Genomic DNA, 288358 nt, shown 5'->3' on the forward strand with positions numbered 1-288358 from the left:
TATTTAAACTCAAGGAAACAGAATTGTTAAGTAAAGAATCTTTCAATTCTTTAACAATACTTTTCCCTATTCCTCAGTGCATGTCAGTTTTTATATTCCAACGTTTTAATTTACGTCTAAATATGTACGTTTTGATTGTGAGATCACACTGTATATTCTCATTTATCCTATTGGCTATGCATTTTTTTATCCTATTCAAAATGGAGTATTGTTTATCCAGATAATCTTAATTCTTTTCAAAAGAACAATGAATTAATAAAGTCTTTTAGTCTTTCTGCATCACAGTGGGATTTTCCTTAAGACACCAGAAAGGAACAATGGGTCAACTGAAGCGTCATAATGATCTATTGTGTCACTTAGATGGACTTATTTTCACCTCTGTCCGTGCTTATGTCAGAGTCTCATGCATACTTGGAAGGGCACAGCATGTGTAAGACATCAGTCCAGGAGATTCAGTGAGCTGGGACTCCTCTAGCATGACCTTGGTCAGGAGTGACATCTATTTTCTGACTGATTGCACACACATTTGCAAACTGTGTGCAGACGAAGCTAATTTGTTTTAATGCAAGTTTTTTTTTTCTATGGGACCATATAAAAATGGGTGTAAGGCTAGACTCTGGGCAGGACACCCTCCCCCTGTTTGACAGCTACAGAAATAGCCAATGAAGGATGTGTCTCTGCTTGAGTTCACAAATGGAAGGAACCTCTGGGTTTAGACCAGTGTATGGAGCCCAGGTTGAAAATAGCTTCACGTTTATTACATCAATTTTAAAGTCAATTTTAAAATATTAAATTTTTTTTCATGAAATGAAATTAGTAATCATAATTTCTCAAAACTGATGTGTTATGATGAGGTAATGGTGTTTAAAGAATTGTTACTTGATCCAGTATGCAACAAAACATAACATAAACACACATTTGTAAAAACAATTATGATAAATATTATAAATTACTAGATTTTATAAATAATAATAAATAAATAAAAATAAACAACCAAATACATTTAATAATAAATAATACTGTTTTCTCCAAATATATATGTCCATGGGAAGGTTACAGTAAACACAAAAAATGACATTAAGATTAAAAAAAAATAAAAAATAATAATAATTAATCTTAATACTGTAATCATACATTTCATGAGTTATTACAAAATTGACACACAATAGCTCCTTTTTTTAATTCAGTCATATACTAACTTATACTCATTGTCACTGATTTATACTCATACATATGTAGAGAGAGAGAGAGAGAGAGAGAGAGAGAGAGAGAGAGAGAGAGAGAGCAATCACATTGGAAATGTACTGAATTTAAAATATTTTAAACTGTTTGTTGACATAAAACATATAAAAACATATTTGGATGGTGGAATCAACTAAACAAAACCAATATCATAGAAACATAGACTACTGATACATGGTTGGGGACACACACACACACACACACACAAAACGACACACACATATCCTCAGATAACACAGGCCTGTCACTCACCCGTGATGCAGATATGGAGATATGATCAGTCAGAGCTGGAGACCAGAAAGGCCAGAGGCGTGACCAGCAGCTAGATTGTTTGATGAAATGATGAAAGCAATTCAAAGAGAGCTAGATTTCTTAGTAACCCTCTTCATTTTGACCCATATCCCATTATACCTGTAGTTGCCAGGCAGCAACCATCAAGCTGTTTAAAGTACATTCAAGTACAAGCAGCTGCTAAAAAAATATATATATTTTTTTCAGCATTACTTGACAATAAGGTTATTGGACAGTGAATATTGTTAAACTAAGATATAGTTGTAAAATATATTAGTTGTATAATATAAATGTTTTGAAAATTATATTTGAGAAGGACAAATATTATGATCTCAAATTACCTCATTTGTTTTTTTTAAGATACCCAAAACACACAAAATTACAGCATAAAATTTGCAATAGGGGGGCATATACATAAAGTTAAGACATACAGTGACAATTTTGTCCCCTCCCACAGCGACCATTTCACGCATGTGATCATCTCCAGGCCCTCTTGCTCTACCCATCCCATCATGCATCTGGAGCAGCTGAGGGTCCAGACGGTACTCGACTGAGAGCCATGCGTGTGTGTCTCATTCAAGTGGACTGAGACTGGACGTCTAGACGACATTTGTGTCCTGCATTGCCAGGGGTGATGGCTTTATGCAAATGCAGCAGTGTCAAGAAAACACTAGATCTAGGGCTCTGGTCATGTGACTCAGAGGGCTGTCACAGTTGGACAATGAATGATTATTTTCTGTTTTTCATGCTTGTTTGTGTAGGATGTTTGATTTATTAGAAGTAGGTAGTCACTTATTTAAAACAATGTATATTTAAACAAATATATGGTATGTTTAAAATTATATATATATCACAGTTTTTTCAATAAATGATAAATATTCAGTGTATGTGCATAAATGTGTATATATATAATCATATATATTTATGTTATTTAATTTATGTTAATTAAATACAGTATTATAAATTACATATATCACTCTTTTTAAGATAGATAAATAATCATATCATATATGTAAATAAATATTACACATTACAGTCTATTATGGTTTATACCCTATATATATACACATATATACATATATATATACCCCCTCTGTCAAACTGTGTCCTAAAATCAGTTTTGCACTGAATACTTTTGCTCTCTCCTCTCCATTTTTTAGACTTTCCCAGTTTCTCTCGTTTTCTGTCTCTCTTTTTCTTTAGAGGCAAGACGAATGACCGTTTGTCCCCTGAGGTGCCCTAGAATGGTATTAAAGAGGTCATTATGAGGTAAGAAAGAATTAGTGGGAGAGAAAGAAAACCATAGCTGGATAAATGGAGTTCAAAGTAGCTGACCTATTGGCTAGTCTTATGATTTTGGGCGTTTCATTTTAAAAATGCTTCTTTGCACTCACTGCTCCAGTTCTGCTACATGTGAGTCACATGATAGACTTGTCATGTGGCAGGATGTCCATAACTCCACATATGACCTTTGACCTCTGGCATCTGTGACAGCTGCCCTGGCTGGTGCCTGAAGATAGAGTGGAAAGATTAACAGAACAGAATAAAACAAATAAGACAGCTATGCTGTACATATAACATCACTAAAGACCTTATTACCCTACTGTATGGTTTAAAAAAAATCATTAGTAGTACTATTCAAAGTAGTTTTACTACTTTGCAGTGTTCTCTTTAATTATTAATTTTATCAATATTTGCAGTAACAAGGCTTAATTATGGAAAAGTGGAGGTACATTTTCATGTCCTTATCATATTTGTCTTATAGCCCAACGCATACAATATTAAACTTGTTATGTTTTGAACATTCCTCCAGGAAGTGACTATTTTGGAGGGAAGTGTAAACATCAGTAAGTACTGAACTTTATAGATTTTGTGATGTTTATGGAATTTGTTGGTTTATGTCAGTCTAAGACAGACCTATTTGATAAAAACGACTTAATTCTGTATGATAATATCAAGTTTAAAAGTTTTTCTGTAATCTTTTTAAAATAAAATGACAACAAAAGTTTGTTAGGTTTTTATAAACCTATATATAAGCTCCCGTCTTACATACAGACACTTGAGCCTCTGAAACATTGTTATTAATTATTTATTAGAAATTATTCAGATTTTTTAAATGCATTTTAAGAATACTTTTTTCAAACTAGTTAAAATGCACAACGCTACTGTATGCTGAGGCAAAGATGCATGCGCACATATAAACAAGCCCAACAAGAATGAGAAGTGCATGGCAGTAACAAGAAAAGGAGATGCGCTAAATGAAAGCACACATTCACTTTCTAACAGCAGATGGTGCAGATGCAACAGCAGAATTTTAGCCGTTACCCCGGTGTAACCCTAAGCTGTGTTACTTTGTGTTTCTGAACAGGACTCAAATGTTTTCATTCAAACAGCCATTCAAATTTTTTATTCATAATGTTGCTCATCACAGCACCTAAATACTTAAAATAAAAAGTTAATACTTTTGTCTTTTTTATTATTATTTTTTTAATAATAGATAAAACTGTATACCCTAATAAATGTTTAAGCAATTATTGTAACGTGAAAATTTGATATAATCGCATACCTAATTGACGATGTAAGACATCCTTGATTCATCTATGAATCAATTAGTGGTTTTGTACCAATTGCTTGAATGAATGAATGAATGACTCACTGATAAAGATGCTCCCTACTTTATTCATGAATCAATCAGTGGTCTTGAACAAATCAGTTGAGTGAATGATTCAATGACAGAAGCAACTGCCATCTACTGAAGCATCTATGTACAGATTGTCATGTTGTCTGACAGATTATGTCGTATTTATAGACTAAAATTTTATAAATTAGCTTCCTATCTAACTTGTTTTTGTGGAGTTGTTGCTGAATTTTGAATTCAGTAAAATGTCATGTTACACATAATCATGACCTTTCATTGTTTACATTATCAGTCATCGCACTCACTTCAGAAAACTTACCATGTATTATATGCAGCTAGTGTGGTTGTAATGCTTAAATATAAGAATTAATTTGAAATAACCCAATAAATGAATTAAATAATTCTTACTATTTGGGATATTAGAGCAGTCTGGGGCTATCCTTAGTTTAAGAAGTTATTTACGATGATTTTTAAAGGGATAGTTCCAGCTTACCTCAAGGACATCCAAGATGCAGGTTTCTTTGTTTCCGCAGTATTTCCCATTTTGATATTTTTAGGTCAAACTGTTCTTGTCTGTGACTCATATAATGGAGGTCTATGGTTACCACCTCAAAGAGCATGCACAGAGAAGTCCAAATTAAACAATTTCCCATCGTAAGTACACATTGATGACCTAAGACACGAAACGAGCGGTTTGTGTAAGAAAACGAATAGTATTTATATCGATTTTACCTCTTGTACACAACCACATCCAACTGATCTGAGTGCGCGAGTGCTTCCTGACGTGCGCGCGCGCTCTGGCTTAATCTGCGCAAGTGTGGAAAGTGCCGGAAGTGATCTCTCGCGCATGAACATCACTCATTGTTTCCTGTTTACTACACGATACACCACCAATCTGCACTGTCTGAAATATAATGCAGTACTTGTTATTAATTAATTTGTTTATGATGCACCCTATAATCGTTGCGATTATAATAAAAATACAACACATTACTCACTCTATTGACAGCGTGCCATTGGGTCCCTCTGGCATTGGACGTCGCCTCCAGTTTATACGTGGCAAACTAAACACAACGTGCAAAACGCTGCGTCTCAACAGTGGAGAAAACTCTGATGTTCAGTCAGCCAGGTGTGTGATGCGATACTGTTAATGTCCTTGTCGTCGTCTTGTTGTTGTTCTATTCATGACAACATATGCTCTCCACTTCTGTTGGCATCTCACAACACTGGCTACTAAAACACCACCAATTTTGAAGAGATCTCTGTCTCTCTGAGGCTTGAAGACGTGCTGCTGCAGCGGATCGCTCCTGAGTACTTGATCTTTGTATTCTGGTTCAAATAAATATGGTTGTGAGAAAAATTAAACGTTGTCTATGGATATATTGAAATCGTCTTCCATTGCAATTTCCTCTATGTCTAAATATGTTTAGATCTTCACAGTGAAAGGTAACACTTCCGAAATCTCTGTGTAAACTATAGACAGTAAGTGTAAACAATGAGTGATGTTCATGCACGAGACATCACTTCCGGCACTTTCCGCGCTTGCGCAGACTAAGCCAGAGCGGGCACGCACGTCACATCAGGAAGCACTCGCGCACTCAGATTAGCTGGATGTGGTTGTGTACAAGAGGTAAAAACGATATAAATACTGTTAGTTTTTTTACACAAACAGCTCGTTTCGTGTCTTAGGTCATCAATGTGTACTTACTGTGGGGAATTGTTTAATTTGGACTCCTCTGTGCATGCTCTTTGAGGTGGTGACCATAGACCTCCATTATATGAGTCACAGACAAGAACGGTTTGACATAAAAATATCAAAATGGGAAATACTGCGGAAACAAAGAAACCTACATCTTGGATGCCCTTGAGGTAAGCTAAAACTTATCAAAATTTAATTTCAAAGTGAACCATCCCTTTAAGAAGATTCTTTTTTTTTAAAGTTTGCCTTAAGAAAAAAATATAAGAACATATGTTAAAAAATATGAAGGAAATTGCATTTAGGAAGACTTTTTTTATTAAGAAATGTTGTGAATTCGATCCCAGGTGTAGAAAGCTGCTGAACCAGATTCAAGGACCAGAAAGACTGTTATATAAATGTATACAGAGGAAGGCAAACCCTTAACCTGTGTCTGACTCACAAGCAGCCACACAGTATGAGTGCATCCCGAAAGTGATATTTATAGGCCACATAATTCTGTCTAAGCACCTTTAAAATCTGTTCATTTGTTGCTTTTTCAGATTCAGTGCCATATTATATCCTTAGTGTGTGTGTGTGTGTGTGTATGTGTGTGTGTGTGTGTCCTTTTAGCTCTGACCTGTCTGAAGGGTGAGGAAACTCATGTCTATGGCTCTGAAATGGCCTCCTGGATGACATGGAGGAAAAATAGAAGCGGCTGGCCTGTATCTGACCTCTCTGTGGCCACTGTGTGTGTTTATGTGTGAGTGTCTGTTGTGTATGTATGAGTGTGGTGACAGACCACAGGAGAAAAGGAACCGTGTTCTCCTGTCAGAGAGCGGGCCAGAGGTACTGTCATGTTTTGGACATGTGCATGTAGAGTAGAAAAATAAGGGTAAATCGGTGGGTTTTATCTGCTTTACAGCTTAAACCTCCATCTAGCAAGCTGTGGGTTTGTGCTACATGTTTGTGTTTGTATGTGTCTTTGCTTTTGCATGTGTTTAGGTCGGCTTGAAATATAAATTCAGATTGTCTTTTCTTCCCTATTTTGATATATATTCAAGTTAAAACAGGTTCTTGAACAAGAAAAATAAAATTAAAAATAAAATTAAATCCAGTACGGGAATTGATTAGATCATTGTCAATTGCTAACGGTTGCAGAAGAAGAGGATTCATTGCAAGGGGGAGAGGAGCTTAATGGTTCATGTGTTCATGTGTTTTAAGGTTAAAAAACACATTATTTTCTACATAATGTACATTATTGTTACTCCTCTATTCCCTTTCTGAAACACGCTGATTTTTACAAAGCTCATCGTTCTGAAAAGCAACGTGTATGCTGATTGGCCAGCTATCCAGTGCATTGTGATTGACTGAATGCCTAAATCATGTGACGGAAATGTTACGCCCCTTACCATACTGTGATGCCGTCTCCCAACATGGTGAGACAAAAACAATAAAACCCATTACAAACTAGGCATTTGTTGCATCCAGTGGGGAAAAAATGACTGATTATAATGACTTATACTGTGTTTTTACGTGTTGCGTTGCATAGCACGCCACGTAAACATAAAACCATGTCTGCATTTGTGATCGGAGAAACGAAAAACAACAAGTGCTACTCTACACTGCGCAAAACTCATGTTGAAGTCAGAAGCGCCAGACTGTCCTTGCAAAGTCTGAAGAGCCTTTGAGCACAGACCCATTGTAGACCACTGCAGGTCCAGGAAACAGTCCTCCACAAAATGCATCACACAGCATCACATACTGCGGCATTGAGTGAGGAATGGCTGGCAGACATGAGAACGGCAGGGTCAGCGGATTCGATGAAGGAGCTTTTGACAACCACATGTGTCGACCCTGGGCTGAACTCCGCTTCATCCATGGTGAAAGCTGCTTGTGACGAGTGGGGCGGGGCCGAGGGACGTGGGAAAGAGCGAGGCCGGTGGAGTGATTGGGAAATGAACGACACCTGTTCGACCCACTGGTCTTGAGTCCCACGGAGGAGATGGAAGGATATAAATGTTAAATAATATTGGACCCAATACTGAACCCTGAGGAACTCCTTGTCGAACAGGCACGGTATCTGATTTGTAGTTACCCAAGCCAACAAACTGGGCACCACTGTAATTATCAAAACTCCATAATCTTCGGGAAGAAGGAGGCGGGAACCGGCGGACAATCAACTGATACTTAATAATGACAAAATAAATACAAAACAGCGCGTCAGCCCCTCACGGACGACTGACGTGCACAAATAAAAATCAAAACATAAAATAAAGCCCAGGCCTGGTCCTCTCTCGTCCTTCACTGTCGTCGCTCCGGTTTTATATCCTTCCATCTCCTCCGTGGGACTCAAGACTGGTGGGTCAAACAGGTGTCGTTCATTTCCCAATCACTCCACCGACCTCGCTCGTTCCCACGTCCCTCGACCCCGCCCCACTCGTCACACTGCTCCAGCAATCCACAGCGTGAAGTTGATGTATTTCTTCAGTAACCAGCAAGGATCAGCTCTAGTCATGACGAAGCGAATTTAGTCCTCTTTTGGAATGCCAAACAAAGTAGTATCACTTTCACAATGAAACACACAGCATCTCCACAACATGGTGGCGGCAACAACAATATTACAGCGAGAATAAAAGTTAAGCCTTTTTTTTTGCGTGAACATTTGGGCAGTGTTATGCAAATCTTCCCACACAGTGATGTAAACATGTGGGGGCATGTTTAAATTAGGCGTTTTAGGAGGGTCTTAACTTTTTATAAAGAATATCTCTTTGGATTTGAGACTTTAGTCTTTGCCACTGTACAGATCTTCTTTATGCACCAAGAGCTTGTAACACTCCAAAGAGAAAGAAAAAAATTAAATCTTTAAAGAATTTGAAAGGAAAGTAGAAGCTTAGTTTTGAAATTACTTGGTTTAATGTAAGTAAGTCATTTAAAATTAGATTTTATGTCACCTGAGAAGGCAACACCGGCTCAACCAATGGTATGAGTTTGGGGGTGGGACAACCGGTCTGACCGGCCAATAGCAAATACTGTAAGTGAAATCTGTTCTAAAACACTTAATTTGCATTCCAGTTCTGTATGAAACTGGTGACATCGTAAAGATTATTTAACTGGCCTCACATGTATGAGAAGAAAAAAATTATTCTGTACAACATTGCCTTGCTTGAAATACAGCGCATAAGTCATATGGCTACTTTTATATTGCATGGGGAAGAGCAAACGCTCTGCCAAACACCTCTAGTGTTTGGAATGACATGAGGGTAATTAAATATGAGCAGAATATTTATTTCAGTGGGACAGCAGGACTGTAAAGGCCCATGTTGAATATGTAAAAGTGTTTTAAGTGCTGATTTTCACACCCGATGTGTAAAGCAGTCTTTTCTGTTAACCTCAAACGGCTCCCTGTGTCCGGTGACGATCGGTGTCATTCTTGCCGCACCCTACTTCCTGCTTCTTTTGTGCCGACAGCATCCCATTCAGATTTGCAAGGTCAAAGATTGTGAATCAGAACTCGAATTTTCACCATCCAGCCTTGAATATGAAACATCTGCGCGCGACACCTTTCAACTCCATCAAGTGGTGCATTCTTTAATTGTGTTCATCCCTAGAGCTTTAAACAAAGGCAAAAGCTTGCCCAAAACACTCTCCCCTCTCTTCCAAGTATGAGACCTTCCTGCCCACCAGTTCTCCGTCTGCATTTGAGTCTCCGCTCGCATTCAACGTCATTGTAAACACTGCAGAGTGACTGGGGGGGTGAGTGGCATTAGGATTGTTAGCCCTTTTCTATAGCCCCTGTTTATATACAACATGTTTTATAGACGGCAACAGAATTGGTCGTGACCCCCCAGGTGTCCTATCTTGAAATGCATTTCTCCCAGATCCTTCTGCCCCACTTCAGGCTCTCTGGCGGTGACCGTTCGTGACCCCTCGCCCGCCTGCTGTATGGGTGAAGGTGGTCGTGGCAATAAAGACCTCGGGCACTAATAGACTAACCTCTGATTTCTTTGTGGCACACCTACAAAACAGACCGTGGCCCGGCATACAAACCCCCACCTATTCAAATCTAATAGAGGCTTTTCAGAGCATTCTTCTCTCCCCTCTTTCTCTTCGCTCTTCCCTCCTGCACTCTCCTTCGCCTTGTAACCTAAAGAGCTGCTCTAATACTGTCCAGCTGCTATAATGTGTCTGAATTCAGATATCTTGCCAGGATTATTGGCAGGATCCATTTACCTTGTTGTGAGTGCCACTCGAAAGCTGCGCGCGCTCGCGCACACGGGACCCACACATCCATTTCACCATTGTCCTTCCGTATGAATGCTCTTCGGTGGCCGATAATTATTCCCATGCCTTTGACACAGCGATCCACAGGCAGTCCTTATTCACTGGGTAATTTGCCTGTCCTCCTCATTCATAGGGAAGGTACAAATTATCCCTTTTCCACAGGCGGCAGTCCATTCTCACCCTCTGGCACTCTGCCACCGGGTAGGCAGAGGAGGAGAAAGAGATGAGGAAGAGCAAAATGGATTGCGATGGCCTTTTACACTTATCTTTCTACCTCCATTTTCTCGCCCTGCTTTCTGGACTGTTCCTCTTTCCGGCATGTGCTCCTGTAATGCCACATACTTTTCCGCATTTTTTCCTTTTAAATAATTTAGCTTGATATGCCGTTAAATGATAATTTATTGCATTATTTAATGTATTGTTTGTACTTGTGTATATGAAAATATCATTATATTTGTATTTACCCTAGCCTGTGGAAAAGCTATGGTTTACTGTTAATTTAAAAGATTTCTTTACAGTGAATATATGAATTGACAGTTATCATATGTAAAAAATTAAAATAAAATTGCATCTCAGACATCGTTAAATTTCTTTTATCCCATACAAACAATGCTATATGATGGTCTCATGATGGCTTTTGATGTTCTCTCTGTATGCATATGTAATGTTTTCATGCACATATATGCACATATTTACATTTTGTTATATGGCTTCAGTTCCTGTCATTCACCGTGTCCATTGGAGGAGGGTGAGGCTGGAGCAGAATGTATGTATGCATATATGCGGCCTCTAATATATTGAGATATATTCTCCATGCGTGGCATTAGCAAGGTAAGGGCACTCCTCCACCTGCAGACAGGCCCATCCATCAGAGCTTCCTGCTCCGCTGCTTTGCATTTGGCACTAGGATTTATGGGATACCCTTCCTAGATTATGACTAAATTGCAGGAATGTGGGGAGACGTGACATTATTCAAAACTACTGATTATAACAGTATAGCCATTACACATGGACACCTGATCACACCATCACCTTCTGACTTCCCTTTCCTGGCCCGCTGCCTCACTTTTGATTTGCATTCAGAAGTGAGATTAAAGTAAACTGCAATCATTTTTATACTGTAGCTGTTTGTTGTAAACTGCCATTTTTGATGTGCAAGACCCTGGCTCTGTTTCAAACCCTAGTAAGTTGTCTAGGCCTCATTCTACAATGACTGCAACATTAAAGATGGTAGGCAGCATGAGGGTCGATTCACAAAAAATAACAAGTTTTTGCATTCTGCACTGCTTTTCCATTGTTTTTCCATGCAAACATGAACTAGATGTCCATGTTTGACTGTTCCGCACACGGTTTTTTCGTTCCACTTTTTACATTTTTAAATGCAACAATGCAATGTTCAAAACACTGAAAAAAACTGGTATACTTTGACATAACTTTTACTCAGAAATAGAACTTCACAAATAATAACAAAAAAATGTTATGTAACACACTGAATTAAACATGAACTTTGAAAGTATAAAGACAAATTAAATAGTATTTTTTTTTTGTAAAACATACTCCAATAATTAAGTGATTTTTTTTTATTCTTCAAGTTGTAAAAATTTTGTCATTGGTGGAGAAGACATAATTCATTGAATAACAAAAAGTATTTATAAAATAGTCAGTCCAGTTAAAATTTGATAATTTTAGCCAGAGATGTCGCCTAAATGGTTACTTAAGAGGTTTGATATTACAGAGTAATGTAACCTTATTGGTTTTACCTGGTTTAACTGATTTCCCAAACCTCTCTAAAACCATTAAACTAGAACAGCCTGACCAGCATAGAGACCAACAAACAATGTCAGGTTATTCTATTTTTGCAACAGAGCCACTATGTCAAGGCTGTGACCACCACAGAACTTGAGATAGTCAAGACATGTCGAAACTCTGATCAGTAGTTGATCTTAACAGGCTTTTCAGTGGCAGGTTCTTAAACTCCCTACAGTCTTGAACATTGGACTACATCCTTGCAATATATGCAAAATGAGAAAGCTAAGACCTTCTTCATGCAAAATGTCAAGATGAATGGAGTCTTTGAGATCACCCAGTCCCATACGGAATTAATCTTAGGTCAGGCAAACCTCAAAGAGCCATGAACAACGACGAAGTTCATTACTACTAGCCCCCAGGAACGACCTGATTTCAATCCACCCCAGCAAGTTCAATTGCCCTACATGGGCGCACCACACAATGGTGGCACTTGATTATACTACTATGCTTAGTTTATTTAATGCCCAAAACAGGAGATAATTTAAAAATCTAGGTCATCTAATCAAGCCACATCCACCCTCACCCCACTTCTCTCTGGTTATATATTCATTTCTTTCATACATATCTCATATTTTACCAAGCTATTGCTGGAAAGTGGTGCGTTTGACACACTTAGCACCGGTGAGTCAAAGAGCCATTTGCAGCCTGTGATTAGCATAGCCGTGAGCGCCAAGTCCCTTTAGAAACAGCCATCACGAGGGAGGCCACAGCTGCACCATCATACAGAATGAGGAATAGCCCTAGGGCACTTACTGTAAATGCCCCCAAATTATAGTGCTTTCAATATTAAGGGACTGGGTTTGTGTGTTAGACTGGGTTAATGAACATTGATCTGATTCATGATCTTAAAGTCAGAATGAAACACAAATTGTGATGGTCTTCCCTAATGTGACATGTAGCAAGGTTAAACGGCTTCAAGAAATTTTTTTGTCCAATGGGAATTGATTTGAACATTGGATCATTGTAGTTTGTTAAATGCTGCAATCTCAAATGATTGACAGCTTGCTGAAGGAAGGCATTATTGTCCCGCCCTCATGTTGGTCCACATGTCATCAAAGAGAAGGTGTTGATGCTGTTAGTTAAAGTTAATGTTTGAGATTACGAGGATGCATGGATGATGTGCACAGAAAAATCAATTATAATTGTCCATAAAAATAAGAATAGTTGATTTTAATGTCTGCTTACAAGATACCGTAAGTATAGTTTGGTAAAAAAAATAAATAAAAAAATAAAAAAAAATGTCTTAGTAAGACAGTAAGTCTTTGAGAAGGGGTTTATCAAGCTAGGTGGTACATTAGAAAAGGGGCTCATCTCCTCTTTCCAAAATGCATGACAAAGTGCTTGAAAAAGATGTAAACTAATTCCACATTGCACAAGGTGCAAACAACCTTACAAACGAACCTCTCGATCTCTCTCATGCGCACCGAACACAGCGCGCGAGTAACCAGCTACTCTGTTCAGCTTTTCCGCATCTTGTGTTTGGATGCTTTAATGTTTAAATCGACAAGCGGTAAGGCTTAAAAACACGTGAAAAAGATAAGCTTTCGTGACGATGCGCAGCAGTGCCCCGTCAACAGTCCTGAGCATCTTTTTAGGCTGGCCTCAGCCAGTCGGTTATATAAAATATCAAGGTGAAAGTCATCATAGCTTGCTTAGTATAGACCCAGCTCCCAACCCAACTTTGAGAATAGATTAACGGCGATATTTTTTTTATCGCCCGGTAAGAGTCTCACGTTAACGCAGCACGTTAATGCCGATAACGGCCCACCACTAATATATATAATAAATTAATGTATATATACATAGATTAATTTTTTTTTACATAACTCTTAATATATATCAAAACACACTTGAATACAAATATTAAATTATGAGCATAAAATTATGTTCAGAAAAAAATACCATGAATAAGACAAGGTTCAAAGAAATCTCTTCCCGTCCCGTCTGCATCTCTCGTCGCGTCGGCATCTCCGGTGACCCCGTGTGGGGTCACAACCCGAAGGTTGAGAACCTCTGAACTAGTTGTTAGTGACATAATTAGAAGTGTATGTCTGGTGTGATACAACAGCTTAACGAGCATAAACTAAACACTGCCCTGCTGTAGACACCTGTACTAAAAATCGATGATGATCATGCTTGACCGAATGCTAATATTTGGTCAAATATATATATATATATATATATATATCATATATATATATCATGTCTGATAGTAGTTTTGTAGTTGCATTTGGTTTATACACAGATCAATCATTTGGGGGACTTGCTCTCTCATTTTACATTTTACATTGCAAAACCAGTGTTGGAGGTAATGCTTTACAAGAAACACAAGTTACATGAGACATTTGTGTTTCATTTTTGTTATTGCTGAAAAGTCTTGAAATTTGTTCTCCTGCGTCATATTTTTTCATGCAATTTGTTCGAGCTGCGCCCTCTAATGTACAGACAAGAATTTACATTTCCTTTATCCGACGTGTTCATTTCACTTTTGTTGTTAAAGGTCTTTTACATTTGTAAAATTAGAACTTTTTATATTAAAAACAAACAACCAAGCGCTGCCCAGATTGAAAAAGTAACTCAAAAGTAGTGTAACACATTTCTTTCCATAAAAAGTAATGTAGTCATAATGCATTGCTAACTTTGTAATGTTTACATTTCATGATTAGCATTAAGGCTGGACAATACACAGCTGATATAATACTATTTAATGATTTTCATATATATATATATACATATACATATTTTTTTTTTTTTCACTAAACCATTTTAATCAATGAAATGTGTGGGGGCACAAAAGCTAAACAAAATACTCAATTAATAATACAAATAAATTAAAAAGAAAAAAGGTATTATTAATGTTTAAAAGAAACTTGTATTTTTTAATTCAAACAGTATTCCAAGGTCAGAGTTCACAGGAAGGAGTTGTTTGTGCACATGGTGAGTTTCCCTTTGTTGAAAACATTACATTTCTGGTTGCTTTCACATCACATGCTCTCAGTCTATCAGAGGTTGGAAGAAAATAATGATTTAATTCCCAAAAATCCCATTACATAAAAAAGTCACTCTTTATTGTTATTCTTTTTGTCAATCACTTTTTTAAGCTTATTCTTGATGAAGTCAGACAGTGTGTGTCTGGAGATGGGAACCGTGCAGCTCACCTCCATTAAATGTTATTTAATGGTGAAGTTCAAATTTGCCTTGGGTCAAGTAGTCAGGACCACTACGTGTCCTCTCACGAGGCTGAACAAAACCAAAGAGAGCATTTTAAAGTTTAATGGCAGTAGTGCCGCCTTCAGCATCCCCCCTCATAGGACTTAGCCCTTTGTTCTCCCAAACATTATCCAATCAACAACATGAAACGGACCCAGACATCTTTATTCCACGGAAGCTTAGAGCGAGCAGAGGCCCCCTTTCTTCCTCTCAGCGTGTTGCAGAGCGGAGCAATGTTTTCGCTTTCTTCTGCTAATCTCGTCTCATTCACACGGAGGCTTTATGTGAAGAGTCTGTCAAGCTGCAAAACCTCTGATTCCCATAACACACCTTTCTCTTTGGACTTCAGATTAGGACACCAAATGTGCAACATAAAATTGTCTTTATGGTTTCTTAGTAACCAATGTGTTGTTTTAGATTTTTTGAATTGCATAAGCATTTTAATCCATTTGGATTGCACTGTTGTAATATATACAAACTAATAAACTCAATGTGATGCATATTTGTTAATACTACATAAATGAAACCAGAACGGAATGGGTACACTGAAATAAATTTGGTGTAGGATTTACTTTAAACCAATTTTCATTCAGAAATTGCTAGTAAATTTCAAAAACAATGTTGAAGAAACCAATTTAGATTTAATTCTGAGTTAAGTTTATTCCAGTGTTATGCTTTATGTATGTCTTTTAACAATGGAAGATTTCTGCACTCAAAAAAAGAAAATGTTATTATTAAGTTGTTTTTATTTAAATAATCATATTTTAAGATGTAACCATTCCAACTGCATTAATCTTTTACTGAAAACAATTACATTTATTCAGTTAAAATGTATGAACATTGTTAAAATATAGTTAACCGTGAAACTAGTGTAATTTTTTATTATTTTAATTATATAAGTATACTATTACGCAAATATTACCAGTTTAATACCAGCTTCATCTATGACTGACATATATTCATCTTATTAAGTTGATTAGTTTGATCATGTTAAAACTGTGAAATCAAAATTTTATGTGCAAGTCAATCACCTTAAATTTAAGCCTTAATATTTTTGAGTGTAGCAGGTAACATTCACCCCTACAAAAAATGACTGTGGCTGCACCATCAGCATCAGTGATATGAACAGAGAAGAATACTATAGATTCAGGCCATGATTTATGCCTCGATTACCATATTCATATGCCATGACATATAAATGTCACTTTAGAGCTATGGTATTACCATGCATGATCATATCCAAAACACCACTTCTCTTTGACAATGTACTACAAAGAGAGGAATCCACTAACAAAGTTATTGGACAAACACTTTTTCAGCTGAAAAGTGCATCTGTATAGATGTAACATTTTATAAAAATTTGAACCCTTGTTTATGATACACTGTTTATTTGAAAAGCCAGAGAATAAAAGTGCAGGATTTGCAACAGAGATGCTCTCATTGTGAATTCCTCCGGACTGGCTCCCACAGACGGGTCCTCCGTGTCTTTGTGTCTGGGTTGGTGCATGAATAGGGGCTTAGACATGGCCTGAAGCCCTGCACCTTTTCTCCACATTGATGGGGAATACATTATTCATCTGCTTTAAGACTCATCAGACGGGTGTAAGCTCTGACCATGCCGTGCTCTCTGGGCCACGGACACAATAGGCCCTCAATCTACCCCGCGCTCATTCACTCACTCCCTCACTCATTCACACATGGCCTTTCTCTCTCCATCCCATCACCCAGCCGAGATAAAAGTGGACGTCCCCATTATTGATTATTTGACCAAGCTTTCCTGGCATGGAATTATTGGCCGGTGAGCTTGGTTAATGAGATTTTAGTGAAGCTTTGGCAAGGGCTAATTGTTTTGAATATGGTAACACTTTCGAGAGCTTTGCTTAATTTATGATTACATGAGAATAATAAGTAATTCATGCTTTTGTCAAATTGCAGATGCAAAGATTTCATTGCATAAATGCATAAATCCCTAAAAGAGAACATGAAGTAATATTTACCCTTTTTTCTTTCTTAATTAATGTCCCTGGTCTTATTGTGCATGATTCATCAGTCAAGTCACCTTTATTTCAATAGCACTTTAGCTTCACAACAATAAACAGGACTATAATGCACTCTAAAAAAATGGTGGGTAAAATATGGACAAACCCAGATTGGATTGTTTTCAATCAACAGGGAATGCAGACTTCTGCTTGCATTTCCTGAAGTTTAGTCCCCAACAATCTTACGTCTCTAGAGTTTTGGAAGAGACCTCTCTTGTGCCTCATTTAGATATATCGAAGTCTGTGATGTGTCTATATTTATTTAAGAAACTCTAGGAGACCATCCAAGTCTTCTAGAGATCGCTAACACGTGTGACCAACTGGGCGGCAACGTCATCAGAACGCAAAGAATTATGGGTATGTTTGGCCAGTTAACATGGTCTGGCATAGCAGGCTAGTGTTCTGGCATGAAACATTAGCGTGAAAAACAGAATATAATCCTACAAAATGCAGCGGGCTAAAGAAAAGATTGTCGGACCATACCGCCTAAAACTAAATCCTAATGCAAAGATGAGATATGACGAGAAAATAAAGATAACCAAAGGACTCGATACTTACGAGCAGAGCGACTGGTCAAGGTAACACCCTCCAGCCCAAAAGAAGGGCATGTGGAAAGGCTGTGTTGTGGTGCTTTTACAGACAGCCTGAAGAGCTTGATGACATGTTTGCTTGTGATAATCAGAACTGTCCTATACAGTGGTTCCATTTAGACTGCATGGGACTGTGACTTATCACCCACAACCTACCTCATACGTTTTCAGCTTCTCATCATTTCTATGGACTCTTTATTATGTAAATGTATTCATCTAAATGTAATTATGTAATTATGTAAATATGTTAAATATGTAAAGAAACTGAAATTAAGTTGGTTGTTACTACTATTCAAGTTATGTAATTGTGTTTGCAACCAAAGAACACTGATTTTGCAGAATTCTTCCTTAATACACATAAAGGAGGCAGAATTTCATTCAATCTTTGTGTATTTTATTTACAGACATGGCTAAAAAAAACATTACATGTGAGAAGAACCTTTTGGAAAACAAAAAAAAACATATACATATTAGATGTGAGCATGGTGTTTAATTCTAACATGACGCCTTAGCTTTACACAGGGGGCAACATACACTACCGTTCAAATGTTTGGGGTCAGTAAGATTATTTTAATGTTTTTAAAAGTAGCATCTTCTGCTCACCAAGGCTGCATTAATTTGATAAAAAATAATAATAATAAAAACAGTAATATTGTGAAATATTAGGACAATTTAAAATCACTTTTCTATTTTAATATATTTTAAACTAATTTATTCCTGTAATCACAGCAGGATCACACTCCAACATTTCATAGGCAGGTTTGCCTGCAAACACAGTCACCAAATAAATTGCAATGTAGCCTAGATGTACAACATTAAAAACTGATTAACTTTACGCTTTAGTACATTGGTAACTTAAGCTCATTTTCTAGCCATTTCATGCTAGTTAACAGTTAACATTTACAGAGAGTAATAACTTACCTTTGTGAAAATGCTTTGAACACACCATCATGTGTGGTGGAGTGTTATCGAAGGTAATCTTGGCCTCCTTACCGCTGCTATCCATGCCATTCATCGCCTTTTTGTCACCTCTGAAACATGGCTTGTACTATTATTTTTCCACGCTGGAAAACGATAAAAGGATATTCCGTTCTTAAGCTTTATGCCACTTCTATCGTGAGAACGACTATTGCAGTTTATAACACAGCAGGTAGACGGCATCTTGAACACTGCGTTCTTCCCTCCATGCAAAGAAGTCTGGCGCCTAATGTTTGTGCTGCGGATTCCCAAAATGCTTTGCATTCACCACTGGCAATACGTCATGATGACGACACATTAGTGATCTCTATAATGTAAGATAGTAGTCCTATCATATCCTTAGTCTCCAATCTGATGATTTATGACCCTGATTTATGGCCTGATTTATGTACGTACAGTCAGCGTTGACTGACAGGTAGTCATATGTCAAAAGTGTACATGGTCAAATTTGGACTGATTTATAGCTATATGGCCTGTCTGTCACAGTGGTTGCCATGTCACTGGGTCCTGTCACCCTTGATTGACATGACAGAGGTGTGTGTAAATCAAAAGATCAAACAGATCTCAGATTTGACTTGTGTTGCATTTATTACTGGATATATGATGGTTGTATCTGTAACCAGAGCTGTGGGGGTTTCTGTGGAGTTCCTTCCTGACCTGTTACTCTCTTCCAGTCAGGAGGTGTTTGGGTTCTTCCTGGAAAAAAAAATGGCTGAGTAAAAGTGACTGTATTGACGCCTTGACAGGATCAATGTTTGTTTGATCCATACGGTATATGTTAATACCTAGACACCTACAGGCCACATGCTCCCCGTCTACATCTGGATGTCTGGAGTCTTTCCAGGTGAGAATTTTTATTTTTATTTTAGGAAATACAACAGGAAAAAAGGAAGTACCGACTTAACATCTTAGAAACATCAATGTTGTCTTTTATGTAGGACACTAGGTTTTATGACTTCTATGACAAGTCAAAGAGAGAGAGAGAGAGAGTGAGAGAGAGACAATTATTTAAATCAGCAACTAACCAAGCCACTGAAGAGATAAATAATTTAATGTTATCTGAAATTAATAAAATCAAGCAGGCATTCATTAATGTTAAGAAAATTCTATCCATAATATGTGATGTGTAAAAGGAGTTGAAATCTCACGCTAATTTTAAAACCAACTTTAAACACACACGCACATTGGGTTTCCATGTTCTATGGGACATCCCGTAGACGTAATGGTTTTTATACTGTACAAATTGTATTTTGCATCACCATACACCAACCTTACACATAAACCTACCCCTTACAGAAAATTACGTTCATTTTAAGATTTTCAAAAACACTTCATTCTGTATGATTTATAAACTTGTTTCCTCACGGGGACAAAAACAATCCCCAAGGATTTTGGATATTGCCATCATTGTCCCCCATAACATGGGGTATACCTGAACCACACACACACAGTAAAACTGACTAAACTAAATTTTAATTATGAGCAAAATCGTATTTGTTGTTTTTATTTTGTGTTATGTAAGAAATTGTTTCATTTAATAGACTAACCTGTAGATAGTATGTGTACTGTAAATAAACAAATATACATTTTACTTAAACTCAGTAAAATAATTACACCTACCATTTTAAACATGTTTAAAAGATTACACATTGTGTGTCACTAAAGCAAGGCACACTGTCTATTGTCTTAAAAAATGTTTAAATAACCTGATGACCAGCATTGTTTCTTTAGATCATTTATGCACACAAGAGCTTTTTTCACACGAGTAGAAAACTCTTTGGATGTGTTTGACAAACACATCATTTCTACATCTTAAATGCATGACTGAACTTTTCTCATTCGACAGAACTACTATTTTCTAATTATTTACCCAGGCCTATAACACCTTGTGTAAATGATCTTACCTAGAACAGAAAACATACACTTTGACTATTAATTTTCTATGCAAGTGACACGATATACAGTTCTCATACTATTTGAAGAGAAGGCATGTAAAAAGAAGAATGCATTATACAGGAAATTTATTGCAACAATGACAAAACAAGCTGAAAATAATTATAAAATTTATAAAAATAAATTAGTAAGTATTATAAGATTTAGTAAAAAGGACTATTATCATACATTATTGACCAAGTATAAGAGTAATACTAAAAAAACATGGGAAGTACTTAATAGTATAACTAAAACGAATAGAGGAAAAGTAGATTACCCAAATTATTTTGTAAATGATGACTCAGGAATTATAATTAAAGTGAATGACATTGTCAATACATTTAATGAGTATTTTGTAAATGTTGGTTATAAGTTAGCACAAGAGATTGTGGAGCAGAGAAATGAGGAAAGGCCAGATGAAGTAGATATCCCTAGTAATATCCATTCAATATTTATTAGGGGAACTCATGAAATGGAAATACTTGATATTGTTACTAATTGTAAGAATAAAAAATCTACTGATTGTAATGATATTGACATGCCATTATTAAAAAATATCATAGAATATATAGTAAAACCATTTACATATATTTGTAATCAATCATTTTTAACAGGTATATTTCCAAATAATATGAAAATAGCTAAAATTATTCCTATCTTTAAAAGCGGTGATAGACATCTTTTTTCCAATTACAGACCAATTTCTCTGCTTTCCCAGTTCTCTAAAATTTTGGAGAAACTATTTGTGCGTAGGCTAGACAACTTCATAGACAAACATAAACTATTGAGTGAACATCAGTATGGCTTTAGAGCAAATAGGTCAACTTCAATGGCAGTGATGGAAATGGTAGAAGAGATTTCCACTTCAATGGATAATAATATACTGTGGGGGTGTTCCTGGATTTAAAAAAAGCTTTTGACACTATTGATCATGGTCTATTAATGAGGAAACTGGAAAGATATGGTATAAGAGGCAAAGCCTATTTTTGGTTAAAAAGTTACCTTGATGACAGATATCAATTTGTCCAAATAAATGATGTTAGATCAGATTTAATGAAAGTTACTTGTGGTGTTCCACAGGGCTCGGTGTTAGGCCCCATAATGTTTGTACTGTACATAAATGATATTTGTGAAGTGTCAAAAATATTAAAAATGGTTTTGTTTGCTGATGACACTAATTTATATTATTCAGGGAAAATTTTGGAACAGCTTCTGAATACAGTGGAAATTGAATTGATGATCTTAAAAAAATGGTTTGATGATAATAGATTGTCATTGAATTTAAGTAAAACAAAGTTCATAATATTTGGTAATCGAAAGAGTTTTAATAAAGTTAAAATTAGGATTAACAATGAGGAAATAGATAGAGTATATGAAAATAAATTTCTAGGTGTTATAATAAACATAAATTATGTTGGAAACCACATATTAATCATGTAAAAAGAAAAATGTCACAATCCATTGCAATATTACATAAAACTAAACATATTCTGAATGAAAATTCATTATATATTTTGTATTGTGCGCTCATAGTTCCATACATGATCTATTGTGTGGAGGTTTGGGGACGTGCATATAAAACCAATATAAATCCAATATATATGTTACAAAAAAGAGCAATAAGGATTATAAAACATGTTGACTATCACGAGCCAACTAATCAATTGTTTAGTAATTTAAATGCTTTAAAAAATTTTGATTTAGTAAATTTCTATACTGTACAGACAATGTATAAAGTCTATAATAATTTGCTTCCAAACTGTATCCAGAGGCTGTTTGAAATAAGAGAAAGTCAGTATGGAATAAGAGGAATGGATATGTTTAAAAAAATAAGGGTAAGAACTAATACAAAAAATAGATGCATATCTGTCAAAGGGGTTAATCTATGGAATAATTTGCATACGGAATTAAAATTGTGTAATTCACTTTGTAAATTCAAGAAAATGTTTAAAAACAAGGTGGTTAATAATTATTTAATTTAACGGGTATTAAACAGTTATTTTTCCTTCCTTCCTTCTTTCTTTTTTTTTTTTTTTTCTTTATATACTTTGTATATGTATGTGTGTCTTGTATTAATCACTACCAGTAAAAAGTGCCGCTCATTTGATTGATAATTATGTACAAAGGGTAGGCGTAATAAGCAGAGGCTTCAGCCTACACCTTTTCGGTTATTATGTATAACTTCATTTATTTTTGTATGATTGATTGTCTGTGAGGACCGAATTAAATAAATTTACAATTTTACAATTTGTGTAAACAACTGTGCTAAAACATTTCTGACTATTTTTGCATGCCAACAGATTATGTCAAGGATGTGTCACATCTAAGAATCACAATATTTTGTAAATGACATTTTTCTTACACAACTAGATTTACCCATATCAATTATTTTGGATGGCCATTCACAATTTGCTTGTTGGACTGTAAGTGTTTAGGTGAAGACATCTCTTTGTGAGCTGTCATCGTAATAGGAATAAATGAAAATTAAGAAATTAAGTTACAGTTTTTCTCTTTGAGATATTTCTTTTAGTGCAACTTTGTGTCCGTCCAAAAAGTGTGATCACATGAAGCATCAACAGAAAAATGAAGTCTAGCTGTTTTACACTTAAAACTATTACAACCAAAACAAATCAAATGGTTTCACTGAAAGCTGCACACTCGTTTAAGTTTGAGCATGTTAAAGTTTCCACACTCTTGTGTAGATACATTTTATCCATAACCTTTTGCGTATTCGAGTGACCAAATCACTAAGAAAGAGAGTATAGCAAGAAAACAAATGTTTACAATGCATATACTGTAAAATTCAGAATACAATTGTTACATTTTTTAATGTTGATTTGTAAATGGTATTTTTATTAATCCACTACATTAAGTCATCTTGTTCAGATAGCAGATGAAACCATTCACATTTTGTTTGTTTGGCCGTTTTTGTTTTAAGACTCCTGTAAGTTCATGCTAACCCTTGCATGGGAAAGAGAGCAGGTTGAGCACATCCTATTCATTAAAGAAAAATTAATAAACATTTGACCGAACTTTTTTATTAACTTGACACAACACAACAACATTAAAGAATGTTATCAGTTCCTATCGCCATCTTCTTTGATTCAAATAAAGCAACATCTCTGGTGTACGTAAGCATCTACAATGTGTGTATGTGCTAAAAATCTTTGTTTTTACACTTCTGCCAGATTTGTTAGATGGGCTACTGTTGTAATACAGACACATTTGAGAACTACGATGCTCTCACTTTTGTAATGGTTATAGAAAAATTCAAACATAACTTTTGCATACGGATTATCTGTGAGCAAAACTGACTAAAAAAATCACTGAATTATGAAATGCTAAAGTGTGTACGGCATTTGGCAAAACAGGATTTTAGCTGTAATGAGCACATAAGACAAAAATCTTCAATGTGTGACTTGTAAATATATATAATTTTATTTTATTTATTTATTTTTACCAGAGATAGTTAACTGAACTGTTTACATGTTGTTTTGCAGTTTTCTGATGAAGAGTTTTCTCTGACTGTGGTCAACACATACAGTGCCTGTTCATAGGAATTTGCGAACAACTACAGCATAAAAATATTGCCCCTACATCTAGAGCTCTTGTTCACATAGCTGATGACGATGGTCACATTTTTATTTGTCGTACTCGTTTGTTTCGACATTTCCGCTTGACATTAAAGAGTAGGCCTATGTGTACAACCCTTCGGTCAGAAGCATTAGCATCTACTGTGTGCTAAGATTTTTCTGCTTTGTCCACTTTTGGTGAATTTGCTAGAGGGACTATGTCACCTTGTTGTAATGTGATTACGTTTAAGATCCATAAGATTGCACTAAACGCCCTTGAATAGGTTATAGACATACTCTTTTATACAGGAAATATGTTTCCACAACAGAAATATGTATCAGAATAACAAATATCTAATAGTGAAATCCTCTCTTCTAAACTATTGTGAAACCTTTTAATGGCCCACCAGCTGTGTAACTTTTTCATTGTTTTTTAGATAAAGACTATTCTCAGAGTTTGGTCAAACAGGCAAAAACATGAACAAAATAGAGTACAAGATGATTAAATGATTGTCAAGAGAGTGTTTAAACTGAGATTGTGATGCACTTTAGAGCTTTTTCTGGTCTACCTGTGTCACAAAGACACAAAATAGCCACTACCTCTACTTGAAAATGAGTCCTGCCATTTTCTGTTCTGACTGTTACACTTAATACAAACCCGTCTATTACACTTAAAGTTAGACATTAAAAGTCAAGGATGCCACAGGAACTATTTCCTTTGTCTGTTTCTCTAAACATCACACTGGTAAATAAACCAGATATGACATGTAGAAAGAATTCATTGAAAGGGGCATGTTTTAGTCCATTTTAGATGATCTGCACCAACACACACGTTTTAGATGTTTTAGTTATTCATCAGATTAAAAGGTTTGATTCGGGAAACACGTACGACTGGAACTGTGTGTTGTCATGACTGTCTTTATAATTGATCTACTTTTACTTTTAAAACAACACGGTGTGAAATTACGGCCTTCGACAGCACGGGCCCCTGAAATGTTGTAGTATATCTTTATTGTCTTCACAAAATATCTAAACATTTATCTATCTTAAAATATTAGTTATTACTTGTTTACAAAGTTGTCATGTCCGACGTTTACATTTTTAAGAATATCTGATGTAGTTTATCGTTTTTTTTAATTTATAACATATATTTCACCAAACTTTGAGGCCTGAAGAACGGGTTAAGCATCAGTCCACATTTCAGCTGTTAGTCAGAAAATGTGCCATTTTTTTATTGTGAAGACATGTATACTGTATAAAAAGTTTTTCACTGTAGTAGTCCAACTCTGAAACCAGACCAAACAAAAATTAGCTTGAGCCTTAGTTGTAGCAGAATTAAAATGTTTTCTTTTTATCTTTCCATGATTTGTGCGTGTTTTTCTGAACCACGGTTTCATTTTTAACATCACAATTCGTATTGTGTTGTCCTGTATGATTGTAAAGAGTTTTGTGTGTGTTTGTGTGAGTGTCTGCTTATTAGTTTTTTTTGTTTTTTGCAAACAGTACTGCTGTAAAGTAGGCGAGCTCTTTGTGTTCTCTGCTTTACTGTGTTTATATACGTCAGTATTCTTTAAATTTGCTTGATTAAATTAAGTATTTAACACAGTTTTGGGTAATATGTGTGTGTGAATATAGAATGCGGCACAAGGATCTTTAAAAATATTTTTTCTTGAAATATCCATGTAACACTCTGAAAATAGTAGTTCTGTCGAATGAGAAAAGTTCAGTCATGCATTTAAGATGTAGAAATGATGTTTCTGTCAAACACATCCAAAGAGTTTTCTACTCGTGTGAAAAAAGCTCTTGTGTGCATAAATGATCTAAAGAAACAATGCTGGTCATCAGGTTATTTAAACATTTTTTAAGACAATAGACAGTGTGCCTTGCTTTAGTGACACACAATGTGTAATCTTTTAAACATGTTTAAAATGGTAGGTGTAATTATTTTACTGAGTTTAAGTAAAATGTATATTTGTTCATTTACAGTACACATACTATCTACAGGTTAGATTATTAAATGAAAATTTCTTACATAACACAAAGTAAAAACAACAAATACGATTTTGCTCATAATTAAAATTTAGTTTAGTCAGTTTTACTGTGTGTGTGTGGTTCAGGTATACCCCATGTTATGGGGGACAATGATGGCAATATCCAAAATCCTTGGGGATTGTTTTTGTCCCCGTGAGGAAACAAGTTTATAAATCATACAGAATGAAGTGTTTTTGAAAATCTTAAAATGAACGTAATTTTCTGTAAGGGGTAGGTTTATGTGTAAGGTTGGTGTATGGTGATGCAAAATACAATTTGTACAGTATAAAAAACCATTACGTCTACGGGATGTCCCATAGAACATGGAAACCCAATGTGCGTGTGTGTGTGTGTGTTTAAAGTTGGTTTTAAAATTAGCGTGAGATTTCAACTCCTTTTACACATCACATATTATGGATAGAATTTTCTTAACATTAATGAATGCCTGCTTGATTTTATTAATTTCAGATAACATTAAATTATTTATCTCTTCAGTGGCTTGGTTAGTTGCTGATTTAAATAATTGTCTTTCTCTCACTCTCTCTCTCTCTCTCTCTCTCTCTCTTTGACTTGTCATAGAAGTCATAAAACCTAGTGTCCTACATAAAAGACAACATTGATGTTTCTAAGATGTTAAGTCGGTACGTCCATTTTTCCTGTTGCATTTCCTAAAATAAAAATAAAATTCTCACCTGGAAAGACTCCAGACATCCTCCTCCTTTTCAGAGGTGGATGTAGACGGGAAGCATGTGGCCTGTAGGTGTCTAGGTATTAACATATACCGTATGGATCAAACAAACATTGATCCTGTCAAGGCGTCAATACAGTCACTTTTACTCAGCCATTTTTTTTCCAGGAAGAACCCAAACACCTCCTGACTGGAAGAGAGTAACAGGTCAGGAAGGAACTCCACAGAAACCCCCACAGCTCTGGTTACAGATACAACCATCATATATCCAGTAATAAATGCAACACAAGTCAAATCTGAGATCTGTTTGATCTTTTGATTTACACACACCTCTGTCATGTCAATCAAGGGTGACAGGACCCAGTGACATGGCAACCACTGTGACAGACAGGCCATATAGCTATAAATCAATCCAAATTTGACCATGTACACTTTTGACATATGACTACCTGTCAGTCAACGCTGACTGTACGTACATAAATCAGGCCATAAATCAGGGTCATAAATCATCAGATTGGAGACTAAGGATATGATAGGACTACTTAAGATCACCAACAAGTGTCCTCCAACAAGCCTTTAAGCAATATATTTTTCATAAACAAATGGGTCAAAAAAATATGCAACAAATATCACATCTATGCATTGTGCATTGCAGTGCATATATGTTTTCCTTTTTTTCTGTACTTTTTTTTTTTTTTGACCAACAGGCAACGGCATCCAGTAATGGCTGGAAATGAAGAATCTGCTACTTGAGGCTGTAAGTGGTTGGTGGCAAAATGAAGAATGAACTGGGTCTCTTTAGCTCAGGTGAGAGCAGTCTCTGGATTACTTAATGGCATCATGATTACTTATTGTGCAGGGTTGTCAGGATATGGAATCATTACCTTCGTAAAAGCTTTTGATGTGTCATTATAAGGCTCCAGTTGAATACAAAGGATGGATGCTTGGGAGCTTGGAATAATGCATTTCATGTTGTACACTGGAGGTTGTCAACTGCACCTACCCAAGGAAATTCAAAATACTTAACCCTGCTGAAATATGTCCCAGTCTCCAATAATTTGCTGGTTTCACTGGTCACCCTGGCAGCATGTCCAAAAGCCCTCTAAAACTAGTTTAACCACCAAACCAACCACTTTCAGCTGGTTTACAGTTTTTTTCAGCAAGGGTTAAATAACACTAAATATGCATATAAGATATTGTGGGCATACTTCAGCATCTTGTGACAAAGTACGCATAACATTTACCCTACATCAAACAAACAGGCAACATAGGCAGAGAAGCTTTGTGTTCAGATGTGATTTGAATTTCAATTGTACAATTGATTCGTGCCCTCACACTATTTTCTCCCTTTATTAGAGCTCAGGATCAAAGGCTCTCATTAGCGTTAGCCCCTCGCAGCATTGTTAGCCTCCCAGGATAGCAACAAAGGTCTTTTTTCAGGCCCAGGTTGTGCAGAAGAAAGAGGTAGTTATTCCTGAACTAAGTTCACATCAAACACTCGAGGGCTCGGGTGGAGAAAGATGAAAGAAATTGGTGCAACCAGGAAGATCAGCACAATGTGCCAAGCTGCCAGTTACTCCACACCCAAGGCAGTCTGAACTATCTCTGCAGAAGAATGAACAACTCTGTACAGTACCTGCTGAAATTAGAGACTCTCATTTATGTATAATATAAAGTTAGTGCTGAGCTTTTTGGTAAAAAATGTGATCAAAAAGATGTAAATTAGATTAATTTCGAGATTTAAAGCAAAAACACAATGGTCTGACCATATAGCTTTGAGAAATTATGCTACAAAAACATACTTATATGAATCAAAAACAGCAGACAGGCTGAATCAGAATGCAAATTCAATCTCTGACACCAGGTGGAGCTTATGGAACAGCAGTGATACTTTATATGGAGGTAAGATGAAAAGAAAATAGCATCTAAACTTTTTTAAAGACAGTCTGATATACATTTATACCCCCAACCCAATTCGTTGTTTAGGACTTTTGTTTTATTTACACAGTTACAGAAATAGTTGTGTGTTATTAATAGTTCTTTAACCATTAGTATATGCAGAAGTGTATGCAGTATAATCAGAAGTTAACAGTGATCTCCTCTCAACATGACGCTGTCTGCATTTCTAAGCCTCTTGTACTGGTATGCTGTTTTTTTTGTTTTTTTTACCATGTGCATAATTCAAATCGGTTTACTGTTTGAACAGGTATATTGCCCAGCACTATATAAAGTGTAGGATATGTTGATGATTTACTTCTATAAGCAGATGAAATGTGATCTCGCCCTGGATTTTTGTCCATCTGCAAAAGGAGATATCCAAAGAAATAAACGCACCAGCGATTAAACACTTACCTCTCATCTGCAATTCAGCCACTTTGTTCTCCTTATGAATTATTGAGAGACAGGAGCTTTTGATGAGCTTCAATAGATTTTCAAACCGCCAACATCAGTGTTAGTAACGTTTTTGTCAGTGGTGCCTGGGAGCGTGCTTAGATTAATGCCACCTCAACCTGCTATTGAATCCATTTGGAGGTGGAGCAACTAATTTGATTTGATATCATTTTAATAAAGTTTTTTAGTGATTTGAGAGATTGTTTCAGGCTATCTATGTAATTTTACAGTTATTACAGCCACTTATAGGGGAGCTTTGATAGCAGCGGTTGGCCCTGCAGTGTTCTGAATACATTAGCTGACTAAGAGAATGAGAGGCAATCACAGCAAAAGACACTCGGCAGATGCTACATTTTGCAAATTACGCATGCTAATGGAAGTGCTTGTTTTTGTTTAGTTCTTCCGTTATGTAGCGCATTTCAGAGAGAAATATATGACTTTACATATAATTCACTGCAGTTTCCAACTAGAGTAGGCACCACCAATAATGTTTTCATTCAAGTTTTACTGTATGAAAAGCTGAAGACTTTGAAAAGCGACTTTTATTCAACTTTTTGTACTTTTCATCACTTTTAATATACAAATAATGTTTTCAGGGGCAGATTACTGATTACTAAATACTTATTTTCATGCAGTTTCTTGCATAATACTATGTTATGTGATGGATAATATACATCCAGCCGTTTGTTATTGCAGAATAAATCCCTACGGGGTGATCAGGACCCCAACGTGAAGCGGAGGTGTATTATTTGGCATTGCTAATGATGGTAATTGTTATCAGGGAATAACACACCTCAGAATGTTGCGACCAACCAATCAGAAACAAGTATTCTATTGAACTGTGTAATAAGACCTAAAAACGCTTTTTTTTCGCTAATATTAATATATAACCAGCTCTATAAGTATGGCTTTTCAAGACATAGTAAACTTGCTAGGTAGCTCACCTGGTACAGCATTGCACTTACGATACAGATGCACTTACCCATGGGTATGAGTCCCATAAAACAGGAGACATGATAAAAGAGCAATAAAATGGCATTGTAGCTTTTTCTCACGTGTTTGCTTTTGTTATCGGTTGGGTATAGTGTAGGTGGTACGTTTTTTAACAATTCATTTTGAACTGCTCTGATATGTGCAGTAACCAATGCAATAAATGTTGGCAGATTCACATTCATTGGTTCATTTGGGAAGACTAAACATACTTTAGTACCAATCACTGGACATTTCACTTTAAAAGTGTTGCGAAAAGTGCAAGCAGCAATGTAATCTTGTGTACCATAGGCATGCATTTCCAATGAGTCTGGTTTGAGATATATCCAGGACTTGATTTATAGGGAGAGAAATTGCTATTTGCAACCCATTTTGATAGTGTGATGTATTTCTAAATAAAAAATAGTTGGCTTGGATTTTATTAATTGAATTGATTATGAAAAAGTAGATATTAAATACCCAAATGAAGCCAGACCAAATGTGTGTTTGCTAAAATAATGCTGAAATAGCTATTTGGTCTTGGGAAACATTATTATTAGGTGAAGACGATTCATTTTTCCCCAGTAATATCAACGTGTTCTCATGAGAATACGTGTGTATTTTTACGTTAAATGTGGTTCTACCACACGTACATTTACTTACGTTTTCATGCACATAAAAACGTACAATTTAGACGTATTTATAGCAGTAAAACGTACAAATACTTACGTTTTAGCAGGTAAAAAAACGTAAATAATCGAACGTAAAGTGTGAATTTATATGAATTCCCATGTATTAATATTAAAATCGTGGCTTTAATGATTTAAATCTGTTGTATTTAATTGTCATATCAATAAATTTTTTTATTGAATTTATTGAAAGCAGTTTACTCATCTACTTAATAGGAAATAACATTTCTGTGCATGCTGCAAACCATAGATAAACAAAAGCACAGCATAAAATTACAAATCACATCCATTTTATTTGTTTGCTGTACTCCATATCTTTAGAATCCAGATGTTTGCAAGGAACATATCCATATCAATCGATCTTCATCTTTATTCTCAGCAACAGCGTCCGTCACAGTCAAAGCCCGGGCTCGTTATGATTCGAATTTGAAAATAGCGCCAGTGCGCCACAGGAACGTTACGACATGGTTTACGGCACTAATATCGAACTCTCATTGGTTCTCACATAATTCGTCACAGATTGCGACATGTCGTGTTTCAGTTGATAGACATTTGAAATCAGTAGTGATGGGAAGTTCAATTCTTTTCCGCGAACCGGTTCTTTCGGACGGTTCGATTCAATAAACCGGTTGAAAAAACCGATTCACCGGATTTAAGTCTTGAAGATATAAAGTAAATAAATTAGGTGTCGTCAGTGCAGAAACCACTATACATAAACCATTGCGATGTATTTGTTATTAAATGAACTTACGTTTCGCCAGAATGCCCCTTCATTCAAGCCCTCGGTTTACCCGCGCTCATAACATTAGCACAGAATCAGTTCAGAATCAAATACCAAAAGAATCAGTTCGGTTCAGACGCGCTGTGAGTCAGTCGGCTTCACTCTGAATCACGCATGCGCAGTATCATCAGCTCCTCTGTTCTCAAAACGGACACGTCCGAAAGAAACGGTTTTGGTTCAGTATACTGATGATCCGAAAACCGATGCAACCGGTTCTTGACTCGAGAACGAGAATCACTCTAACCGGCACGTGCTGCAGTTCAGTATAATCAGCGTTCCCTTTCATAGGTCACTTCGATGCTGCGGTGACGTCACCACGTACGGGAACACCTTCGGTGTGACGAATGTCTGAAGCCCTATACCATCCCGCCAATCCTATTGGCCAAATAGCGCGTGGCACCGCCCAGCATGCGTAGGCATATATATACCTGGTGCCGCGCGCCATTTACCTCAGATTTCATTCCTTCAGTACGAAGCGAATCTTCTGTGCCCTATTATCTCGCGTTCTCAGCGATCATCTACGAGCAGTATACTCCTCTCCGCGGACGCGATGAGTCAACGAAAGGTAGGAGCCGTATGATGGGTTATCACGAGGAGGCACTTATGAGAGGTTCGTTGCAGCCTCTCTACAGGTTCTCTCCTTGATAGCCTATGGCTACAGTAAAATATGCATACACTTCCCCTGTGCACTAACGCCATTAGGAAGTATCCGCGCTCTGGAGTGTATTTCTTAAGTCGCCTCGCGTCTAACCCCCACCGTTTCGCTTCTGCGGTCGCCGAGGCCCCGCACGAGGTGTTGGTTAGGGGCGATATGTGCGGCTTGAATATGAATACAGTGATGCACTGGAGTTCCATGTGCTCGCTCTCCCCCACTCGAGCGCGTTAATCAACAGTTTTTGCTCTTCAAATGGTGGATTACGGCTCACACAGCCGCCGCGTTTTCGCTAGCGGCTTGGCCCGATGTTATCTTGTTGGATTGAATCCTGCCGTGGATACGCTTCAGGATTATATACAACGAAACGCAGCGAGTTTGACGCACACGCTTTTCTTCATGTTAATATGCCAGGGACTATGCCCTTCACTGAGAGTGCTGTTAGACTGCTAATGCACATCTACCCTCTCACTGCAGTCCCCATACTCTAACTTTGACTGTCTCGCAGCAAGGGCACCTCGAGCGTCATTGAACTGAGCTATCATTCGCGCGCCCCCTCAGACACTCTGCACAATCCAGTCTTCAGAGTTTGAGGGACGGCGCGGAGGCTGGCAAAGATGGCCAGCGTATGACGGTTCACACAGCCACCGCGTTCTCGCTAGCGGCGTGGCCCGATGTTTATCTTGTTGGATTAAATCCTGCCGTGGAAACGCTTCAGGATTATACACAACGAAACGCAGCGAATGTGACGCATGCGTTTTTCCTTCATGTTTGCTTAGGACTGTGCCCGCCTCCAGAGAGCGCTGTTGGACTGCTAATGCACATCTAAGCCTCTCACTGCAGTTTCCACACACTAACATTTGACTGTCTCGCAGCAAAGGCTTCTCGAGCGTCATTTAACTGAGCTATCATTCGCGCGCCCCCTCAGACACTCTGCACAATCCAGTCTTTAGAGTTTGAGGGACGGCGCGGAGGCTGGCAAAGATGGCCAGTGTATACGGTTCACACAGCCGCCGCGTTCTCGCTAGCGGCGTGGCCCGATGTTCATCTTGTTGGATTAAATCCTGCCGTGGATACGCTTCAGGATTATACACAACGAAACGCAGCGAGTTTGATGCATGCGTTTCCTTCATGTTCTCTAACATTGACTGTCTCGCAGCAAAGGCACCTCGAGCGTCATTGAACGGAGCTATCATTCGCGCGCCCCCTCAGACACTCTGCACAATCCAGTCTTTAGAGTTTGAGGGACGGCGCGGAGGCTGGCAAAGATGGCCAGTGTATACGGTTCACACAGCCGCCGCGTTCTCGCTAGCGGCGTGGCCCGATGTTCATCTTGTTGGATTAAATCCTGCCGTGGATACGCTTCAGGATTATACACAACGAAACGCAGCGAGTTTGATGCATGCGTTTCCTTCATGTTCTCTAACATTGACTGTCTCGCAGCAAAGGCACCTCGAGCGTCATTGAACTGAGCTCTCATTCGCGCGCCCCCTCAGACACTCTGCACAATCCAGCCTTCAGAGTTTGAGGGACGGCGCGGAGGCTGGCAAAGATGGCCAGTGTATGACGGCTCACACAGCTGCCGCGTTCTCGCTAGCAGCGTGGCCCAATGTTTATCTTGTTGGATTAAATCCTGCCGTGGATACGCTTCAGGATTATACACAAAAAAAAAAAAAAAAACCGCTAATATTGTTTCGGGCCGCGTGGGAACGCTTGCCCGGCATTTCTCAATGGGTGTTACGCACAATTTGTCACGGATACACCATTCAGTTTCGGAAAGGCCCGCCCCCTTTCCGTGGAATTCTCTCCACGGTGATGAAACCGATGGACATGGCGGTGCTGAGACAGGAAATGTTAGCTCTACTGAGCAAAGGGGCTATAGAAGAAGTACACCCCTCTCAGATGGAGTCAGGGTTTTACAGCCGTTATTTTGTGGTACCAAAAAAGGACGGCGGATTACGACCCATTCTGGATTTACGCCGTCTAAATCTTGCACTCAGGTCGAGCAAATTCAAGATGTTGACGGTAAAATCTATTTTGTCTCAGATTCAACCAAACGACTGGTTTGTCACGATCGATCTGAAGGATGCTTATTTTCATATTCAGATCATCGAGAGACACCGGAAGTTCCTCAGATTCGCTTTGGAGGGCAAAGCGTATCAGTACCGCGTTCTTCCCTTTGGCTTAGCGCTAGCTCCCCGTACATTCTCAAAATGCATGGACGCAGCTCTGGCCCCGTTGCGGCTCCGGGGCGTCCGTGTGTTAAACTATCTGGACGACTGGCTGGTGTTAGCGCAATCTCAGACTCAAGCACACTCTCATCGAGATATTGTGCTAAATCATTTACACAGCCTGGGTTTACGCACAAACTTCCAGAAAAGTGTATTAATCCCCTCTCAACGGATTACCTTTCTGGGAGTAGATTTGGACTCTCGCGCGATGACAGCAAAGCTTTCTGTCCCGCGCGCTCAGTCGATTACGTCATGCGTTCAGCACTTCAGGGCGGGTCACACAGTGACAGTGAGACTGTGCCTCAGACTACTAGGTCTAATGGCGGCGGCGCTTCCCGTGATTCATCTGGGTTTGCTTTACATGCGCCTGTTTCAGTAGTGGACGAAACGACAGAATATTTCACCCCGTTGTTCTCCGCATCGAACGATCTCGGTGACGCGGAGGTGTGTGATGTCGTTAAAACAATGGACATCAGCCGAATTTCTCCTCACCGGGGTTCGGCTGGGAATTTGCGCTTCCCGAGAGACTGTCACGACAGACGCGTCTTTGACCGGGTGGGGAGCTGTTTGTCAGGGGCGCCCAGCCCACGGAGTGTGGACAGCGGCACAACGCAGCTGGCACATAAACAAATTGGAATTACTGGCGGTTTTTCTGGCTCTCCAGTATTTTTCGAGTCTACTGACCGGCCGTCATGTGCTTCTCAGAACGGACAACACTGCGGTCGTGGCTTATCTGAACCATCAGGGAGGATTACGTTCTCGCCCTCTGTGCAGACTGGCGAGGCGGATTCTTCTTTGGTCTCACGACAAATTTCTGTCGATCCGGGCTGTTCACATCCCCGGACGACTGAACTTCGGAGCGGATTTATTATCCAGGCAGACTCTGGAACAAGGGGAATGGAGATTACACCCCCAAACGGTGAATCACCTATGGCATATTTTCGGGGAAGCGGAAGTGGATTTATTCGCGTCGAGCACGACTACGCATTGCCCGCTATGGTTCTCCCTAAGCCCTCCATCACCCCTGGGTCTGGATGCGCTAGCTCACAGCTGGCCCAGGACCAGCTTGTATGCGTTTCCTCCGATTCGGCTGGTCCCAGCGGTATTATGCAGAATACGGCGGGACAGAGTGGGACAGCTGTTGCTGGTGGCTCCGCGATGGCACACACAGCCGTGGTTTGCGGATCTCATCAATCTGTTAGCGGGCTCTCCGGTGGAGATTCCCCTCAGATGGGATTTATTATCGCAAGCACAGGGACGGATCTGGCATCCCAGGCCAGATCTGTGGAACCTGTGGGCGTGGCCTCTGAGCGGAGTGAGTTGATATGTCCCGGTCTTTCTGCTGAAACTACCGAGACTATACTGAACTCTAGAGCAGTTTCTACGAGACGCTTATATGCTTTCAAGTGGAAACTGTTTATGACATGGTGTGAAACTCATGATGTGGATCCAGTTTACTGCCCTGTGGCTTCAGTACTGGAGTTTCTTCAAGACCGTTTTTCGGAGGGATTGACACCAGCCACCCTGAAGGTTTATGTGGCAGCTATCTCAGCTCACCATGAGCATATAGGTGGTGTTTCAGTGGGTCGTCATCCACTGGTTTCTCGCTTTATACAGGGTGCGCGACTGTTGAGGCCTTTCCGCCCTGTGCGAGTTCCTTCATGGGATTTATCCATTGTGTTACTGGGTTTGTCAGGGCATCCGTTTGAGCCCCTGGAAACTGTATCGGATAAGCTCCTGTCTCTGAAGACACTTCTTCTCATGGCTTTATCCTCCCTTAAAAGAGTTGGGGATTTACAGGCTCTCTCTGTCTCACCCTCGTGCATGGAGTTTGCACCAGGCTCTGTGAAAGTGTTGTTGCGACCTAGGCCTAATTATGTTCCTAGGGTCGCGTCTAATCCTTTTCATTTCAGCAGGTGGTCCTGGAGGCCTTTTCTCCTGCTGCGACAGAGTCTGGAGATCTAAGTCTTTGCCCTGTGAGGGCGTTGAAGACTTATGTGGATCGCACTGCCCCATGGCGTGAGTCTGACCAGCTGTTTGTCTGTTTTGGACATAAGAATAAGGGCCATGCAGTTACGAAACAGCGCATGTCCCATTGGCTGGTGGAGGCTATTTCCTTGGCCTATGAGGCGCGCGGGCTCGCTTCGCCCTTAGGAGTAAAAGGTCATTCCACGAGAACAGTGGCTTCTTCTTAAGCCTTTCTCAGTGGATCTTCTATGGATGATATCTGTGCTGCGGCAGGCTGGTCCTCACCGAGCACTTTTATCAGGTCTTACAGTCTGGAGGTGAGGATGGCTCCTGGCTCCCGGGTTCTCTCCGCTTGAGCAGATGCTTCCTTGGATCCAAGCTATCAGGTACGTCAGGCGTGATGGTATAGCGTTCCCATACGTGGTGACGTCACCGCAGCATCGAAGTGACCTATGAAAGGGAACATCTCGGTTACGTATGTAACCTTGGTTCCCTGAATAGGGAACGAGATGCTGCGGTTCTGGCCGTGCCGTACCTTGATAGCTTTCTTCTCTTCTCGTCATGAAATCTGAGGTAAATGGCGCGCGGCACCAGGTATATATATGCCTACGCATGCTGGGCGGTGCCACGCGCTATTTGGCCAATAGGATTGGCGGGATGGTATAGGGCTTCAGACATTCGTCACACCGAAGGTGTTCCCGTACGTGGTGACGTCACCGCAGCATCTCGTTCCCTATTCAGGGAACCAAGGTTACATACGTAACCGAGATGGCTCTACTCGTGTTCATGTTCTGTTTACTACAAACTCAATTTGTGAATGTGTCATCATTAACTATAAATACAGTACACATATTTCATAAATCATCCCTTATTCCTATTAAACATAGAGTCTTTAGAGTTCTTAATTATTGTCCAACTTCCCTGAAACCCCCTCTGGCCTATACATAATCTACAATATACAGATTAGAAACATTCATCTTAAAAAAAAAAAAAATAATAATAATAATAAAAATGTATATAGATCTTTTATCACACTTTCCGAAATACTTTACACGCATGCGCAGTAGAATCAGTTCATCGGTTCTCAAATCGGACGTGTCCGAAAGAAACGATTTTCGTTCAGTGTACTGGTGATCCGAAAACCGATGCAACCGGTTCTTGACTCGAGAACGAGAATCAGCTCATCGGTTCTCAAATCGGACGCGTCCGACAGAAACGATTCTCAGTTCAGTGTACTGGTGATCCGAACACCGATGCAACCGGCTCTTGACTCGAGAACGAGAACTGCTCCAGAAGAGGGCGTGTTCGATCGTCATCTGGCTCGGCTCGGTGTTCATCTTGATCTTCAGTTCGGTCTACACAGCAGTTCAGTCAGTGTACTGTTTGAGTAAATGAATTACTCCGGGATATTGGTTTATTCTGACTCAGAGGGAGTGTCAGTCACGTTAAAAAAGTTAACATCTTAAGTAATTTGTGGATTAATGCTTATTGGAGACGTGAACCGTTTCAAACTATTCAGTTCGATTTGGTGAACTGGTTCAACCGGTTCACTAAGAAAAGCCGGTTAAATTGAACGATTCGTTCACGAATCGGACATCACTAGAAATCAGCAGTACTACTGCTACTGCGGCAGTGCGCCTTCACGGAGAGAAGACAGATTCATAATTTCACGGATTAATAAATTAAATTCTGCTCTGTACCCTATAAAAACTATTACCTCCAGAGAGCACTGCGACTGGATCTCATTATCATTTGAACTACTTTTGGTACCACTTTTGATATTTTTTCGCAAAAAATAAATGATTAACATTATGTTTGTTTGCCTGTTATTTGTTTATTTATAACAGTAACGTTATGTAGTTTTAAGAAATGGTTATGGGTAGGTTTAGGGGTAGGTGTAAGATTAACGTTAGTGGCTCAAAATAACGTTTTAATGTTATATTTTTACTAAAATTGTGTTTTATTATGTTTTATTCTTTTAACATTCTGTATAAAATGGGTAGGTTTAGGTTCGGGTGAGGTATAGGGATCTTACATTTATCAAAAAAAAATTATAAAAAGGGAAAATATACATAAATATTTACAAAATTAATCCGATACGCATTGAAAAGCAGCTTCATGAGCAAATTTCTATGGATAACTGACTGGTCAGAGAACACGTTCTATCTGTACGTATTTGAGGTTGTTTTTACGTAAATTTCGATACGTATCAAACCTGTAATTACGTCCAGATAATACGTAAATGACACTGTAAATACGTAAAGGCACATACATATTGGACAGTTTTAATTTACGTCTAAATATGTACGTTTTGATTGTGATATCAGGCTGGTAATATCAATCACAATAAGATTAAGAACTTACATTAAGAAAATATCAGTTTTGATAGTGTTGACTGTAATGCGTTTGGAAGCTTTTTACACAATGTGAACCAAAATCTCCAGCTTAATTTTTTATATAAAAAATGTGTGACTGTATTTTTTAGTGAGTTAGTAATTAGGCACAGCAGTAATTAGCAAGACATTAACATTTGTGAACCTGTGAAGTCGAGCTGAGCTCGTGCTGTCAGTCTCGGGCCCTATGCATAGGCAGTCCTAATGCCCCGTCCCCCCCCCCCCCCCTCTCCCTGGAAAGTATATATTCCAGACTTTTCAAGGGCCCTTCTCTTCTTTTGGGGCCCTGGTAATCAGTACTGGTTTTATCCCCAGTCCGACGCCCCTGGGCACATTAATAGCATAAAAAATTCCTCTCAATAATAAAGTCTGCTGCATGTTAAAGCAAAAGCAGGGTAACGCATTGTATGTTTTAAAATGCATTATAAAGGAATTAATAATAACAGTAAATTAATACAGATATGATCATATAAAATAAAATTTAAAATAATCATTATTAACCCATTAAAACCACCATATTCCAAGTTTTCTGAAACACACCCACAACTGGTAATCTTTGTCAAGCTCTGAAATCTCAGTCAAAATCTTAAATTCATAAATAACATGATGCATCATTTGACGTCATTGGTCAAAAAAAGCATTAGTTCTTGTCTTAACCGAACTTAGTGCAGGATGGAGAATGAGATTTGAGAACTGCAAGGCAAGATTTTCTATATGTGAATAGCATCCTAAATTTTATACAAACTATGGTGCTCTAGCCATAAGAACTACTGTTTTTTCAGTTACAGGCATAAGTGAATAATAACAGAATGCCTATTTTTGGTTGAGTTTGAGTTTATCTCTTTAAAAAAAGAAATGGACAAAGAATCCACCTAAAAAAAACTACCATTCTGAGAATCCGGTGTCTAAAAATCACATTTACAATTGATTATAGTTACAGTTCCATCCATATTCAGTATGTTCAAAACATACATTTCCACATATTAGTCTTGTTTACATTTCTGAGCAATTGTGTGCATAAAATGAAGCTATTTTCTAACCCATACACTCTCTTTGTTTCCTTATTGCAAGTTTGAGGTCAAGAGTCACAATGTAGAACAATTATTGAGGTCGCAGTTCATCAGTTTACAAGAGCTGAGTGAAAACTCATACATCGCAGGGAATAATTAGTCAAGCTGCTGTTTTAGCTCATGGTCGACAAATAAAGCACGTTCTCTCAATTTCGAATTTCGAAGATGAACTCAAATGAGGGAGTGCATATATTTCACAGCAGCGCTATTGATTAATTATGGAAATAGGTAAGCATCGCTCATTTCTACTAGATGTTAAACAGAAACCTGGTGTGTCAAGGAGTCAAAGGTTTGCTAGGTTGCAGGTCCACTGAGATGTCCCTCCAAGTTCAGCTATCCTGAAGGCATGAATCAATGACCAGATGAGCTTTCACTTTGATTATTAGACGTTCCATGGGAGCAGTTAAATGTGCTGGAATTATTCAAATGAAGAGATTGTAGAGTTGGAGAAGCATCACGTTTTGCTAGTTGAATGGCCTTTAAGGGCTTTGGGTGACCTGTAACACAGTTTGCACCATACATACAAGTATTATGTCACACAGTATCTCCACCAAACATAAGTAGTTCAATCCCTTTACACATGTCCCAAATGGCAATTTGTGACTACATGCTAATGCTAATTAAATTAATTGCAGTAGATGAAGCAATTTAGGAAGCCCTAAGGAATGACAAAATGAGCCATATTACTCTATTTCATTTCATGCATCTCTGTCCTTAAAGGCTTCCCTCCTCATAGTTTTTAAAGTCTTCACAGCAGGGAATTCTGCACTGGTCTGGGCAAAAGCCTTTAAAAAATATGCCATTTGTGTTTATTACATCATAAATTGTAAAAATTATTCAAAATTCTACTTCGGTATTTGCACTGTAACAATAGCAAACTTGTGTTAAAATGTTTCTGAACAAAGCGTGATACCATGATTTTGTATAATAAGCAACTGATAACTAAAAACAACAATGACAACAACAAAAAAAACATTTATTTGTAGAAATATAAAAAAAAATGTTTAAATCTCTTTCTAAGAAGCACCTTGTAATTTTATAACCTGGCGAATAAGGCTTTGTAATGTCAAAATAACCGTAAAACTGTCAATTCTGTTATCTTTCTCCATGCATAATTTTAACATTTAATCCAACATGAGATGCACAAGGCACAATTTCTTAAAGTTTAGATACATCCTTTATCTGGTAGAACATTTACAAAAACAAACCGAAAGCAAGTTACCGTATTTATGCTTGCCTATAGCACCACCAAACATAATTGAACACATATTATAATTGACAAACAAGTTTGAAGAATATTTAAAATATGTCTCATACATTTGTTATCCAAAATGGATTACGATTCAGTGGAGATCTTTGGCTGCAGTCCACAGTCTTTTCTTGAGCAGCTACTGGATACAAACTATGCCGAGAGAGAGCACACGGTTGATGGGGTATTAGGGTCATGTCAGCCCTGGATTACAGAGGGGTTTTGCCTTTATAAACATTCTCTAGCTCTAATTTAACTGCACCTTCTGGGATCTTAGAGACACAGAGAGATGTAAGAAACAGATGTGTGTTAGTGAAAGAATGAAAATGAAGGATTATGCCACCTGAATCTCATCAAGTTTATTATTTCAATTCAGATCTCATCAATTTTATTATTTCAATTCAGGTCAGGTTTGGTTGTTTGATATTTTAAAATGATAAGACTTTCAACTCAAATGGAATGAATGAACACATTTCTTATATATATTTAAAGCAAACATGATCTCAAAATTGAGCTGTTTGCTTTTCTAATGCGTGCCTGGCTTTATTGTGCAAAACTTATTGGTGCCCATTATTGCTGATAACAAAAAAAAAACTTTTTCTTTGTAATCTACCATCAAAATGTAATAACTTGCCTCTGCCAATGATGGTCTTCTCTGCTGATTCCTTAACTGCCTCAATAATCTGGATTTATTCTATGTGACACACACTTTCACAGTCTAACCTATTCCTAATGGATCAGTTTGGATCAGTTGGATCTAATAGATCAGTGCAGAATTGTATTATTTCTGATTAAATGGCCTGTTTCAATCAGAAATACACAAGTCTGTGGAAGTAAAAGGGGATTTTAAAATATACATTTAATGTATAATATATAATGTACATTTAATACAAAACACTTAACCCAACCCAAATTAAAAAATAAAATAAAAATCAGCTGAGAATCTTAAAATAAAAATAATTAACCCAAAATGTTTTGTCAATATTTTGTTATTTTTATTTTAGTGTGAATAAATAATTTAGAATATTTTTATTATTCTTTCCACAAGTGTTCAATTAAAAAATAAATAAATACAAAAATCCTGGCCACACCAAAAAAAAGTACCATATAAAAATACACTAAAAATATTTACTCTGAAACTACTTTAACTCAGAGTAAATTTAACAAATAAACAGCAAGTAACATGTTTAATTAAATGTGAAATGTTAAAGTAAAAACACTGAAATGGTATTTTCTAATAAAACATACTCAAACAGTCCTGTTTTATATACAAATTCCAAAAATATTTTTACATTTTACTACATGAAAACCTCATTTTTCATGCCATATCAGAGTTTTGTGTGAGAAAAAAAAAGTGTATGTCATTATTCACTGTAGCGCACTTGTTCCTTTAGCTTCAGTCCTCACTGATTGTAGCTGCATGGAAAAGTGTGACATTGCTTCTGCATTCTGCAAGAAAGAAAGTCATTTGGAATGACACGGGAGTGAGTAAATGGTGATAGAATTTCCATTTCTGGATGAACTAATTCTGAACTAGTTTCAGTCAGTTTTGAGAGCTGTGCTGGTTAGTGTTTGACAATGAGGCGAGACTTCAGACTGTCTAAATGAGAGTGATGCTGGCCTAGAGGCTTTCCGTCCAATAAAAGAGCAGGAGAACACAGAACATAGCAATTGACAGCTTTGGAAAGGAACTTAGGGGCAGCTCCTCTGAGCTCTCAGCCAGAACTGGGTCAGAGTTCAAAAGGACCTGGATCATTAGCACCAACATCGAGAAAACGGCCAAGGCTTCTTCTAGTCCTTTCGCTCACCCTGCGCTGTGAAGCATGAGTGAAATTGAGGGAAAGGTGCAGGAATTAATAAGGTCTGATGTAGTAAGAGTCAGACAGTGTCAGCTTTTGCCTGACTGTACTTGCTATGTTTATTTGAACTCCCTACCAAGACGGTCCATGTTTCTTTCATTCCACGCAAAGCTATTTCAGATGATTGCTTTGATATTGCAGATTTAATATTGTAGAATGCCACGGAAATGTTCAGAGAGCAACATGTTCCAGTAAAATCGGCAAAAGAATAAAGCAAGCTTTTTAGCGGTTGGTGGGGATCCATCATCGACTGTGTGAGGAAGAGAGGTTAAGGCATCACATAGAATTAGTAAATCATCAGAAGCTCTCCTAATGGAAAAGAACAAAGGTTTCATCTAGCCCTGCATGTTCCAGCCTCGTTGAATGTGAGGAGAGTGCTAAATGATGTAAAATGATGCTAAATGATGAGTATTAGACACATGTGGCAGCTCTGTGCCCTTGAGGAATCAATTTTCTTTGATCTTTTGGGATAAAAGAGTTTATTGTACTTTAAAACTTACTGTAACTTTCAGAACTAAAAACTTCCTCCCCAGTGAAAAAGGTCTTTCTGATGATAATGTTTTCAACTTTATGATGTAAGAAACAAGTATCAGAAATGGATTTATAACAAGGTCTCTGATTTTATCAGTCAACTTTTTTGCACAGATGCTATTACTGAAGGATGAGCAGTTGGAGTCGACGGCAAACCCACAAGCAAGAGAAGATTTTCATAGGAGTCTTAAAGACACACCAGCAATAATCAGCCTGTCTGATATTCTTCAACAGAATAAGCTGCGGTGTGGACTAGATACTTTGCCGCTTAGTCAAAGTTCTTGGTAAAACTAGAAAGATCGTAGAAAATTATTCTGTCTTTTTTATATTATGAAAAACACGAAGATAAAAAAAAAAGAATTCATTATCACATCTTATTGCAATACTAAGGAAATAAAAAAATACTGAAAAAAATACTGGAGATTTTTTGAAATTTTCTTTGCATTTAAATCTTTAATGAATATAAATGAATATTCATTTGATCATGTGACACTGAAGATTTGAAAAATTCCTGCTGTAATTTCAACTTTGCCATCACAGGAATAAATTATATTTGAAAATATATTCACACACACACACATGAATATATTTTAAATTGTATTAATATTTCATAATATTACTGTATTTTTTATCGAATAAATGCAGCCTTGGTGAGCATAAAATATTTCCAAAACATTAAAAATCTAACCAACATAAAAAGGGGACAAGTTTGGTCATTGCAAAAATTTACGCCAATGATATGGTTATGGTTCAGTTTCACAGTGTTCTTTCTGTCTGCAATGGAGAAAGTGAACGAGTATTCATTTTTTCCTCATATTTCTCATCTGCATCTGGAAGAAATTGTGTTTAAAAAAAAACAAACAGACAAAGACAAACCAGATCCGTATTTGGACCGGACAAAACTGCCTCAGGACCAGAGATTCAGTTAAGATCAGATCAGATCAGATCTAGTCATGCCATTATACATTTGAGCCACCAATACTGAGACTCAGCCAAACATGATGCTGGTATTGCTATGTCATTATGGGATAAATAATGTCTTTCATATGTCTTAAAACTCAAAGCTGTCATTAGAAAGGAGCCTCAGTTTGGTTGAGTTTGATTGAAGATGCTATTTACCCGGCCTGAGAGCATGTGTTTCCTCTCCCAAAGTTCAGATGCAGCCCTCTGTGAAATCTGCCTATTATTAAAAATCCCACAGAATTTTTCCACTTTTTCACATTAACAGAATACAATAAATAAGTCTCTGTGATAAATGAGAATTCAAAAGTGATTTGTACTGATGATCTAAATCACATTCATATTGATAAGTTGGAACAACAGAAATATAGATCATTTTCTCCATATGCATTCATAAGAAACAAAAAGTGTTTCCAGAAAATTTTAACTCCTTATAACTTATAATGGTCACTAATAACAATAATCAAGATTTTTTTTTCAGTTTTACATGACCATGTTTTGCTCTCTTACTTACATGCTGCAGGTTTGCATTTAGATCAAATAAAAGTTTCCAAAAGTCACAGATAAGGAATGAACACGTTCGTAACTTTTGTTCATTAATAGTGTTAATAAACTGACTGGAAGAGTTTTTAATACTAAAGTTCAACTATGTATACATACTGAAGTGTTTTATTTCTGAAGTTCATTGAAGAGGTCTTGTTTCTTCTCCTTTGTAAACAACAGACAACTTTTGGCTTGGAATAGGACTACTTTTCACTTTCATTCCTAACTGTAAAATCCCATCTTAAAGCAAGCAGAATGTGTCTATAGTGTGGATGTGAATGTGAATGTCCTGTCTCCCTGATGTTTTTGTTTAGCCTGATGGGCTCATCCTCTGGAGAGAGTTGGATCACTTCACAGTCTACACCACCGTCAATGATCCATTTAATCTCATCTCACAGCTAAACCAACAGCCTTCAGCTTTTCACTTCAGCAATCGACTCTGAACAGAGGAGCTTCAAATCACCTAATCTTGTATAGCCAGACTTTTCACATAAAACAGCCATTAAGTCAAGGACAGCTGTAAACTATTAAATGTTTACAGAATTGGGGTCAGGGAATATCTGGAGAGATCTAGGCCTTGCTGGAGAATAGCCTTTCATAGTTTAACTTTCAAAATGAATTTAGAAATGGCAGGTGGCTAGTCTTCATCTTTGATGCAGAAGGCAGTGTTGGACATCTTGTGGCATTTTCCACAAATGCTACAAGATAGGACCAGAAACTTTTCAAATATTTCTGCTTCAAACTAATGTTACGTGAAAAGGTGTTAAAACTAAATATAATACTGTATCAGCTTTATTGCTTTACATTTATTTTACCATCAAAATTTGGGACGTAGTTTAATATCCTGATTTGTGTCATTTCTTTCTTTTCCAAAAAAAAAGATTAAATAAATGCAAAACTTTTATTAAAAGTATAAATACATTAGCCATTCAATCTGAACTCACTGTCAAAAATTTAAAACACTAATTTGTGCAATTTCTTTTACCAGTTTTAAAACATTTAATAAAACACATATACATGATTAATAACTTATAGATGTACAATAAATATATTTTTTTACAATAACAAGATTTTGCGCAAAATGTGATACAAAGTTAAATAAGGGAATAAAATGTTAAATGTCTATAGTAACAATAAAGTGGCCATCTTTTAATGATTTATTGATGTCATGCATCTCTGATTTAACTTGTGATGCTATGTTAATTTTGTTATGATAGTTTATTTTAACCTGTGTAATACTTTTCACTCCAAAGAAGATAATATTTGTGAAACAAATGCTTAAGAAAATTACAAAGTTTGAAAACTTTGTAAAGTGCCTACATCACCTAAATATGATACACATGCACAGGAAGAGATAAAAAGAGAGAGAGAGAGAAAATGACATATAATTACAAGAACATACAAAGCCACACACATAAAATAAGAAGCCACACTATTTACTTAAGCCGATCCAAACCACTTCAGAAGTTCAGCCAAAAAGTGGCTTTTGAGTCTGAATGCTTTCCAGAAGTGCTTGTCTGGTCCTGTTGGCTGGGATCCAGCATGCTTTGCTCTGGGGGGGGGGGGCAGTCTGGATTACAGAGGACCATAGTAGCATGATCCAAGAGACATCATAGCTGTTTATGTGTGTCTGTGCATCATGTGTGTATAAATCAGTCTTCATAAGCAATAATTACAAAGTGTTAAAGGAACTGTTCACTCAAAAATGATCCAGGATGTAGGAACAGATTTGGAGAAATTTAACATTACATCACTTGCCAGTGGATCCTCTGAAGCAAATGGGTGCTGTCAAAATGAGAGTCCAAATCGCTGATAAAAACATCTCAATAATACACAAGTAATAAACCATCCATAAACATCTGTTTTTGTAAGAAACAAATACATGACTAAGACATTATAGCTTTAAATTGGCCAAAATATGAGTTCATAATTCATAATAATGCTTCCTCCAGTAAAAAATACTGACATTACTGTTTTGGACTGTTTTCACTTGTAAAGAGGATCCGTGCATATCTCTCTCCTGATTCAAACTACTTTTTCACTGAGAAAACAAAATTATGAATAGAGGTCTCATATTTTAGCCAGAAGGTTTGAAGTTAAAAACTTCTTAATAACGGATTTGTTTCTTACAAGCACACAGCTTTTCATTTAATCATTTTCATTAATTGATGGAATGGAGTTGTGTGGTTTACTTGTAGATTATTATAATTCTTTGATCAGCTGTTTGGATTGATGCCATTACTAAACAAATCTTCTGTAAAATCCACAGGTGGTTAATTGAACTACACTGAGTGGTTAAAACAGTCTCTTTCGCAGTCTATCAAGTTCATTTTAAGATTGTTTCAAATTGAATGTGACAAAAAGAGTCCTGCAACTAGTCCATCCATTTTGATTAGTCTGAACCATTCAGCTTCAAACTAAAATGACATATGTATTGTGTGATGTGAATGTGAATGTGATGCAGTACAGCATGTTTTGTGTTTCTGCATACCTTGTGAGGATATGACAAAGCCATGGGCTAATAAAGACAGGTGTGTGTGTGTGTGTGTGTGTGTGTGTGTGTGTGTGCGTGCACGCTTTAGGAACAGATCTGCAAAGAAGATGTATTTTTTTTCTTCTTCTAGAAATGTGGACACATCTGACCCCTGTGTCTCCCCAGAGCAACTTTACATGCAGGCAAATGCTATACTGAATTCCCAAAGGACTGCGTGTGTGTGTGTGTGTGTGTGTGTTGGTCAAAGGACAGTTTCTTCAGAAAGACCTATCATCTTCTCAACATATACTGTACAAAACATCTAATAATTCTCATTTCCCAGAAGAGTCTTATGTTGTAAAATAGTCATAAAAGGTAGACTGAATGCTTCACTGCGCACACACACACTTGCACGTACACACAGAGGTGCTGATTGCGGCTGTCAGTTGACAAAGGTGTCAACAGCACTATCAATCATTTCCAGGAGTTCTCAGTTGGTTTCTGTGTCTGTGCGGCCTTTCTGCTTTCTGGTTATCTTTTATTACTTGCCAATTATATTTTATCAGTGGCGGTAAACCCTGTCTCTCTTATTCTTATCTTTTGATTTGAGCTGACCACAAAGTCTTCTGAGGACAAGAGCAGGAAGCAGGGAGAATCAACCTTAACAACAAGTGTAGAATGATAATAACCAACTTTAAAATTAGTTTCTATTATTTTTCTTACATGTTGTTTACACAAAGGTATAAACTGATCTGATGTTAAGATTGTACAATGGTTTAAAGGAACAAGTACATTTTAAGTAAAACAAAAAATATTTCAACAACCCAGTTATTGTTGAACAATTATATTTTAAGCAAATGTTCTCTTTGATTTATTTATGGGAAATTATTAGAAAATAATCGTAATAAGAATTTTAAGGAGTTGTGTTTTTTTTAACACCATATACAAAAAAATAGTAAAAATGTAAACTATTACCCATGTGTAACTGAAGGTAGTGTTATTTTAATATGATTGTTATAGCCTAGTTTTTGTTAATATTTTAAATCAGATTTTATTTACATATTTTCTAATATTAATAATCCTGTCCAAATACTATCTGTTGACATCAGATCTGGTGCAACATGTCTTGAAGTTCCAATGCATGCGTTTTATAAATATATTTGCACATGGTGTTTATATGCTTCTAATTGATTCATAGCAGTGAAAGGACTGTTGATGCACACAAACTTAACACATACTACACACACAAAATCAATGACAACCACAATTATTGAATTTGGCCACAAACCCCCCTTCTTTCAGAGACGGTCCTTGTGGGTCAAAGAAGCTGGGATAGAGAAAGCGACGGTGAAATGGAGCGAGGGGGCGGGGACAAAGACCTTGGCCTTGTGGCGTGACCCGGCATGGGGCCCCCCGTCTGGATCCTTGGCTCTGTCTGACACCTCCCCCCCTAGATTGTCTGTGAAAGCTGGATCCCTCATTATAATCCGGGTGTCTATGGAAGCTGGGGGTGTGGGGCACGGAAGACCTACCAAGACATGGCCTGGGTACGACAGCTATTGATCAATGGCCTTGCACACATGCAGAAATCTAAAATGGCTAGGTTAATGTGTGTGTTGAGGGATGGGGGTCCTTGATGCGCTCAGACAGTCCGAGCGAAAAGGAATTCCAGATCGATTGGGGTTTGTTTCTTTCCTGCTGGGCACTGCACCTCTCAATATTGTGCTGTTTTCAAAAAAGCATGGGTTGTGGGGGTGATACGCTGCACAGGGTCAATAGGGAATTGCTTTTTTTCATGATAAGATCATCATCAGTGTTCTGTAATAAATGAACAAGATATGTGTTAGTAATGATATGAGTATTATATATATATATATATATATATATATATATATATATATATATATATATATATATATATATATATATATATATATATATATATATATACAGTGTTGGGGAGTAACTAGTTACATGTAACGGCGTTACGTAATTTAATTACAAAATAAATGTAACAGTAATCAGTTACAGTTACTAAGAAAAAATGAGTAATTAAATTACAGTTACTTATTAAAATTGTAACGATTACAAAGAGGATTACATTTGAATATTTACACACATCCACATACAGCTTATTTCTTTCCCAAATTGCACTAAGACATATGGCCCAATATCCGAGACGCGGAAAACACATTCGTAGAATCCAGTCATAAAAATGGAATTCAGCCTATAACGCGGACGCAATATGCCACATTTTGGACGAATAAATCAAAAGTAGGTCAATTGCAGGCCGAATATACTAAAGCGATTATTTCCGATAATCCGCCATTCGATAATTAAATCTCTAATAAATCATGAATCGGTTAGTCGTGACTGGCAATGGTTGGGCTCGCGCGCTCTCCGCGCCTCCGCCGAACGGTTTGGATCAGACTCCGAGTAATCAGTGCGAGAGAGAGGGACCGGAGTGAACTGTGTAAGCGCACAGCTGGAGCAGAGAAGCGACACTTCTGTTCAGGGTTTCAGGTGCAGGTCAGTTTCATCTGTAAAGATGCTATTGTAGTTTTGTCTTTGTTTACTTAGTCAAGCAGCAGCAGCACATTGCTCGCAATCACTCAAAATACTGTATAAACGATGTCATTATTATCTATTGTAATGTTACAGTAGTAATTTAGTAGACAAATCATCATATTTTATCATAGGTTTAGGGGGAGCTAGTGCATACAAAAACACAACCCTTAGGAAAATTAATATAGCCTATGGTATGGCACTAACCGTTGTTTAACTATGGAATTTGTAGTAAAAATAAATACAAGTGGTAATTCATTTGCCAAAAAAACAAAATTGCACTTACAAAACATGGTAAAAGTCAAATAAAAATCTTCAGTATTAAAGTCATGAGAGAGATGGGTGGATAATGGAAGTGAAGGTGCAGTTCAGGAGAGAACTCTTAATTACGTTGCAAGTCCCCCAACCTAAGGATTCAAATCTTTTTCATGTCAGGTCCAAAAAAAAGAAAATAGGGTTGTCCATGTTTCAGAATGGGTTGTGGGTGTATGAGTGTGAGATTTCCCAGCCTATTTTTTTTCCCAGTCCGCCCCTCATGGAAATTAATCTCTAGAACAGTCACTTCATGAGCATTTTTTACTTATTTTGAGAAACTATCATCATATCATATACAAAGAGACAGCAGTGTTTCAGAAAGACACCAATGTTTCAGGAGTTTAGTACACAAAATAGGACAAATGCTTATTAGATAACCGTATTTGAGTTGATGTATATGCTTTTATTTTTTTATTAACTATTTTTCCCCAAACCATTGTTAGATGCAGTTAGATGCCGGTAGTTATGCAAAGATTTGGATTCAAAAACAGTATCTATAAACTATTTCTTTTGATTTTAAATCTGCTTTGAACTTCAGATCAATCTAAAGGCAGTACTAAAGTCTGATTGTGTGGTGGATGTGTTCAAATGTGATCATCTTAATTCAGGTGATGAAGGATGGTGAAAGTCTGACAGTATTGAGCACTACTTTAAGGTTAAACCTGCATGGTGTAAAATGGTTGAAGATGATTAACAGTTGCAAATTAACATTCATTAGAAATTTATAAAAGTAATCAAAATGTACTCAAAAGTAATTAGTTACATTACTTTATTAAAGTAATTAAAAAAGTTACACTACTATTACATTTTAAATAGGGTAACTTGTAATCTGTAACCTATTACATTTCCAAAGTAACCTTCCCAACACTGTATATATATATATATATATATATACATAAACAGAAAATGAGTTTAGGACTTGTTACACAAACAAAGTAATCACTGATACTTCTTTCGTTAGAGGTTTATAGTTATTCTTTTCTTTTTACACTGGTTTCACTACATTAAACTTTATTAGTGTCTATTTAATTTGATACATTTTCTTAAAAAAAAAAAATATATATATATTTATATATATATGGGCAAAACCCGGGCCACAGCAGGGGAACGGGAAAAGGGCTGGTTCATAGTTCACGATCCCCGCGCTTTCACAAACACGCATGCACACACACACACACACACTCTCACCCTTCCCCTCTGGCCTCGTCTGGTCGAAAAGGTCAGTGGATGTCTGGGAAAAGCGGAATTTTAATAAATTCTTCTTTAAAGGTCACTCTTATGCTCTTCCCAAACATACAAGTTCATCAGATGACCACAACTCCACATGCTAACACGACAGCATAAAATGCATTCATTATGTGTAGATTAACTAACTTCATTATAAAATTGTAAATAATATAAGCATGTAAACTTTCATGTGTGTGACAACAAGTAGGAAGTTTTTACATAACTTCATGTAACTGTAGTTGTGTTGCATGCTATCTTAATAAAGTCCCGTTTTATGTATTCAGAGATGTTTTCTTTTGATGTGAGACTGCTGCTAGATACAGGGCAGCTCTACATTCTTTAAACCTATTGACCCGCTGATTTAACCATAGACAGAAGGGAAGGGGGTGTCTTGGTGTGGGGACGGCAGGGTCGCCCAGCTGGCTGTCTTGAAGAGTAACCACCATCATATACAACTAAACTACTGAAAAATCGTCCTTCTGTTTGTACAATTATTCCTTTTTTTAGATTAAATGAAAGTCATCTTACAATGCTTTTTATTCAGTGTAATGATTGTAAAAGGAAAACAAAGAACAAAACATTCAGTCTAGACTACACCACACTATATTTTATAAGAAAATGTGATGAGAGCTGCTTCTTTGTACAAAAGTCAATGCTGGGGTCATTGTTAGGGTGCTTTGGGTGTTGCTTATAGGTCCAAGTCTAGTCTCTATGATATTCTGTCATTTTTAACTTTCTATTCATTTCTGCTCCACAAAAATATTAAGCTGCATATCTGTTTTCAATATTAATAATAAGAGAGGTTTCTTGAGCAGCAAATTAGCACATCAGAATGATTTCTGCAGGATCGCGTGACGCTGAATTCTGGAATAATGATGCTGAAAATTCAGCTTTGCATCACAGCAATGCTAAAATATCTTCAAATGGAAAAGTTATTTTAAATTGTAATAATATTCACATTGTCTTACTGTATTTTCAATCAGATAAATACAGCCTTGGTGCGAATGAGAGACCTTATAGTGACCTTGAACTTTTAAACAGTAGTGCACCTCTCTGCTCCTTCGGCCTTCCTTCTGCCTCTATTTTTCTGCCTGTTTTATCATCCCATAATTTGGATTACTTAGAAAAGTAATGCCTCACTTTTTCTGAACAAGCCATAGGATTTGAAGCACCAACCAAAGTTTAAGTTAGCATTAGGGATATATTCATATCTCTAACCGAGCAATGAAAATAGTTATCGTTTCCATAGCATGTACCACATAAAGAGTGTACAGACAAAACTGGTGTCTGTCCACTTCCTTTTGCAGTTAGCGCTGTGTAGTTTAGTTTTTTCTTTCTCATTGTATATGTCCATTGTCATGTGTCCACTGCACGGTAATAAAAGTGTCTCCGTCCCAAACACCAGCTGCCACAAAGATGGAACTGTACAAACACCACAGACGGAGCTGAAAGCCGCAGACCAATTAATCACCTGAAGTGTTTGTGTGCTTTTGTTGATGTGTGTGTGTTTGGGGATATGCATGTTTGCATAAAAGTGTGTCTTGGTCACAGTATGATTTTTGGTGTCTTGGGCCCTGTTTCCCGAATCGTGCTCGATAATCGCCCGTCTGTGGTTTTTGAAGCAGCGATCACTTGGTTCACCCCTCTCCCCAAACGCCTCTGTTGTCTCTTTAGAGAAGCTAAGACAGTTTCATGCTCTCTGCCAGCGCTTTCTCCTCCCTGACCGGGATTGTTCCAGATTAGATTAGACACAATATGAATAACCGTAAACCAAAGACCTCTCAGACTGTGAAAGCTATCAAAGGCATATTTTCACTGTCTAATCCTTCTTCTGCCCCCCTAGCTTTCACCCCACACACCCCTTTTTTGTCTATCCAATCAAACTGCTCCCATCCCTCCTGGTGCAGTCTGGGATTATTGGTGCTGTGATGAATTATGCATGAATGCCAGCATCGACTCTTACCCGTTTGTGACAAAGCTTGTGGTTTTAGGGTGATGGGGTCACGCTGTAAGAGGGTCAACCTAACATCACCCAGTCTGGTCTCAGGTGGAGTTCAAAAATGAAACAGATAAGAAAAAGAGGAGTGAACTTTTGCTCTGTTATTGATAGGGCTGTAAAGCTGGCGCCCTACTGTCTCACCAGAACTGTACACAGACGCCCGGGCCAGAGGTCAGTGATAAATGACCCTCTTGTTTTCCCACAGACAGATATCAGGACCTGCTGCTACTGGATTTGCAGGACAGCCGTCGTTATCTGGCAGAGCATGCAATGCTTCACATCACCAGTGGCGAGCTCTCAGTGTGCCGTGCTGATTGAATGGTGGAGTTTGCATGGACCATTTAGAACTACAATTGGTGAAAAACAATAGCATGTGCATGGGTTTGATTCTCTGGGAATGCATAAAGTTTATCTTAAATCAATGTCAGTTGATTAGGATAAAAATGTCTGGGAAAATAATCATTAATTAATAATCACTGTCTGCCACTGGTCAGACATCATTGGCTGAGCCTATTTCGCTATGTTGGTCTGACTGGGATGTTTACACAGAGTAATAAAGTTACATAAAAATTAAAATTCTCTAATAATTTTCCCCATCCTTACATCATCTCAAACATGTATGGCTATTAAGCTAAAGGAGGACGAATATATGCATTTAAAGATATAATGTGCTTATTCTCCATTCTAAATTTTAGTTTCAGTATATAATTTTTTTCAAAATAAATTATTCACATTCATATTGATCAAAGGTGACAGTTAAAACATTCTATTTCAATTTTGTATTTCGAATAAATGCAGTTCTTTGATTTCCCCATTGTTAATGTTAACTAAAACGCAAAGTGCAATATATTAAAAATAAATAAAATAAAAATGTTAAAATAGCAGCTAACCAAAACTCAAGCTGACATACTGAAATAAAAATAAATTAAATCTATATAGAAATATTAAAACAAAGCAAAACAAAATGACTAAATCTAAATAAAAATGAAAGTTAATTCAACATACACTATAATAGTACATAAATAATACTCAAATAACAATGCAAATAATCCACAATATGCAACTATAGTGATGTGTAAATTAGATTTATTATCTTTTGTAAGGGGAAGATGATTTTAATGAACACCAACAAAAAGGTTGGTTTCCTCATACAAAGTATTGAAAACTTGGAATATAGAGTTGGAACTTAAAGTTTGCTTTGTAGTTATGCAAGAGAAGAGAAGAGAAGAGAAGAGAAGAGAAGAGAAGAGAAGAGAAGAGAAGAGAAGAGGCCAAAGGGGGAAGGGTGCTTTTGGGGCCCTTCTCAGACAGACATGAAGGCCTCCTGGACATTTCCTTTCTGCTGGACGGCCTCAACAAAGGTGCTCAGTCATGTGAAACTTAATCTTGAGCCCCCCCAAAAAATCACCTTTGACCTTTCTCTGCCTTCACCCAAGGAGAAGGGGCCAGGATCGGAGGCATTGGAGAGAGGTCACGTCCCCCAAGACTCTGCATGAGCACACGTGTGCAGACATGTGTGTGTGTGTGCATGTTCCTGTTTGTGAAAAAGAGGGAGTGCCCCTTTTACTGCATTTTTTTCCCATCCTAGACAAAACACAGACCCCAGTCTAATCCAGTGGTCCTCATCTTCTGTCTGGGCAAACGCAGAAGCACCTCGGCCAAGTGATAATTCTCTGTGTTCGTGTGATCTTATAAGGGGACGAGACTCTTGGAATCAAAAGGGTAAGCAGCTGCAACCAGTCCACAAGTCCAGCCTTACTGCTAGAGAAAAACACATACTGTACACACACACACACACACACACACACACACACAGGATTAACCTCATAGATCCCTGAGACGGGGGCTCCCCTGTCATCGATGCAAAGCCCTGTAGAGTATAAACACCGAGGCAAGACAGAACAGAGACTAGGGCATTCAAGAGAGTAACAAACTGGCTTTGTTCCAAAACCTAGTGAACTCTACTGCCTATAAATTCACTGCCTTCTAAAGCGGCATCCTAACTGATAAGGAATTGTTTTGGAAATTTGAAATAAGCAATAATGTCATACAAATACTGTAGCACTAATGTATACTCACACAAAGCTGCGGTTTGAGTTTTGTGCTAGCATTTTCCTAAGATAACAGTACAAAACGTTGAAATACAGGTGGCAACTTAATGTGAATGAAGTCCAAAAAACAACAACCCAGGCTCAATGGAAAAATATGGCTTTGGTGACATTTCCGCAAAATGACAATATGTTGTTTCTTGTAAGTTTTATGTGCTTTCAGATTTAAATGTTTAGTGAGTGGCATTTAAAATCATGTTAAATTATATTCTAAACAGATAAATGTGAATGTGGCAACATTTTATTATGGTTTTATGTATCCTGTTTGGAAATGTCCAGGGATTGATGCTAAGATTAATGCTCTCTTGTCTTATTGTACTACATACACTAAACCCTCAAACCAAACTGGTAGTGTTGTAAACACAAGATAAAACAAATTTGCAGAAGCAACCGTGTCATTTTTACTTGATTCTACAATTTTTTCAGTACTTTTATCGTTACTCGTGTTTCACGGTACTCATATACGAGTGCAATGCTATACCAGGTGGGCTTCCCAGCAAGTTTACTATGTCAAGAAAGCCATCTACATATGGAGCTGATTATTTACAAACATCAACTTGTATTACGAATCATTTTACACACTCAAATAAGTCATTATTAATGTATAATCTGCCCAGTAATCATAATTTGTGTTAAAAGGAATACAATTATTGGTGTTTTACTGCTACTAGTGTTAATTTCAGCTGGAAACAACTGAACGTTATGTAAAGGTATGTTTTCCAATGAGCCTAGGTTGGCAAAATATGTATCAATTACTTGTTCAAATAAAGAAAAATACAAAATGCAGCCCATAATACACTAGAAAACTCTGTTCCCTTTCATAGGTCACTTCGATGCTGCGGTGACGTCACCACGTATGGGAACACCTTCGGTGTGACGAATGTCTGAAGCCCTATACCATCCCGCCAATCCTATTGGCCAAATAGCGCGTGGCACCGCCCAGCATGCGTAAGCATATATATACCTGGTGCCGCGCGCCATTTACCTCAGATTTCATTCCTTCAGTACGAAGCGAATCTTCTGTGCCCTATTGTCTCGCGTTCTCAGCGATCATCTACGAGCAGTATACTCCTCTCCGCGGACGCGATGAGCTTCAGAAAGTGCAAAGACCCGTGTACCAGGTACATCGTTAAGGGGGACACTCATGACAGGTGCGTAGTTTGCCTAGGCTTACACCACGCACAGGAGGCGCTTAGCGGCCTTTCTTCATGCCCCCATTGCGATGGCCTGCGGCTCAGGGTGCTTCGCTCTAGGGTAGATGTGTTCTCCGATGTCGCCGTGTCTAACCCCCGCCACACCACTTCTGCGACTGCCGAGGCACCGCACGAGGTGATAGCTTGGGGTGACACGTGTGACATGGAGTTTGAGGACAGTTCAGCGATGGAAAATTATTCTCCACATCGCTCGCTCTCCCCTACCCTAATACACAGAAAAACTTTTGAACCTGTCGTCTTTTCCTGTGAGGATTTACGGCCCACACCGGGGGCATGTAGTGCCATCTCCTTCTGTTGTGACCGCCATGATGACGACGTTCTTTCCACTGCGGCCTCGGGGTCCGAGGACTTCGCGGCCGACATGAGCCCTCTCCCTCCTAGTGGACAGGAGAGGCGTGTTTCCCCCTCCTACAGTGAGCTGTTGGAGGTGGTTTCCCATGCAGTGGGTACATTGGGGCTGGAATGGGAGGTTGAGAAGGCCGAGGCCCAACCTTCTTCGAAGTTGGACGACCGTTTCCTAACTAGTCGGACACCTGCGCAGCCCCGGAGGCCTTTACCCTTTTTCCCGGATCTCCACCAGGAGGTTTCGAGGTCCTGGAAACAGCCGTTTGCGGCGCGCATCACGAACGCTGCGGCTGCGGATTTCGCCACCATTTCGGACATGGCGGGCCATGGCTATACAGCGATACCGCCGGTGGAAGAGACTCTGGCTGAACACCTTGCGCCTAATTCGGCCGCAGCGTGGAAGTCCCGCCCCCTCCTCCCCTCGAAGGTGTGTCGAGTCATGTCTAGTTTAGTGGGAAAATCCTATATGGCCGCTGGCCAAGCGGCTGCTTCACTTCATTCTATGGCGGTCCTTCAGGCCTACCAAGCGGAGCTGTTAAAAGGATTGGACGAAGGGGACGGCATTACACCTGAGGCGGTTAAGGAACTACGGCGAGCAACTGATTTGGCGCTTCGTGCTACCAAACATACTGCTCGAGCAGTGGGCCGTTCCATGGCTGGATTAATTACGGTTGAGCGCCACCTCTGGCTTAATCTCACCGATATAAAGGAAAAGGATAAATCTTTCCTCATGGATGCCCCTGTGTCTAAGGACGGTTTGTTTGGAGAGGCTGTCACTTCAGTGGTGGAGAAATTCAGAGCAGCGAAACAGCAATCAGCCGCTTTCCGCCAGCTGATTCCCCGCAGACCCAGGGAGGTTGAACGCCGTCAGGCACCCGCGCGTTCTCGCTCAACCTCCTCTCACCGCCAGCGAGTGCCCTCTCGGGAAGAGCCTTCACCTATGGTGCCCCCTCGCAAGGATTGGGGCCCTAGGGCTGTTCCACCGGCTCAACAACGCCATCGAAAAAGGTTGAACCTGAGTTCGACGGCCAATGCCTCTCGTTCTCGGGCACCGAACAGCAGTTCCTGATTTTTTCGCTGCCTGCCAGGGACTGTGCCCTCCGCTAGAGAGCGCTGTTGGACCGCTTTCGCGCATCCAACACTCTCATTGCAGTCCCCACGCTCAAACCCTGACTGTTTCGCCGCAAACAGCGCCTCGAACAGCATTGGAACGAACTGTAACACCAATCGCGTGCTCAGACACTCTGCACGATCCAGTTTTCAGAGCTCGAGGAGCGCTTCACAGGGTCGTCACCGAACGGCCCGTCATGACGGCTCGCACAGCCGCCGCTTTTTCGCTAGCGGCAGAGCCCGATGCTCAATCTGTTGGCCTAATTCCTGCCGTGGACACGTTTCAGGATTACGTACAACGAGATGCAACGGCTGCTATGCATATACTTCCCCTGTGCACGAACACCGTGAGTCTTGAGTTCGACGGCCAATGCCTCTCGTTCTCGGGCACCGAACAGCAGTTCCTGATTTTTTCGCTGCCTGCCAGGGACTGTGCCCTCCGCTAGAGAGCGCTGTTGGACCGCTTTCGCGCATCCAACACTCTCATTGCAGTCCCCACGCTCAAACCCTGACTGTTTCGCCGCAAACAGCGCCTCGAACAGCATTGGAACGAACTGTAACACCAATCGCGTCCTCAGACACTCTGCACGATCCAGTTTTCAGAGCTCGAGGAGCGCTTCACAGGGTCGTCACCGAACGGCCCGTCATGACGGCTCGCACAGCCGCCGCTATTTCGCTAGCGGCAGAGCCCGATGCTCAATCTGTTGGCCTAATTCCTGCCGTGGACACGTTTCAGGATTACGTACAACGAGATGCAACGGCTGCTATGCATATACTTCCCCTGTGCACGAACACCGTGAGTCTTTCGTGCCCGGACATCTCTATGTGTGCAACAGCGTTGCAGGAAACGAACATTTTGAAACCGCTAATATTGTTTCGGGCCGCGTGGGAACGCTTGCCCGGCATTTCTCAATGGGTGTTACGCACAATTTGTCACGGATACACCATTCAGTTTCGGAAAGGCCCGCCCCCTTTCCACGGAATTCTCTCCACGGTGATGAAACCGATGGACATGGCGGTGCTGAGACAGGAAATGTTAGCTCTACTGAGCAAAGGGGCTATAGAAGAAGTACACCCCTCTCAGATGGAGTCAGGGTTTTACAGCCGTTATTTTGTGGTACCAAAAAAGGACGGCGGATTACGACCCATTCTGGATTTACGCCGTCTGAATCTTGCACTCAGGTCGAGCAAATTCAAGATGTTGATGGTAAAGTCTATTTTGTCTCAGATTCAACCAAACGACTGGTTTGTCACGATCGATCTGAAGGATGCTTATTTTCATATTCAGATCATCGAGAGAAACCGGAAGTTTCTCAGATTCGCTTTAGAGGGCAAAGCGTTTGACGCAGCATGGACGCAGCTCTGGCCCCGTTGCGGCTCCGGGGCGTCCGTGTGTTGAACTATTTGGACGATTGGCTGGTGTTAGCGCAATCTCAGACTCAAGCACACTCTCATCGAGATATTGTGCTGAATCATTTACACAGCCTGGGCTTACGCACGAACTTCCAGAAAAGTGTGTTAGTCCCCTCTCAACGGATTACTTTTCTGGGAATAGAATTGGACTCTCTCGCGATGACAGCAAAGCTTTCTGTCCCGCACACTCAGTCGATTACGTCATGCGTTCAGCACTTCAGGGCGGGTCACACAGTGACGGTGAGACTGTGCCTCAGACTGTTAGGTCTAATGGCGGCGGCGCTTCCCGTGATTCATCTGGGTTTGCTTTACATGCGCCCGTTTCAGTGGTGGACGAAACGACAGAATATTTCACCCCGTTGTCCTCCGCATCGAACGATCTCGGTGACGTGGAGGTGTGTGATGTCGTTAAGACAATGGACGTCAGCCGAATTTCTCCTCACTGGGGTTCGGCTGGGAATTAGTGCTTCCCGAGAGACTGTCACGACAGATGCGTCTTTGACCGGGTGGGGAGCTGTTTGTCATGGGCGCCCAGCCCACGGAGTGTGGACAGCGGCACAACGCAGCTGGCACATAAACAAATTGGAATTACTGGCGGTTTTTCTGGCTCTCCAGTATTTTTCGAGTCTACTGATCGGCCGTCATGTGCTTCTCAGAACGGACAACACTGCGGTCGTGGCTTATCTGAACCATCAGGGAGGATTGCGTTCTCGCCCCCTGTGCAGGCTGGCGAGGCGTATTCTTCTTTGGTCTCATGACAGATTTCTGTCGATCCGGGCTGTTCACATCCCCGGACGACTGAACTTCGGAGCGGATTTACTATCCAGACAGGCTCTGGAACAAGGGGAATGGAGATTACACCCCCAAACGGTGAATCACCTATGGCAAATTTTCGGGGAAGTGAAAGTGGATTTATTCGCGTCGAGTACGACTACGCATTGCCCGCTATGGTTCTCCCTATGCCCTCCATCACCCCTGGGTCTGGATGCGCTAGCTCACAGCTGGCCCAGGACCAGTTTGTATGCGTTTCCTCCGATTCGTCTTGTCCCAGCGGTATTATGCAGAATACGGCGGGACAGAGTGGGACAGCTGCTGCTGGTGGCTCCGCGATGGCACACACAGCCGTGGTTTGCGGATCTCATCAATCTGTTAGCGGGCTCTCCGTGGGAGATTCCCCTCAGACGGGATTTATTATCGCAAGCACAGGGACGGATCTGGCATCCGAGGCCAGATCTGTGGAACCTGTGGGCGTGGCCTCTGAGTGGAGTGAGTTGATATGTCCCGGTCTTTCTGCTGAAACTACCGAGACCATACTGAACTCTAGAGCAGTTTCTACGAGATGCTTATATGCTTTCAAGTGGAAACTGTTTATGACATGGTGTGAAACTCATGATGTGGATCCAGTTTACTGCCCTGTGGCTTCAGTACTGGAGTTTCTTCAGGACCGTTTTTCGGATAGATTGACACCAGCCACCCTGAAGGTTTATGTGGCAGCTATCTCAGCTCACCATGAGCATATAGGTGGTCGTCATCCACTGGTTTCTCGCTTTATACAGGGTGCGCGACGGTTGAGACCTTTCCGCCCTGTGCGAGCTCCTTCATGGGATTTATCCATTGTGTTACTGGGTTTGTCAGGGCATCCGTTTGAGCCCCTGGAAACTGTATCGGATAAGCTCCTGACTCTGAAAACACTTCTCCTCATGGCTTTATCCTCCCTTAAGAGAGTTGGGGATTTACAGGCTCTCTCTGTCTCACCCTCGTGCATGGAGTTTGCACCAGGCTCTGTGAAAGTGTTGTTGCGACCTAGGCCTAATTATGTTCCTAAGGTCGCATCTAATCCTTTTCATTTTCAGAAGGTGGTCCTGGAGGCTTTTTCTCCTGCTGTGGCAGAGTCTGGAGATCTAAGTCTTTGCCCTGTGAGAGCGTTAAAGACTTATGTGGAGCGTACTGCCCCATGGCGTGAGTCTGACCAGCTGTTTGTCTGTTTTGGACATAAGAATAAAGGCCATGCAGTTACGAAACAGCGCATGTCCCATTGGCTGGTGGAGGCTATTTCCTTGGCCTATGAGGCGCGCGGGCTCGCTTCGCCCTTAGGAGTAAAAGGTCATTCCACGAGAGCAGTGGCTTCTTCTCAAGCCTTTCTCAGTGGATCTTCTTTGGATGATATCTGTGCTGCGGCAGGCTGGTCCTCACCGAGCACTTTTATCAGGTCTTACAGTCTGGATGTGAGGATGGCTCCTGGCTCCCGGGTTCTCTCCGCTTGAGCAGATGCTTCCTTGGATCCAAGCTATCAGGTACGTCAGGCGTGATGGTATAGCGTTCCCATACGTGGTGACGTCACCGAAGCATCGAAGTGACCTATGAAAGGGAACATCTCGGTTACGTATGTAACCTTGGTTCCCTGAATAGGGAACGAGATGCTGCGGTTCTGGCCGTGCCATACCTTGATAGCTTTCTTCTCTTCTTCGTCATGAAATCTGAGGTAAATGGCGCGCGGCACCAGGTATATATATGCTTACGCATGCTGGGCGGTGCCACGCGCTATTTGGCCAATAGGATTGGCGGGATGGTATAGGGCTTCAGACATTCATCACACCGAAGGTGTTCCCATACGTGGTGACGTCACCGCAGCATCTCGTTCCCTATTCAGGGAACCAAGGTTACATACGTAACCGAGAGGTTTTCCAGGTTTCTTTACCAGAAAGGTGTCTCAAATCACAAAAGCAATTATTTTGTGAGGGAAACAGATCTGATGACATTCCCTGAGAGCCTGAAAATATATTCTTTAGGGAGGGAGAGAGGAAGAGAGCAGAGGTCAAGACCTGCTATGGGAAAGGTATGCAGGCTATGCACGCTCTGTTTGGGCCCAGGATCCCTGTGACCTGCCATTGTTCACCCTTTGACATTGAACTTGGAAGAGGGAGCAGAAAGCAGCCTCAGCTCTTAAGCCACAACCCATAATGCCCATCCCCAAGTCTTAAGGGCTTTTATCTCAACTTCCAACAGTTTAAAAAGCTGGATCCTTTTCTAAGGCTGGACTTTAATCACCTCTAGGTCAGTAAACATAAAGAGTGCAGAGAGATAGATAAAGAGACAGAGAGAGAGAGAGATTACTTTGTCACGTTAGTGTCAGTCCACAAAGGAAAAGCAAAGAGCGCAAAAATGAAAGAAAAAAGAGGCTGTTAAAGTTATAAAACAGACACCCAAATGATCACACAAAGCCTGAGACAAAAGATAAAGCAGCCAACTTCCGTCTTTTCATCTGGGTCCAAAGCAAACACACCTGGTGTTAATACTCATGTGTACACATCCACTCAATGTGGGCTGTGGCGTAGCATAAAGGCACCAGCCTTTTCTTTTCTTTTTCTTTTTTTTACAAACAGTTTCAATAAAAACTCTCCTGTATATTAGTCCAAACAACTTGACACCCCCACCCCCCCACCACCTCAATTATATCTTTGTTCACACTTTTAAAAGTAAGACTAAATCAGTTGTTTTGTCAAGTAACTAAAATAGGTGTATGTATTAAAATGACTATAAGACTATTAAAAATGAAATAGAAGTAAAATAAATTAATATAAACAAATATTTAATATTTATGTATATATAAAAAATAAAATGTAATAACCAAATTACTAATTAAAATCTAAATCTAAAAAGCTAATTATAAAACTATCAAAATAGTAATAAGTACTATAACAGTATATAAATCATACTAAAATAACACTAATAAGTGATGATAAGTGGTCATATATATATATATATATATATATATATATATATATATATATATATATATATATATATATATGTATAATTATTATTATTTTATTTTTTTTAAGAAAATGTATCAAATTAAATAGACACTGATAAAGTTGAATGTACTTAGTGAAACCAGTGTAAAAAGAAAAGAATAACTATAAACCTCTAACAAAAGATGTATCAGTCATTACTTTGTTTGTGTAACAAGTCCTAAACTCATTTTCTGTTTATTTTGGGGAAAATATTGAGGAATAAAATTTTATTTGGTCAAATGTGTTAAACATAGCTGGGAATACAGTACTCCCTTATATTGGTATCTAAAAGCATGATCATATTAGGTGAAATAGTTAATATAGTAACATGCAACAGGGAAATGCAGAACATGAATGACTGACAATCCAATTCTGTGGAAATCTGCAGGTCTGTGGGCGTCGTTTCCGGGTGGGTCTGGACATTAATAAAACAAACCAAGACAAACTGTGCAGTTGTATTTCAAAATGCATTTTAAATGTATTTATTGACTTTTGATTCATTGCATATGACATCCATTCTTTCAAAGATGACTGGAATGTTTCAGGTTGTGGGGGAGACAGGGACAGTTCAAAATAAAGAGGGAAACCCACTAACTATGAAACTTTACTGCATATCCAAAGGCCAGAGATGATAAAACCACCTGTTCCTCATCATTGTGTTATTTCAAAGAGGATTGTGTCAACAGACCATTGTATAGCCTTTTATCTGTATAACCCCCACATAGCTTTTTCTTAGAAACTCATTTTCAAGATCCATACATTAAAATGATTCTCACTATATTATCCTGCCAAGTTAAGGAGAAACGCAAAATGGCAGCAGCATGCTGAGCTCAACTACAGGTATTTTTGTACCTTTAAAGTGAACAAGGAACAGTCTGGAATTCTAGTCTCTATATAAATACTATCTTGACTACTGTTGATGAACAATTAAATCCAGACCTTCTCTACACACTGAAATGGCAAACTGAAGTGTGTCACAATAGCTTTTGACAGACCATAAGTCAGCCCTATAAAATGTCAAATGTACTCCTACAATCTCATCATAATGCATCCTGGAGGACTGTGTATGCCAAAAGGGAGAAAAATAGAATCAGAAGAAAAAGAAATTCACAGAACATTAAGTATTTACATATACATTGTAACCCACCAAGAAATGAAGATGAGTGGCAAAAAATGGAACACTTTAAATTAATTTCCTGTTAAAAACACCATAGTATTTCAAAAAGAAACTCCAAAACTTTTAATTATTAATATAATTTGAAAAGTATAATAAAAATGGCTGTTTAAGTAGCGGGTTTGGAGTATATTCACTGAGATAAACATACTTACACTGTTCCAATTTAAAGTCTAGCCTCTAAATGAACAGTCATCTTACATTTTTTTGTTCTTTTTAAGTTTCTAAGTCTTTTTTTTTTTGATGACCACGATATCTAATCTAACTATTTCACATATTTTTTTACACCTCATCAAGTTTGTCATATGAGAGGAAATATCTCTTAAGTGTCTCTTGTAAACAGGAAAAAAATTAAACAGTGCAGGTTTTTTGTGCTGTTGGAGAGCAGTTTCATTTTATACTCAACCACCTGCCCGTAGATTAACAGGACAGATACAGAGTTTTAGGCTGAGTGGCAAGTGCTATTCATAAAATTCACTATGGGATAATGTAGAGAATAAAAAGTTTGAATGTCAACTCGACGGGCACAAAATACATGAACGTGGCTAAGTGCTTTGCAAATGAACAGGGGTATATACAGTACATAGCTTTAGAAACCAAAGAGTGTAGGATAAAATAAAACGTTGCGGAAGTATACAACAGTTTGCAAGCAAGTTAATTGTAAAGTATTCAGGCTTTCATCCAACAATGTGTAAATGTCCTGAAATACTTTCCGGCATTGCTCCATCAAAACTGGTGTAGCTAAACTACTTATATTTCTAGCCAATCTGAGTTTAATTTGAAATGTAAAGGATTTACAATCCAGACAATTGTTTAACAGCTTATTCAGCGACTGTTTGTTAAATTTTTGTGGATGACCCTGTCAAGAAATGAATTCTATAAAAATTGACTTATTTACATAATATGCTTGTTGCATGCACCAAATATAAATTTATCAGTATAGTCCAATTAATTGGCTATCTACTGAGTAAAACACATTTTCAGGGCTACATTAAAAAAAAAAAAAAACCTTCATAAAAAACCCAAAGAAACATTGAGACTCTAAGTTAAAAGAAAACTTACTAATGTACCTGTCCGTTTGATACCAAAACACAAGGTAGAATCTCACCAAGGCATGAATATGCCAACAAAAGAATCATACTTAAAGAAACATAACATGTTATACTAGTAAATGATATACATAAGAACATATGCTGGATTCCTGCATTTAGCAAATTCACAATAGGTACTTGATGCAAGAACCTAATTTTGCATTGAATAATATCCCCAGGCTTATGGCAAACGGCAGAAACCACAGATGCTTTAAACACCCAAGGCACTCTTTTTCACAAGCAACAATAAAAATTTTAGTATTTTAGTAAAATGTTACCATTTAAACGTTTGTCGGTAACCCTACAGTTCGTCTATACCCCTAATGAACAGTGTAAACCCCAGTGTGAATGTAGGTAGTCAAAAGATTACGGTTTAAATGACAAAATACAACTAGGTATGATATGTTAAAATTAATTGTTTGCAGCATGAAATGTCCAGTTTCATAAAAGACTGTAACAACAGCAACACAACTAATGGTTATCAATCAAGCTAACACACAAAAACATGCCAACCAGTAAGAAAAGAAGTACAAAACATTTAGTTATTGCACATCAGAGAGGCTCAGAGTCTTGCGTCATTTTGAAAATTTTCGGCCAGCATAATTAACTGACTCTGTGCTTTAAATATTTTTTTCCTAGGACTGAGAAAGACATCATAAAGTTTACTCCATTTTAATTTCAATGCTTAAGGGCTGATCGTTGTGCCATTTTTTCATGTGCTTCTCCAGAGTGCTGTAGACGCTAAAAGGCATGTGGCATATCTCACATTTGTAAACGTCCTTGCCTGTCTGTCCATGCGTCTTCATGTGGCGTGTTAGCTTGCTGCTCTGAGCACAGGCGTAGCTACAAAGCTCACACTTGTATGGCCTCTCACCTGTGTGGCTACGCCGATGCACTGTCAAGTTGCTGCAGTTTTTGAAGACCTTGCCACAAAACTCACAAGTGTCACTACGTCGACCATCCTTGGAGCTGGGTCGACCAGTGGGAAGGTGGGGTGTACTGGCCCTACTTCCTGTGCCACTGTGCCCGGAGGCTGTCCCTCCTTCTAGCTCCCCAGGGGGAGTGGAGAACCTGAGACTTCCATTCTCCGAGGAGTGCTCTGAAGACGTGGCAAAAGGTGATTGTCTTGAGTCCCCAAAGTTGAGAATAGGATCCTTGAGCTGGCGCGATGCTGCGTATCCAGCCAGCCACTGTGAGTAGACATTTTCTGAGTTGGGGATTGTTGGAGTTGGAAGATCAAGGTCCTTTTCCACCTTGATGCGTTTGGAGAGAGGGCTGTTGGATTCTGGACTTCTGGCATGAAGTTTCCTTGAAAGGTCATTGTTTCGGTAGGAGGCTGTTCCATTTACAATGGGTAGGTATGCCTTGTTGACTTGATCAGACTCTTGTGGGGATTCCTCCCCACCTTTCTCACTAGCTGATCTGTGGTCCACTCTTTTTAGGGCATCTGGATAATACTGAATACCCTCGACACTTTTGTTGTGTCGATGTCTATTGTTCTCATGGTGACGTGCACCTTCTAGCATCAGGCTAAAGTTTATATCATTCCTCTCGCTGACCTCACTCTCATTCTCCCCCTCCTCTTCTTCTTCTTCTTCCTCCTCTTCCTCCCCTTCCTCCTCTTCATCCTCCTCCTCCTCCTCCTCCTCCTCATCATCTTCTTCATCTTCCTCCTGTCCATTTTCTGGGATGACGCCATTGTTTTCACTTTTAAACTTTGCCACCACAGATTTCAGAGCATTGGTGGCACTGCTTAGCAAATCACTTGTGCCTGGCTCAGGTGAACTGGCAATTGAAAGGCCATCATCTGATTTGGAGGTAGTAGAGGAGGATTTGTGCCGATGAGTCTTCATGTGGCGCTTCAACTTACTTGCCTGAGTGCAGGCGTGGTTGCAGAGGTGGCACTTGTAAGGTTTCTCTCCAGTATGACTACGCCTGTGGACGATTAAGTTGCTCTGGAATTTAAAGGACTTTCCACAAAACTCGCAAGACTTTGCCTTCACTGCTGGTACGGTTGGAGTTTGTTGAGTAGGTGTTGAGAGAGATCCAGAAGGAGAATGAGATGCCCCTGGTTGGAATGGCTGCAGTAGCCGTTCCATAGGGCTAGGCCTGTTGGGTGACATGGGCGGAGAGGACCCAGCAGAGTTGCCTGCTAGTTCCCGTAGTCGTCTCGAGAAGTCCATAGATGGGGAATCCAAGGGTACAGAATTAAGACGCATTACCCTGTCAAAGGCGCTTGGGTGTTGGGGGGCCAAAGCCAGATCATCTGGGCTCATGTGATGCCGTGGTGGGGGACTAAATAGCGGAGGTGTCCTGGGATATCGGCCTTCTCTATGAACAGAGGACCCATCTCTGTTGGCTATCCTTATCAGGCTATAGGGACTACTGTCTGCCAGGTGGGCTGCATGTAGCGGTGGCTGCGAGGCACAGTCACCGCCCATGCCTGGAGCGGAGGCCACCCGAGGAGTTAACGGGCTTCCAGGTTCGCTCTCCAGGTATATTCGGAAACCATGGGTATTTTGGGCATGCTGTAGCAGGAACCAAGCCGTGCTGAAGGGCTGCTTGCAAGTTGTGCAAGTGTAGCTGCTGGGCTCATCTTTTTCTGCAAGACAAAATCAGAGGGAGAAGGTTAGTTGTCCATTAAGGAAATGTTCAAAGGCTCAGTAAGATCTCTCCATAGAGGTTGATCACACACATTTACCAGCACATTTATTACAAGAAGTCCCCTTGGAAATGCAAGTGCTTAGGTACCTTGCTTAGCGGCACAATTGTGAAGTTCAAACCAGTAACCTTTCACTTTCTGACCCTGAGCTTTATCCACCACCTCTATCATCCAATATATCAGCTATTAGCGCTTTGCTATTATTTATACAGTTATGTTCTTACCTTAAAATCTTGACATGATAAATCACAACTGTAAAGGTAAACTCAAGGTACGGTTTGAAACTAGAGGTACGGTAAGCCTTTGAAACTCGTGATATGGTTGTTCAGTTTCTGTATGCACATCACTCCACATGTAATCTGCCGTGCCTGTCTTTGAGATATCTGACACAAAGGTCAGAGTGAACAAAAAACCTGTACCCAATCAAACAGCATAAGAGATGCAAGGGGGAGGCTGGTAAATTATGGATTATTACAATCTACAAAAATTACAGTTAATTGCAGCCACCTGTGTGGGGTTTGACCTCCGCGGGAGATTTTCCATCATAAAAAGGCCAGTCTTTGCCTGTCTATTCTCATGCTTACTCCAATTAAATCATATACCATTATCGCATGAATCATATGAGCAGCCCAATGCTTATATTTAAAGAATTAAAAATACATGCTTTTCTATAAGACAATAATCTTTACATTTTATAATGTTCCTAATCACTAGTACAGCAATAACTGGCAAACCATATTGAGGATTTCCAATGTACAATGTAAAAAAATAAGGTTAAAGGTTTAACTAATTTTTGGTCATCTTGTTAGCTTTCATACTGCATACACAAGCAACCACAGAGAGCACACCCCAAGCATTTCCTGTCTTTTAACACCTTGTGTTAAAAGGAGTTTTCTGAACTCCAGCGAACAACATATCCACTTCTTAAGTGGGTCTGGGGTAAAGTTCATGGTAACTGGTATGAAAGAAATCTTCCCTAACTTGTAGTAGTGAACTACTAATTGCAAACTGCATTCAGAGAGCAACTCACATTCTTTGCATGTATTTAAGTGCATTTGCATCAGATGAAAACAAAAAGTCGTTCCATTCTGTATAAATTTATTGCTGAATCTAACATGGCAATTATAGTGCCCCAAAATGCTAAGTGCAAAAGAAGCGCAGGGCAGGGGAGAAAAAAAGAAATCATACTTAAGTTTGGACCAAGCAATCAAACAAAGTGTGAAAACAGCCTAAAATAAGGGAAGTGTTCTCCCCAGACATATAATCATCCTGCGATGCTGACATTTAAAACACCCACCTTACCAACAGCAGCTATTACTAGGTGGCCTTGTCTGAGAGGCCGACTTATTGATTACTTTCAACCTTGTTCCTTTCAGCACATGGCTGACAATCACAATTTCTATAGTGATATGTTAAAAGGTGAGGGCAGGTCTGGCAGAACAATTTGTGTGCAATATATATATATATATATATATATATATATTTATATATTTATATACAATATTTGCAGATCTATCATTTGTCAAGACTTCTTTCCAGCTACAAATAAAAATACACAGAAATGGTGTTAACGCAACCTCTGTACTTCAGGTAATGCCTGAATCGCAGAGCACCACATGCAAGTCACTGCACAAGCACTCAGACCCTTTATTATACAGTCCTTTTCTTAAATACACAAAGATAAGCACCAATGTGAAACCAAAGACTTGAACTTTGTGCTTTAAAAGGCCCAGATCTGAGTATTTGACCATGAAAACACGTTCAAGGTTTACTATGTAAGGAACATGATGAGGCTACAATTATTCATAATTTACCAGAAAATAATTACACTTCACTCAAGCATCTGTGCCCTCACACCCGACCCTAGTTTAATCTAGACATGATTATGCTCATATTCAAATCAATGTAATGAAATGCTCCAAGTGCCATATGGATATGCTGGGGACAAGGTGAGAAAAACGTATTTGGCCACAAGAAAGAATTCGTTCATCTGGCAGCTGGTATATTCTTGTCAGTGGCCATAAACATTTGTTGGTCCAAGGGTTTAATTTCCAGTGATCTCAATACCAGCACTGGACACACAACCTACCCCCCACCGCAAATTGAAAGTGTCTAAGAGGGTAGCCATCTTGGAATGGGGCCTCTCATACTGCTGACCCAAGCAATGGGTCAGCAGTCACCTTAGCAACGCACTTTAAAGAGGCGGACAGACAAAAAGGAATGGACCAGACGGAGAGGTGAAAGGGATGGCGTTTAAAGCCCACAGACGGGTGGAGGGATTGGCTGGGGGAGGAGGCAGTCTGAGAAAAAGAAAGAGGTGGCTACTGGGAAAGATGAACTAGACTAGTCTGCACAGGGCATAGGTGGAAGTTTTGTTAGCATACAGGACTGTCCCATAGACAGAGCAAACACTGAAGCCTGAAAACCAGTGAAGAGGGGAACATATGGTGGAGACAGTTTGACTCCGGCAAATATCTGCAAGCAATAATCTGCTTCTTATTAGAAAATGGTTCGTTCTGTTTCTAAAACCTGAGTGGATGACCCAAAGCTGTAAATCAGTTAAAGTAACCTTAAACAGAATTTTATCATTCATGCTTCGTTAAAGAGCAAATGTCACAAAAACTTGATTGTACATCATATTTGATCAATATTTGTTGTACTGCCTTTATTTTATGCTTTAAATTCCAAATGTTATTGTGTTACAGAATTTATAAATTATCACTGAGAATCGTATATATATATATATATATATATATATATATATATATATATAGTGTGACTACAATTTTCATAGTCATGAAAATAAAGAAAACTCTTTGAATGAGAAGGTGTGTCCAAACTTTTGGTCTGTACTGTATATATATATATATATATATATATATATATATATATATATATATAATCACATTACTTTACATTAAAACATTAACTATCTGCTATTGTTGTTGACAATAACTCCACTTTGTGCCAAGGCTAACAATACCCTTAACCATGTAATGCTTGGCCTTGAGTGGCTTACTGCTTTATTTAGAACTGTTAGTCTAAAGAGTTCCTGAAAGTCCATTAACACAGCTGGCCTTCTGCACTGATGTATAGCAGTGTATAGTGAGAGGTCCAGTATAGCTCTGAACATTACCCCCATGCCAATATTTCCACACTGCTCAACAAAGATTATTTCAAATCATCCTGTCCCTTTATTTGCGTTCTCCTGATCCATGAGAGGACTACAGGCTTAAACGGGCATGTGATAGTCAGACCTAGTGAGAGGATTCATTCAGGAAGCCCCCCTCAGGCAGAGCTCTGGTACTGGGACCAGTACAAAAAGACCAGTGTTCCCCATTCACATCGCAGCCATGGGGTCAATATTTAAGGCTTCCCATCTGGCATGTCCCGGGCACAAGTGATCTAGCAAATCAAGCTAGAATTAAAATGAAATAATTTCTCCTGTCCTGGATAAATATATCAAGACCAAGATACATACATGGTAAAAAAACAATTTCAATCTTTCTGCTTCAAAATTTCATGTTTAATTCAATGTGCCATTTTGTTGTAATTACTTGTGAAATTTACTAGCGATTTCTGAGTGAAAATTGTTTCACCACCAAATTTTCTTCAGTATAGTTTGATATATAAAGATAGCTGTAATTCATAGTTTGAGTCCCCAAATTGCTATTGCATTGCTTTCTCAACCAGTAGTATCTAATGGTCCAACCAGTGAATGATGGATGAAGTTTTATTCTTGCAGTTCCATTTGGTGATACTAGTCACACACCTCATTAACAAGATAAAGGTTAAGTTGAAATTGAAAAGGTTAAGCAAAAAGCTACATCATGCTAATATAACTGAATTTGACATTAGCTACAGGAAGTGGTGTTTAAAAAAGGGGTGCTATGAAAGCCAAAAGCAACTGTTACATACAATCAGACATAGTATAACTACCAGTCCCCCTTTAACTCACATATAACTGCTCTAGCATACGCTGAAATATAACATTTCACATCAATAAGCTTCTGTAAGATGAATGCAAGCATCACTTGGCTAAGACAGGCTACACTCACCCCAATTCTTCATTTGTCTGACAACAAGCTGGATTCCAGCTCTCTGCTTTGCTACTTAATTGGATACATATGTTCTGATCTGCATCGCTGTACGGTAGCAGATGGGATAGTTCTGCAAACTGCCACTGCTTTAGCATCAATTAGGAAATTGTTAAAAATAGCCAGTGAATTCTGAAATGAATACCTTGAACACCCAAACAGTTTTGGGAAAAGTTACTTTTAAAAGTAATGCTTTACATTATTACATTACTCCCCAAAAAAGTAACTAGGCCTAATTTAATTACTTAGTTATTTTTTATAGACAGTATAATGCATTATATTTGCATTACTTGTTGTCACCTGGTCTGGGCTGTGCTTGCTAGTTTGTTTTTTAAATAACCCCCAGCAACCTTTTTTTATTTTTAGCAACTGTAAAAGAGTCCTGACTCTTACAAAAGGAGAACAACAGAGCGATATGACCCAATCACAGCTTGTTGTGGTCAAGGCTAGTTACAAACCAACTTGAACTATTTTACGAAATGGCAATTTCGTGTAAATTCATACCATGAGGTTTGTATACTAAAATTGTTATGAATTGCCATGAGAGTTTGTTATGACACACTCACATGAAGAGACAGCTTGAACTATTTGTCACTCGGTTTTGACTCGTATGTCCACATTGAAAATCCATATTTAATATCTAAATAACAACTGAATATAGATAGGCCGACATGCCTCTTGTAATTCAAAGTCTGCAAATGAATCAAAATGCCATGGTGGATGATGTAAAAAAAACTTTCATGGGTAAATTAATCAGCTACAACATTTTGGGTTCATTTAGTCATGAAAAATTGTGAATGTGAATGCTCCCTGCCAACACTATCACGTTTCAGTCGCAATGGCTGAATATTAATTAACATCAACCTATAGCAAAAGATGATTCATACTTTTAACAACATACATCTCTGGAATGTTACCTGTGTGCTCTTGCCAGAAATCTGTCTGAAGCCTTGTAGCTCACAGCTCTTATACAGTACATACTTTTGAAAGACTGTAGGAGGTCAGAGGTCGCAGAGAGGGGGCTGTTTTCATCAGGTCTTCCAGCTCATGTAAACGGATGTCAGCAACATTTTTTTTTAACCTCATAAAGTACAGGGTGAACCAGTTGTCTACATTCGCCTGTTTACAAGTGGGAGTGTTTCATCTGTGTTTGTGGTCACGTAGAACTCCTTCGACGGCCGTGAATGAGCACTGAAGATATTAAAATGGCACTAAAGCTTCCTTATTCGCCACAGAGCAGGACGTACAGATCTCTGGTTTGAGATGTTTGTGCGGTTAAGTAAAGTAAAGTAGTGTAAAAGTGGAGGAGAGTGATAGAAACAACAAGCAAAAGAAGGGGTACTGAAGGAGACCTTTAGCCTTCTGGTGACAGCAGGATTTATACTCAGGCAGCTGTAGGACAGCACACAATCTCTAGCTATGCACTTAAATTCAGACATTCCAGGGAGGCGCTGGCAAGACCGTACACATACACAGCCTCGCTGAGGTCAAGGGTCACAACTCAGTGAGTGGTGGAGCCAAGCGGAAGAGTATTTGACAGAGCGGCACAACAGACGTTCAGCAGCTTTCTGGCTTCTCCTCACAGTCAGAGGGACTTAAAAGTATTTAAAAAATTACATACAGGGACAGTACAGTTTTTGCTCATTTGTGTTAGCTTAGAGGTCATTATTAAGCTAATGTATTCCTAAAGGCTGATGAACTGAACAGATATATGCATTTAAAATCTCTCTGGTCTTGAAAATAGACCAATACTATTAATGACACCTCTTGCATTACATACATAAAAATTATCCTTTTTTTCATTTAAATGCACTCTAGGATGAGAACGTCTCTCCCGCTAACACCATCTATACATGACTACATTACTTGCAAAAAGGAACAAATAATGATTCACAATTGTGTGGCCTATGGACTGTTTTTTAAAAGTAGGATTTTTACGTCTTGTCCGAACTTTAAATAGGAAATATTCAATAGTAAGTGTACTTGCAATTAGATGTATAGTTATTCTGTTATTTGAATATTTATTCCAATATGGTGATTCTAGTATCAAATACCTTGTATAGATGTATGATTATCAAACTTTTAGGCTCAAAAGCTCCACATTGTCGAATGCAATAATTAAATATACTGTAAGCTACATTATTTCCAGTACTTCTGTAATACTTATATTAAAGGTTTTCAATTAAATTAAATTAGTATTGATATTAATACAATTTGAAAATGAGTGGATATTTTTATTATTTATATTTTTTTATTAGTTTAGTTAACATCTTAAGTTTTATTATTTTTTATTTCAATTTAGTGTTTCATCATTTTAATAAATTAACAATATTTTCCTTGTTGGCCCCTAGTGGACCCTGGCCTCATGATTGACAAACTCTGCCTTAGATTAACAGTTCAGAAACATGTTACATCAATAAAGTTCTGATTCAGTGCCAAGCTCAATATCAAAGCACCATGGTATTACCATCTGATACAGTCAGTATACTATGGTACTAACAAAACAAAGTTTCATGAGGGAGATTGCTTTAGGACCCATGAGTATGTCTATTAAGTCAAATAGACTTAACAAAAGCAACATTAATTGCTAAAACAAGTCTTCAGGAAGTCCCAAAGTGTTCCAAACTAGAATTCTCAAAAGTTGTTTTTCTTTGCAAACCATCTTTTCCATATGTGTACTCTGCTTTTTAATACATGACAGGAAAATCCCGAGGAGGCTCTACACCACAACAAGGGCATCTGTCCTCTCAGTGTGATGGGCCTCTGGGTTTAGATATGTCTTTGTGTATGTGACAGTGTCTCTGTGTGTATCTGTCTGCGATAGTTCACTCTGACAGGCTTGGAGGGCAGGGGTTCACCGAGCAGGGCAGGGGACAGAGGAGATGATCCATTCTCATCCAGACGATAATGACATGACAAGAGCAATGGGAGACGGGGGATCAGAGTTTAGATTTGGACAGATTTTACTTTCTAAACCAGACTCATAAAAACTGTGATCGTTCAGTTCCCTAGACAATTTTTGGCCAGAATAGTTTGAGTCTCCATATAGGCACACAAACATCACATGCCAAATAAAGCGCACCAATCTATGCATGTCAACACATTTATACCATACCGTTCAAAGGTTTGACAGAATTTCTCCACGATGAAAGCATGTAACACTGTCTGTCTGGGCTTCACACACATGCATTGTTTCAACCTTCTCATCAAACCCTCTTTCTTGCCGTAAATATCAGTATACACGCTTTCACATGCAAACTCAACACGCCACTTAAACTGTCATGGGCCTTTATGTTCAGTCAGTAAGACGCTGAATGGAAGCTTTGTGATGGTTTCATGCCTGCATTCTACAAGTGCTCAATTTGTTACAGCCGTAATGTCACCACGGTGTGTTTCTCAAATCCAAGAGAGGCAAACAAACTACATAAAGAGGGCTGAGAAGACAGTGGAAAGAAAGAGTCTATGAGACAAGGGGTCTAAGATGGGATTGTATGAGAGGTATAATGAAAGAAAAAGAGAGAAGAGCAAACAGACAAAAGAAAGAGAGACTGGTCTGAGAAGAGCAGGAGAGGCTGATACAGAAATACATCGATGGACAGATAAGTGCTAAAGCAAATTAACCTCTTTAATTGGACCAGCACTCTCTCTGAGCTCAAAGATAGTTTCAGGCCGCTGACAGCTGACGGGGTGAGACACTACAGGCTCATGATGGGACATCTGCTCCCTGGCTAGACAGATAGCACTTCTGGACACTTTTTATTATATTTGTCCGAGCTAACGAATGAAAGGAAGGGATGTCAAAGACAAATAAGAAACAAAGGCATTAAATCACAGACTAAACATAATTCAAGACTATATAAAAGAGAAATGGAATTATGAAAGGAGATGTTTAAATAATCCTATTTTCTATATGGTAGGCAAACTAATATCTAGATTTTTTGATGAACGATGCAGAAATCTTACAAAGAAGGGTGGCTGATGGACGATATTAAGCCGATGATATATATATATATATATATATATCACAATATCTGGAGGTAATATTTGCTAAAATAATTAGATTTGAAAATGACTTGAAAATTGTAAAATAAACTTTTTAAATATTTAAGATAGCAACTTTTTGATTCAGTAATTCTATTATGGATTTTTAAAAATATAGAAATTGTTAGCATATATTTTTAGGCACTGTATTTTCACCAAATAGAATTCCGATGACAAATCTTATTATATATATATTGGTCAAGCACCAGTTATAGTCCATATAAATTATGTGCTAGATTCCAAGTTTTCTGAAGCAAAATATAGCTTTCTGTGACTGACCAAAAACTAAGTCTTTGTTCATTGGAAATCTTTCCCATCCGCCATAACTCAGTAATCTTATTTGACCTGCATATATTTCAATTTGCCACGTGACAAGCAAGAACCAATGATTTTGCCCTCAGTGACACCAAACAGTGACACAATTTTTATTTTTAGGTCAACAGTTCAGAGGTCATGGTGCAGTATCTAGTTTCAAAGCTGATAGACTAGACATGTATATGTTTTCCAAAAGCAAAACTCAAATACTCAAGGAAACGGTTAGATTTTTGACTCAATGATTTCAGAAAAGTAATTCCACAGTTGCATTACTGTCAGGGAGCAGCAGTAACCGTGAAAGGTCAAACAATTTCCCCACCATAGTGGTTGTTTCCTGAACTCTTCAGAATGGAGGAAGAAGTCAATGGACAAGGAGAACACATCTGAGGGACCTCTATCTTGATGTGGATGGCCTTGGCTAGTTTAACCCACACTTTCACAAAATAAATCACATCTGACATAAACAGAGATGTGAAAGAACTAAAACTATTCATGGACGGCTGCAAAAAGAGAACAGGGTGAATGTATAGCAAGCGTCTCTTCACATTCAGAGTGGATATTGATAGGCCATCTACACCTTAAGTATTCACTTACCAAACAAAGTTACAGAGCACCATACATATATACACACACATACTGAAACCAAGAATGTAAAAAAGAGGCATCAACAGAAAGATTGAGAAAACAGATAGACTGTGAAAACAGAGCAACGTACTCTATCCTATTTACACACAGACATACCCAACAGAATTGAACACAAAGATGCACAAATTCACTCTGAGAAACCGTGACATTCAGAGACCCCTGCTGTGTGTGAGAGCCCCCTCAAAAATCTGCATAAATACATATGCAAATGTGTGGGTCAACTGATAGACAAGTGAAGAGCGTGCAACGGAACATATTTATCCATCTCTATGCGAAACAGATATTTTCACAAATGTGTGATTTTCACAAAGCTGTGAACGGCTTCATGACACCCATCAAATCCAATTCACAATGTATATCTCTCAACTATCCTGCTCTCCATTGTCCTGCGCGCTCAAAAGAGGTTCATTCAGGTTTTCTTTCTGGTGTGTACGCATGTGTTTTTTGAATTGTCTTCAAAAGAGGCATGCAAGTGAAGACAAGTCCAGCAAACTGGTTCTAACCAGTCCAAAAGTCAGCGTCTCTTTTTGCCTTTGACCCCCCCAAAAAAACAAACCTAGTGGTATTTGAAATATAAGCAGCAGGTATAAGGGCTGCATGTGTGTGTGTGTGTGTGTGTGCATGACGTCTAGTCAGATTTAAAAGACCTGGAGCTCATCCAAGTTGATCTAGAAATGTACAGCCACCATCAGGGTGAGAGGACGGCCCTTCCCCCTCCAGCGGTTCTCAACTTGACCCTCCGTTAACCTAAAGAACACATGCTCATCTAGCACTGCTCTCCCTCAGCTACTTTCTCTTCCCTTACCTCATTCCTTCTTACTGTTACATTTCCATCTAAAAATACCAACAAAACCTGTATAACTTTATTTCTTTTACAGAACACAAAAGGAGACATTTACTGCAGGCAATTCAAGCTGTAATGAACAATAAATATTTAATAAAAGTGAACAGTGACCATGGTTGTAGCAACAACATTTTCATTAAATAACTTAAAAAAAATTAGTCTGCTCTACATAAGTTATCCTAATGATGTGTTTAGTTTATTAAACTTTTATGGTCCTTTTTTGGCTGTTTATCGGAGTTTGTTTACCATTTAATGTATGGAACAGTCCAGCATGAACATTCATCAAACTTCTATATTTGGGTTTTACAGAAGAGAGTAAGGCAGGTTTGAAAGGAGACGTGGGTGAGTAGCATGCACCAAATTAACATACTGATAATTTATATGGACTATTTTTATGATACCTTATTAGCACATTTTGGATTTTTGGTCACCATTCACATTCACTGTATATAAAAGAGTGGCGTGAACATTAATCTAAACATATTCTTGTATGACAGAAGAATGTCATTCAGACAGGTTTTTGAAAGGACGTGAGGGTGAGTAACATACACAAAATGATCATATTGATAATTCATATGGATTATTTTTATGCTACTTCTATGGTAATATCTTGCCCTCTTTGGAGTTTTGGTGACAATTTACATTACATGTATGAAAAGGTGCAGCATGAACATTAATCCAAGCTTCTATAAATGTGTTTTACAGAAAGATCAGTCAGACGGGTTTAGAAGGACATGCAGGTTATGTGAGTTATGTGTATGTTAGGACTACTTTTATGATACTTTTATAGTGTTTTAGAGTTTTGGTCACCATCCACTTTCAATACACAGAAGAGAGCTGTGTGAAGTCTGTCAGAAAGCTTTGGAATGACATGCAGTTGAGTAAATGGAGATTTTTTTTGGTGTACTCTTCAACTATTTTTCAACTGAATCTCTCGTTCCATCTGTCTGATTTCCTGACTTGCTTTGGACACTTTTTCGTGGATGTTTCTCTCCGTTCCTGTCTCCTTCCCTCTAAAGCTCTTCAGCGAGCGAGACATAGATCATTCCGGCGTCTTCCCCCCCGCTCTATTCAGGATAAACAAAGTGCCTCAAGTTCAGGCCCCACCCCGGGACCCTTAAACAAAGCCATCTATCATGCTGTCTGGTCCGACCTGTTTGGCCACAGCCAGGGCTGCCTCAGCCTCCGAGCCCCCGCCCTGAGCACAATCCCACCATTGTGTCTCTGCCGGCCTCCTCTCACACCCCATGACATAGACACAGGGTTAAGTCAGGCTCCGGAGGAGAGCCAGCACCTGTGACGGGGTAGATAAAGGTACCACCAGCTGCAGTGCATCTCACTTGAAAATGAAACACAGTGGCTGATTTCTTAAAAGTACTGTGAGTCTGTCTCACAATAACAGTGAAGGAATTAACTTAAAGGTCTTACATTCCAATTCAAATAATATAGTTGTGCAATTCAACCCAAACAAATTTATCATGGTTGACCAAATGTACACATGAAAGATTCATCATGGCACACATTGAATTACACGTCAACAAGCTACCTTAATCTCCTTTCGGTTGAGAATGTTTTAGAAACACTAAATAATCCATTATGTGGCGTCATGTAGCACTCATCCAACTACATTCTGTTTGGAGCGATCAATCATTTATGACCTTGGCTCATGACTGACACATGGGAATCCAGAAGATGTTTGTTTACATTTCATGCAGTGTTCATTGTTATATAAAGTTACTATTTTAAACAGTGAGACTTAGAATAAAAGACTCTTAAAATCTTTTAATGGTGCACTGCTCTGTTTATTTCTCTAGCGACTCAGTCCTTCTTCAGCTGACGCATATCAACTGAATGAACTCATAATGGGCTAATCAAATATGCAAAATAATTGGCAATTACCTAGAGGGACTAATGGTCATTAGAATTTACAACAAGGTAATGAACTAAAGTCTGCATGTACCATGCATATTCATAAAGCAATCAAGGCTTTGAAGATTAAAGAAGAGCTTCAAATTCAAATGAGCCACAGAATATTATCAGTGAGATTCAGAGAGAGAGAGAGAGAGAGAGAGAGAGAGAATGTTTCCCAAGATAAAAGACTAAACATTTGTTACATTCCACTTCAGTGCTTCTATTGCAGTAAAAGAGCAAAATTAAATACTCAAGTTCGAAAAAATTGAACTAATTAATCTGGCTCTTTACAGAACTACTTGAATTGTGCTTTACACTGCTGATGTCTTTACATATTATTAAATGATTATTTGCCCTCCCATTCATTGTCTAAGTCCAACACTCAAACCTGATTTAAGAGTCTTGAGTATTTTTACAGATGTGCATTGATGCCGACTTTCCTCCCTGCATCAAAATGTGTTCTATTTCACAGTGTAGCAAAACTACAGATGTCGTTCAACTCCGCTGCAACCAACTGACCCAAAAGAAATTGAGTTTGCATGCAAAAGCATGAATAAAGAGGTAAAAAATAAAATCTAGATGGAGACAGACAACAAGAGAGAGAGAGACTTTCAGGGAACCATGACCCTAGACTCAGACAGTGAGGGGCCTCTTGGCTCTTTATCTCATTCTATAGAACATAGATAAGACACACCAGCTGCAGACCACACACACATGTATTGAGTCCGCCATGTTATAACAATACCTTGTCCCGGAAATACCCCGAATCAGAAGAGCAAAACATTTTTCTCTAAATGATCAGCACATCATAAAAAAAAAAACACACTAATGGGTAAAATATTTCCTTTTGGAATAATTTAATATATTATCACAAGAACACATTTACCCATTTCTCATAACTAATTTACTTTGCACTTTTTTATTGCTTTATACCCATGTTTGATGTTTTTTTTGTGAACAATAAAGCCAAATCAAAGGTAATACAGTATAAAGCATGCACTGTATATTGTATATTACCTACAATATATCAACACAGTGCTGCAGGCACAGTTTTGTATTCCCACAGCCAACACTAAATAGAAGTGTCTGCAGTTCAGCTGGCTGGCCACACTCACACAAACACATCTGTACACAAACGCACACACAGGCGAGTCAGAATATCATATGCTCCTGACAGATCTGATGATTGCATAGCTTAATGCTGAAAGAGCTCTGGCCAAAACAGTCAGTAAACCTCATCGAGATGTGTCGGCAATAAAGTTGTTTTCATGTAAGCTCTATTATGCAAACAAAATTAGCTCCAATGCACTGTATATGTATATGAATAAGGCAAACTGTATATTTTAGATTCTATAAATGTCTTCATTTAAATGTTATTATATTGCTACTTTAAGCATTTATTAGTTGTGACAAATGGAATTTTTAATAGTACTAATATTCCATGTAGTTTCTCAATTAATAAGGTCATAAACCTGCATATCTAATAGTTATACAAGAATGTAAAAATGCAAAATAGAATGCATGTCACACTGCGGGAAACTGCTGTTAGTTCTTGAAATGGCATGTCAGCTACAAATATATAAACTTCACCACAATACACGTTCCCGCCTGCTCTGTGCCAATGTCCTGCCATATGCCCACTGAAAGGGAACCCCTTGGCAGTGTCTGCCAAGTCAAATGCACTGTCATGTTGTGTCGAGACAGGCTCAGCAAACCACACACAAACACAGACACGTACCCTCTTGCTCAGACTCTCATAAATAAACCAATCAGCCACTTTTTTCTAGGACATATTAAAGTAACAATATTCAATCACTTTCAGCATCAAACTACTCAACAAAATGTAACATCACAAAGCTTAAATGTTGATGAGTTTAGTTGTAAATTAAATTAACTTTGTTTCAAATGTTTCTCTTAAAAATAATTTAAAGAAACATATTTGAGATCAATGAGTCAATTTTAGACAAACTAAGATATGAATGTGGATAGCAGGTCATATAATTAGATCTTGAAAAATTCAATTTGAAATGTTTTGAGTACAATTAAAGATGTTAAGATCTTAAAAACTCGACTAGAGCCAAACGGGGTCTTTTTCTCAGGAGACTTCAGTACAAGTCTTAATTTGCTACATTTATTTTCTTTGCTGTGTAGGACAAAAAAAAATTGAGATATTAAAAAGATTTGTCATTTCTGAATTTTTTCTTTTTTTGAGCTAAGCCTGTAAAGCTCCTCGGTAAAGCTGCACTATTGGGGATCCCCAAACTTCCTGTCTCCCGTTCCACTTGCTCTCCTCCAGCTAATGATCCATAACTCTCTCCGGTAAGAGAATAGTGGACCGGCGCCAAAGATATCAAGACTCCAAGGCCAAGAACACCAGAAGACACCGGATAACAGAAAAGAAAGAGACAATTTCATTGCAATTTAGTAATTACATGTAGTTAACGTGCAATGTAAATATGATTTGCACAATAAAATATAACATCAAAGATCTTCTCTTTGTGTTTGCATGATGAAGAGCCGAAGTCTGTAGGGACCAGGAGACGGAACAACAACAATACGAGACGGGATCACCTATATCAGCCTCAGAGAAAATGGCTACACATGGATGTACTTAAGAAAATAACCCTAGAGAGATAGCAGATAAGGGGGCAGGGGAGGGAGGTCTGCAGAAGGGGCTTATTGCCTGAGCTCATCGTCTGGCTGCTTGGGGGCATTCAGACTTGAATAAAATGGGGGTGTGATGGGGTGTTGTTTAGGGGGGGTATTAAAAGCTGCTGTGAGCACATGCATATCTTAAATTGTTTATCATGCAAATTTCTCCAAGAGTGAACCTTTAACGGATTCACCATTTACAGCCGATACAGAATTCCATCTGTTGTGACAGACATCTGCTTGCACGACGCGACCGCAGACTGGAGATCACGCATGTGCTTGACATGTTACGGTGACCTGTCTGGAGCGGGACGGCCAAAACACTGAACGTCCTGAGAGTTACAGTACTACGAGGCGTACAAAAAAATACTTAGGGGTGCACTTTATTTTATGTTGACCTTGATACAATGTAATTAATCATGCAATTAAGTACTATTTATCACCAACATGTTCTTACTGAAGGGTGAGATTAGGGTTTTAGGATTAGCTTCGTGCAATTATGCATAATTTACTGTTATTACTATAGAACATGTAACTACAGTAGGACACATGCACCCAAATTATACATTTATAATCAGATTGACTGCTCAATCAGATTACGCTGTTATGTATAAACCTCGAGTGACTGACTGAGCTCGATCTGAAACTAAAAAATTCCTTGTGATGCATATTGTTTACATACATTTTATGTCATTCAAATGTGAGGTCAGTGGATGAGAATGAATATTTACCTCATGGCGGAAAGGACAATTAGGCTATGTTCATGCCAGGTCTAATGACATTATCACAGTTGCTTCCTCCGGTTTGCATGTGCTGAAGTTTTGTTCAGAATACATGTAAATGATAATATATGAATGTTTAGGCTTCATATAAACAGAACCTCACAATCAGAAATTGGTCTGGATTCATGCCGACTGGTGAAAATGTATACATGCAAATATACCAACTGTAAAATAAATTGTCTCTGTCACACCCAGGGGCTGGCTATGCTTTAACTAAGCCACACCCCTTCTCAACTTCCACCTCGAGGAGGTCCCCAAACCCGACCCAATGGCCAAACAACACGAGAACAAGTAAGTGATAAAACAATCTTTATTTAAATATCTAAAAATAGCTTGGGGAATAGGGAAAGGGCAATTAAAACTAAACTCTGACTCGGCCCTCCAGATGGGCTATGGCCGGGAAGAGGTCAGGGAGCAAGGGGGCCACGGGGATCCGGGGCGTGGGACTCGGGCCCCGGCCTGAGTCTTAGGTATCCGTAGCGCCCTCCTTCTTCCTCCTCTTCGCTGAATACAGCTCACGGTAAGTACTGGTTCACACAGTTCGTTCTCGAGGTGCTCACTCTCTTTCTCTTCCTCCACAGGCAACGGGCTCTTTCTCTTTCTCCACAGGCAACGGCTGGGACACACAGGCACAGTTAATTCAGCTTGGTTTTGCTCTCACCTCTTCGCTGATTACAGCTCACAGTAAGTACTGGTTCACACAGTTCGTTCCTTGGGTGCTCACTCGCTTTCTCTTTCTCCACAGGCAACGGCTGGGACACACAGGCACAGTTAGTTCAGCTTGGTTCTGCTCTCACCTCTTCGCTGATTACAGCTCACAGTAAGTACTGGGTCACACAGTTCGTTCCTTGGGTGCTCACTCGCTTTCTCTTTCTCCACAGGCAGCGGCGTAAGTACAGGTTTCCTCAGTCTCTCCTCGTGTTACCCACTCTCTCTCCTTTTCTCTCCACAGGTATCAACTTGGGCACAATAGCACAGTTAGTTTGCTTTGAATGGCTCTCACCTCTGGGCTGGACACAGCGTACTGTAAGTACAGGGTTCGCTCTATTCCTCCTCGTGTTATTCACTCTCTCTCTCTTTTTCTCTCCACAGGTATCAACTTGGGCACAATAGCACAGTTAGTTTGCTTTGAACGGCTCTCACCTCTGGGCTGGACACAGCGTACTGTAAGTACAGGGTTCGCTCTATTCCTCCTCGTGTTATTCACCTCTCTCTCCTTTTCTCTCCACAGGTATCAACTTGGGCACAATAGCACAGTTAGTTTGCTTTAAATGGCTCTCACCTCTGGGCTGGACACAGCGTACTGTAAGTACAGGGTTCGCTCTATTCCTCCTCGTGTTATTTCCTCTCTCTCCTTTTCTCTCCACAGATATCAACTTGGGCACAATAGCACCGTTAGTTTGCTTTGAATGGCTCTCACCTCTGGGCTGAACACAGCGCACTGTAAGTACAGGTTTCCTCTGTTTCTCCTTGTGTTACTCACTCTCTTTCCTTTCCTCTCCACAGGTATCAACTTGGACACAAAACACAGTTACTCTGCTTTGGATGGCTTTCACCTCTGGGCTGGACACAGCGTACCGTGCTATCTCCGGAGATCTGAAGCACGCTCACAACATATACTGTACTGAACTAGGCTAGGACCAGCAATCTCCTTGTCCTCCCACGCCGAAGTGCGGGAAGGCGGGGGTTTATCTGACAGGACACACGGCAATACACAGCAGCCCACAGCAATATACAGCACCACGTCAAAATTATAGGTTTTCACAGCACGAAGACTCACCCACCACACTCAGTGTACGGAAAGGACACCCGTCTTCCTTCACTTCGCTTGGTTCGGATCTGGCGATGGAATATGCGGCCTAGCTAGTGATGTCGTCGTTGTGACTACTTCAATAAGTATTCCTTCGGCTCTCCCACCACACTATATTAGGGGTAGGGCCGCCCTCCTCCTCCTGGAGAGATCTACACAACGCCAGGTCAATATACAGGGCACTTTCGACTGGCTCTTAGTACTCACATCAATGCCACTTCCAATCCCCTTTTTCACGTCGTCTCAGTTCGCCGTATAATCTGTTCACTTCTCAACCTTTAAGGTTCGCGATGTCTTCACAATCATACAATTCCAGCCTGAGGGAGAGAGAGAGTTAGACAGCTACCAGCAGCGTACCAAGACGGGCACAACCCAGTGCTTCACACACACCAAAAAGAGCTTCCCAGACTGGGAAATAACTTGGCCTTAAGTACTGCCTTGTCCAGCGTATCCTCCAATCACCAACCGCTGTCCCTAACTAGGCACAGGTGCATCGAATTCCCTGATTTTCCTTCTTACGGCGCTACCGGAAGTTCCGGTGTTCTGTTTTTCCGGTCCGGGCGGAAACGCTTCCGGGCGGAACCAAACTTCCCGAATTTTGGTTCCGCCCCTAAAGATCGTCACCTTGTGACATCCTCCCCCGCCAATCCGTTCTAGTCCCTAGAACGTCCTCGGGCTGTCCACTCCCCATAGCGGGCAGGGGGTCGGCCTCGGTTCTCTCGCCGGGATCGTCTCACTGGTGAATCGGGCTCAGCTTGTTCAGGGGCTGCTTCTGGTTCTCTCGGGGCGATCGGGGGTGGTGCCACCACGGGTCTCCCTGGTACCACAGCCCAACCTTCAATCCAGGGGGCCGCTGGTACAGGTTCCGTGGGGACTTCTTCCACGGCTTCAGGGTAGTTAGGGCATGGGCGAATCATGTTCCGGTGCACCACACGGTCGGGGCCTGACTTCCCTTCTGGCCGGATGGTATAGACCGGCTGCCCCGGCCTCTGCTGCCGGCAGACTACATAAGGGGTGGCCTCCCAACGGTCACTCAGTTTCCCCTTCCCCTGCCGCCGATTATCTCTCACCAACACCCTCTCTCCTGGCAGTAGAGGGGCTTCTCTAGCAGTCCGATCATACAACCGCTTACTTTTCTCTCCTGCCGTCTGTATCCTTTTCGACACCTGCTCGTAGGCGAAATGCAAGCGCTGGTGATGGCGCCCCACCCACTCCGTTACACTTGCTTCCTCTTGGTCGGCTATCACTCCTAGGACCAGGTCAGTAGGCATTCGTATGTGTCTGCCAAACATCAGGTAAGTGGGAGCGTAACCCGTAGTACTATGTATACTGTTGTTATAGGCCTGTAGGAGGTTTGGCAAGGCACTCACCCAATCGTCCTGCCGTTGTTGGTCCAAGGTCCCCAGCAGCCCCAATAGGGTCTGATTGAATCTCTCACAGCCGCCGTTCCCCTGAGGATGATACGAAGTGGTGTGAGTTTTCGTGCAACCGTACAACTGGCATAGTTCTCTAATTACCCTGGACTCAAAGTTGGCTCCTTGATCGGAGTGCAGAAACTCCGGGCATCCGAACGTCTGGAAGACGGCCCGCCATAAAACTGTAGCGGTGGTGGTTGCAGTCTGGTCGAGGGTGGGGATAGCCCAAGCGTACTTTGTGAACAAATCCGTTATTACCAAGATGTTCTGGTAGCGATCTCGTGGTCGGCCCAGTGTCAAGAAGTCCATAGCCATGATATGAAGGGGGGCCTTCGCATGGATGGGTACCATTGGCGCTCGGACCTCCCGTCTGGACTTAAACAATATGCATCTCGGGCAAGCTTGAATTAGGGCGTGCACCGATGCCTCTAGCCCGGGCCAAAAGAAGAATCTCCTAAGCAGGGACACGGTCCTCTCCTGTCCCTGATGCCCCAACTGGTTGTGGTACGCCGAAACTAAAGCCGTTACCTCATCTGCGGGTACCACGATCTGGCGTACTTCTTCGCCCAACTTCGGGTCACTGACCCTTCTGCACAAAACGCCATCTCTCAGCTCCAGCCTGTCCCATTGCCCCAGCAGCCTCCTCCCAGTATCCGTCTGGGCTAACCTCTCCGCTGGCGTCAGCCGTCGGCCCTGTTCCAGCCATTCTCTTACCAGCCGCACATCTTGATCCCTGGCCTGTCTCTCCCTCCACCGACGGGGATCCCATCCCCAGTTCTCAGGCACGGCCTCTTGTCTACTGCCTGGTGCCTCTACTGCTCCTACCATATAGCCCTCCTCCGGGCTGGCCCCTCCGGGGCTTTCCGCTTCGGGCAGCCTTGAGAGGACGTCCGCGTTCGTGTGTTCACGCCCTGGTCGGTACTGTAGTTGATAGTCAAAGTTGGCCAGTTGGGCCACCCACCGCTGCTCCACGGCTCCCAGCTTCGCCGTCTGTAAGTGTACTAATGGGTTATTGTCTGTAATGATCGTCACCTTGGCACCCCAGAGGTAGTCTTTAAATTTCTCACTTAGGGCCCACTTCAACGCCAGCAGCTCCAATTTGAAAGAACTATAGTTCGCATCGTTCCTCTCGGCTGGGTGGAGGCTCCGGCTGGCGTACGCGATGACCCTCTCAACTCCGTCCTGCCGTTGAGCCAACACCGCTCCCAGCCCGAGATTGCTGGCATCTGTATACAAAAGGAATGGTTTTGTGAAATCTGCGTATGCCAAGATAGGGGCCTGTAGCAGCTCCTGCTTCAATGTCTGGAACGCCGACTCACAATTTGCATCCCAGTCTACGTTGGGCGACCCCCGGGCCCGGTTACGACCTGTGCCAACCAGCAACTGATTAAGGGGTTTAGCAATTTTTGAAAAGTCCTTTATGAAACGCCGATAGTATCCCACAAATCCTAAAAAGGATCGCACTTGCCTCACTGTCCTCGGGGCCTTCCAGTCCTTCACGGCCGATACCTTTCCAGGATCGACGGACACTCCAGCCGCACTGACCACGTGGCCCAGAAAGTTGACTTCTCTCCGTAGTAAGTGACACTTATTGGGCTGTAGTTTCAATCCGTACTTCTCCATGGCCCGAAAGACTTCCTCGAGGTGCCTCAGGTGTGAATCAAAATCTGGGGAGTAGACAATCACATCATCCAGGTAAACTAATACTGACTCCATTAACTGACCTCCCAAGCACCGCTGCATCAGCCGCTGGAAGGTGGCCGGAGCGTTACAGAGCCCGAAAGGCATCCGGTCCCATTCAAATAGTCCAAACGGGGTTGTAAAGGCAGTCTTCTCCCGGTCTGCTTCGGCCACCTGCACCTGCCAGTAGCCACTGGCCAAATCTAGGGTAGAGTACCATGCCGACTGCGTGAGGCTGGCAAGCGAATCTTCGATCCGTGGCAAAGGGAAAGCGTCTTTCTTAGTCACGAGGTTCAGCTTACGGTAGTCCACGCAGAATCTCCAAGCCCCCGTCTTCTTTTGCACCAGCACTATGGGGGCCGCCCACGGGCTGCTGCTTTCCCTAACAACTCCTTGCTTCAGCATGCCTTGCAGGAGTGTACGTACCTCGGTATACAAAGTGGGCGGAATTGGGCGATACCTCTCCCGGCTGGGCCCTGCATCCCCGGTAGGTATATGATGTTGTACCACCTGGGTGCATCCGTAGTCTTCGTCGTGGGTGGCGAACACATGCTGCCATCTCCGAAGGAGGGCCTGTAACTTCTGTGTCTGTGCTTGCTCTAAATCCTCCCCTTGTAACGACTCACCCGCCAGGTGGCTCGGCACACTCCTCTCCATACCACCCCATGGGGTGTCTACTTGCGTCAGGGCCACCTCGATGACAGTGGGGCACACCTGACGAAAACTAATATCCCTCTCTTCCCTTACTTGGTGGGATGTAACCGTTGTCAGACGGGCTAATCGTTGGTGCCGATGTAGTTGCACCGCGTATGGATGTACATTCCGTATCCTCACGGGGACTCTCCCCCGCCGGACCGTCGATAATCCTCGTGCCACTTCCACTTGTGGACAATCCACATGGGGCTCCACCAGCACCCACTCTTCTGGGCCCGCTCTTCGGGGCGGTACTCGCGCCCACACAACAGCCTCACTTTTTGCGGGGACAGACAAAGCAAAACGACACATCACTCTTCCTACCTCTTCCTGTTCCCTGCGGACTTGGCTCATTTGCACCCTTCGACAGTCAGCTACCACACACTCCCACTTGGGCCTCTCTGCAGGTGGTATCTTCGATACGGGCCTAGCCCGAAATAGCTCTTCCCAGCAATCAGCGAGGACATTCATGCCCAACAGGGCTCGATGTGCACCCAGACAATGGTCTTGCACGATAATCACACCTTTCTGGGGGACCATCACTCCGTGAACCTCTAGGTCCGTCAATCGGTAGCCAATATATGGGATGTCGAGGCCGTTTGCGCCCTTCAGAGTAAGCCAGGGGGCCTCCGCCCCTGGTGCCCCTTGTTTCCCAAACACTTCTTCGGATAAACTCTCAGCAAACAACGTCACTTGGGAGCCTGTGTCTACCAGGCATTGAATCTCCTTGCCGCACACTCTCACCTTCGCCACGGGGCTACGCCCAATCATCTGGCTCCTAGAGCCATATCCTCTTCCAGGGTCTTCTCGAGGGGTCCCGGCCACACGACCCACAGTGGCCGGCCGACCTAAAAACCCCCTTCTGACGCCCTGCGGGGCCCACACTGACGGCTATAGTGACCTGGTTTGCCACAGCGGTTACAGATGGGTCGCCCTTGCTCGTCCCATTCGAAACGGGGCCGGTTAAAGTGGTTCGGGCGCCTGAACGGCTCTCGGCCTCCCTCTGAGTACACTCGGTCTCGGGGCGCCGGCCGTGGTTCCTCCCGCGCCCGTCCTTGGCGCAATTCTCCTACGAGGGCTTTAGACAGTTCAGACATCTGATCGCGGACATCTTTCAAAAGTTCAGCCTTCAGTGCTTGCTTCCAGTCAGGGCCTCCGGGTTGTGCTGGTGCTACTTCACTGACAACCGCACACACTGGGGAACCACTCACCTCAGTCTCATCACCTTCCAGGGCCAGTGCCTCTTTCTTCAGATCTTCGAACGTAAGACCCGGATCCCTTCGAAACTGGATACGTAGGCTCTGTCTCACCGGACCCTCCTTCAACCCCAGAAGAAACTGGTCCCGCAATAGAGTCTCTCCATCTCCCAACCCGTGGTCCCGACGGGTCTGTAGTCGGGCGAATTGCTCTCGCAACCTCAGGGCGAAAGCTCTAATCGGTTGGCGGGGGCCCTGCTTACAATTGAAGAACTGGGAGCGAAGGACAGCTACGGGGGTGTGGTCACCATACTGTTCAGTGAGGAACTGGAACACGGTTTGGGCGTTGGCTCTAACGGCTTCGGGGGCGGCATGCACCTCTCGCCGCGCTTCTCCATCCAGGGAGTTTAACACAAATTGAAGCCGCTGGGCTGCACTAAGGCCCTGTAGGTCGGCCAAGTACTCTAGTTGAGCCTTCCATTCAGACAATCGTACCTCGGATTCTGTCCCCCCATATTTTTGAATCCAGGGGCTCCCCATAAAAACGGGCATGGCACGGGGTTGGGCTGAAAGCCCCGCGTTGTCGGTCATTGGACGACCTTGGTTACTCAACTCGAGGTGGAAATCCTGCTGACTACGCCAAATCTGTCACACCCAGGGGCTGGCTATGCTTTAACTAAGCCACACCCCTTCTCAACTTCCACCTCGAGGAGGTCCCCAAACCCGACCCAATGGCCAAACAACACGAGAACAAGTAAGTGATAAAACAATCTTTATTTAAATATCTAAAAATAGCTTGGGGAATAGGGAAAGGGCAATTAAAACTAAACTCTGACTCGGCCCTCCAGATGGGCTATGGCCGGGAAGAGGTCAGGGAGCAAGGGGGCCACGGGGATCCGGGGCGTGGGACTCGGGCCCCGGCCTGAGTCTTAGGTATCCGTAGCGCCCTCCTTCTTCCTCCTCTTCGCTGAATACAGCTCACGGTAAGTACTGGTTCACACAGTTCGTTCTCGAGGTGCTCACTCTCTTTCTCTTCCTCCACAGGCAACGGGCTCTTTCTCTTTCTCCACAGGCAACGGCTGGGACACACAGGCACAGTTAATTCAGCTTGGTTTTGCTCTCACCTCTTCGCTGATTACAGCTCACAGTAAGTACTGGTTCACACAGTTCGTTCCTTGGGTGCTCACTCGCTTTCTCTTTCTCCACAGGCAACGGCTGGGACACACAGGCACAGTTAGTTCAGCTTGGTTCTGCTCTCACCTCTTCGCTGATTACAGCTCACAGTAAGTACTGGGTCACACAGTTCGTTCCTTGGGTGCTCACTCGCTTTCTCTTTCTCCACAGGCAGCGGCGTAAGTACAGGTTTCCTCAGTCTCTCCTCGTGTTACCCACTCTCTCTCCTTTTCTCTCCACAGGTATCAACTTGGGCACAATAGCACAGTTAGTTTGCTTTGAATGGCTCTCACCTCTGGGCTGGACACAGCGTACTGTAAGTACAGGGTTCGCTCTATTCCTCCTCGTGTTATTCACTCTCTCTCTCTTTTTCTCTCCACAGGTATCAACTTGGGCACAATAGCACAGTTAGTTTGCTTTGAACGGCTCTCACCTCTGGGCTGGACACAGCGTACTGTAAGTACAGGGTTCGCTCTATTCCTCCTCGTGTTATTCACCTCTCTCTCCTTTTCTCTCCACAGGTATCAACTTGGGCACAATAGCACAGTTAGTTTGCTTTAAATGGCTCTCACCTCTGGGCTGGACACAGCGTACTGTAAGTACAGGGTTCGCTCTATTCCTCCTCGTGTTATTTCCTCTCTCTCCTTTTCTCTCCACAGATATCAACTTGGGCACAATAGCACCGTTAGTTTGCTTTGAATGGCTCTCACCTCTGGGCTGAACACAGCGCACTGTAAGTACAGGTTTCCTCTGTTTCTCCTTGTGTTACTCACTCTCTTTCCTTTCCTCTCCACAGGTATCAACTTGGACACAAAACACAGTTACTCTGCTTTGGATGGCTTTCACCTCTGGGCTGGACACAGCGTACCGTGCTATCTCCGGAGATCTGAAGCACGCTCACAACATATACTGTACTGAACTAGGCTAGGACCAGCAATCTCCTTGTCCTCCCACGCCGAAGTGCGGGAAGGCGGGGGTTTATCTGACAGGACACACGGCAATACACAGCAGCCCACAGCAATATACAGCACCACGTCAAAATTATAGGTTTTCACAGCACGAAGACTCACCCACCACACTCAGTGTACGGAAAGGACACCCGTCTTCCTTCACTTCGCTTGGTTCGGATCTGGCGATGGAATATGCGGCCTAGCTAGTGATGTCGTCGTTGTGACTACTTCAATAAGTATTCCTTCGGCTCTCCCACCACACTATATTAGGGGTAGGGCCGCCCTCCTCCTCCTGGAGAGATCTACACAACGCCAGGTCAATATACAGGGCACTTTCGACTGGCTCTTAGTACTCACATCAATGCCACTTCCAATCCCCTTTTTCACGTCGTCTCAGTTCGCCGTATAATCTGTTCACTTCTCAACCTTTAAGGTTCGCGATGTCTTCACAATCATACAATTCCAGCCTGAGGGAGAGAGAGAGTTAGACAGCTACCAGCAGCGTACCAAGACGGGCACAACCCAGTGCTTCACACACACCAAAAAGAGCTTCCCAGACTGGGAAATAACTTGGCCTTAAGTACTGCCTTGTCCAGCGTATCCTCCAATCACCAACCGCTGTCCCTAACTAGGCACAGGTGCATCGAATTCCCTGATTTTCCTTCTTACGGCGCTACCGGAAGTTCCGGTGTTCTGTTTTTCCGGTCCGGGCGGAAACGCTTCCGGGCGGAACCAAACTTCCCGAATTTTGGTTCCGCCCCTAAAGATCGTCACCTTGTGACATCTCCATACCTTTTAAATCCATCAAATGTAAAAGAAAAAAAAATACATCATCCTCATATAACCCCAAGACAAACAGCAACTTGCAAAATGTATAATGCAATCGTAATAAAAAATAAAACAAATAAAAAAATAATTATCTGCACACAATCCCAGCTGATAACAGCATCCCAGTGGAAACAATTTTAAAGTGCAAGCCTAAAATATTAATTGGCATACTAGCAGAGGTACTGTAAATGCATAACTGCTACATAATACCATAATATGTGTTGCGTATTTTTCTTCTTTCCGGATACGTTGCGGTCAGCGCAAAGGGCAACGCTCTCTCATAATTCTAAAAATGACTAGAATCACTAACAGTCTATGGCAGGCCTTGTCTTGGACAGCTGAAAATGATTTTCTTTTCTTTTATATCAGCATGAATGTACCAATCTGCAGCTATACACTTACTGGAGTGAGATATGACCTTGTGAAAACCACACTAAACGCAGCAACATCTGCGAAAGCCACATGAGAGAACTGAGAGAATGTCCATTCATACTGAGAGCAAGAACACTATTTTGATCTACTATATAGTCAAGTACTTTTTTTCTTCCTGAAATGGACCAAACTTGGAAAGTGGGAAAGCTTTAAAACCATGAGCTATCGGTAGAAATGTGTTATCCGTCAAGCCCTGCCAATTAGAAGTTTCGACTTTGCAAACTCTGTCGTAGATTTTCTCCAGCCCAAACATCTGGTACTCTACCTGTTAAATTCTCCTGCTTGGGTCGTAATCCATGCGGCGTGGAGGCTAAATGCTCCTCTTCATGGGGCGAAACTTGAACTGCCACCTCCACTGGAAAGCAGGCTCGCCGCAGACCTGAGGGTGGAGGCGACGGTGACAGGTCTGAACCTTTGTCCATGCATAGGTGCCCTTGACACTGCCTGCGTTTGTGCTCAATGAACACCAGGATGTCAGCCAGAGGAAACCTAGAGTGGCACTGACCACAGGTGAGGAGGTCCTGGTCCCCCTTAGGGGTGGATGGTTCCGATCCGGGATGGCTTTCCCCGTCCTCTGGGATACCTGCCGTCACGGGCTCAGCTATGGAAGGAGAAATGGAGAAAGGGACGTGTGAGAGATAGAAGAACAACCTCCTGTAATATCCATAGTGAAACCTGTTAATGACTTGATAAGTGCTAATTATATATGTTCCATAAGTGATAATTAGATGAATTTCTATATAAATGGAAGAGGTGTTAAAAAATTAAAACTAAAAGAGGAATACTGACAGTCCATGTAACACAGATGCAGAGAAGTTGAGAAACCAAAGACAGAGAGAAAAACAGTGGTTTCCCAGTAATGGTAAAGAGGAGGGGGTTGCCCACTTTAGTTGCATGACCCTGTTCATTATCCTGCCAATCTCACTTCTTAATGAACCCAACACCTCAGAGAATCAAAAAATAAATTCTAATTTGACTTCAAGATGATTGGAACCCATTTAGTTAAAAGTGCTGGAATCCTCTGAACTGAGGTTAGCTATTGAGGGGAGTATGTGGGGTAGTTCCCAGAAGGAGAGAGCATATGAAAGAGCAATCAAAACCACATCACGTGTCTGAACTGGGCTGAGGGCGATTGTTGCCATCGGTGGTAGGGTAACCCTAATTCTGTTTCAGGTCATGTGGGACAAAAGGTGGGGGCGACAATATGTGAGTTTCTTATAAAGACTAAAACCATAATCAATCCTCTTTTACAGCTTTTTTTTCTTCTTTCAAGCCATGCTTGGAAGATGCACAGTTCTGTGTTATCATTATGAACTGGAACAAAGCCTCGGATCAGACCGTGCACTGGACAAACAGGTGTAATTCAAACCTCTTATGAAGCTTCAGATTTTGCAAACATGGCATTTGGAAAATAAAACATCGAAATCACTACCACTGTTAAACTGTTTGAGATTATTTCAAATGATTTAATATTTTATACTTTTTTCAACATGATAAACACAATGACCAAAAATACATATGGGTAAACGACATCAGTTTTTAATCTGAATATGTAAAAAAAAAAAATATATATATATATATATATATATATATATATATATATCCTTGTGTATAAAAGGAAGGTATTTCAATACTTTCTTAGCGTTTAAAACCATTTTTAATCAACATGCATACAAAGATTACATATCTAAGCGCATGGCACATGTGTTTTAAACAAGATCTTAAACGGATTTCTCGCTTTTTATCATCTCTGACATGGTTTGTTTATTGATCCACATGTCCTTAAACCAATGGTTTCATAAAAAAAACACTGTAAATGTATATAGAATAGGAAATGTCTGGGTACACTTAATAAACGAGAGAAGGCTGGGCTCAAGTTCAAGTTCAGCTAGTAGTGTCTCTCATCTTGAATTGACCATCACTTGTTAATTTTCTGCCCCCTAGCGGATACACATTGCATCTCGTGTTACGCGAAGCTTACCGGTGCTCTTAGAACACGTTCAAACGCGATTTAAATAAAGGCACAAAACTAAACACTAATAGATCAAGTGTAAACTTCCCATGGAGTGCATGTAGATTTTCTCATTTCTAATGGCCTTTATGTTTTGACGCGCAACACTTGAGGTGCTTTGAGAGCGTCGCCGGTGGGGTTCTAACAGGTTTGACATGATCGATGCATAAAACCAGCTTTGTATATCCAATGCCAAGGATAAAACGAACATAAGTCGTGTTTCACTTAATAGCAAACCTTCTTTCACTGAATAACAAACCTTCGTTATTTATATTCCCGTTTCAATTCTTACAAATCGTGGAACCGAAGGAGGAAGTTGAAAAGAAAAAAAAAACACTTTCTTAAATCAGCATTAATGCGCTTGTTGTTATTGAAAAGAAACATCACACGATAGTGATACACATATCCTACAGAACAAATGTAACAATTAATTTAAAGCCTAACATTAAAGCCCAAGTAAAGCTCTAGTATACGCTTGTTAAAAAATCTTAAGGGAAAGTGAACTCAGAGCAGAATTTTCCTTGTAAAATGATTTCAATGCTAACAAATGACGCTTAGTTTACTCCATACAAACACATGTATGCACACAAATGCATAATCAACCTTCTCGCGTTGCGAATCATTGAGAAGCGCAACTCAATAGCAAAACGCGCTTCGTTCTATCTTAAGAGACGCATCTTCGTGAACTCCATAAAAAACTTATTTATATGAAATGCATTTTGAGCTATCAGGAAAGAAAAAGAACTCCCCGTGAACTTACGCGAAAACTCCCGTTTGCTTAAGTGCTGGGGTTTGCCCTGCTTGCGGCGAGACATGTTGGACACGGTGTCAGCTGGGCTCACATTGGGAAGCGCCAGAGTCTTCAGAGAGTCCAGAGTAAAAATCTTCTTAAGCGATGCATCTGGTAGGCCTATCCCACATGAATTATAGAGAATAGTACAGAAGGCGCGCGTGTAGTGACAAGACGCTTGCATTGGGCTTCATGGCTTCTTGGAGAAGAACTCAAGACAGGAATGGAAAGTAACCGAAGCCCCCTGAGCTGCTGCAAGTTCAAGTGCGGACGTGACGTGCCAGCGAACTTGACCGTACAGAGGTAGATGATGGACATGGATCTGCTAAACACAGGCAAGAGGAAGACGGCTGCGAGTGGGAGGGGGTGAGACTCATAAACACCAATGATGGGCTGCATGTGAACCATAGACCCCAGCAGCCAATGGGCAGAGAGAGCGAGAGAGAGAGAGAGAGAGAGAGATACGGGTGTCTGTTTAGAATAGAACCAAAAGAATAAATGCATGAAGGATAAAGGGGGTCATAATGACTCTTTTGTATTTTAGTGGTTTTCTTCAAATAAAATTCACTTTTTTTTGTTAATAATGTAAAACATTGCAATTTTTAATGAATAATATATGTCACATGTTAGAAATGTATATTTGCTGCTAACTTTTGCAGATGTATATGATCATGGTTATAGCGCTGCATGCTTATAAGTGAATGAGAACACTTATTTATTCCTTATTTATTACTATGTTCAACATTTGGGGGTAGTATGCCTTATCCTTAACAAATCTCTCTGTTCTTGCTGTTTTGCAAACTTCTTGGCATTGTTCTAGCAGTCATGTTAGACACTTGTTGGTTGCTTTTCATTTACTCTTCAGTCCATATAGGCACAGCTATATTTTAGCCACAAAATGTAACTTAAATCATTTAAACAGAAGCCTTTATATCGTGTTTTGGATCATTAGAAACCTTTATTAAATCAGGCGTTGCATACTGTATGAAAGAGGCCAGATGAAGTGATGATAAATGATAAATTTAATATTTTACAAAGTAAAAGAATGTAATCAAAAATATGATATTTACAAGAAAATACAAACTTAATTTTTAAACAATAGAGTGTCAAAGAAATAGAAATGAATAAAAAATCTTGTTTGATGGTAAGGATAAAGGGTTTATTGTTGACATTTTGGGAAATCAACCCAAGTGTCACGTACAACTTCGCCATCTAGTGTTCGGTGAACTAATAAAAAAGTATTAAAGTATTGTAATTCATTAATAGCTAATAGCTGAAGAATCGGCATAACCTAGTCTATAAACAGTAAAACCATCTAAACATACCCAGGAAACCTTTTTTTTATTATTACTATTATTTTTTTATGGTTAATTATGTTGTTGTTGAATCCGTGCTGTTGTGATGTGTTTATTACAATTAGTAGAAAATACCACGCTGTCGCTCCCTGTTTTTTTTTTTTTTCATTTATAAACGTGTTGCATTTGTTTAATTGAACATATCTAATTGTATACGTTGTTATTTAAGTCTCTAGGTCTTGTTTGTAATACATTGACAAATTTTTGACAAATTTTTTCTGAAAAAAAGTTGCTTATAGCAGACTTCCGTCTATAATTCTGCATAAATTTATTGTCTAAATACTGGCAAACAAGTGAGCACAACCATTAAAATCATCCATGCTGACCACAAGGAGCGCCTGTCATCTCGTTGTTTCTTGACACCGCTGCGCCACCGTGCGTCAAGACGCGCAGCTGCACCTCAGACTGGGATGGGCAGAGCAGCGCTGCTCCGCGCACAGAGCAGACGGATGTCATTCATTGAATAAACACATTAGGATTTATTAGGTAAGTGATGCAACGTGTTTAATACACTAACCACAATTTTAACGAACATATACGGTTTTAATTTTAAGAGCAAATATTTTGCATGATGGAATTGAGTAATTGGCTGTCATGTGTTCTAGAGGCGACAGATTCGGCCTATTACGGATGGAGGTCTCTAAAGGCGTCTGATGAGTGATGAAAAAAGCAGCACGCGTATTTAAAAACATGTAGGCCTATAACGTTACATGCGTCGATATAGCCTACATAAGGCGTGGGCCACTTCTCTTCACTAGCGTTACAGTGTAAATAAAAGCGCATCGTTATGAGAAGCGTAGGCTATATTAAAATATGCGCTAGGTGTATTGAGCGACTGTCTAACATCAGATTTGTCATTACCGGTGCAGAACAAGGCCAATGCTTGAAGGCGGAGGCGGAGACCGACGCTCCGCTCACACGAGAATGTTGCGCTGCTTCTTTAGAGGATGATGATGATGATGATGAAACCACGCTAGTTTCCAAAAAAGAAAATCAGGCGTACGAAGCTTTTTATGTTATATGTAGGTCTATTTATATTTATTTAGGCATTCTAGAAATGATAGTTTTTTCGCATTACAGAAATGAGAATGAAAATGCTCCATTATGTCTCTTATGGATTGCTACAGTCATATTGGGGCATATCACTTTTCACTATGCAGTGTCCCGGTCATGCAGCCCGGAGTATTGGTGGCCCTTTCAAAACATAATTTTGGAATTAAAACAAACTGGCCTCATCCAACAGGAAGTTGAATTAGAATTTTGTGGTAAAGTAGGCTAATTAAACTGCAATTTCATCACAAGTTCCATTCCCAACTTTTTTTCAAGCAAACATTCAATCAGGCAGATTGTATGCTAGGCTACTACCAGGTGGGATTAAACAATTGTAATTTCATTTTAATTTTTGTTTGCTATAATACTTAGATATGTCATTTAGTAGGCTACATAGTCGTTCACAAGCCACAAAGATCTTGAGTTCATCTCAAGCAAAGAGGATGTTTTTGCACTTTGTTTTAATCGATTATAGGTAGGCTATATAGCCAATCCACATAAAACAGCTCTCTTTTGTTCTCTGTGTACTGAAAGTATCTAAAAACAGAAATGACAAAGTGTTCGAAACGATTCAGTGCATGAGTAAAGTGTCCGAATTTTCGCCAGCCACTGATTCAAATGATTCAGCTCCATTTGGTGAACTGCTTCAAAAGTTCACAAAAAGGATATCACGAATGAGGCCTTTTGGTTCTAGATTAACAACAACAGGCGATGTGATTGCAGAAATATTGTTTGGGAAAATGATTCTCGGTACGGTTTTGTTACTAAGCACTTTATTATTGGTATAGGTTTAGGAAAGCACCACTAATTTTAGATTCTCTTCGTTCGGCTTCACTGGTTGAAAGGCACATTTACAATTGCTAAAAATATTGAAAGCCTTAAAGAAGAGAGAGGTACATTGTTTAAGTTGTTAGAGGAGTCAGCTGCTTGTCTGGTGCTGGGCAATAAATTATCAAATTTTTTCAGGAATGAAGGAATTCACTTCCACAGGGTGTATTTAGCCTCACGTACTCTTTAAATCAAACAAATCTAAGAAAAGTATTGCTCCTGCTAAGCTGTATGGCTCCATTATTGTCTTATATGTAGTTAAGACTAGGCTCATGTGTTGATGGTGTTGGTGTTGTACAATAGATACAATACTTTATTTCCTCTACAGTATATTCATCTAATGCAAGTTGAGTTGAGCTTGTCTTGTTTACTGGTCAATGTTGGCAACGGTTATTCTATGTCCTCTCAACTGAATGATCTAGAGGTAACAGGAGGAAAAGAGGAGGCCTGGTTAAGTCAAGATGAGTTTGACATCCTGGTTCTTGGTGAGTGGCGGGGGAACAAGGCATCGCCTTCCCCGGGAAATGATCTTCGTGGGACGGGATGACTGTGAGCTTATGCTACAGGTAACATGATCACTGTTACTCATACACTAACAGGAGAATCATGTCATTGTCCCTTCAAGTTAGTTTTCCCTGGATCCATAACTGTGCATGCTGTATATGGCACTTTCCACAAACATGGTACACTTTGGTGTCACCCATGTCTTTTGTTTTTGTCTAACATATAACATTATCTAACATAAAATTAACAAACCATGAAAAGTCCACGCACTGCCAATCAATCTTGTTACCAAAACAATTTTTCTTTAAAGGCGCAATATGTAATTAAAATAGCAAAAATAAAATAGCAGATATCACTATATCTATGTTATATATATTTTTTTTGTTGTGTACTTACATTATCCCGACAGTTTCCACGAACTTTAAAATCCGGAGAAAATTATAGTTTAATTAGAAGACACGGCACGTTTCTTTATTTCCGTTTTGTCGCCCGTCTATGGCGTCATATAAACTTTGACCCCTCTAGTTTATCTAACTTCCTGCGGAACCGCCAAATACAAAGGTGAACAGAAGCAAAGACGAGACGAAGAAGAAAAAGTAGTAGCTAGCCTTTATCGAGACTATTATATTTTATATTTATACCTCAATCAATAACTTAGTTATGGATCATGATTATGCTTTGCCTGCACGTTCTATGAAGCACAAACGTACGGGTGAAATAAATGACCTGAGAAGGTTTTGGGACGAAGAAGAAACGAGACACGGGTAAATATTGGAGTTGCATTTCCAAGATAGAGAGAGCTTCGTGACAAGCTGAAACTACAGAGAGATGCTTGCATTCTAATAAAAAAAACATGTATGCATCCATTCAGCTAACTAACGTTATATCTATCCATATATTTTGTGAAACGATGATGTCTTGTGTAAAACGCAGACGGACTAGCTCTCATGTAGAGTATAATGTAAATCTACATGTGTTCTATATCTAGCTGGATAAAGTAGCTTTTTTTAACATATATTGTGTTTTATACATATATTACTACTAGCTAGATGGAATATTGATTTGATAGGGGTCTGATAATTCATATATCTCTCCGTTCGAAAATACGTGATTGTCAAAATACTAAGGCCGGTGACACACTGGCTGCGTGGCGTCTCTGCTGCGTGCCAGAAGCGTGGCGCGCTGCTGCTGCTGTAGGTGAAATAGAGGGAGACCGCTGACAGACCAGGCTCTTGTCTTCACGACAACAATATCTATACTTCATGTTGAACATAAATATAAAGCCTACTGATAAAGGACACCGTCAACAGTATTGACGGCAAAATAGACTTATGTTTGACAGGTGCAATATTTGAAAATCGATAATTATTTATTTATTTTTTAAATTACATTTGTATCTGAATTTATGTCAACCTATAGACTTTCAAACATCAAAATGTCATGAATTAATATGTATTTGTGTACAAAATTACATATAAACATATTTTCCTATTATATTTTGCCTGAAAACGCTTCCAACACGCGAGCGTGTCGCGTGAAAAATAGGCGTCGGTTCTATTTCTAGCATGCACACGTTTTCCGCACGGCTCGAGCCGCGCCTGAGACACGCGTCTCACGCAGGCAGTCTGCAAGCTCTAACCTATTAACATGGGAGCCGAATTAAAAACTGACACGCCACGCAGCTGAGACGCCGGCCTCAGTTAAAATGAGTGAGGAATGTGGGGAGCGACAGAGCGCGTATTCCAATGAACAACAACTCCCATGAGCCTACGCTCTCTTCCGACGTCATCAAAGTACGTCTCATGTTATTATTTTGATTGAGTGACCCCTGGTGGCCAAAAATTCCATACTGCACGTTTAATTTATTTGAAAAGAAAGAAAAAAAAAAAGATATTTGCTCAGAGTTCGAACATAATTTCCTCTGGCCCACCTTCCCCTACAACCAGCATCCACTAATCTGTTATACAGTATGGCGTATTATTTATTCTCATAATGTGTTATCTTTTCTTTAAATTCCAGTCTCGTAGTGTAGACAAGCAGCACGCTGTCATCAATTATGAAGTAGCTACGGATGAACATAAAGTTAAAGACCTGGGTAGCTTGAATGGGGTGAGAAACGTGTCTATTCATACTAGATATTAATTTTGTCTTCGCTGGCATGATGGAAAGCATATGGTGAAAGCTGACCTCCTTTTCTCTTCTGTAGACATTTGTTAATGATGTACGTATACAGGAACAGCAGTATATTACTTTGAACATGGGTGACAAGCTACGGTTTGGCTATGATATCCTTTCCATGTGCAAAATAAATCACATTTTGATTGTTTGGTTTGATTTGTTACAATTTAGTTGGTTTATGCAACCACAATATAACATATAACATATATAACATACTGGCTATGTAATAATGATTGGACCAATTCTATTGATGCATTTGCATTTCTATATACTGTTTAAATATTGTTTTCTCCTTAACCCATCTTACATACCAACCTATTCACCGTTGTGCGAGGAGAGTTACATGTCGCAGAGGAAGCACTGAAGGTAATAAAAACGCAGCAATACAGAAGCATTCAAAAAGTTTGGGGTTTAAGAAGTTTATATTCTGCAAGGATGCATTAAACTGAATCAAAGTGACATTAAGACATTTATAATATTCAAAATACTTTTATTTTAAATAAATGCTTGTATGTGTGTAATTTTCAATTTATAAAAAAAATCATAAAAAAAAATGTAGCACAGTTTCCATAAAAATATTAACCAGCACAACTATTTTCAAAATTTATTTGTTTTTTTTTGAGCATCAAATCAGCATTATAAAATGATTTCTGAAGGATCATGTAACACTGAAGACTGGAGCATCAAAATCTTTGCCATCAAAAGAATAAATCACATTTTAAAATATATTAAATTGTAATTGTAATAATATTTCACAATATTAATGCTTTTACTGTATATTATCAAATAAATGCAGCCTTGGTGAGCATATAAAATTCATTTAAAAAAATCTAAAATTGATTTGATAATATAATTGATATTTTACCGGCTTGATATAATCTCTGTCAGTATGTGATTAATATGAGTCAGGCCTATAGGACAGTATCTAATATTCTATATGATATATGTCTGGACCTTCTTACTTTCACCTTCATGGACAGCACAAAAAGTACACCAGTCAGCTTCAGCTAACCAAGAAGCCTTCACCATCAGGAGAAACCACTAAAAGCCCAGAGGTCAAAGGGGCAGAGGGAGGAAAAGATCCTGAGGCTAGACCTTCAGAACCACCAACAAAACCAGAAGAGAAAGTGTCAGGTGAGTAGAAGATGGCTTGTATGTGAGTTTACAAAAAGTTACACATAGCTCAAAGTATCTCAAATTTTGAACAGGAGACCTAGCTGTGCTCCACAGAGGAACCCCTCTTTATGGACAGCCTTCTTGGTGGGGTGACGGGGACGCAGATGATGAAAATTCTGGGAAGCACGATGCAAAGGCCTCTGAGCAAAAACAAGCTAGATGTGAAGCAGGTAAGATACACTCTCAAATAAGGGACAAAAGCTGACACTGGGGTGGTACCCTTTCAAAAGCTATTAATATAAATCTATTAATATAAATATAAATTATAGCTCATAAAATATCAAAAATATGCACCTTTTAGGGGTACATATGGCACAAAGGTGCATCTTTTGAAAAGGTACTGGACCATTGACAGCAGCTGTACCTTTTTTCCTAGAGTGCACATTGTTGTCAAGTTCATTTGGTCAGGTTTCCTGAATTAAATTTTACTATGCAATCATGCAGGCCGTAAGGACACTGCAGCAAATCCTCAGGTAGGGCCAGGATCTACAACGCAGAATTTAGGGACCCAGGAACCAAGCTACTTTGAGATCCCCTGTAAGGAGACTCCTCCAGTAGGTGGAGACACAGGCGGAAGCCTCCCTACTAGTTTAGAGGCAGTTGCCTCAGCTTCCACAATCCCTGCGTCGGAGGGCGGAGCACATGGACATGCCTCCTTCACTATAGAGTTTGACACAGGGGCTTCGGGGAAGGGCAAAGAGCAAAATTCAAAGGGATCTCAAGACCATCGACAGTGGCCGAAAAGGGGGGCAGGGGAGGAGCTGAGTGCCTTGCAGGCTGCCATGGTGGCAGCGGAGGTAAAGGTGGCAGACTGGCTGGCACAAAATGAGCTGCCATTAGCTCACTCTGAATCTGTTGCTGAGGAGGATGGAGACAGCGTGAAGAGTGATGTGCCGGTTCAGCTGAGAAGTCTTAAAGGTAAGGTGAGGTAGTGATGATTTACTGTCTATTTGTATGATGCTGTGTATAAGGGTCAGAAATGAATAATAAATGTGTCTAGATGTTTAAAAACATGTATTTCAAGAAAACAAAATATGATGAATTTTATATGTAATACGTAACATAATGTATAATATAATACATGATATTAATTTAATACATAAACATCATTACCTTGTCTGATGAGTTTCACCACAAGAGATTTTACAACTGAAAATAACCTTGCCATGTCATTACAATTTTTTTATTTTAATTTTTTTTATTAAATATTATCTGATACACTGTAAACAATTATAATGATATTAACAGTTAAACAATGTTAAAATGCTACGGTAAAAAACTTTTAATTGGTTAACATTGTTTCTGTAGTGAATAACTGTAATTACATTCAATTTTAATGTAAAGTTTTTTAGAAGAGAAAAATAACAAGTCATTGTATAATTTACAGTTAAAAACCATAAACTGACATTCCCACAATTTCCTGCATGACACTCAATATTTGATGTTTCCTCTTAGTTTTTTCTTATCAGCTGTGTACATTAGGGTTTTGTCTTACATCTAATGTTGTTAAATGCATGTTTATTGCATTATTTCAGTAACTATCGTGTTACCATGATGGAGTTTAGTATTTGTGTGAATGACACTGTGCACCTTTTATATATAAATATTTCCCTTCTCAGATTGTAAAAGAGCTGCTTTGTTATGATCTTTGATTTGTCATGTGACTTTTTCATCATTGCCTTCTTTTGGTGGCTGACAGTGTATTATAATTGTACAAATCAGGTTTTAGTTCTTCAGTACATTGGTATATTAACATTATCAGTAAATTAAATACTGTTGGGTTTTTTTTACTGTGATTTTAAGTGTGTTTTTTATAGTAAAGTTCTGTCAACCACAGCTGCCGCAGTTTTATCGTAAATATCACAGATTTTTTAACAGTATATTTTAAGAGATTGTGACTAATAAAAAAACACAAAGGTCTGCATGTGTCCTCTGTACAGTAGTTAGTAGTCTAACAGTTTTGTTTTCCTTAAGAAATAATAAAAACAACTTACTAGTTTTTATTCATTTCATATTTTTGAATTAAACATTCATTATCAATATCAGGACAGTTGTGGCACTTTAATTTTTTTTACTAAATGGCACCCTTTATAAAGCTAAATACATTTTTGTTCAGAAATTAGGAATAGTTTCTTGTATGAGTTTTTTTGAATAAATGAATAGATGCTGACAAAAAATTAGTAGAATATCTTTGACCTATGAAAGACGAAATGCCATTGGATGCAGTCACAAGCGATGTGTCACAAGCATTTCGGCCATCTTTCATGTATGTTTCTCTCCCTCTTTTTCAGGTAGTAAACATGAGGATGGCACACAGAGTGACTCAGAGAATAGCCGGAGGGCATTCCTGCAGGATCTTTACCAAGGAAGGCAGGGCGTGCAGAGGACAGAAGGGCCTTTCTGTGGGAGGGAAGATCTCTTCCAGCACAAACCATCGTCTGCAGCTAAAAAGATGGCACCAGTAGGGGGTGAAGTTGGCAAAAGAGCTCACCGTTCTTCCCCACAAAAAGTAAACGTGCCCAGAGAGCAAAGCACTGGGTCTCAAGAGACTCCAAATAGGGGACATATAGATGACCAAAGTGATAGAGGGACCTACACCATTGAGCTGGAAAATGGCAATGCTGAGGAGGAAGAAGCCAGGCGTATGATTGATAAGGTAGACCTGCAGAAGCTTAGAAAGTATGTTTTCTTTTATGTTTGAAAAGTAATAGACTTGGAATCTTTGTGAAAATTGCAGTCAGTTGCTGAAATGCAATAATTATGCTGAGTGCTATGTTTTAGGTTTTTGGGGTGGAGGATAACCAAGCCCTGACTAAACTGCGTTTTCCAAAACACCAGAGAGATAGAGGAACCATCTGTCCGAGATCTGGCGAAATGGAAACCAGACAAGCTGGTTATGTCGGTGAAGAGGTATATCAGTAATAACTGGCATACATTTCTAAAGACATTACAAAATCTACTGTAAAGACAATCTCAGTTTCAATAGACACTATGTGGTCTTCTTGGAACAACAAATTTACCGTCCATTCTTATTTTAAGGTGCTACCAGATGACTTGGTTGTAGTAGGTGGTCCAAGGTGGGTCTCACAGTGGGCTAGTCTAGCTGCAAGTCATATTCGGACCGATCCTGAGGGATCCGGGGCTGAACCCACCATGCTTTCCTCAGATGAAAAAGGTTTAAGGGCTGTTAAACATCTAAAACACTTTGGTTTTGTATTACAGTTAGATTTTGACAGATTTACCTTTTTTCAACAGCAGATATCAGTGCATCTGAACGTAAAAGAAGGACCCTCCCTAAGCTCCCCTCTGAAGACTCTGCTATGGATCCACTAACTCCTGATAGCACACAGAGCCAATCCAGGCAGAAAGTCTCTTCATCAGAAAAACAGGATCTAGAACTTCAGGAGAAAGTAGATCAGTTTAATAGAATCTCTAAAACTGGGCAAAGAGTTTCAGGAATGACCTCAGCTAGCACAGACGTAGATCGGTCCAAAGTGAACAAGCCAACTCCGCCCAGAATCCAGAGTAAAGTCAATCAACCAGGAGCTCAAGCTAGACAGATCGAGAAGAAACAAGATGATGGAGGGCGAAAGAAAGTAGATGAGGACGGAGAGAAGACAGGCAAGCCGCTACTGAGGCAAGAGAGCTTTACAGTGGAGCGGCCGGGTGCAAATGTCCCCCTAGAACTCATACCTTGCATCGATGGGCCCGGTGCCTCAACCCAGCCCAGGGAAATGGGAGTCATCAATGAGGGCATTGATGCTGCCACCATGCTAAAAGACTCAGAGGCTGTGGCTGCTTTTCTTGAAACCACTTTATCAGACCTTGCTGATCCACCGAGCTACTCCCTGGGGTCTGTATCACCTGAATCTGATATTGATACGACAAGCACGCTCAGCCAAGCCGGAGGACAAGGAGGGCGTAAGACAGTCCAAAGGAAAAGATCAGCTGGAGGTCCAGGCCGTGAAACAACCAATAAAAACACCAGCACCTCAGAAAGAAAAGGCAAAGCTCAACCCTCTAGTTCCAGGGCTTGGACGTCTCTCGACCTGACAGATGATGACTTGAGCTCTTCTCTAACCCATGACGCTTTGGTGAAACGACCTCAGGGTCGGGGTCAAAATACCAGCTCTAAGGGAGAGCAAACTAGTGGCAAAACCAGAGGAGCAAAGACGACTATAACTCCTGCACCCACCAGCTCTAAACCAACCACCCTTCCACGACCCAGACCCACACGGGCTTCCCTTCTTCGCCGTGCACGACTGGGCGAAGCTTCTGACACCGACCTTGTTGATGTTGATCGCATGTCTGTTGCTTCAGAGGCCTCTACTGCCAGTTCTGCATCGAGGCCTTCGGCTGGGCGCAGGACCCTTTCTCGAATTGAAGCGCTTGCCCAGCCACGGAGGCCACGAGTGGGCTCTCCTTCAGCTCGGAGTGACTCAGAAGCTACATCAGGCAAGATCAGGGGCATCGTCCCACGCCCTGCCCCGGAAAGCACACTGCGTCTTGGCCTCCGCTCTACAGCAGCCTCTTCCTCTGTTACGGTCCCCAGAGCAAGAGCTAACAGTGCTTCCAAACTGGCCGATAAGTGTCCTGGTACTCCACATGTTCAAAGTACACCTGCAGGTCAGACTTTTGGGTAAAAATTTACTTGAAAGGATAATTGGCTGATGATGTTTCAATTAAACAATTTTATTCTGTTGTACGTCTTCCTTATAGCTGGTGGAAGGTGGCGCCGGGTACCAATTGAATACGCTTCTACCTCAGAGGATGAATATGGATCCAACCGCCACCCCACTCAACACACTCACCCACGTCCAATGGCTCCACGGGTGACGCAGCTAGGGGGCTCAGCCCCTGCAACACCCAGCCCTGGAGGCATCTCCATGTTACGACACCAGTCTAGCAGAGAACAGGATGATTACATGAGAGATTGGACTGCCCACAGTGAGGAGATCGCCAGGTAATAACTAACAGCCAGTGCTGGGCAAGCTACTCAAAAATAAAGCTAAAATGTGATTTGTTCAGCTGCCTGTTTATAAAAAAAAAAAATGCCCAACAGAGGTGTAAAAATATCATATTGCAGTTTGCCATGCATGTTTGTCTATTGAGGTGATATAGCAATAATTAAAACTCCAACTAATAGCTTGTATCAGATCTGTAGCCTTGTGGGCAGCACACCGACATATGGTGCAGCCGCACTGCAGGTCCTTTCCTGATCCTGTTCTGCACTCTTCTCTCCAACTACCACTAATAGTTTCTTCATCTTTGATGCTACTCTCCATCTCTGCTTATGCCTTAAAAAGTCTCATCAACTATCTTTGTAATACAAGCAAAATCTACTTTTACTCATAATACAAAGAAGTGATTAGTAAATGATTGATTTAGATCATTAATCTTCAGTATTCTTTTGATTGTTACAGAATCAGTCAAGACCTGGCTAAAGATCTGGCCATGTTAGCGCGTGAGATCCATGACGTTGCCGGAGAGATTGACTCTGTTAGTCCTTCCTCTGCTCCTGCAGCTTCAGTGAGAATACAACAACATCATTACCAGAGTCTTTTATATATTTATATGGACCATTTAATTATTTGGCGCCTGTAGAGATCTATATCAATACATATCGACAAGGCTGCGAAGGACTTTGGTTTTGCATGCTGTGCATTGTTCACAGAATTAATTCAGTAGTTAATTAAATGTGTGCTGGCATGTTGATGGTTTAAGAGATCATGATTCAATGCTATTAATTTTAGAATATAGGATGATTGGACAATAATGCATGCAAACGTTGTTTAAACACTGGACTTGCAGATGTTTATTTGACGTTTTTTATATAGAAAAAATATCAAAAGATTACTGCAGTGTGTAATCATCTTGCTGCCTCTCTCAGGTTGAGGACCGTGTGTTTGAGGATGTTCTGGGCAGCGCGCCAGAGATCAGTGGCAGAGGTGTGGAACTAAGATCTCGCGGTGCTATCAGCAGTCAGGATTCCCGCGCCATCCGCCGCAGGACCTGGAGCAGAGAGGAGGTAAATCTTCTGAATCTCAAAAATCTTGCAGCTTGTACCCTGTTGGTTAACATCATGATTATATCTGTTACTGGAACTGGAAGCTCCAATTTATTTTGTCACTTATGTTCCACAAGAGGCCGCTGTGTTTATTTTTTGTTATAACAGAAAGCGGTATCTTGACATCTGTCTCTTAATGCATCTTATTTCTACAGTGACAACATAACAAAAGTGCCACTCTCTGCTTATTCTGTATTCAAAGTGTGTGCTGGACAGTTTGCTGTTGGCATCGGTCTCCCAGCTCTCAGCAAAAATCAAACAGGCCGTGGAAAAGACAGCCAACAAAATCAGGTACACCCCAGAAAATGTGCATGGGTTTAGTTTTTATTAAAACTGTGAATGTAACTTAAATTTACTATCATTCTTTTTTTTTTTTTTAAGATTATGCAATAATTAAAAAAATATATTTTCCTAATTTTAATCAATTATTGTGTAATCTGTTTGATAAAAAATGTAATCAACTGAATGACCCTTTTTATTTGAATTCTTTGCATTTTATGTGCAAGTTAAAATTGTCTTTAGGGAATATTTATGACAGTGATCCTTGTGCATCTTTGACCTTGACTTATGATATGTTTTTGTTATGTGCAGCATGTAGAGTTTTGATGCTGGGAGGTCTTTTGGAAGGCCACATTTTGATTTATTACTGTTCATGCAGGATTTTATTTAAAGCAAAGGACCGAAAGTGGGAGGAGATTGAAAGTAAACTGCAGGCAGAGAATGAGGTGCCTCTCCTCAAGACCTCTAATCAGGTGAGAAGGCAAAAGCCACTGATTATCAAACTGAGGAGATCAAATGAAATATTTATTTATTTCAAATTAAATATTTAATTTGTTTTAAATTATCCCAAAAATGAAAGAAAAATAGGTTATAGGATACATAAGTGTATCATATACTTACCTTTCTTGTTTGTTGTTTTAGATAAAAGTAAGTCATTGTAAGTCATTTTTGGTACGATGAATAAAATTTAAGAAAAAATCGAATTTTGCCTGAATTTAATGGTTAAGTGTGTTGTAAGTAACATGGTTGCAAATTCATATTAATAAATAAAATGAATCAAAATATATACATACACACACACACACACACACACACACACACACACACACACACACATATATATATATGTATAGGTCTGAAGACTTAGACAGATGTTTTTTTTTGTTTTTTTTTTATCAGATTGATTATTCATACATTGATGCTGAAGCTGTCCTGATGTTTTGGTAGATTTCAGAGTTCATACATCACACCACTTCAGCTGAGGATCTCTCCGTTTAATTAGACTGAGCTTTTGACTCCAGGTTTGTCACGGTTCAGATTAGGCCTGAGGCGCACCACCTCTGCTCAGTGACAGGCCAGTAAATCTAACGCTGTTATGCAGACTGGCCTGAACTGAACTGTTGGAACTTCTGAAATGAAGAAGCAGTGGAGGAGCACAAATGACCACAACAGCCGAACATAAAATTGAACATTCTCCAGTTACACTGCTCTAATATTTATACAATGATTTTAACCAAAATCATGTCAGTGTTAAGAAACAAAAATGAAAAGCTACAGCTACATTATAAAGAATAACAAAAGTTCATTAAAATTTTAAAAAAGTTAATTTGCTTATATCTAAGTTCTGGCAGTCAATGAATGTTTTCTATTGAGTCATTTTGATTTGATCACTCTCAGGAGATTTCGTCCATACTCCAGAATCTGAAGAGAGTTGAGCGACAGCTGCTAGGTAAGCAGTACTGAGATCTTCTGCTCTTGTTCATACTTTTAAAGTCTGCCATGCAACATCCTCATGAGACCCAACAAATTTTTTTTGGGGTATTTATGTTATAGTGTAACATTGTGAACTAATATGATGTGAAAAAAAGGTTGTTTTTTGTTCAAGCTTTTTGTTCATTCTATATATATAAAGGTAGACTATAATAAACCTTTTTCTCTATTTAAAAGTGTTTACTTGAAAGTCTATAGTCAGTGATCTTCAACTTTTTTATGAATGTTGCCCAGTTTTTTCTCTGTAACCATTTACAAAGTCAGCAGGTGTATGATGCATAGTGTTCTGAAATCTGTTCAGATTCTGAGTCATGCAGCTTTTTCCAGCCTTTAGAGAACTTTATTTGGCATCATTAACAAACCACTAAGTTTTGTGCAAAACATTTATTTATAGATAAAGAAAGAAACTATTATTACTATTGTCAAAATCTACTGTTTGGGGTTGGTAAGATTTTTTTTTAAGAAGACTCTTACGCCCACCAAGGCTGAATTTATTTGATCAAAATTACAGTAAAAACCGTAATATTGTGAAATATTATTACAATTTGAAAAAAACTGTTTTCTGAATTTTTAGTAGCCATTACTCCAGTCTTCAGTGTCACATGATCCTTTAGAAATCATTCTATTTTAAACAGTTGCACTTTTTAAAACTAAAGTATTCATTTCTAATTTCTAAAAAAAAAAAATGTCTTATGTAGTACAGACAAGTTTGTTGACTGCTAGTTAATCTGCAATAGTAATAACTATTTTTTTTTACTTTCACTTTTGGAGAAAAAGCATTTGAGTTTATACACATGATTTACTATGAAGACATATGGACATGGAAGGAAAGATACAATCTTTAGGTTTTGTGCTTATTTTTTTCTGTATTTATGAATGCACACTAGAGTATATAAAGGGTTTGAATTTAAAAGCTGTTGAATACTGTTCTCCATGGAGAGTCTCGATTATAAACAAGTTCCAAGGAGTATAAATCCAAGGCTTATTGTTTGTATATGTATTATTAGACTGAATGATTAATTTTCCTTGGTTGTCTTAAATGACTATAAAAGATACTCACTAAATATCTTTATCTTGAATTCTCAATCCCCAGTGATTGATATAATGGTGGACCCTGATGGCACACTGGATGCTCTAAGCAGTCTGGGTCTGACCAGTCCACTTATGGCTGAGAACAGAGTAAGTCCTGGCTCACAAGGTCCAGCTGGCAACCAGGCTGTGGATGTATTCACCAGTACGGCAGCGCTGGCCTCTGCCTACTCAGAGGTCGCAGAACGAGATCCTGGCCTGCAGCAGAGGAGCAAAGAGCAGAAGACTGCCGATCAAAGCTAAATTACTCCGAACTGTTTACACTGACATCCTGCACTGGTTTCCAAAGGCCAGGTCAATGGGACTTTCATGTGAATAATGTGAGATATGCTATTAAACTTCCTATATGGCACTGCAATTAAAGGTATGCTTCATAAATTCTATTTATCCTTGAACGTATTTTCAATAATTAAAGAAAATATTTTTAAATATCAATCAACTGTAACACCCCATAGCAGAATTACTACACACAAGCATTAATTATTGTGTGTGTCCATCTTAATAATCGGCAGTACTTTAGATGTGCCCAGGTAGATACCGTGCACATGACTGTTGAACAGGAAGTGAAATGTGTAAGCGTTGAGAACCCAAACTCTTTATTCAAAGGGTTCAGAATGAACAATCTCCAAGCATTAAATTGACCAGTTAGATGGAAACAAAATATGTGATTCAAATCAAACCATGAACTAAATAAAACATGTCAGACAACTTTTACCTCAGTGGGGAATTTTCCATCTTAAGTTTATCTAGGATGCATAGAGTTCTTTTTTTTTCCGAACTCTGTGTGGAGACACATATGTGGACTATTTCTCATATTAAGGCACCAGAACTAATTTGAGAAGCCAAGTGACACAGTGACCTGTGCTGTCTGTCACAAATATGCAATGAATTCCCATTGCCAATAGGCACTATACCAATCAAAAGTCTGGGGTCCGGAATATTGAAATGTTTTTGAAATATGCATGCTCACTAAGACTGCATTTATTTGATCAAAATACAGTAAAAAAAATATATAAAACATATCAATATAAAGTAACTGTTTTCTATTGTAAAATATTTTAAAATGGAATTTACTCCTTTGATGGCAAAGCTGAATTTTGAGCACCCATTAATTTAGTCTTATATATGTCACTTGATCCTTCGGGAAAAAAAATGAATTTGTGGATTTGATTCTCAAGAAACATTTCTTATTCTTATTATATTAATGTTGAAAGCAGTTGTGCTGCTTAATATTTTATATGAAACTGTTATACATTTTTAAGCATTCTTTGATGAATACAGTAGAAAGTTTAAAAGAAAAGATTTACCGTCACTTTTGATCAATTAAATGCATCCCAGTTGAGTAAGAGTGTTAATTTCTTGAAAATAAATACAAATAAAAAATATCTAACTGACCTCAAACTTTTGAACATTATAGTGTACATTTGAATAAAAAATTTTGCTAACATTTTTTCTTTTCCATTGGTGATCAGATTTTCGGACCCCGTTTACACAGCAGTGAAACAATAACCAATAGCTTACATATTTTAGTCCAAATATTTAAAACCAATTTCTGCCAAACATTTAATACACCTGAAGTGTATTCATTCCCTTATACATTGAGGTTGACTATCTGAAAATGATCATCTAAAAAACAATATGGCAGTTGTTTTGCTGCTGTGAAGACAAAGATAAAATGTGTATTACACTGGCCTTTATATTTGATGCATTTTTTAATGTTTCTTCTGTTGCAGTCTTAGAAAAAACCCAATCTAATATGTGAAGTGTAAAAATCAAGCATTGTTATTTGGATCAGTCCTTCAATTTGATCTTTATCTTTTGTAAATGTAACCGTGAAACATTCCTCTGCACACCTTTCATTATAATGTTACTGCTTACCTGTAGTTCTTCTAACAGTTGCCATGTTCATCCGATACCTTCTTCATATATGACTTAATATATAATAACCAATTAGGAAAACACAAGTTGTCTCTGCCATGTGATAGCCAATAGGAGGGCCTGGATTTACCCAAATGTCAGTCAAGCTTGTTATGTCACGAAGTGCCCATTATCAAGGTCATTATCTGATGATATAGATGTTAAACATCATGTTATTTTGCACATGCCAATGAAATCAACCTGTTCAAATGAGTGTTGCGAACTGGGTACTTTTGGCAGATTGAAAAATAGCTCATTTTATGTCAAATGTCTTTGCAGGCCTGGTTAGGCATCTGGTTAGGTAGGTAGCATGGTCATTTTTCTCTCCTTTTGGCTTCCGTCTGCCTCATACCAGTGGTGTTTACACATGAATGTAAAAATAATAATATTGATTTAATAAAGAACTTTCATATCCCTGGAGGCTTGATGTCATAATTTATTTATATAAGATTCACCCTTTTTCTAATTAAAGAAATTTACACATGCACACACATGTGTGTGTGTGTGTATATATATATATATATATACCTATATATATATAACTGTTGCATTATGGAAATACATTGACTTTAATAATTAACCTATTAATCAATTAGACAACAGATTTATCTATATGCATAGCCTAAAACCAAGCCCCGTTTGAATGGGTTAATGCATGTGATGGCACATAAAGCTGCTTGTCCTCTTTATCCTAGACTTGACCCTATAAACATACACATTCACATCAAGGATAAGGCAAGACTGATTTACACGTCGTGCTCTATGAAGACTATTAAAATAAATTATGTTTGAAAACCCAGGAGGCTTTAGTTCAGGTATTGTAGTCCTGATATATAGCACTCCTCAATCCTCTTTTGAGTCCTACATTTAACAGAAAAGTGCTGGAGCAAAAAAAGGATGTTAACTAACTTTTTGACTAATCTCAGAGCAGCTAAAGCATAGCCCTCTATAATGTATCTCATAGAGCCTTGTTTTAAAAAGAGAGATATGTGAAAACGGACTGCGCAGAGTATGTTTTTATATGTTTGTAACATAACAGCTTTCCCACAGTGTTTGATAATCACGACAAATCATTCTAACAGCAGCTCAGAAAGACATGTCTTCCCGGAGGATTTCGGTTACACAGAGGGACAGCACATTTACATATTCTGTGCATTTGGTTGATGGGCAGTTATTGCTGATGGTTTGATTGTGTTTCAGGAGAACAGAGTGAAAAAAAAGGTGCTGAGTCATTGGTTTAATTATGCTTATGGACCGATGGAGGAGGAATTAATATTCATGGTAGAGAGCATGTGGGAATGACCACAGTCTGAAGAAATAAGTTAGAAACCAAAGTAAGCTATAAAGCAGACATCACAGAAAATATTAAGAATAAGCTCTTACTGTAGTTAATTGACATGTATTGTTGTAAATATAACACGGTTGCTACAATAATGCAATCTGTCCGTTTCACTGAATTTTGTAGCCTCTCACCAAACTTTGAAGTCTCAAAACGTATTGGCAGGCGCTTATGAAAGAGAGCAAAAGTATTTGCATTATTAAAAGTAAGTCTTTCATCAGAATGATTTTGAAACTGATATTTCAAGGGGGAACTAAAATTCAGTTGTTTTAAGTCATGAAATGATAAATACTCCTAAAGATCAACTTTTAAATGTCTATGCTACCTTTTATGATTCTATTAGTAGATTGGTACAACATGATTTTTCAAGTTATTGTTATGGTTATCGGAGTATCCTACATTTTAAAACAAACTTCAACAACTGTCTTATTTGTTGTAATTTCTTTGTAATTATGTGTGTAATCTTCTGGCAGTTTCTGAGTGAAAATTGTCCATACACCAATTTTTGTCAGTTTTGTTTGTTATTATCTGTTTCTATTGACAAATTCTGCTTCACAACACAACTGCTGCTTACAATGTGAGTTTCATCAGTATTGCATTGATATATTGATATATATCTCAAGGATCATAATAGATTGAAGTACTTCATTGATCACCGGGGAGAAATGCGTATGAGGCAAACGAGGAAATATGAAGCAATCAAAAGCAATCACAGCTGCTTCCTCCAGTGTAGAGTTTTATTACAAAATCATTTCCTCTCATCACCCAGTAATACATATGGGTATTTGTTTTTTGAATGAGTGTGCAGCACACAGGCAGACGGCTGTGAACTTCTGGGTGATGTCAAATGAATACTTCATTTAGTTTGCCCACAGCACTTCTGATTTAATATGTACTGATGCCTTTAAGTGTATGTGAGTGTGTTGGACTCACAGTCATGCATCAGAGCTCCACCTATACACACTGAACCGAGGGAAGGGTACCAGGTGCAGGATGTAGGGTCTATGCATCCACTCCCACACACTTTCTTTGTCACTGTGCCCACCCAGACTTTGCCAGCCCCTCCCAACAGGACAGGGAGACCCCTTTCTGCCTGTGTGTGGATGAAATCCAAAGAAATCAAGCTCTCTGCAAGACACAGTTCAGTCTAGCACAGACTCAAACAGCGTTTGCTGCTATCACTGGCTTAAGAGTCTCTTCCTCGGGGACCGAACTGCTTGGGGTGAACATCTTATGGAGATAAAGTGGGAGTATTTGGATATTTGACGAAGTGGAAAAATGCAAGATAGGAGGTTTGTTTCAGAGGGTCCAGTGATGAAGGCTCTACCCGAAACGGGGTTCTTCTCCACGCCTCTCACCCGGCAGGGTAACAGCATCTTCGCCGTCCAGCAGCAGGACTACTCTGCTATGATCTGGCTTAGAAGAAGAGATAGAATGGAAAGGGTAAGGCTGACCGCTGATATTGACAGTAACTGCTGACCGCTGCCCTTTTCCCCTCCACCTGTAACCATGCAGGCACACACAGCACACAGGGTGAAGTGGGCAGGTCTGTGTGTCTTTGTGGAGAGTATGTTGTTTTTGACACTGTACAACTGCAATTCTATCTGTCTTTCTGTCTGTCTGTCTGTCTACTTAGAACATTATGTATACACAACCTCTTACTGTAGGATTTCCTAAGTGTTTGTGTATGATGGAATTATAGGAGGTTCAAACTATTGGCATGGAAATGTTACTTACACAAACAATGCAAAACATACCCCACAGTAATTTACTTTTTAAATACAACTAATTTAGAAATTACCTTAACAGGTACATGATGATGCAAATATATGCAATGTAAAAATACATCTAATATCATAATTGATTTATTTATTTAAAGGTTGCATTGTATAATTCAGCATTTTATTCATTTTGACAATTTAATCAAGTACCTGTCAAAATAAAATAGATCTGAAAGATATGAATATCCATATAGGCAAACATGTTCATTAAAATGATGTCTTAATGTAACTGTAACAAACAATTAAGATTCAGATTGAATGATTTCACTCTATAGGTAATGGAAAATAATCAAAATGTCTGTAATGTAATCTGGAATTATTCAGTAAAATTAAATAACAATTACTGTGCACCAGCAAACATGCAAAACCACTATCTTCTCTAATCCAGAGCAGATCATTAAGCCTCAAAGATCTGACCATTTTACTTTAAAGTGTGCCCACAAATCTCCATTGACAACTATCTCTCTATGACAACATACATACTAACTTTTAATGTTCAACATAAAATGTATACAATGTCAAAATATTATTTTATTATATAGATTCAGATTATTGACCAATTTTTATTATTATTAATTATTTTTAATTGTTTATATTATAACGACTGTATTATTGTCATTTAAAATTATACCATTTAACATCAAAACTGCTTTTTTTTTAAACGAATCTCACGCATGTTGATGTTTAGATGAAAGCTGGTCAGTGAATGTGCTTAACTGAGATTTCGTGAAAGAGAAAGATGAGAATGAAGGAAGATCTTGTGATTGGTTCCATTCACATGTAACAATTTCAAGTCAATAATACAATCCACCAAAGAGCAAAAAACTCTGTCACAACTATTTTTTTTATTTGTTTGCTATGTGTCCAAATATAAGGATTACATGCCGAGATACTAGCATTCGTCTTTATTTTTATAAAGTGTAAAAAACAGTTCAGTGCATGTTAAAATCATCAGAAGATTCGGTCACACTGGACCTTCCTCAGTGTTACCATTGTATTGAATTTATTACTATTCTTTTTTAAATATTAAATTCCTCACATATCAACACAAGTGTAGTCATTTCAATAAATGAATCAGTGACAGACCATTTACTTCTTTGGCAATGTCCAAATATTTCCATAGAAGATTCAGAAGAAGAAAATGTAATTCAAAATCTCCATACAGTCAGTCACAATAATCGACCAACATGGAATAGATATGGAGGAAAAAAGGAACTGAATATAAAAATGAACCATTTCAATAGAATTTAAACACTGAGGAAGGTCCTGCTTGACCAAATCTTCTGTTGATTGCATGCACTGAGCACTTTTTTGCAGTATACAAATGCATCTCTGCATGTAATACTTTTATTTGGATACATACCAAACGAGTTTCAAAGATTTAGTTTTTTTGCTCTTTGCTGGATTCAACAGTATAAATGCGATTTAGTGGCATCTATGGTCAATATGAGAAAGGATGGGTACATCTTTTTTACAACACGTTAAATTTAAAAATACAGCCAAATATTATACTTGTATACAAAATAATTAAATGCATTATTCATTATATTTATGGAATATTTAAAACATTATTTCAAAACATATTGTAAATCATTTAGGTGACAGGGCTTAAGCAGTCAAAAATGTTATAATTGCAAAAAATACAAAACATGAGTGCGATACTGTATTGCCGTAATGAGGATCTAGAAAAAAATCAATGACAATGATGAGAATGACTATAAAAAAAAGAGGAGCAAAACTTTCATTACTGAGAATTTGATAATGAAAAAATTCTGAATGGTCCTGAAATAGGCTTCATTCTCTTTAGGCAAAAAAATCATTTCTTTTGAATTTGGGGTGATTTGTGGCCTGGGCATGTTTTGGGAGGTTGACATACTGTATATCTGGATGATGCTAGCATGCTGCAGTAAACCAGAGCATTTCTTCATGTCCTCTGTTAGCTGTGTACTGTAGCAGGCAATTTCATTTGGCTTGCTGGGTCTGTCTCTACAGTATATGTCTTTCTCTCTTAGTGAAATGAGTCACACAGGAGTTGTATGGAGGGAAGTGTGCTGTGCCTTCCCCGATAAGACCTGATTACCTTTTCTGTCCCTGTGTTTCTTTGATATAAAAATATATCATCCTCAGTTACTAATCTTTGATTTCTTGTAACGACTGGGTGAAGGAGTGGCAGGAAGCAAGTGCGAGATAAATGTAATTTAATGAAGACAATGATACAAGACAATACTGATACACAAATGACGCTGGTAGGAATGCACAGTCCAGGATTGTGGCAATGAGTGACGAATCCGGAAGGCGGAGGTGAGTAGGCAGCAGGAGAGGGTGACACAGGAACTGCGGGGAAGCGAGCCGAAATCAAAGGTCACAAACATGAAACAACGCTCTCAAAAACACAAGACGCTAGACAGGCCAATATATAGGATGAGTAATGAGTGACAGCTGTTGCTGATGACAATTAACGGAGACGCCCACAAACTAATCAGTGCTGACGTGTAACACACAGACTTCACCCATACAGTGCAAAACACTTCTCATTTAACCTAAAACCCAATTACGTAACCAGGCCACTCTACCTGTTATTGTAGCACCTTTGGCTGTTGTAAAAGTGTAGTGCTTGATCAAAGCAGAGGTTTCATTCCTGGCTCAACAGATCTTTCTGTTTAGCCTTTGGGTTCAGACCGAAGTCTTTGAGATAAAGCTTCGAATGTTTCAAGTGCTCAGGAGGGACATCTTGTCCTTAGACAACCCAGTCTCTCTCTCTCTCTCTCTCTCTCTCTCTCTCTCTCTCTCTCTCTCTCTCTAGTGTATCATCCGCTACTTTAAGAAACTAGTAATGTCCTGCAGATGCAGAAGTGCTGAAGGCAGGGACCTCTACACTTCCTTTTTTTCAGATTGCTGTAACCCTGCAATATTTTAGTTTTAATATTATTTTGTCCTATAGTGTTTAATTTTCTCTAATTTTAATCACTGTGTTTTATATATATATATATATATATATATATATATATATATATATATATATATATATATATATATATATATATATATTTTTTTTTTTTTGTTGTTTTTTTTGTTTTTGTAGAACAGTGGTATACCCACCACTTATATTCCTTAACTTTTTGAGCGATGAATATTAACAATATTTCAGAAAAAATCAAGTATTTATAGACTGTTCTCTAATTTTAATCTCCATATATAACAGTAACAGTTCATTAGCATTATCTTAAATTGCAGATATTTGGTTTTGTTTTATATCTCTTCCACTTTATACTGTCCTTGGATTATTTAGAATTTACAATGGCTTCATATCAGATTAATCTAAATATTATAAGGTTTAACAAGCAGGAACCAATAGCCGCGTTTCCACTGACGAGCTTAAACCGGGCGTGCTAGACATAGACAGTAAAAGAAATGGACACAGCGACCCCATTGGATTCAACGGAGAAAAATGAAGTCAATTAGAAGCACGCACTTCCTGGGGGTCGAGCGTACTGCGCAGACTCAAACTGAGCTTGATGACGTAGATGTCACGTGAGCAACCTGTAAGTCTTCTAATCGCTGTGCCAAGAGAAATCTGAATCACCCACCGAATCTTGCAGAGAAGGCGAGCATGAACAGGAGCAAATTATGGTAAGTATTCTGATTAATTATCTCCCTTGACTTTATGCCTCCACGTCCCCCCGATAGCCTCATTGTAAAAAAGCCCATGTTCAGTTTGCGTTCTTTTATTATAAGGGCTGTACAGCTTTTATGTTGGTCATTGAATTTAACTGAGAGGGCGTGGCCTGTTTGGTGATCGCGCGAGAGTGGATCAGTTTTCAATGCGCGAATGGCAGAGTAAAGCATAGGTCCTGCAGTCTTCCATTTAAAGCGGCAAATAATGCGAATTAAGATCTCTTTCTGTAGCGATTTCACTTTGTGAACTACAGGGAGAATATTTGTGATCTCGATTAGCATTGGATGATGCTTAATTGTCTCAGACTTCTCGTTGAAGTTTCCTTCATGACCATTTGGAATGTGCGTCATTGATGACCAACCACATTTAGAGTCATACACAGCAACGGGATAAATCAATAATAAGCATCTTAGACTTTGGATTCATCATCGTTGAATCTTCATCGTGCATCAGGAGACTACAGCTTAATGACCAGCTTCACATCTCTATCCTGACATCTGAACATCTTAAAGAACTGTGGAGACCAACACAGACTGTTGCACCCCTTGTTTCCACTACATATTTGGGAAATCAACCTCCATCTGTATCCTTGAAATACAAATCTGTTGAAGTAATTCAATTTGTTTGTTTATTATTTTGCATAGGCCTATGCTCTTTACATGTACATTTGATTTGCTATTTTGTGATCTACTTTTATGGTAAATATGTACATTGTGTTTTTGATCATTGATATTCAGCAACATAAAGAGTTAATCATTCCAATTAAGTACAACTGCCTCCTCTTCATTTCTCTCGTGGCCATTGGACATCAGATGTGGTAATCGACTCTCTGAGACTGTTGACACTGTAGTAGTAATTGGTGCAATACAGTTTCTTCCAAACATTTTATGGTTATAACCGTCTCCGCAATGATGTACAGACCCAGAGAGAAAATGGTAGAGGATGAGGTGGTTAGGCCACGCAGAATAACTCGACAACCATTCTATCTTCAGGATTATGTGGTTAGTTATCCTCAGAGACAACTTACATTTGCAGATGAGCAAGTTAATGCTGTAACAAATGCTGATGTTCTCTCTTGTATTCGTGAAATGAGAGAGGAAAGCAAGCAGCTGCGGCAAGATGTGCAACGCATTTCAGATATAATCGCTAGTTCTCCTGTCTTAGCTCAGCCACAGGTTTCATCACCTTCACAGTGTTCTCTTAGTGCAGAGGATAGAGTTTCTTCTACACCAGTAGCTACTAGCATGTTGGTTTCTAAGCAGAAAGATCAGAATCCCAATCAATCTGAGCATGTTCCGTTGGTGCCCCCTAGGGATGAGTCCTTGCATTCACGTCATGATAACTATCAAGATCTTATCAAAGATCTTACTAATTGTTTAGAGAGAGTAGGCAGGCTGAGTGGTAGCCAGTTAAATTCAGGCCAGTCAACCCCTCAGTATATTGAACCTCCTCAAGGTGAGAATGACTCTCCGCAACATGTTACTGGCCAAAGTGCTACTGTCAATGGTTTGCAGCATCGGCAGTCTGATTCTCCTTATCACCAGTCAGAGTGTGCCATGTCGTTGCAGGCCAATCCTCCATGCTACCCACCTCGGGATTTCAGTCATTCTCCAGCAGAGGCACATACTTTACATTCACATTTAGAGTATCGGCCCATTAGAAATCTTCATGATCCATGCTCTGAGGACAGGGTGCACCCTTCACATAGAACTGGTTTAACTGATCGTTCTAGTCTTTATCGTCAACGGGAACGGAGAACAAACCAATATGGTGGCAATGAACAGCTGTATCCCTCTAATCGTTCATACCCATTTTTAGACCAAGATCTGAACCGTCCTTGGCACCCATTGCCAGTGCAATATCGTGGACCTACACCCACCATCCCAGACTTCATTCATGATGATCCACGAGAGTTCGCCAGACTGAAGCTTGCTTTAGACAATGTTCTGCCCAACGATGCCTCAGAATCTTTCAAGTTTCAGATACTCATGGATCATTTGAAGTTGGAAGATGCTTTACTTGTTGCAGATTCTTACAGTCACAGCCATTCTCCTTTCAGTGACACTATGCAAGCTCTTACCGACATGTATGGGCAACCACATCAGCTGGCATTGCAGCGGATCACCAGCTTGATGGATGGGCCCAACATTAAAGGTGGTGATGTCAAAGCTTTCAAGGGATTTGCTCTTCGTGTTCGAGCCTTAGTCGGAATGTTGAATCAGTTGGGTAGCCCAGGCTGGACTGAGTTGAAGTGTGGTTCTCATGTATCTCGTCTCTTAGCTAAGTTACCTTATGACCAAAGAGCCAATTTTAAGAAATTTGTTAACCCTCTTCAAACTCCCATTCCAACTTTACTTGATTTGGCTGATTGGCTTGAATATGAGGTTTGTGTGCAAGTAGAGGGAAGCCAGTACGGTACATACCCTGATCATGAGAAGCATGGTTTCCGCAAAGAGAAGAAGCCTGGATTCACGCCTCGAAAGCTGACCACTGTTCTGCATGGAGGAGAACAGAAGCAAGTGCCATCTGAGAATCCAAAGACAGGGATGGCATCCTCTGAAAGGGATCAGGATAAGCCCAAAAGGTATTGTCCGTTCTGCGATACCATCCAGCATTACATGAATCAGTGTTCCAATTTTAAGCTCTTGAACAAAGGCCAGGTTGAGAATTGGATCAAGATGGGCAATAGATGCTGGAGATGTGGCCGAAGTCATCAGATCTCAAAGTGTACACTGAAAGCTAAGTGTAAGAAATGGAATAGGAAACATCTTGAGGTTCTTCATGATGTTAATACCAATTCTAATATCTCTATTAGAAAGGGCATCAAGTCTAATAGAAAGGGCATCAACAGAGAGTCAGAAGGAAGCGCAGGACCCATAAGTTCCACTTCACAGACCTTGTATCTTGACCGTCCCACGAGCAGAAAGCAAGTGCTACTGAAACTGAGTCGGGTTGTGATTCAGAATGGCGACAAATCGTTAGAGACCTTTGCGGTACTGAACGACCGATCGGAACGAACAATTCTGCTGCATGAGGTCGCTCAACGTTTAGGCCTTCAAGGTACCGTTGAAGACTTGGCACTTCATACTGTGAGGCATGAGGTTCACATCATCCATGGACGTTCTGTGTCCTTCTCAATAGCTCCAGCCTCACAACCTGACAAATCATTCACTATTCAAGGCGCCTTTACGGCTAAAGAACTGGGACTTGTCCAACATACTTATCCCATCACTGATTTAGAGCGAAAGTACCGCTATCTTAGAGATCTGCCCTTGAACGATATCAACCAAGCCCAACCATTAGTGCTTATTGGATCAGACTATCCACATTTGATCACACCAGTGGAGCCAGTGAGATTGGGACCGAAAGGAGGCCCAGCAGCTGTACATACAAGGCTTGGGTGGACGTTGCAGGGTCCATCGAAGTTCCTTCGTCCTCGTCTTCAGCCGCAGGAGTGCTTCTTTGTTTCTTGTGTGACACCAAATTCTGAACTCTTCAACCAGGTTGAAAGGCTATGGAAACTGGACATTCTGCCTTATCGATCAGACAAGGCAGTCACTCGCTCACGACAAGATGCAGAAGCCCTGCGCATTCTGGAAGAAAAGACCATCAGAATTAATGTGGATGGAGTAAATCGATACGCTACCCCATTACTCTGGAAAGAGTCACTTTCCCCATTAAATGCGCCGAAGGAAGCTGTCATGGCTCACTTATGTAGTATGGAGAGACGACTATACAAAGAGCCACAAATGGCCGCTACTTACAATGCTGAAATTCAGAAGTTGCTGCAGGCAGGCTACTTCATCTTACTATCATCACAGGAGTGTGCATTGAGTCCTCATTCATGGTTCATACCACACCATATGGTCCATCATAATGGTAAGGGCCGTATCGTATTCAATTGCTCCTTCGAGTTCCAAGGCCAGTCTCTAAATGAGAACCTCTTACCTGGGCCTACTCTTGGGGCAAGCTTGTTGGGAGTTCTCCTCCGCTTCAGGGAGCACCCGGTAGCTGTCTGCAGTGACGTGAGAGGTATGTTTCATCAAGTCCGTCTCCTTGATGAAGACAAGCCATTCCTCAGATTTCTGTGGCGTAAGGGCAATAATGCTGAGCCTCCAACAGTCTATCAGTGGGAAGTATTGCCCTTTGGAACCACCTGTAGCCCCTGTTGCGCTATATTTGCCCTTCAGTCCCATGTCGGGAACTACTTTGAGCCAACAGATGATGTGCGTCAATCTGTTGAATGCAATTTCTATGTCGACAACTGTCTAAAAAGTGTCCCAGATGAAGCACAGGCTGAGAAACTAGTAAACAGACTACAGCACCATCTAATGAAGGGTGGATTCGAGTTGCGACAATGGGCCAGTAATGTTCCTACGGTCCTTCGCCACTTTCCTTCTGAGCTGAAATCAAAGAGCAGTGAGATCTGGCTTAGTCATGAAACAGCCAATCCTCAGGAACGTACTCTTGGACTGATTTGGCATTGCAAATCTGATACTTTAGCATACAAACCATATCAGAAGGAGAAAGGTGAAACCACCATGCGCAAGATCTATCGCACACTTGCCAAGCAATATGATCCCATTGGGTATCTGATTCCTTTCACTACAAGAGCCAAGATCATAGTGCAGTTGCTCTGGGACAAGAAACGTGGCTGGGATGATCCTTGCCTCCCAGCTGATTTACTTGCCGCTTGGCATCAGTGGGAGAGTGAGCTCCCTCAGTTGTCCCAGATCTCTCAGCCAAGATGCTACAGCTCCAGCATCCAGCATGCGATCAAGAATCGCAGTGTTCATGTATTCTGCGATGCTTCTGAGAGAGCTTATGGCTCTGTAGCATACATGAGTACTGAGGATGAGCAAGACAATATTCAGGTAGCTTTCTTGGCTGCAAGATCTAGGGTCCCTCCAAAAAAGCAGCTCTCCATATCACGCTTAGAACTTTGCGCTGCACTGACAGGTGCACAGCTGGGTGATGTATTAAAGAAAGAGCTGAGTTTAGACATCCACGACTTCGTGTATTGGACTGATTCTACCACGGTCCTTGCATGGCTGCAATCTGATTCTTGCAGGTACAAAGCATTTGTGGGAGTCCGAGTCACTGAAATACAAGAGCTGTCTGACCCAAAATCCTGGCGCTATGTAGATTAATCTAATAATCCTGCCGATGACATTACACGAGGTTTGGCACTGATGCAACTGGCTCAAGACACTAGATGGAGGCAGGGTCCAGCTTTCTTGACACAACCCAAGTGCAACTGGCCGAAGGCACCTGAATATAAAACCCCTGATGATATTCAAGAACTCAAGAAACCTGTATTCTGTGGGGTACTTTGCGAGACTGCAACACCTGTCATTCCAGACGTCCATCAATTTAGTAGCTATCAAGAGCTGCTAGAGGCCACGGTGCGGTCCCTGCAAGGGGCGGCTAGCAGTAGGGAACCGGCAGATGCAGATGACTACCATGATGCAGAATTGACTCTTCTGCAGCATTGCCAAATGCAAGACTTCCCTGAAGAGTTTTCCTTACTCAAGAAAGGAAATACTCTCCCCACCAGCAGTCGACTCACAGGACTTGCACCTGAGCATGATAAAGATTCCAACCTGATGAGAGTGGGAGGCAGACTTAGAAGATGTGACAGTTTGGCCAAAGACGTTTTACATCCTGTGATCTTATCTCCGACTCATCCAGTTGTGAAACTCCTTATTAAGCACTATGACACCCAGTTACATCATCCAGGACCTGGAAGGGTGTATGCTGAGCTACGGCGAAAGTTCTGGATTTTACGGGGGAGAGAAGCAGTGAAGAAACATCAGCGCTACTGCCCTGAGTGCCAAAAGTGGAGAGGCTGACCAGAAATTCCAAGGATGTCAGACATTCCACCTTCCAGCCTTAGGCTATTCAAGCCTCCTTTTTTCTCCACTGGGGTTGACTGTTTTGGTCCCTTTACAATAAAACTGGGCCGCCGCACAGAGAAAAGGTGGGGTATTCTCTATATGTGCCTCACCACTCGAGCGGTCCATCTTGATCTTCTGGACCATATGGATGCTGATTCATTCTTGTTGTCCCTCAGACGCTTTATCCGTAAAGACGTAAATACGTATTTTACGTAAAGGAAAGCCCTACGAGCTTCTGTCTGATCAGGGAACTAATTTCAGAGGGGGGAATAGAGAAATGGAAGAGGCTTTCGAACAGATGCAACCCACCCTCAGAGATCAGCATGGTTAAAGAACAGATCAGGTTCCGATTCAATCCTCCCAGTGCACCGCACTTCGGGGGATCGTGGAAGAGAGAGGTGAGGTCTGTGAAGACAGCCCTACGGACCACATTAGGCGCCCAGATTGTCACTGAAGAGGTTTTGAGGACAGTCTTAATAGAGGTCGAGGGCATCTTAAATTCAAGACCTTTGGGTTATGTCTCTGGTGATGTAGCTGATCCAGATCCTGTAACTCCAAACTCATTGCTCATGGGGCGGCCTGACTCCTCACTACCTCAGATAGTTTATCCTGAGTCTGATCTTCTAAGTCGAAAAAGGTGGAGACACAGTCAGATTCTCAGTGATCATTTCTGGAAACATTTCATACATGACTTTCTGCCTACATTACAGGCTCATCAGAAATGGAACAGAGAAAGAGAGAACATTACAGTTGGAACGGTAGTCCTTATAGTTTGAGAGTTGGAGAGCAGTTACCGAGAGCATTCTGGCGAGTGGGTACTGTTTCATCCATCCTTCCTAGCTCTGATGGTAGGGTCAGAACAGCTGTTGTTAAAGTCAAGGATCATACTTACACCCGACCAGTTGCCAGATTGATTAGATTACCTGCTTTACCGCAGGACACAGATGACACACAGAAATAGATTTACAACAGGCAAATTTGTCCACCAAATTTGGGGGCGGCTGTAAAAAAGCCCATGTTCAGTTTGCGTTCTTTTATTATAAGGGCTGTACAGCTTTTATGTTGGTCATTGAATTTAACTGAGAGGGCGTGGCCTGTTTGGTGATCGCGCGAGAGTGGATCAGTTTTTAATGCGCGAATGGCAGAGTAAAGCATAGGTCCTGCAGTCTTCCATTTAAAGCGGCAAATAATGCGAATTAAGATCTCTTTCTGTAGCGATTTCACTTTGTGAACTACAGGGAGAATATTTGTGATCTCGATTAGCATTGGATGATGCTTAATTGTCTCAGACTTCTCGTTGAAGTTTCCTTCATGACCATTTGGAATGTGCGTCATTGATGACCAACCACATTTAGAGTCATACACAGCAACGGGATAAATCAATAATAAGCATCTTAGACTTTGCATTCATCATCGTTGAATCTTCATCGTGCATCAGGAGACTACAGCTTAATGACCAGCTTCACATCTCTATCCTGACATCTGAACATCTTAAAGAACTGTGGAGACCAACACAGACTGTTGCACCCCTTGTTTCCACTACATATTTGGGAAATCAACCTCCATCTGTATCCTTGAAATACAAATCTGTTGAAGTAATTCAATTTGTTTGTTTATTATTTTGCATAGGCCTATGCTCTTTACATGTACATTTGATTTGCTATTTTGTGATCTACTTTTATGGTAAATATGTACATTGTGTATTTGATCATTGATATTCAGCAACATAAAGAGTTAATCATTACAATTAAGTACAACTGCCTCCTCTTCATTTCTCTCGTGGCCATTGGACATCAGATGTGGTAATCGACTCTCTGAGTCGGTTGACACTGTAGTAGTAATTGGTGCAATACAGTTTCTTCCAAACACTCATAAACAGTAAAAGATTGTCTGCGAGCTTCACCTCCTGTCCATATGGTAATTTCTCTACTGTGCGACAGAGTCGCTGGTTATGACGCAATCGTTAGCCTATTTTTTTTACAAAAACTGCATCTACGAGACCATAACGTAAGATGCAAGGTAATGGAGCCTTTTATACATTTTTGTGTTTCTTTAGAAATAATTAATGGACAAATAGAGTCTTTAAACACCTCAGATGTAAAGTTATTCGCTGTCAAAGTGACGCCAAAATGAATGGGAGTCAATGGAATGCTAACAGCAGGTGGGGGTCCGCTAGCCAATGGCGGTGCCCAGGGGTGCTTCAAAAAAATATGAAACCCTGCCCCCCTCGTGCTAGTGCGTGCCAGGGCCAGTTGCGTTTCCACTTAGACTTCCGGGGCTTGATCGTGCATCGCCGTGGCTTCCTCGGGGCCAACGGCCAGGGTTTTTTGGGCCCAACGAAAACCTTGGGCCAAAGCGGGCCAGCTGGGGCTAGAGGAGGGGTTATGAACAAAGGCGGAGTTTCTCCACGTCTGGAGAGCGTCAGCGCGGATCATTTCAGAAAGATAACAGCTATATAACTTTAGCATTAAAGACTTTTTAAAATCAGTTGAGTTCAAAAATCACTTTTACTCAACAGCGAGTGTTTGAAATAACTTGATCCGATGTAATTATAATCACTAAACAAGGCAGAAATCTTTATAAGCGATGTAAAAGATTATGCACGCTAAACATTAATGTTACCATAGTAAACATGGTAAATGCAACCAGGAGAGATCAGACGTCAGCTTCTTATTCTCTATCACAATCGTATAATTATTTAGTAACTTATATTATCTGTCACAAGTCTTGTCTCGAGAGTTTAGCTCCACGTTATTTCATAAAAAATCAGAATCAGAATCAGAATCAGAAATCAGAATCAGAAAGAGCTTTATTGCCAAGTATGCTTGCGCATACAAGGAATTTGTTTTAGTGACATAAGCTTCCAGTAAACAGAGACAACAACACACAGACAAAAAATAAAAAATAACAAAAAAATTACAGGAGATTTACAAATTGGCAAATAAATAAGTGTATAAACAATTGTGCTATAAATGATAATGGAATAGGATTGAGTGAGATGCAGGAATGTTCTAGGATGGAGGGGTAACAAATAAATATAAGGATATTGCACATTTTTGCATAAGTTTAAGTGGGAAACATTTAACTGTTCATGAGGTAGATTGCCTGGGGGAAGAAACTATTCTTGTGCCTTGCTGTTCTTGTATTTGCGGCTCTGAGGCGCCGGCCAGATGGCAAAAGTTCAAAGATGGGGTGACTTGGATGTGAGGGATCCAGAGTGATTTTCTGAGTCCTTTTCCTCACTCTGGATGTGTACAGTTCTTGGAGGGTGGGCAGGGGAGCACCAATAATCCTTTCAGCAGTCCGAACAGTTCTCTGTAGTCTTCTGATATCTGATTTTGTAGCTGAACCAAACCAGACAGTAATTGAAGTACACAGGACTGACTCAATGACGGCTGAGTAGAACTGTTTCAGCAGCTCCTGTGGCAGGTTAAATTTCCTCAGCTGGCGAAGGAAGTACAACCTTTGTTGGGCTTTTTTCACAATGGAGCCAATGTGATTGTCCCACTTCAGGTCCTGAGAGATGGTGGTTCCCAGGAATCTGAATGACTCCACTGCAGTCACAGTGCTGTTCATGATGGTGAGTGGGGAAAGTGCAGGGGGGTTTCTCCTAAAGTCCACAGTCATCTCCACTGTTTTGAGCGTGTTCAGCTCCAGGTTGTTAAGACTGCACCAGACAGCCAGCTGCTCAACCTCCTGTCTGTAAGCAGACTCGTCACCGTCCTGGATGAGGCCGATGACTGTAGTGTCGTCTGCAAACTTCAGGAGCTTGACAGAGGGGTCTTTAGAGGTGCAGTCGTTGGTGTACAGGGAGAAGAGCAGAGGGGAGAGAACACATCCCTGAGGGGCACCAGTGTTGGTGGAGCAGCTGTTTGACATGAATTTCCCCAGTCTCACTAACTAACCAGATCACCAGAAAGCTGGTGATCCACTGACAGATAGAGCTAGGAACAGAGAGCTGGGTCAGTTTGGTCTGGAGGGTTGTTGGGATGATGGTGTTGAAAGCCGAACTAAAGTCCACAAACAGGATCCTCACATAAGTCCCTGTTTTGTCCAGATGTTGCAGGATGAAGTGCAATGCCATGTTGATTGCATCATCCACGGACCTGTTTGCTCGGTACGCAAACTGCAGGGGGTCTAGTAAGGGTCCAGTGATGTCCTTCAGATAAGCCAGAACCAGTTTTTCAAACGACTTCATGACGACAGACGTTAGAGCCACAGGTCTGTAGTCGTTAAGTCCTGTTATCTTGGGTTTCTTTGGAATGGGGATTATGGTTGAGCGTTTGAAGCAGGAAGGCACTTCACACAACTCCAGAGATCTGTTGAAGATCTGTGAAAAGATGGGGGCCAGCTGGTCAGCACAGGTTTTCAGACAGGCTGGTGTAACGCCATCTGGGCCTGGTGCTTTTCTTCTTTTGTTTTTCTTGAAGACCTGGCGCACATCATCTTCACAGATTTGAAGAGCAGGAGGTATGGAGAGGGGGATTGCAGGAGGTGTTAATGGTTGTGTAGGGAGATGGTCAGAGTGGGTGTTGGGGGTTTCAAATCTACTATAAAACTCATTCAGGTCGTTAGCAAGTCGTTGATTAGCCTCAGTGCAAGGGGATGGTGTCTTGTAGTTTGTGGTCTTGTAGTCAGTCCTCTCCAAACTGAAGTAGAGTCGTTGGAAGTAAACTGGTCTTCCAACTTTTTAGCGTAGGTCTTTTTAGCTGCTCTAATCTCTTTGTTCAGTGTGTTCCTGGCCTGATTGTACAAGACCCTGTCCCCATTTCTGTAGGCATCCTCTTTGGCCTGACGAAGGTGTCTGAGTTTTACTGTAAACCATGGCTTATCATTGTTGAATGTTAAATAAGTCCTGGTAGGAATGCATATATCCTCACAGAAACTAATATAGGATGTTACGGTCTCTGTGAGTTCGTCCAGATCGGTGGTAGCAGCTTCAAAAACGCTCCAGTCTGTGATGTCAAAACAAGATTGTAAATCCTGCTCTGTTTCGCTGGTCCATCTCTTCACAGTCTTTACTACAGGTTTAGCAGATTTAAGTTTCTGCTTGTAGGTCGGTATAAGATGAACCAGACAGTGATCAGAACGTCCCAAAGCTGCTCGTGGAACAGAGTGATATGCATCCTTTATTGTGGTGTAACAGTGATCCAGTATATTACTGTCTCTGGTGGGACAGGTAACATGCTGTCTGTATTTTGGCAGTTCACGGGAGAGATTGGCTTTATTAAAGTCCCCAAGAATGATTAAAACAGAGTCCGGGTGTTGTTGTTCTGTGTCTGTGATCTGATCAGCGAGTTTCTGTAAAGCCAGACTTACTTGCGCTTGAGGAGGGATGTAAACACTAACCAGAATGAACGAGTGAAACTCCCGCGGCGAATAGAACGGCTTGCAGTTGATAAACTGCGTTTCTAGATCAGGACAGCACATCTTCTTTAATACAGTTACATCTGTACACCACCGTTCATTGATGTAAAAGCATGTCCCACCGCCGCGCGATTTCCCCGTTGATTCTGCTTCGCGGTCCGCTCTGAACAGCTGAAAGCCCGGCAGATGGAGTGCGCTGTCCGGTATGGCGTCATTCAGCCAGGTTTCCGTGAAACACAGAGCAGCAGAGTGAGAGAAATCCTTATTTGTCCGAGAGAGCAGAAGGAGTTCGTCCGTTTTGTTGGGTAGAGAGCGGAGATTTGCGAGATGGATGCTAGGCAACGGCGTTCGAAATCCGCGCTTCCTGAGTCTGACGAGCGCTCCCGCTCGCTTTCCCCGTCTGCGCGTCTTGAAGCGCTTGATCAGCGCCGCTGCTCCTCCGATAACAATGTTCAGTAAAACGTCTGTATAATAGAAATCCGGAAAAATATCATGTGGTGTGTTCTGCCGAATGTTCAGCAGTTCATCCCTGGTGAAACTGATCGTGTTTGTTAAACAAAAAACAGGAAAAACGAACAAAAACAGTACAAACACTGGAGAGCCAAGCACTGAAGCAGCCATGTGCGGCGCCATCTTGGATCTTATCAATTGAGGCTTGTAAAAATATAATAATGTTTTTGTTCGGGAGCTTTTATAAAAATAGAGATATTATCATTCATTCTAAATGTGACGTTCAGGCTACTGTGGCTACAGATAAACAGAAACAGACTCGACTTAATAAGCAGGCTATTTTCATAAGCGTTTAAAATAAATAAATAAAATAGAAATAAGTGTATTTATGTGTGATTAATTTGGAGTCCTGATAAATTAAATCATTATGATCAATGTAGCCTACTTATTCTATAGTTAAAACATCGATGCTTTTGAATTTTAATATTTAACAAAGCAATGCAAACAAACGGCCGCTTTTATCATGTTCCTGTGTGATCGCGCATTTGTTCCAGTGATTTATTTCTTATTCGTTTTCTGATAACTTCTCTTTGTTGGTGAAATGATGAGGTTGCGTGACGTTGTTCCTGAGAGGCGTGCAAAGGGCGTGTTTTAGTGACACGCAGAGGAGCTTCAGGCCTAACAGTGGAACAGTGGCATGCACTAGCACGAGGGGGGCAGGGTTTCATATTTTTTTGAAGCACCCCTGGGCGCCGCCATTGGCTAGCGGACCCCTACCTGCTGTTAGCATTCCATTGACTCCCATTCATTTTGGCGTCACTTTGACAGCGAATAACTTTACATCTGAGGTGTTTAAAGACTCCATTTGTCCATTAATTATTTCTAAAGAAACACGAAAATGTATAAAAGGCTCAATTACCTTGCATCTTACGTTATGGTCCCGTAGATGCAGTTTTTGTAAAAAAAAAATAGGCTAACGATTGCGTCATAACCAGCGACTCTCTGTCGCACAGTAGAGAAATTACCGTATGGACAGGAGGAGAAGCTCGCAGACAATCTTTTACTGTTTATGAGGCTATCGGGGGGACGTGGAGGCATAAAGTCAAGGGAGATAATTAATCAGAATACTTACCATAATTTGCTCCTGTTCACGCTCGGGGTGATTCAGATTTCTCTTGGCACAGCGATTAGAAGACTTACAGGTTGCTCACGTGACATCTACGTCATCAAGCTCAGTTTGAGTCTGCGCAGTACGCTCGACCCCCAGGAAGTGCGTGCTTCTAATTGACTTCATTTTTCTCCGTTGAATCCAATGGGGTCCCTGTGTGCATTTCTTTTACTGTCTATGACTAGCACGCCCGGTTTAAGCTCGCCAGTGGAAACGCGGCTATTGGTTCCTGCTTGTTAAACCTTATAATATTTAGATTAATCTGATATGAAGCCATTGCACATGGATTTTGAGCCTATTTCCTTATCCACACTTGTAGATATTGTTTGTAAGTTAAAGCCGACAGTCTCTCCACAAGATATTGTTCCTACAATATTTTTGAATTGATTGGTACATTTGTATTATCAATAATTAATAAGAGTCTATTGTCTGGAATTGTTCCAACTTATTGTAAACATGCTATAGTGCATCCGTTGCTGAAAAATGCAAACTTAGATAAGAGTGTGCTGTGCAATTATAGACCAATCTCAAAGCTTCCTTATCTAGCTAAGATCCTGGAGAAAACAGTCTTTATCCAACTTGAGTCTTTCCTTACTGACAATACTATCGGTGAAGTTTTTCAGTCGGGATTCAAAAAACAACATAGTACAGAATCTGCATTATTAAAAGTATTTAACGACGATTTTATGGCCACAGACACTGGGGGCATGACCTTACTTCTACTATTAGATCTTACAGCAGCGTTTGACACAATTGACCATAATTTTTTAATTTCACACTTAGAAAACTATGTTGGTATTCGAGGTATTGTCTTAAATTGGATTAAGTCCTACTTCCAAAATAGAAATTTTTCAGTGCAAATGGGAGAATGTACATCGAGCTCAGCGCCTTTATCATGCGGTATTCCACAAGGATCTATTTTAGCACCAGTCTTTTTTTCTCTTTATATGCTTCCTGTAGGTCAGATCATGAGTAAATATGACGTCTCCTTTCACTGCTACGCAGATGATACTCAGTTGTATCTACCCTTAAAACCAACTGTCCCTGCTGCTGTTGAAAGGCTGGCAGAGTGTCTTGGGGAGATTAAAAGGTGGATGTCTGCAAATTTTTTTTGTCTAAATGAATCAAAAACTGAAATGATTTTATTTGGTCCCTCAGAGTCCACTGACACATCTAAAATTAAATTGGGCACACTATCCCCCTATCTGAGGCTTCAAGTAAAAAACTTAGGTATAATCTGCAATAGTGCACTGAAATTTGATAAACAGATAAATCAAGTAGTCAAAATGAGTTTTTTCCAGTTAAGATTAATCGCTAAAATTAAACCCTTTGTAACACGGAAGGACCTTGAAAAGATAGTTCATGCATTTATTTTCTCAAGATTGGACTATGGTAATGCATTGTATTATGGTATTCAACACAGAAGTTTAAACAGACTGCAACTAGTCCAAAATGCGCCCGCAAGGTTACTGCCAGGCACTAGGAAAAATGAGCATATTACCCCTGTATTAAGAGAACTACATTGGTTGCCTGTTTTCTATAGGATTCATTTTAAGATACTTTTATTTGTTTTTAAGGCCCTACATGGTAATGCTCCGATATATATAGCTGATCTAATCCAGGTGAATAAACCAAAGAGAGCACTGCGCTCCGAGTCATTAAACCTCTTGGTAGTCCCGCGGACGTATAGGAAAATGAGAGGAGATCGCTCTTTTGCAGCCGCTGCTCCCAAGCTGTGGAACAGTTTACCTCCTTATATCAGAGAATGCTCCTCTCTTACAGAGTTTAAACGACAACTGAAAGCTTACTTTTTCACTTTGGCATTTGTTCATTCATGAGTGCTGTGCTAGTGGTGTAATAGGTAATTATTAATGCCGCTTGGATTATAAGGTTGTCTATGGCAATGTTTAGAATTTAAATGTGTTTTTATGATTGTTAGCTTACTCTTTGTAAAGCACTGTGGTATTATTGTGTGCTTTATAAATAAATTGAACATTGAACATTGAACATTGAACATAACAGTGGAAGCCCTGCGGTATTCTGGCCTCGGTGCTACTGGGCCGAGGCTATTAGCCCCACCCGGCCCACTTTAAGCCCTGGCTCGCACTGGCCCGACAGTGGAAATGCGGCTAATGAGACATTATAATTAATGCATGCTGAATATCTTCCTTTCTGTGGTCCTTAAAAGCAAAAACATGATCCAGTATAAAAAATAAAATATAAGCTTTTTCCAGGATAAGATGCAATAAGCACACTTTCTTGCCCTCTCCAGATGTTTTGTATATAAAAATAATGAGACCTTGTTCAGCGGGGCATGCTTTTTCAATACAGGCACAGTGATTTTATGAGTCTCTCATGTGGACAACCCCATTTATATCAATTTTTGCTCATTCGAGATCTTCCTGTGCAACTTACCGGGTGAATTCTGCCCTTTCATCAAAGTCAGCCTGACCGTATGCTGTTTCCCGGGGTTTAAAAAGCGACATCCTGCAGACAGGAGCACAGAATACACAGTATACACTGATGTGACCCTCAATATGTGTGACGCCCACACACATTCGCTGACCTTAAAACACACACACACACACACACACACAGCGGGGGCGAATGAGTCAGGTATTACAACGGGAATGTTTCTGACATCCCAGAAAAGGCTCTCATGAAAACAGGTAATGTTCATATTGGTTAATAATGCATGGAAGCATGTGATTGGGTTTCTGAGCACTGTGTATCATGCAGTGGGATCTCTCAACTCACAGCGGACAGGGAGGTCAGGTAAAGCGGTCCTAATGAGTCTTGTGGGAGAAAGACTGTCTCAGTTCTGTCCCCTAATGGTGCTCTTCTGCCAAAGTGTTGCTGTGGATCAGATGCTTCAGCTCCCAGCTTTTGTCATGGATAAATTCTGTAAGGATGCTAAAGATGTGACCTGCCTGAATTTTGACAGCTGTTATCGCTGGGAAAGATGGAGTTATATTGAAAATGGTCTCTGGTCAGTAAACTAGACAATTGTGGGATGTATTGGGTTAAAGCTCAGAGCTGCTAATTGGTTTATTTCAGTTGGACTGTCCTTATATTCAGGCCCAGCAGATTCTATACATTATTTCAGCTTTTCAGTGCTGATGGAGGTGAAAATCAGCACTATTTGTGGAAAATGTGCACTTAACTGTAGTTAATGTACACTTGTACATCAAAACTGTATTTAAAAAAAAAGAAAAAAAAAACACTTAAAAATATTTTGTAGTACTAGTACAGTTATTTGTTGACTAGCATACTAAAGCGCAAGTCTTTTTTATAATTTGAACTGTAGTGTGTTATTCTATTATTTCATTTAAATAGACTAACTTTCAACATCATGATTACTAATGTGAAATAATAAATATATTAAAAAAGTGATACAAGATTCAATAGAAATTACATTAAAATATAATTTAGTTTACCATACATATTTGTCAGTATATTCAACAGTACACTTACTATAAACCATATTTAACCAAGACAAATAATTATAATATAAATAATTATGAAATTATATATAGAGATGTACTAGCATTCAGAACACTAAACTAACTTGTTACCTTACTTTTGTGGTTACAGAAAATGCTCTAGAACCATGTATTTTAGATATTTAAATATTTTTTCAGTGACTCTTTATGCAGGTTATATTGTTTCACCAGTAGGTGGCAACAAACGACTGTCTTTATTCGTGAGATTAAATGATCTAGTTAACCGATTCGTTCAAAAACGCTGATTCGTTCAGCATTTAAAGTGACTGGATTACTCACGAAAGGAATACCCCCTACTGTGTGTAATTTTGAAATGTGTGACGGTTGTGTTATACTGTGTAAGTACATATGATATTTGTGTTTCAACAGCATTTTCAAAACACAAAGAAGTACCACCTTCATCTTCTTGCTAGCATCACATGCATGTTTTAAATGCATAGCAGACAGATCTGCTACTACAGGCAGCACATCGTAGCAATCCACACTTTCGTAACTCATTGCATTTTGTAGGACAGAAAAAAAAAATAAATAAAAAAATAACATGGTGCTAGACAGTGGTTTCCATGTGTAAAACAGTTAATTTAAAGAAACAGTGCACCCAAAAACTACAATTTACTCACTCTCTGGCATTTCAAGATGAGTTTGTTTCTTCATCAGAACAGATTTGTAGAAATATAGCATGGATCCCCAAATACTTGTTTAGAACATTTTTTTTATCAAATATTTTCAATTTTTTTTAAACTGTTTTCTCTTGTAAACAGTTCTTGATCTGTGCATATTTCTTTCCTGATTCCGACGAGGTGAATTTTCCACTGGAGCAGGCAATATTATGGACAGAGGACTCATATTTTAGCTGGAAGCAACAGTTTGAAGTTGAAAAACATCATAATGATGGAACTGTGAAGGAACTATTCCTTTAATGCTTTATTCACTCACTTTATTTTGTGGCTTTTCTTAGTAAATATTGATATAGTTGATTTATTGCATTTAATTAAATTAATTTGATTAAAATTTTTGACAGAGCTAGTTAAAATATTTATTAAACTGAAGCGAGTGACCGCCGTTTCAGTTCTGTTGACATTTGTGAATCTTTCTGCTAGGTTCTGAACCATAAGAGTAACAGATGATTGTTTTTGTGTACCATTTCAGCGTGTACAGTGCCAAGGCCTAAAATAAGTTTTCCTCCTGGCCGTATAGGGTCCTCTGTCAGAGAAGGACACAGTCAAGTTTGCTTTCCTCATTTCTGTTTATATATTACACCCTGTCTGCTTCACCTCTCCCTGGAGAAATGACTCACCTTGTATTGTCTAGGCCATCATCCTCTTTCTCTCTCTCTCTCTCTCTCTCTCTCTCTCTCTCTCTCTCTCTCTCTCTCTCTCTTTCCCCTCTCTCAGTTTTTAATTCAGTACATTTTGTTACTTTAACAGTTTTTTTGCAAATATTCAGTCAACACAGAACTCGTAGGAACAGCCATACAATATATTTGTACATTTTCTAAAGACATCATGAGTGTTGGCTTGTGCAAAATTCTTTGCCATGATAATAAAGTGTTGTTGGTGGTTCCATGCCTATGCTGTGCAGCTGCTAAGGTGTTTGCACTTTTTTTTAATCATCATCCATATAGTCATCCATCCGTAACATATAATAAATAAACACTGTACTCCCACGCTCTACTGTATGTACAAAGTGCATCTGCTGTGCAGTGATGGAGTGCCTGGCATTTTAAGGTGAGGGGCTCAGCTGTAACTAATGGACGTCACACTGACAGTGACCTCTGTTCTGACTTGTGGTTATATGGGTAGGGTCATTCCCGCTTCGTTTCGCTCTCGTTTCCGTCAGTGAAAGGTTATGCAATGAATATTCCAAAACACAGGTGCATATATCTCCTATCTAACGTCCTGCCAGCTCACCACCATAAGTGCAATCAAGTCTTACGGACTGTCAACATCTAGTTTTATCAGACAGATTTTGCTGACTCTATTGTGGTCAAGAATGGGAATTAGTTACTTTAAATGCGCTTACTCCACAAACTCCAATTTGTAATCCCGGAACTTAGTAGCGTATGCACTGATTTAAGAGGGTGATATCTCGTTAAGCAAAGATACAAATCCCAGTGAAGGAGGTCGTCTGTATCTCGTGAGTATAGGCAGTAATTAACAGTGCGTTAGTGAGGTGAGATTCAGCAGAATCTCCTGCTGTAGGCAGCATATGCTCCATTCCATTATGATATTAAGCCAGGAACATCTGCGGACTGATTCTAGTGAAAACTTTAATTACTTCAATCTCTTGCCCTTTTTTGGCATCTATGATGCTCCACAGCAGCTAACTGTTTTTGAGACATAACATATATTTTCCTTTTCTCTAATGCAGAGGCTCTCAACCTTTTTAATTCAGCTGTCCAACACAACATAATATCCACTGAACAATATAGATGTTAGTGTTGATATAGGTTACTGGTATTGATATACAGTAAATGAATTAACCACAAATCATGTTGTGTACTGTAGGGTAAATAAATATTTTCATATGATACCCTTTTCTTTTTTTTTTTTTTTAAGCATTGTTAGTGTTCCTGTGGCTCAACTGGTAGAGCATTGTGTTAGCAGCGCAAGGTTGTGGGTTTGATTCCCAGGGAACATCATGTTAGGTAAAAATGTTAGCCTGAATGCACTGTATGTTGCTATGGATAAAAGTGTCTGCTAAATGCATAAATTTAATTATTATAACTATTTTTTATTGTATTAATAAAACAATTATATATATATATACTAAAGTAGTAACTGAAATAATTAAGTTGAAGGAGCGAAATGACTAAAACAAAATAAAGCAAATTAGAGAGGAAAAAATGACAAAAGCACATGATTACTAAAACTACTAAAATCTTATTAGACTCTTTGTCATGTCAGATCTGTCCATCATGATAAAGGCAAAAATGCCCCTCCCCCCCAAAAATTTTTTTAATAAATATTCTAGTCGTATATAAGTTTATTATAATAGCAATTCAATTCAATTTAAGTTTATTTGTATATCGCTTTTTACAATACAAATGGTTACAAAGGAGCTTTACAGAAAATTACGTTTCTACAATATTTAGTAGTAGCTTATAAGTGGTGACTGTCAGTTTGTGCGCGTATGGCAGGATTTTTGTCATACGTACAGGATGTAAATCCCGTGGCAAAACATAGAAACAATCATTTAGCACTTACTAAAATGTTTTCTTAGATGTTTCTGCTAAAATTAGATTTTTAGAGCTTTTTTAGAGCTAGGTTTTGAAAGAGTTTATATTGACTTATGATCTTGGTAAATCTAAGTTTGAGACATCATGAGATCTCTTTTGAAGAAAAAGCAAATGTAAGAGTGAGACTACTGGGGACATTTTTCATCAGGAATAAAATCAGGAAACCTGTGAAATTTGTTCTGATTTAATGTTTCAAGGAACTATTGAGACATTAAAGAGATTTCCTATTTTATTTTTCTTTCTTGTCTGGCTTGATATATTACATCACAAGTTTGCCAGGCAGATTTAACGATCCTAAATTAGACATAAATGAGACATTACAGCATGAGTACAGAGCTATGAAACTGAAGTAGAACGCTTAGTCTGGATAATTGGCCTTTGATGAGAAGTATGTGAGCACTCTGACCTTTGCAGACTTTTGTGTTTTCCCAGTAAGCGCAGCTTGAGACATCTATTCTGGAACTTTTGCTCTTGAGAACAATCTGAGAATCAAGAGACTTCAGCAAAAGTCTCAGTTTGCTTTCTATTGAATGTAATTTGTTGTCTGAGAGAAGACGGGTATTAATAAGATGTCCTCTGGGGTTTTTTCTTCATCTGGGATGGTACTTCAGACTCTGAGATTGCCTGAGTTGCATACCAGAGACTCTAATAAACAACTTACCTGATAGATTAGTTCAGGAGCTGGCCTGCCAGTTGTAACGATGCTGAATTATTTATAGGGTGAATGCATAAAGCTCATTGATGCTTGGGCTGAACTTCCCTCTGCTGTGCTGGAAGGAAAAGAGACAGTAGATGCTTGGAGTCAAAAGGTTGCATTTTATAACATGTTTTTCCCGCTTGTCTTTCTTTTGCTGAAGCCAAATCCATTTGCACTCTGCCGGGAGAGTTTTGCTTCACAGGGCAGGTGAGAAAGATGCAGAAGGGAGGGGGATTGTTCTGTGTTAGCCCAGCATTGGATGTTTCGAGAGAGGGAGTGGACCATGTCTTTCTCTCTCTCTCTCTCTCTCTCTCTCTCCTCCTTTCTCGTTCTCTGTCTCCATCACTATGGAGTTGAGGCGAGGAAACCACACAGCCAGTGGAAGCATGCGTGAGCTCAGGGTGCTAAAACAAAAGGCACACTATCTATCACCCACTATATCATTCCGTGGACTTGCACATCCATTACAGTGATGAGCGTAAGGGAGAGGCTAAGCGGGACACGTTACCAAGGAGACGACGATGATGAAATGCACTAGCGTCTCGTTCTCTCTGTTTCCTGAAGTCTGAAGGAACTTAAAAGCTGTTATGCCAGGCTCTGCCACTCAGGAGAACATCATGAAGGTGAGGCTTAACTTTCACTTCAGCCTGTCTGTATATTTCTGAAGAAAGTCTGCATTTCAGTTTAACTGAATGGATTTTTTTGCTCATCTGCACCGAATGGGATTCGGATATTGGGTGACACATTAAACTACCAAGAAATGATTGGGTCGAATTTCGCCCCCCCCCCCCACCCCCCCCACCCTCCCCAAAATGTAAATTACATTTTGCAGAAAGAAACTTATTTAAGCACTACTAATTAATATCAACAATTAAAATTTTTGGGTTGTGTATTTTCGCAACAATTAAGTGCATTACTTTCCAATTTTTCAGCTTAGGTGACACATTTACTAAAAGATTTACCTAACAAAATTTAAAATAATTAGAATATATGTATTTATGCAAGTTGGTAAGTCTGTGTGTGTGTATAATGTACATATATGTATGTCTATTTAATATAATATAATATACAAAAATAACAGTAAATGGTAAATTTGTTTTAGAAAAGATTCTTTATTCATATGAAAATAATCCTGTAAAAGTCCCAATACTTTTAAATGCATTGTTTTGTTTTTATAATATATAATATAATACATATAATAAAATATAATAATGAGAAATATGACCTGAAAATTTATAAGTGAGAATTTAAGTGAGTTTTTTTTTTCAGTGGTGTCTGCAATTGTGTATGTTGTACATGCAATTTATTTTATTTAGAACAAGCACACACATGAAAGTGTGTCATTACATTTTGTCAGTTTCTCTGGTTTATTCTGTTTTGTTAAGATTAAGTCTGAGAGGAGAATGTGTTTTAAATTCATTTTTCTCTCACACGTTTATTCACAAGTACAGCATGGTGGTTTACAGACTGACTAAGCTGCATGTCAGGCCTTTTTTGATTGTATGTTAGAATGCTTAACTCGGCAAGACTGAACTCTGAAAAGTAACAGATAAGTTTGTAAGGAGCAGCACATCGTCCTGTCAATCAAATCTGTCAGCACAGACAGCTCGATGCAAACACAGCATTAATTTGACATATTTCCCTGCAGGCGGAGAAAGTCTGTGTTTACAGACAACTTTAATCCTTTCTTTGCCTCTGGCAAGACACAGATTGGATTTTTATTTTAGTGGAAGAAATCTGACATATCGTTTGATTACTGCAGTGTATGCTCTTAGCTTCTAGAACAAAGAAATACTAAAACACTAATGGATTCAAAATATCACATTCTCTTAAAGCTCTGAAATACCTCAATAACGTATTCAATGATACTCCACAGTACTACTAAACTGATTTTAAACCAAACCAAGCTTCAAAAATCCTTTCTAAATAAAAAAGAAACACCTTCAATAATATCTTGAATGTCAAACTTAACGTAAAATAAGTTATGAGTGCACTGTACATGGGTGTGTAAGGGTAATAAAGGGGGCACTAATTGACCAAATCCATTTTAACTGTAAGAAGGTTAATGCTGTGCATTAATCTGCTCGCCTCATGTACTCCCTGCTCTTTAATTAAACTTCACTTTGCATGTCTCCTTCAGAAGAAGATGATATACGATGTATATGTCACTCGGCAGACAGCTGTAAAGCTGGGACTCTGATTGAGGCAGCAGATGTGATGGGAGACGATCTCTCTCAGGGGAGATATGTTCAGGGAAGTGCAGCGCTCAGCAAAAATCAAGTCACTCGTGTTTTTTTGGAGGGAAAATCAAGTTCTGAGTTGATTACAGCGCTAGTTCTTAAGTAGTATTGCCTCAGGACCCACATTGGTCATCAAATGATGACAAAATACCATACTTTTTTAAATGCAAACAAATTGTCCTTAATATACAATATTGATATGTATTTATATTTCCATAAACGGAATATGCCTGTTTTATAGGTTCTGCATTTGTGTGCAAATTCTTTTTATTTTAAAATTACACTTTTTTTTACGTTGCATAGACCTGTTCATTTGTTTTTGAGGACAAGGTCTCTCATACCAACAAAAAATGGAAATGTTTTCTCCTATACACTACTGTTTCAGTTATCTCATGATCACCATGGGCTTCATTTATTTAAAAAAAAATATGGTAAAAACAGTAACAATGTGAAATATTATTACAATTTAAAATCGCTGTTTTCTATTTGAATATATTTTCAAATGTCATTTATTCCTGTTTTGTCAAAGCTGAATTTTCAGCAGCAGTCTCCAGTGTGACATGTTCCTTCAGAAATAATTCTAATATGATTATTTGCTGCTCAAGAAACAGTTAAGCTGCTTAATATTTTTGTGGAAGCTCTAAAATATATATTTTTAATTCTTTGATTAATAGAAACAGCAAATGTCTTTACTGACACATTTCATGAATTTAATGCACCTATCCCAAAATGTCTAATCGTACTGACCTCAAACTTTTGAATAGTGTATTGTTGATAAACCTGTATGTTTTACATTGCTTAATATGCATAATTCTATGATTTGTTATTCACATTAAGTATTGTTCTTTCCCTGCTGTCCACGATCCTATTAGCGACCCACCATGTGAGAACTACTGCCCTACAGCACACACCACGTTTTATCCATTGACCACATTAATATTTATAGACACTTTCCTGTGTTCCGTGCTGATGCTTGTTTACAGCAGTGGATTGGAAAGAATGCTGCTCAGTGAGAACACTCACCAACAACAGATTTATCTACCTTAATACCTTAGAAAAAACCACCACGCATATAAGGAAAGCTCTTTTAAAAAAAAAGCCATCCCTCTCTATAATAGAATTCAGGCGGAAACTTGACAGAGACGCTCTATCATTCTCTCAGTCGTAAAATGAAATTATAGCTAGGAAAAGATTCCAGAGCAGAGAAGTACAATTTTTAACACAATAAATCTTGACCCTGCAAATTTAAACTGTCACCAAAGTCAGAAAACCTATATTAATAATTTAAACAAATAAGTCAAGACAAAGTATCTAAAACCTGGCATAAGTAATGGGCAGAGCTCTCTTTGTACTGTTTGTCTTTTGCAGTCCCAGCAGAAATGTATTGCTGTGTTTGCACTGGTTTGCTGCTTTGCTGTCCTGGTGGCTCTGATTTTCTCTGCTGTGGATGTCTGGGGAGAGGATGAGGATGGTGTCACCGAGGAGAACTGCAGCAAAAATTGTCGGTAAGGGGCAGTTCTCACAGATCACACCCTGGTTATGATATTTTCTACATTATATATTGTATACATTATAGCGAACTAAAAAACACACCAGGGAGCACTGCCTAATTATTCAGCTCTGTGTTTTCTACCTTTAGCCAACATGAGCTTGTTAATTGTATCTTGGCAGTTTATCATCTTGATTAGGAATAGTTTTAGACTTCATTGCTGACTTAAATGGATAGTTCACTGAATAATGAGAGTTGTGTTATTATCTCATCCAAACTAAATGACTTTCTCTGTATAACAAAAAGAATATTCTGAATAACAGGCCAACTCAACTCAACAATATATAATATATAAATTATATATATATATATATATATATATATATATATATATATATAAATTACAATAAATGGAGACTGGAGCTTTCGTACTTAAAAAAAAAAAAAAAAAAAACTTTGCACAGTGTTTTATAACATTATCATTACTGTGTTCCTGAAGCCTTACAATACCATAGCTTTCTATGAAGAACAGACTGAAATTTAATGAAAAATAAGTTCCCTAGTGAGCTGTTAACCGCTCATTCATTCTGTCCGAGAGCTGAACTCTTTAACAAATCATTCAGAACTGAAGTGACTGACTGAAAGAAAAGATCTGACTTAAAGGAATAGTTCCCTCATGAACATCCCAAGGTGAGATGATTAATTCAATCATTTAATCAATTAAAATTCAGTCTATTCCTCACACAGGACTTGAAATAAATGGCACTGTTGTGAGAACATTCATTTTGGAACATTCATTTCATTTTCTGTACTGTATATTAAAAAGAGTGGCCAGACTCACCTTTTTTGTTCTATATAGAAAGGAATTCATGTGGCAACATGTCTGCTAGATGAATAATTGTAGCATAATGTAAACAAGTAAAAACTTTCCATTTTTATTTAAGACTTAACTGCTTGCCCACAACAGTTTTTAAGAATAATATGCAACAGTGAATCACACACTGAATCTGTGCAAGAAACAGATCTGTACTGCAAGAAAGTAAACAGGTTCAATTTTGATTTCATGTTGACTTCAATATATACAGTCGTGGCCAAAAGTTTTGAGAATTACATAAATATTGGAAATTGGAAAAGTTGCTGCTTAAGTTTTTATAATAGCAATTTGCATATACTCCAGAATGTTATGAAGAGTGATCAAATGAATTGCATAGTCCTTCTTCGCCATGAAAATTACGCCACTGCATTTCATTGCTGTCATTAAAGGACCTGCTGAGATCATTTCAGTAATCGTCTTGTTAACTCAGGTGAGAATGTTGACGAGCACAAGGCTGGAGATCATTATGTCAGGCTGATTGGGTTAGAATGGCAGACTTGAAATGTTAAAAGTAGGGTGATGCTTGAAATCATTGTTCTTCCATTGTTAACCATGGTGACCTGCAAAGAAACGCGTGCAGCCATCATTGCGTTGCATAAAAATGGCTTCACAGGCAAGGATATTGTGGCTACTAAGATTGCACCTAAATCAACAATTTATAGAATAATCAAGAACTTCAAGGAAAGAGGTTCAATTCTTGTAAAGAAGGCTTCAGGGCGTACAAGAAAGTCCAGCAAGCGCCAGGATCATCTCTTAAAGAGGATTCAGCTGCGGGATCGGAGTGCCACCAGTGCAGAGTTTGCTCAGGAATGGCAGCAGGCAGGTGTGAGCGCATCTGCACGCACAGTGAGGTGAAGACTTCTGGAAGATGGCCTGGTGTCAAGAAGGGCAGCAAAGAAGCCACTTCTCTCCAAAAAAAAAACATCAGGGACAGATTGATCTTCTGCAGAAAGTATAGTGAATGGACTGCTGAGGACTGGGGCAAAGTCATATTCTCCGATGAAGCCCCCTTCCCGATTGTTTGGGGCATCTGGAAAAAGGCTTGTCCGGAGAAGAAAAGGTGAGCGCTACCATCAGTCCTGTGTCATGCCAACAGTAAAGCATCCTGACACCATTCATGTGTGGGGTTGCTTCTCATCCAAGGGAGTGGGCTCACTCACAATTCTGCCCAAAAACACAGCCATGAATAAAGAATGGTACCAAAACACCCTCCAACAGCAACTTCTTCCAACAATCCAACAACAGTTTGGTGAAGAACAATGCATTTTCCAGCACGATGGAGCACCGTGCCATAAGGCAAAAGTGATAACTAAGTGGCTCGGGGACCAGAATGTTGAAATTTTGGGTCCATGGCCTGGAAACTCCCCAGATCTTAATCCCATTGATTGAACTTGTGGTCAATCCTCAAGAGGCGGGTGGACAAACAAAAGTGATTATGAAAGAATGGGTTGCTATCAGTCAGGATTTGACCCAGAAGTTGATTGAGAGCATGCCCAGTCAAATTGCAGAGGTCCTGAAAAAGAAGGGCCAACACTGCAAATACTGACTCTTTGCATAAATGTCATGTAATTGTCGATAAAAGCCTTTGAAACGTATGAAGTGCATGTAATTATATTTCAGTACATCACCGAAACAACTGAAACAAAGATCTAAAAGCAGTTTAGCAGCAAACTTTTTGAAAACTAATATTTATGTAATTCTCAAAACTTTTGGCCACGACTGTATGTTGTACATAAAACTATGAACATATTTCACAAACTAACATTTCCTGACTTACATCAATGTGCTCTTAGCATTGTCCTTGTGGAGAACATCCCTGGAGAGCTGTCATTTAACCCCAATAGTTCAGCCCATCTCCCACTTGCCATGGGTCTCAACCACCTTTTGGACCAAGCAAAACGGTCAGTTGAGATAGTGTCGCCGTACTGGACTCTGACCTCCGCCGATCAGGGGTCACGGCTTTATTCTTCCTATCAGGTTAGTTAGCATATTGTTACCCTTCAAATATGCATTTTCAAAACTTAAAATGATTATTTTTTTAGGTTTTTTTTTTGATATGCTGTATTTAAAAAAAATTCTGTCATTCATCCCTAGATAGCAAGGATCAATAGGTTCTAACTCAGTCTGATATAATCACATAATTACTGGCACAGTGCAACCGATTGGTTTCTTTTTGCATCATCAGCCAATGAACTTGCTGCTCAACATTCAACTAATTGGCTAGTGCTTGCTGTAGCAGTTGCAGAAATCCTCCACCTCCCCCAGCTCCACCTGTATAGAGAGCCTGTCCTCCAACAAAAAACGACCATATAGGTCGTTTGTGCAAGCATTTATTACGACCTATATTTACGTTTTAAAGTTAAGCGCCCTCTAGCGGGCATAAAAATAATGACAGTATCGCGTTGCGTCTGTCGTCATGAATTGACGTATAACGTCATTACCCATCAAAACGCACGTTTATTTAAATGCAATGTGTGGGCGTTTTACACCGATCTCAGTATTCCCTACATATTTTACTAGGTGGCTTATTCGTTCGAATGACCACACCTAACCCCACCCCTAAACCTAACCCTCACAGAAATCATGCTAAATTATGATTTATTGAGCATATACATTTTCGTGCACGTCCGTTCCCTGGGATCGAACCCATGATAGCATGATTACATATCAAGGTATAACGCAATAATCTACTAACTGAGCTTCACGAAGCGCAAACCATAGGGCAAATAAAAGAGTACAAAACATTAATATGAAAACAACCTTTTGCCGATAGGGGCGCAATTGTAGTATACGCTCTGATGTTGTATGTCTGATGATGTATGTTACATGGTCACAGCAACATGTGTGTTGATGTATTAGCAGTAGCAAATCTTGGTACTTGCTCTAGCATGCTGAAACTCTCAGAGAGTTGTCATCAGTGGCGTGCACATACCTACTTCCTTCTTATGAATATGTACTGATAAATTCTAAATCTAAAATTGATTTATTGCCAATGGCATGTATTGCATATGGAATTAATATTACACAAGCATTTTCTATTTTCTAGGGTCAGTATTTGTTTCAGAGATTGTTAAGCCTGAAGTCTCGAGGTGTCAAATTAAAGATCGTCAGTGACCAGCCCAACTCCACTGAGCTGAAGAGCATGTCTGACCGCTGTAAGTGAAGTCTAATCTCTCTCGTTAATGTTAAGAGATGCATTGATTTGTGTCTGCTGAGGGGCTGAATACAGTACTAAAGCATGCAGTTCTCTCGAGGCAAACAGTGTAAAATCACACACACAGGCATCCATCTGTCATAAACTGGCATAACTCTTTTGGCTTTTCGCTGTTCCAGTCCCTCAAGGCTTCACACAAGGTCAAAACATCACGAATGTGCAATATTATTTATGCCAAAGTTGAATGACAGACAGATCTCTCGTCAAGGTTGAGTGCTTAACAGTTCCCCAAGCATTGCCCACATGGCTCGGTCTCTCCCAGATGCAGAAGTGCACTACGTCAACATGACAGCCCTCACCAGAGGAAGACTGCTTTCCTCGTTTTGGGTGGTGGACAGGAAGCACGTTTACATTGGCAGTGCTGGCATGAACTGGAAAGTGTTTTCCAAGGTAAAGAATTTCACCCATTCACAAAACTTTTTACATTTCATATTGAGAACTTGTGATTCATGTTCCTGTTTTTTTTTTTTTCAGCTGAAGGAGCTTGGAGTAATAGTGTACGACTGTAGTTGTTTGGCTCTGGACCTGCACAGGATCTTTTCTTTCTACTGGCAGCTTCAGTACAGGGACTACATCCCTTCGATCTGGTCCAAGAGAGTCACGGCCGTATTCAGCAGAGACAAGCCGCTTCAGCTTAGACTCAACAATACAGATGCTTCTGCCTTTGTGTCGGTGAGATCAATACATATCTCTCTCTTGTCTTTGCCTGACTCAGGTGATCTGCCAGTGCACATCTATTTTTAAAATAAAAAGAGAAGACAGGGGATAGTTGCCACACATTTTACTCTGTTATCTCGGAGGGGTATCCTGCTACCCATGTCTCAGGGCAGATTAATTTTTAATGCTGACTATACAGTCAATCTCATAGTTACTGAGACACAGTCCTTGTTTCAACTTCCCTGTGTGACAGCTAGCCCCTAAATGGCATTATGCCTGTGAAATGAAATATAAATTTCAAGGCTAAGAATATATACAATTTAACATTTTAAGGGTAATATTTATTTAAAAAGAAATTAGTACTTCTATGACAAGTCAAGACATTTTTGGTGCAGAAATGTTTCTTTAGCATCAAATCAGCATATTAGAATGATTTCTGAAGATCATGTGATACTGAAGACTGGAGTAATGATGCTGAAAATCCAGCTTTGCATCACAGGAGCTGATTACATTTTAATATGTATTTTCAAATTTTCCTATAAATTGTTACAAATAAACACAGCCTTGGCGAGCTTAAGAGACTTTTTATAAAATACATGACAAATTCCTACAGACCCCAAACCTTTGATGGTGTGTGTGTGTACTTGTTTCTACTACATTGCGGGGTGCCACAAAGATAGTAAAATCTGAAATTTTTGACACTGTGGGGACCTGCCTGCGGTCCCCATGAGGGACAATAAAATTCTATATATTATAAGTAAAAATAGTAAATGATGTTTATCTGAAAGTGTAACAATGCAAGCAATGTATTTTTGTTTAAAATGTTAAATTAATAGAAATCTATGGAAAGTCCCGACATTTGACAGAACCAAACGTGTTTGTGTATGTGTAGAAGTATTTCATTACAGTACTTACTATTACATTTGACATTTTATTACATAAACATCGATTATCCAGTTCCATGCACATTGAAATGTGTTTACATCTATGTCTGTTCTTATTACAAAGATTTTTTTTTTATGTAAACTGCTTTTTCATCGGTTCCCATGGGATATAATATGATTAAGGTAAATTCACTCACTCGGCAGGTAATTTATCCCGGTGACTCTGTTCCACGTCAAGCTGCGTCACATGTGAAGACACTGGCCATCGGATTCTAATTTGAGTGTAATGAATCTTGATTCCCTTCCAGCAACAGGATGTTTACTCCACATCCATTCATCATCCCATTCAAATGAATTGTGCTGTAATATTATAGGCTGCTGGGAGACATTTCTAGCTCAGTGATAAAATTCTTCTCCTGACAATGATGTATGTACACAGACGGCCATCTCATTACCTCACTCTGGTGTACTGGCAATGTGATTTGAAGCTGAAAAAAATTTAAAAAGGAAACTGCTGATTTAAATTTTGTTCCCCAACATTTCTTCATAGACGTCACCAGAGCTGTTTTGCCCCAAGGGTAGAAGTAGAGATTTAGATGCCATACGACATGTGATCCGAGAAGCCAAGAGATTCATCTACATTTCTGTAACTGATTACCTGCCCTTAATCAACCGCAGCTTCAGAGGATCACCAATCGTACGGTAATACTGGCCTCCACAGGCACAGGGTCATTTGTATGTTTCAGCATAAAAAAATGGCTGTTAATGAAGGAAATAATCAATTTAGGGAGGCTTATTAAAGCAAGCAAAAATGCTAATAAAAAAGGGGAAAAAACATGAACACATTTCAAAATAAAATACATTGAAATTATTTGAAAAATCACTGAAACTTGAAAGCTCTGAAACACATTTTAACATTTTGTGTAGTGTTAAGATATTTCTCAAGTAAGCATGCTATATTTTATGCTTTTATTTTTCTATTTTTATGTGTTATTACTTTTTAAAATTAATTAACTTTATTTTTTCCTAAATAATTTGTAATTTAAAAAATGTAATCTAAAAATCTTCTATAATTGCCGTTATGTATAATGTATGTATAATGTGTTTTAGCCAAGAAAATTGGGTGATTTATTTATTTCAATTTGATAAACAATATAACATTTTAATCAAGTTTACCTATTTTTACGAGTTTCCTTAATCAAGTCATGCTCTGGAAACAAGACTGTTTATCTTTATGTTCAAGGAATTATTTGTGAAAACTCTTGCAAGAAAAAAAAATCTAATTGAAATAAAACTCAATTTCAATTAAAAAAAAAAAAAAAATATATATATATATATATATATATATATATATATATATATATAAACTTTATTTGGTAAATATGATCAAAGAAGGTTGTGAAAATTCATCTGCATTGTTAATCCTTTATGAAATAAATGTTTTCTCTAATACACATTGGCCACAATTAATGGCACCCTTTTATTCAATACCTTTTGAAACCTCCATTTGCCAGTTTAACAGCTCTTTGCCAGTCTAAAAGAGTTTTCTCCTATAGTGCCTGATGAGGTTAGAGAACACCTGACAAGAGATCAGAGACCATTCCTTAAACCACAAACACTCCAGACCCTTTAGATTCCCAGCTCCATATTGGTGCTTCTTCTCTTCAGTTCACTCCTCTCATTTTCTGTAGGGTTCAGGTCAGAGGACTGGAATGGCTATAGCAGAAGATTGGTTTTGTGCTCAGTGACCCATTTCTGTGTTGTTTTTGAGGATTGTGTTTGGATTACTGTACGGTTAGAAGATTTAAACATGGCCCATTATAAGATTTCTAACAGTCAGTCACTTACTGATTTTTTATCTGTTGGTATTTGATAGAATCAAAGATGCCATGTGTCTAAACAAGATGTCCAGGACCTCCAGCAGAAATATAGGCCAATGACATTAAAAATACAGCAGTATATTTCATTGTACACATGAGGTACTTTTTATCTCTGTGTTCACCAAACCCATCTTGAGTGTTTGCTGCTAAAATGCTCATTTTTTAGTTTCATCTCACCATAGAAGCCAGTCCCATTTGAAGTTCCAGTCATGTCTGATAACTGAATATGCTGGAGTTTGTTTTTGGATGAGCTAGGAGAATTTTTCTTGAAGCCCTCCCAAACAACATGTGGGATGTGGGTGCTGTTTGACCTTTTTTTTTTTTTTAAGATTTCTGAACCCGAGACTAAACTATTTTCTGCAATTCTCCATCTGTGGTCCTTGGAAACTCTTTAGCCACTCAAAAAATAAAAAAGTTATCTTTTGCTGCACATCAAAAATATATTCTTTGGTTTTTCTCATTTTGATGCATGTTTAAGGGAATTTGGGCTTTTTTTCCCCTCCTCTTAATATTTCTGTGAAACAGGAAGCCATGGCTGGATAATTTCATGTTTATAATCACGCTGGAGTACTCAAAGTAGTGAATATGAATGGGAATATACTTCAGAGATATTTTACTCATAAGAATTTCTAGGGGTGCCAATAATTGTAACGAGTATTTGAGAAAAACATTTATTTCATAATGATATTTCCCCCCATTTTAGATTCTTATTATCCAATGAAAGGATACATTTTTGTGAATTTTTTAAATAAAAGATCAAAAGGATTAACAATGCAGATCAATTTTCACAGCCTTCTTGGTCATATTTACCAAGGGTGCCAATATTTTTGGCCACGACTGTATATATATTGTCAGGTTTATGCATCTAAATATTCAACTTCGAAAGGTCTTATTTTTGATTCTCAATTGAATTTGTCTTAACAGAAATTTAGGTAATTTCACTGGAAAACTAGACGAAGATATTAAAAATAGATTTTTTTGATGTGTAAATCTTTGGAGCTATATTTAAATGGACAAATTCTCCTTTTTTCTTTTTTTGAAGATTCATGACTTTTCTATATGCTACTTGCTTACATCAACACTCATTTGGCTTGTTATATTTTTTGGTTCAGGTACTGGTCACCAATAGACGAGATGCTCCGAGAGGCTGCAGTACTCAGAGAGGTCAAAGTTCGTCTCTTAATCAGTCTGTGGACACACACACATCCACTGACCTTTAACTTTATGACATCAATGCAGGCCCTATGCACAGGACTGCCATTCTGCTCTATAGAAGCGGTGCGGAAATATTCTATTTGATTGATCTGTTTATACACACACACATTTATATATATGGTTATATTTTAAATATGTGTTTCTATTTTGAATCAGAGATTTTACAGAGCCAAGGAGCAGATTGGAGGATTTCAGCACAGGATAAATAAGAATAAATTTATGGTGACAGACAATGCAATATACATTGGTAAGAATCTCTTTCTTGTACACACACACACACTTAATTTAATGTGGTTCACTGCCCTGACAAAAACGTCTCAGGTTACCCATGTAACCATGGTTCCCTGAGAATAGGGAACAAACGCTGCATCTTCTAGAGGGCGTTTCCCTAGCACCCTCTAGAGGATGCAGCGTGGAGTTCCCTTTCGAAAGGTAACGTCTCAGGTTATGCATGTAAGCATGGTTCTCTGAGAATAGTGAAGGAGATGCTGTGGAGTCTAGAGGGCGGAGCATGGCATTCCCTTTCGAAAGGGAACTGTATATTTGTATTGTCAAAGCAAAAAGACTTTGAAAAGCAAATAACAGTAGTGCAAATGTGTAAAAGGAAAAATATTAACAAATCAAATGAACTCAATATTTGAATGCATTTTTTTAATTAAATGTAATATTAAAAGGGATAGCAGGAAACAAAAAATATTATATACATAAAAGTAAATATACATAAAGAGGCATTTGTCTTTCTTTGTCATTTGTATTATATTAATTTGTGTACAATCGCACATTACTATTCTAATTTTCTGTCATTCAAGGGAATCTGGACTGGGTTGGCAGTGAGTTGGCTTTCAATGCAGGAGCGGGGCTGGTGATTCAAGAATCGGAGAACCAGCAGGAAGGGCAGGACTCGATTGTAGAGCAGCTGACTGCTGCTTTTGAAAGAGACTGGTTTTCACCCTACACAATAAGCCTGCTTTCTGGCAGCATGACCCTACAGGAGAGCCAACATGGGAGGCAGAAACTGCAAGCTCTAAAGACAAAAGCGGAGAGCAGAGAGCATGAGTGAGCGGCACGAATTTCTCTCTGAAGCGGGACCAATAAGCCAAGGACTTTGTGCCTCACAACATCTGCGCCATGACTCTTACCATTTGAATTTTCAAATGCTGCCAATGGAACTGAATAATAATGTCTGAAGGACTTCTGTGAAGGAAACGATTTTTGAAAAATTACAGTACAGCACTTTCGAAGATATACTCTAAACCATTATATAATGCATGCTTGTTTGGATAAGAAACACTCAGTACCATTAACTGAGAACTGTGGAAATCATTTACTCCAGTATTTAGACTTTTCTCATTTTAAACCAAATTATTCAGAGACTCTGCTCATGGAAAAATTTCGAGAAAGGACATTGCCAAAAATTTTGTAATCATTGTGTAAATTACTTTTCTCAAGATGTTCATTAGTCATCCTTTTTTAAAATCAAGCACATTTTTACTGAAAGACATTTTGGAAAATCTGCATATACACCAACAAATTTGCTCATTACATATGCATCATCATACTGTAGCTATCATTATACTAGATATTATGGCACATCTGACACTGTGTATATATAAAATGTTTACATGATGCAGCATGCACAGCCTTGAAGTAATGTACAATCGTACACTCAAGAAGAGACTGTTTTTCTTATTGAACACTCACTTAAGCTTACACCCTTTACGTGTAGCTTCATAGAGTAGCTTATATATTAAAACTGACTGTTTTAATGGAACATTAATGTTTTATTAAACAGTCATTGCTGATTGCTGATCTTATAATACAGGCCACATATGTTGCATTTCTCAGTAGTTTGTGGCCTGATGCTTTAGCATGTTTTGCCTTATATATGCTGCCATAAACTGTAGCGGCTGTTGCTTTCTGGATGACTACCTCCTATGATACAATGCATCTATGATATACTATATACATATAATCATATATAATAAAACTGCTTGCTGCAGCATGGGTCATATATTGAAATGAATTATAGCCCCATGTAGCCTACATAAGATACTGATTTTCTTACATGGAATGCACAATTTATGATGTGATTAAATGTATAGCACCTTAACCAACTGTTATAATTAAATATTAAAGAGTTCATTAAAAATTGACTAGCAGTCGTAAATAGGCAACATATGTCCTATTGATTTCTCACTGTTGTTGTTCGGTAATTTGTGTCAGACTGTCAGCAAACATCTCTCAAAACCCAATCAATTTAAAGCCTATCTTGGGGGAGCAATTTATTTGGCAGATGCAAAGCAATAAAAAATGGCCAGATTTCCGTCATTCTTCTCATCCATTTCAGTGAACGCATGAAAATCCATTGGAAAATGGACTAAACATATGTACAAAAATACATATCACCTACACAAATCTGTGTATATCTTACTGAACCAGTATACTTTTGGGGCCAATGAGTTTGCGCGTTCACAACCGACAGACCATAATTTGTTAAACCGGAAGCTAAGAGCGCGATAGATTAATTATTTAAATTAGTTTTAGTGATTTTAGTGAAGAGGGTGCCGATGTGAAATGTTCATGATTTCTTATCAGTCAATTCGTTTACACAGACAAATGTCCTTAAAAGAATAGGACAGAGTGGCGAAGGGACCAAAAAGCTTTTCATCAATCATCATCTCTTCATCAAATTCATCAGCTTTGTCAATCCGCCAAAAGACTCGCGAGAAGAAGATTAAGAAAAAGAAGAAGAATGCTTTTTATCGCTGGGGGTGTGTCGAAAATTCTTACCATACTTTACTGTATATCACGTCACTTATTACCATTACTCACTTAAAACAAATTATTGATTGTTCTTAACTCTTCCGCAAGGAGGCGCCAACGCCTTACATTATATGTTAAGGGAGGTTGACAAATAATAGTTTTTATTTTATTTAATATTTTATTTAATTATTTATATTATGAGATATCAACATCACAGATTAACTGAACCCCCTTTCCAAATTACACGAATAGCTCTGCCAGTACAGTTTAATGTTGGCCACCCCTCAGCACAAGGATTTTGATCATTATTCTACATATCCCACATTGGTGACGATTTGAAGCACAGACCGGGACAGATTACACTCAATAAACCTTTTATGATATTTTAACTGGTGATTGAGGGGGTTGACGGCTGTTGTTATGGTAACAGATTAAGGTCAGAGATGTACTAAACCACAGTTGCCATGGAATTACTGCTGTCCAGATTAGGCGGATGCTGTGGGACGGAAAATACATAAATACCTAGCCTACTAAAACTTTTTCAATTAGACCTTAAATCTTTTTGGGATATTTCACTTCAATGAAGGAAGCACGAAAGTGCACTAAATGTTTCAAGTTTGCATTTAGTTATTAAACCCTTGTGTTATTTGGGTTCTAATGGCTGGTGGTTTTACTTTAAAACTTCACATGCACTAGTAAGTAACACCCTGCACGCGCACTGCAGTTTGAGCGTGAAGTGAGGCGCTGAGGATGCTGCAGTAGGCTACTGATGGAACGTTTAAAAGGCAACATTCTGCGTTTATTTTCAATCGAATAACAGATAACAGTTTGTTGACGAGGAACGAGCTACATGAACGTGAAATCCTGCATCGCATCGCCATGAACTGCAGATTTTTCCCTTGTTCAATGATGCAGCTAGATTTCCTCTGCTCAGCTGCTTATGGAGAAGAGTAAACCACCAGTGCTGGATTGATATGGATTTGATGTGTTTATTCAAAGCGTGTTTCTTTCAGTCGGTCTGATCGTGTAATATTAATATGGAGGGCGAGATTCCAGTCATATTAGAGCAGTTCATGAGCAGCCCTCTTGTCACTTGGGTAAGTTGCAATTTTTAACATTGCATTTTAAGCAAACATCGTGTCAGATTGTATCAATGTGTCAGAGTATCTGAGCTAGCATGACAGTAATCTCTGTGGAAGATCAAGCTGTGTTTGTCATGACTTTATCAAGACTTAAAAAAAGGATGTGAACAAATATTGTGTGTGTAGGTCAAAGATGAAATATATATATATATATATATATATATATATATATATATATATATATATATATATATATATATATATATATATATATATATATATATATATGCTTGACATGATAGAACATTATTTTACCAATATTTTGCTATTTTATTTTCACAAAAGCTTTTTGGAACATTAAAGTAGACACTTCCATTTAATAGGCTTTCTATTAATATAAAATCACTTTTTCATTTGATGTGGGATATCCCATATATATATATATATATATATATATATATAATGAAGATAGTATATAACTCAAGTGTTTGTTGGGCAAAACAAATATTTATCTAAAAAGCTTGTTAATAGTCTTTTCGGTGGAAGGTTCCGTTCTGATAGGTTACTCCCTTTACTGTAACAGCTTTCCCCATGATCGGGGTATTTCGTCACAAGAAAGTATAAACTATATAATGGTGAGCATATTTATGTAGCCAAGACTTTAAAGTTTGTCTCCACCACTGATCTCTTTATTAGAGGTCATAAACCTGCCAGAAGAAATAGGCACTCACATGAATTGTGGCGACCAGCTGATTTATATATTTGATGATTATATTTATGCAGTTTCCGTAAATCACCCTACATTGTGACTAATGAGTGCTCAAAAGTATGAATATTCCATGTAGTTTTTCAATATGATATGTCTCAGTCTCGCAAATGCCACAAAACTGCTTGTTTAATTAGTAGAGTGTGTCACACTGCTGTCACTTTATGACATGCCATTTTAATTTCTCTTATATATCTGTGTTCCAAAGGTAAAGACATTCGGTCAACTAGGTGACAAAGAGGGAAGCATGCTCTCTGAATACACTGAATTAGTGGATGGCATATTCTTGAACAAGGTCATGAATCAAATGTAAGTATCCATTTGCGCAGTTATATTATCCAAACACTCAGAATAGTAAGCATTAGATTAGCTGTTGAGCCTAAATTATTCATCCAAAGCAATTTAACACTAGTTGAGTGCTTAAGGGCATATTGTTGAAAGGCTTCTCTCAGTGAGTTTTCAGTTCACAGGTTGTCTCTACATGTGATCAAATTTGAGTGCCCCCATTTCAGACCCCATACTGTGAAGTTACCACCACCCTTCGGTGTTGTTTGCATGTAATATCGTGCAGTGTTGTAGACAGCATGTGTTTCAGCTTTTAAATGACTCATTCCGTGCAGGAGTCCCAAAACACTGTATGCTTTGTCATGGTCATGAAGGAACACTTTGTAGTCATTCCGTCAAACTGTTCGGCTGGATAGAATTTGGATGGGTGCATATGGGTGGGTTGTTTTTGACCCAGATTCTATTTTCATCTCATACAAAAATCCATCGCTGTATTTAAATGTTAAAATCCAAACATGCATTTCGTTGCGATTTAAAGGATAGTTCATGCCCAGAACATGTATTTTCAAAAGCAAAATAATCTGTAAAGATGCTGAGGTAGTAAACCGTACAGTATCAAACTGGCCACAGTAATCCCACAGATCCAGGGAGGCTGTTGGATTAGAGCTTGATTGTAGATTTATTTTAATTTTTTTGATGGTGGTGTGGACTACATCCCAGACTGAAGGTTATCAAGGTACAGCAGCGTTTCAGGTCACTGTGTCAGGACTCGGACCTTGAGCTGCTGAAATAGAAGAGTTAAAGTCTCAAGACTTGACCTGAACTGAATGCTGCTGCTTTTGCCTCTGTCTGTGTCTGCCTTAGTGCTGGCTATTTGAGGAATGAAGTCATGTGGAAAAAAAATGGAATGAATGAATGTATTGTGTTTTGTTGCTATTATTACTCGTGCCCCTTAGTCCAGGTTAATGTACTGAACAGGTCTTCAGAAACAAGACGTCTCAATTGCTTCTTGCTGAGTTGATTTTATATTTTAGGAATAACTCCATGTCTTTTTTTTCACAGAAATCCCAAAGGGACTGTTCAAGGTTTAAACAAAGTGAACAATGACGTTGGCCAGAGAGCTCAAAACCTGTCTGTTCTCATTTACCACATCAAATCATACTACCAGGTGAGGCACAGAGAAAATTCATAAATAAATAAATAATAATAAAGTAAATAAATATAAAAGCATTAAAAAAACTTGATTAAAAATGCAATATAATATATAATATTATATATATATATATATATATATATATATATATATATATATATATATATATATATATATATATATATATATATATGATTCTGCATATTCCCAAATGGAGCCCGTCTGGGTGGAAGGGCAGGGTTTGAAGTCAATCCCTAAAGTTCCTGCAACCCACCCTGCATCCTGCACATCTGTCCTTGTGGAAATAGCCTCGCCACCAGACCTACAAGCTCCCCTCAAAGAGGCTGGCCTAGATATCAGTGCGCCAAGCCAACATCTGTGTAATTAGTAGCTGGGAAACAGCAGTGGCCTGGAGCAAAGCTGGAAAATGACCCATTTTACATCCCATGAGACCTGTCTCTCATGGTGCCGGCTAAAGCGGTCAAAGTAATTAAAGTGCCCTAAAAAACAAACATGCCAAATAATGGCCAAATAATTATTTTTTACTAGTTTAATTGGTGGAAATTATGGCATTGTAAACCATATGTTGCCTTAATTTGTCACATTTTCAATATGCAAATCTAAATTCAATGCAAAGGTGGGAAAATAAATACAAATACTTTTAAAGGGTTACTCCACCCCAAAAAGAAAATTTTGTCATTAATCACTTACCCCTATGTCGTTCCAAACCCATCAAAGCTTTGTTCATCTTCAGAACACAATTTAAGATATAGTGGATGAAAACCGGGAGGCTTGAGACTGTCCCATAGACTGCCAAGTAAAATACACTGTCAAGGTCCAGAAAAGTATGAAAAGCATCGTCAGAATAGTCCATCTGTCATCAGTGGTTCAACTGTAATGTTATGAAGCGACAAGAATACCTTTTGTACAGTAATAAGCCTCCTGGTTTTCATCCACAATATCTTAAATTGTGTTTCGAAGACGAAAAAAGCTTTTACGGGTTTGGAATAACATGGGGTTAAGTGATTAATGACAAAATTTTCATTTTGGGGCTGAGTATCGCTTTAATATATTGTAAAATAGTGTGAAAGAGTTGTTTGTGCTCAGCAGCTTGAATCTTCAGAATTGACTTTATCGTCCCTTGCGTTTTGTTAGCCTGAGGAAATTCAGAGCATTCAATCAGTGATCTAGTTTATTCAGCAAAACTGAAAACGAAAAGGGACAGGTGAAGTAAGCCCACCCATACCTTTGTCGATTTGTCTAAGCATAACTTACACATTGAAAAGCCCTGGACTTTCTGGGACATCTGCCTTCCACAAGGAAACGTTATTAAATAATGCTGTTTAATAATTACAGTAATAGTACTTGTACACATTGTCATACTGATTAAAGCTGAAATGCTCTGTAATGAATGCTCTCAAACACTGTGGTTGTCTGGTTATGTGGCTTTTTGAGAAGGACTAATAAATCTTTTAGTGTGTGTAGTGTAATCTAACTTCTTGAATTACCTCATTATTGGTCCTTTAATGTGAAATTAATAAGATTGCAGATGACGGTGGCCACAACATTTGAGTTCATCTGAATCACCACTTCAAAGTTTAATAATTGTCTTGATTTAAACCATCCCCCAAGTTTCCTGAAGTCTTTAAGACGTCTCTGAACAATTACCCCAGTCCCTGGCCCTGCCTGTAATTTACAGCTTAAAACGGTTGAATGCAAAGAAACTGATGTCGCTGTGGTTGTTTTGCACTTTAAAAAACTTATGATCGTCTGATTTTTAGACAAGATTCTGCATATTTCCTCTCTATTATCTCTTATTTACTGCAGGAGACCCTGCATCAGCTGATTATGACGCCTCCTCCCAATGTCCTGCTGCTGGGCAGGAACCTGCTCTGTGGTACGTCAGCTCTTTCAAAAATAAAACTGATTCTGTGAAGAATAGTTCCAGAGGCTTTAATCTAATGATGTGCACATGAGCAATCCGTCAGGAGCTCTTACAGAAAGAATAAAGCTGCTGTGTGAATTTTTATTTTACCTTCTGCTGTAAAATACTGTCCTATCCCTCCCAGTACTTACCTTCATGTCCCTCTGGGAATTAAAAGCATTTGTTTTGACTAATGAAACATTTTTGTTTTCTAGAGGAAGGTCTAGAAGAGATCAGGAAGTTGCTGCTACTGTTACTTGGCTGTTCAGTGCAGGTAATATGTCACTGGGTGCACATAGATTCTTTTAAACCGAGCACTTGACAAATCATTTTACCTTTCTTTTCTTTTCTTTTTTTTTCATTGTGCATTTTCATCAAAATGAAGAAGTGCCTCTACTAATATGCAGAGCTAAAACTCTCTGTTGCTGTTTTCAGTGTGAAAGAAAAGAAGAGTATATCGAGAAGATACAAAGTCTTGATTTTGACACAAAAGCAGCAATCGCAGCTCATATCCAAGAGGTACTGGAAAAAACAACAAGAGACATAATTGTTTGGCAAATGTGACACATATGGGCTGGCTGATTATCTGTATAGTCGTTTAGTAATTATATTTGATTGGACTTCTCATGGAGAACTGATTAAAATCATGTCTGCTTGAAAGAAGCCACCTACAAGCATAATGAGTGTCTTAATAACTTAACAAGATAATACATAATAAGTAATAAGAAACCCCTTTGTTTGCAGATTGTCAGCAGCATGTAACTTCTATTATCTATTATGTACTTTCTTGCCAGGAGGTGTTTTGAATTGAGCAGTAGGTAGATGACACAAAATGCTGTACTTTTATAAAGCTACACAAAATGCTGATTGAGACATGTTTTTGCACTCCAGGTGACTCATTGTCAGGAGAACGTGTTTGATCTGCATTGGTTGGAGATGGAGGGTCTGTGTCCAGAGGAATGGGAAAATCTCTGCAGAAGTATGAGCATTAACCTCAAAATGTTAGTGGACCAGCGAGACCGCCAATTTGAGGTATCTTCAAAAGTCATTTAGAAATTTCAAAATTCATACTCTTCCCCACTTTTCTAGAAGCTGGTCATTCGGTTTCAAAAAGTTTTATTGTGCTTGGCTGCAGTATGAAGGAAAATAAATATTAGCCAGTGCATAAAAAAATAAACAGCCACTGCATTCAAATTTAAATGGTTATTGGGTGAAGCCAAAACAGTTTAGTTGGCTAACTAATTGATTCTCTTGTCTGACCCCTCTCTCTCTTTCTCTGCTGGTAGGCCACTGTGGAGCTGATGCAGGGGAACGAGATGAGAACGTCTGTAGTGTTTGGTGATGACTCCTCCCTCACAGAGTCCGCCAGCAGCCGGCTCCCTTTATCCCAGCAGCATCTGGCATTAGAGCTGACGGATGCGAAAGCCAAGCTCAAACGCCTCAGACAGGAGCTGTGAGCAAATGCACACACAATAAAATGACCTACACATGCACAGATATGACGTTTGATCAAACTGTTTATATGAGTATATAATTGCAATCTTTTTAGCAAGCAGAATATCATGGTTCATGACTGTAACTTCCTGTTTCAATAGGAAATATGACAACACGGGAAAGAAAACTGCACTTTTATCAAGACATTTTATGGGGTCTATAACTGTTAGTGATAGACAAGATATTTGCAGCCATATCTGCATTCGTCAACATTCATGATTGAGCATTTTTATTTTTAAATTAATATTGAAAACTTATAATATTCCAGTGTCCAAAACAATATATTACTTCAAAATTCTTTATGCAATTAATAATCACTTGCACTATGAGTACATTATCTTATTTTTCATTGATTTATTTATTTGCTAATTAATAAAGCTTCACTGATAACCTGTGATAGCTGTTTCTCTGGTTATGGTAAAATGTCTGTAGGAAGCTTTTCCCAGATTTAATAGACCCTGGCACAGTGCAGGGTCCGTCCTTATTCTGCTGACCCACTTTGATCCTCTTAGTGTAATGCTACAGACAGTCAACCCCCCTCGTTTCCACCCATCCAGCCTTCTATCCATCAATTTTTTCCATCCATCCACAAACCCGCTGTACAGTTCTGCTCACACTGCTGCATTCTTGAACTTCTATTTTGGATGTATTCTCGAGCAGCAATTGAGTGTTAATGTCTGAACAAAAACAGTACAGCTTTCTCAGTGTTTCAAAGTGAATATGTGATGTTTTTCGATCATCACTTAAAGGAAGTAGACTTCAGTTTAGTCAAAAGTCAGTTTAATTTTGCAATTCAAATTCTGAGCTATGAAATAACTGAGTTTGGAAAATCAATGATACAACCATTTTTAGGTGATTATACTAACTTTCTGGTGTAACTATACAATAAATTAAAATATTTATTTAATGAAAACATTATTTTATATCTTTATAAATATGATAGACTGACTTGATGTGAAAAATCCAATTGACTTTTGTCGTAACCATACAAAAACACGGAGCACTATGCAGAAAAGAGAATTTAAAATAACTTTCTGTTTTTTGTGATTTTTTTTTTTTTTTTTGTGATTTCTTAAAGTTGAAGGTTCTGTTCATTGGTATTTTCATCAATATTTTTTTCTCTTTGTGTATCGATAGGTGCCTCTTGTTTGGCTTGTATACACACTTGCATTGGTTAGATTTGCATGTACTTATGCTTATGTGCACACATATTTAGGTGTGCAGTTTTGTACTTGCCTGTTCTTCTCTGATTGAGTGATTACATGTTAATCACTCCTCTGAACCAGTGTGATTATTGAATCTTTTAATCTTCCGAACATCTGTTTCCTGTGTCGCAACAGAGAGGAGAAAAGTGAACAGCTCTTAGACTGCAGGCAGGACCTGGACAATGTGGAGGCGGAGCTTAAAAGACTTCAGCAAGAGGTACTAAAAAGAAAATATGTGAATATGTCTGATCTAAAGCTCTAACTATGAACATTCACCTTTGTTGCCTATATTTTGCTACATGCACAACTTCAGAACTTTAATTTTCGAAAGATAAATAATTGTTATTAAATGGCTAGGGTTTTTATTTTAAAGTTTTTTTTTTTCTTCCTTGCTCTTTCTATGCCGTCTACTTTTGTCCGTGGTCAGAACATGCAGCTGTTGACAGATGCACGAGCAGCCAGGATGTACCGTGATGAGCTGGATGCAATGAAAGAAAGAGCCATCAGAGCAGACAAACTGGAGAGTGAAGTGGCTCGCTTTCGAGATAAACTTCACAACATGAACTTTTACAAAGTCAAACTGGAGGTGTGTAAAGAGCGATGTTTATGTGTGCATACAGTACCATTCAGAAGTTTGGGGTTGGTATGATCCCTCAGAAATCGTTCTAATATGCTGATTTGGTGCTTAAAAAATAGAATTATTTGAACAATCAGAATTCTTTGATGAATGTAGAGTTCTAAAAAAGAGCATTTATTTAAAGTTACTTGCTGTCCCCAAGCCTCTAGTGTATGTGGATTTTTGCCGTTAACAGGAGCTGAAGGAGGATAATCAGGTGTTGATGGAAAGTAAGGCCATGCTGGAGGAAGAGCTTCAGAGCGTCAAAGCACGATCTGACAAACTGCACCACCTGGAGAAACACAACATCCTACTAGAATCAAAACTTCATGACATGGATGAGGTGAGGAAGAAGAAATGATTTCCATGAAATAGATCTGCCACAATATTAATATGTACCATTTTCTGTTCTTGTCATTCCAAATTATTATTTTTATCTGCTTGACTCGGTTGTCTGATGTGTTTTAGGAAAGAACTGTGGACAGGAGACAAATAGAGGAGCTGCTGGAAAGGAACGTCATCCTGGAGCTCTCTCAGAAAAGGAGTATGGAAGAATCACAACGTTTGGGCTGGGAGCTAGAACTTGCAAAGAACCCTCAACAGAATTCAGGTATATATAAACATTAGCGCTGGCAACTTGACATGGCATCTTAAAAATGTGATGCTCGTGGACCATTGTACCATTGAATAAGACCCTATGTTACTCCAAACCTTGCTTTGAAACCAAGATGTTGCTGTTACATAGAAGCACACAGTGGCTTGCAAAAAACTGTAAACTTGAATAAACCTAAAATGTGTCTATTGTTGTAGAGCTGAAGTCTTTGGGCCAAGAGGTAACTGAAAAGACGTGTAGCAGGTTGCTAAAACTGGAGAAGGAGAACCAGAGGTTGTTGAAGACCCTGGAAAAACTTAAAGGAACCAGTCATCCATTGCATGAGTTTACCTCTGAATCAAAACATTTTGGGGATAAATCTACTCCAGCATATGCCAACATGCACAATGACCAAATAATCATTAAGACCAGCAATCAGTCCCTTGACACAGAACACCTGCATGCATCTTTGGAAAGTATTAACGGCAATCTTCATTGCCTTGATGTAGAGCTCCATGAATTGGACACTGGGAACCAGAGGCCTCAAGTTAGTTTCAACCAAAACCAAGGACAAGTAGACATAGAAAACCAAGGTCTAGTGCATGAGAACGGACATTTGGAGCAAGATAGGAGTTGTCTGGAGAAGGAGAACCGGAGATTGCGGCAGCAAGTGAAGATCCAGGAGGCCTCATTGGATAGCAGCAACCTGAAGTTGGTGGTTCTTGAGAAGGAGAACCGTACCCTGGTTAAAAAGACTAACTATTTTAGTGAATCCTGTTCTAAGAACAAAGAGCTTGAGAAGGAGAACCAGGAGCTGATTCATCAGGCTGAAGTGGACAAGAGGATGTTGATGACATTAAGAGAGGTTACCACTACAGTGAATGCTTTGTAGATTATTACACTTTCTCAATATTCTCTTTTTTTTTCAAATGTACTGTTTTCCGCTCCAGGAGCTGCTGGACCAGAGGTTGAAATTGCAACAGAAAGAATCTGATCTTGAGAAATTAACTTATGAACTAGAGAGGATGAGGTTAAACCAGGAGACACGGATGGGAGATCCTGAGGCTGGAGACCAGAGGTATGCAGACGTTCACTTCTACATTCAGAGAAGCCCAAGGTGATACTTTTAAATGTCAAATTCCTTAATGTCGAATGACCACCTTTTTCTTTGTCTCCGTCACTCTCTCTCTCTCTCTCTCTCTCTCTATCTCTCTCTCCCGCTCTCAGTCAGTGTAAGCAGTTGGAGTCAGAGCTAGAGTCTTCTCTAATGAAATCCCTGAAGATTAAAAAAGAGAGAATGGCTGCCCTAGAGGCCCGTCTGCAAGAATCAGCCAAGATAAACCAGCAGTTGCGACAGGATCTTAAAACTGTGAGTAGGAGCCAGGTCCAAAGCAAGCTAGTTTACTTGGTAGTCATATTTGAATAGGGAAAGACCAAAACTTGATTTTTACATGATTTTCTTTATATATATGAATTTTTGCAGGTCAAACAGAACTATGAGGCATTGCTTCAGAGGGATGAGGAAGAAAAGGCAGAGGCAGGACAGTGCTCTCCACCAGAGAGGACATGGCACCGAGAGAGTCAGGAGGCCACGTGGGCATTGCTTAAGCTCAAGGACCGACTCATTGAGGTGGAGAGAAATGTGAGTCTCATGAAGGACCCAGTGTTAACAATCTGTTTAAATACTTAAGGTAGGGAATTTTAGCATGAAATAATGTTTTATTCCTGCTACGCATCTTATTAATTTAAGCTGTGTTAAAGACCTAAATTTTTTGTCAGTTAATGAAAGTTTAGGAGTCAGACTCACACCATTGGTGTTGTAAGCATCATGCTGTACTAGTTGAGTTACAGAAATTAGACATCTATGACTTTGGTTTTTCTTATGCAGAATGCAACTTTGCAGGCTGAGAAACAGTCATTGCAAACACAACTGCAGAAATTGCAGGTGCAGTCAGATGGGTTGCAAGCACAAATAATTGCGTTACAGCAGCAGACGGCTTCGTTGCAGGAAAGCAACACAGCACTGCAGACACACAATGCACAACTGCAGGTAAGTCACATTAAACTAAAAGCTATCGCCTTAATTGCAATGTTAATATTGCACATATTGGTATTATAAAATATAATAAAAGTTGCATATACAAAGTTTGGGTGTGGTTAGAGAAAGTTCCTTAGGTTCACTAATGCTGCATTTATTTGATCAAAAATACACTAGAAGATAAATTGTGAAATATTATTAAATAACTGTCTCCTATTTTAAAATACTTTAAAATGTAAGTTATTCCAGCTGCTGTTATTCCAATTTTCAGTGTCATTTGATCCCTCAAAGACAAAATATTGAAAACAGCCGGGCTCTTTAATACTTCTGTGGAAACCATGCTAAATTGAGTTTTTAGGATTCTTCATAAAAAGAACAGCATTTCTTTTGAAAAATAAATATTTTATCATGTTTTAAATGTCACTTTTTGATTAATTTCATGCTACGTTAAATTAAACTGTTCATTTCCTTCTTTCTAATGAATCCTCACTTTCTCTTAGGTAGAGAAGTCCACTGTTACTTCCCAGAATTACTCTCTGATGGCTCATAATGCACAGCTACAGCGGGGACGGCAGAGTTCGGAGGCTGAGAGGGAGGCCACGATACGGGAAAGAGAAGATCTGCGCACCGTTAATGAGCTTCTTCTCCGGGACCATGAGAGACTGAGCGTCCTGCATGAGAGACAGGCAGCAGAGTTGGAGGTGCTCTCTCACAGGTACTCCACGATGGAGAACAGTCACCGAACCCTGGAGATAGAGCACAGATCACTGGAGGACAGGTTAGTACATACACAATAAGATTAGTTTTTACAAGATGATGATTCCAAGTTCTGTGTAGTGATGTAATACCACATGTGTTTTATATATGTGCTGCTTTAGACAAGGACTATTAAACCATGACACTGTTGATGTCTGCCTGATTCCAGGTATAACACGCTACTTCAGCAGCACGCTCAACTGGAGGGCTTCGAGAGAGCTCTCAGAGAAGAACAGCAGAAGATGCAGAATGAGATATGCACAAGCAGGAGCACAACAGCAGAGTGCCAAAGACTCAGAGATGAGAAAGACTGGTCAGTGTTGTGTGCGTTCAAATATTTTAGTTTGATTCCTTGGTGTTCAGTACAGAAAACTGTACAGAAAACCGCTGTAACACTGAGGGTAAAGGGTCTCGATTATGTTTTAATCCTCATGATCATGTTCTGAAGAGGTATTTCTTTTTCCCTAAAATCCCCCCCCCCCCCCCCCCATCTTGTAACACTTTTATGGGTGTGACCAGACTAGCCTACTTTTTATCGTGCTATATTAATAAATACTGAATTCAGTCTTTTTATCAATTTGTTTTATTTCAGTAAGCACAGTTTTACTATTTCTTTCTGGAATTGATTGATTGCAGGCCTTATTTATCTGAGCTTACGCACATACATTTTTGAATTATCTGAAAATAATGCTTTTTTATTTTTTTACTCAAAAAAAACAAAAAAGCTGCATAGCTCTTCAGTCATTTCCAAAAAGAATCACAAAACCTGTATTGATTGAAAGAAAACAAGTTGACAAAAACATAGAATCCAAGATTTGGTGATTAATTTTTGAAAAACAAGATTTTGTGGTCCAGGTTCACAAATATTAGATTTTATAATATATGAATAGAAAAAAAGGGTCTCACATATTTAAAAATCACTGTGCTTTATCCTCCTCCCAGGCTGAATCAAACCTACCAGAAGCTGCTGGCAGAGAATGAGGATCTTCAAGTTGAGCAAAAGAGCATAAAGAGCCAGTTGAACTCCTGCAAACTGGAGCAGACACAGCTGGAGTCAGAGCTGTCCAAACTCAAGGAGCAGAACCAGCAGCTGGAAATCACCAGCATTAAACTGGCCAACCAGTGTGAGGTGTGCAGCAGTTCACCTAATCAGAGGAGCGTTCTTTGGAAGATTTTACTTCTATCTTTTACACACCTGCAGGTCATGTCATCATTCATGCTGGTTAATACTGGTAGAAAGTCTGAACTTGGTTGCATTTTCAAACAAAACTACTGATTAAATACTGTAAGTTCATGATGAATCACCTTCTTTTGTGCTTCCGTTCAGTTGCTGACCCAGCTGAAGGCGAATTTGGAGGAAGAGAACCGTCACTTGCTGGACCAGATCCAGAACCTGATGCTGCAGAACCGAACCCTGCTAGATCAGACCATAGAAAGCAAGGACTTGTTCCATGTGGAGCAGAGACAATATATGTGAGAGACATTTGTTTTGTCTATGCAGCATAGAAAGCATAATAATAATATTCTGAAAAATCTGCAAAGCAGTGGTTCTCACATTATGATTTAGCACCAAAGTTATCTATGCATAGTTAGGATAACACAACAAATAAATTATTGAAGGGAAGAAAAAACAATTCCCATATCTTTAGCTGCTGACATCAATGTCTGTGCAGAAATTTAGCACAAATGTATCTGCTGCTTGGTTGAAGCCAATCAAATTACATAGATGCCAACATGGGAAGGTTCTTCGACATTCCCTTATCCTCGAAAACCATAAACAAAACTATGAAAGGTCAAAAAAAACATAACCCAGAAGACAATAAATATGGGCTTACCTACAAATAAACATGGTGTGTGCTAACCACTATTTGTTTTGTGCAGCAAATTAACGAGAACATTAACTTTTTTAAAGCATGACATTTTTGTATATTTTTCTATAATTAATATAACTGAATGCAAAATCTGAGAAATGAAGAAAAAGCGGTCTCTTAGCTAGTGAACTGACGCTTCAAACGCCACCATTTTACCATATTCCACCATGTTCTTCCCTCAACTTAGACGAGTTGATACCATAGACTGTATAAAATAGTGATGTGTCGTTCGTGAACGAATCGTTCTTTTTGAACGAATCTTTTAGGTGAACGAATCGTTCTCGTTCACGTAATCCACTGACTCATATTTCTCGTTCAGTGAAGTTCCTCCCTCCACAGCAGTGCGGCGCTATAAGCAACGCATGCGCAGCTCAGTGAACCGGGTAACAACCATTTCATCCGGTCAAAGAATTACTCAACCTCGAGCCAATAGCCTTCGATTATGAGATGTGACAGATCATGTGATTTGTTGAATGTAAGTGAACGAATACGCCCTTCAATGAACGAGTTTCATATGAGTCTGAACCAGTGTTGCCAGATGTACGATAATTATCGTATTTGTACGATAATTTTTACCTCTGTACGATGTACGATCAATAATGAAAAAAATCCCGTAATGTACGATAATTTCTGAATTTTATGAAAATTTAAATGATGGTAGGGCTTCTTTTCTCATACACGAAATCAGCTCATTACAGACACTCTAAATGCGTTCGTGTGCACCTTAGGGTGTGTTAAGAATGCAGGAGAGTGCCCTGCTTTAAAGCCAACGAGCACTAGTTGCGGTCCATGACAGCAAGAACTTCTTCAACATCTGGCAACACGCAGGATTCCGATGCAGCGACTCAGATGTGGAGTTAACTGCACCATGCAGAAAAAGCTAAATTCCTTCTTCACTGGACGCGACAAAGCAAGTGTTAAAAATCATTTTAATATGATTTAATATGCGCCGCGACGCAGACAGTCACTGAAAATAATGGGATAGTATTTTGTCTCACTGCTTCCGTCCAACAATACGCCTTGTTATCTATTGTGGTAATTTGCAGGTCGTGTCAAAATGTTGTTGGTTTAGAATAGATAAATAACTCTTTTGACTCGTGTACGATAATTTTCTTCCAAATACGATAATTTTGAACTTCTGGTACGATACTTGGACATTTCCAATCTGGCAACACTGGTCTGAACTAGATCTAGAGATCTTATCGTTCGTGAACGAAATGACTGAACTGTTACCCATGTCGTTCGTGAACGAGCTGAATGATTTAGTATATCTCGTTCGTGAATGAAATGACTGAACTGATACACATGTCGTTCGTGAACGAGTTGAATGATTTAGTACATCTTGTTCGTGAATGAAATGACTGAACTGATACACATGTCGTTCGTGAACGAGCTGAATGAACAGATACATGTCATTCGTGAATGAAATGAACTGGTATCTAGTTCTTGAAAGAAATTAATGAGAGTAAACAGGGTTAGTCTGTCATTTAGCATGTCAATCTCGTAAAATGCAAAGCGCATTTAGAGGTACTGTGCACATACGCGTGTTTTGATATTTAGCGACTCCACGTTTAATCCCTGATTTATGAATGTGAATATATAATATACAAACTGTCTGACCAAACAATTAAAATGCTAATTAGGCAAGAAAACATTGTGCTTTGTTCATCTAAACAACTTAATTAGACTTTATATATTGAATGCGATTATACACACATTTTAATAAAGCCAGATCAGTTTTTGTAAGTGAATACGTTCGTTGACTAAAGACATAACACATAATACACTCTTTTTTTGCCACCTGCTGGCATATTTTGTGTAATACGAAGAAATGATCACTGAACGAATCAGTGAACGATTCGGAACGAATCAGTGAATGATTCTGAACGAATCATTTTGGTGAACGAACTGAAAATGAACGAATCTCTAGAAAGAATCATAATTTCCACCACTAGTATAAAAACATGGACGTAGTGTCCGTGACGTCACCCGTAGACTCCTGAAGTGTGTTTTTGAAGCCTAAAGTGTGTAGAGCGGGCCGTCGCCATCTTGGCAACGCGTCACCCCGCGACTCTCCCGGACAATCAAAAATGGGCAAAAAGGCGGGAGCTAGTTGCTGTAGCCACACCCACCTAGCACGACGGCAGTGTCAGCAGCCGCAATCCACCTGTCACTCAAGTGGCTACGCCCTTAATTATGCAGAACTTTAAGTCTTAATATAATTTAAACGGATGAGTTATAAAAAAATTCACCCCCTTCACAGTTGTCATGAAGGGCAAAATTAGCTATTTAGACCAAAATCATTTTTTGAACCAGACTGTAAACATGTTTTTTCCTGCTGTAAAGTTGGGCATTTTAACATGGGGAGTCTATGGGACTGACTCCCTTTTGCAGCCAGCCTCAAGCGGCCAGTCGATGAATTGCAGTTTTAGTCACTTCCTTATTGGCCTCACGAGAGATAGCGGGAGGTTGGCGCTCAGTTGATACACATACCTCTCCCATCTCAGTGCGTGCACTCAATCGCTGTAGCGCACGGCACCACTATGATAGCATTTAGCTTAGCACCATTCATTCCGTAGGATACAAACAGGGATGAATTTAGAAGCCACCAAATACTTCCATGTTTTTCCTATTTTAAGACGGTTACATGAGTAGTTACACAAGTAAGTATGGTGACACAAAATAAAACGTGGCGATTTTCTAAGCGGATAAAAAATTATAACTATAATGTATGGCGGAAGAGCACTTCACACCACTTCGACCTCGATGCAGTGATATCATCACTCCTGACGCTAAGGAATGTATGTTGCTAAGCTAAATGCTAGCATAGTGGTGCCGTCAGTGTTGCCAGACGTACGATAATTATCGTATTAGTACGATAATTTTTACCTCTGTACGATGTACGATCAATAATGAAAAAAAATCCCGTAATGTACGATAATTTCAGAATTTTATGAAAATTTAAATGATGGTAGTTGCAGTCATAGGGCTTCTTTACTCATACACAAAATCGGCTCATTACAGACACTCTAAATAAGTTCGTGTGCACCTCAGAGTGTGTTAAGAATGCAGGAGGGTGCCCTACTTTAAAGCCAACCAGCACTAGTTGCGGTCCATGACAGAAAGAACCCCTTCAACATCTGGCAACACGCAGGATTCCGATGACAGCGGCTCAGATGTGGAGTTAACTGCACCTTACAGAAACAGCTAAATTCCTTCTTCACTGGATGCGACAAAGCAAGTGTTAAAAATCATTTAAATATGTTTTAATATGCGCCACGCCGGAGACAGTCACTGAAAATAATGGGATAGTATTTTGTTTCACTGCTTCCGTCCAACAATACGCCTTGTTATCTATTGTGGTAATTTGCAGGTCGTGTCGAAATGTTGTTGGTTTAGAATAGATAAATAACTCTTTTGACTCGTGTAAGATAATTTTGTTCCAAATACGATAATTTTGAACTTCTGGTACGATACTTGGGCATTTCCAATCTGGCAACACTGGGTGCCGTGCGCTACAGCAATTGAGTGAATACACTGAGATGTACATAGAGGTACATATCAACTCTTCTAAGTTGAGGGAAGAACCTAGTTGAATATGGAAAAACGGTGGCTTTTCCTTTCAAATTGGACAAAACAAGCATTACAATAAGCTAAAGCAACTTAAAATCAGAAGAGTTCACCTTCAACAAACACACACACAACAAACACACACACAATATTTTATTGGGTAGAAAATGCAAGTAAAAATAACTGGAAAATTCTAATTCAATCAAAAAGAGAAAACTTTTGATGGCACATCAAGCTCTAGACATGTAAGCTCTAGACTAACTGTAATGTTATTTTTGACAGAGACAAACTGAATGAACTCAGAAGGCAGAAGGAAAAGCTGGAAGAGAAAATCATGGATCAGTACAAGTTCTATGACCCATCACCACCACGCAGGTACCATCTTATGACGTGATGAAGCTTTTTGCATAAAACAATCCAGATCAAATGTTAATTAATCATAATTTCTGTCTTCAACACTTTATCAATGTAGACGGGGCAACTGGATAACGCTGAAGATGAGGAAGTTGATAAAGACGAGGACTCGAGATCAGGAGCATGTTCGTTCCTCATCTCCCCATCTCCGCTCCGAGTCATGCGAGGGTCTGGATGACCTGCGCTGCAATGACAACGGCTCCTCAGTGGGTTCCCAGGGCTCTGAGGAATCTGCTTCCAACTCCCTTAATGGTGACACCGTGTCCCCTAAGAGGAGCAGCAGTGAGTATAACCTCAGTTACATGAAACTGTCACAGTCCAGCCATTCCAGCCAGGAAAATCCAGAAACAAGCCACTCGGTCAGCAGCAAACCCTTCATCCCAACTTCCCAAGGTCAGGAGAAGGAGAACGGAATTTGTGGCAGACGACTGTCATGGGGTGGCCAAGCAAAGGATAGATATTCTAGTAATTCACCTCTGCTGATTAGAAAACTCCTCAAATTCTGCCCTAAGCAAACCTGCCACAGAAAACTAAAAGAAGAGTTCAGTTCTTCAAAATAAACACTTATTTGACCTATGTTTCCTGATTTATTTGAAGTCTGTTATCTGTTTTGGTCCTCCGTTCTTTTGCACATAATATTTCAGTAACACTTTATCTTAAGTTGTCCTTGTTACACGTGTTACATGTGCTTACTATTATAAAAGCAATAAGTTATGCATAATTACATGCAAGTAACCTTAAGCCAAACCCTAATCCTAACCTTTTAGTAAGTTCAGGTAATTTATTGATATTACTCGGTACTTTAATAAATAATTACACTGTAACAAGGACATCTTTAAAAGTGTAACCAATATTTCGGTCCCACTTTATATTAGGTGGCCTTAACTACTATGTACTTACATAAAAAAAATAAGTACAATGTACTTATTGTGTTCATATTGTATTGTAAAACACTCTGCTATTGAGGTGGGATGGGGTAAGGTTAGGGAGAGGGTTGGAGGTATGGGTAAGTTTAATGGTGGTTAAGGTGTAAAGTATGGGTCAACAGTGTAATTATAAATGTAATAACAGAAATTAAATACAGATGTAATTACATGTAGTTTTTTTATATATAAGTACAATGTAAAAACATGTATGTACATAATAAGTACATTGTACTAAATTATTAATTAAAATGTAAGTACATAGTAGTTAAGACCACTTAATATAAAGTGGGTCCAATATTTCTTATGTTTTTAAAGGGGTCATATCATGAGGAATTAAATGTTGCTTGAGATAAAAGAGAATTTGTAGAACTCTGAATTCTGATCTGAATCAGAAATTCAGTCAAACAATTCAAATCAATGTGGTTTAAAGCAAAAAAATAAAAACAATGATATTTAATATTTAAAAAATTAAATGGCCTCTTTAAAACAAGAAATACATGTGCCATAAAATCATAGAATTCAGCAAAATGTCTTACAATTCCAAGTAGGTAGCAAAGAAAGATGAGGTGATGTACTGTATGTGTCTCTGGTTGTTTTGTAATTTTTCATGTTCTTTCCTTCAGAAGAATTTTCTTCTTTCACAAACCTTCTTATTGTCATGTTTTTTCCTCCCTCATTTCCTGTCTTCATATTTTCCATTGTGGTGATCAAGTCAGCACCCTGAAAATGTTTCATGTTAAGCATAACAAACCAAAGGATAAAGACAAAGTCAAGTCTCTCTTCCGCCGATCTCTGTGTAAGACCTCACGTCCTGCCTTTCCTGTAACAGCTGTGCCTTCACTTTCAGTGCTTTTTATTTGAATACATGAATAGATTAACAATTATCAGCCATTAGAGCTAAAATATAAGCAAAACTGTTTTTAATCATTTTAGAAGTAAATCAATGCTTTTTATTCTTCAGTGAATTGAAAATGATAATGCAAGATAAATGCTTGAACTCCCTCAAGACAAATGCTGCCTCGTATTTGAGCCCCATAAAACTTATCTCATGTCATCTTCATGTCTTGTCATGTTCCATCTCAGCCATGAATGACCTGCTGCAGTCAGAGGGATGTTTGGATGAGGACTCTGGGAAGCTGGAAGATCAGCCAGAAGAGCAAATAATGCAGCACACCACTGCCATTTCAAAAAAACACTCCACATCATCATCATTATTTCATCACTACTCTTCCATAGACAATCATTCAATAATCTGTAATCAAGGTACTAGGTCAGAATGCACATTATTACATTTATCTGTCCTGTTTTTTGGATCCTACCATCCACAGCACCTTAGAAACATGACAAACCCAGAAAACTATAGCAACTATAAAGCTATATACTGTAATATAAAAACCAAGCAGAACACTGCATAGCATCGCCTTGGGAATCCAGAACACAATAACAACAGGCTAAGAAACACTAAAGTTGTGTCCCAAATGACACACTATACCCTATACAGTTATATACTATTTACTTAATGCACTCAACCTTGTAGGGTATAGAATAGTGCACAATTATGTAAATTGAGATGCACATTTTATAGAAATGCCCCGGCAAACAACCACCAAAGTACCCTAGCAACATCCAGAAAGCCACTCACCTTAACAACCGCAAACATTCTGCCAACCAATAACTTTGTATTGCAGCAACAACTTTCGCATGGGCAAGCACCATTTCTCCGCTTTGCTGCTTTGCAAAATATATGTCTCATTAGTATTCATCTACCTTTGATACGTCTGTCTCAAAGAATAACTGGAATACAGTGTGTATCTAGATTATCTAACTACCTGTGTACACATTTTTTCCTTCAAGGTAAAGATTTCCAAGGAGACACAATTCCACCAAGGCTTGCAAATGGCACTGAAGGCCAAGATAACGGTAAGAATTTGATTGTAGACTACACTTTCAGAGTGATGCATTAATCCTGTTGATCTGTTGAAGTTCACTAGAATGAAGATTTCCTGATAATTTACTCACTCCCATGTCATCCAAGATTCTCTCTTATTCATGCCTTTATTTCTTCAGTCGCAAAGAAATTATTATTATTTATTTTATTTTTATTTTTTTGGAAAAAAATCCAGGAATTTTCTCCATATAGTGGACTTCAATGGTGGGCAATGGGTTGAAGGTCTAAATTGCAGTTTCAGTACAGCTTCAAAGGGCTAAACACGATCCCAGCTGAGGAATAAGGGTCTTATCTAGTGAAACAAGTGGTCTTTTTCTAAGAAAAATGTAAATGTATATTCTTTTTAACCACATGTTCATCTTGCACTAGCTCTGCAATGCGCATCTTCATACATTGGGTAATCCTGCTGGAAAGTTCACGCATGGTAAGTTCTTCTCATAAAGTTGTTCTTATAAAGTATTTTTCTTAGAAAGTGACTGATCGTTTTGCTAGATAAGATGCTTATTCTTCAGCTGGGATCGTGTGGAGCCCTTTGAAGCTGCATTAAAACTGTAATTTGGACCTTCAACCCATTGGCCGCTATTAAAGTCCACTACATAGAGAAAAATGTTTTGCTCAAAAAAGTGAAATGAAGAAAGAAAGATTTGGATCTTGGATGACATTGGAGTGACTAAATTATCAGGAAATTGTCATTCTGGAAGTGAACTTCTCCTTTAAACTTCCTCTAATTGAAATTTTCACCAGGCCTGAATGGCAAATCGAGTCGTGCCCCAAGCGCGAGCAGTGGCGAGTTCAACTTAAGCCTGGAGAACGAGGCCTGGTCCAGTGATAGCAGCCCCCTTCCAGATCCTATCTCGTCCAGCCATCAACGATTCAATGACTCCCCTTCCCCAGCCCGACCCAGCCACACGGATCTCAGACAGGGCTACAGCTCCTCAGGGAGTGGAGTACGCAGAACCAGCAGTGGCAGATACACTGGAGAATGTTCATCCCAAAAGCTGGACAAAGCAAGCATTGGACTGTATAAAACTCATAGTGTGCAAAGTACAGAGTCTAAACCTACTCTTGAGATGCAGGGGAAGGCCTCCTCCATATCGGGCTGTTTGAACTGCTTTGCCACGCCGATGCGAAGCCCTAAAACAGGCCAGGCTCCGTCAACTCTGCCCCGGGCCAGCTGTGTCATCTCAACATCAGAGGGCAACAGTCGACGTGCCAGTGTCCACAGCACTATGTCAGAGAAGTCAGTGGGAGCTCTCTCAAGTCAGAACTGTGCTGAACCTCAGCCTGACCCCAGTGATGAGGTTTTAAAAGAAAGCCCTGACGTGGAAGAGGAAGACCACAAACCAGAACATCTTTTTGATTCACCATTCACCATTGATTCGGTCTTCACAAACACAATTTTCAGTGAGCGAAGTTGAAATGCTACCAGTTAGAAAAAGTTCTATACATAGATGTAAACCCCTTTACTGAAATCATACCAAAATCATATAAATACAAACATCTTATTCTAACCATGTAAAGGCAACTATGCCTTATGATTATGGCATCTCTGAGGTGAATTCAGGCATAATCAGTCAGGAAGCCAAAAAAACAATCCTCGTCCTTGCACAACCCTTAACTATGGTCTTTAATCTTTGTTGGGTGACACATGTAGATTTTTCCTACATCAATCCATATTTTGTTTCTTAATCTTTTTTGTTTGCATTTTAACTATGTGGTAACTGATCCCATGTGTTTTTGTTTTGTTTGTTTTTTGATTACATGCATGAAGGTTAAATCTGAAAAAAAGAAAATGAAATACAAGTGTCCCTCTGAGCATGTAGCATCAAAACTTCTGTGGTTCATGTGTCCCAACTACTGTATATTACAGTCATTTTCCTTTTTGCAGTATTGAAGAGCAGTATTTTTAACTGAAAATGCACCTTGTGTTTGTTAAAAACCAGTAAATATCCATCTTGCTTAAGTTTCATCATGTTTTCCTTCTAACGTAATAAAACCTCATAGTTTGTTTGTTGTGCTGGTTTGTGCCCATGTTCCTATTTGTAAGCAGGTTTGAAATATAAATAAAAAGACGATTTTGAATAATAATAATAAAGCCTCAGACAATGTGGTTTTTAATGACTTTGGTGGCTCAGTAAGTTGACATTTTCATTAATTGAAATGTCAGGACGTTGTCTGACATATAGGAGACATTTGAACACTACAAGGTAATCGTTTAAATGTATTAATTTAACATTTTAATTGCATCTTAAGTACAAATAGAAATCCACTCAAGCGATCGACGATTTCCTCCACTAAGCGCAAACAACTGTGATTGGTTCATCCTGACAATCGCTGAGAAAAGTAACAGGTACCATGCGCCTTCATATTTACAGACATTTTGGAACTATTTGTAAAAGAATGTTTCATAAAATAACAAAAAAAACCGTTAAAAGCATGCAAAAAGTACATAATAAAGTATGCTTGCACGGACAAGAGCTTCGTCTTTGTGAAGCTTCCACTACACACACAGAAGAAATACAACTAGACAATACGCATGTGCACAACAGAGATATGCATGTACATATGGTTAGTTAGAAATACAAGTATAAATAATCTATTGGGCATTGCATTTTCTTTTTTACCCAAATATTCTGAGAGGGAAATAATTCTAATTTTACTTCAATTCACAATAGTTTAGAGCTCCGTGGACTTTGTGATTATGTCGCCACCTCGTGTTTGTGTTTTGAACGGCATTCTGCGCAATACATTGTGGGATACACTGTCATGGCGGCGCCCTTACCACAGAAATGACATCTGACTTCAGATATTATTTGCTTAAGTTGATTTTATTTTCACACCTCTGCTTTCAAAGTCTGTATACTGAATGAATTCAGCGGTGCCTGTGTTGAGTGCATTTCCTCTTATTTAGTAAGTAGAAAACGTCACATGAAGGGAAATAATCATGCTGTTAATTTGCCTTGAGCTGCTGTAATGTAATATAACGAACTGTAACATAATGTCAGCTTAATAGATGTATGTAAAGGTACAAAAAGTGCCTTGTTATTAGCGTGTGTTTTATGATTACTTATGAAATTATGGTAATACCATTTTATATAAACATATTTGTATTGTGGTAGTAAAGTCTTTGGTCATGTACCATGCTAATACCATGGTGTTCTTTGAATTGGCTGGAGTACCATGTAAATACAGTGACACACACAGTAATCATTCAGTGCCATTGCATTTATTAAATTATCGTTTGAAACCATAACTGTACTGTGATATGACAGTACATAGAGACCAAATATATTTAGTTATAGGTTCATTTGTGTCAAATCAAAACATTTGCATAAAACAAGCTATTAATATTATATTAATATTCATGATAACCCTCAATTGTCATTTTAAAGTAATTTGTCTTCTTAGTTGTGCTGTATGTGTATTGATTGTCCTGGTTTAATGCACTATTTGCACATTATCTGTATATAAACTGTAGCTTAATTTTTCTTTTTAAATGAGAAAATCTGCAATGAAGCGGATAGCAGGCTTGATTGGCAGGACTGCAGTGTCCTGTTGGCATCATGGGAGCCCACATTTTCCCCCTCTACCTGCACGGGCTCCTGGACCTCCTTACACCTCTCCACAGATCCGACACCTGGCTGCAAAACAGGTCAGTCTCAAAATGTCAAAGCCTTCGCTAATGTTTTTCAGAATAGTTTGAATGCCTTGCGTGCATGCACTGAGCAGAATGTGCTTCGTTTGTCCTGCTGTAGAATAAGGGCCAGTTCAAAGGTCAGAAGATCAAATCCAAGCCATTCAAACTAGAGAAACAACAGAAGCAGGAGGTGGAGATCAAGCAGAGGATGACTGTGTCAGAACTCGCCAAGGCCATGAATAAAGACATTGGTGAGTGTTACCGTGATATGGCCACATGCTCACTAACGCTGCATTTATTTCAATAAAATAGGATTAAAAACAGTAATATTGTGAAACGTTATTACAATTCAAAATTGCTTTTAGTTTTCAATCTTAATGTATTTTAAAATGTAATTCATTTCTTTGATCAAAGCTGAATTTTCAGCATCATTAACTAAATTTTCAGTGTCACATGATCCTTCAGAAATCTAATTCTAATATGATGATTTGCCGCTTAGGAAAAAATTCTCATTATTATCAATGTTGAAAACAGTTGTGCTGCTTCGTATTTTTATGGAAACTGCAATCCTTTTTTTAGGAGTCTTCGACGAATATAAAGTTCAAAATAACAGCATTTATTGAAAATAGCAATCTTTTGTAGCACTGTTATTCACTTTTAATCAATGACATCCACCCATGCTGAATAAAATGAATTTCTGCCGAATAAAATATCTTACAGGCCCCAAATGGTAATAACAGTTGTGTATATCTGTGTTAGATCACGTCTATGAGGCCCTGCTCAACACAGATGTCGTTTTGGACGAGATGGAGCCCGACACAGTGCTGGAGGAGACATGGATCAAAGAAGCAGTAAAGAGATCGGGGATGAAACACAAATGGGCCAAACTCGTAGAAACCAAAGTCCGAGAAAACAAAGACATCCAAAGACAGTGAGAACAATTTAATAACGAGTTTAAATGTGTATCATTTGTCCTTTTCTGTAATTTCTGTTTGAACTGTGGTCAGACCTGCCCCAGATCCCGCTCAGTTAGTTCCTCGGGCTCCAGTGGTGACCATCATGGGTCATGTAGACCACGGGAAGACCACCCTGCTGGACAGTCTGAGGAAGAGTCAGATTGCTGCTCAGGAGGCGGGGGGAATCACGCAACACATCGGAGCGTTTCGGGGTACTGTACACCTCAACATACCAGCACCATTTAGAGTTGATTCTTTATCCTCAGAGACCCGGTGCAGCAGAATTGTAGAATATAATTTGTATGAAGCAATTAAATAATACCTCATTTATACTAAATATTAGTAAAAACTCACATAACTGTAGCTGACACTGAATTCTATCAAGCAAAAGTTTTGGTTTTTGGTTGTTTTTGGTTGCTTGTTCAAGTGAAACAAAATGGTCATAGCACATGACACAAACCCAATTCGCAATGCTTTTGGTATGTACGTACCAAATGTAACAAAAATGCGACGCTGGAGATCAGTACTCAAATCTGTTGCTGCTGTCACACAATAGAGCCTATTCAATTAAAGATACAATTTTTTATCATTATAGGGCGGTTGTGTACACACACCTCCAACACACATTTAAGTTCACACAACTTGTAAAAGTGCATGTAGCATCCAATCACCCTTTAAAAAAAATTTTAAGAGTAAAAAGAAAAAGTGCATCATGAATATCAAAGGGTTAAACTTAAGACAAATAGTAGTTTCTTGACCCCCAGCAATAATTTCCCAGTAATATGTGCTGTTCTTTTTGGCTTCCTCTGTGCTAAGCAAGCACATTTTGTGATCAAACGAGTCCGTTTCCTGTTCAGTTGAGCTGCCCTCAGGTGAGAAGATCACTTTTCTGGACACACCCGGTCATGCAGCGTTTTCTGCCATGCGTGCGCGTGGAGCCATGGTCACTGATATAGTCATCCTGGTGGTAGCAGCTGATGACGGTGTGATGAATCAGACTATTGAGTCCATACAGCATGCCAAAAAAGCCAAAGGTAATATGCAGTTTAAAATTATGATTGAAATTACAATTATAATAAATTCAATCCTGTTTTATATAAATGTTTTTATGTTTATTTTATTGTTTTTACACACACACACACACACACATATATATATATATATATATATATATATATATATATATATATATATATATATATATATATATATATAATGACAAATTGTTATCATTACATTATTATCAATTTTGTGTATTAGCATAATTATGTGTTTTGATCTACAGTGCCGATTATCGTTGCTGTGAATAAATGTGATAAACCTCATGCCGACCCCCAACGCGTGAAAGAGGAGCTTGTAGGCCATGATGTCATCTGTGAGGAGTTTGGTGGGGAAATACAGGCCATCCATGTGTCTGCATTAAAGGTACCATGGTCCCGCCTAATATTTAGACTCTTATGCCACCCTTTAAAATATTTTATGTTATTAGATAACATCAGTAATCACATAATAGCAAAACAAATGTTGACAGGGATTTGTCAGTGTTAATATTTGTTTACTGTTTGAATGTAGATTTTTATTTTAAAGTGGGATACCGGATCACATGACTTTGGAATTATTATATGTGAATATGGCAGCTATTAGCAAGTAATCTCTCTTCAGGGGGATCATTTAGTAGAGCTGGCAGAAGCCACGGTGACGCTGGCAGAGGTCCTGGAGCTGAAGGGCGACCCCACAGGCCTGGTGGAGGGAACGGTCATCGAGAGCCGCTCAGACAAAGGCAAAGGGTGAGTGTGAACGAGACATCCTTACACTGCCAGAGATTCATGAGAACTACACGTTATATTATATCAGCTGTTGTGTTTCCACAGGCCGGTGACCACAGCCATCATCCAGCGCGGCACTCTGAGGAAGGGCTGTACGCTGGTGGCAGGAACGTGCTGGGCTAAAGTGCGCTTCATGTTTGATGAGTATAATCAGGCCATGAGTGAGGCCGGACCCAGCATCCCGGTGGAGATCGTGGGCTGGAAGGATCTTCCCTCTGCTGGCGAGGAGATCCTGGAGGTGGAATCAGAGGTGTCTTAAAAACCTTTTCAGAGAGCCATAGTCTACATTTTTGGAGCATTTTGTGTGGTACTACCGGTCAAAAGTTTGAAATCAGTAAGATTTTTTAATGTTTTAAAAAATTATCTTATGCTCACAACCAAGGCTGCATTTATTTGATCAAAAATACTGTAATATTGTGAAATATTATTACTATTTAAAACAACTGTTTTCTGTTTTATTCTAAAATATTTTAAATGTAATTTATTCCTGGTGCAAAGCTGTATTTTCAGCATCATTACTTCAGTCTTCAGTGTCACATGATCCTTCAGAAATCTAATGTTCTGATTTGCTGCTCAAGAAACATTTTATTATTAATGTTAAAAACTGTAATTCTGCTTAATTCTTTTAAAACAGCCTAATTCTTGTGGAAACCATGATTTTTTTCAGAAAGTTAAAACTTACTAAAAAAAAAAATACTTGAAATAAGAATCGTTTGCAGTATTATAAATTTCCATAGTGTTTCATTTGATCAATTTAATGCATCTTGCTGAATAAAAGTTACTTTTTTAATCTTACACCAAACCTTTGAACAGCAGTTTCACAGTTTCTACAAAAATATTAAGCAGCAAAAACTATTTCTAACGTTTGCTATTATTAAAAAAGGAAGGATCATGTGACACTGAAGACTGGAGAATTATGCTGAAAGCTTTGATCACAGGAATAAATTACATTCTAAAATATATTAGCGTAGAAAACAGTTATTTTAAATTGTAATAATATTTCACAAAATTACTGGGGGTTTTTTTTTGAGCGTATGAGACTACTTTCAGAAGCATTCAAAAATCTTACTGATTGTAAACTTTTGACCAGTAGTCTGATATGTTATGATCTGATTTTCACATTCCCTCTCTCAGCAAAGGGCCCGTGAGGTGGTGGAGTGGCGCAGCTACATGGAAGAGCAGGACAAGATGAAAGAAGACCAGCGGGCCATCGAAGCCAAGCAGAAGCAGCATCAGGAGAGCTATAAGAAGGACAGGGAGAGCATGGCCCATCTCTCCTGGAGACAGAGGAGGGCAGCCCTGTACCGGGCCAACAAACACAAACTCTCCCACAGGCTCAGTGAGAAAACTGAGATAGAGGAACTCACACTGCCCATCATCGTCAAAGGTCAGATCACAGATCCTCTGCTTTAAGAAGAGTTTGATCATTTTAGCAAAACATTCAAGCCAAAATAAAATGCATGATGAATTGTTCACAATAATATCAATAACACGCATTTAATATATATGTACAGTATAAGGATGATTTACATTTCATGGCTGACCAATAATATTTCATGATGTGCGAAATGAAGCTCCACACTAAATTTTTTTTAGGTGATGTGGACGGCTCAGTGGAGGCGATTTTGAACATCCTGGAAAGTTACGATGCTGATGATCAGTGTGAGCTGGATGTGGTACATTTTGGAGTGGGCGACATCTCAGAAAGAGACATTAACTTGGCAGAGACGTTCTCAGGTAGGAATCCACAACAGCCAATGGAAAAGAAATCACTGCTTTCATTCATTCAGATCAGTGCTTCTCAACCAGAGACCCCCGTGTGGGACCTCCACACACTTCCAAATGTCGTAAAATGGCATAAAATAATTTGAAATAAGCCATAACAGCTAAAAAATAAGATAAAAGCGTCATCATATTTATTATTGAATTCAATAACTAGATTTTTATTTAGGAACCAGAGTTCAAACTTGGGAAAACCTGGATATATGATGAAATTTGATTTATTTATTTCTGGAATATTAATGCAATTTTAAAAAGTCATGGAAATTTGCATGATGAATATAAACTGATCTAGTGGCAAGCTCCTTGCAAAAAAAACTATCACAAATGACTAGAATAGTTATAAATTAGACTTTTATAGTTATAGAAATGTGAAAATATATTACTAATAAAAAGCGTAAAACAAGTACATTCATCAGTTACTTCTAGAGTTATGGAATTTATATATATAAATATGCCACTCATGGTTTGTATGAAAGTTTGAAAATGAGCAGCTTTGTAATTACAGCAAAATTACCAGAAATTTCTTGAAGACTTTCAGTTATCATCCTTGATTACCACTGATTTAGAGCCTTTAAATGAACTATTGTTTTAATTTTTGGTTTGCTTTGTCAAAGTGTCAAACTTTCTGCTATTTTCTTGAATTCTCTCTCTATCCCCCTCATTGTTCAGGAACCATATATGGGTTCAATGTCGCGGCAAATAAATCGATTCAGCAGATGGCTGCAAAGAAGGGCATTCCCTTAAGATTACACAGAGTCATCTACAAACTCATAGATGAACTCAAAGACGAGCTGAGCAGCAAACTGACCCCGAGCACAGAGGAAAATATCATCGGTGAGTTTAACTTTAATAGCACATATGGCTGATTTTAAACTTTATTTTCTCTATTAAAAGATGATTCTTTAGCTTCTCCAGTCATGCTTCCCTTACAACCAGGCCTAGATAAATGAGGACTTTCCTGCACAGATTTTGATCTGCAGATTAAAACACAGTAAAATGTGTTAAGTGGAGCTGAGAGTGCTACAGACAACATTGGTAACTGAAAGCATGACAAATTAGTCAAAATACTTCAGTGAAATGAACATCACTGAAACAGAAACTTAAACTAGTGCTGTGTAAATGAAAGAATGAGGTTGGCTGTCTTTCTTGCCCTTTAGCATTGCGTTTTCTCCCTCACGCTTCAGGTGAGGCCTCGGTTCTGGCCACGTTTGATGTGACGGTTGGGAAAAAGAAGATCCCAGTGGCTGGCTGTCGAGTTCAGAAGGGCCAGCTGGACAAAAAGATGAAATTCAGACTTGTTCGAGGGAGAAACATTCTTTGGGAAGGTACACTTATGCCAGTTAGCTGTTAAATACATCCTAAAATGTATTTTTTTTTCATGCACTTGTTTTCTCCATCAGGATCCGTGACTGCTCTGAAACATCTGAAGGATGATGTTCTGACAGTAAAGACAGGCATGGAATGTGGTCTCTCTCTAGATAACGAAGAACTTGAATACAAACCTGGGGATGAAATTATTTGTTACAGTGAATCTGAGATCAAACAGAAAATTTCTTGGGATCCGGGATTTTAAGGGACTGCATTTGGATCAGTATACTATGATGTGTAGTTTGCATGCACCTGCAGTAGCTACAACAAAGCTAGCTGAAGCAAACCTACACCGTCATCAACAGATAATAATAATAATAATTAAAAAAGAAAAAAAGTAAAATTTGATTGTCTTCATTTTGACTCTAGATATCAGGACTGAACTAAGTGTACATAATGTATCTTGTAATGTAAATAAAAATGAAGAGACATTTTCAAAAAGTGTTTTTTTGAAAAGTATTATGATTTTCATCCTACTTCACACATTTCATATTTTTACATTTATCACACAATGTCGCTTTTGTAATACATTAAATATATTTTTAGAAGTCAAGATGGAAATTAAATTCCTGGGATATGGGGCAAAAACCACACACACATCATATTTAAGGAAGGTAAAGTTAAAAGCTAACATCATATCTTTGTTCCCTCAAAATGTGTCATTTTTAAGAACCAGGGTTCCCAAACTTGGATATATTCACATTTTAAGTGTAATTTCCAGAACTGATTTTTTTTTTTAAAATAGAATCTTAAGTCATGTGCATTTTATGACAAGTATGATTTTTCTAGATATCTCAAGCTCTAAAATATTTTGAGCTTCAGCTTTGAAAATGATAAGCATAAGTTATATTTAAGGTAAAAGAATATTCCAGTGCAAAATGAAAGATAACCCATCTAAAATAGATTTTGTATTCTGCATGTCCTGTTACCAAGCATCATTATCATTTTATCCAACTTCTCACTTTAGCATTTTAATAATGTTAAACCCCCCATCAAAGTTCTATTAAACAAGACTCAAGAGACTTTTCAATGTGGCAGGCCAATTTTATTTACAAAGTACAAATTCAGAACAGACAATCTCCTGTATTACACAGAGCATGTTGTCAGGACTGTACTTCACTTGTCCTCTGGTTTGTTGAAGCAGTAAGTCAGGCAGCACTTCCCGCAGTAATGACGGTCAAAGTGGCTGGCCATGAACACTCCGGCTCCACACTCATCTGCAGGACACTCGCGGCGCAGGCGGTGGATCTTGCCGTTCTCATCAACCTGAGGATCAAGACAGACAGCATGAAATCATACTAGCAACTCCCAAAGCAGAATGGAGAACACATGCAGCTAGCAAAAAAAGACTGTCTGAATCTCACTGTTAAAACTGACCTTGTAATATTTGAGCACAGCGAGCTTGACCTTCTTTCTCTTGTGCTTGTTCTTCTTGGGGGTGGTGTAGGACTTCTTCTTCCTCTTCTTAGCACCACCACGCAGTCTCAGCACAAGATGCAGTGTGGACTCCTGAATGCATAATCAATGAAGTTAGTTGAAGTATATTACATGATGGGAAAAGCAATTAATTAACCTAAACTTTTATTTGACTTGTTCCATTATTCACTAACCTTCTGAATGTTGTAGTCAGACAGGGTGCGTCCATCCTCCAGCTGTTTGCCAGCAAAGATCAACCTCTGCTGATCAGGAGGGATCCCTGCATTCAATTCATGTAGAAGTCAGACTTTTGTCATAACGTCTGCAATGGTGTTAAGTGTGTACATGCATGCATAATATATATATACACACACACGCATGCATTTTCATCAAAGTTGTCTCAAGTCCTGTGTGTTCTTGTCTTAGGACCACCTTGGTTAACTTATTTATAAATAAAGGTTCATACAAATATTTTATATTTACATATATATTAGATAAGAGAGAGCAGGGAACTTACCTTCCTTGTCTTGAATCTTAGCCTTGACATTTTCAATAGTATCAGAGGGCTCAACCTATATGCACCGAAAACAAAGAGCCATTTATCGTTAACCTACAGGAGGACAAGGGAAATCGAACAACTTTTCCAAATCACAAACCACTGACTCCGAGGTCTAATCCTGATATTTGTGGTGTTTTTCTTTTGTTGAACATTTTGAATTTAAAAAGAAATCGTTGATACGTTTTTTAAATTATTAATCTGATATCTTATTTTATGTAGATGAACAATTCTTACACTGTAATGGACACCTATTAATATTTAGTCTGTGAACTTAACCTAAATTTCAGTTTAAACAGCACAATTAAATATATATATATATTTATATTAAGCATTCAATTGTTGTATGCACATTATTTACATACAACTCACATTTATTTCCAGTCTCCTCTAGGGTTACTGTACCAATGTAACGTTAGCGAACCACATGACTTGAAGCTAGCATTATTTAGGTCTTCCGTGTTAACGTTAAATATAAAAATACAGCATTTATTTGCGTCATAACTCTACATATTCTAAAAAATTGATATGATGTTATATCATAGGCCCAGCTTTGCAGTAAAATAAAAGCTGGAGTGTCGAAGTGTCTCGTGCGGCTCGTCTGCGCCTCACCTCGAGGGTGATGGTTTTCCCCGTTAGGGTTTTCACGAAAATCTGCATGTTTGTGTTCAATCCACCTGTGTATAAGACAGAAGTAAATGTTTCTGGGTCATTTAAAAGCATTTATATATGCGAATATCATATTTATTTCGCCATTGTTCGGTCGTTACCGTCACTCACCACCAGCTCTTAGATGGCGGAAATCGAAAAGGGTCCTTCAAACGGAACAGCGTGCTCTTCAGTGCTGTTAGGCTGTCCGACAAACTGCCTGAAGAGAAAACAAATCACACAAAAAAAGTTATAGTCAGTATTTAACAGTATTCAAATGGTTAATTTCAGTTTTTAACTAGCAGTATATACGCCGCTATTTTAACCATTAACATATAACTATTAACTATATCATTTTGTATTTACATGATTTTAATAATGTTAAAATCGAATATTTTAATGATACTGAACACATTACAGTGTCTGCAGATTCAAACATTATGTCGACTGATAAATGTGTATCTCTACATCTGAAACTTCACATAAAGTGAAAAACACCTTTGCCCCATAGAATAAAATCTCATGTTTTTTTATTTTTTTTAGTAAACGGTATTTTAAAACTTTGCCGTCTACGTTTTGTACTCATAGACTGTATAAAAATTTAGGTTGTACTGCTTCAATTATATTTTTGTATTCGGCAGAACTGTATATCCGGCAGGCACCAGGGGCGCTATAACAATTGCACTCTGTTTTATTTACAGTCTATGGTGGCTGGTGGCAGTCTATGGTTGCACTACATAAATGTTGAAAGAAGAGGATTTGAGAGTTGCCCACCAGTAATGAAAAATGTGGTCACTTTTTTCATATTGCTGTTTCATATGCATGCAGTTACAAAGTCTTCCTGACGAGCACGCTAAGGTTTTTCTTCCTCTTCGATGTAGGCCTAGACTATTAGATGATACATCATTTGCAGTCCTTTACGAACCATATGGTTTTTGGCCAATATACCCAGTTAACTGCACAACACTTCTTAAGTGAATATTGTGTGATCTTGGTTTTGTAACCAGAGGCAACAGCCGGTGCATAACATGGCTCCTGTTTCATTTCTCATTGCCAAAAATCAAATATTTTGCTCTGCAGAACTGCAGAATGAGGAAACTGAGCGCTTTGTAGTTGTGCATTGTAGTTGAGTTTGTGAACAGCATGTTCATATATACGTCAGCACACCATTTAAAAGAATGTTGCACATTGATACTATTATTTACACATGAATATGCAATGGCCTTTAGATCCAAAATAAGTGACCCAGCAGGCATGAGTTATTACTGTTGACATCTAGATGTTACATGGTGTTATAGAGTTGCTCCATGAAGAAAGCAGCCAGTGCAAGCCTGAAAAACTGTGTGTGCCATGACACGTAGTGTTCCAAAAACAGGACTGTCTCCGCCTGCCCTGTGATAAATGCTCAGGGGGAAGGACCAAGCAAAACAGATCACAGCTGAGAAACAAGGGTGGAGTCAGATCTAAACAGCTGTGTAGTTGTAGGTCTGACATGAGAGAGCAGTATTTCTGCATCTATGAATACTCTCAGACAAAGGATAGTTTGCCCCCATATACAATATATGGGGTGACATGAAGAATCAGAAACTGAGACAGACTTAGATGTTAAGAAACCTGCAAAGCTACTGTGAAAAGTTTTAGCCACTTGTGTAAAAAAAATGCTGTAAAGTGAGGGTGCTTTCAAAAATAATGTCATACATAGGTGCACAAATTATTTATCATTATGTATCTCTCTGTGTGGAGCACTGGCTGTTAATCTCACTGGATTATTACAATTGATGGAAAAATTATGTTTGGAAACTGACACGCTAGTAATATATATATATATATATATATATATATATATATATAAATATATATATATATATATATATATATATATATATAGCATTTTTATTTCAGTTTTAGTTTTAGTATTTTTCAAAAACAAAATGAATGAGGGTGAGTAAAAACAGAATTTTCAATATTTTTTCGCTTATAACACTGTTTACTTTTCATGGGGAGCTTTGTGCATCATATCCTAAATCTTCAATTTAGGATATGATGCATGAACGTTCAGTGTAGTAACATCTCAGCAATTATAATGAGTCTTACTTCTATAAACAAGGCAGTTACTGGCAAAATCCCCTAAGCCATTACTAATGTTATTATTGGGTTGTTTGTTTGTTATATAGAATTAAATAGTTGAAGATAAGCTTGTGCAGTGTGATAATAAGGGATTGTTTGCTTATGTAAATGATGTTCATTGCCAAGTGAAGCCACACCCTTGCTGTAAGTGAGTCTGGATGAGCTTTAAGTGGAGATCACAGTTCATTGCACTGCAAATTCCACTGTTAAAAACCAGGCAGATTCTTCTTCCAAATTTGGAACAACAAACCCACAAAACACCCTGAACAGAAGAAGACTAATGTTAATCTCAAAGAAACCTCCTGATATATGAGTTTTCTATGAGTGGGATGTCTCTTCCTCCCTATAATACTTTTGACACTTTACATTTCAGGGGCTAGTGTAAGGATGACATTTAACTGATTTGCTTAAAATCATGGTAATTTGTCATTAAAAGCATAGTGCACCTCAAAATGAAAATGCTGTCAACATTTACTCACTTATCAAATTGTTCCAAACTTCTGAGTTTCTCTCTTCTGTTGAGCACAAAAAAAGTTATTTTGAAGAATGTTACTAACTAAACAGTTGACGTTAGCAATTGAATTTTAAAGTATAGAAATAAAAAAATACTATGGAAGTCAATGGACCATCAATTGTTTGGTTTGCAACATTCTTCAAAATATCTTTTTTTGTGTGTGTGTTCAACAGAAGAAGAAAAAGACTAAATCCAGGATAAGGCGTGACCTTACTTATAGGTGGCTTAATTATGAATGAACCTTAACCTTAGCAATGAACCTTAGATCATCAAAGATCAAGATGATTGTGAATGTTTAAGAAAGGAAGGTCTGGGAGACTCCCTTTCCCCCTACTTAGTATGACTAAGATGATAGCACTCCATTTTTGTGGGAAATAAGTATTGCACTACATTGACTCACTGCTATGAATTTCAAGAATACTGCTACACGAATCAGCAACTTGAATAATGTGATTAAAGCTAATCTTTTCACTGTAAAATGATTTTATTCTGAGATCTAAAAATATATTCCTGCATCCCTTCTCTTGCAGAAGATGGATTATTACTTGACTTTTGCACAAGCCAAAAAAAGATAAGATCAGAAAGAACTAACAAGCAGGCCAGATTAAAAGATGTGCACCAAACGTCTCTATGATTAATCAGTCAGTAGAAGCAAAGGGCAGGTTATCAGTCAGCCCATGCTGGCATGATTCCAGCGCAGCACAAAGACTCTGCAGAACCGGTTTGGTACATTGCTTCCCCATTGGCGTCTGGATGACAATGGAGACTGCAGTATCTGGAGAGGACAAACTATCCCTCAAATCTGCCTTTGTCTCCTTTTAACAGCACAGAAGACAGACAATGACATCTGCCCAGCAGACATGCACTGACTCACCACAATCTGCAATAAAACAAGATAACAAGAAGACTTAAAAGATAAGATAACTTAATGTATTGTAACAGCTAATGATCAATAGCTCAAAAGTTGCTATTTTTGACCATAATTATAGTAATTGGTTGCTAAGACTTGCATCATTGCTTTTGTTAAGGTTTTTAAGTGCACTGTACATTTTTCAAGTGATCAGACTTGAAGTTAAAGGAGAGACCCAAGACATATCTAGATATAATGATGAGGGTATAAAGTATTTTTACTAGATGTCTCGTCAGTCTGGATCCGCCTGGATTCCTTTGTTGATCGATCTTTCAGCTGCATGTGTGACATTTACATTACATACAGTATATGCTCCAAGTACACAATGTTCAGAATTTCCTGGAGCATAGCCGAACAGCCATAACCTATAAAGCCAGAGAAGAAATGTGAAATAATAGTCAATAAATAAAGAATAACTAAAAGAATGTAATTTATTGAACCTTTGGATGAAATCTAAAAAAAGATGTTTTGTAGCCAATGTTTTTGATTTGTTTAGTATTTTTCATTTCATAGCATTGTGCCATAAAAGACAAGGGGAAAAAAAATCTCAGTTTTATTAAGAAATATTCAATTTGTCACTGTTATTTATATGACCACAAAGTAGTGCAAATGTATGTGTATGTAAATCAATTAAATCCATATAACAGTATAACAGTTTCCACTCTGTTACTCTTAATCTACTGTAGTAAGATTATATTTAAATACTTAATTTTATAATTAAATCCCTGTAGTTTTTATTTTGGGAGGGCGAAACATATAATGCAGTGCAATGATGATGGAGAAAAAACTGATTAAAGTTCCACAACTGCCTTTTGTATCATATTAGATATAAACATTTTAACAGTTTGATATTTTATTTATTTATTTTCTATATTGAATCAATTAACCTAAGTTGCTTCAGTCCACCAAATGTTTATTAGGGCCATACTAAGGCATACTAAGAATGTAAAAATTATTCTTATGTTTATTTAGATAAAAATCATTAGAAATTTCGAAGTGAAAAGACACGTGTACCGTGATCTGAATGGGGAAATTTCATTAAAATTATAAAAGGCCTGTTACTTGCTAAAAAAGTATGAACTACCAATAAGAGGGCATAAGGCATTGAAAATTGTGTGAAATAAGTTTTTCAGCAAAGTATATCATATTAAAGTGATATGATACAAATTATTGTGATACACATTGTGACTCAGATTCAGATTCAAACAAGTCTAACATAAGTCTTAGTTTATGTTGTAATACATCGACTAACAATGACTCATCTGAATAAATGTATTCTAAACTATTCAATGATTTCACAATCAACACACAAGATGTTATGCTTGTATCATGAATATAGTCAAGGGTTAGAGATTGTTGCTTGCATGGCATCAAATTTCTAGTTGATTTCATTAAACAGTGGCTACATCTTGCAAATATTAAGAACATTTAACTAATATTTACGTATAAGAACAAAGGCAATCTACCAGTGCATTTTCAAACCACTGTGAATTTATAAACTGCTCAAAATGCATCACTCAGCCATTTTCCACATTTCTGCTAAGGAAGAGAAATATGGGGTTAGAATTGTTGCATTATTCCAAATAAATAGATTATGATCCACAAATAAATGTAACGAGATTCACAAAAATATATCAAATTCACAAATGAATATAAAGAGTTTCACAAAAAAAATTAAAACTCACAAATAAATAAAATGAGATTTGCAAATAAAAAAAAATATATTTACAAATGTGTTTAATGTCACAAACACAACTCTACCTGGTATTTATTTGTGAACCGCTGTCTGTGCATTTGTAAATCACTGCACGCATTTGTGGATCGGTTCCTGTGCATTTGTGGATTTGAAACACTTCTAGCGTCGACGTGCAGATAAATCCACAAATAAGTGGACTCCACCCACCGTTTACTCAAGCCAATCAAATAACGGCCACATTGAGCTGACCAATCGTAGCACGTTATCGCTTCAACCAATCACGTTTTGGCTTACAGCCAGGGGAACTGCGGGAATAGACACCGAACTTGAGACCAACAACAGACAGTCAGGGCATTTCTCAATACCAAGTTCGCAGAGTCTGGACTTCCGTCCTTCCGAGTTTGGACATGCCAAGTTGGACTCAGAAGAACGAACTCTCGAGGACGGGAGGACGCGAGTCCAGTCATTCTACAAATGGAACGGCAGCGTACTTGATAGCTTCACTCAGCATGCATGTTTTACTTGAATTAACTTCTTTTTTATTTTCAATATATTAAATATATTAGTATTAAAAAACTAATATTTACCTACTCTGATTATTTTCACTTTATATTTATAATGAAATTGAATATAATATTAAACGACTGTCTCTTTTTTATTTTAAAAACTATTAAACATTAATATGTGGTTCAGGTAACATTAATACTGTGATTATATTTACGTCGTTCAAAATAAATAAAATATGTGGAAACAACTGCCTCTTTTCATTAAGAACAATCTAGCAATAAACCCACTCAGCTACAATTTAAATAATACGGTTGAAAAGTGTAAATCAATTGTAAATAAGTGTAAATCAAAATGGAACAGCTTAGGATTGCCATTGCAATTGCTATTTATCAAGATGCTGAAGAGGAGGCTGCCGAACGGAAGAGACGAATCCTTCAAAGAAAAGCCAGGATGCAGCGGAGGATGGCGAAGAGACGTGCCATATTAGCATGTCTCTCTAGCATTGTACGTTTTTCTAATTATTCTTTCTTCATAAACTGCCCATATACTTATGTGGACTTAGTTAGGTATATCCAAATGAAAAGTCATAATAAAAATTTATTATAATGTATCATATAGGCACCCTATCAACAGACTACAAAGTACTATCTCACAAAAAGTTATGTAAACTATTGCAGGGATGTAATGAGACAACATTAGATTTTTCAGTATACCAAATAAACTGACAAGTACAATAGGTTTGACAGTTGATAACATTTAAATTAACTAGCTTACACTTCACACACCTTTTATTTGTCTTTGTGGTGCTCAAATAAGTTTATAGTTTATCATCTTTATATAGCTAGGTGCACATCATATTACTGCATTAACACAAACAGGACAATTTAATATCTATAATAATCATATAGGCTACAACTTTTAGACTCTGGGATGAATGTTGTGCTAGAGCTTATCAATAAATGAATGAAACCGAAATAGAGTATAAAGAAATACTTCACGAAAAGAGCAAATGTTAGAGGGAGATTTAATTATGGCAGATTTTAGTAAATTTTAGACAAAATCCTTAAAACAACTGAGTATATAGCTTATATTAAATCCAAAAATATAATAAATACAATGCAACGACAGTACATATAGTAACAACTTTTTAAAAGCAATACATATAACAAATACATAATACAACAAAAGTAAAAACATTCTTAATATATTATCTATATATTTTAACAGGAACAAAGTCCCACTCGCAGGTATTCACAGATCAATGACCAGGTACCAATCCTGGTCAAGTTTTTTTCTGGAGAGGATTTAAAGGCAGCTTTCAGGCTCTCCAGGATCAGCATCAACATGCTGGTACAGATGCTGCCCCGTCAAAAAGCCCATGGATGGAGCCGTGAAATTGAAGTACTTGTTACGGTTTATTGGCTTGCCTGTGGAGCATCCTACAGGGTCACATCAGATGACTTCAGCATGCCACTTTCAACAGTTTGTAGGACTGTTCACAATGTTGTGGAGGAGATGATGACCATCCTCCACAAAATTATTCATTTTCCAAAAGCAGAGGAAATGGATGAGGTGGGGGGCCTTGCTGGCCATGAGGCATTCCGCTGTGCTGCTGGTGCCACATCAGGATTGTTCCTCCTGCAATGCCACAAAAAAGATGCTACATAAATAGAAAGATCTTCCCTTCCATCATTCTACAGGGCACCTGTGATGCTAAAGGCATATTTATAGATGTGTATATTGGCAATCCAGGCTCTGTACAGGATGCCCTTGTGCTGCGCAGATCACCAAGGTACCATCAGGCTTTGTATTCACCAGCTGGATACTATCTTTTGGGAGATGGGGGATACCCTTGCTTGCAGCATCCTATTGCAATCATGACCCCATACCGCCAGCCTGTCGCAAGTAAGAACACTTTTTTTATGTCAGACAGACAGACACACACACACGATAAACCAAATTTTTACTGTTATGAATTTGCAATACACTACACATTTTCTACACGATTTTTGATTAACAGGCCAAGTTGAAGCCCGATACAACAGGCATTATGCACAAGCACGGAACATCATCGAGCGCACTTTTGGGATGTTAAAAACTCACTGGCGTGCAATTTTCTTGCGGGCCCTAGAGATCAGGCCACTGTTCGCCCCAAAGGTGATTGGTGCCTGTTGTATCCTCCACAACATCTGTGTGATGGGAGGTGATCTCTTGGAGGAGGAGGAGGAAAGCCAAGGACAAGAAGACAGCGAAGATGGTGAGAATGCAGCAGTGGGTGAGAGGGACCTATCAGGGAACCATCTCCGAGGACGTCTGGCTGCTCAGCTTTCTTCTCCCGTGGAACTGCCTGGGTGTCTAACTGAACAGTACTACATCTAGACAGTAAACCTTTCCAGATGTTGTCATGTTCATTAAAAGAGCAACATAAACAGTTGAAATAGCTATGACATTAATTAGAAAGATAGGTATGAATAAATGTGCAAGTAGATGGGTATAGATACATTTATACGTTTTCTTAATGTTGGTATGTTCTTCTTGAGATTTAACTGCATGATTGTAAATAATTGTATACCACTATAGACATTGGATATTACATTATTTTATATTATTTGTGTTTTTGTTGTAAATATAAAGAATACACTGTTGCTATAACAATGATTTGCCAGGGTTGAAATTGAAACATTCATTTTTATTTTTTTTTATTCAAATAATCTATATAAAATCATTTATCATTAAATACAACATTAATTTAGAATTTATTAAGTTTTTCTAAAAGAGAAATATGTCTCTGCTCTGGCTGTTGCTGCCCTCTCTCTCTCCTCTTCTCTCGCCAATGCTTCTCTCTCCCTCTCCTCTTCCCTCTCTGCCTGTTCTTTTAGAAACTAAAGAAGAGCCTGGCTGTCCCGTCGCCTCTTTCTTGACTGCTGGCTACTCCTGGCTTCCACAGAAGGGGCTGAACCTGGTGTGCTGACTGAGCCACCTGTAGTGGCAGTGGGTTTGATGCAACAACTCGAGTGCAGCATCCATTGCAGTGTACCACTGCCAGGTGGCAGCAGTCACACTACCGGCCTCTACCCCTTTTCCTGTGGGTGGGTCCCTAAGCTCCTGAAATAAAGCAAAATGCTGTCATGTTCTCACCTCACGTTGTTCCACACTTTTAGACATTTTTTATTTTTGCTCTACACAGAGGAAGATATTCTTAAGAATTTTTGTAACCTAACAGTTTGAGGCACCAAAAAATTACACATGTCAGTGGTGCCCCAGAACTCTTAGGTTACAAATATTCTTCCTTTGTGTAAAGCAAAAAAAAAAAAAAAAAAGAATAAATAAATAGTGTATACAGGTGTGAAACAACTTAAAATTGTAGGTGAATGGCAGAATGTTCATTTTGGGGTGAACTATTCTTTTTACAGTCTCAGAGTAAACAATGTAAACGGAGTAAACTACATTTTACAAAATAAAATGTAAGGGCCAATGCATCTATGTTAGGTTTCAAATATGACCGGAAAGTCTTTACACACATCTTGGTAAGCCTCTTTCAGTAACAGAAAGTAGAGAAACAGGCAGATTACCTTGTATTTATCTTTTAGGTTATTCAATTTTTTCTTTGCCTGTTTGGCAGTTATGGCCAAACCAGAAGTGGAACAAAATGCCTATAGGCAAAACAAACCCATAAAGATTTACATGATTCCACTTCAATAACGTATTCATTCTTATGGATGAAGACTGTCCAAATCTAGCTCCAAACCTTCAGACATGCAGGGAATTATACAAGCACTCAAAATGAATACTCACTCCCATCAACTTTTGGAGGAATTGCGCCTCCCGGTGAAAAGCCTTTCGTTGGCCGCCCGCCACTCTATCAAGGCCCGAGTTTCCTCAGCAGTCCCTTGATAAAAAATAATGCTTAATTTAAGTTGATGAAAAATAATACAATTATAAAAGAATTTGTAAAAAAAATGTAAATAAAGACAAGCAAACTATTTGGTTAAAATGACAAGAGCACTCTAAAATAAGGTTTGCATTTGATATAAGTATCGTTAGGCAAACGTTAGTTAGGAAACTTTTCCCTCAGGCAAAACAATTGCCCATTAGATATACCCAAAGCAAAATATATCAAATGTTTATCCACTACAGAATCAACACAGGCAGCCCCATATTTTACAAAATGTTACAGGGCCTAGCTACTTTTTAGGAGGACTTGCCGAGGGTTAGGCTACTTTTCAACTCGTAACGAAATCGTCTGAGCAAATTTTCAAATAGTTCCTTAAAATTCGACGGTAGCTTTGAAGTTTAAACAACATTCTGGCATCAAAGCTCTTAGAACTACGTTACATTTTGTGATAAAACAACAATAGTATTTCGAAATGTATAACTTACAGTTGTGAGTTTTCTCCTCCGCCATTGATGCTAACCTGGTTCGAGCTGAATTCTGGGTTATGGCCCGTATCAAGTCCGCACAAGTCACCTCTCCATGCATCCTCGGTAAAAGGAGCGGAGCAAGAACACATCCGGGGATTTGAACTGGACTTGGCTAGATGTGAACTTTGAAAAGGGAAACAGTACTTGGGCAGCGACTGATGACATTTCACAAGTCCACAAGTAACGTTACAGACAAGTACGCACAACATGGCCGATCAGGCAAGACGCCCCCCCGGATTTAAGCCAAAACGTGATTGGTTGAAGCGATAACGTGCTACGATTGGTCAGCTCAATGTGGCCGTTATTTGATTGGCTTGAGTAAACGGTGGGTGGAGTCCACTTATTTGTGGATTTATCTGCACGTCGACGCTAGAAGTGTTTCAAATCCACAAATGCACAGGAACCGATCCACAAATGCGTGCAGTGATTTACAAATGCACAGACAGCGGTTCACAAATAAATACCAGGTAGAGTTGTGTTTGTGACATTAAACACATTTGTAAATATATTTTTTTTTATTTGCAAATCTCATTTTATTTATTTGTGAGTTTTATATTTTTTTGTGAAACTCTGTACATTTATTTGTGAATTTGATATATTTTTGTGAATCTTGTTACATTTATTTGTGGATCATAATCTATTTATTTGGAATAAAGCAACAATTCTAACCCCATAGAGAAAGCACCCCTTTCACCACTCACCCAATGAAATACTCAGAAACTTCCAAACTCCGCCCCTAATTAAGAGAGTAACCGTGCACGCAACGAGGTTTCACTGTTCAGCCAATAAAATAGTTGGAAAAATTTGCATATACTTCCCCTAACTAAGCGTCTAAATAGTTGCGCCGATTTTCTGCATTTTAGGTCCGTGTTTAACCAGAGAAACACTTGGTGAAGTTTTGAAAATATATTTTCTCAGACATTTAAAGTCCTCTTACATAACGTTGTGAAATTATTCTTAACAATGGATGATCGGATGAATATAAGCTCCACGACACCCTCACATGGTTTTCAGCGTGAAGAAGAAGAACTATACCGAGCAGACAAACACAAGAACTCGTTGACGGATGAAGGAGCTGATTTCTTGGAAAGCGAGGCAGATGCTAATGTTCTAGACGACGATGATATCTTAGATCTGGCAGGAGGAGCGAAAGATGCGCTGGAGAGGCACAGGTCCACACTGCCACGTACCGAAGAACCTCCTCTGCTGGACTTTACAGATCCAGATCCAGAACCATCATCCACCTCTAAACCAGAACCAGAAGCTGTCAAACCAGCACCGATCAGTGCGTCTGGAGACGCAACAACAAAACCGACGAAATCAGAGGAAAAAGATGGGAAAATAGTCACGCCATCCAAATCGAACTCTTGTTGTTCATGTAAGTAACGTTACATTGTTTTTGTGACTTATAAATTGGATTTGAATCGATGAAATATAAGTATTATCACTAACTAAATAACGTTAAGTGTAATACACTTTTTTTTTCTTTTAATCCACCCAACATGTTACACCACATGACGTCAGATCCGTTTGAATTATTAACGTTACATGACTCTTACTTTTTACCTAGCTTTTCAATTGCAGTAATACAGTTTGAGTTTTCGGATTTATATTTAACGTTGTCTCCGATTAATATTTGTTGGGCTTCTCAAATTTCTTAATCGATGCAGTATCAGTTTAAAAAAAAGCAACGTTACATTCTTGAAATTTCCATATAGTACTGACTCATCTAATGTGATCATAAATAATGTTTGTCACCTTCGTTACTGCTTACTTCGTTTGAACAGCATTTTGTAATGATGATCATTGGGGAATTATAAAAAAAACTTCAACGTCTTCTTGATGGCTTCCCTTTACTGACATCTGGTGGAGTATGTGTTACTGACACGAAAAATACAGAAACCCACGAAATTGTGCTAGCTGTCAAACTGTTTTTATTAGATTTTTTGTTTATTTATGTGTCTGTTTGTATAAATCTGTTGTTAATTCAGCTCCACATGCGTAATGGTCACCTCCCTATTGTGATAAAGGCTGGACAAAGGTCAGTTTAGATAAGTGACCGAGTTTACTCAGAAGTGTCTGACATTTAGGAAAATGCAATGACCCAAAGTCACAATGGATTTCATAAATCATTCATTAGTCATGAATAATCATTTTAGATTGTGTCTGAACACTAACCTGTTACCTAAAGCAGTAAAATATAAAATTTTCAAGTCAATTGTAGCTAGGTCATGATAAAAAGTGCATTTTCCATTACCAAATAATTTTTTTTTTCAGAGCCTAAATAATGTTTAAGTATTATTAAACAGCATTGTTTCATTTTGATTTTTCAAATGCTCACTTTCATAATTTGCCAAAATAATTAGAAATAATGTAATGGCAAATTTGATCCATAAACCCTTGTGCTTTCAAATAAAAGGCACTTATAAATGTATGTATCTATGTTAAATAAGTGTTATTGACCTTTAAAATTAGCTTTAGTTTTTTCACTTTTAAGACAAATTAATTACACAATTAAGCAGAATTCAGTTTTAGTTAATAATAAGAATCTTGGATCGCTCATACGAACACCGAGGACAGGCCAAAGGGCAGCCACATCAAGTTATTTTTGATAATGCATTTAGAAGAATTAACTGTGACGGCCCCCGGATTGTAGAGCGACACAGCTGATGTTGTGCTGAAACCTCATGTTACTAGAACACGGCGTTCAACACCTTTGAATGTGGTCAGCTGACCTCAGCAGTGCTGGCCTTTGCAGAACCTGATCAGTCTGCTCTGCTAGGAGAGCCCTGGCGTCTCTCTCTACCCTTCAGTCCTGTCCTGCCCCAGCCAGAGACTCGTGCCTCCTTCCTCACCCCCGACCTCCTCTTCTGAACACCTTTGACTGGAATGTATGACGATGGACGCCAATTCAGATAACACACCTTCTGTGACAACCTCAAGGATGGAGATAAAGCACTGGAAAGCACAGGGTACATGCTTGTTTTGCCCTAAAAAGCCTAACAATGGACTAAGTAGAACGACCATTTTTCTGCTTGCTTTGTCCATAACTGTTATTGGGTAAAGCTGTGAGTAAGTTTTGCTCAGTTTTGAGGCTTTGCTTGCAAAGGTGCTTGTGGGAGAGAATGTTCTAGTTGTGCTGAGTAAATGGTCAGGGGTGTCTTGATTACAAAGCATATTGCAACAGCAAGCATTTATCCCTCTGCCAGAGAATTCTCTTGGCCAACTGCCTGTTTGCGGCACAGAATGTTGTACTGACTGCATATTCTGAATTCAGTGCAGTTTTGAAGAAATTAAAGAATATATATGATGCAGTGTGTCATATATAGTGAGGAGGTTTAGACGCTCCAGACTCACAGGGTGTGGAAATGAATGTGTCTTTATCATAGCTGAAGGGAACGACAATACGATTGCAGATGAACAAACAAGCAAATATGACACACAAGCATATTCAAGAAAAAGCCTACATGTTTTAATTCTGTGAAACGAAGCCAAACCAATGTTACTCCCCTATCGAGAAGAAACAAAGCGACCTCGGTGTCCGATCGCAGGGCTTCCTGCTCCTTGAGTTCTCTCCAGCACTGGAAAGCTGATCTGCTGTTTACACGGGTCCTACTTCTTGCCTTATCGTGAGCCGCCTTTTGTTCCACAGATGTTTTCCTCTTGTTTTTTATCCACCATCTCTATCTTTCTGTTGTTGCTCTGCTCTGCTAATTTCTGTCTTGTGCACTGAGCACTCTCTCGTCCCCATCATGAGTAGACACGCCCCTTACTGCTGATTGGCTACAAGTTTGTTTGGTACTCGGCCCGACTCCCGTTTTCTGAAGCGTTTTTCGAAAAATACATACCCCACCTTTAAACCGTTCAAATGTGAAAAAGAAAAGGTGTTACTTTAATACTTTTTACTTCAAATAAAAGTTATTTTGAACTTTCTATTCATCACTGAATCCTGGCGGGGGAAATTGTAAAATTTCTACAAAAATATTAAGCACAACTTTTTTTTTTTTTCATCATCGACAATGAGAAATATTTCTTGAGCACCAAATCAAGCATATTATAATGATTTCTAAAATACCTTGTGACAGCCTTCAGTAATAATCCTGAAAATTTTGCATTGCCATCACAGGAATAAACAGGGCTCCTACGGGTCCTTGAAACCTTTGAAAGTTTGTGAATCTGAATTTTTTTTTTTTTTCAAGGCCCTGGAAAGTTTTTGAAAAAGAGCATACATTGAATCAAGAATCAGGTCCTTGAAAGTGCTTGAATTTATTTTGTGCAAGAAGTTTTCTGGAAAAAATTCCATATTATTCCCTCTGGTCCGCTAATGTGTTATTTCTCCAACAATTCGTGGCCTATGCATAGAAGCTTGCTGGATTTACATTAGTTACGTTAAGTGTTTAGCGCGTGAGGTACTTTGTGTTGTATGTTGCCATGATGCTAGAGTGACCATATTTCCTCTCTTTCCCGACATGTCCTTATTTTGGACCTAAAAAATTATTCTGGAAATACACCAAATAGAATATCAGACCCTGAATCAGCCAAAATGTTGGGAATTTGGCTTTTACTTTCTACAGTCGCCAGTGTGTTTTTGTATTCGAGTGCTGTGAGGGACTGTCTATGCTTGTATTGAACCATTTTGCTTTCTGCCCATGATAAAACTGTGCTAGATGTTAAGTTGTGTAAAGTAGGGCCAGTGGTAGGAAGCTTTTCAGCTGTTCAGTGTTTATGATCAATATGCATAACAGTGACTGTAAAATGTGTTTTAGGTATGGAAATGACTAATTTTCAGTTTTGATATTTGGAATATGGTTAAAAATATGGTCACCCTACATGAAGTTAATCATGCGTGCACAAAACTATTGGATGGTACCTCTATGTTTCACAGACACACCTGGAACTTTATTTTGAATTGCTTTGCTTGTTAAGATCATGTAAACCCATGAGGCAAGAAAAACGTCTGGTAACATGAGCCTAAGCTCTTTTGAAAAGAAAAAAAAAAAACCTTCCAAAAGTTAATATCAGATAATTTTAGAATACAGTATAGGATGTATTGAATATACTTCTGTTTTATGCAAAACAAAAATACAACAAATAGAATATCAGATCTTGGTCATATGGCCAAAAATTTATGCAAAAAAAAGAAGCTTTTTTGCATAGTTGTGTTTGATACATGAAAACTGTAACAATGTATCTTACAAGATAGCACGATTTAACCTCACTCTCACTTGAAATGTGTCCCCTTGGATTTGAGGGTATTGGACATGGAACGTCCTTGAAAGGCCTTTGAATTTGAAGTTAATCAAGGTGTGGGAACCCTGAATAAATTACATTTGAAAATATATTAAAATAGAAAACCGGTTTTTTAACTTATAATAACACTTCACAATATTAGTTTTTTTTTTAACTAAATAAATTCAGAGACGTTTTTTTTTTACAAAAGCATTAATAAAATCTGGCCAACCGATGGCTGTCTAGCAATCTGTGCTGGACATAAATAAATACATTTTAAGTTAAACAAACAAACAAACAAACAAAAAAGGTCAGCTGGCCAAACGTGTGTGTTGTTGTTTTCCTGATGGATGCATGTTCACCGATATTTTGTGGACTTTTTTTTTGTATCTGTGCTTATCTGAATGTGCCGGATTACGTAGGGACTTTTGTTTTGAAATAATCCAATTTGTCCGGAACTGTAATTTGTCATTGGTGCTGCCTGCTTCTCGTGTGTTCTTGGCCCTGTCTGTCTGATCGCAGATGAGCGAGATGGATTCCAAACAAGGTTAGTTTGTGAATTAGACTGTTAAACGCTCTGTAATCGCGTCCCTCCTCCAAGCATCACACCTGATTTATGCGCATTTACACTTCAATTCGTGTTTACACGCGTTGTCGATGATTTAGGATGAAATCATGATGATAAAATGCAGTTTTTATTGCGGGGGGTCTTGTGGAGGCCGCAGGATTTAACGTGTTTTCAGGCGTGCGTCATAACAGTACACATTAACATGCATATTTATGAGCAGATCTATATTAAGCATTAAGTGTTGGTTTGTGAAAATGTGATTCGTTAATACTTTGTGAACTGTTCAGTTTCGATAAGATTATGCAACGGTCTGTTGGCCAGAGTACAAGATGAAGGGCAGCATGTTCTGCTGAACGAACCCAAGTGCTTCTGAGTTACTGATTAAATTCATCGGATTTTTGGATGGATGAAATGCAGTGAGAGGAGATACCGCGTGCTTGTTTGCCATGAACTCTGATCAGACATATTGGCACATTTTGTAGATTAGGTTTAATTATTGAATGGTATTTGACTGACTCTTTCCTGTTTTTACCCTTCCTCAGCTAGAACACATTAGATTTGCTGTAAAGTCTGAATTCATCTTGCTGGTGTCCTTATTTAGTGTGTGCAAGAGTTATTTTCTGTTTCTGGAAGTTCTGGAGTTTTGATGTTCCGTGTGGTCACATAATTTGTATATTGAGATGATCTTAAATAAGTTAAATATATATTAAGTTATATATATATATCTATATCTATATCTATATATCTATCTATCATATTCTTAGTGACAAGTACACATTTCCATTGCCAACACTTAGTGTCAGATAACTTAAAGGGATAGTTCACCCAAAAATGAAAATTCTATCATCGTTTACTCACCATCAAGTTGTTCCAAACCTGTATGAGTTTCTTTGTTCTGTTGAACACAAAGGAAGATATTTGGAAGAATGACAGAATCAAACAGATCTCGGTCCCCATTGACTTCAATAGTAGGAAAAAAATATATACTATGGTAGTCAATGGGGACCGAGATCTGTTTGGTTACAAACATTCTTCCAAATATCTTCCTTTGTGTTCAGCAGAACAAAGAAACTCATACAGGTTTGGAACAACTTGATGGTGAGTAAACGATGATAGAATTTTCATTTTTGGGTGAACTATCCCTTTAAAGACATTGCTATGCCATTGCTACACTTTCTATGTTATGACTGCTCCACAGGCTTCTTGTTGCAAATTTTGCTCACACACACACACACACACAATCCTGGACCTGGAGATGGACACACACACACACTCAAACTCTCAAACTTACTGACACACTCAAACACAGGCTCACACACTCAAATATTCAAAAAGACTCGCACACACACACAGACTCAGACACACACAGGGTCACACACACACCAAACTGGACCTGGAGGTGGACACAGACACACACACACACACACATAAACCTGGAGATTGAGGTGGACAAAAACCAACACACACCAACCTGAACCTGGATATAATAATAATATAATGTATAGTTTGGTGGCTGTGATGTATATAAACCTACCAACGTCCGTTGCCATGATTTTTGGAATGACTGATCGCGAGAGGAAAAAAAAATGACGTTTTAGTCGCATAACATCGGTTAATGGAAACTCCGTCATTTCGCAATAGTTGTTTATCGATATTCAGAAAAAAAAAACACAAGTTTTGCACGAATGTGTAATGGAAACGCGACAGCGCTTAACATAGACTAACTTCTCAGAGTTATGTTGAGCAACAGTGTTCATTACTAACCATTCAACTCTGGATTGATTCTGGAATCTTCGCTGGGGGAATAAGCATTATTCCCGTGGCGGTCAGCGCTGATATTGTGGCGAGCCGCCACAAATTAATGAATGTATGGGAAACCCTGAATTAAATACTTTATAAGAATTTAATAATAGTGGTTAAATTCAGCAATGTTGTATATTCAGTTATTTTTGAAAAATATTTTATATAGAGGGTATATACATTTTATATATATTTTGTGAAACTACTCAATTTAAACATTAAAGCAATATTTAAATATAGAAGTGTTGAATTTAAACAATTTTTTACATGTGTGCTTGTGTAAAATATATTTTTTACAAAATTGATGAATTGGAACACTTCAAGCTATATGTAAAAAAAAAATTTTTTTAAAAAAAATATAATTCTGTTGTAGTAATTTTACACATTAATGTAACCCAATTCTTACTCATACACAATTTGAAAAAATAAAGAATTTTTATGTTCCGGTACATTCAAAAAGTGTTCATTCCTTTTTTGCATGCGAGCAAAAGGTTGCATCATCTGACTGTTTGGGGCTGACGTAACTCTTGGTTTCTGTCGCAGTGGTGGACCTGCTGTATTGGCGAGATCTGCAGAGGACGGGGGTGGTGTTTGGAGCCAGTCTGCTTCTGCTGCTGTCCCTCAGCGTGTGCAGTATTATCAGCGTGATCTCCTACGTGGCCCTTGCCCTGCTGTCTGTCACCATCTCCTTCAGGATATACAAAGGCATTTTACAGGCTGTTCAGAAGTCCGAGGATGGACACCCCTTCAAGTGAGGACGCATATTGTAGTGGCATCAGTCTCACGTATTTCCACACCATGTTTTGTTCACTTTGTGTTCCCTGAGTGTAAAACGTTTAGGATAATCCTGCTTTGATCAGTTTGTGTTCCAGTTTCTGTAAGGAGGCAGATCTGTGGAGCTTAGCTTCTGGGCTTACATGAGGTGTTTGGTTTTGATTCCCTGCCAAAATTTTAAGCCTGGCTTGTGAAATGGAAAAAAATCCAGCCCCTTAAAGAATCTTAAAGTTGTTTTGGAAGTAAAGTGGTTGCATTATCTTTTGTATCTCTCAGAAAGCCTGTTTCAGGCTCTGTTCCAAACCTAGTGAGCTGATTTGCTGTCTACTGCTTAGTCAGCTACCTTCAAAGGCAACATCTTAATTGAAAGGAAACCTCTTAAGTAGTACATCTGAAATGCTCTACATTGGCAGCAACTTTCTTGCTCTACACAAAAGAGGCTTCTTTAGCAAAGCGCACAGGAGTCCTGACTCACAGTTCGATGTTAGCTTGTTTATTTGAAAAAGCATATGGCTAATTGTTTTGATATGGCCAAAACATAGACGGTTTCAGTTTTTTGTTTAATGTGTAATAGTACAAATCTAATTGTAACAGCTTTTCTCTAAATGACAAACAGAGAGAATTATTTACAATCATGTTCACTGCAGGAAAATAACGGTAAATAAAAAGATCTAAGTGATTTGGAAATCACCCAACTGTCACGGCGCACTGCGTCAGCGGTCAGAATGAACGATAAGGCGGGGTGTTTTTTTTTATTTATTTATTTTTTTTTTAAAAGGGTCTTCAATGGAGGGGTTGCAATAAATGTTATTGTTCAATTTAGAGTATTTATGAATGGTTATGGCGATGAATGTTACATTTGCATATTGTATTGTATGAATAGGTGAAACGAAGTAAAACCAGGGCGAAAGAGCTGAGGCTCTGTAATTTTATTTTAACTTCATTTACTTCAGGAGATTTAACTTTGAAACTGTGCGTGGGAAAGAAAATGCACGAGATGAGAACACAACAATCTGTTAACGGTCTTAACAAATTTTTTTTGACTATTTATGAGATTCATATTTTTAAATAAAATTAATTACTTTATATAATATATAACCCCATTGTTGGCTTTCGTGGATGAAGTTCCAAGGCGTTCCAATAATAACAAGCATATTTGTTATTTAAAAATGAATTTAAAAAAAAAAACCTTTAAAGGTATAGTTTACCAAAAATAAAAAATACATTGTCATTTACTGACCCTCATGTTGTTTCAAAACTGAATGACTCTCTTTTGCACAACATAAAAGGTATTATTATTATTATTAGCCTGCTGGTGGTAACCGATCTGTTTTGGTCACTAGTAGTGACTTTACTTGCAAGAACAAAAAAATACATTGTTTCTCAAATTATTTTCTTTTACGTTCCATACTTTATGCTAGGCCATTGTAACCTAAACATTCAACATGATAATAGCTTTTAATGTTATTTTGGGGGTATTTTTACAACCAAATTAATTTGCAATTAATCGCAGCCCCCTGTAATTAATTGGATAAAAAATTTAATCGATTGACTTTAAAAATAGTGTCTTGTATAATTACAGGGCTTGTATTGTTTGTTGGATAATCAAGCCAATAAGAATTTATTAACTACAACTCTTATGCAAATTTCATTTAAAATTTTTTAAATACAAATTTGTAATACTGATCTGAGATCAGGTTAAAACAATATAGAGACTAGTTCATTGGAGATTGCTTAATCATTGAAATTTTGCAATGAAACGTTGTTTACTGTAGCCTTGTTTACGGTTTACTAAATCATGCGATTTTTAGCAGATTAATACATGCTTGATTGCTGGTTTAAAACAAAGTTTTACGAAGCGGCATTTCAGAAGCACCATCACTAGTTGCTAACTCGGTAGGTTGGTGGAACAGGGCTGCGGTCTCATGCTAAACCCTCTTTCTCTTCCTACAGGATGTATCTGGATAAAGATATCGGGATCTCTTCGGAGTTGGTTCAGAAGTACAGTGACACAGCTCTGGCGCACATCAACTGTGTGATTAAGGAGCTGCGACGACTCTTTCTGGTGGAGGATCTGGTGGACTCGCTCAAGGTTTGTTCTTTCAGGAGACCAGAGGAAATGAAAACCTGAACCTTCTGTTTTCAGCTTAGCCTCTTTTATTTGATTTGGGGCTCCATAACTGCTCTCAGGGTGAAGATTGGAAAATAAATCTAGTTGTCTTGATGTTTTTCATGAGGCTGGTGAACAATAATGCCTCTGTTAGCTGTACAGTTCATGCTAAATTTGATAAAAAAAGAGTTTTCTGAAGAAGTGGGCTAGAAATTGGCCTCTTGTGTCCAAAACAAAGAGCTCAATACAGATGTATATGAAAACTGTTCTGCTTATGAAATGTTGGCTGTTCAAAATCTGACATCCTCTTAATTCCTTAATGCACACTTCTATTTTCTTGAGTAATTGAGTTACAATTAAGTTTTTAGAGCGAAATATATTCTCATTCCACAAGGATGCATAAAAGTGATCAGAAAGAGTTAAAGGGTCCCTCCACTCCAAAATGAAAAAAAAATTGTCATTAATCGCTTACCCCCATGTCGTTCCAAACCATTAAAAGCTTTGTCGCCTTCAGAACACAATTAAAGATATTGTGGATGAAAACCGTGAGGCTTGTGACTGTCCCATAGACTGCCAAATAATTAATACTTGTGTTACAAAAGAGTCCTGTTTTAAATAACCGCTGTTCTTTTTTACTTTCTATTAATCAAAGAATCCTAAAAATGATCTCCGTTTCTGCCAAATATTAAGTATAACAGCTGTTGCTAAAAGTAAGAAATGTTTCTTCAGAAAGACTGGATTCTGAAGTATCGTGACACTGAAGACTGGAGTATCAATGCTGAAAAATCCGCTTTGCCATGACCGGAATTAATTCTATTTTAAAATATATTAATATAGAAAATAGATGTTTTAAATGTAAATAGTATTTTTAGTATTACTGCTTTTAATTCCATTTTTGATTAAATAAATGCAACCTTTATAAGCAATAAGAGACTTTTAACAACCTTACCATCTCCAAACATGAGCAAATGTTACTTCATATTATCAACTGTGTTCTCTCCCATAGTGAATTAGTTTTATCCTTAATACATTAAGAAATGCGGTTTCCCATTTGTTGTTAGTAGGCAGGGTTGGTGGTCACGTTTGGGGTGTTTGGTCACGTGATGCAGAAGCGGGTCATGAACGGTTCCACAAAGAAGCCTTTGTTGCTCAGGACCGAGAGGATTTGGACGGAGCTCTGACCTCTCTCGCCGCAGCCAGCTATTCTTTTTATTGGAGGTGGCGGGGTTAAAGTAACAGCTGTGATATAGCATTGAGGAATGCCAGTCATGTGATGCTCTGTTTTTAATGCCATCACATGACAAGGTTCTCTGCAAGGCTGAATGATCGTGAATGAATAGCTGGACTACACTTTCCACCCCACTATGCATTGTTGCTCAAATGCCCACGCTGCCATGCTGAGGGCATTCCAGTTCTGATGAATTGGTCAAAAGCAAGACATTTAAATGATGATGATGATAATAATAATAGAAAATGAATAAATATACATTAAAAAAACACATTGAAGATATTACTTCTGAAAATTCACTCTGGCTCTGTAAGCCTGAAATTGTTGACAGTAGCAGAACTACTAGACGTCACAAATCATCTGGTTTACTAAAATGAATGTTTGGATCCAGGGATAAGTGCTTCTTAATTATGCGTCAAAGCATCTGACATTTTAAGGAGTCGCTGTGTTCGAAGCACAGTTTGTGGTGTAATGGAAAAGAGCCACTAACATCAATGTTAAATCAGCATTTCTTGGCGCAGCATTGACCCTCGTCTCAAACGCAGCGGATGCAAGCATCCGTGTAAGGAGATTTAGTGCCCTGTGAAGGGGGCGGTGGTTGTGGGCTGTGGATAGAGTTACAGTCATACCCCGCTGCCCTTTCAGCGCTCTGGAGGTCTTCCGCAGCTGGACGGATAGATTCGTCCCAGCATTCAGACTCTCTGTGGTCAGACGGCTATATTGAGTGACGTGTCCAGTTACGAGTGACCCTTTACATGCCGGTGGGTTTTAAACAGTCTCTGCCATTTGTTAGGTCAGCTTGCAAAAAAGTGGTCTGCCTTCTATTTTTGAGTTCAAGTGAAACGTTTTTGAGCGTACAATGACAATTTATGAAAATTTTATTAAGTACACTTTCAAAATGCTAATGATACATTTATATCAATTATAATTAAACTTTCATTACAATTTTGACCATATTTCTGGCTCTTGAGTTAAGGAAATTGTCCAACCAAAACACAAAAATTGCAGTTTAATAGTCTTTTTTTTTTTTTTTTATTAAAGGCGGTCTCACACCGGACGAGAAGCGCTACATCGCATCGCGCCACATGTAGGATAACTCGAGGTATCGCACACCGTACTAGGGCTGTGCAAAAAATCGGATGCGATTTTCATGCGCATCTCATCAGTAAAGACGCTCCTGTGATTAGAAGTATATCTTCAGCATGTGCGTTCAGATCAGGGTTGCCAGGTTTTCACAACACATTCTGCCCAGTTGCTTCTCAAAACTAGTCCAAAACTAGCCCAATCGCGTTTCCAGGAGGTTCCCCGATAAAAATTGCTTCCCGGGGTTAAAATATAAAATTTTTTTGGCAGGGTTGCCTTGGTAAAATTCACATTTTAGGGACTAAATATCAGGTTATTGTGGTTGCTTCAAACCACGGATATGAAAAACAACCGCAGATTTGGCAACACTGGTTCAGGTGGAGCGGCATTTACAACACAGAGCCATAGTCCACCGACAACTAACACAAAATCGCTTTCAAAATCGACAGAGAATCACCTGCTATTTTTAAAATCAGTTTTGTGTAGATTGTCAGTGAATTACGGCTCTGTGTAGTAAATGCCAACCAGTGTTGCCAAGTCTACGGTTGTTTTTCATACTGTTGTTTTTGTTTCTGAATTTTTTTCCCAGTCCGCCCCTCCTGAAAATTAATGGCAAAGACATGGTTTAATCTACTACACATAGGCCTACTGAAGCTCGCAGTGTTTTCAACCTCTGCTTCTAAATTTAGAAAAGTAATCAAAAAGTACTCAAAAGTAATTAGTTACATTACTTTAATAAAGTAATTGAAAAAGTTACACTACTATTACATTTTAAACAGGGTAACTTGTAATATGTAACCTATTACATTTCCAAAGTAACCTTCCCAACACTGGTCGCTGATTAGTTTTCCATCTGCTGCGTTTGGCTACTCCACTATTTAAGTTACCTGAAGTGTGTTGTGACGGTTGTGACCTGGTAAATCCAGTCGGTGGCTGCCGAGTGCCGACAACATTGAATGTAGTCACATACTGTAATATTTTGTGTATGTAAAAATTTCTCGAGAAAAATAAAAGATTAAAAGGACTACGTTTATTATACATTTCATTATACATGTTTACATTTTATTCAAGCTGTACAACTAATGTATGTAGTATTTTGCAGCAGTGGTATCTTGGTATAATGTATGAACAACGATTTGAAATGAATATAATGTGATTTAATATAAAACTATGCAGATGGCGCTCTGTGGCGCGGCAGGAATTTGAACAGCGTTCTGAGTCGTAGCTGGGCGCTGCAGACAGATGCTGAATGGCACCGCTGGTGTGTGTACACTCATAGAGAATGTGTTCGAATTTTAAAGACGTGGCACGACGCTGCACTTCTCATCCGGTGTGGGACCCCCTTAAGGCTGCATTTATCTAATAAAAGATTCAGACTAAGCAGTAATATTTTCTAAGATATTACAATTTAGAAGAACTGTTGATGTTAAGCAGTCAATATTTATGATTATAGAGAAATCATTCCACGAAGCTGATTTGGTCAAATATTTCTTGTCAGATATGAGAAATATTAGGATTAAGGTTGCAGCTATATTTCTTTATTTACTTGATTGCTTGAAACTGATTTTTTTTTTATTAGTAAGAACGGAGCAAAAAATGTTTTTGTAACAGTCTATACTGTCAGTTTTTATCAATTTAATGCAACTTTGTTGAATAACTTTTTTGTTAATACGGCTACACCTTGCATAAGTTGTGAAAAGCGTTTGTCACAGGGTTTCCTCTGGCCTGTTGTACTGTGGTTGTATGTTGACATGGTTTCCTCTCTTCTTCCAGTTTGCAGTTTTCATGTGGATCCTGACTTATGTTGGTGCCTTGTTCAATGGTCTGACTATTCTTATTATGGGTAAGTCCATTTGGAACTGTAGTACTCTTAGTTTAAATCGATACATAATTTTTAGTAGTTAATTGGCACTTGTCAGAATTATAAGAATATGCCATAATTTTCAAAATGTGTTTTTTCTTTAGGTCTCATAGGTACTTTCAGTTGGCCAGTGATCTATGAAAAGCATCAGGTATGTTTGGCATGTGTATGCATTAATAACTTCTGGCTCAGGCAGCTGTTGTGGTTGATTTAAGTATATATCAGAGCCTTCAGTTTCAGTAAACACTAGAATAAACCTATAATGTATACCTGAATGCCATAATTATTCTATTTCACTCCTAATGCAGGCACAAATTGACCATTACTATGGACTGGTGAACAAGCAAATCAAAGATGTTATGGGAAAGTAAGTCCGTTTACGTTGCAAAATATGACGCGTTTTCTTCAGTAAACCAGATGCAAAAATTGTGTTTTGCATATTTGAAATAACAGTAGTCAACATAGGGTTATTTTATAATCCCTGATATGCTCTTTGTTTTTATTAATTTGTTTTTATTTTAGTTTTCCATTTTAATTTTAGAAGTGTTAGTAATCTTAGGTGGTTGTCACTTTTATTTATTTTTTGTCTTTGTGAAATATTTTATAAATTTAAAGTTGAAGAAAAAAATGAAATCTATATGGTTTCTATTAATATTAAATATAAAGTTAAATTAAATGAAAATAAAATAGCATGTATGTGTATGTATATATGTATGTGTGTGTATTGTGATATTTTATTTCACTTGATGTTTGTTGTCAAGTAACAACTTTTATATATAGATAGATAGATGGATACATACATATTATAGATACATGAACAGTACTGTATATATGCAGTAGCCTATATGCACTCACACGCACAAGGTATGTTTTAAGTTTTTGACCGTAGTATAAATTTACTACATAAATTACTTGACTAAACTACTACTAAAATGATATTGATGGTTTTCCTGTTCCTTATGACATCTTCTTTTGTTTATGTATCATTACAGGATCCAGGCCAAGATTCCCGGAGCAAAGCCTAAGACAGAGTGAAGAAAGTTATCCAGTGTGTTATTTCCGTGCACGAGAAGTGATTGTGGAACAAGCGAAGATGGACAGAATCGTGTTTGGTTTGGACAAAGGCCTTAGACGATGCAATGTAAACTTTACCCCCCCCACAGTGTTTGAATTGCTAGCCTAACTGAGAATGAAATCTTTTTAAACCTCTTATCAGTTTCTCTCACAAGCAGAGTCATCAGTCTTTCACTGTAGATCTAGTTCTCCATGTTTGAAGTAAACGCAGCTATGTAACATCATTACAGAATGTAGTCTGGGGAACTGATGAGGGCAAAAGCAGGAATCAATGAGGTTTTTTCATTTACTATTCGGTCATTTTGATTCATTTCAGTATGATAAAGGGAGTGAATTGTTTTGGGTACGAAGTTCCTTCACAGCAAGTCTTTTGTTTTTAGCCGTTTTTTTTTTTTTCTTTTCGTTTGTACTTTGGCATGCTAGGACACAGTAGTGTTGTGGTGTAACTGTGTTAAAGTGGATGCAATTCAGTTGTGTTAGAGTTGAAGAGGCTTCTAGTCTTCTGTAGCAGAGTTTAAAAAACAGTTTTATTTCACACTTGTCTCCAAAGGGATCTGTTACGGCATGTTGCACCCATCTATTCATTGTTTTTAGCCGTTTAGTTAAACACTTAAAAACTAGAATGTATGCTTTGTTGGCCGATCACCTTCCTGTCATGTCAAAATCAACAACATGTTTGCAGAATTTGCCGTCTCCATCGTAGATCGAATACCTGAAACGGCACATGCTCTAAAAACTCGCAAACTTCAAGCACTGTTTCTTCATGCAGGTCATTTGTAAATGATAATTCAGTTTTGATGAAAATATGCTGAAGACTGTCTGTGAAATGCTTTGTGAAAATAAGCCAATAAAGTACCAATAAAGCTTGTAGACAAATTATTTGGGGTTTGTGCTTAATTTGAAGCTTTGTTTTAGTCTTACAATGCAGTTTGTCCCATGTACTTTGGCGCCATCCAGTGGTGATGTGTGGAAGTGTAGAATTTGATATGATTTTGGCATTTTGAGCATCAGTTTTATTCCTGGCATTAACAAGAAATTTGATGTTTCAAATCTCAGATATACTGAAAAAGACATTCACCTTGTATAGTCCCTATGGTATGAGAGATTTACATGAAAGTACGCTGGTTTTTCTGTGAACAGAAATCAGCATTGTTCTACCCTTACAACAGTCAGGCTCTTTAAATGAAAATCACGATAATTTCCTCACACTTATTTCCTCGTTCTCAACAAATTATCTTTGGATAAAGTTGCTTTCAGAAACTGAAAATTGATGGTATATTTTAATTCTATTTATACACCCACACTTGACATTTGGCCATGTCTGAATGCTTTTGAAAAAAAAAACATTAAAAGTTATGTAATATGTAAATATAAAAGAAAAAACATCATTGTATGTTTTAGTTGAATTAAAACTATTCTCTTTCTCCACACACACATATCTATCTATATAAATATACATGTATGTATACACATACACACAGAGATATTATATATATATATATATATATATATGCACATATATATACACACACGCGTACAGTACAGACCAAAAGTTTGGAAACATTACTATTTTTAATGTTTTTGAAAGAAGTTTCTTCTGCTCATCAAGCCTGCATTTATTTGATCAAAAATACAGAAAAAACAGTAATATTGTGAAATATTATTACAACTTAAAATAATAGTTTTCTATGTGAATATACTTAAAAAAAAAATTTATTCCTGTGATGCAAAGCTGAATTTCAAATAAATAAAATAAATTTAAAAAAAAATTCTAATATATTTTGTTTACTATCACTTTTTAGAAATTTAACACATCCTTGCTGAATAAAAGTATAGATTTTATTTAAAAAAAAAAGAAAAAAAATTACTGACCCCAAATTACTGACCAGTAGTGTATATTATTACAGAATATTTATATTTTAAAAACATAGCTTCTTTTTTTTTTTTTTTTTTTCATCAAAGTATCCTAAAAAAGTATCACATGTTCTGAAAAAATATTAAGCAGCAGAACTGTTTCCAACTTTGATAATGAATCATCATATTAGAATAAAGGATCATGTGATAATGATCCTAAAAATTCAGCTTTGCATCACAGAAATAAATGATAATTTAAAGTATAATAAATTTAAAAACAATTATTTTATTATTTTAAATTGTAATAATATATCACTATATTACATTTTTTCTGTATTTTTGATCAAATAAATGCAGGCTTGATGAGCAGAAGAAACTTCTTTCAAAAACATAAAAAATAGTAATGTTTCCAAACCTTTGGTCTGTACTGTATATATCTGTGTGTATTTATGTGTGTGTGTGTGTGTGTATATATATCTATATCTATATCGATATATATATATATATTTATATATATATATATATAATATTTGTGTATATGTGTGTGTGTGTGTGAAGGTGTTTGTGTTTAATGAGGTTTTTATGATACACAGTATGACATGTTTCAGTACTAAAAATGTGATTTTATGTAATACTTAAAATAGAATGAATTCCACCAATTTCAACATTTTCATGAAAACAGATATAAAAGAAATAACCCCTGCAACAAGCAGTTTAAGCACTGATAAACTGCATAGGCATATTTTCAGAAGTTCCCATTTTCTAACCCAAAAAGTCCTGTTCTTAAACTGCCTTTACCTCGCTGAACTCAGATCAGTCTTCCACTGGCCTCCAATCACTCTGTGTGTTCTAGAGAGAGAGTGATAAAGCATTGTCCGTCTTGTGAAGCCATTCATTAGAATGAAGATTAGGTCATCCTGTTGTGCTGGAAAGATCATTAGGGACAGGTGCGTGTGCAGCCAAACAGATTACCAGACTGCTTTTCTGAAATGAACTTTCTATTGATTGCTGTCCTTTTTTTAGGGAGCAGGAGAGTAGAGGTAAGCCTTGTTTTTCTCTCGTCTCGGCTGAGCACAGATGCTTCCGTGCTGGGAAGATAATTTGCTGCACGGAGGGCCGCTTTTCTCTCATTGGCACGCGCCTCAAGCCTGCTCTTCATTCCATTCGCATTACGACTGCTATTTACTCAGGGATAAATTAGAAAGTTACATCAAATGAAAAATACCAGGGGGCTTAAGGAGTACATTCATATGGCACTTATAAAAATGGGACATAATCTTGTATTCTGTTTTTCTTGAGATGATTTTTTTTTTCACCTGAGGCAAGAAATCAGAAAAAAAGAAAACAAAATAAACCAAAAAGAAAGACAAAAATAGGATGCAAGCAATGTGCTGTCAAAGTTGATTTTGATCGAGAATTGTCAAAATGATGGTGAATAATATTTCCATAGCGCTTTTCCAAATACGTGACCTTATGAACCCCTTGTATGTGCCCCTGTCAGAGCCGGTTAGCATCTCTCCAAATATGATAAAACGAATACAGACAGCAGCCGACCGACTGTGCACCCCCCCACCCCAAAATGCAAACACATTCTCGCAGTGTCTGACTGCAAAACTATGACATTACGGAAGATTTCTGAAGTCACACCACTAACCCATAATTCTTGTAATAACCGTGTCTGCATATGTGTCCAAAAGGAACTTGAAGCAATAAATTAAATGAATTTGTGTCACAGGCTTCAGAAACCATGTACATTTTAACACTTGTTTTGGTCCTGGCTCACACTTTCAAAAAGGCTTCCTACATGTAATAAGTGTGAGAAGAGAAGTCTATAACATCACATTACTGCTCTGTGGATATGTGGGCTTCAGACAGGCGCGGAGAGAGGAGTAGATTAAGGCTGTGCATTTGGAGCGGAAATTGGGTTCTTTTAATTTCCCTCTGACAATGCTGACAGATAATTGAAAATGATGCTAAGGTAATAGACTCACACACATACACACTTTGTGTCACGTTGAACCTCCGCTTTCAGGATAAAGGTATGTCATACTTGAATGTTTTATGTGAGTGTGTGCATTTCGAAAAAAAAGAGCATACTAGCATACTAGTTCTCCAGTTGGCTGACATAAGTACACTATGCACAATGCAATTTTTATGCATGGAATAAGCACTGCAGTTATGTATTTTATTAGGCCAACCTGCAAGTTCATATCAATCTAGTTCCCTTTAGAAAAAAATAGTATTTTTCTTTTGGCTTTTAAATTTATTGAAGAAAATAACCTCCATGACCAACAAAAGTTTATGATTAACGCATTTTGTTCATCTCAATCTCAACAAATGAACACAACTCTCTGAAATTTTAAGCATATATGCTACACTACATATAAGTATACAAACATAAGCTATAAATAAACTACATCCCTATAAAATCACTACCACAAAATTTCTTTAATTTTACCTGAAAGTTTTCAATAGCGCGATTATAAACACTTAAGCGATTAAAAAAGGCTGCTTCGGTAAAGTTTTAAGTACTTTACTTGAGTATAAATGTTTCTATTTACTTTTTCATCTCTATATTTTGAAAAGGAAATGAATACTTTTAGATTGGAAACATTTCTTTAGACGCTTTCGTAACATTTGCTACTGTTGCAAACAGGTGGAAATGTAGACAACGTGTCGTTAAATCGCGAATGAATCAGTTGAGTCGAATCTTCGTTTAAATTTGATTCTTTTGAATCTGTCGAACCGGTTCGCAAAGAGTCTAATTAAACCAGAGTCACGAATCTGAGTTTAAATCTCAAGACAAACACGCCAAACAATCTGTGGATATCCATTAGGGAATCTAAAGAAGATGCACCTGTAAGTTTTAATTTGTAATGAGTCTGAATTACTTTCATACGTTTTAGCTTAATAATTTTGAATGTTGTGAAGTAGCTCATGACGTTATGGATAGTTGTTTATGTGATGGAACTTTCCTGCATTTCTCTTGTTTCTCGGTGTTTACATTAGTGCAGCAATTGGAAAAGGTTTTCCCAGCATTTTTTTTCTTTCTTTTTTTTCTTTGCTGTGTTGTAGGGTGTTCTTTTTAGGTATTTTATCTGTTTAAGTGGCTTAATTCCTTTTCTTTAATTTGTAATGTGTCAGATTGTGTCAAAGGTCTTTTTTGTTGGTAGGACTATACGCTGCGTCCGAAATCGCATACTGCGTACTGGGTACTACATTTGAATTTGAACGTACTACTCGACCGTTAGAAAAGTACGTTCTATATAGTATGAATGTGGGTAGTATGAATGGAATTCGGACGTACTACATCCGCCATGTTGACATTGTCACGTGACATATGTCGTCACAACAGCGCGTAAATTTAAAGAGCCCAATCTACTGAGCGAACATGATATAAAATCGGTGATGTTTTTCGTTATTCTTACCGCTTTCGTCTGCGTTTTTACGTCGTTTGAATTGACAATTCAGATCATGCCTTCGTTGACAGCTTGTAAATCCTTTACTAAATATAAATTTAGCTTTTAATTTTCTACCTCAGAATAACAGCAGCTACATCTGTGAACAGAATGACAGCCTGATTTTATGTAAGGATATCAAGTAATTTATTGTAATAAATAAATACAAATAAAATTACACAAAAGAAACAAAAGGAACATAAATTAATTAATAAACTTGAAAGAATGCTTAGACAAATACACACACACATATATACACATAAATACATTATAGAAATATACACACAAACACACACACACACACATATATACACACACATCACAATATATACATAAATACATACATAATATATACATTATATACAATATACACACACACATATATATAGATATAGATATATCAGCAAAAATGTGTAACCTATTGAAATTTTATTCTAAAAAACAAAAAATACATATTTACAGACTGCGAACAGCATCATACAGGCTGCTGTCAATGGCCTTTGACATCCAAGAGCTGCATAACATTGTGCACAGAATGAGCAGGTCAGTCATGGGGATTTTGAAGAGGCTGATTGCCTTCTCCACCACAGATGACAGGCAGTGGAAGCAGCTTTTCTTCTGGTAGCTGGCACAATAGATGGCTGTCACATACAAATTGAACCTCCAGCAAGTGAAGCCCAATGTTATTTCAACAGGAAGCGGTTTCATTCTGTTCAGTTGCAGGTCGCCACCAGGGGAAGTACCTTGATATGTTTGTTGAGTGTCCCGGGTCTGTGTATAATGCCAGGTTGCTGAAGAACAGCCCTATTTACACTGAAGGCCTGTATCCACCTGCAGGAAAACACATCCTGGGAGATGGTGGGTATCCTTGTTTGAGTGCACACATCTGCCTCATCACTCCATACAGAGAGCCTGAACAGAATCCTGCACAGCTTTGATTCAACACCAATGATGCTCGTGCACAGAACATTGTTGAGAGAGCCTTCAGGATGATGAAGACAAGCTGTGCTCCATCTTCTTCTTCTTCAAGGCCCTGGAAGTGAGTCCTGTCTTTGTGCCAGATGTTGTTGCATGCTGTGTAGTGCTCCACAACCTCCGTCTTCTGAATGAGGACATTGCGGATCCACAAATTGTAGAGGATCATGACGATGATACACTGGAACCTCAAAACACAGAAGCCAGCACAGGAGAGCATGTGTGGGACAATCTGAGCACAGCTGTGTCACACCAGATGACCGTGTGCAGCTCTTCAAGAGCAGGATTACCTGTAGGACAATTGAACAGGTTAAGACTCTGCAAATCACGTCTTGTTCTCATAGTGCTATTGTTTAAGCTTCTGTAAGTTATGAAGGTAATTTTAAGACTGTCAAATCGAGATATACATATATTAGTTATTATATATATATATATATATATATATATATATATATATATATATATATATATATATATACTATAAAATCACATAAATATGTATAAATACACATGTAAATAGTTAAATTTAAACGTGTGTATTTATATATACACATAAATATATTACACTCATAACTGGGAATTAATATTACAGTTATTTGAAAATCTAGCAACATATCACATAACATATCATACCAACATATTTACAAGTTTAATTTTACAATTGTATTACTGTATCCCTGGGGTAAATTTTAGATTTCCACTGTTTTTCACTCATTTTTGATACCCAAATGTAAAGTCCTCATCTTGTACACATACAGTTACTGAACTGAAGCTGCTGAAGTTTATTTTCCTGACATTATTATAGAAACGTCTTAAGAAATTCCCTTTTGGTGTTGCTTTAAGCTCTATTATACTACTTTATGAAAATGTTAATGTGGTTTTGTCTGAAGCTTTGTGCTCTTATCCATGTAGAAATGAAAAATAAATAAATAAATAGAGAGAATAATTTTAAATGTGACTTGGTGTATGGGTATTTCTCTAAAATGTGGCACCCATTCTCAAGACAACATTCTTCAGATGTTAAGATGTTGCTTGTTTAAAAACTGCTGCAAAATCAGTGTGCACACAACTGCTACAAAAGATATTTGCTATTAAGCACTTTGCAACTGACAAAATAGCAACTGGAAATACCTGGAAATTCATATTATAATAAAAAAACAGCATAAATCATTGATGATCCTAACATAAATACATGTAAAGAGTGTGTGTAGTTAAGATTAAATTAAATTTATATACTTACTGAATTATGCTTTCCAGTGAGTAGGGTTTGATCAGTCTCTGTAACATCAGAACAGGATTTACACATTACTGATGATTTATGATCAAACTGAGGCACCTATTAATTTAAGTTAAGGTATCCAACAATTTTTATCAACACTAGTAAAATGTAAATTAACTCGTTAAATTTTTTTAACTTTATCTCATTAAATTACTTAACGCGCCGTCTGTAGAAAGCAGCCTTAACAAGCTGAGGCACAGCCTCTGATCGATAATGATTATTAAACATGTTTTTAAACTCAATTTACAAAATAGTCTCATCAGTTTACAATGTGTAAAACTTTAACAAGTCAGTCGTTTACTTGGATTATGTTAAACAAGTAACGTTACACTTTAACCACAATGAACAGCGTTTATCCATAAGGTACTTACACTTCAAAACAGCGGCGTCACGATTTTCCGTTATTTTCGAATATGAGTATGACGAGTCCTCACCCGTGGCCTCATGGGATAGAGTAGTGCCCATCCTATGCATACTACGGAATTCGGGCGGAAGTAGTAGGCCATCCGGGTACATTTCGCCTACTGTTTTTCGAATACTAAGAATTCGGACATACTACTGGCTTCGCATACTGTTTTTCGCCTACTATATAGTATGGAAGTATGCGATTTCGGACGCGACCTATGTTGCAAGTGGTAGGCTATAATAAAACTGACTTGTGGTTTTGATACTGTAGTATTTTCCACATGATACATATTGTTGTGTCGAATTCGGTAAAAATGTTTTTTTTTTTTTTTTTTTTTGGCAAGAATGTAGTTGTTCAGACTTCAGATATGCAGTTTGTTAATAAATATAATGTCTATTTTAATATTTGCTACAACGTTTTCGGAGACGTGAGCTCCAGGGCGTCAGCAGCTGCTCATAAACCAGCCGAGATCACCTCACCTCGACCGGATCTTCTGGAATTTGCTGACAGCTCATATGTCTCTATTGTGGTTAAACGTGAGAGAATTTATTTTGGGTAAATCTAACAGGCAGTCTTTGGTCTCATTGATCTGTTATTTGTCCCAGAGCAAATAGTTTTGGCTGACGGAAAAGTCTCATAACAGTTTAATGCTGCATATCAGAGCGCTGCCTTTGTACTTTTGACTGAATTGTCTAGCAACTTATATGATGGCGGTTGTTGTTTAATAAATATTTTCAATAAATAATAATTGATATAAATAATAGTAGTATCTAATAATAATATTTAGTATGATACATTTTTGTTACATTATTCTGCCATGACAAGAGACAAGAGTTTTTATGAGTGAATCAGCAGATGTTGAAAGAGACTAAAACAGGATTGTTAACATGGATGTTAGTTTTACTTTCAACAACACCTTGTAAGTAGCAGCTAACAAATGCACTGAGCAGCGCTGTCATCAGAAATCACCAGTAACAAACGAGAGGATAGTACAAAAAAGATATAGCTTTCCTCAGCAATACTGTTTTATTGTGAATATGAGATTGATCTGAAGAATGAATGCAGTATAAGATGCAGGTAAACACATTCAATCTCTCTTATAATCTTCTATTCTACAAAATACAGTAAGCTTTTAATACAGTAATACAATAAACTTTTAATGAAGTAACTCGATGTTCAATCACTACTAGCTTGGGCTCAGCTGTTAAACTGAGATTTGAATTTGTGAAGAAAGACACTTTTTTTCTTATGTATTTACACACTCATGCCATCAAACTGTTGTATAACTTCAATATCACACTCGTAGCAGTGCAATATGACTTTATATCAGCATACTGTGATTACCCACGGCCGAATCACAGCCGTGCTGATATACAGCCATATCAAAAGCCATCAGTTTAGTATTTAATAACTGTGTAGCTATAGTGTCTCTATCAGCTACATGCTGAGGCTATGATTAGTACAATTAAAGAAGCATTAAAATAATATTTAACTTTAAGATTTTTGGGATAAAAATGCATCTCTCCAGCAGGTGGCAGTATAGACTGTCTGAATGGCAGTTGGCATGACGCCCTCAGGACTGGACCTCAGGTGAAAACACCTCACCGGGCTAAAGAGAGCGTGTCTGCTTCATCACTCTGGTCCACCCTGTCATTTCAGATCTGTGCAGTGGTGAGACGACAGACAGACAAAAGGAAAAGAGAAATACATTCTGGTACTCTGATGGATGAGTGTATTATCTGTAGTGATTTTATTCGCATTTGAACCGAGAATAGAGATGGTGGAAATAGGAAGGATTGAAAAAAAAATGTCTGTGGTAAACATTTGTCCACTGCTGCTAATACATTTATAGCTATATTTAAACAATATCCTTTCCATCACCTCTATGAAACAAGCCTGTTTTTTTTGTTAACATATACTCACCTTTATATTGTGATTACACAGTGCTGACATTTTACTTCTTAAACTTTTATTTTGACAAATTTCACCAGCCTGTGTGATGTTTGTTTGTGTCTCGCTAAATAGCCAATCCCCACAGTGTCCAAGTCATTTTCTTATTCCTTAAAAATAGACATGTTTTTTCCCATTTCCGTTCTGTCTTTTTTTTTTTTTAGACTTTCCTTCCATGGGAAATTAAAATGTGGATTAAAGGTTGACTCCGTAATCCAAGGGAGACTTGTAGGAAGTGTCACTTGGCAGGAGTTAATTAGGAGACCACCTCTGGGGTACAATTACTAATACCACCCTGCAATGTAATAACAGGCAGGAAATTCATTTGTTCTTTCTTCCTGTCACAGATTCCCAACAAGAGAGAAAGAGCTGTCTCTGACTATCTCTGTGGTGGCATGGGGGTTAAATTTATTCTTAAATAGAATTTCAAAAGTTCCCTGTAAGTATCCAGAAATGACCAATGCTTGTTTGATTTGCTAAAGAGGATATTGAGATGGCAGATGGTGTTTTATGTCAAGTTTTTTTGGGAGACTGATGAGAACCGAGAGAGGGACAGAGCAAACAGGCTTAAAAGAATGAATGGAGATTGACTTGAACAGTCTGGAGTTTAAACTCAGTTATCCTGTTGGAATAGAATGGAAGAGGTCGTTGTCTGACCCTTACACTAAAAAACTACACAAACATTGGATTGTTACATTTTGACCCAGGAGCCGGGTAACACAAAAACTACCCAAATAAGAAAAAAATAAAATAACCCAGGATTTTTTGACCTAACAAACATGTCAAAGTAAAACAGAAAAATGTTGCCAGCATGAAATGAGTGAAAACCGTTATTAAGAACTGCAAAACAAGGACTTTTTACTCTGTCTGGATCAGTATGAAATGTTGCTCAATCCATAGGGAAATGTCTAATTCTTATTCATTTAGCTTTTACAGTTCTAAGAAACACTGCCAAATTAAAGGAATATTCTGGATCAGTACAAGTTAAGCTCAATCAACAGCACTTTGTGACCTAATGTCGATTACCAAGAATAAATTACATGTGTTTCTTCTTTTACCAAAAAAGCAAACATCTAAGCAGTGAGATTTATGGAAAGGTGTATGCTATAAATCTACCGTCAAAAATATGTGGACAATGTTTCAGGTATTATGGGATTGTATATCTATTTTACAATTCATAACAAACTCAGAATTTCACAATTCTCAAAACTCACAATTTTAATAATATGATATCTGCCTTTTACCTTAAAATGTACTGATAAGCACCATAATAATACAGCTGGAACAACAACACATCATCATAAGAGGCCTTGTCCATAAAACATGTCCAATGTACATATACTGTATAAACAGTGCATACACACAGACAAAGCAGCATCAGCGTAACACACACACTTTAACTAAAATAATGCAATAAAAACCGACTAAATAACATCAAATGTAAAACAAAACACTTTAATGTATGTTACTATTGACAAAAAAGTATATCAAATATGTGCACTGACTTCTGAAAATGTCCTTTTACGGTTTTTCACCAAAAATTATAGAATAATTTATCGTTTTTATCGGCAAAAACCATGAATTTGATAGCATTTTAAATTAAAATGACATATAATGTGATGTGATGTTGTAGTGTATATGGTAAGGTAACTTACAGTTAACCAATTATCATTTAGCATTTTTAGAACAAGTATTTAACAGTTCCACAGCAGTTTTTCATTTCCAAAAATGACTGTAAAACTGACAAGAACAATTTTACATCTCAAATAATACAGTATTATCACACAATTGTATGTGCTAAATATAAAATGAATATGCTTTTGTAAAATTGTAAGCTTCAATTTTTTTGCACATTCTTCCCAAACCCCCACCCCCCTTTTCTCTCTCTCTCTCTCTCTCTCTTTTAAAGATAATGGAGTCAAAACTATTTTGATTTCTCTTCTCATGTGCTATCATCTCACTCTGAGATCTACAGCAAGACTGTTCTCTGCTTTTAACCTTATGTGCAAGGTTGTTTAAAGGTCACACACAGTCCTTTCAGGGCTGTCCATTAATGTTAGAACTGGCAGCCTGCCTGTGTGCATGAATGTGTGTGTATGAGTTTTCGTTGATCCCTTATGTGTGTGTTTATGTGATCTGAATGCATTCCCATCATAGTCTCTGAGTGGGTCTGGTGTATGACACATTTCTCATCTGCTCCTGCTTGTCTGCCGCCTCTGCTGCAGTCCAGGGAGTGACCGGCTCTCTGGTAAATAAGCAACTCTCGTCTGCATGACCTTTCTGAGTCCATCCAGTGTGGAGCAAGGAGAACCAAGCGGATAAATGGAGAGAGACAGAGTCAAGCCAGCACTACAGTGACACTGCTAAGAGGACAGGACAGAGGGGACACTGGCACAACAATGGAGAGAAAGAGAGAGAGAGACAGAGCGAGCTCAGAACAAGAAAGAGGGGAGAGGGTTTCTCTCATAATATCTCCCTCCCTCGCTGTGTCTAGTCCATTTGAAATACGATACTAATTACATTTATTGCCTCCACAAACTCCATCTGAAATTACAGAGCAGGGAAAGGGGAGGGAGGGTGACGGAGGAAGATCACGGAAGAAGAGAGTGAAGGAGGAAGAAAGGTCAACAGGACGGGGTCTGAAATAGAAGGCGAGGCTTCCATTAAAAAGGCATAAAAACAAAATCCATACTTTTAAAGCCCTGAAATTAAAACGCAGTGACTCCTGTCAAAACAAGGTCAACACACGTCTTTTGAGAAATAGAGGTCATGGTTCAAGGTCATGCCTTTCTTTCATTTTTTTTCCCTCCCAAATGCTTTTGAAAATGTGTTCCTCTCTTCTGGTTCAGTTAAAAGATGATTCATTTGCTTTTCCCACAAGGAGGAGAAAAGAGAAAAAAAAATGAAATGCCTTGAGACCAGAAAGAAGACGAAAAGTCCAAAAGTTGAGGCTTTTGTTTGGTCAAGCTTTTGTTAGCAGATAAAGGCTGGAATGAAACTCAGAATGAATTGCTTGTCTCGTCTCGCCTCGTCTCTTCTCTTTAGTTTTGTTCTCTTCCTCCTTAGTCTTCTAGCCTTGTCCCATCCCTTTGTTTCATTTTGGATACTTTCTTTCAGTTCTTTCTTTTCCTCGTCTCACATTCTCCTTTCTCTCATTTTCTTGTTCTTGACTTCATTTTCATTTTGTATCATCCCTTCCGTCATCTCTTCTTCTGCATCTTCTCATCTTTTCTAATCCTTGTCTCATTACATCCCTCTTACCATCACTTTCTTTTTTCATCTTTTCCTCTGTCTTCTCTTGTTGTCTTGTCCCATCTCCGTCTCATTTTATCTAGTTTATTTCAATCTTTTTTCCCTTGTCTCCTCTGATCTTCTGACCATCATCTTTATCCATTTATCTTATTACATCTTTCTCCACTTCCTTTTTTTCTTCTTTTCTTGTTGTCTCTTCTCATTGACATTTGTCTCATCTTTTCTCTTTGATTCTCTTCCTCAACCTGTCTTTCCATCTTGTCTAGTTATATTCCTTCACCTTTTCCATCATCTCTTCATCTGAATCTCCTTCTCATCCTTTCACCTCTTCCTTTCTTCTCTATTTCTTGTCATCCCTTGTCTTCAACATATTCCTAATCCCATCTCATCTCACTCCCTTCTTCTGTCTTGTCTTGTCCCATTCTTACACATTTTGTCTCATCTTTACCCTTTTTCTTCTCAAGTTTTGTGGATGCTCATCTGGTCCTCATCTCTTCTTTTTCACATTCTTGTCTTCTGATCTTATCTTTTTATCATCTCCTCTGCATCTGATCTTCCTTTCTATCTTTTCATCTCATTTTGTCTCTTCCCTGTTCTTCTTCATCTTGTCTCTTCTCTTTGCTTCTCCTCCTTCATCTTCACTTCTTGTTGCATTTTATCTAGTGTCTTACTCTTCCTCATCTTTTTATTTATTCCCTCTTCAACTGCATCCTCTTATTTTAGTCTCTTCTTCATCTCTCCTCATCCCTTATTTTCCATTCCTTCCACCTCTTGTCCTGTCTCTTCCTCATCTCTGTAAAACTCTTTTCTGTTTTTTAAATATATAACTCGCCAGGAAATTAGGCCTTCATTTTATGGTCTTTGAAATATGGCTTCACAGAAGATTAACCGAGCTTGATTTACACAGATACAGCGAGCATGATTATTCATATGACTTTATTTGGTGTGAGGCCTAACCTTTTGGGATCGCTTGTTGAAGGTCGCTTTTGATCAAATTACCGTGGACCCTCACTGAGAGTGTGTGTGTGTGTGTGTGCGCGCGTTAAATAAAAAAGCACTGTCCCTCATGTGGCCGGCATACCAAGCAGCATGTGTCACGTTAAGATGCATCCTGCATCTCTCCAACCTCCCTTAATGACCTAGCTTCTCTCTCCTCCTCTCCTGTTGCACCAGAAGGATGATTAAGTGAGTGTGTGCGCACCCCCTCTTAGAGCAAAGTCATGAGAAGCCTAGTTTGATTGAAGGATTTTTGTATAAAATGTGCAAGATGAGGCCTTGAGCCATGGTACCTTGCCCTAAATGTCCCATATGAGAAAAAACCCTTTGCGGAATTTCAAAAACGAACTGATCTTGTAACTTTTGGTTAGGTTACTTCAGTGAAACATGCCTGAGGCCTTTCGTATTGGGTTCCTGCTTGCATTTATGTCAAATGATACATTTATTTAGCCTCGTAGCATTTCGGCGCTACCTATTCTGTCAAGAGGGAAAGGACCCATTAACATAACATCTGTCTCAGACTTTGAGTTTTTGAGACCCTCTTATGCACTAAAATTCTTACAGGCTTTGTTCGGAATGGAATATAGTGCAGAGTGTGTACCGTTGTATGTACTGTTGTTTACAAATAGTATGTGCAACAGAATGTAGTACACTACTACAAACGCTTCAAATCATTTAAATGCAGTTTTGTGAGCAAAAGCAAGATCATTTGAATATATTTTGTCCTCCTATTTCATATTTTTCCCTTAGGGGCTCCGCACATGACATGCAATATTTGTTAGCATTAATGACATTTGAAAGCTACTGCAGAGAGAAACATCAGTGAATAACAACTTATATTTTGCGCCGTTCCTCACAGAACATCATATGACCTCAAAGGACTTGGAGAGTTGTGCAGACTACTTCTAAGGTGCCTTTATGTTCCTTTATTGTTCTTTTTAGAGCTTTATTGTCCTGGTCCCCATTCATTTTTCGTGAGTAGTCAGAAAATTGTACAACACATTTCTATTGTGGTATGGGTTTGCTATGACAGAAGGATGAATAGATTATGATAAAATACTACATTTTGAGTGAACCACAGGTTTAAGAGCAGTGCTATTTGCAATAGTAAAAATATTATTTTTCAAAAAGAGAAAAGTAATTTTGTAATAATATTTCCCAGTATTATTGTTTTCACTGTATTTTGAACACATACAGCCTTGGTGAGCAGAAGACACAAAACAAGCAAAAAAATGTTTCAAGGTTTGGCAAAACAATAACGGAAGTCATCAAAATCGTGGTCAGTATTCCTTAATTTGGTACATTGGAGATTGAAGATAGAGTGCATTTTGGGATACAGTATTCTCATTGCTCATATTTTGCATAGGCACACTGTTCACATTATACTGCATACTACTATCTTACTAAAATAGTAGGTAAGCAGATACAGTAATATGGATTGGGAGTGTTCTCATTTTGTTGCATCTCAGTGTTGGCTCATCTCTGTATAGTGTGTTTTAGCATAAGCATCTGCCTGTTTGCCCACTCCAGAAACAGTTTGTCTTTGTTTGAGGGCTCCCCTATTGCTTGTGACAGGTGTGTGTGTGTGTGTGTGTGTGTGTGACCTTAACTCATTATTTCACAGGTACTGCTCATTACTGTCTGCGTGTGTAGAGCTTGATGTATCAGCTGAAGAAGCGCGCGAAGAGTTATGAGCTCTAACTCCATCTCCTCTCCTCCTCTTCGATGTCTTTATCACCCATCACTATCGTAACAGCCGCAAAGAGTGTGTGTGTCTGTGTTTGTGGGCATATATGTGTGTGCATTTCAAGTCACACCTGACAAGTGGGCCATCCAGTCCCCTGGGTGTGCGGCACACCTGTCAATGAGCCTGTGCTTTTTATTTATCTTCTGTGACTTTCAGAAGGTCACAGCAGCTGGGCAGTTGTGCCAAACCCTCGCTCGTGCCCTTTGTGCACACCTGACCGGTGATGATCTGTTCTGTTCAGTATTTAGATTATCAATACAAATGAACTGAACACAAGGCATTCATAAACATAAACCTCATCTATAATGATTGTGTGTGTGTGTGTGTGTGTCTGTGACAGTGACCTCTGGGTTCCTGTCCTTTGGGGTCTGAATGAAAGCGAAGCAAATAACAGACCCCTCTGGCCTTATCTAATATTTTGTTATGTTGTCAGTATTGGAAAGGGTTAAAAAGTCAAGCCTGTTAGCATTTTGTACAGTAGACAACTGATCATTAAAAACTGGATATTTGTAAAAAAAGATCAGCATTCGTAAAGACACCTGTAGTGCCATGACCTTAAGCACAAGGCTTGCAATGTCAATTTAAACTGTACAATTTTCAAACCTGTTACATTTTTTAAGGCATAGCTATGTAGAGAGATCACACAAATGCAATTTATTAACTCTTATAGACATTCTTTGTCTAATGGCTGCATGATTTGGCGAAGAAAAATCAAATCACAATTTTAGTTTTTTTGTCTGATTACATAGCAGTAATTGTTTTATGTTAGTTACTATTATTGTTTTGGTGTACAGTAATAACCCTGACTCCATCATCTGTACTACATTGCTTTCTCTGCTTCTGTTGTTTTGCATTCTGCTGTTTAATGTGACAGTACGCATGCATGTTTTGCGATTGCTTGCTCCTTTGCTTCTCAGCGTATTTCTGGCCTCTGTTCATTTACTCAGTCTCCTCTTTTTTCTCTCTGTCTAAATGCGGCTTTCTTTCAATCATCCTTTTTTCTTTCTCTCCAGCTGCTGAAACCACCTGTCTCATTATAGTTGTGACACCCTGTCTTTTATTTTTCGCTTATATTAATCTACACCCAGTCCCTTGGGTACCACAAGCACCCAGTTTCTCCAGTCTCTCTCTCTCTCTCTCTCTCTCTCTCTCTCTCTCTCTCTCTTTCTCTCTCTCGCTCTCTACATGATTGCATGTTGAATGTGTACAGTCGTCATTTCGGTCTGGGATGTAATAGGCTGTGTTAAACACTCATAATCGGTCTCACTTACAAGGCACTGAAGCAGCTCTGAAAAGGGTCATGCTCGGATCTCTACCTCTTATGACCACACACACACACACACACACACACACACACACACACACACACACACACACACACACACACACACACACACACACACACACACACAGAGGCTGTGCCACACATACATTTTGTTGGAATTCACTCAAGTGTACGTTATACACTGTAGGCTGCAGTGGGCCTTGGGTATTGCTTTAGCAACCTGTCAGTGCTGATTTATTGAGACGGGAACGCACAGCTGGAAGTCACGATTGCTTGGGTGCAAAACCGAAATTAGATCAGGAGTCTGTACGAACGAACCTCTATAAGACAGCTGTCGGATACATCATGTGCGTGTGTTCTGTAGGCTACATGTACATGTTCACCTGTTTTGAGCATGATAAAGTCATATAGTATGAAAAGGGCATGCAGGGGTTGATATGGCATGTTGTGTTGTGTTTATCCTTGAACAGTCTTTTCATTTATTACAATATATTACAGAATTCAGATCAATATATTTCTAGCCAAATTATTTGAGCTGTTTGTCTGCCCAATGACAAATGGACTAGTGCTTGGGAAACATATTTGAAAAGGTTTGCATTTTGCAATCTCTTTTTAACTCCGAGAGGAGCGTTTAACCATGTCTCAAACAGTTCTCAGATTTCCCAAGATACCAAAGTTTCTGAAAATAAAAGACACCGAAATTTCTCCAGAATCTAATATTCTGAGTTTTAATATCCATATTAATTTTACAGATTGTGTTAAATCTGAGATATAACAGTTGTGTGGGTTTCGGTACATTTTTGAGAAAACATTTGAGAAAAAGTTAAACACTTAGCATGCCTTGCCAACTTCTATCAGCAGTACCCTTCATGACCACAGGGTGGCACTGTTGCTCTTTAAAAGTCCCACACCACTGGACCATGACGTCTCCCTGTATTATCACTAGTTGTCTCTTATCTACTCTGGATCCCTCCTATTGTTCTACTTTAAGATAAAGGCGGCGTGTGTCGGACAGCTATCATTCTCTAGCATCTCTCAGATACGCTCAGGGTTTGACAGTGTGAATGCTGTTAGCACACACAGAGAGAGAAAGAAAAACAGGAAGAGGAGGAAAGATTAACAGATGGCTCCATAACTGAGCTGTAATTGACCGGTGGTAACAAACCACCGCAGCTTTCCTTATTTTCTCGGCAGGTAGCCTCTCGTTCACACTCCAGCCGCCTCTGTTACTCTGCACTGATACACTGATGTGCTGTAATGCGTCATTCTGTGATGACCTCTTCTCTACGCTTAGTCATGACAGAGGTATAAATTGAAACATGCTGTGATTATATCTGTGCCCACCTTTCAGTTACAAAGATATATTTGCCTTTAGGTGTCTTTGTTGTGTCTCTTTTGTGTATTATGTTATTAGGCGAGTGGGTGTCATAAACACTTTCCAAGGATTTGGTTTCATCATGGTCTTTAAAGCTATAGAGACACAATTTCCATGTTGAGATATTTATCTCACAGTACCTTCATAAATAAACCATTGTCTGACATAACATAACAAAAGTAGCTTTAACCAGGAGGGCATTTACTCAACACTGTTTTCAACTAGAAAAGGAAAACTGTTAATTTACACAACAACAGCATTTTGGGCGCCTAAAAATGAAAACATTTGAAAACTTGTTTCATAGTGTTTTTGAAGACAATAGGGTTATTGTTTCCATGTAAAATACAAAAGCATGAATTTGTGAAATGGCGACTTCATGTTTCAGTCTATCCACCTTTTTCCAAATTATGGGAGTAACTTCCATTTACACTGTACAAAAAAATCAGCGAAAGTTTTGGTTTATGAACGCAATAAGCAGCATTTTCAAAAACTTGCTACAATGAGGTGACATTATTTTACTCACCCTTCAACAATCATTAAAATGAAATTTAAAAGTGTAAAAGCATTAACAAATTTCTTTTAAAATACCATGGATAACTCCTAAAGATCCTCCTTCTATCTGCAGCAATACTACAGACGTGTTAAATATTACTATAATATATGTCCATATTTCGTAACATTTACATTTTACAACATCTGTGTGAAAACAAACCTGTAAAGAGAATTAAAGAGTCTTAGTGCCTTCCAGGGAATTATTCATGATTTATATCATCGACCACGAATGCACAGTATATGTTGTCTTTTTTCATTTACTTACAGTGGAATACAAAGCAAACATGAAAATAACCAGGAGGAAAATAATGCAGCGGGTTGAAAAGAGCTATTCTATATATATTGTTGCTTTATCAGATCACATTAATATACCAAAATCTAATGTCATTTATCTAATGAAAATAGAAAATTTATGAAAATTTACAGCCCATTCAGTCAAAATGATGGATAAGGATTATTTGTAGCGCAATATCATGATTTGAAATTATTTGTTGCAGTCTTTTTGTTTGAAACTTCCCCAAACCATAAGTGGACATCACCAATTACTGACCTGGCATGCATAATACAGTCGTTTTAGTTGTTTTCATTTATCCATGTGAACAGGGATCATTTTGTTATCTGTACTTGAAGCTTTTTTAAAAAATGCAGAGTATATCTCGTGTAAACATACTCTAGGTCTGTTCTAGGGCTGCATGAAAAAATCACATGTAATATTTAATGTGCATCAGTAAAGCTGGTTGTTCACTGACAAACATGTGCAAAATATGAAAGTGGTTTTGCTCAGCTTGTCAGTGAACAACGGATCTGTGTAGTAAATGCTGCTCCATGTGAAAGCACACACGTGATGAAGATTTACCGCTGATTACAGAACTGGCTTTACTGACAAGATGTGCATTAAATATCGCATGCAATTTATTGCGCAGCCTTAGTCTGTACCACTTTACCACTTAAAGTGGTACCTTTACCATACTGGTACTCTTCGGTCAGTTTTGACATAAACATTTTCTATTTTGATCTTCATCGGAATGGTACGAAACTTGGTGACTTTTATGGGATTTGGAATGTGAACACACAACAAAATTGATGACATGATTCGAGCACACTAAGTGGTCATAAAAAGTAGTCACACACTTCGGTCTTCGGTCAAAAATGACAGACCATAGGAAATGAATGGGAAATCGACAAAAACATAAATTCTGATTCTGAAATTTTTGTGTGTACAATCTACAAATCTGACACAATGCAGAAAAGAAGAACACAGCAATGACAGGGTGAAACTCTAAAACATCAAGATTGCAAACATCCACTCACACGGATACACACACAATTAAACACACATACACGGCTATGAACTGGTGTGACTGTAACAGCAAAATCAATTTAAAATAAAAGCAATAATTCAACTACAATGCAGTAAAAAATAGGACAGCAAGGAAGGGGTTACACTCTAAAACATCGAGAGGGCAAAACGGACACACTCACTCAAACACACACTCACTTACACACACACACAAATATACACAATTATACACACTCAAATTAATTGCTATGCTATGACCATATAGCAAAACCAGTCAGAAACCTGAAATAAGTGGTTGAAATCAGATCAAACCCAGAAAGATTCTGATAAAACATTTTTGTTAATTTTCATTAGATTTTTATAGAATTGTAATATATTGTGAAACAAATTGCTTTCTCTGTGTTCAGGTTTGATTGTAGTAGTAATAATTAAAAAACTGACACTTCAAATTAGAGCTTAGATCGGGCCCAACAAATCAAGCCCGACCCTACCCGAGCCCGAGCACGTTGTGTCCGAGCCCGGCCCGGCCCGACACGTTCACTGTAATTATGAGCCCGAGCCCGATTTAAACCCGACCATTTTTAATATGTGGGCCGTTATTACCAGGGGCGGCGCCAGATTATTATTTTTTTTACCACAGGTGCTGCTGTGCTAGATCATTTAGGCTACGGGGGAGCTGCACAGTTTTATATATATATATATATATATATGCGTGCCGCATTTAATGCATGAGACAAAGCCAACACATATGTTGTCACTCCCCACGACTAGTTTAAAATGTTTCCATACCTCCGATTTTCCTCCAAACTTGCTCAAAGTTAATTCTCCTGTTTAAATTTTTTTTTTGCTTCTTCAAGCTCCATGTTGCACTTAATCTACTGAATAGTAGCCTACAGCACGCACAGCAGGTGTGATGCAAGACTGCGAGTGGACGAGACGCTGCGCATGACACGTGACGTGCTTTATCAAGGGCCCAACCCGAGCCGGCCCGAGGACGGTGGCGGGAAATATCAGCCCAACCCGAGCTCGGGCTCGGGCAGAGAATCTAAGCTCTACTTCAAATCAACATTTCAAAAAAAAAAAATTCTAAACTTTTACAAAATGTTGTCTTTGAGAATGTATAAACATACAGTATATCTATGGAATTACATTTAGCTCAATAATAATGAACGTAACTTTATAAAACTGAACATAACTTTTTCAGAAACTATCAAAAATATGCCATTACAAAAGAAGAAAACACAATGAAAATGAAAAAAATGAACTCAGTCGCACAAATGTAACAGGCTCTTCAAATATGCTTCATTTTTGTTAATGTTTTTCAAAGATTCGTTTTTGCTGATCGTGTATTCTGAATGCATTGCCACAGATTTCGCTTTTGCTTCGCAGTTTTTCGTTTGGAGTTTTGACACAAACTTCTCGTGGGGGCGGGGTTAACAGTGATCTACTCTGATTGGATAGTGAGCTTTTGATGGACAGGTGCTCTCTGACCGGGAAGTACAGACGTCACTCAGTGGCGCCAGAGAGTGGCGCGCATATTGGAAAGCTTTCGCGGTGATTTGTATTACTAAATATGTAAATAATATTTGACATTCGATCATCTCAGTCTGTAAAGATGAGCTCTTGTCCTTTAAGGCAGCTTGAAGTAAGCTTGTGTTACTGAATGACAATAATTACCCGCATCAACTGTAGCACACTGTAACATGAAAAACTTGTATCGATGTTACTTAAGTAACACAAGCTTGCTTCAAGCTGCCATGAAGGACAAGCGGAGGAGGAAGATGACGCCGCTCTGTGTCTCCTGAGAGCTCATCTTTACAGACTGAGACGATCAAAGGACAAATATTATTCATATATTTAGTAATACAAGGTACGACGTGTTGCATACAAATCACCGCAAGAGATTATTTTCTTTTTTTATTAATGCAGAGAACATAAACATACAAAAGTATAAACATACATCACATAATATCAACCACAAAAAACAGTTAAGAATAAAATAGAACTAAAGAAAAGAGGGCCAAAATCTAAACAAAATTACACACGATCAAAGGCGGAGCAAATTCTAACAGTCCTTATAGCTTTCTTATTAGTAGATACTGATGTTACATTCAAATAGTTCTCCATTTCTTTTAGAAAAACAGAGAAGACAGGTTTACAGTTGGAGAATTTGCATTTGTGAATGTGAAATTTGTTTAGGAAAAAAAATAATAATAACAAAACTGATATTTTTGTTTGTGGGGTCAGAGTCATAATACCCAAATATAATGTTTTTCATATGTACTGAGAAGCCTGGCAAAATCTTACACTTGACAAACACACCAATATCATCCCAAAGTTTCTGAGTGTAGTGACATGACCAAAATAAAAAAAAAATTTTTTTTTAAATCTTTGTATAAACTTCTTTATAGGGTAGAACCTGTGTATGAGCTTAAAATACATTTCTTTCACCTTGTATTTGAAAAATAATTTTTGCGGTAGAGACCAGATTAAATCACCACGAGAGCTTTCAATATGCGCGGTGCGCGTCACTGAGTGGCATCTGTACTTTCCGGTCAGAGAGCACCTGTCCATCAAAAGCTCACTATCCAATCAGAATAGATCACTGTTAACCCCGCCCCCACGAGAGGTTTGTGTCCAAACACCAAACGAAAAACTGCGAAACGTAAGCAAAATCTGTGGCAATGAATTTAGAATCCATGATTAGCGAAAACGAATCTTTGAAAAACATTAACAAAGAATGAAGCATATTTGAAGAGCCTGTTAAATTTGTGCGACTGAGTTCATTTTTTTCATTTTCATAGTGTTTTTCTTCTTTTGTAATGGCATATTTTTGATAGTTTCTGAAAAAGTTACGTTCAGTTTTATAAAGTTTCGTTCATTATTATTGAAACAAATGTAATTCCATATATATCTAAACTCACAACTTAATAAAAATAAGTATTTATGTCTAAAAACAATTTGAGAATTCATAGGCCTTTTATATAGAGCTATATAGGAATCTGTGGGCTAAACCATGGAACTGCAGATGTTTTTTTTTATTTTACTCCCATCAGATAGCAATAATCTGACTTCAAAATGGGATTTTAAAGGCAAGACTCTATTTTAACATTAAAACTGCATTAATTGAAAACTTACATAAAAATATATTTGTAATTATTATTTTATTATTTTCAATGGGCAGAAATCCATCATAGTTATTGCATAAATATTAATTAATATCATTAAATTATATCAAAATAGAAAATAAATAAATAAAATATTATTGAACAAAATATATTAACTTGATTTTACTTCATTTATTTCAGGTGTCCGGTCTCTTCTGACCATGAAGATCATGAGTGTGACTCCCAAATGAGTAGCAGAGTTTAAAGGGGATTGTTCACCCTAAAATTATTCATGTTCATTTTGTTCCAAACCAATAAGACCTTCGTTTATCTTCTGGAACAAAAATTAAGGTACTTTTTATGAATTACAAAAGCTTTCTGATACTCCATAGTCAGAAATGCAACTACCATGTTCAAGGCCCAGAAAAGTAGTAAGAATCTCATTAAAATAGTCCATGTGGACAACCTTAACTTCATGAAGGTACTGGAACACTTTTTGTGTACAAAGAAAACAAAAATAATGACTTTATTCCAAATTTCTCTTCCGTGTCAGTCTTCATATGAGCATTAGAAAAACTGGGCTGTGCATGTGCATTTATATTGAACGTCCTATATATACCATGGGCATTTAGCTCATATAAGATGTGAAAGCTCTGCATAGCCAAGCCATTTGAGAGAATGAGATTAATTAATATTAGTATTACTATAAATTCCTTTGTCATTTGAGAAGTAACTTAATAACATGTTGGGAAAACATATGTAACTGTATGTAAATGATTGATTTGCCAAGCAATGGTAATTTTCTGCAAAAGGGAACCGAGTAGGCAGATCCACACAATTTGGAGCCTGCACTCTATTGCTATGAATCGTCCTTATTATCATCTTGTGTTCTTACTGGTTTGTTGGCCTGTGGGTGATTTCATGCACAAGGAAAGATGACAGCGAATCGCTTGATGAAGCTCGCTGAGAAATGTGCTGTTGCTGCCAGATCTTGATTACTTGTATTTGATGCAAAATTAACTTAACTAAATAAAGAAGTAATAACTGTATATTATCTTATTTTTTATTTTATTTTATTTTTTAAGCAAAGCAATTATTTTTAAAAGTACACATAAAAAACACCTTCATATATATTTTTGGCATGGACAAAGTGTTGATTTGGCAAAATGCTTCAGCAGACTAATCAAGTGAATAGTATTTACTAACACAATATAATTTTGACATATCCTATTAACATTATTTTGGCAATTTCTACAGCATGGAGATATGAGTAAATTAATGCTTTTCTTGTACATTTTTTACACAGTTTTGGTATTCTGTATTCATCAGGCTTACCATTCAATCCGACTACAGTTCTATCAAATTTATTGTAAGAAAAAAACATGATCAAATTCATATTTTATTTCAATTGAAAATCAGCCATTTACTACAAATTATTACAATAAAAAAAAATAAATAAAAAAGGTTTCAAACTATATTTAGACATGACCCACTGCTTGGTAATAGGGTAAACATTATGCAAAATATTTTTTGCACTTCAACATTTTCTGAAGCTTAGACACCTCATCCAACTTGACCTGTGTTGAAAAATAATGTTTTTTTTTTGTTTTGTTTTGTTTTTTCAGATTCAGGTCCTAGTTTGTACCCTATTCATGGAAAGTGTCCATAATTCATAAAGGCAAAGCAGGGCCCTTTTATGACACACACGCACACGCTTTGTGCAAGCCAAGGCAAAATCCATCAACACTAGACTTTGCCCTTCGCTTAACATTGCTGCTGGCCAAGAAAAAAAGGGCAGGTAAAATATTTGTTTGTAGATTAGGACTTAAATCAATAACCTTTAGGACTCAGAGCTTGACTGCTGTAATGGAAACTGACAGCATGGGAATTAGAATTTGATAATGACAACCTGATATTTCCTCCGTCGGTGGAGGAGCCCCCATGTCGGATGTGTGTGTGTGTGTGTGTGGCTTTTCCCCTCAGCTTCCCCCAGGCGTTTCTTGCTTCCTGTAAATCTCATCACATACTCAAAAAAGATTCTCCGAAAGCCTCCGGGCCGTGAGAGGAGTAAAGCTCAAACCACAACAGCAAATAAAGTAAAAATTCGTCTGCTCATAAAGCCCTTTACATCCGCCTCTATTAAGTGTTTAAAACTTGGACTGAGCACATGTGATGCATAGATCAATAGTTTGAAGTGCACCATTCAGGTACTGCATTCAACATTATAAAGCAATACAGCACGTTCATTCGTTATTCTATTTTTGGAAATGTTGATTTTGTTTAGTAAGCATATTTCTGCCATTTACCCACCTTCTTACAGTTTGAAACACATATGAGATTATTTTTGTGTGTCGCGTAAAAGATAATAGGCAGAACATTCATGCTGATCTTTTTCATGCAATATAAGTGAAGGATCAGGAGGCTGCCAAGGGGCTTGAGGGTCCAAGAACACTATAAATGTGTTCAAAAAAAAAAGGTCCCTATGATTTTTATCCTTCTGAACAACACAGTGTCTATCTGTGAGAGCATTTTTTTTAGGTCAGACAGTAACAATTACGTAACTATAGTAGGTATACACATATCTACATATAACATAAATTAGGTCAGATTAAGAATGAAGAAAACAATAGGCATGCAACGTTATACATTCAAATAAATAAATAAAGACAAAATATTATATAATCAACAGAGCAAAATTTTAATTACTTCTGTAGCTATGAAGTTTCATTTGTACCTCTGAAACAGTTGTTGAGAGACAAGCAAACTTGTGTGAAAATGTGACAACTAAAGTTGTTTGATTTCAATCACATCAAGCCTGACATGGTTTTAAGACAAGATTCAGCTTATTTAAAATACATTTCTTATATTCTTAAATTTTAATACATATACTTTTTTCTACATTATAAAAATATACACTCACCTAAAGGATTATTAGGAAAACCTGTTCAATTTCTCATTAATGCAATTATCTAATCAACCAATCACATGGCAGTTGCTTCAATGCATTTAGGGGTGTGGTCCTGTTCAAGACAATCTCCTGAACTCCAAACTGAATGTCAGAATGGGAAAGAAAGGTGATTTAAGCAATTTTGAGCGTGGCATGGTTGTTGGTGCCAGACGGGCCGGTCTGAGTATTTCACAATCTGCTCAGTTACTTGGATTTTCACGCACAACCATTTCTAAGGTTTACAAAGAATGGTGTGAAAAGGGAAAATGGGCTACAACTGCAGAAGACCCCACCGGGTACCACTCATCTCCACTACAAATAGGAAAAAGAGGCTATAATTTGCACGAGCTCACCAAAATTGAACAGTTGAAGACTGGAATGAGTCTTGATTTCTGTTGAGACATTCAGATGGTAGAGTCAGAATTTGGCGTAAACAGAATGAGAACATGGATCCATCATGCCTTGTTACCACTGTGCAGGCTGGTGGTGGTGTAATGGTGTGGGGGATGTTTTCTTGCCACACTTTAGGCCCCTTAGTGCCAATTGGGCATCGTTTAAATGCCACGGGCTACCTGAGCATTGTTTCTGACCATGTCCATCCCTTTATGACCACCATGTACCCATCCTCTGATGGCTACTTCCAGCAGGATAATGCACCATGTCACAAAGCTCGAATCATTTCAAATTGGTTTCTTGAACATGACAATAAGTTCACTTTACTAAAATGGCCCCTACAGTCAACAGATCTCAACCCAATAGAGCATCTTTGGGATGTGGTGGATCTCTGGATGTGCATCCCACAAATCTCCATCAACTGCAAGATGTTATCCTATCAATAAGGGCCAAGATTTCTAAAGAATGCTTTCAGCACCTTGTTGAATCAATGCCACATAGAATTAAGGCAGTTCTGAAGGCGAAAGGGGGTCAAACACAGTATTAGTATGGTGTTCCTAATAATCCTTTAGGTGAGTGTACTGTATATCTTACATTTCTTAAAGCTGCAGTCGGTAACTTTTGACGCTCTAGCGGTTAATAAACAGAACTGCTTGCATCTTGCGGAAGAACATTGTAGCCGGAGCTACTTCTCTCTGTTTATGTCTATGAAGAATCACAAAGGTACCGGGTTACTCTGCCGCGGTACCCCCGAAGCAATGTAAAATAGTCCGAATATAAACACTTATTATAGATTTTCCCTAGTGATTCAGGACAGGCTAAAAACACGGTTTGGAAAATGGATTCATGGTGTACTCGCTTATTATATACATTTTGTAAATCTTGAACACAAAAAAAGTTACGGACCGCAACTCTGATTGGTTGTTTCTTACCGGGAGCGGTCGAATTTCTGCAAATGGCAATAGGACCACTGGGAGGAGCCAGAGGAGCTTGATTTTTTTCACAGATTATCTGTCTCATATTCTACTGTCAGGACATAATGACAGGTTTCACAAATACATTTTTACAAAAGTTACCTACTTCAGCTTTAAATGATGTAAAATGTCATCTCTCCCTGACTTTGTGTTGGCAACCCTTTGTAATTCTGTAATGGGATGCATTACCAATTGAAAAAGGATATTTAACTAATGATTACTTTTTTCAATCTTTTTTTTTTAAATGGGCAACACTAAATTGTATAAAATAAGTGTTTCATATCATAAACCTGCACTCTCAAAAATAAAGGTGAGAAAAGGGGGTTTCACAGTGATACCATATAAGAACCAGTTTGGGCTTCTCTTTTTCTTAGTTTCAAGAACATTTTAATAATCATAAAAAAAAATTCACTGTAAATATATATATATATATATTGCAACGGAAATGTTATATGGATGTTAAAGATTCTTCATCTAACCATTGATGCCAATGAAGAATCTTTATTTTTTAACAAGTTTTGTGAGGGTTTTAATTTAATAAATGGACCGTCATTCTCTGGTTTGAATATTAAGACAAGATCTAGATCTCTAGATTTTGAGATTTATGATAGGATTCTTGTCAGTCCTGTCTCGAGTTGAGATGTGATCCCATCATGCCTCTGTCATCACCATGGAATCATTGCATTCCCAAGTCTCCATGGTTACCATGTGTTAACTGGATGGCCATCATCAAATCGCCAAACTGAGATGTCCATCCACACATTTCCACCTCAATGGAACACACCATACTCAGTATCTCACTTTCTCTCTGCTTTATTCCCTCTCTGTCTTTCCCCCACAGGCTTCACATGAGGCACATTCTGAAAAATTTAACTACTCCCACACCTTCCTCCGTCCTTCCACTGTTGATGGCCCTCTGCTTGCTTTTATACATTTATATTCTCATTCTGTCCTTTCTCTTCTGAGGTGCATCCAGATTCCCCCTCGGGCCACATGCACCACCAAAGGTCAGCGCTGGTGAAGGCAATAAAGTATCTGAAGATACTTCTCTAGTGACTGTTAGAATGGGCCCTTCAGACAGGGGTAGGAATTATGGGCCTTCAGGCCTGAGAGAGAGGAGGAGCCTGGGACTCAGGTAATTACCCACGCCGACAGCGACTGCCAGCCAGAAAGCCATAGCTGGAGTGCAGTGGTCAGGAGAAACGTATCTGTAGGGGGACAACTGAGTTTGGCAGGTGTGTGCATGTATGCGGCAATTTATGCATCCATTGTGAATTAAATGCACAAGATACAGAAGAGATCATATATGTCATATTGCCAAAAACAGTCATTATTTAGTATGCAGTTTTCCATTCTTTCTCTGATCAAACACCAATCAAGAAGCACAATGATGTTACATCACAGGTAAACCAAGCACATATAAGCTATATAAAGCTATAACATATAGCTTTAATCAAGCTGTCAAAAAGACACAACAATATTGAGCAAATGGATAAATCCCTTGATAACATATTTGGTTCAGATCTAATCTTAAGGTCTTTGAACAACCCCCTCTGAAATTTGCACAGTACTTTCTTTTCCAGTTTAAATATCTAAAACTAAACATAAATATCTATATCTAAACACCCTCTTGTGTGTGACCAAGTTCAGAATGAGCCAGTTTACAGCTTAGATTTAGTGCTCTTTTCTCATTGGGGAGGAAGTTTTGTGTTTGGAAGCTTACAGTATGTTTTCCTAGTACAATGAACTGTTGATTCTCAAAAGATCAAGAAAATATTAATTGTATCCTCATCCTTTACTCAAGTCTTTCTTTCCATGCCACAACACACACAGTCTTTTCTTTTTTGAGGGGCGTTTCCAGCAGCACCGACCCCCCTCTGAGTGTTTTGTGAGTTTGTGTCATTTCCGTGTTGTGTTTACTCCCCACCTGCCACATCGAAACCCTCCCCCCCGCAGAGAGACGACACCTCGGCCCAAAATACCAGTCGCTTCTCACTGCTCATCAAAACTCTGCCCCACCTCCTCACCACGCTGACCTGCCTCTGAACTGAACACATCTCTGCATGTCTCCTCTCTTCACACCACACTCGCTCTCTCTCCGTTCTCCAGCGAGTCTCTTTATCCCCGTCTGGTCCTCCCACGCAGCTCTGAACTCACCTTGGTCATCCATTCTCTTTGTTTGGTTCATTACCTAAAGAATAAGCGCCCTCACATCACGATGATCATCTAAAGCATGCGTTAACAGACTAATGACATGCAAGAAGTTTTCTTAAAGCCCATAAATACAGGAACACTGCTATCAAAGCTTTAAAGAGCAGAGGTATCCCTGCTGCTGACTGTATCGTTATGGAGGCTATTAAATTAGCATTGCTGGTGTGGAGATGTAAGATGTACGGAACATTTTGCTGTCATACAGATTACATACACACCTTTCATTCTTTACTTTTTAATTCAAAACAACTTGAATAAACTTTATGTTAAATTTAAATTGTGAGGGACAATTTTTTTTTTATGTTTCTGAAAGTAGTCTCTTTTTATCATCTCTTAATAACTTCTTAATAACTTTTCTTTTTGGATATATTTTAAAATGCAATTTATTTTGGTGATGCAAAGCTGAATATTCATCATCATTACTCCAGTCTTCAGTGTTACATGGTCCTTCAGAAATCATTCTGATATGCTGATTTGCTGCTCAAGAAACATTTCTCATTATTATCAATAAACAGAAACTTTGATACATTTTTAGGATTATTTGATGACTAGAAGAAAAGCATTTATTAGAAATACTTACACAGTGTAAAAAAAACTTTTCTGTTTTCCTTGCTGAATAAAAGTATTACAAAATATTGAAGTATTAAAAATAAATGATTTGTAAAAAATCTTATTTTTGAATGGAAAGTGATTGGAGATTCAGTGTTGGCCTGGCAGATGCCAAAACGTGGATTTAATAAGCCATGTTAACTCTATGTATCACAATATCATAGAGATTTGGGATGGAATCTGAAAGCATGTACCCACAAAGTAACCACTCAGAGCACCTTAGAAACCATCTCACACCCACCCTAGCATGTGTGAGCTTCCACACATGATGTGTTATTTTCCCACACTAGCTCTGTTGTTTTGACCCCCTCCTCTAGAGGGCACTATTGATGGAGGTTTTTTTTTATTGACGATTGTTTGTCTTTCGTTCTGCCCACTCGGGATCTCTCTCCAACCCACTCTCTGTCTCCAACACCAAGCAGATGTCTCAGGAGACTGCATGGTTCCAGCCATGCATAAACTATGCAGTTGCTCAGTGTTTGAAAAGAGACTGAAAAAATCTTCCTCAACTTCAGCCGTAACTGTTATGGACAGAACTTCAATAATGAGGAGTTCACACAATAGTTTTACAGATCGCCTGATGTACATTGCACTAAATGAGAAACACTTTCTCTAAACGGCAAGCTACAATGTTACTGAAAAGCAAGTGAATGATATTTGTGAATACAACTGTCTATTCCTATTTTTTTTAACTGTTTCAGTTGGAATATTATTTAAATGTTTTTAAGCCAGATATTAACATTTTTATTGCTATTATTATCTGAAATTCAATCAATCAATCAATCAACCAACCAGCCAACCAACCAACCAATTCTCTTTCTCTATATGGTTAAAAATAGTAAAATTGCTAAATATTATTACAATACAAACCAACTGTTTTATAGTTTAATATTTCCTCAGGATTCTATGATGAATAGAAAGTAAAAAATCTTATATATGTCTAACTGAAACCAAGTTTGTTCAACTTGTGTCATGAGACAGGCCTCTGAATATATGGTGACATCCTTGCCATGAAGCATTGATATTGCTCTGAAGTGTTTATATATCTTACAATGTTTGTGTCCAAAGCCAACCTGTGGAGAAGTCAGAAGAAATGAAAGATAAAAACGTTTCTGTGAACAAATTTCACCCGAAATTGACACATCAATCCCTGGAGCCTGACTCTATCACCTCTCAGTGTTCATGCTGCCCTAACTCTCAATGCAAACTCAAGGTCAGAGCTTTAGGACTGGCTGATAACAAAATGTTCATACTTGCCATGATCACGCTCGAGATAAAGTAGTGCTTTTTTTCTGTGACGCTTTCATCAGGAGCATCGTCGTGGCTGGCTGCGTCTCTTTTGTCTGATATGGGTATTTGTCCTCCAGAGGTGCGGAGCCACAGTCAGCAGTTGCTGGGTGAAGGCAGATATTTACTGTGATAAAAAAGAGCAGGGGTTGGGGGGGGGTGCTGTATCTCTAGTAACTGCCATAATACTAAACAGGAGAGTGTAGAGGATAATTCAGTCACACGGCCCTTGAAATGACAGGCTGATGAGTGAGTGGAAGAGGGGAATTGCAGTTTGATGGCACCCTCTTAAGCAAAGGAGGAGAAAATCAGTACTGCCTTCCTTTAGCTGAAGAGGAGAAAGAGAATTTACAGTGTTGATTATGTTGCTGAAATATTGTTCAATCTTTTTAATGAAAGTAATCCAAGTATATATTATGAAAAACAAGTGCGTTTTAGTCTTCACACCCATGTCTGCATTAAAAAATAATAATTGAATAAAATTGTTATTAAAGGATCAGGTCAACCAAAAATGTTATACATTTTTCACCTTCATGTCACCTTCAAGGAAATCTTAGAAGCTTCGGTTTTCATTCAGGAAGTATGAATGATTTTTCATACTACGAAGTTCAGGATTTTGATTTTAGACCTACAGTAACTGTCTTCCTGATGTACACTGTGAATCTGAATGAAGTTTATCTGGGCGTCTAGGTTCCTGGCTGTCCTGGATGCTGTAAAAACTCACATTACCATGCCAGACCAGGAGTTGGTGATATTGTGGCATGAAGTTTTGTGTATTGGCATACTCACTGAAATCACATACTGTACTCTCTTGAGTAGGTACTTACAGTATTTTGAATAAGTAATGATTTTGACAGCTAAAAAAGTAGGTTCTATATATTAGGAATGTAATCCGGGCATACAGCATTGGCCTTGCTTTGATTGTCATGTGAGCTACCGGCATTCTTTGCGTCACTTATCTGCCATTCACAAATTTTCTCCCATGGCATCATGGAAAAGTAAAGTGTCTATCGTATGCACACTTCATAATCTTTCCAGAAACAGTAGGTCATCTGGGAACTTTTTGCCAGTAAGAATACTATCACTTTCTATGATTTAAATCACATTATATATGTCCCAAATGTTGTTAATCTATATAATGACTTCATTCTAGACTGGAGGATTGTGTATTGTGCATCTTTCCACACAGCATTTGTCTTTTTGTCCATATGCTTTATATAGAGAGCTAATAATAGAAATAGGTTGACTTTCTCTTTTTTGTCAAACATTGTAACTTTGTTAATTCCTGAAGTTAACTTTTTTGTACTGCTGTTTTGAATTGGGTCTAATATCTGTGTGTTGTTCTAGAATCTGCGGCATGTGATGACATTACATTCTTAGGCCGCCCATGTATTAAACGTGTGTTCTTGAATGCGGGCATTTTTCTAATGTATTTACTTTAACTTCTTACGTAATACCAATGATATGACATATTTCAGATGCAACCGATATTAGAAAAAAATATACATATATTAAAATTTTTAATCAAAATTATTGTTAGGGAAAATTTGGTAGTCGCTGGATATTAGTAGGGACATGTCTCCAAGTCCCCTCCCCCCCAATTCTATGCTCCTGCACCAATGTTGTCCACCGAATGAGTGAATGAAAATGAGTGAGTGAATTAGGACACGAGTGAACAGAAATTCAATGATTGCGACATTAACAGTGAATGGGTATTTTCTAGCAACTAGTCGTTTAGTGTACATCATTAAATACTCATTATAATGGGACTAAACGAGCACACTTGATAATTTTCACTGTAGATTGAACATGACTACAAATGGCTGTCTCATCAAATAGTACTCTACAGTATATAGGAGTGTAAAAAGTTAAATGTCGGGCAATATGTCAATATTATTATATATTTTTTGTCAATTTTTATGTATTCACCTTGAGCAGTGAGCACTATTTGTATAGAAAGTGATTTGACCTCCTCAAAGTGACTGTTGTCTGGTATAAACACCCTTGAAGGACTTTTAGGGAGGGAAATTCACTTTAGTTTGGAAAGATGCCATGAATAGCTTCACCTTTCCACAGAAGCTTTCAAGGGTACAAAAATACCATTTGGAAGTCACCCGCCATAATTGAAATAGCATACTACCACACTACTCTTACTACATATCCTATATCTTTACATGTAGACACAGTAAAAGATGTCTGCTACATTGACTTCACCCTTAAACACACAAACAGGAAATGATAAAAGTAGATTATTTAACTCATTGGGCTACCACTCATTACTCTTATTTAGGAGAGGGGGACCTCTGGAGGTGTGGAGGTAGTCTTAATGTTACAAAAGTTGCATGAAATGGAAGTGAAATGGCTTCTTAAATGAGGGGAAAAAATAGAATTGATTGGATTGTTTGGGCTCCCCTGTTGGCCATGAGAGATTGGAGGAATTGATGTGTTCTGCACATATTTATTTATTTAATTATTATTATTATTACATATAACATTTCCAGTCTGATCTCAAATGCGAAATTTACTGGGTGACCCAAAAATGTTAAACCTGGCCCTGCTCTCCCCACATGCATTAAAAAACTCCAAAAAGCCTTTCTGTTCTTTTCACCTCAGTGTTTCATTCGTCAAAAGTGTTTTCAATTAAGAAAGAAAGCAAACCAACAACAACAACAACAAAAATGTAGAATGAGTCTGTCCAGCTGGCTGTAATTAGCATTTAGTTCAAAATGCCATTTGAATGAATATTAATGTAGCTAAATGGTTATAAGCTAATTACATTTTTCAGAGCCTCTCAGAAATGGAGATATAGAGTATCTGGTGGGCATTGAAGAGCTCTGGAGAATGTCTAAACAGTGTACCACTCGAACGCTCCAACCACTGCACCAGAGCTCACAAAGGGTCCAGTTTCTCATCTTACCTTCAGGTGTCTCTCATTTCCTCTCAGTTTAATCAGCATTCAGTACTTCAGGATCTGAGTTTGAGTTCTCGTCTGTCAAAGAGGTGGAGATTATTCAAATCTGGTCATTATTTCACATCCTAGAATCACAGACAGCATTATTATTACAGCTAGAACAACTCTTGCATTTGAGAAGAATTAATTACTGGCTTGCTGCAATTATTTATGAGTCATTAAAATCTGTGTGGAGGTTTGATTTGTGTTGCCTGCACTATAAAAATATTTTGTCAGTTAAACTGAATGCGGATGCATCTAAATTAACTGGGTTTATTCAAGTCAAATGTTTTTTTTAAATTAAGTGAATTTTTTTCCTAGACATTGTCAGATGAGGAAGAAATAGCTCCTTAATATAAAAATTTAAAAACAATGGAGCGATTTTTATTTATTTAGTGTAATTTGAGTTCTGCATTTGGTCAGTCTGCTGCTGATGCAACCATATAGACTTAATCATTATTTCAAGTGGCTTGAACTAATTTTGCATTCAGATGAAATGCCTGATGAAGTCAAGGTGTTAAAGGGATACTCCACCCCAAAATGAAAATTTTGTCATTAATCACTTACCCCCATGTCGTTCCAAACCTGTAAAAGCTTTTTTTGCCTTCAGAACACAATTTAAGATATTTTGGAAGAAAACCGGGAGGCTTGAGACTGTCCCATAGACTGCCAAGTAAATAACACTGTCAAAGTCCAGAAAAAATTATGAAAGACATCGTCATAATAGTCCATCTGTCATCAGTGGTTCAACTGTAACGTTATAAAGCGACGAAAAAACTTTTTGTAAGCGAAGAAAACAAAAATAACGACTTAATTCAACAATTTCTTTGTTAACAGTCTCCTCTGTGTCTCTTCAGTTCACTGTATGCTCTTCTGTATCAGCCGCACCACAAGGATGTGCTGTTTTCTTTCAAAACAAAGCTAAATATACATAGAAACAGCGCATCCTTGTGGCGCGGCTGATACATAAGAGTGTACACAGCATGTGGTGATATGGAGAGACATAGATGACAAAAGAATTGTTGAATAAAGTCGTTATTTCTGTTTTCTTTGCTTACAAACAGTATTATCGTCGCTTCATAACGTTATGGTTGAACTACTGATGGCAGATGGACTATTCTGATTACGTCTTTCATACTTTTCTGGACTTTGACAGTGTTATTTACTTGGCAGTCTATGGGACAGTCTCAAATCTCCCGGTTTTCATCCAAAATATCTTAAATTGTGTTCCGAAGATGAAGCTTTTACAGGTTTGGAATGACACGAGGGTAAGTGATTAATGACAAATTATTAATTTTGGGGTGGAGTATCCCTTTAAAATATACTGATTATACCCCAAAAGTTTGACCAGAACACATTCCACATTAATATTTGTCACCATGCCTGTCACCAAACAAGTCTAAATAATACAAAAACACAGGCAGCATGTCCTCACTTCAGTTTAACGGCCTGTGGTCAGAAGGCATCTGGTTACTTAGCAATGGTCGACAGAGACGGTATGATGAACAGATTAGCAGTAAATCAGCAAGAAAGACAAAGATGAGACAGATAAGGAGAGCGAGACCGTATACAGAGAGTACATGAGTTAAATGGAGAAAGCACAGAAATGCTTTCTGTTTGAGTCGACAACAACTGCAGCAAAGGAGAAAAAAGAAACTGAGGATGATTAAGAAGTGACAGAGGGTGTCTTTCCAAGGAGGACAAAGCTCAAAAAAGCTTCAAACATTAATCAAGAGCCATTTTCACACAACACAGAATGAACCTGTCAAAATGCTACTGACTCTGATAGAAGTCCCTGCAGTGCAACAAATAAGATATGTGCTGCCGTGCCAGGTTTATTTTTTTATCTTATTTTATTTTTATACAAAGTTCTGGGAAAATGCAGGCAAGCCCAGATTAAACTAGTTAAAATGTTCCATCTGATGCACCTTAAAACGGCTGCTGCTGTGTCACTCCGTATTTGTCTTCATAACTCTCAGTGGGAAATTCAATTTTATGTATCAACATAGTATTCTATTTCCCTCTGTTATCTTTGTTCTCTGATGTTGTGAAATAAAGGCAATCATTTATCAGGGGTTTTTGGAGGGAATGACTCGCTGCTCATGACGATGCTGTTAAATCTTTAATAAGCTTACTGTAACGGCTGAGTGAACGGGCCAGCCTCTTCCCCACTCTTTAAATGTCACCCCCACCCTGAGCTTGTAATTAATAGCTTGCATTAGCCCCGGTGACTTAAACCTTGGATATGCCATTTGACAAGTGCATAGACGTCAGATCGTATGCTTATGAATGTATGCTGGTGTCTGCGTGTGTCCTTGCCAACCTTGATGATGCGTCTCATGTTCAATTCAATGTTGAATCTGCTGTTCTTATAGTCATGACTTCTGAAGTCTTGTTCTGTGCCTAGAAATGAGAAAACTGCAGTTCATAAAAACTCAAAGCAAGATATTGGCATTAAAAGTAGTTATACAACATACATTTAGATAACAGATAAAAATATATCACAGCTAAGTATATTAACAAGTAGCATATATCATCTTAAAGTCAATATGAAATAACATTTGCAAATCATCTGACAAGCTTACAGATGTCTAACAAGATTATTATTTTTTCTTTTACTACTGTTTAAAGTTTGGGGTTGGCATGGTTTTTACATATTTGTGAAAAAAATTTTTTATGTTCACCAAGTCTGAATTTATAAAAAAGAAAATAAACAAAAAAGACACACACACACACACACACACACACACACACACACACACACACACACACACACACACACACACACACACACACACACACACACACACACACACACACATCATTCCAGTTTAAAACTGGTTTTCTATTTTAATATAAAATGCAGAAATTCAGCTTTGCCATCATAGGACTAAATTACAGTGTCACATGATCCTTCAGAAATTATTCTAATATGCTGATTTGCTGCTCAATAAATTATTTTTATTAATATTATTTATTATTATTTTGTTTAAACAAAAAAACTGCTTAAGACACTGCTTAATAATCTTGTAGAAACTGTGAGGCTTTATCCATGATTCTTTGATGAATAGAAAGTTATATACATTTGCATTGCAATAAAAATATTTTGTAACATTTAAAATGTTTTTACTGTCTTTTTATCTATTTAATGCATCCTTGCAGAAAAAAGTATTAATTTCTGACCAATTCTTTCTGAATTCTTGCTGAACATTAGTCTATAAACAACTGTTATTGTAACATGGCAAAAATGTATAAAAGGTACACCAGGCAGTGCAACAATAAATCCAGTATTCATCAAATTTCTCAATAAAATAAATAGTCAGAAAAAACAAACAAAAAAACAAAAACATAATAGCACAATTAAACAGTAGGAAATTTGTTCGGTATTATTTTTTCCAAGAAAAAAAATATGGATGGGGTACAATAGCAATAAGAAATCTTAAAAATGACTCATTATTCCAACAGAGAGAATCACACTACATTATTTCTTAAAAGTGCATGAAAAACACATGATTGTTATGAAAATAATAAGATATTAGTAGCATAAAATAAATGGATCAATCTACCCCGAAATGTTCAAGTAGTATTATGATTTTAATTAAAAAGTTCTGTTATAAACTAAAACAAACTAAAACACTATGAAATAGACATTTGTAGTACTTATAATAAAAATTTGAAATAATCATGAATAAATCTATGTTAAATAAAAGTGCATTTGCAAACTGTGACACACGTGACATTTCCAGGTGAAACAGAATATTCAGTAATAAAAAAACGTATAGGACATTGGCCCAATTGATATCATTTTTCTGACCTTTGACAAACAAGGGCAGTGTAACAGGCATTATTTTGCAGTTCTATCTGAATCTGGTGGCACAGAAATTCCACAGTTTACCTTTAACACATAAAAAACATTCTTCATGGTCTTGTTAAAAAAAAAAAAAAAAAAAAAACTCCGGCCTTGCTTTTTATACTATTCACTAGCACCCTTTTGCACATCTGAGCTCATGAATCAATCTAGATTGAAAGACAAAATACCTTGAAGAGCCTTGCCTGTAAAACCTTTTCATTCTTTGTCTCTCTGAATGCTTGTTCAGTGCAATCTTTAGAAGTTTACCACTGCGCTGGCATTCACCGATACAACAGTACAAAAGCTGGACATTTCTTTTTTTTCTTTTTTTATGTTTTGAGAGCTTTTAGAGTAGAGAGTAGTGGATTTGTAAAAGTGCAGATGAAGAACTAAAGTTGAATAGTAAAAGACTCAACCTGTCCCTCTTGACTCAAGTTTATTTCAACCACCCTGGTGCACAGGTGAGTGTGTGTTTTTGTGTGTGCACTCTCAAAAAAACACAGATCTGTCAACGTGATCTCATGAGAATACGTGTGTATTTTTACGTTAAATGTTGTTCTACCACACTTACATTTACTTACGTTTTCATGCACATAAAAACGTACAATTTAGACGTATTTATAGCAGTAAAACGTACAAATACTTACGTGTTAGCAGCTAAAAAAACGTAAATAATCTAACGTAAAATGTGAATGTATATGAATTCCCATGTATTAATATTAAATTGTGGCTTTAATGATTTAAATCTGTTATATTTAATTGTCATATCAATACATGTTTATTGAATTTATTAAGCAGTTTACTCATCTACTTAATAGGAAATAACATTTCTGTGCATGCTGCAAACTCATTTCGGGGGATTACATAATGTTAAACGAGACTACACTTTGAAACCTTAAAATGAATACAATTTATGTAACGTTAATTGTTTAACCATTTTGTGATTTTCTCCTATCCAATGACTGACCATACAACCATAGATACACAAAAGCACAGCATAAAATTACAAATCACATCCATTTTATTTGTTTGCTGTACTCCATATCTTTAGAATCCAGATGTTTGCAAGGAACATATCCAAATTCAGCCCTTAATCAATCGATCTTCATCTTCATTCTCAGCAACAGCGTCGTCACAGTCAAAGCCCGCGCTCGTTATGATTTGAATTTGAAAATAGCGCCAGACAGTGCGCCACCAAGTTACGACATGGTTTACGGCACTGATATCGAACGCTCATTGGTTCTCACCTATTTTGTCACAGATTGCGACATGTTGTGTTTCAGTTGATAGACATTTGAAATAATTACTGCGCCAGTGCGCCTTCATAGAGAGAAGACAGATACATAATTTCACGAATTAATAAATTAAATTCTGCTCTGTACGCTATAAAAACTATTACATCCAGAGAGGACAGCGACTGGAACTCATTATCATTTGAACTACTTTTGATATTTTCGCAAAAAATAAATGATTAACGTTACATTTGTGTGTCTGTTATTTGTTTATTTATAACAGTAACGTTATGTAGTTTTAAGAAATGGTTATGGGTAGGTTTAGGGGTAGGTGTAGGATTAACGTTAGTGGCTCAAAATAACGTTTTAATGTTACATTTTTACTAAAATTGTGTTTTATTATGTTTTATTCTTTTAACATTCTGTATAAAAAGGGTAGGTTTAGGTTCGGGTGGGGTATAGGGATCTTACATTTATCAAAAAAAATAAACATAAATATTAAAAAAATTAATCAGATACGCATTTAAAAGCAGCTTCATGAGCAAATTTCTATGGATAACTGACTGGTCAGAGAACACGTTCTATCTGTACGTATTTGAGGTTGTTTTTACATAAATTTAGATACGTATGGAACCTGTTATTACGTCCAGATAATACGTAAACGACACTGTAAATACGTAAAGGCACATACGTATTGGACAGTTTTGATTTACATCTAAATATGTACGTTTTGATTGTGAGATCAGGCTGGATCTGTGTGCACAAATCATTTCCCGGATTTTTACCACCATTACTACTGGGCCAGTAAATTTTCCTCCCAAATTAGCGTGCTGGAAATGTGGCGAGACCGAGTGTGATCTGCTTTATTCACTTGCATTCAGAACAGGGAGAATTGACTGATGAAAGATTCATGTGTTTTGGTGGAGTGATGAGGCCTAGAAACACACAAACAAACCTCCACAGAGTTCCCTACAGCGCCCCGTGTCTCTCTCTTCTGCTCTTTTCCTCTCTTAACCCTGATTATTTTTGATTGCAAGTGAGCTTGCAAGTTAATTGTCACTTTGGTAGAATGTTGGCTCAAATCTGATGTCAGATGTTAGAAGTCAAAGTTCTGTTCGTTTAATTGATGTGAAATAGATATTCCGAACTTGGGTGCACAATTTGGAAAACACCCCAAGAAAATCAAGGAGAAAATCACCTGCAAAAGTGCTATGTTTAGATAAAAAAATTACAAACATTCCAAGTCTTCTGAGACCTAATGATTGCTTTGTGAAAGATTGTAGACATTTTTTTTTCGGACAGTTTTTGCAGACTGTTTTTGGCCAGTTTCTGTGACAGTAGTTAAACATGTCTTGATCTGACATGCAAAGCAATCAACTGAAAACAATGTTCCTAGTTCCTAGTTCATCTATTTAGTGACCACTGGGTACCTTTGTGCGATGCTTCAGTTTTTGACGCCTTGGGAGTAATAATGGTTTGGTCATTTCTACCCTAAATGACCCTTTTAGGGGCATATATGGTAAAGATGTAGTATATCTTTGACAAGATGCGGTACCCTAAAGGTAAAATATTTGCAATTTTTCTGACAGTGTAGCATTTAAGAAAGGGCCATATTGACCAACATCAAGGTGTAGTTTCATTTGGACTAAAGCAATCATTTTTCTTTTTAAAATACCACATAAAAGCGTCCATCTGACTGAAATCATCCAGTTTTTTCACATTTGGACTACATACCTACATAGATCATAGCTCGGCTTTCTCCAGCTTGTTAACATGTTAACTGGTTAATGTTTATAATTTAACATGTACAGTTCGGTTTACTGCTCATTTTCAGCTGGCAGTAATAGTGGATTCTTAACTGCTCCATGCAAATGACACCGAGCTTTGTGAATAGGGTGCAATCTATGAGCCTAATTAAAATAGAAAAGGAGTTGTGTTTGCATTCAAAAGAATGTCAGTGACAGTAAAGTTGCATGAAATGGCGATTCCTACTATTTGGATCTATTTTCTAAACGCACGTTATTGATCGTTTTGTGATTGATTTGCATGCTCTGCCTATATCAAGTCAACATGTGATAGATAGAACCAAGCTGTGAAAGTGAACGTGTCGTGCTCTGCATTTAACCCATCCAAAGTGCACACACAGCAGTGAACACACACACCATGAACACACACCCAGAGCAGTGGTCAACCATCTATGCTGCGGTGCCCGGGGAGCAGTTGGCGGTTCGGTGTCTTGCTCAAGGGCACTTCAGTCATGGTATTGAAAGTGGAGAGAGCGCTGTACATTAACTCCCCTGCCTACAATTCCTGCTGGCCCAAGACTCAAACTCACAACCTTTGGATTATGAGTCTGAGGGTGCTTTCACACCTGCCTCATTTAGTTCGGTTGAATCGTACCAGAGTTCGTTTCCCCGTTTGGTGTGTTTCGTTTGGGCAGGTGAGAAAGCAGCAATCGCACTCGGGTGCGCAGCAAAAGCGGACCAAACAAGCGTACCGAGACCTGCTTGAAGAGGTGGTTTCGGTACGCTTTCAAACGAACTCTGGAGCGGTTCGTTTGTGGTGAGAATGTGATCCCACCTCGAACAGACCCAACTGCAATAAGTACTGATCATTTTTGGACTAAACCAGCTGCCGTAGTCAGCTGCGCTGTGCATTATGGGATGAGGAAGTGTTTGTTGACAGTTTGCACTTTAGCATGGCAGCTCATGGACAAACTTGGAGTAGTGAGGAGGTGCAGAGCCTCATAGAAATTTGGTCAGATGACCATGAGCATGAAAGAGTTAAGAAGAATTAATGCATGCCTCCGCTTGAAGTTACGAGCGATTCCCACTCGCTCTTTGCTGTGCATTAGAAACGTTGTTTTCAAGCCGCATCCGCGCTTCATTATAGAAATGTATTTTTGCATATTGTGGTGTATACAAACAATGTAATAGATTATGGCCAGGGACAAATCCAGCCCGCGCAGTCGTCTCTCCATAGTTGTGTTGTCTCCGTGTTGTTTGTTGGCTTTTCCTCTTATGTTGGAATTTTCCCGCACGTAAATTCTGACCAATCAAAAAGCAGTTTAGGAAATATGTCATGGCCAATGAGTGATGTAGATGTTGTCATGTGACTGCATTTTGGTTCGTTTTAACTGGTACGGACCAAAGCAATCAGTGTGGTGTGAAAAGGAACCAAAAAAGCTGAAAAATGCTACAATGTATAATTGTTTGCCCTTGGTTCAGACCAAATGAATCGAACTAGAGATGTGAAAGCACCCTGAATCTCTAACCATTAGGCCACGACTTCCCAAAGTTTATACATATAGTATATATATTTTTTTGTAACTTATTTGCCTCTATTTTTTCTATGTTTTTAATGAACTCAGGTTTCTCTGTTTGACCACATAACCAGAATACATATAGTGGTGGATTATGTGTTGTGGGTTGTGATGGGGTGGTGCAGTTCCCATAGGGCTGGTTTTTAGTCCCAGTCCTGGCCTACGGTTTGGTGGATGAAGTGGTCTACTTTGCTGTGACTCTGCCCAAGCTGATCCAGCTAAGCGGGCAGCTCTACAGCGGGCAGGCCGAGTGCACAGAGCTCTTCTATGCTGCTAAACCTGGTTTATCCCCTGCTACGGCTCCCTCCTTCTCTCCACATGGTCTGTCAAGGGTTTCAGGGGCAAGGCTGGTGTGTGCAAGCAATTCGTGTGTGTTTGATGTGCGAATTTGATCAGAGACAGGAAATTGCTAAAGATGTCTTTTCTCAGTGCCTGAGGCACTTTTAGAGATGGACAGGATGGAGGTGAAGGGGCAGAAGATGATGAGAAGGAGAAAGCGGTGAAGAAAGCGAAGGGGTTGGAAGTGTGGAGAGAATACATCGGAATAAAGCAATATGACCAAGACCTTGATTTTAACATGTGATCGTATATTCAAATCCCCACAAGACTGCACTGAATATTTCATGCTAGCTAGATATTCTTCTGATTAACCTGTGATTCCCAGTCCTTGACATTAAGAAATTGAACTTCGCCATCTAGCAATAGCACATTTCAGTATTTTTTTTTCTAATAATGCCGCCTTTGCAGTAACGATTGTGTAGCGTTTGCTTCTCTGCGCTGCTGCATCTCTCAGCAGGTGGGTGTTAACAGCTTCACAGACTGAACACCTCGCAGAGCTAATGGCCTTGCTGACTCTAACACAATGTCTAACTAGTCTAAAATAATCGAAGGCAGGCTCCAGGATGGCCTTGCTCAACGAATGAGCTGCTTCTCACACTGAAGAACCGACTTCTGCTTGAGTTTAATCCAAATTTTCATTCCTAATTGGTAAGCGTAACGAACCTCAGTCAGAAGAGGGCAAGATTTCAGCAAAAATGTGAAATGCGACATCCTCAAAAAATGAATTAGACATTTGGGATTCGAGTCAAACTCTGCAGTATGGAGGCCTTCCAAGATTTGGACACCACTGCGATTGTGACTTACAATTGATAGCAGCTTAATTCAGTTAAAATTTTGTAATGCTTGCCTCCAAACGCAGCAGACTTATAGAAGAAAAACTGAGCCATCACAATAAATTGTAATTTTGCATACAAACTCAAAGTGGTACATTTGAATGCTGTTAGAATTATTTATTTAATAGTTAAAAGTTTGTCATTTGTTTTAATCTAAAATGTGGCTGTTCATCTTCCACCCAAATAGACAGAAGTACAGTGCGTTCAATGGATTGTACTGTATTTGAACAATGGCATGAGGATGAGTAAAGGAAAGATTTTACATTTTTGAGTGAACTATCCCATTAAGTTAAAGGGATATTCTGCCCCAAAATAATTTTTTTGTCATTAATCACTTACTACCATGACGTTCCAAATCTGTAAAAAGCTTCATTTGCCTTCAGAACACAATTTAAGATATTTTAGATGAAAAACCAGGAGGCTTGTGACAGTCCTATAGACTGCCAAGTAAAAAAACACTGTCAAGGTCCAGAAAAGTATGAAAAGCATCGTTAGAATAGTCAGTGGTTTAACTGAAATAATATTATATTAAAATATTATTGAGAATTGAAAAAAATAGACTGAAAGACAGGGTCATAAAAACATTTGCAACAATGAAGGAGCAGAAGATGGACAAACAGACAGATATTGATTTTTATATTATTAATATAGAATGGATGCTTATATATTTGTTTTGTTTAAATACATTTAGATAAATAAGGAGCATATTTGTGAGGTATCCAGATGAATGTTTACTGCCTTCTGCCTTCCTTCTTCAGAACTCTTCTACAGTATCCTTTTTCTATTCAAGACCACCCTTAGCAGCCCAACATGGAATCCATTTTTTTTTCTTCCATAAAAGTACCTACTTTTTGCTTTGAGAGCTTTTTACTGTTTTCTACACTGGCCTTGTGTGTGTGAAGCTGAAAGCCTTTCACTGTATGAGGACCCCGTAGTCGAAGACCTCCATTTTCTATTTTCCCCCAGGCACTTTGACAGAGGCAGTGAAGTTAAAGCCCAGCTTGTAGCATGAGCAAAACAGGCCACCTTCTTTGGAGAGGAGGATGAAAAAAGAGAAAGAAAGCCATGCAATGCGGTAAAAGATCAGAGGCAAGCTTTTCACTAAATTGTGTTAAGTGCTCCATGGCTTTGGGGATATCTAGTCCGATCACAATCATTTTTATCCATCATACCCTCTGTTACACTACATGCTGCTGTTTGCTTTGTTCATAAAATATGTACGTCACATCTTAGAAGAATTTTTTCTCATTCTTTACAAACCTGCCAGTTCTTGGCATTAAAAATCCATAATAGTGCACGATTAAGTCATACACAGACACTTGAGAATCTTCTTTTTTTTTTTTACTGTAAACTGAACTTCTTTCAGATATATCTCCCTCAAAGTTGATGAATTCTGCCTAAATGAAAGCTGATTTGAGTTTGTTATTTTGGCAGTTCGGTATAATTGTAATCGAACATGTTTGGCGATGCAGAGGTAATGCTAAAGTAACTCCTGTGCATGTGTGGAAGTCAGGGGAAATTGAAATCCAACAACCAAACACTGTAGACGTTTCTCTGAAATGACTTATTGAACAGGACACTCTGATGTTCTGGATAGCCATTAACTAAAGCTACAAAGGAATGAGAAAACAAGCCATGGCTGATTTTCTCTCTGGGTGATTTTGTACATTCGAAAACAAGGATGATATTAAAACTCTGGAGTGCTCGTTGAACGCAAAATAGAGACAATAATTGAAAGATGGAATGAAGTAGGAAAACAAAGAGCTGCAACTGTACTTCTAGTGCTGCAAAAGAGCCTCTAAGGTTTGATGGTTGGCTGAATTGATAGGAATTTGAAGTGAAAGATGCATTATGGATGTGTAGAGGTGCATTAGATGGATTATAGATGGATTATGCATGGTGAACCGGATTTCTGTGTCAGGTTATCCAGGCTGTTATGGTGCATATTGCTGGCTATTGCTAACTAAGTGGCTTTTGGGAAGAAAGACATAAAGAAAATACAGATTCTATTTTCATGAGACGAGTTATGTCAAAACTTTGTAAACTTTTCTTACAATGTTTTGAGTATTTCATTGAGTGGACTATGCAGCTGTGAAGTGTATTAGTATATCTGTAAATAACCCCTGCCAGTGCTGTTACTCACTGCATGCGCTCGCCATCTCTTATTTAACACAAACATGGGAAAAACATGCAGTTTCCTTCAGATCTGCAAAAACACAAGGTTTAAACCACAGAAGAGACTAGTGTGTGTACATCTAAATTTTTGTACATCTAAAGAGACACTGATACAATATCTATACATTGACAGCATCTTAAATGTAAACACTTTTATGTATAGTATGAACAACTGATTTGGAGGCTAATCAAATTCACAACAATTATGAGTTGATTTTATTGAGAAGCATTAAGCTTAACACTTCACATTTAATGCAGTATTTACCTAATTAGACATTTAACGGCTTCATTATATGTTTTTTTAGACTCGTTCTAAATATCACACATCGATACACACATGCACAAATCAGTAAATGAGTGTAATTATGCAGAAATTATACTCTGGTGTTTTCAGTTCCCACAGTAAGTCAAGACTAACACATTTTAGAGCTTGGTGTTGGCTGGTTGTTATTTTTTTTTGTGATCCCAGGATCACTTTTCTGCCATGAAAAGTGAATACCCTGCCACTGAAAAAAGCCTGCTGTGATTTTGCTAGGCATTATTACTGCTTTGCTAAATGTATATGAATTAGCTATGTTGCATTTGTATGTTTCAAGCGGCAAACTTGTTTATTTGAATTTCAGATCTTCTCATTAAATTTAGTTGCCCAACCCACATGTCCAAATGCACTGCTACAAATAGAAATGAACTCACCCAGGTTATGTGTGGACGTGAATTTCTGTAATCAGATTAATCAGGTAAAGGCTAATAGTTTGCAATAATGCCAAATGCCTGATAAGGGAGTTCAGATACAGAACATGGACACAGAGTAGAGCAATGACTGAAGGCAAAAAGGAACAGAGAAACAGACAAAGAGTGTGCGAGAGAGAGAAAGAGAGATATTGGGACGCCATATGGCTAGAAAAACATCTGGTCGCCCTGGGGGCATTAGAGACTGATGGAGCCGCGTTACTGCAAAAGGAAAATGTATTATTACGATTGAATAAATAAATAAAGTTTGAAGCCATTTAAAGTCATTTGATGCACTAAAAGGTTTGGGAGGCTGGCAAGCACATCTGTCCCCGCAAACGGCCCCAGTTTTGGGCGAGTAGGTGGTCGGAAACTGATTGGATAATTGTGGATAATGGAGAAGGAGGATGTAGGATGTGAAATGGAAGGCAAAAAAAGCAACAAAATACACTGTGGTTTTGTGGAACAGCCTAGTCGGCTGCTAAATTAACGACTTTCTCTCTCTTTTTTTTTAAAGAGAGGATGTTCTGAATTGACATTTAAAGGATGTTATAGCCCTGAATTTATGTGATTGTCTATGCAAATCAAGCTTTTACTAAACAGAAGCAACTCTGAATCCACTTATTTGCTGTTGTCTCTGCATTCGAATAATTACAAATAATCTTTAGCTTGTTAACTTCCATTACTCAGATAATGGAAGGTAGGGTGATAAGGCAGCAACGTTACTGCCACCACGTAATGATGGTGTTATGCGTCCAGAGTGGTTTTTGCAACTTTCTATGAATTGTTTTAAATACCTTTCTCTGGGTTATCAGTCTTTTGTCAGTTTGCCAGAGTACCATCGTCACTGTGCAGGTGAAACCTTTAAGAAAAAGTCCTTAAGTACTTTAAAATCGTTTTGACTTTCTTTCTTTTAGTTTGATGTTTTGAAGAATCTTGTTTGTTTTCCAGTGACACAGAAACATAAAAGTATTGCATATGACTTGCATGTTATATTCTATTTCATCTAAAATCATATAATATGTACATTTTTTGTGAGGATGGACTCGTTTTTTAAATATTCACTGATAATCTTCAGTGAATTGAGAATTCCTGCAGATGGATTCTGTGAGGTGATTCCTGAATGAATCAGTCTGTTTTGCAAGAGAAGCATTCGGTGAATCATTTGCAAACCAATGAAAAGTACTGACTCAAGAGAATGATTCGTCCACTGATTCTGTGTCAGTTCGTATTTCATATGATTTTTTTTTTGAATGTCTTATATAATATATAATAATGTTCATATACAGGTGTGAGGTGTAATGACAGAACAGTAATGTTTGGCTGAATGATCCCTTTAGGTGTCCAGATTCTTTTTTGGGGTCAATATATATTTTGCCCTATATTCCATCTACTCTTCCTAGCTGTTTAATATAAGCTTGGATTTCTTTTTCACTTGCTAACACATACTGAAAAGGCAAGCTTGCCACTGATTTCCATACAGCAGACCTGTAGATAGAGCCTCAACCTCCAGATCCTCAATAGTAGATTGTGAAGCGTTTTCAGAGGGGAGCATATTTTATCGAGTAGCTTGGGTTAGCAAAGAGTAATTTATACTCTAGTGATTTTAGCCAGATAAACATAATGTAAGAGGACTGTGGTGAGCAGTGGATTCTGCCACTCTCATAGACTCGCCGAGACCCAGCTGTGCTCTGTTTCCTTATGATAAAACACACAACAAAGACGCAACAAAACAACAAACAATAGAGGGGAATTCAGGCTTCAGAGATAACGGAATAGTAGTGTTCCTATCAGCATGAGGAGACCTGTATGGTGTTTGTAGCTGAGAGACGCCGAGAGTCACATTTGTGTGTATATGTGGTTCATGAGATAACTTAAAGCTTTGCGCCTGCTAATAGAATGAGGAAACAAAAAGATGGAAAGGTGTTAGTATAGGTTAGTGCTCGTTTGAAGATAAAAGAACAAATTCTGTCATCATGTACTCAACTCACCCTTATGTTGTTTCAAACAAGTATGACTTTCTTCTGTGGAACATGACATATTTTGAACAATATTTTAACTCTTTTCCATAAAATGAAAATAAATGGAAATCGGAGCTGTCAAGCTCCAAAATGACAAACAAACACTATTAAAAGTGTGATAATCATATGACTTCACTCTGAAACATGAAGGTTCCACGGAACCTTTTAACTTCACAAAAGATTCTTTATAATAAAAAAAGTTTTCCAGATTATTAAAATGTTCACCACACTAAGAAAAACATGGTTCTTTTTGGAACCGTTTACTGAAAGGTTCTTTACGGAACCCAAAATTATTGTTCTGGGGCATTGCTGTGAAAGTGCATATTCCAAGTCATTAGAAGAAGAACAGACATGTTCTGCTTTCAACTTTGTGTGTTGTGAAACAAGAAAGCCAAGGGGTTTGAGACATGACGGTAAATGATCACAGACTTTTCTTTTGTGGTGAACTATTGCTTTAAGCCAGAAAATGTTATGGGGAACATTTTACGTAGAAGGAAATCTCCTTCATGAATTGACTTTGTGTCTCCTACAGAGAACATTTCGAACATCAAGCCCTAAAATAAGAAACAAAACGGTGAACAATAGAAAGAGAAAGGCAATGGATAATATTACAAAACATGTTTTGCTGCAAAACTTCTATTTCATACCAGCTAATTCAAGAAGTTAAGTAATGAGGGTTGGATATCTTGTTAGCTGTGTTTTCATTGAGCGTGCTTTGGCACGAAGCACAGAAAGCCAATGCAGATATTTTAATTAAGCAGCAGAAAAAAACAAGAAGCCTTACATGGGTCCAAATCTGTGACAGCAAAACAACATTGCAAGTTATTTTTTGCAAAGTTTTCAAAGATCGAGACTAGACCCCCAACCCCTCCTTCTCAAGCCGAAGCTTGTTCTTCTATGCATATGTATAGATTGGAGTTGTTTGAATTTTCCATTGCGTTTATTTTTAAATCTTTTTTTTTATCTTTAATCATGATTTTGTGTTACTCCACAGTAGATTGTCTTGATGTTCCAAATTATAATGAGATTTATGTTTCTAGGACACCATCAGAAACAAGGCTGTATTCTCTGTGGGATACTCCAAAGTATTTCCTCTGTTTTTTGTTTTTTTACCTCTTCTTCTTCTTCTTCTTTTCTTCTCCTCTCTTTCTCTACTTGTTTTAATTTCAATAACAAGGCAGTGAATGACAGACAGAAGGCAGAGAAACAAAAGGAGCAGAGAGAGGCCCCATCAGTGTAGTTACACATCCTAACGAGTGAGTCAGATGGCTCGTACTCCAACTGCGAGCGGTGCACACAACACCAAACAAGCCCTGGTGGGCTCCACACACAACATGCCCTCCGTTGTTTAGAGAATGTGATCAGAGGAACATGAACTCTGCGTTGGGCATTCTCCTATTTGGTATGAAAAAAAAACAAAAAAAAACAAAGACAATGAATTAGAATATGAAATGATTGACATACCCTTTTTATACATACAGTGTCAGTTTATCATGAACTCATATCAACTCTAAAATAACTTGTGTATGGTATTCCATGTCTTCTAAATCCATAAAAAAGTTGATATTCATTGATCATCTTCCTCTCATACGGCTCCAAAACTGACATGGTAGCACCATCTCAGGTCTATGAAAAACAATAATAAAGTAAGGAGAGAAACTTTAAATAATAATAATATTATTAAAAATAATAATATGGTATTGTCATGCCATTGGACTGCCCGTGTCCTGTGTCTTGTGTTTTTCCCGTGTTTCATTGATTCCAGGTGTATCTTGTTAATTCCCTCATTTAGTTCTAGTATTTAAGCCCTGTGTTTTCATGAGTCCTGCGTCCAGTCTAAACTTCAACTTCTTTGTGCTATGTGTGTTCCTTTGTGTGAGTCTTTAGACAGACTGTGACAGAACAATTAGCATAATTTTAGAGTAGAGTACTTGGTATGGAACTAATACATTTTAAATGAACAGAAGTGCAAAATGAATGTGATGTTTTTAGGTTAGGTAAGAGATAATCAATGGTTTGCCATGCACTAAAGGATTTTAAATGCTCAACAAGGAGTCAAAGAACCACCCGAAACAAAGCAAACTTCCATGGTCATTTGTAAAGTTATAAACAAGTTAAGCTCGTACTGCTCTTTATAGCACAATATTTGATTGAATTGGTAAAAATTACAGTTATTTTTGTCAGTTAGCTCTAGCATTCTGCCCACTTCAAATCAGAAATTAAATAGTGCGGTAAGATTACATTCATTTGGATTAATTAGCATTTATTTCAATTAATTATCGAGAGAGAGAGAGAGAGAGAGAGAGAGAGAGAGAGAGAGAGAGAGAGAGAGAGAGAGAGATGACAGTTGTGTCTGCCTTAAGTTACCTGTGTGCTGTGAGTCTCCCTCTAAAAGCAATTAATTACTTCAAAAACAGTGATTTTTACCACATCGCTGCTGAGGAATACTGTAGCAAACTAGTATCAAGGTTATTTTATTAATAATAATCACAGAGAAGCGTTGACAAGTTTATGTGATGTGCTCAGTGCAATCTGCGATCGCTGGCTCTTCTGTCTTTAAAATATGGTTCAAATATTCTGCCGAATATACTGACAAGCATTTATGGTAAACTAAGATGTACTTTCTAATGTTTGATTTAAATAAATACATTTTAAATTCATTCAAATTTTCAAAAGCAATTCACATTTGTATTGATAAAGTTGCAAATTATTGCATTATATTATATGCAATTTTTTTTTTTAAATACTGAATTACACAGTTAAAGTTCAACAAATCAAAATAAGTGTGCTTGACAATTTTTTTTATTAAAACCTAAAGATTTAAAATATACTTTAATTACAAAAAGGAAGTTAACCTAATAATAAATTAAATTTTTTTTTTGAGTGTACACACTAAAAAATGTTGGGTTAAAAATAAGTATGCAAATAGCTAAATAAATAATAAAAACTTGGGAGGAGTTTTCCTTGTCACCAAGCACCAGGACATGTGGACTAATTAGTGCCAACCTTAAAAGAATAAAAAAAAAAAGTTCAGTTAACATGCATTGTGATGATATTTCATTGATAGACTAATTTTACAAATGAGTGAATTTAAATGGGTTGAAGTCACAATTCACCAAAAAATTTAAATTCTGTCATTTATTTTTTCCAAATATCTTCTTGGAACGATTTGTATTGTACAACGTGTGTCTTATACAAAATAAATAAAGGTGACTTGACTACACAGGGCACTGTAATTTTAAGTGTTGCTTTTACTTACAGGTTGAATGTCAATGAAGGACCGCTTCATTTCTGTGTATGATGTGCACACCATTTTTCCATTTGTGTGGTATGGTGCAGATGGCAGGAAGGGTTTTAAAGATAATTTCTGCACGAAAGCCTTTAAATGACAAAAGTACAGAGAAAGCACAAGTTTAAAAAAAACTAAGCTAACAGTTTAAATTGTTACAGTCTTTGTGGGGATCTACTATCATTTGCACTAACAGACAGACTAAACCAGTTTTCACTCCCTCCAGAAAATTTGTGGCAATTTTTGTGGCTAATGTGAGTATATTTTACCACCCTTTACCCTTTAACTGATTTGGACTTGTAGGGAGGAACAAAAGTACACTGTAAATGAAAGGAAGCTTTGTTGGACGGAATACGGCAATACACTTATTTCACCTCATTTGTCTTTTTTCGTAATTTTTGGAAGTCATAGGTCTAAGTAAAATTTAAAACTTATGTATCATTAATTTAAATAGGTTACTTACCTTGAAATGTTTCAATTAACAGGCAGAAATTTTATTGTTGCAATTTTTCCTTCACGAAAAAGTCCATTGTCTAAGACATAAGTATAAAAACATTTAACACATTTAAAAAAAAAGTATCAATCTAGCTTCATAAGAGAAATTGCTGTAATTATAGGGTGTTCTGATAGATGCATAACAATATTCAATATGAATAAACCATAAAAACACTTTTACTGTACAATTAATTAGTGCTGGTGCACTAAGACGAATATGGCTTCTGTTTTACACTCCCCTCTTAAAGGTTGGTTGTAGGAGTAATGTTATGTAAATTTGGGGCACTGGTTTAAATTTCCGCTGAAAGAGTGGATTGCCTCATGACTGCGCGCTTTTCTTTCATCTGGTTTTTGAACTTTTATAACAGAAAATCGCAGGTTCATTCAAACGATTCTTGCGGAGTCTGTTTGTCTGTCGCATGACTGATGTGTCTGAGCTCAGCTCGCAGAGCAGCTTCATTCACTGGTCCGATCCGATAAATGGTCCGTGCGGCTTTTCTAGCTTAATTCTAATGATTTCGTCAAACTTTCACATTTCACCAGAAATTTTTATTAACTTTAAGTAATACTTGTCTAAAAAGTTTTGCAGCTAATCTTTTAATGTATTAATGCTGGCGAACAAACAAGAATAGCATTAATATACAATCGATCTGATTCTCTGGGGGAAACAAACGGACTAAAGGGAATAAAAACATTTTTTTACGTATAAAAAAATAATAATTAACGTATCAGACACATTACTAAATGTTATAACAGTTACATACATCGTACGATTATGTTAACAGGTAATTACCATTCATAATCATGCAGACTGCCGCTGATGTCCGCGCTGAGTCACTGACTGGACCATTAAAATTTGAACGGAGTGAAGCGGGAAACATATTTAACCCATCAGTTGGGTTTTAACTAAAAATAACCCAACAACGAAAACAAAAATGACCCAACAAATTTTAAGATGACCCAACACATTGACCCAATATGTGTAATCCAACGTTTAGGTTAAAAAAACAACCCAACGTTTTTTACTGTGTAGATATGAACAGACTGGGCAACACTTTAGTTTAGGGACCAGTTCTCACTATTAACTAGTTGCTTATTAGCATGCATATTTCTAGAATATTGACTGTTTATTAGTACTTATAAAACACATATTAATAACGTAATCTACATGACCATATTTTAGATTTCAATCCTATTGAAATAAAAAATCTTTTATAATGTTTGTTATATTGATGAGAGTTCTTTGTCAATTGTTGTTTTTCATTATTAATGTTACTACTAGCTTTTTATTATTTTAAAATAAATATATCTTGCCATGAAAAAAAAGCCATACATGCATAAATTACAAATAAATTAGACATTACAAAGTGCACTTATTCTAAAAGTGTACTAAAGTGTGTTAGGAATCAGTCATGAAAGTGTACTCTCTAAGTTGCCTTTAGTTTCATTAATGTTTTCAATAATGACAATAAATGTAAAGTACACTACAAGTGCACATTTATTACAATTAAGTGCACTTATTTTTCACAAAAGGGTTGATCTTGTATTTCACAAATTAGTGCAGTTGCTAATAAACATTACATATTTTATCTCATGAAAATGTACATTTAAACAAAGCACTGAGTTAGGTTGCAAATGTACAGTAAATTGAATGATATTAACAACAGTTATCTGTAAAGGTGTAAAACTTTTTTTTGTAGTTATTTTATTTTATAAGATTTAAAATGCACCTGCTCTGAGCTAACAGGTAATGCTGTTTCGTTCAGCAGAAAAAGGGTCACAAAGTTCAACCATTTAGTTGCTGTTTAGAGCACCTTTAATTAATTAATTATTTATTTAAATTTTTTTTTTTTACTGCATATAGGTTTAAATCAACACAAGGATGAGTAATAATGACAGAACTTTCATTTTCAAGTGAACTATTCCTTTAAATCTCACCACTGCAACAAATGCACATCATCTGTCAAGCAATCATGATCCAGACCTTATTTCAACAACCCCATCTATCCAGCCTAGATCTTCTCCATGGGGCATCCAGCTTTACCAAGGCAAAGCTTCAGGGAGACTTTCATCCTTGGCCTGAAGGTGCACCATATAGCAGGTTAATAAAGAATGCATCTTACACTAAATTATGCAGTGGTAAAGGCTCGAAATGAATTCAGCAGGAAGAAGAGCGAGCTGAAATGGGAATTTATGCTTCGCAACTTTAGAGTTTGTGAACCTCTGCATGAAGGCTTTGATTACAGCTTGATGTACACTGCATTACAATATCTCAAACTTACAAGGGCATATGTGGACACAATGGACACATGCTGTTTCTGTGAAGCCTTTCAGTTATTATCTGATCAGTGTCTACTTTCTTAATCTGATTCTAGTATTTAATACTTTTTGTATAGCAGGATTTAATGATCAACAAAGCCCAACAAATGTACCAAAAGAACAATATGGTTAAAAGTGATATGATTATTTTTAAAGCTATATATTTTATTATATTATGTACATTTACATGGAGTTCAGTGCTCGCGTTTCCCATCTTTTGAAGCAGTTTGAAAATATACAATACACATTTATGTACCTCTGTCTTCATAAATGCACATACAGTATATTCCACTAAATCTGTCAATTAAGATATATATACACCTTATTGCTCTGTTTTCTTCGCACATCACATCATATTTAATCTCAAGCATGCCCTTTATTAACACTGTTGTCTCCTTGGTAACCAAGTATATTAACTTTAAGTATATTAGCTTTATGATTATTTTACATTAATGCATTAGGTAGGTGCATTAATCCAAAGCAAAGTCAAGTTATATATTTATTATTTTTATTTACAGTTAATGGATTTTATGGCCTTGGTGAATATTTGAGCTACAGTAATAAATAAATTCTTTATATTTTCATAGATTGTAAAATAAAATGACATTTTTAAGATTTCATGTTTTCGGAAGGTTGAAAGGCCAGGTGTGGGAAAAACCAAAATCTATACCTACATGGCATCACAGATAGCATGCGGATGTGGCCCAGACAGTGCCAACCAAATGTGGGCCAACGTTGGCAGAAATTTGATATTATTGACAAAGGCTAATTAGGGTGTAAACCACATATGTTTCAGCAAATGTGGCCCAAGTTCATTAAAACGTATCTGGGCCAGTCTTGGCAAAGATATGGCACAGTGAACATTGGTTAATGTAGCTGTGAGCCTAAAGTGGCCCACATATGATGCCACAAATATGGCCCAGTTATCCTCAGATGTATCTGGGCCAGTTTAGGCCAAGATATGGCATGGCAAGCACTGGTTAATGTGGCTGTGAGTCTAAAGTTGCCCGCATATTATGCCACAAATGTGGCCCAGTTATCCTAAAGCGTATCTGGGCCAGTTTTGGCAAAGATATGGCACAGTGAGCACTGGCTAATGTAGCTGTGAGCCTAAAGTCGCCCACATATGATGCCATAAATGTGGCCCAGTTATCCTAACACATATCTGGGCCAGTCTTGGCAAAGGCATGGCACAGTGAGCACTGGCTAATGCAGCTGTAAGCCTTAAGTGTCCCGCATATGATGCCAAAAATGTTGTCCAGTTATGTTTAATTCTCAGTGAGATTTGGCTAATGTGGCTATGAGCATACCCAGACAGGCCCACATCTGGCCTGCATGCATTTGTGCATGGATCTGGCCCAAATTTGGCAAACCGGAATGGACCACACAAAGGCCATCATTCTACATAGAATGTGAGCCAAAATAAGGTGTTGGATCTGGGCCATATCTGGGCCAGAATTAAAATAAATGTTGCCCAGATTTGGGCCAGCTCTGGTTTATTTTATTTATTTATTTTCATGGCTGACATGCGGCCTACCTATGGCTTGCTTGTGTCCCAAATTTGTCAAACAGGAGCGGACCGCCCAAGTGCCATCATTCTTCACAGTATGTAGGCTGGGGCAAAATGTTGGAACAGGGCCGGAGCTGGGACAGAATTAAAATCAATGTGGCCCAGATTGGGGCCAGTTCTGCTTTATTTGATTTATTCATGGCTGACATTGAGTCTTCCTGTGGCTTGCTTGTTGCCCAAAGTTGGCAAACAGGTGTGGACCGCCCAGGTGCCATCATTCTTCACAATATGTGGCCGAAGCAAGGTGTTGGTTCTGGGCCAGAATTAAAATCAATGTGGCTCAGATTTGGGACAGTTCTGCTTTATTTGGTTTATTTATGGCTGACATTGGGCCTTCTTTTGGCTTGCTTGTGGCCCAAAGTTGGCAAACATGTGTGGACTGCCCAAGTACCATAATTTTTCCACAGTATGTGGGCCGGAGCAAGGTGATGGATCTGGGCCAGAATTAAAATCAATGTGGCCCAGATTTGGGCCAGTTCTGTTTTGTTTGGTTTATTCATGGCTGACATTGGGCCTTTTTTTGGCTTGCTTGTGGCCCAAATCTGACTAACAGTAGCCGACCACTCAATTGCCATCATTCCACGCGTTATGTGGACCAAATGAAAGTGTCAGGTGTGGGTCTTAATTTTAAAGGTCTAAATTTCGTTATCTGGGTAAAAACTAACAAATGTATATTTTTAACCTTATAAATAAAATCTTATTGCTAGTAGCTAAAGAAACACAGTATTTTTGTAATTTAAAAGAAATCTTAATCATTATTAATCATAAATTATTGATGACCTTAGCCTCATTTCTTCAATTGCCCAAGGGTGTTTAGACAACAAATAAAGTTTGGATTTAGTATTGACAGATACCAGAGGCTGGTACCATACAGAATCTGTAATACTGTACAAACAAATAAATTCAACATCAAGTTCAGTCTTTGGTGAGCATTTTTAAAAGTTCTGCTCTATTGATGCTGTTTATGGTACATTTGTGTAATCAAACAAACTCCCTTGAATGTCTGGGCTTTGAGGGGCCAAGCTTTATTGTATTTTTTTTATACCTAAATTCAATTAAAGTTGCTTATTACAACTTCAGATCATCCCTCCCCACAAATACTGTGAAAGCTCTTCTAATTGATAGCAGGAACAAAATGCAGCAACCTGGCTTTTACCAACAGAGTAATCTTAGGGGAAAAGCAACATTTTCCCCCAAGAGAACAGGACTCTGGATTGGAGAGAGCCCAAGGGGAAACGCTGAAATGCACATACTATAGGTGGCAACTGTGCTGGGTATATAAAACTGTTTTGTTCAACTTCTGTACACCTGTTCATTAACAAGCGCTGTTTGATCATCATCAATCAACAAAGGATAGTTAGTAGTGGTGCTAAAGCTTCCTATTGCTCATATACTGTATAAGTTGTATATTGTAATTGTATATGTTGTATCATATATTGATGCTTGAAGCTGTGCTGTTTATTACCATATTATTATATTGGTACTGTACATATAAAGAAAACATTTAAATATCCTTATGTTTATTTAGTTACATTCAGTGTTGACAAAATGCCTTGATTATTTTAAACTAAATTGGATTTGTGTTTAGCTTTTTACCATAAGCATTCTAGATCTACTTGGCACCCATGCTGGCTTGGTTGAAGTTTTCTTTCTCTGATTCTCTGAATAACCCAGAGCCAGTGAGAAAACATAAATATTGAGATATCTGCAAAAGTCTGAAAAGTATTGAAATACATTTTTTAGCTATATTGCCCATCTCTTCTTCATAATATGTTGTTTTTTGTGGGGATAACCTTTAAACATTGAGGATGTCTTTTTTCTACGGCTGAGGGCAGACTGTGAGCTTGAAAGATCAGGTCAGAGAAGAAATCATGAAGCTGAAGAGCAAGAGGGTAGTTCCCTTCACCGCATGCACTTAAGCAATCAAACGGAAGAATCCAGAGTGGCTACTTTATTCTGCCATTAATGACCTCTTGGCTCAGCACTAAAATGGAGAAACTTATGGTGCTTCAGGCTTATATTCGACGGTAGGGACCAGGCCTGCATTTACCTTGCTTAATTCATATTTATAATTTGCCACAATATATTCATCCCATTGTGGTCATTTAGAAGTTATTTATTCATAACTATTGGCTCTCATACAATGAATAGCACTTTCAATATATTGTTGTGCAATTAAGTGTTAAGTTAAATTAAATAAAAACTACAATGACACTGGTCTGCTTTTAGGAGATGAATTGGCAACAATTTTTAAGTACCTACTGGAAAGAGAAATTACACACGGAATCTCTTTAATATCTCAATGGTTTCTTATATAAAATATCTTTTGGAGTGGAAAACAAATGAAGATGCCTCTACCCTTCAGATTTTTCTCTTGCGAAAACAGTACAATTATCTCTGTTTTTAGAGTTTTAGATCTGAACAATTTCTGCTCAGATTTGCAAAGCTATCAAAGAAACAAATAAAAATAAGATATGTTTGTAATGTAGTGCAAATTTAGTTCACTTGTAAAATATTGCGTATGTGGTATGTACAGTTTATATTGTGCTTTTTATCCTTCTTAGCACTTGTGAATATAAATGATCAATCATTTTGTTATATTGTAGTTGTTTTGTGTCAATTTCAGAGGTTTGAAAAAGCTTGTCAAAGCAAACTTTTCAGGAAAAGTCTGGTCTGTAGTGATGATGATGGAGTTGGTAGGTGTGGCTTTTGGGGCTCCGCCCTCTTTGACTCAGAAATCTTCTCTGGTTCATATCTTCTGTTCGGTCCATCAAGATCAGATGTCTCCGAGTGAAAACATGAACACATTCAAGAGCTGCTTTATAGTAGAAACTAAAGATGTAATGAAACTGAAACCATGTTTTTTTATGTTCAGTACTATCAGGCTGCCTACTTTCGAGCAATTTATTGTATAAATGCAAATGTATTTTGAACTTCTTTTTACCCTTAAGCAAGGAATGAAAAAGAACTTCACTGTGCGTATATCAAGGCCTAAAGCCATCCTTTTGTGTTTCATAAAAAAAAGAACAAGAAAAACAATGGCTTTGGAAAAATATTGTCATCTATTCCTATATATGCATTTAATTCCAGCACACTTTAACCATTTAAATAAGAATATAATAGATATGCAACAGTAGGGAGTGTCCATCGACCTGACGGAGACACATTCTGGTCACGTGTTTGCAAAATGTGAAGCTCAAGCAAAGAAAGAATGCTTTCAATCTCACACATTCTCCCTGGAGCAAATGTTACCTCAACCTGAATGGAATTGCTAATCGAAGTTGCTCAAATAATTCATCTCACAGAGTCTGCCGCTTGGCGCATTTTCATTTCCCATTGCAGACATGGCCTGCCATTTGCAGATGGTGCTAGCAAATGTTAATTCACCCCTGCGCACATCAGCGCCGACAGGGCACCCGAGAGGCCGTGAGTTAACAGAGGAGGGTGGGGCGTTTGACTGGGGGTGTTTACTTAAGGTAATGTAATTGAGTAGTACCACAGGATCAGGCCTGTATGCGCTGATGGCCCTGAGGGGGAATGGACGGATGGTGAAAAAGGGGGTCGGGGAAAGGGCTTTTTTTGCCACAGAAAAGCTCTTGGCCCACTTTTTAGCCGGACTTTAGCCAGATTTCTTAAGGAACCTGAGTTCCTGAAGTAGTTTAACCCCCCCCCCCCCCCCCCCGTTTACCGTTTATATTGACAGTTCACCTGTTTGGGTATCTTCCAGGTTACTGGAGTTCTCGATTCAGGAACTTTTCCATTTCCTCGAATTAGAACAGTCCATCCAGATAGCGGAAGAATACCTCTCAATGCAGCACCAAGGAGAGAGAAAAAAAAACCATACCAATATAACTAGGCTTGACAGATGTAAACTATATAGCAAGAGGATTTTTATTTATTTATTATTCTTATTTTTTTTTATTAATATACAGAGTTATATTAAAAGACAAGTTGCCATTACTTAAAATCTGCCCTCAATGTAAAAATATCCATTAGTTGTATAGGTAATACTTCACATTTAGTTAACAGTAGTTATCATTGCATAGTCACTGAATTAACTAATAGCGAGCAATACATTTATACAGTATTCATTAATTGCTGTTAACGGTAGTTTAACTACTGGGTAATAATAATGAGTACTACTGAGTAACAGTATACATTATATTAATTTACTTAATGCATGTTTAGGATGAGGGTTTGGTTTAAGGTAAGTTGCATATAATTATGCATAATTTATTGTTATTACTATGGTAAGTACATGTAACGTGTAACAACGTATTGTAAAGTGTTGCTGCTATATATTATATGTAGCTATACGTATAGATTAAGAATTATGCAAAATCAACAACAAAAATGTAAACAACAGTGGCAAAAATTCAAACAATGCGGTCATTAACATTTTGGTTTGCTCTTCCCAGAATGCAATGGGAAACCTAGGCCTATTTAGAAACACATGCTTTGCTTGTTGGTTCGACTTTTGAAAAAATCTGCACAGAGATGCATTACTTGTGTTCCTAAAAGTTCTGAAAAGCTGTTGGTACTTCATAATCATAAGTTTAATACAATATCTCCAATAATCAACTAAATCTTTGTTTGGTTGTTTTGCATAATTGACGATGTAAGAATCATTTTTACAGTATAGAAGATAGGAAGACAGAATTGAAGCAATATGGATTTTTTTTTTTAGCTTAGCTATGAACACTTTGTCCTCTCACATCTTTAACAGGTTATGTAATCCATAGCTGAATGTGTGCAAACCATGTTATAAAAGATCTCCCATGTCCGGTATTGAAGATTAGCACTCTGAGCACATAAAAGATCCGACAGCTCAATGGGTGCAGTCCACTATCTGCACTTAATCAGAGACTACAGCAGTGAAAGTGCCAGAGTTTTCAGTTTTGTTCCGAGAACAAACTAAGATGAACGATCACACTAAGCACACACATAGAGACCCCTACATTCTTAAACTCTTATCATCGAAATAACCCACCGAGTCGTGTGATTTGCTTCACAGCCGGAAGTGAAATGAAAGGGAATCTGAATCTCTCTTTTAGCACATTTCGGCAATCAAGTAACTATAGGAGGTGTGAGATAAAAGGTCACGTCAGCGGGGAAAGGGCAACATGAAGTTTAGTTACATTCGAGCAAAGCAAATTTCTGATCAGCATCAGAGAGTGAATGTGGAAACAGGATTGAATTAAAAATCCAGGCAAAGGGAGAGGCAGCAAACTCCAGCTCTCTGACAAAAACACTTAACCAGTAGGTAGACTGACTATGGTTATTTCGTTTTTGCTTGCATTTCTAATGCATTTCACAAAAAAAAAAGGTTAAATAATACAGTAAAAGCTATATTATTTGGTTTAAGAAATATACGACTAAATCACCCTGAATACAGACAGTATTTTTAAAGGTATTTTTACATCTAAGTTTTTTATGAAGGTCAAAGTAAGTCTTAAAAAGTTTTGACACACAAACATTTTTTTTTAAAGTTTTACAAAGATTAGTTTTACTAGAAACTGCTATTTCAGTCTTAACACTTTTTAATATTTTAAATCTGAATTCAGTGTGTTATTTGCTGTTTCTTAGTGAAATTTATTAGCAATTTCTGAGTAAAATATTTTCTTACCCACCTTTTTCAGTGTAATAACCGAAATGTGTTTAAACTCATATTCTGAAGACATTCTCGCTTCTTCAGATTGTATCTATTTCAACTTACTTATAAAAAATTCAATAATAATAATAATCATACAAATATAATATAATATAATATAATATAATATAATATAATATAATATAATATAATATAATATAATATAATATAATATAATATAATATAATATAATATAATATAATATAATATTTAGATTCACCCCTTCCAGATTTTTAAATAGTTGTATCTCGGCCAAATATTGTCCTATCCAAACAATTTCAGATGATGTATAAATCTCAGTTTCAAAGAATTTACCCTTACGACTGGTTTTGTAATCCAGTGTCAACTTTTGTCTACAAAACTACAAATTTAACAGTGTAGAATTATTTGTTTACCTGATACAGTTTTACAGTAGTGGGTGTTTAATATTCAGTATAATCCAAAGTTGCTTTATAATTGACAGCGTTTCAGTTTTAAAACAATAAATAAATCGTAAAATGTCTGTTAAACCAGGATACAGGATTGTTTTGTTTTTATCCGATTATACTTCTAGAGCCACTTGGTGGTGCTGGTGCATTGTGGGCCATCATTTGCTCTCATTCTCTCTTGCTCACCCTCGCTCACCCTTGTAATATAATGTGAGATGAGGGGAACTGTAATGGCAAATTAAATGAAATTAAGAGGGAAAAACAGCTTCATTCACCTCTGTCGTGTGTGATTTCAGAGCTGTCTCTCTGATGGAGCTGCCCCGATGGCCTCTGAGTCTGGTGGTCGTGACAACCAGCTGGCCCAGGGCTTGATGGGAACCCAATATCTGGGCCTCCTCTCTTTCATGGCAGTCTATCTCCCTGCGATTCCCCATACTCGTCTTTTGTCCCCCATCTCTTTCTTTCTCGGTGCAGGGCCCATGGCCTTTCAATTATCACCCTCACTCAGAGCAGACGAATCTTGTCCCACAGTTAAGGTGTGTGTGCTTGGGAGTCTTTCTTCCCTGTGCACCAGGTCCCTTCTTCTGTGCACATTGTGAGACTTTCAATAGACAGTCTTACACACTGTGTCCCCACCAGTTGGGTATAATTTTTGAACTGAAACTAGGAATGGAAAAAAAATGTCACAGTAGGACATGGATAAGGGTATAGGAAGTGCGAACACAGGGCTTCGCACCCCGAGTGCTTGCAGCACACACTGGAGTTATATCAAAAGACTTCTTTCTTTGTGCACAGGGCTTGATTTTTTTCTGCCGTGGGTCCATCTGCCATTGGGAAGCAGTTGAAAGAGAAGAAAAGCTGGACCCAGCTGGAAGGACTGGCCACTTAGAGGCCCTCCACCTTAGGACAGTGCTGTGACAACTCTCCCACTGGCGTATCTCATTCAGAAGCCACAATCCGGAAAGCCCAGAGAGCCACAATTTACAGTACAAACATACTGACCCGCATGCACATCAGTAGTCCATTCGTTTGTAAATCTCTGCTTGGAGACCTAGTAAAACAATCAAAGATAGATTAGCTAATCAACAGTTTCTCGACTGGCATGCTTATGAGAATAATGCATGGATTTTGTGCTAAATAGGAAAATAATTTTGGGAAAATCTGTGATTTTTTTATTGAAATAAACCTCCTTTCTGCATTTTTCGTATTAAAGGACTGATCAATATTTCCCCACCCAAGCTGGCAACACTTTCTGTGATGCTGGTATGGTATATAATACATTATTGTGGTGTTCTTGATGCATTCATAATGCCTTATAATGCAACTTTTCAAATTTGATAGATAGTGTAATAAAATACAGTTTGCTTAATACAATAAAGGCACTTGAGAAGATATAATATTCACAGTATAGACTCTCATACCTCAATAAAGGCTTTGTTTAAACATAATAACTCTTTCGACATGCCTTACGACTGATTGTTCTGAAGTACTTCAAGTCATTGCTACTGGGCTTTAAGATATTCGAGCTTTTTGCAGTTCACTTTTTGCAGTTCTATGGTGTGACACATGGATGTAGCCTCTTAAGATGAGATCATAAAAGCTGCACGTAAGCGCTGGAATTATAATGCTTCAAGTCGTTTTAGATCATAGCATTTTACACAGCAGGACAGTGTTAACTAGACATTTCAGTATTCATGGTTATACCGTGAAAAGCCATTTTATTGAAAAAACATTCACAGTGTAAGAAAAAAAAAGTTGAAACATAAAAAAAAGTTGTCAGTAATTGTTTGTCAGGACATTACGTGTTAAGTTTTTGGACATTTCCTTTAACCCTAAAACACAACACAATGCAATGGGTAATTCAAAATATGAATAAAAAACCTAAGAAAATTCAGTACAGAAGATTATACAGACTTTTCTTAAAATGCACATCTATTAATCAGTAAGATACATTCATACTATTTTATTTTAATTTTCAAGAAGATAGATTAACCTTCATTTGTGTTGCATGTTTCAACTCACGACTGTGGTAGAACTTTTCTATTAATTTTATGCCGCATTCAGATATCTGGTTATTAGATGTAATAAATTACTCTGATCCTGATTCAGTGCTGTCAGAGTTTGACTGAGATCTAGGTCTGTCATTTCCAATGAGCTCTTTTAGGCCTAGTCTTGTGCTAATGTTTGATTCTAGATGATTTATTAATGTGATCCAGGCAAGGTATTGTTGTTTGCTTAATATTCCTTAGTAACCCCTAGCAAGACTTAAAAAAAAACAAAAAAACAGGATGAATTCTTTTGATCAAAAGTGAATGAGAGATAAGATTTTAAAATATAAAATGTATTAGTCAGCTCAACTGTTTTCAACAATAAGAAATATTTATTGAGCAGCCAATCAGCATATTATAACGATTTCTGAAGGATCATGTGACACTGAAGACTGATGATTTTGGATGATTTCATTTCCCATTCAAGTCAAGTCAGGGGTGTGCAATACCGCATCGTCTGCGATAATATGGTAAGTGTTGTTGTAATGATGTGTCACCAAATATCACCAACCACACAGAGTGCACGCACATTGATTTATTAGTCTATTAAAACTTAAAATTCCTGGCATTCTAAATTGTAGACGGCAACAATGCTTCTATAATTTCATTTAGGCCTAGTTAATGTAATCTATACCACACACAAAAGTGCCGTTTTTCTGCAGAAGCATGAACACATAATTTTTCATAAAAACACGCAAGTTCAGTAAAACAATAAATGACTTACATTTAAGACATAATATTGCTTGTTTTTGCTCAATTTTGCCAACAAAAAATAGTTCCAAACAGATCACAGCAATTTTTTGATGGTGTTTACTTATTGAATGAATCAGCTTTTTGAACGAATCGGTTGAATAAATGATTCAGTGATTCCCTCATTAACACAGTCAAATGATTTGTTTCTGAATGAATCAGCCGTTTGAATGAATAGGTTTAATCTCAATGACTTACTTGTTAACATGCACTTGCTGTCCCTTATACTGGCAGTTTTAATTTCACAATTGGACCATTTTTTCATGTTTAAAATTATTTCAAATATCAGCTTTCAATGTTTTATGTTAAAAATAAAACATTAAGCCTATTTCTACATCTGTATCTGCAGTTTAAGTGCATCCATGTCCCCTCTGAGATACATAAACTGTGTAAATACATGCTATTTCAGATGCAGTATGTTGGAATGAAAGACACTAAGTAATGGATGAAGTGCTTCTTATTCTTACCCAAAAATATAAAATGGAAGAAATTGTTGAAATTGAACACAATATTGCTACTCAAGCTGTGTATGAACATATATATATATATATATATATATATATATATATATATATATATATATATATATATATATATATATATATATATATATATACTTATTTTCCATTTACTTGTACTTTTACTTTCAATACTTACGTACATTTAAGATTTAAAAAATACTTTTTGTACTTGAGTACAATAAATAACACATACTTTAAGACTTTTACTCAAGTAATATTCCAAATGGTGACTTCAAAATTTTCTGTTAAGATATGTGTACTTTTACTTGAGTACTTTTACTTGAGTATGACTTTCAGTTACTTTATACACCACTGCCTTTGAATGATAAAATCAGTCAGTACAACATATTCTATAATCTAAGTCTCTTTTCAAGACTTTGTGAGAGAGAAATGTAAGCTGAATCATTCAGACATTGCTCCTTAATGAGAGCTTTTGAGAAATAACAGTTTGTCATACATATGTCACATGGCTTCAGAAGACCTGGAATATAGCAACAGGCACAAGTCATACGGTTTACTTTTGTGGTAGTTCTGAGATTTTTTTTTTTTTACCTTTCTTCTTTTGGGTTCTGGAGAAGAAAGAAACTCATAAGAGTTTGGAATGACATGAGGGTGAGTGCATGATGAGAGCTTGGCCATTTTGGCTGATCTACTGTATCCTTTTCAGAATTCCTTTTACAACACATCACACACACACAGACTGGACCCCAAACATCTTTGTGTTTTCAGCTCAAAACACTGCAGCTATCACGCAGAGTTATCCTGAGCATCTGCACTCTCAGACTCTCTGATGCAGCTTGAGTGACTGTCCAGTGCGGCACAGCAAAACGTCTCCCTCCTCCTCTCCCTCCCTCCCTCTCTCGCTCACTCTCTCTCATCTCTGTCCACAAGGAGCAAAATAACCTTGAGGAGAAGTGATCAGAGCAGCCTCCATCTTCCAGAGCTGACTAATGGGCTGTTTCTGTTCTGTTCTCAGACAAACCAGCAGCTTTCCTCTACTCTCTCTCTCCTTCTTGCAGGATCCTGTGGTTAATGGGCTACTGATAACTCTCTGCCTCTGATTAACCAGAGGCTCATATAATGTACTCTCTTATATTGTAAGTCTAACACACACACACACATACACACACACACACTGGCCTGGCTATGAATGCCCCACTTTGGCTCTTTTAAAAACTCAAACAGCCTTTCTGTGGCTCGTTTTGAAAATTTCCCCCTGCAAACATTCTGTATCCTCCATTTTAAGTGCTGCCCTCATTAGCTGAGAGGGGAGGACTTCCTTATAGCTGTGTTTTTAAAGGCAGGGCATCTATTAGGATTACATATGCATGACATAGAGGTCTCTAATGAAATGGGTTAATGTACCACGTGTTAAAAATGCAGCATGTTCAGGTTCGAGCATGTTATGTTGGAACTGCAGAAAGGCGCTACGAGACGGAAGGCTGTCGACCTGTGTACATTTAAACTCTCAGGTGAGAATAAATTGAAAAGACTAATAAAGTTGTTTATTAGCACATTATAGCACCCCATTTGCTAACCGAATTATGCAAATCAGGTAAATGTTCAAACACATCTAATATTATTATTCTGAACTTACGAGCCCGTTCCGAATGTCAACGCAGTCATTGTTAGTTAATTTATATATGTATAAATTATTTTATTTTACTCTATGAACTTTGACAGCTGATAACTGTCAGTCAATATAGTTAGTCTGTAACATAGCAGGGAATTTAATCACCAAGGAAAAACATATATTTCTGTTTAACATCAAAATGATGTTTACAGATAAGCTCGGTGACTAATAGATAATTACCACACTAGAATTATTAATAGAGTTCTATGATTAGACTTAATTAAGTTACAGTATTTTCAGACCAAATGTTGTTATTGACAAACATATACTGTATTTCAGCTACAATAACCTTGGAAACAAGTTTGAATGGTTGTTTAGAAATTAATAAACTGAAATGAGATTATTTACCAAATGATGTCACTTCCCGAGCGTCACAATTTTAAAGAATGTTTCCTTATGAGGGGAAAATGCACATTTACGAAAACCATTTCTACTAGGATAGTGTAGTTTTGTTCAGTGCTGACAAATCAAATCCTGCTCCAAATACTGATTTGATAAGAACAGTTTAGGTTAAGTCTAACGTGCATTGCCTCATTTTGGAAATTTCCATGTTGATTTGCTTTGAGCTGGATGCAAAATGCAAATTGCAGTGATTGCGAAAGAGCAAACAAACAAACTGGCACACAAAAAGAGCAACAGTGAAAACTTGAGAAGGAAAACAGCAATGAAACTTCAATTACACCCCCACCCCTCTCTCCTACTGTTTTCCAGCAGTAGAAGACATCACTGTTCGTGCAACATGACTGTCGCACACCCAAGAGACCTATTAAGATGCATGGGAAGAAAAACACCAGATTTCAAGAGAATCCCACAGGGGTGAATCTACAATGTTAAGATCATTTATTGGATGGCTTCCACGGACAAACAGAAGTTTGTTGAGTTTTTGCGTGATGTCATAGCCCACACATGCTGCTTTCCTTTCAGTTGTGTTGGACTTTGCTTATAGAGGCCAAGCGACTATGTCAGATTACTGTGATTGATATTTCTCATATTATGGATACAAACTGCATTGCGTTTCTCATTAGTATTAAGCATTTATCTATTTTTAATTCCAGAAGCAGCTGGAAAGCTGCATATTACTGCAAGATGAAGTTGCACACCAGGAGGGATGTGTTAATGTGAGCGATATAGAACATATGTGATGAACTGATAAAAAAAAAAAAAAAAACGAAATCTGAAACACTGCATCCAAAAGCATCAGAAATTGAGAACTGTGTAAGTAAACAAACTTTAGTGAACTGCTTCAATGTATTTGCTTAGATTAGTTCATATCGGTTATGCTTAGTCCCAACTGCACAACGCTATCCATAAAATTATAAATAATCCTAAAAAAAGCTATAATTTAGCTTGTTATAGTCACATGCATATACAACAAAATACTTTGGCAGAAGGCACCACTTAAACTCCTCCTAAGGGTTTGGGTTAGTCAATAAACCTGAGATGCACAGATAAGTTTGTCTTAAACTTACTTTTGATGTTTTCTCAACAAAATGACTCGCTTCAGTTGTTTGAATCCTCACCAGCACTGATCTTTTACACAGCGTCATGGCTTGTGTAAGCTTAAAGGAGCTGTTTACCGAACAAAATTACATTTCGAATTGCTTCTTTAACTTCTGAGATGGGGAATGATTGGTCTGTGCCGCAAATGTTTCTAGGAAGATCTGTTTGGTTCAGGCTTGATTTATCGGTGAACACTTCAACTCTCCTGTTCAATTGTGGACACTTTGAAACGCTCAAGTGAACAACATTACTTTTTGGAAGTACATAACAGAGAAAAGGAATCTTTACACAGCAAAAACTCTAAATAAATCACACACTTACTTGAGGTAGAAGTTTACCTTGGATTGCCTAAAATACCCTTAACTATGGTAAAATCACTGTAACCATGGCCCTTCATGGTAAATTTGGTTTTTGAAAATGGTTGCAACAGCAACATGATAAAATTACCAATGTTCCAAAAACTGTTTTAAGTTTCTGTTTTCTGTCTCAATATGTCAACATCAAGTCCAAAAGAAAAATATTTTGGATTGATGGATTTTAAGTAGGTAATCTAGTTAGAAAAATCAAATGCTTCATGCATTTAATATTTTTGTGATTTGCAAAATTAATGGCTATAAAACTGTCAGATTTTCAGTCAAGACAAAATAATAGACACGGTTTGTTGTTTACCTTAAAAAAAAAAAAACTCAATTATTTCATTTCATATGTAATACGTGGCTTCCTCTGTTTTTGTAGTGCATAATTTTAGGGGAAAAATGAATTGTCATTTATTTAATTTTCATCCAGTATTAAAATGCCAACAGACTTTGATGATAAGATCTGTTTCAGGGGTCTTGAATGAAATATTCATAGAGTAGTGGACATGATAGTGTAGATAAAAATGGCTGTAAATTAAACAGCCCCCAAACCGAACCACACAATGAATTCCCTTTGAAGCTCTTGTGCTGTTAAATGTAATCTCAGAACTTTTATTGTATTTAGTATATGAAAAATGAGCTAACATTGAACTCGACCGCTCAGCTGAAATCACAGAGCCCAAAGGTTATGACTCCGAGTCAAATATAGAAGAAGAAATTATGAATTTTTGGGTTGAAATGTACAGAGCAGAAGCCCTGAAGCTTGACCTTTGAAGACACCTAATTAAAACTGTGGAACAACTAGAACTTTATAAAACTGATTAGATGGTGAGCAGAGGACAAAAATCAATGCAGTGATCCTAGTCTGCACCGTAATTGAGCTGTATATTCTCCCTGAGGGCTAAAAGGACAAATGGCACTTTCTATATATAGAGTACAAAACAGGACCTAAAATTCTAAAATCATTTTATATTTTTTTTCCCTACAATTGGAGAATGACAAGACTTATTGATTGTAGTTGTAGACTCAAGTTTGTGATTGTCTTTGCCACACATTTGATATTGAAACAGTACTAAAACTAAATATGTATACTGGAAAATAATTGGTGTAGAAAATTTACGAAATTTCACAGGTTACGAAGGAATAACAAATAACACATTAAATTAAATGTGAAATGTTAAAGTAAAAAGTCTGAAATTGTATATTCTTATGAAACGTACTCTAATAATCGTAATTTAATTATTTTTATTTATAAAAATATACATAAAATAGAAAACATTTCTACTTAGTCCATACTAACTTTTGGAATATGTCAACATAAAATGTCTTTATTATTATTATTATTATTATTATTATTATTATTTTATTTATTTATTTTATTTATTTATTTTTTAGACGATTTAAATTGTTTTAAACTGACCACCAACTAAGATATTTGAAGGTTGTTTTCCAGAATAGTGAAATTGCACTTTCAGCTTTGTGAAACAGTTGCACAAAACTGACTAGTTTGTCTGAACATTGGTTGATGGCAGGCTGGACAGACTTCACCTTTAACCATTATTCTTACTGAGATCGGTGTCCTTCACTCTTCAAAGGTGGTACATGCCTTCATACTGTATGTGTATTTGTGTGCACCCAATTTGTTTGCTGGCTTCAGATCTTTTCGAGGCATAATGTGAAGTTGCTGGATGTTAATGGGCGAGAATAAAAGCGAATGCATTTTTTATTTATGTAGCCACTGTGAGCTGTGATGTTAATTTCAAGGTGCTCTGCTGAGAACATTGGAACACTGTTTGAATATTCATTATTTCAGGGGTAATTCAACATACTTGAATATCCTGCGAGGAGGCATAATTGTGTGGTTTTAGTGTAAAATGATATGCTGCTCTTAAATATTGATGTTTTCAACCCACGCAGAGTGAAAACAATTTTATTCTATTTGTTTAGTTCAGCAAAAAAAAAACAAAAAAAAAAAACAAGCACAATAGCGGTTCACTCAAACCCACAACTACAAATTTGCTCTAGACATTATACCACAATATATCTCCAAAGGCTAATTTTTCTTACTTTGAAAACACTCGTGAGAGAACTAAGGAAAATGATAAGATTCTACAAATATTTATGCATTTTAACAGAAAAGATGAACAAATATAGCTTCCTTATTTTTCTTTACCTTTTGTTTTGTCAGCTAGTATAGCATTTTTGTTTGGATGAATCTCACAGAAAACTTGTGATAATGTTTCCTCTTATAATCCACCTAAAATAGCAGGACATTTGCATAAAAACTGCAACTTCAGACATTGTTTTTCACTATGTCTATTTTGAAAGACAAGTAAAGACTTTTGCCCCTCCAAATTAATTTCACTATGCATC

The 288358-nt window shown here is 38.2% G+C and overlaps 7 protein-coding genes across 15 annotated transcripts; 5 read left to right on the forward strand and 2 right to left on the reverse strand.

Moving 5' to 3' along the window:
- Nucleotides 1-64281: 64281 nt before the first annotated feature.
- Nucleotides 64282-97504, reverse strand: LOC132161558 (B-cell lymphoma/leukemia 11A-like). The gene is made up of 3 exons (XM_059571692.1): nt 96991-97504; nt 94485-94820; nt 64282-68695 (listed from the first exon to the last, which is right to left on the reverse strand). Exons 1-3 carry the CDS (start codon nt 97202-97204, stop codon nt 66756-66758), a joined length of 2490 nt encoding a protein of 829 aa, XP_059427675.1. The 5' UTR covers nt 97205-97504; the 3' UTR covers nt 64282-66755.
- A 1211-nt stretch (nt 97505-98715) lies between these two features.
- Nucleotides 98716-113616, forward strand: cep170ab (centrosomal protein 170Ab). Of its 3 annotated transcripts, none has more exons than XM_059571693.1 (19): nt 98716-98861; nt 100676-100819; nt 102777-102866; nt 102964-103042; nt 103243-103301; nt 103916-104069; nt 104144-104281; nt 104556-105029; nt 106403-106767; nt 106893-107021; nt 107151-107286; nt 107367-108737; nt 108831-109074; nt 109535-109640; nt 110002-110139; nt 110381-110469; nt 110837-110930; nt 111856-111907; nt 113042-113616. In XM_059571693.1, exons 2-19 carry the CDS (start codon nt 100715-100717, stop codon nt 113278-113280), a joined length of 4062 nt encoding a protein of 1353 aa, XP_059427676.1. In that variant the 5' UTR covers nt 98716-98861; nt 100676-100714; the 3' UTR covers nt 113281-113616. The 3 variants fall into 3 exon arrangements, with proteins under 3 accessions (XP_059427676.1, XP_059427678.1, XP_059427677.1); XM_059571695.1 differs by having other exon boundaries at nt 109535-109610; XM_059571694.1 differs by having other exon boundaries at nt 107370-108737.
- Nucleotides 113617-117421: 3805 nt separating this feature from the next.
- pld5 (phospholipase D family, member 5) lies at nt 117422-156684 on the forward strand. Of its 2 annotated transcripts, none has more exons than XM_059571698.1 (10): nt 117422-117736; nt 145679-145815; nt 148467-148650; nt 149720-149828; nt 150150-150277; nt 150362-150559; nt 151979-152130; nt 154421-154586; nt 154680-154770; nt 155333-156684. In XM_059571698.1, exons 1-10 carry the CDS (start codon nt 117572-117574, stop codon nt 155581-155583), a joined length of 1581 nt encoding a protein of 526 aa, XP_059427681.1. In that variant the 5' UTR covers nt 117422-117571; the 3' UTR covers nt 155584-156684. The 2 variants fall into 2 exon arrangements, with proteins under 2 accessions (XP_059427681.1, XP_059427682.1); XM_059571699.1 differs by lacking the exon at nt 117422-117736 and adding an exon at nt 142188-142693.
- Nucleotides 156685-157849: 1165 nt separating this feature from the next.
- Nucleotides 157850-179996, forward strand: ccdc88aa (coiled-coil domain containing 88Aa). 2 transcript variants are annotated; one of them, XM_059571696.1, is made up of 27 exons: nt 157850-158383; nt 159343-159443; nt 160482-160587; nt 162400-162469; nt 162712-162770; nt 162932-163015; nt 163388-163528; nt 163783-163949; nt 165331-165412; nt 165623-165781; nt 166008-166154; nt 166280-166421; nt 166622-167268; nt 167354-167481; nt 167631-167772; nt 167887-168045; nt 168292-168453; nt 168942-169219; nt 169367-169510; nt 170140-170326; nt 170525-170670; nt 174921-175013; nt 175111-175334; nt 176691-176774; nt 177062-177241; nt 177833-177898; nt 178671-179996. In XM_059571696.1, the coding sequence occupies exons 1-27, from the start codon at nt 158324-158326 to the stop codon at nt 179342-179344; spliced, it is 4632 nt and encodes a 1543-aa protein (XP_059427679.1). In that variant the 5' UTR covers nt 157850-158323; the 3' UTR covers nt 179345-179996. The 2 variants fall into 2 exon arrangements, with proteins under 2 accessions (XP_059427679.1, XP_059427680.1); XM_059571697.1 differs by lacking the exons at nt 176691-176774; nt 177062-177241 and having other exon boundaries at nt 157854-158383.
- Nucleotides 179997-180652: 656 nt separating this feature from the next.
- Nucleotides 180653-187922, forward strand: mtif2 (mitochondrial translational initiation factor 2). Of its 2 annotated transcripts, none has more exons than XM_059571700.1 (14): nt 180653-180836; nt 181405-181578; nt 181682-181814; nt 182323-182494; nt 182571-182731; nt 183377-183553; nt 183805-183944; nt 184182-184306; nt 184391-184595; nt 185480-185732; nt 185942-186082; nt 186797-186961; nt 187312-187452; nt 187528-187922. In XM_059571700.1, exons 2-14 carry the CDS (start codon nt 181423-181425, stop codon nt 187698-187700), a joined length of 2142 nt encoding a protein of 713 aa, XP_059427683.1. In that variant the 5' UTR covers nt 180653-180836; nt 181405-181422; the 3' UTR covers nt 187701-187922. The 2 variants fall into 2 exon arrangements, with proteins under 2 accessions (XP_059427683.1, XP_059427684.1); XM_059571701.1 differs by having other exon boundaries at nt 180654-180836; nt 181428-181578.
- A 596-nt stretch (nt 187923-188518) lies between these two features.
- Nucleotides 188519-190291, reverse strand: rps27a (ribosomal protein S27a). Of its 2 annotated transcripts, none has more exons than XM_059571702.1 (6): nt 190248-190291; nt 190080-190144; nt 189429-189483; nt 189106-189191; nt 188873-189004; nt 188519-188761 (listed from the first exon to the last, which is right to left on the reverse strand). In XM_059571702.1, the coding sequence occupies exons 2-6, from the start codon at nt 190125-190127 to the stop codon at nt 188612-188614; spliced, it is 471 nt and encodes a 156-aa protein (XP_059427685.1). In that variant the 5' UTR covers nt 190128-190144; nt 190248-190291; the 3' UTR covers nt 188519-188611. The 2 variants fall into 2 exon arrangements, with proteins under 2 accessions (XP_059427685.1, XP_059427686.1); XM_059571703.1 differs by having other exon boundaries at nt 190238-190273.
- A 10927-nt stretch (nt 190292-201218) lies between these two features.
- rtn4a (reticulon 4a) lies at nt 201219-216897 on the forward strand. 3 transcript variants are annotated; one of them, XM_059571704.1, is made up of 7 exons: nt 201219-201669; nt 208432-208639; nt 210616-210754; nt 214857-214926; nt 215049-215095; nt 215253-215311; nt 215937-216897. In XM_059571704.1, the coding sequence occupies exons 1-7, from the start codon at nt 201255-201257 to the stop codon at nt 215977-215979; spliced, it is 981 nt and encodes a 326-aa protein (XP_059427687.1). In that variant the 5' UTR covers nt 201219-201254; the 3' UTR covers nt 215980-216897. The 3 variants fall into 3 exon arrangements, with proteins under 3 accessions (XP_059427687.1, XP_059427688.1, XP_059427689.1); XM_059571705.1 differs by lacking the exon at nt 201219-201669 and adding an exon at nt 203095-203263; XM_059571706.1 differs by lacking the exon at nt 201219-201669 and adding an exon at nt 205912-206067.
- The last annotated feature ends 71461 nt before the right edge of the window (nt 216898-288358 follow it).

This window comes from Carassius carassius, chromosome 17 (assembly GCF_963082965.1).
Source record: "Carassius carassius chromosome 17, fCarCar2.1, whole genome shotgun sequence".
NCBI lineage: Eukaryota > Metazoa > Chordata > Actinopteri > Cypriniformes > Cyprinidae > Carassius > Carassius carassius.

Excerpts from the sequence above, each read along its gene's own strand:
- rtn4a (XM_059571704.1), top strand. The coding sequence starts at position 201,255 with ATGGATGATCGGATGAATATAAGCTCCACGACACCCTCACATGGTTTT. Across the intron at positions 210,755-214,856 it reads ATCTGGTGGACTCGCTCAAG|TTTGCAGTTTTCATGTGGAT; the intron begins GTTTGTTCTTTC and ends CTCTTCTTCCAG. Across the intron at positions 214,927-215,048 it reads TCTGACTATTCTTATTATGG|GTCTCATAGGTACTTTCAGT; the intron begins GTAAGTCCATTT and ends TTTTTTCTTTAG.
- mtif2 (XM_059571700.1), top strand. The coding sequence starts at position 181,423 with ATGAGAAAATCTGCAATGAAGCGGATAGCAGGCTTGATTGGCAGGACT. Across the intron at positions 183,945-184,181 it reads TCCATGTGTCTGCATTAAAG|GGGGATCATTTAGTAGAGCT; the intron begins GTACCATGGTCC and ends ATCTCTCTTCAG. Across the intron at positions 187,453-187,527 it reads GAGAAACATTCTTTGGGAAG|GATCCGTGACTGCTCTGAAA; the intron begins GTACACTTATGC and ends TTTCTCCATCAG.
- cep170ab (XM_059571693.1), top strand. The coding sequence starts at position 100,715 with ATGAGTTTGACATCCTGGTTCTTGGTGAGTGGCGGGGGAACAAGGCAT. Across the intron at positions 105,030-106,402 it reads TCAGCTGAGAAGTCTTAAAG|GTAGTAAACATGAGGATGGC; the intron begins GTAAGGTGAGGT and ends CCTCTTTTTCAG. Across the intron at positions 107,287-107,366 it reads GCTTTCCTCAGATGAAAAAG|CAGATATCAGTGCATCTGAA; the intron begins GTTTAAGGGCTG and ends TTTTTTCAACAG.
- LOC132161558 (XM_059571692.1), bottom strand. The coding sequence starts at position 97,204 with ATGCAAGCGTCTTGTCACTACACGCGCGCCTTCTGTACTATTCTCTAT. Across the intron at positions 94,821-96,990 it reads AAGCAAACGGGAGTTTTCGC|CTGAGCCCGTGACGGCAGGT; the intron begins GTAAGTTCACGG and ends CTCCTTCCATAG. Across the intron at positions 68,696-94,484 it reads CAAGCAGGAGAATTTAACAG|AAAAAGATGAGCCCAGCAGC; the intron begins GTAGAGTACCAG and ends TTTGTCTTGCAG.
- rps27a (XM_059571702.1), bottom strand. The coding sequence starts at position 190,127 with ATGCAGATTTTCGTGAAAACCCTAACGGGGAAAACCATCACCCTCGAG. Across the intron at positions 189,192-189,428 it reads TAAGATTCAAGACAAGGAAG|GGATCCCTCCTGATCAGCAG; the intron begins GTAAGTTCCCTG and ends AATTGAATGCAG. Across the intron at positions 189,005-189,105 it reads CTGACTACAACATTCAGAAG|GAGTCCACACTGCATCTTGT; the intron begins GTTAGTGAATAA and ends TTATGCATTCAG.
- pld5 (XM_059571698.1), top strand. The coding sequence starts at position 117,572 with ATGCAAGATAGGAGGTTTGTTTCAGAGGGTCCAGTGATGAAGGCTCTA. Across the intron at positions 145,816-148,466 it reads AACTGCAGCAAAAATTGTCG|CATTGTCCTTGTGGAGAACA; the intron begins GTAAGGGGCAGT and ends ATGTGCTCTTAG. Across the intron at positions 150,278-150,361 it reads ACTGGAAAGTGTTTTCCAAG|CTGAAGGAGCTTGGAGTAAT; the intron begins GTAAAGAATTTC and ends TTTTTTTTTCAG.
- ccdc88aa (XM_059571696.1), top strand. The coding sequence starts at position 158,324 with ATGGAGGGCGAGATTCCAGTCATATTAGAGCAGTTCATGAGCAGCCCT. Across the intron at positions 160,588-162,399 it reads ACATCAAATCATACTACCAG|GAGACCCTGCATCAGCTGAT; the intron begins GTGAGGCACAGA and ends TATTTACTGCAG. Across the intron at positions 167,269-167,353 it reads TGTTGATGACATTAAGAGAG|GAGCTGCTGGACCAGAGGTT; the intron begins GTTACCACTACA and ends TTTCCGCTCCAG.